Raw genomic sequence first — 288358 nt, forward strand, 5'->3', positions numbered from 1 at the left:
GGAAATGAGAAGAGTGAGGCTTTTGGAGACCTGAGTTCCTTGAAGGCAGGAGCTGTTCTTCATATTGTTTCTACAATGCCTCATACAACACCTGGCACAGTGGAGGCTCTTAGTAAATGTACTGAACTGGATCAGACCTGTCCAATAATAGAAAGATCATCTGTTGGAGAAGCTGTTTGGTTCCTTCCTGGATGAAAATGTGCTGAGAGTGGTGGTGCCTGTCACTAAGGAACACAGGAGAACTTGAGCTTTCCTGCCTTGAGCGATAGATGCAAGGGCAGGAGCTGTGTCCAATCATCTGGGTTCTGCCCCTGTGACACAGCACACTGGGAGAGACAGTGGATTCTAATGTGATGTGGGAGGTGGCAAGGTAGAGCTGAGTGCTGTCGAAGCAGAGAGCGGGGCACAGGGTCCAGCTGAGAGATTTGCGGAAGCTTTTCTGGAGGGCACATGAGAGACCAATCATGGTGCATGTGATATAACTGCTCTGAGTGGGAGGATGGAGTATACGTGGCCCCTGAAGTTGCTGTCATCGTAAGATTCTATAAGTAATAGGCTTGTTGAATGGCCATAAGTGCCCCACAGGTAGCCACACAAATTTGTAATTTGGGTCAGAAGATGGCCTGATTTTCTCCAACAATGTTTTGCTTCCTGGAAACAGCAATGGAAATGCATGGATGGTTGGGGGTGAAACATTTTGGGCCCTGCAGACACGAAGAAAGGCAGAGGGGCAAGGAAGCATCTGGTGTCTGTGAGAGCCATGGAAAATAGCAAGTGTTGCAACACAGAGCACAAGTAGAATGCATATGTAGCTGGTGGGAGTGTTATATTTGTTCAACCACTTTGGGAAAAATCGGCAGTGTCTGCTAAAGCTGGCCACCTAGCCTGTAAGTAAGTTATTCCACTGATATGTCTAAACCCAACAGAAATATGCTCACCAACAGTCTCGTACTGGAAGGACCCAAATGCTCATCAACAGTACAATGGACAGATGCGTGGTGGATGTGACAGGTGGAATAAGGCCACCGCCCAGATGTTCACATCCTGTGAATGCCCAGATGTTCACATCCTGTGAATATGTTATCCTACGTAGCAAGGCGGAATTAAGGTTGCAGATGGATTAAGGGCTTAATCAGCTGACCTTAAAGAGATTATCCTGGATTACTAGGGTGGGCCAAGTGTCATAAGATTTCTAAAATGTGGAAAAGGGTGGCAGAAGGATCAGAGTTGGGGTGATGTGATATGAGAAAGGGTCAACCAGTCATTGCTGGCTTTGAAGATGGAAGGGGCCATGAGCCAAGGAATATGGGTGGCCTCTAGAAGCTGGAAAAGGCAAGGAAATAGATTCTTCCCTCAAGCCTCCAGAAAGAATGTAGCCCTGCCGACACCTTGATTTTAGCCCAAGGAGACCCATTTCTGACCTCTGACCACCAGAACCGTAAGATAATAAGTCTGTGTTGTTTTAAGCCACTAAATTTGTGGTGATTTGCTACAGCAGGAATAGGAAAGTAATACAGTGGAATTTTGAATACTACACAGCCATGAGAACAAATGATCTATAATTATGTATAACAATATGGCTGAAGACCAGACATAAAAGTGCATACCATATGATTTCATTTATATAAATACAAAAATGAGCAAAATGAATCTATGCTACTAGAAGATAGAGTGCTCACTCTCGGGTGGGAGTGGACGGTGGGCAGTAATTAATGGCAAGTGGGAAAGAGGAAGTTCTCAGGTGCTGGTTACAGAGGTGTGTTCAGTTTGTGAAAATTCATTGAACTGTACACTTATGTGCTTTCCTCGATGTATATTATACCTTAATAGAAAATCTGTGTGTGTGCGTGTGTCTAGTCCAGATCAGCCTGGACTAGATTTTGAGGGGCATGAAGGAAATGATTTTTAACTGTGTACTAATGATTTAAGGGTTTAGCTCTTAGAGAGAAGGTGAAAAGACTGGGGCAGGGAGGCCCAGGGACACCTCCTGGAGGTACTGCATAGAGCAGAGTATGTAAGGATGGGGGTCTGGGGTGCTGTGGAGCAGACGTGGACATCTTGGTGGCCCAGAGTTCAGTCATCCCGTATGTATTTATTGGGCTGGTGATGCTTCATGGGGAGTCCTCAGGGATGTCAGAGTCATGGGTGGGTGGATGAAAGGGTGGGACTAAGTGGTCCAGGAAGGTAGTACTGATGGAAGTGTGGAGTTAGATGAGAGGCAAAGGAGAAATTGAGGCTCTGGGGGATGGGCAGGGTGGGTAGAGTGTGTTTTGGGAGAGCCAGGCCACACTTAAGGCACTGTTTCCCCAAAACGACTTTTAGGTGGTACTTTGGATGAACTCTCCAAATTTTATAGTGTTTATTTTAATGTGCAATAGAAAAATATAACTTGTATTCTGTCTGAATTTATAGATTCTTTAGGGCCAGGCTAAACTGTATATTTGTTTATTTATTTACTTTTGGTTGTGCTGGGTCTTAGCTGCCACAGGAATGCTCCTTAGTTGCGGCTTCAGGGCTCCTTAGTTGTGGCCTGTGAACTCTTAGTTATGGCATGCATGTGGGATCTAGTTCCCTGACCAGGGATCGAACCTGGGCCCCCTGCATTGGGAGCACTGAGTCCCATCCACTGCACCACCAGAGAAGTCCCTGAAGTGTATATTTGAACTAGTGTCAAATTTAAAACTGTTGAGTAAGAAATAGAAAAGTGGCCTGCCTGTGTGACAGAAATACAGAGGTTTGCTATGACTGAGGTTTGGTCAGCATTACTGTGGGCAAGGTGGTGAAGGGGAAGAGAATAGGATAGTTTCAAGTATCGGGAGAGTTTCTCCACAATAGAATGGGGGTCACAGGATGCAGTGGGTGGCAGGGGAGAAGGTGAGACCTGACATAGGAGCTGAGAACAGGCCTGGTGGCTGAGCGGGGTTTTGTAGAGCAGTGGCTCTGAACTTGACCATCAGAATCACTCGGAGGATGTGTTGCAGCATTGCTGGCTTTTCCCCTGGAGCTTCTGATTCAGTTGGTCTGTTTACATTTCTAACAAGTTCCCAGGTGATGCTGATGCTGCCGGACCAGGGACAACACTGAGAACTGCTGATGTAGAGGTGGCAGTGAGTGAGCACTTTGTGACCGACCAGTTGTGGGTGTGGAATGCAGGGGCTGGAGGGGAGGGGCAGCTCACTGTGGGAAGGGGAGGAGTAGGTGTGTGGAGTGCGAGACACCTAGGCAGAAAGGCAGAGTCGGTCTTGCCTGGAAGGGTGCAGAGTGCCTCGTTGGTGCCAAGGGTTGGGGGCTGCCCAGGAGGGCCACAGCTGGAGCTGGTCCTCCACAGTTAGTGAGCCTGATTACTCAGCTAAGGCACCTGCAACTTAGCAATAATGTGGGAAAAGAGAAGCAAATCAAGAGCCTCTGTTGGTGCTCAGGGGAGGCCACCTCCTCTAGTTTTCCTGGCACTTTGATCAGCTCTGAGAGGAAGGAAACCAACTTCTATTGAGCACCCACTGCACCTGAGGAATTTTATATGCCTTATCACATTTAATCATCAAAATCCCATGATTTTGATGATTAAATGTGATAAGGCCCTGGGAAGTGAAGGGACATGCTCATTGTTGTCTAGACAGACCTGGGATGCAATCAGCCCTGGGCCTGGCTTGTCTAATTAAACCTCCCTGCTGCTTTCCCTGCGCCAATACTATCATTTCAACATGCAATAAATATAAAACCAATATTTAATCATTATAAACAATTGTGAAATATTTTACGTTTTTTTGCATTCAGTCTTCAAGATCTAGTATGTTATGTACACCTACAGCACATCTCAATTTTGATAAGCCACATTTCAAGAGCTCAATAGCCACCACATCTCACTACACTACTCCCCTGAGCTGCCTTCGGGGATAAGACCGTCCCGGTACATGTGCCTGTAATCACCACTTCGGCCACCAGATGGCGCACGTGACCTTCCCCCAGTTAATGCCTTAGGAGTTAGCGATCAGGTGGGTGGGAACCACTCTTCAATCTCCGTCTTTATTTGTTTAAATTTTAGCCAGAAGTAAGCTGAAAAGATTCCATTATAAACTTACTCTAGAAATAAACACATGTAGCTGGGTCCATGTGTGTCTGGGGCAATTGAATAATTGGGAGTTCTCCAAGTTAATATCCATGTAAAATATGTTTATTAAAGGATAAGTAGTAAAAGCATGCTAATATAAAGCTTATACATATGTTAGTAAAACAATAGTAATGGTAGCAATTGTTTAGAACTTAGGCAAACAAAAGGCATTTTTGGTGAGGAGTATTTTCTCATTGACATTCTTTAGAACTGCAGGTATATGGTGATACTAAAAAGCAGATCAACTATTAGTTGATAATTTTTAAAAACATCTTTATTGGAGTATAATTGCTTTACATTGTTGTGTTAGTTTCTGCTGTATAACAAAGTGAATCAGCTATATGTATACATATATCCCCATATCCCCTCCCTCTTGTGTCTCCCTCCCACCCTCCCTATCCCACCCCTCTAGGTAGTCACAAAGCACAGAGCTGATCTCCCTGTGTGATGCAGCTGCTTCCCACTAGCTATCTATTTTACATTTGGTAGTGTATATATGTCCATGCCACTCTCTCACTTCGGCCCAGCTTACCCTTCCCCCTTCCCCATAGTTGACAATTTAAAAAATCCTCTGTGGACAACTGACTCCCTTGTGGCCTGCATCCAAGGGGAGCTGGTCCAACCATCACACCCTTGGTCTACCAGTGGTACCTGCTATCCTGGGGCTTTTGTTCTGTTTCAAAGATGGGGAAACTGAGCATAGTGAGGCAACTTGCTGCAATTCACATCCCATGGGTGTTGATGGCCAACCTAGAACTAGAAGGCAGGTGCTCTGGACTCCCTGTTCAGTGCTCTTTTCGCTGTGCCATTCTGTTTGAGACGTGGCAGTTGCAGCCATACTGTTTCTCATATACCTTTGTACGTGAGAGAAAAGAAAACCTGAGCTTGACACAGTGGCCAAGAGCCCAGCCCCTGCAGTGCCACTTACAGGCTGGGCCCAGGGGGGCTCAGAAAATTGTTGAGTGAATGAGGAAAAAAAGGAAAGAAATGCCCTCCAGACATTTTAGAAGCTTACCATTCCTGGAGGTGAGGGAATCAGTCAGCCAGCCGTCTGGTGGCAGATTGATTATACTGGACCTCTTCCATCATGGCGGGGCATCAATTTGGTCCTCATTGGAATAGACACTTATTCTGGATATGGATTTGCTACCTCTTCCTGAAATGCGTCTGCCAACCCAACCATCTGTGTGCTCACAGCAAACTTCATTCACTGTCCTGGTATTCTTTCTACATAGTATTGCTTCTGACCAGGGAACACATTTCAGAGCAATGTAAGTGCAGCAACAGATTCATACACATAAGAATTCACTAGTCCCACCACATGCCATGAAACCCAGAAGCAGTTGGCCTGATGGCACTATGGGATGGCCTACTGAAGACTCGGTTATGTTACCAGTTGGCCTGAAAAGTTGGGGTTCTGTCTTACGGGATGCACTATGTGCTTTGAATCTGTGACTGTTTCTCCGCAGTAGTCAAGGGGTGGAAATGGGAGGGTCTCCTCTCACTGTTACATCTAATAACTTACCTGCAGAATTGTTTCCCCCTGTCTGTGTAACTTTGAGTTCTGCTGGTTTGAAGGCCTTAGTTCTGATGGCAGAATGCTTCCGTCAGGGGACACCACAGTGATTCCATTGAACTGAGTCTGCCACTTGGCCATTTTGGGCTCCTCAAACCAAAAAATTGGAAAAATTGGGTGCTGCTATGCAACGGGGCAGAACAACTATATCTGCAACTTTGGGGCACCTCTTAGTACTTCCACATAAATTGTAGAAGTTAATGGAAAACTATAGCAACCAACAAAAGATGGGGCCACTGAGGATTCAGATCTTTCAGCAGTGAAGGTCCGCTAAGTAAAGGACCCTGACCAGCTGAGGTATTGGTAGGCAGCGAAGGGAACCTAAATGAATGAGTAAAGGAAGAAGGAATTTATGAATATCAACTATGGACTTGCGACCAGCTGCACACTGGGGACTCTATGTAGCAGCCATGCACATTTTTTTCCTTTACTTGCTCTGTGTGTTTGTTAGTGTATTAACTAATTTCTTTGTTCTCCTCTTTTCTTCTTATTTTATATATGGGTATTATTGTAGTTCACTTTACAAATGTACTCAAGGGGGACTGGCATTGAATTTGAGAAGTAGTCTAACCCTTTCAGGGATGGAAACTGTGACTGTTGGCCAGACATGGATACAGTGACTCTTGGGACTTTGTCTATATGATTCAACTTATATAAAAGGTCTAGAAGAGGTAAACCTATCATCAAGAGAATCCACAGAAAGTAGATTCGTGTTTCCTAGGGCTGGAGGCAGGGCGCTGGGGGAAGTGGGCAGTGAGTGCTGATGAGTCAGGGGGTTCTTTCTGGGGTGATGAAAATGTTCTAAAATTGAGTGTGGTAATGGTTGTACAATTCTGCAAATATACTAAAAAGCCACTGAATTGTACACTTTAAATGGGTGGATTGTATGGTACGTAAATTATATCTCAATAAGGCTGGTTTAAAAAAAAAAAGATATTCAGAGAAAAATCTTCGCCCTGCATTTGTTCCCCCACTTCCCCATTCCCTCCCGCAGCAGTATCCGTTATTATCAATGTATTGTGTGTGCTGCTGGAGATGACACACACACACACACACACACACATAGCGTAGTTTTTATATAGGTTGGTAGTGCACCATACAAACTATCCTGTACTTGCTTTTCTTTTCTTGATTCTATGAGCTACTCACAATCCTTGAATTCATTGCTTTTCTCACTTAATTTTTAAAAAATTATTTAAACTTTATATATTTAAATTATATAAATTTTAATTTTTTAAAATATACCTTGGAGTCCATTTCACATGAGTACACAGAGAGATACCTCGTTCTTCTTAATGTCTGCACAATATTCCATTGTGTGGGTGCATCTGGTGGTTGGCTGAATAATGGCCCCCAAGAAGATAGCCACATCCTAAGCCCTGGAACCTGTGAATATTACTTTTATGGCAAAAAAGAACTTCGCCGATGTGATTAAATTAAGGCTCTTGGATGGGGAGAGTGTCCTGGCTTATCTGTGTGGACCCTAAATGCGATCACATGTGTCCTTGTAAAGAGGGAGATTAAAGATTTGACACCAAGAAGAGGAGGCAGGTGATCACAGAGGCAGAGTGATGTGGCCACAAACCAAGGGACGCCAGCAGCAACCCCACCAGATGTTGGAAGAGGAGAGGAAAGAATTCTCTCTTTGAGTCTCTGGAGGGATCACAATCCTGCCATTGCATTGATTTCAGTCCAGCGATACTAATTTCAGACTTCTGGCCTCCAGAACTATGGGAGAATAAATTTCTGTTGAGTTAAGCACCAAGTTTGTAGATTTTGTTACAGCAGCTACAGGAAATGAATCTTCACACTGATGGATATTTAGATTATTTCTAATCTTTTGCTTTGCAAACAATGCTGTATTAAGTTGCCTTGAACATATGTCATTTCACATGTGAGTGAGTAAATCTATTAGGTAAATTATAGAAGTGGAATTGCAGGATCAAAGAAATACAATGTTCTGCGTTCGTAATTTAGTTCTGCTGCTCGTGTCCAAAGAGCATTATTTGCTTTGGATCCATGGGGCAAGTTCCCCTACCTTGACTTTCCCCAGTGTCATTCGAGACCCAGCTTAAAAGATACGTTCCCCAAGAAGCCTTCCTCTCACAGACAGAGCTCTTTGCTCCACGGCTGAACTCCCACAGCACCTTGAATGCATCTCTCTCTCTGATCAAATTGCACCGTGTTTATATGACTGTCTCTCTCGGAGATGGTGAGCCCCTTCCGCGAAGGGCCTGGGTCTAATTCACCTTTGCATCTCCCAGGCTTGGCGCAATGCCTGGAACATAGCAGGGCTCAGTAAATAGATAGAGAGCATGGAAGAAGGAAAGCTGCCTCTATCGGGGGCTGAGGATAGATGGCTGTACTAGGAGGTCCACCCTGACTGGATAACGCCAGGGCTCAGGCAGCTCAGGGAACTAGGCAGAGAGTTCTGGAATTGTGCATGCTGCCATTGCACTGCAGAAGATAGAACCGTTCCCTGAACCTGGAAATCCATCTGTGCAGGTTGTATATTTTGTATATTTGAGTGAACGTGAGGCCAATGATTCACTGTGAGGGGGGAGAACAAACCTGAGGACGGGCAGGACAGGGAGTCCCTGGGTTTCAGCTCAAATAGGAAAACCTTGGGTGGAGGTGTCGGTGGGCAGACCTGACCATTTCTGGAATCTCTTACTTTTTTTTTTTGGCTGTGTTGGGTCTTCGTTGCTGCGTGCAGGCTTTCTCTAGTTGTGGCAAGCGGAGGCTACTCTTCGTTGCAGTGCACGGGCTTATTGCGGTGGCTTCTCTTGTGGAGCACGGGCTCTAGGCACGCAGGCTTCAGTAGTTGCGGTGCATGGGCTCAGTAGTTGTGGCATGTGGGCTCAGTAGTTGTGGCTCGTGGGCTCTAGAGCGCAGGCTCAGTAGTTGTGGCACACGGGCTTAGTTGCTCCGCAGCATGTGGGATCTTCCCGGACCAGGGCTCGAACCCTTGTCCCCTGCATTGGCAGGCAGATTCTCAACCAGTGCACCACCAGGGAAGTCCCTCTCTCACTTCTAAGGAAGCCCTTTTTCAATCTGCTGCATTGGCTCAGGACCACTTTGGCAAATGTGGGAGAGGAAGGCTGTGCACCAGGCCTGCCCTGGGAAGCCAGCAGGGGCTGTGGGGATGCACCATCTCCTGTCCTGAGAACCCCTGCTTGCTGTCCACACGTGGCTATCAGCTGGCTGTGTGCATTAGATTTCCACAGACTTGTTAATGTAGCTTCCTCCTTTCATGAAATGAATCTGGAGGTTTAGCTCTTAGGTTTTAGGATGAACCACGTGAGGAAATCGCTTTCTTCTAACACCCAGTGCTGGCAAAGGTGCAAGGAGATGGGGGGGATGACTTTTTTTCTGAATGGTAGTTTGGCAATAAGTATCAAGCCTTAAAATTTTCCCTTTGTATTATCATTACTTTTTTTTAGGTGTGATGATGTGGTTATGATTGAAAAGAGTCCTTTTTTTGTAGAGATACATACTGAAATATTTATGGGTGAAATATATGGCATCTGGGTTTTGCTTCAGTATAATCCAGTGGGGGTGAGTGGCGTGGGTGGGTGTAGCTGAAGCAAGCTTGGGTTGATTATTGCTGAAGCGGCTGGATGAGGGGTTCAGGGCAGTTCATTATACTGTTATCTCCACATTTATATATTAGAAAATTTTTCCATAATACAAAGTTAAAAAATAAAGTCCCCTTTGACCCAGCATTTCTGCTGTGGCGATGTCAGTCCAGCCTGTATCGTATCTCACCGGGCTTTTCTGTTTTCATTCTTACCCTTCCTGGTCCAGAGGGCTCGAGCCTTGTTTGAGTTCCTCGAAGCCCTCAGGGCTCCCCCAGGCCCTCTGGGTCAAGGGCAATCTCTTGGCTGGCTGGCTGTAACCACTTCTTTCTCCAGCCCATCTCGGCGCTCTCTGCCCACCTGCCACCTAGGCTCTCCGATCCCAGAGCCTGCAGGTGCCCTCTGGCCTCAGGGCCTTTGTCTGGAAGCTCTCCCCCTCCCCCAAGCCCTTGTCCGCATGGCACCTACTCTTTATCCAATGTCAGGGTGAGCATCGTCTCAGGGACACCTTCTTGGACTCCCAGCAGAGTCACACTTCTCTGTTAATTCCTCAGCATCCACATGGTTCCTTCACAGCTCTCACTGCTCTGGGTGATTATCATAAACTCTGGTGATTCTTGGTTTTTCAGTGATGTCTGCCTCCCTCACTGGACCATGAACTCCTGGGGAGTGGCTGTGTGGCTCACCATCACATCCCAGAGCCAAGCACAGGGGCCGGCACATAGTAGGCATTCATTATTTAATGAATAAATTAATGCACAAGGAGGGCACATATTGGGAAAATCTTGGATGAAAAGAGTGTATGACATTCTGGGCAAAGCCTGCATGATACATTTGGCTTGCTGAGAAGGCACAGCTGGAAACGTAAGGTGGGGGCCAGAGCACAGGGGCCTGCCAGCTACATCAAGGGGACTGGTTTGGATTGTTCAGATCCAGGCGCCGTCAAAGGTGGCAAATGGAGGAGTGATGTGTGCTCCAGGCAGCCCCTTTGGCCATCCATGGTGGGAAATGAGAGCCAGGGGGCCGGCAGACTGGATGGGCTAACACTGGGGTCCTGAATAGGATCATGAGGCCTTGAGCTGAGATCAGGGTGGTGGCAATGGGGGTGCAGGAACAGAGTCAGTGTTTGCGGCAATTAATCCAACCCAGCAGCTCTCAGCCCTTCTTCCCTAAAGAAACAGCACATCTGTACAGGAGGGATGGGAAGAGAGCCCCAGAGGGGCCTGGTGGCGATACAGTATGTTCCACAGACACATCTTGGATCACTAAGAGTTTTGCAAATGGTCCCTCCAGAGGCAGTCACCAGGAAACGATGATACAGCCCCGTGGCTTGGGGCAGGGCAGGGCCCTCATCCCTCTGACCAGGAGCTGTGGAGATAGCAGAGCCTGGCCCTGGTGAGTGGAAAGTTGGCTTGTTACGCAGGAAATCTCTCTGCAGCACTCCTTCATTTAGGGCTTGACTTGGGGCCAGTGGAAGGAGCTTGGGAGACCCTGGAGCCTGAGAAGCCACTTGGGCCTCTGCAGGCCTCCTGGTTGGGACCTCAGCTGGAGCTGGAAGGGGCTGCCATTCTCGATGAGCAGAGATGGCGAGAGCTGGGTTTGTGTTGCCCATCAGGAACGGGTTGCCCTGGGACCTGCCGCACTTCTGCTGTCCCAGCACATGTGTCGTACTTTCTCTCCATCCCACAGGAGGCTTGTAATTGGTCACAGAGATGGAGAGCAGGGCAGCAAGTCACCAGCTCTTCTCCTAGTGGGAAGTCGCTGTGGGGATGCCAGATGGTTGGGAAGATGCTGAGCAAAAACCTATATAACATCACCGGGGACTTCCCTGGTGGTCCAGTGGTAAAGAATCTGCCTTACAATGCAGGGGATGTGGGTTTGATCCCTGGTCAGGGAACTAAGATCCCACATGTCGCAGAGCAACTGCTGAGCTCGCGCACCTCAACTAGAGAGGCTGCGTGCCGCAAACTACAGAGCCCATGCGCCCTGGAGCCTGTGTGCCACAACTAGAGAGAAGCCCGGGTGCCACAACAAAAAAGATCCCTCATGCCTCAACGAAGATGCCACGTGTCGCAACTAAGACCTGACGCAACCAAAAACAAAACCATATATATATATATATATATATATACACACACACACACATACACACACACACACACACACACACACACACATATATATGTGTATATATATATGTCCCTATATTCAGTGTGGACTGAATGGTTACTCCACACCAAGCCCAGTGCCCGACTCTGTAAATGTTCCTCGTTTAATTGGAGCTAGGTCCCCTTTCTTTCTCTCCCACAGAGCTCTATTCTTTTTTTTTTTTTTTTTTTGCGTTACGTGGGCCTCTCACTGTTGTGGCCCCTCCCATTGCGGAGCACGGGCTCCGGACGCGCAGGCTCAGCGGCCATGGCTCACGGGCCCAGCCGCTCTGCGGCATGTGGGATCCTCCCAGACCGGGGCACGAACCCGTGTCCCCTGCATCGGCAGGCGGACTCTCAACCACTGCGCCACCAGGGAAGCCCTCTTGTCTATTCTTATACAAGACTTCACATCGTAATAGAGATATTCATTCACATGTTTGTTTGTTTCATATCTGTCTTTCCCGCTAGACTATACACTTCATGAGGGCAGGGAGGGGTCTCTGTTCCCTCCTGTGGCTCCGGCACCTAACACACTGCCTGGCATGTAGTTGGCATGCATTAAGTATTTTTTGGATGGATGAATGATCCTCACAGCAGCCCAGTGAAGCAAGTACTATTATTTTCCTCATTTCAGGATGGGCAAACTGAGGCATAGAGAGGTTGGGTCATCCAAGCCACAGAACCAGGAGGTGGCACCAGCGTTCAGACTTACACAGTGAGTAGCCCAAGCGGGGGCATGTGGCCCAAGTTTGGCCAATAAAACTCAGGCTGGGGAAAATGTGACCCTTGTCCTTTTTGGCCCTTGACTGTTGGGATATGAGACTAAGGCTGCTGGTGGCTGTGATTCTAGCCTAGTGATGCAGCTGGTCTGAGGGCATGGTGTCAGAGAGAAGCAAAGATGAGATAGAGAGAGATGAAAACCAGTACATGTGCTCTGAAGCTTAGGCTGGCCTGGCTCACATCCCTTGTCCTTGTGATGGAGAGCTCTTATGAACGTGATGCTCAGACCCATCCCCACTGTCGGTGTAGTGGAAAGAGAGCTTAAGACTACATGGGTTTTGGTTCCAACTCTACCAGTCACTCAGTGTATGACAGAGAATTTCCTCACCATCTCTAGGTCTCAGCTTCCTCAGCTGTAAAATAGGCATAATCATTTCCAGCTCGTAGGATGGAAGTGGGGGTCCTGAGAAAGACTTAAGGTTTGGGATTTGGTGCCTGGTATCCGGCAATTGCTCGGAAGTGTTAACTGCCTGCCTCACCCTTGTAGGTGGCTTTTGGCTACATGTAACAGAAAACTCATCCAGGATCATCTTAAACAATGAGGGCTTATAGTACGCCCACTATGGAAAACAGTATGGAGTTTCCTCAAAAAAAAATAAAATAGAACTACTGCATGATTCTGCAATTCCATTTTTGGATATTTATCTGAAGAAAACGAAAACACTAACTCGAAAAGATAAATGCACCCCCATGTTCCTTGCAGCATTATTTAAAATAGCCAAGATATGGAAACAACCTGTGTCCATCAAAGGATGAATAGACAAAGAAGATGTGGTATGTATATACAATGGAATATTATTCAGCTATAAAACAGAATGAAAACTTGCCATTTGTGACCACATGCATGGACTTTGAGGGCATTATGTTAAGTGAAATAAGACAGAGAAATACAAATACTGTATGATCTCTTATATGTGGAATCTAAAAAAACCCCAAGACCTCAATCTCATAGATACAGAGAACAGATTGGTGGTTGCCAGAGATGGGGAAGGGGGACTGGTAGGGGTAGGATGAAATGGTGAAGGAGGTCAAAGGGTACAAACTTCCAGTTATAAAATAAATAAATCACAGGGATGTTAATGTAGGGCATTGTGACTATAGTTAATGATACTGTATTGCATATTTGAAAGTAAGAAAGTAAATCTTAAAAGTTCTCATCAGGGCTCCCCTGGTGGCGCAGTGGTTGAGAATCTGCCTGCCAATGCAGGGGACACGGGTTCGAGCCCTGGTCTGGGAAGATCCCACATGCCGCGGAGCAACTGGGCCCGTGAGCCACAACTACTGAGCCTGTGCGTCTGGAGCCTGTGCTCCGCCACAAGAGAGGCCGCGATAGTGAGAGGCCCGCGCACCGCAATGAAGAGTGGCCCCCGCTCACCACAACTGGTGAAGGCCCTCGCACAGAAATGAAGACCCAACACAGCCAAAAATAAATAAATTTTTAAAAAAAAGTTCTTATTAGAAGAAAAATATTTTGTAACTATGTTTAGGTGACAGATGTTGACGAGACTTATTATGATCATTTCACAGTGTATACAAATACTGAATCATTACGTTGTTCTCCTGAAACTAATATAATGTTATATGCCAATTATACCTCAAAAAACAAATCATAACAATGAGGGACTTTATCACTGCAATCCACAAGAAAACCAGGGGCAGGGCAGATCCAGGGTGGTGAATTCAGAAGCCCAACAGTGTCATCAAGGATCTAGGTTCTTTAGGTTCTTTCTGTCTTTCAGCTCTGCCCTTCTCAGAGTGTCACCTATTTCCCTCCAGGCCATAGGATGGCTACCCCAGCTCCAGGTATCAGCCAACATAGGTATTTCTTCCTTATCTTCCATTGAGTAGAGTGAGGAAAACCTTTCCAGCAGCTCCCCAGTAGCTGTCCTGTTAAGTTCCATTGGCTAGAAATGCCCACTGTTAAATCAAGCATTGACAAGGGGAATAAAGTACCATGATGGGTTTTGAGTGATTAGGAAACACTCCAAGGGGGTTTGAACAAAACTGGTTTTGTTAGCAAGGAGGATGGGGAGAATGGCTCTTGGGCTGTGTCTACTGTGTTTGTTCACTGAGGTGGCCCAACCGTCTTGCTCAGTGGCAGGTCTAGAGCGGGTGCTCAATAAGCACTCACTGGATAAGCGACTGTGCAGTGACCCTCTGCGCTAGCCTCGGAGTCCGGTGAGTGGAGGAGATGCCTCAGATGATGGGCTACATGTCTTTAAGAACTGTTCCAGCCGCTGGGGAAGACTCGGAGGCTCCTTAGGAATGGGCGTGGAGACCTGCAGCGGAGGTTTTGGCTCAGTGGGGCCAGAGGGCCAGGTTTCCATGGCTGCCTCAGTTCAAGGGAACAATCCTGGTCCAGGTCCACCCCCGCTGGCCTGAGGAGCAGGCAGGGAGGGTGAAGGGGAGGGGAGCAGGTGGGGAGAGTCGTGCGGCTCCTGTATGGAGGACCCCAAGTGCTTTAGAAGGCTCCCTTGGGCCACAGCATGTAAACGGGGGAAACAGTCTCCCTTTTCTTTTCTTTTCCTTCTTTTTCCTGTTTTTTCTTCCCTTCCTTCCTCCCTTCCTCCCTTCCTTCCTTTTTTTTTTTGCCATGCTGCCAGTGAAAGCACCAAGTCCTAACAACTGGACCGCCAGGGAAATCCCAGAGAGAGAGAAAGCACCAGAAGAGCATCAGGGTTGGAGGGAGGGGGAGGGGAAGCACGTGAATTGGGGTTTAGTCCTCTTGAGTTTGGGGTGTCAAGCAAGCAGTCAGATGGACAGGTATGGAGGCAGCAAAACTTTACAAGCTCTCCCACCCCAGGACGTAAGGAAAGTTTGGGGGAGAACTTTCTCTCCTCTCTGTTTTCCCTCTGGTATTGTGAGCCTGGGGCTGCATCCTTTAAATGGAATGATAACAATAATAATAAGTACCGATTCCTTACCCTGAGCCAGGCTTTCTTTTTGAAGACTTGACAAATTTCAGCTTGAGGCCCCATTATAACCCTAGGAAATAAATAGTTACAAGCCTCACTTTACATGTGGGGAGACAGAGACCCCGAGACCATCAGCTGTTACCCCAGGTCAGGGGGCAGAGCCCAGACTTGAAGCCAGGCAGCCTGAACCAGAGCTGTACTCTTAACCACAACCCCCAAGCAGCCTCCCGGGCACGCTGTTGCTTGGCAGGGACTCTGCGCTGGGACACGCATTGCGTAGACTGACAGAAAGCTGTTGCAATCCTGACCCTGTGGTGGCACATTACGGTGGCACAAGGAGTTTAGCAGAATTCACATTAGAGAATTTGGGAACCAGAAGATGAAATTTGACAGCTGACAACAAAGGCTTATTTTCTGCACTCATGTGAGTGGGAACCTGGCTGTCATGTTGCCCAGTCCTGTTTCCCTCTGTGACCCCAGGCAGAGCTCAGCTGTTGCAGCTCTGTGAGCATGTCCCTGTGGGTGGGCTGTGTGCAGAACCTGGGCTTCAAAGGCAGGGAGGAGACACGTGGCAGCACGGGGCTTTGCAAAAGGACGCCAAGAGGGAGAGGTGAGGCAGGCCCAGCTTCCGGCCACCTCACTTCCGAACTCTCCTCTGTTAATTCAGATGAAAGGATTGCTTGACCAGAATATGCTGACAGTCAGGACGGCAGCAGCTTTCTTTCGTTTCAGTGTTTTTGTCTTGCTTTTTAATTGTATTCAAAACAGATACAGAAAGCTGCAGGAGACAAATGTATATATAGCATAATGAATTATTATCAGGTGACCACTCTGGTCAATTAGCACCTAGGTCAAGGGCTCCAGAAGCCTCTTCATGTCCCGTCCCAGTATGCAACTCCTTTCCTCTCCCCTCAATAGCTCTCATCCCAACTTTTACTTCCTTGCATTTCTATATAATATAATCAACCATAGGCACCTTCTTTAATCTGCCATTAAAGTTAAATGGCAGATTAAAGAAAATTAAGTTTAAAAATTTAATTGTAGTAAAAATTTTTTTTAAATTCTTTTTTTAAAAATTTATTTTTGGCTGCGTTGGGTCTTTGCTGCTGCGTCTGGGCTTTCTCTAGTTGTGGCGAGCGGGAGCTACTCATCATTGCGGTGCACTGGCTTCTCATTGTGGTGGCTTCTCTTGTTGCAGAGCACGGGCTCTAGGCACGCAGGCTTCAGTAGTTGTGGCTCACAGGCTCTAGACCACAGGCTCAGTAGTTGTGGCACAGGGGCTTAGTTGCTCTGTGGCATGTGGGATCTTCCCAGACCAGGGCTTGAACCCATGTCCCCTGCATTGGCAGGCGGATTCTTAACCACTGCGCCACCAGGGAAGCCCAAAAAATTTCAAAATTTTTGGAAACTAAATTAAAAAATTTAATTGTAGTAAAAAACAACATAAAATTCACCATCTTAACCATCTTTAGGTATACAGTTCACCAGTGTTAAGTGTATTCACATCGTTGTGCAACAAATCTCTAGAATTTTTTATCTTGCAAAACTGAAACCCTTTACCCGCTTAACAACAAGTTTCTCCCCACCCCCCACCCCCCGGTAACTTCCATTCTACCTTCTTTCTCTGAATTTGACTACTCTGGGTACCTCATACAAGAGGAATCATAGTGTTTGTCCTTTTGTGACTGGCTTATTTCATTTAGTATAATGTCCTCAAGGTTCATCCATGTTGTAGTGTGTGTCAAAATTTCTTTCCTTTTTAAGGCTGAATAACATTCCATTATACGTCTGTGCAGCGTTTTGTTTATTCATTTGTCCGTTGATGGACATTTGAGTGGTTGCCACCTCTTGGCTATTGTGAATAGTGCTGCTATGAACATGGGTGTGCACTTACCCACTTTCTTATTTGATATATCTTTTAAATCTCTTTTAATCCAAAGATTCTTCCTCCATCCCTTTTTTCCCTCTTTTAATTTATGTGTTGAGGAACCCAGGGCATTCGAACAGTCGATGTTGCCCAGTCTGGATTTTGCGGAGTGCACACTGATGATGCAGTTCAGTGTATCCTTCTGTCCTCTGTATTTCTAGTAAATTGATAGCTGGATCCAGAGGCTTGATCGATTCAGGTTTTGACTTTTTGGCAACTCCAGGTGGTGGCATGTTCTCTCATCAAAAGACACACAATGTCTCATTATCATTTTGTGTGTGTGCTGTAGGGGTGATGTTAACAGCAGCTGATACACAATGCCTAGATCCATTAATTAATTTATGGGTACAAAATAGTGTTGTTCTAATTCGATCATTCCTTTTCCATTAATTAGCTGCAGCAACTTTCTTAACAGTTAGCCAATGGAGAGAAACCATGCTACAACCAGTGCAATATGTATGGCTTTCATGTGTCTTAGATATTTGTCTTTTGCATAAGATTTTGTTTGAAAAAGTGTTTATTGCTTATGAAAATGAATAAGAGCAGAGAACTTCTGGGTAATGGTAATTGATTGAGTCCGCCTGATTTTTCTCTCTTAAAATCCTATTAAACTGACAGAAAAAGGATTTTTTAAAGGTGTTAAGACCTATAAGAGTAGGGAAAACAGAAAAGGACTAACAGTAAAATGCAAGGTGACTTGTAAGGGATTGGGTATTCTCTACAAGCTTCTTGGGAACAGGTACAGGAAAAGTCAATATTTTGAGACCTTTAATATCTGAAAATGTCTTTATTTTACCCTCACATTTGATTGATAGTTTGGCTGTGTATAGAATTCTAAGTTGAGGATCATTTTCATTGAGAATTTTGAAGGTATTTTTCACTGCCTTCTGTGCGTCAGTGTTGCCGTTGACAGGATCAAGGCCATTCGAATTTCCAGCTCTTTGTAGGTGACATTATGTCTACTCTTTCTGGAAGCTTGTAGGATCTTCTCTGTGCTCTCAGTGTGCTGAAACCCCACAGTGATTCAACATGGTGTGAACCTATTTTCCATACATTATGGACATAAATTCCAAATCAATCAGCTTGAAGAGGTCAAGGTTGTTGGCTCCAAGGAAGGCAAACAGGGCGGGAGGTGCGGGACCTGCTATTTTCATAACAAATCTTCTAGAAGCATTCCACCTTTTTTAAAAAATAAATTTATTTATTTTTTATTTATTTATTTTTGGGCTGGGTTGGGTCTTTGTTGCTGCACGTGGGCTTTTCTTTAGTTGTGGTGAGCGGGGGCTACTCTGTTGTGGTGTGCGGGCTTCTCATTGCAGTGGCTTCTCTTGTTTCAGAGCAAGGGCTCTAGGCGCGTGGGCTCAGTAGTTGTGGCACACGGGCTCAGTAGTTGTGGCTTGCGGGCTCTAGAGCGCAGGCTCAGTAGTTGTGGCACATGGAGTTAGTTGCTCTGCAGCATGTGGGATCTTCCTGGACCATGGCTCGAACCCGTGTGCCCTGTATTGGCAGGTGGATTCTTAACCACTGCGTCACCAGGGAAGTCCCTGAATATGACCATTTTTGTGCATGTACAGCTTTGATGAAAAATAAAAACTCAAACTGAAGGAGCCTGGGTTGGGGGTAAGGCAGGCCTGGGTTTCAATCTTGAATCTGTAACTTGGTTAGCAGGGTGTCTATGAATTACACAATATCTCTGAACCTCAGGGTTTGTTTTTTTTTGTCTTTATCATTGTTCTTTTAGTTAATTAATTAAGTTTTTAAAATTGAAGTATAGTTGATTTACAATGTTGTGTTAGTTTCTGGTGTATAGCAGAGCGATTCACTTATACATATATATGCATTTTCTTTTTCATATTCTTTTCCATTATGGTTTATTATAGTTCCCTGTGCTATACAGTAAGACCTTGTTGTTTATTAATTTTATATATAGTAGTTTGTATCTGCTAATCCCAAACTCCTAATTTATCCCTCCCCACCCCCTTTCCCCTTTGTTTTCTATGTCTGTGAGTCTGTTTCTGTTTCGTAAATAAATTCATTTGTGTTGTATTTTAGATTCCACACATAAGTGATATCATATGACATTTATCTTTCTCTTTCTGACTTACTTCACTTAGTATGATAATCTCTAGGTCCATCCATGTTGCTGAAAGTGGCATTATTTCATTCTCTTTTATGGCTGAGTAATATTCCATTATATATATCTACCATATCATCTTTATCCATTTATCTGTTGATGGACATTTAGGTTGTTTCCAAGTGCTGCTATGAACATTGGGTTGCATGTATCTTTTCGAATTATAGTTTTCTCTGAATATATTCCCTGAAGTGGGATTGCTGGATCATATGGTAACTCTACTTTTAGTTTTTAAAAAATTCACCCCCCCTCCCTTTTTTTAACAAACCCTGTATTGAGGGATGACTTTCAATAGCTCACAGCAAGGGAGCTGCTCTGCTACGTATGAAACCCTGACCCAGAAGCAGATCGTCTACAAATGGTTTTGCACCAGGTTCCCCACGAACGTGCTGCATGTGACAGGTGCTATTTTTAGTTTTTTAAGAGACTTCCACACTGTTTTCCATAGTGGCTGCACCAATTTACATTCCCACCAGCAGTGTAGGAGGGTTCCCTTTTCTCCACACCCTCTCCAGCATTTTGAACCTCAGTTTTAAAACCTCAAATGCCAGGGGGAGGGGAGGTATTTCCACTTTGTCCGGATCACGTGGTTGTGTGATAGAGGATGCAGAAGATTTTGTAAGCTGTGAAGAGTGAACAGGAAGAGTTAGCATCCCTGAAAATACATAGATGAGCTGGGGTGGCTGCTGACATGGCGGCTACGTTTCCAGCTGCCAGAGGACCTTGGGTAAATCAAGAGGGTGTTATTTTCTGCAGTCCAGCCTTTCCCTCCCTCCTCTTCCTTCATTCTCTGCTAGTAGAGAAAGACCAGTTTGTTCTATGTGGTAGAAAGTGGGCCTCAGTCAAATTCTCGCCTTGGCTGGGCCCCACTGTTAACCTGTGGTACTGAGTTAATCCCCCAGCCCTCAGTCAGGGGGCTTCCTCCCAGTTGTGTGCCCCTCACACCCTCATTCTCCAGCTTCCAAATCTGCTCTTCCAAAGCCACTTTCTCCTGGGAACTGAGCCTGGAATTTAGGGAGCCTGCCACCAGACTTCCCCAAAGTGTGGAGAAGCAAATTGAAGATGATAGCATCAAACTTTCTCTCTTAATTAAGATACTTGTGTATACATGAAGGAGCATCAGTTGTTTTTGTCTCAAAGCAGACTGGCTGGAGTGCTGACTTGAGAATGGTTCTGGTGCTGAGCTCAACGAAAAGGAGTATGGTGGTTAATTAATATTAATGGACAATTAATGGGCAAGCCCACCATGTACTTGTCATCCCTGATAGCAATGATTTTTTTTTATTAGGGTATAACCTTCAGAAAGAGCACAATTTTAAGTGTATAATTTGGTGTTTCTTTTTTTTAAAGTTTATTTATTTATTTATTTATAGCTGCGCTGGATCTTCGTTGCTGCGCATGGGCTTTCTCTAGTTGTGGTGAGTGGGGGCTACCCTTCGTTGTGGTGTTCAGACCTCTCATTGCAGTGGTTTCTCTTGTTGTGGAGCATGGGCTCTAGGTGCGCGGGCTTCAGTAGTTGTGGCACACGGGCTTAGTTTTTCTGCAGCATGTGGAATCTTCCCGGACCAGGGCTGAACCCGTGTCCCCTGCATTGGTGGGCAGATTCTTAACCACTGTGCCACCAGGGAAGTCCCAACTTGGTGTATTTTTACACACACACACTCACACGCACACGCACACGCACACTACCACCACTTAGATCAAAATACAGAATATTTCTAGAAGCCCAGAGTCTCTGTTATGCCCCTTTTCGTCACTGTTCTCTCAAACACAACCATTATTTTGATTTCTATCACCATTGATTAGTTTTGCTTGTGTTTTGCTTCATGTAAATTGAGTTAAACATTATGTATTCATGTATCTACCTTCATTCACTCAGCATAATGCCCGTGTGATTCATTCATGTTTCCGTGTGGTTTGTTCTTGCTCATTATTCCATTGTGTGGATCCACCACAATGTATTTATCCATTCTGTTGCTGAATGTTTGAGTCATTTCCAAGCTTGGGCTATTATGAATGAGGCTGCTATAAATATTCTTGTATACATTGTTTGGTGGACTACACCCTTCATTTTTGTTAGGTATTGTTATGGACTGAACATTTGTGTCCCCCCAAATTCATGTGTTGAAGATCTAACCCCTAATGTGATGGTATTAGGAGGTGGAGACTTTGGAAGGCAATTAGGTTTAGATGAGGTCATAAGGGTGGAGCCCCCAAGATGGGATTAGTGTCCTCACAAGAAGTGGAAGAGACACCAGACCTTCTTATTTGCCATGTGAAGATACTGCAGGAAGGCAGCCAGGAAGAGGGACCTGCCCTTCTACCACTTGCACTTGGACTTCCCAGCCTCCAGAACTGTGAGAAAAAAATGCCTTGTTCAAGCCACCCAGTCTATCCAGTCTACTGTATTTTGTTATAGCTGCCAAAGCTAAGACAGTAATCTATATCTATATCTCCAGGAGAGAACTTACTGGATCATAGGGTACATGAATGTTTAGCTGTATTTCTACTCACAAAGCACTGAATTGCATCAAATATGAACAGTCTCCCTCAGGGAGCTGTTGAACTCAGACTCTGACTCTGAGGTATGATATCAGGAGCAAGACTTAAAGAAAAGCAACACCCATACAACCAGGCAGCTCATCCTCTAACCTTTCACTATTTTCATATTTTTGCAATATTTCCTATTTTCAATTACTTAATTGAGCTTTGTTTTCTGCAGGCTTGAATAATTCTTGAATTCCCTCTAATTCTTTCCTGATTTTTCAGGGATTTGTCTAGGCTTGTTTTGCCACATGTCAAATCTTCAGCTCCCGGTTAGTTGTCCTAGAGCTGACCTTGTCTATAAAAGGCCTGAGATACCTCCCTACTCCACTGATCATTTCTCTGTGCCTGGAAACTGTTTTTTCCCATTCAGAAGCAAATAATTTCTCTAAAAAAAAATGACATCTTTAACCTTAGCTCTTTGTTTTTTTTGAAATAATTGCTGCTGTATGTACAGTTTGTATTGAAGGCTTGTGTTTGCTGACTAAATACTTCCGGCTGTAGAAAACTCCTGACTTATAAACTTGCTTCTAATTTTAACAAGGATCATACTTCTTGTTTCAGTAATACAGGGCCTTGTTCATGGTGGATGCACATAAATATGAATTGAATGAACTTAACGAAAATAATTTAAGAAAACATTACATAGACTGAAATAGAGGCTATGGAAGTTTCCTTCCAACTCTAAGGTTTTAAGGCAAAGCCCTCAGGTGATTTTCTCACCCGAAGCCCCTGGGGGTGGGCAGCTGGAGGCAGCAGAACTTATTTTCACTGCAAAAAGGAGTGGAGCTGCCTGGGTGACCCTCTCCAGACAGCTGGGTCGGGTCTATTTATCCAGACTCGAGCTGCTCTGGCTGGGAACAACTGTTATTATTCCTGGATTTATAAATTTTGTCTTTCCTCAAAGACTGAGGACCTCAGTTTCTTATCCCAGTTCATCTTAATTTCACAAACATTTATTGAGCATTTACTAAGTTCCAGGTACCGGGGTGGGTGCTAGACTGTAAACATGAATGGCACGAAAGCTGATTAGATAGGCGGGAAGGCAGACACACTCTCAATATACAAATTGTGGTGAGGTAAGGAGAGGGCATTTCTCCCCTGTCCCCATCAGCTCGTGACCTGGGTCCCTTACTTCTCCTCTACTTCCTTACCTGTAAAATGGGGGCATTGCAATGCTTATCTCTGGAGAAGTGTTATACTGTGCTATGCTGCAGTGCTATGCATCTGTCCCCACCGAGGGAAACAGGACAGAATGGCTGGGCTGCTGGACTTATTCATAGAGCTGGACCAACCCGGAGCTTGCCTGGGTGCAAGTGTGCCCTCAGTCTCACGCAGATGGTGCCTCAAATCTCCCAGAGGGGCTCTGTGCCGCCCGCTCCCACCCCCGTTCGTCCAGAGGCGCTGTTCTGCTGGATCCAACAAAAGCCGTTGGTTTCGCTTTGCTCCGAGACCCGCTTAGCAGACGTCCCCACCCTCAGGCGCCGGGCCAGACGGCCCCACCCCACCCTTGCACGTCCCGCCTCCCTCGCCCTTCTCTCTGCCCTGGGAACCCACGGCAGCGCCCCATGCGCTTCCCGCCAGGCAGAGCCCAAAGGGGGCAAGTGTCTCTGAGCCCTCTCAGGACCCTAGGTGCCAGGCCACTGCCCCGGCCAGCCCAGGCCAGTTGAAAAATGTTCACTGAAGACGCTGAGAGACCCTCCAAGGACACAAACTGGCTTGGCAGAAGCGCAAAGCAGCCTAAATCAGTTTAAAAAATTGTCCTGCCCTCCCTGAAAACCCCTTCAAGCCTTTCCTACTCCCCCTCCCCTAGTCCCTCACAGTTTAAATACCGCGCAGGTTGTTTCCACTCGCAATGGGTCCTTTACACCGTCGTCTGGCCGTTGCAGACACGAGCCCACCCACCGGCCGGGGGTTGAGAATGCAGCCTTGCCCCCGCTCCCGCACCCAGCTGGATAACCCAGGAAGCAGCTCGCTCTAAGCCTCGGATTCTGTCTGTACGTAGGGATAACAGCACCTCCCCTGCAGGGTTACCTGCCGATGATTCATGTCATGTACAGCAGATAGTGCTGTCAGGTGGGGTGCAGAGAAGTGGTTAAAGGTGTGACATCTGGAGTCAGATTGCCTGCGTTCAAGTCCAAATCCCCTACCCTGTGGGTGATCTATGGTGAGCAAGTTATTTAATCTCTGGGTGGCAGTCCCTGTTAGTGATCATTATTGTTTTTATCAGTTATTGGGCCCATCCTGGGCAGCAGGAGACAAGGACCAGCGGGAGGACAGGGCATTCTGGGCCACATCTTCTCCCTTAACTGAGCCATAACTTATTTTTTGTTGTGGTAAATATATAAAAATTGTTTAAAATGCCATTTTAACCATTTTTAAAGTGTACAATTCAGTGGTATTAATTATACCCATAATGCTGCACAACTATCACCACTATTTCCAAAACTTTTCTTCCCTCCAAACGGAAACTGCCCCGTAAGCAGTAATTTCCCATCCCCGCTCCCTCTGGCCCCTGGTAACCTCTAGTCTGCTGTCTGTTTCTATGAATTTGCCTGTTCTAGATATTTCATACAAGACATCACTTATTTTTTAAGCACCCTCTGCAGATCTATAGCAGCTCTGTCAGTGCAGAAACGTAAAATGTGTTATTTAGCATTTATTTGCTCATAAAATCATTCGACTTGGTATATTAAGCTTAGTGGTAATTTTATTCAGGCAATAATTACAGATTTAGTAATTACATTTTTTTTTTTTTTTTTTTTTTTGCAATACGCGGGCCTCTCACTGTTGTGGCCTCTCCCACTGTGGAGCACAGGCTCCGGACGCACAGGCTTAGCGGCCATGGCTCACGGGCCCAGCCGCTCCGTGGCACGTGGGATCTTCCCGGACCGGGGCATGAACCCGTGTCCCCTGCATCGGCAGGCGGACTCTCAACCACTGCGCCACCAGGGAAGCCCAGTAATTACATTTTTATTTATAAAATAATGTTTAAATTTTTTGCTTATAGGCTGTTTATTGTAGAAAATGTGGGAAATAGAGAAGAGTATAAAGGAAGAGGTTAAAAATCACCTATAATTCTAATGATGTTACCATTTTGGTGTTTTTTAAAAAAGAAATTAGATTTACAATGAAATGCATTTAATGTTTTTAGGCTATGAGCTGCTGAACTTAGGTTTTTGTTCAGTTTGAGGATTACTACATTTGAGATTAGAAGACCCCACCCATGGTCTATGAAGACAAGGAAAGCTCGAAGAATATCTGGACTTTGTGTCGGTTACATTGCTAGGCAGACCCAGAAAGCATCATTTGCAGAAGGAGCTGAGGAAAAAGGAGAGAAGGCAGTCCTACAAAATCAATTATATAGTGTTTGTCGAAGGAATTTTCTCTAGACAGACCTTTTCCCTAACCTAAAACTCTTACGAGTTTTGGGTGTTTTTGAAAAGAACACACTTTCCACATGCCAGGACAGCATAAGACACTTTTGTAGGTACTTTCCATTAATTCCCACACCCTCTTTAGGAGGTGGATCTTATCCCCATTTTACATCACACCTCTGCCACCCATGTGCTGTGTGACCTTGGGTAAGTCTCTAAACCTCTCTGTGCTTTTGACATCCTCATTTGTAAAAATAGTACCTACCTCATAAGTTTGTTGGGAGGATTAAATGATTTAGTATGCAAAGCTCTTGAAATATAAGCCCTTGGAATTTATAGGCACAATGGAAGTGTTAGCTGTTAGGATTATTCTTTACAGATGAGGCCTCCAAGACACGAGGGGATTAATGAGCTCCCAGATGCCAATTTTTGTCATTTTCTTGGACTTTGGAGGACTGCAGCCTGGCTCCAATAGAGAAGGCTGCCTCCTCCTTCTCATGTGGGTGTTTAGGGTTTACGATGTGCTTCCAAACAAGGCCTTCTCTCTCCCATATGCCACAGGAGGCAGAAGTGGCTGAATCAGAGGACTAGCAGAGGAGAGAAAAGCAATCATATCTCACTCCTCTGTTTAACGCCCCCAGGTGGCTTCCAAGTCCCCTCAGGATTCAGCCCAATTCCTTAACAGATTTACTCAGCCCTTTTGGATCTGCCTCTGCTAGACTACCACCCCAGTCTCATCGCCCTCTTGAAAAATCTTCTTCCAATCGTGCCAAAGCGTCCTGTGCCTGTTCTTGCTTCTGGGCCGTCTCCTACTCTTTTCCCTCTGTCTGGAACACTCTTCCCTCACTTCTGCTGGCCTGGCTAATTCCTAGTCATCCTTTAGATCTTTGCTTTTATTCAGTACTGGAAGTCTTCCTTGGCCTCTTAAGTTAGCTGTCCCTCTTGTGGGCTCCCCTCGGCCCCCTACTGCCCCATAAATGCTACTGGTACAGGTGGAGTGGTGGATGCTGCAATGCAGTGCCTGGATCTGCCTCCAGAAATGAAGGACTTATCCCCCAGCTGCTGGAGGAGTTGCCCAAGGATGGCCATCAGCTGTCAGCCCTCGCCCTTAGCTGAAGAATACTGCCTTACCCAAGGTTACACCTCCTTCCAGGGGCAGCCCTCGTCCAGTCTGGTCAATGCCATTGGATAAAGGCCCAGCACTCTTGCCACATTTGGAACAGCTCCAGAGGTTCATCTCATCTTCAGTACTTCCTGTAAAGCTGCCATTGAAACAGCATCACAGCTCAGCATTGCCCTCTGCCCGACCATGCCCTTTCCCCTCCCTCCCACGGCAGCGACCCTGAGAGCATTCCCTAATAAATACTCTGCAAGCTCCTCTCCAACCCAGAGGCTCTTCCCAGGGAACCCAACCTGTGTCATGTACTGACCATTTGCAGCTGCCCACTGGCTCATGTATGCCCCCAGGATAACATCCCAGGGTCTCAGCCTGGCCTCCCGTCCCTCAGCATCCTACTCTTTCCCCACCACTCCATCTTGTGCCACCCCAAGGAACAAATGTGCCTCTTCATTGCTCCGACTTTTCTGCACCTTTATTCTCAAGATCCCCCCTCTCCAGAATGACGCCCCTACACTTTAGTAAAAAATACTTATTCCCCACATTTTCCATGTGCCAGGCCCTGAACAGGCATTAGGGAACAAGATAGATGCAAACCTGTCGCTTCAGCCCAGGCGGGAGGAGAGATAGATAAACAAGTAATTACAAATGACAGTTTCGTGCTCTGAGGGGAGGTGCAGGGAACCAGGAGATCACACGACAGGGCAGGGGCTGACCTAACCCCTAAGCGGCTCAGGGAGGGCTTCCCTGAGGAGGTGCTGCTTAGGATGAGGAGGACCCAGTCAGGCTGAGAATGACAGGAAGGGCATCCAGCGTAGGGACTGTCACGCACAGAGGGTGGGAGGTGCTTCTTCAACTGAAAGAAGCCCCTCGAGGCTGAGGCCACTTCCTCTCTGGCCAGTTCAGGGCACTCGTCAGAATCATGTGATTGTTTGCGTCTCTCTCCACATCACACTGGAAGTGTTTGGAGGGTACAGAGGATTGCTAAAAGTCTCTCACAAACTTCTGTTTCTGGTCGAGAGGGAGCAATGGGCCAAACTTACCATCTCACCTTAAACAACTAAAGAGCCAGACAAAAATATATGAAACAACCGCTTTTGGATATTGGACAACTGGTCTTATGGGATGATGATTCCTTTAAGAGGGAAAACGAGTGTGGTGATAATTGTCCCCTAGCTTACAGCCCGGAGAGGGTTTCCAGGCCACAGAGCAAGAGGGGCACCCAGGTGGAACCTGGCAGAGTCGAAGGGGAGAGTTCAGGAGGCCGAGGGGGCTAGAGTTCTCAGGGGAGAGGGGGGAGGAAATGGCTGCACAGAGAGAGAGAGCGAGAGAGAGCGACCAGGGATTTCCAGATGGTTCCTCCCTGTGGTGCCCCATCCCACCCCCAGTGCAGAACCATCCTTGGAGCTCCCACAGAGTTGGTGTTCATGCCAGCCAGAGCAGAAAGCCGCCAAATTCACAGGGCATTGGGTAGAGTATTCAGAGAGTGTTGCCTCAGTAGTGGGGAAATCAGCCCTAGACTAAAGACTACTCTGGTCTTGCCTTCAGAAGCTTCAAAGCAAGCCTCAAAAGATCAGATTGTTCCCAAGTAACTTGACTCTGTTCTGGAAAAAAGCCCAACACTAGTTTTTAAAAATACAAGACTATCCAGCACCCTACAAGGTAAAATCCACAATGTCTGGCATTCAGTCTGCAATTCCCAGGATACACAGTAGTAGGAAAATATGGCCCAAAATGAAGAGAAAAAGGAATCAATCAAAACTGACCCAGAAATGATACCGATAATAGAATTCACAGATAGAGCTATTATGACTGTATTCCATATGCTCGAGAAGGTAGAGGGAAACATGAGAAGATACATGGATGATAAAAGAAAGACGCAAATAGATCTTCTAGATATGAAGACCACAATGTCATGGATAAAAATTGTACTAGATGGGAGTAACAGCAGGTTAGTCAACGCCAAAAAAAAGATAACGAACGTGAAAGCACAGCAAAGGAAACTCACCAAGATGAAACACAGAGAAAAATGAGGCTAAATAAAAATGACCGGAGGGCTTCCCTGGTGGCGCAGTGGTTGAGAGTCCGCCTGCCGATGCAGGGGACACGGGTTCGTGCCCTGGTCCGGGAAGATCCCACATGCCGCGGAGCGGCTGGGCCCGTGAGCCATGGCCGCTGAGCCTGCGCGTCTGGAGCCTGTGATCTGCAGCGGGAGAGGCCACGGCAGTGAGAGGCCCGCGTAACGCAAAAAACAAAAAAGAAAAAAAAATGACCATAGCATCAGTGAGCTATTGGACAACCTCAAGTGGCCTAATATGTGTGTCAGTGGGGTCCCCAAAGGAGAGAAAAGAGAGGAGGGGAATATAAAAACTTTTGAAGAAACAATGGCTAAAAACTTTTCACATTTGATAAAAACTATGAACCAGATACAAGAAGCCCGATGAACCCCAAGCGAAAATCTCTTATATTCCCGAAGCCTGGCTCACAGTTGGTGAGCGATCAATGTTTGATGAGTGAGTGAGCAAACTGCTGTCTGCACGGACTCTCACCCTGCTCCCCCTTTTCTCTCCTCTTCCCTCTTCCCCTCCCCGCTTTGCTTCTCTCTTGCCCCCGGTGCTTCTCATCTGCCAGAGCTGTCCTGGATGCATATGGTGGCTTCTATAAAGGCCACTGATCTTAAGTCTAGGAGTGTGTCCCAGCTTCAGGCTTTGTCATTGACAGCCTGAAGTGGTCCAGCCTCCTTCAAACTTGAGTACATCAAGGGGGTTAGAGATGAAAGCTAAAATATCCTGAGTTCTGCTGCTATGACCTTCCAGGGACTCCTGCTTCCTCAGTCCCTGTGAGAGTGACAGGGTCAGGAGGAGAGCCCAGGATGGAGTGGATGCTGGGTTCTACCCAGGTGTGGGCCTAGCAGAGCAAGATCCAGCCTCATTCACGGCTCACCCCTGCAACTCCTTTGTGAGGTTAGGCTGGTTGCCTCTGGGCCACCAGCTGGTCAGTGGTGTTTGGATTTGATCATTTATTAATCTCTTTCCAGCTCTGGCATCTTGCGATTGAAGCTAGTGTAACCAGTGTCACCTGGCTCCAGTTGTCCCTGTCCATTCCCCTGTGGCTATCTTCCTCTTTGATGTGTCTCATCCTCACTAAAAGCGTGTGGAAGCTGGAGAGGAGGAGGGAGGCAGGCAAGCCTCAGACCTTTTGTTCCTGCCAGGCCCCTTCCTTCAATGGCTCCCCAGAGTTTTCAGGTCCAAGTGCAAACTCATTAACTCAGCACACTAGGCCTTGATTCTTAGAGCATGGTTTCTGGAACCACCTGCGTCAGCATCATACTGCCTCACCCTCCAGCTTGCTAACAGTGAAGATGCTGATTAAAGGCTTGGGTGGCCCCTAGGAATAGGCGTTTATAATAAGCATCCCCGGGGATTAAAACAATGTATAGGTGGTAATGGGGGGTTAGGTCATACTACACAGGTAAACAAATCCAAACAGTAGGAAAACAACACCAACAATGACATGTGCTGAAACTATCCCCCCACCACTACCCAGTCCCCTCCCTGGAAGCCACTGTCTCTCATTTGAGGGATAGTGCATTCCAAGCACACACAAATATAGGCCTGTGCTTGGGTACAGGGACAGGCCAGGAGATTCTGAAAGCCCAATAAACCAGAGAATGGCTGCACCAGGGCCTCTGGGATGTGCCCGCATCAGCTCTCTGACCTCTTGCCATCACTCCCCACCTGAACCCCCTGCAGTGCACCAGCCTTACAGAACTTGCTGCAACTCTGCCACTGAGATGCTGCTGCTGTTTGTGTGCCTTACCTCTCGCAGTTCTCTTTGGCCAGAAGGCCTTTCTTCCTCTTTGTTGCCCGCCAATGCCAATTTATCCTTCAAAACTAAGCTCAACTGCCTCTTCTTCCAGGGAGTCTTCCAGCCTTACCCCGTGTCCTACACTCTGGCTTCTCTGCACTTCCGCATTCCCCGTTACCAAACTTATCATGCTGAGTGGGGTTTTCTTTCTGTTCCCCTGCTGGACCGTCAGCTCACTGTGGGGCCATTCGTATTCCCTGTTGAATTGCTGAGTCCCAGTACAATGTACATAGTACATAGATAGTCAATAAATGGTGTTCAATGAATGCTCAAATAGCAGGCATTCTGTCTCATTCTTGCCTTGTGTAGTTTGGAAATCCAAACCAAGGTGAGCCTCACGCAGGCTCTCCACCTTCTTGCGCTCCAGAGGGGCTGGTGGTACAGAAGGCTGGAAGGAGGGCATTTTCTCCCTGAGTCACAGGCAGGAGGGGCTCCTCAAGTCCTGAGCATGTGACGCTGAGGGGATGCAGAGGGGGCTCACACCCCTGGCTTGGAGCCCCAAGTTTCCCCTGGGGGGTCGCCCTGCTGGTGGCCAGTGGGCAGAGCGGGGCTTGGAGGGGCCTTCCTGGCAGAAGCAGTGTGACAGGCCTGCCTCTTCCCCACCCGTGCAGAGGGAGCAGGTGGCCCGGCTGTAGGCAGGGGGTAGGGAGATCCAACAGAGGGAGGGGCATGCGAGAGGAAGCTGAAAAAGCAAGGGGGGTGGGATGGCAGGGGTGTTGCTGGTCAGGTGGCTGTTTAAGGAGGAAATGTGCTGGGAACGTTAATGAGCTGCGTTCATTCATGGTGATCTGCTTCCCCAGTCGGGGAGCCGGCCAGGTTCTGGGGTGGAGGAACTGGGGACGGGAGCCAAGTTGGGGAGCTGCCCGGCTGCTGGGGCAGGGCCTCCCATGATGGGCTGGCAGGGGGAGTCTTTGTCCTGGCTCTGAGGAGCCCTCCTTCCTTCTCCCCTTTAAATGAAAGGCCAGGCCTTGCCAGGCGGTGACAATTTGGCTCAAGGCCTGCTTGGGACTCACTGTCCATCCTAGTCTGGAAGCTTCTAGGGCAGCGGCTGGCTCTCCGGAGTCACTGGTAGAGCTAATCTTCCAGCCCGGCCCCCCCCCCCCCCACCCCTCTTGCTTCTCCTCCACCCTGCCAGTCTGAAGCCCCCAGGGCATGTTGCCCATTAATCAACACTCTCGTCCTCCCCACATGGGTCCTGGCTTCCGAGGAGCCCTCTGAGGTCATGGGGCCAGGGAGGCACCGCTGGAGCCGAAGGTTGGAGACCAGATGCCTTCGACGGTCTGAGTGCTGGCTGTGACAGGCCTATTAAATGCCAGGTGCTGGGTTAAGTGCCAAAGTGAGGAGATGAGGAAGCCGTGAGGGGTGGGGAGTGGGGGAAGGCTTTGCCCCAGGAGGAGGGTCAGGGAAGGAGCCACATGTGTAAACAGAGCTCCAGCTAAGAGGGGATAAACAGAGCAGCAGGCTCAGGGACTTAACTCCGCCTGAGGCAGCTGGGGAGGACCAGGGAGAGGAAAGGGGCTGAGCGCCCTGTGGAGTGGCGGGGCAGAAGGAATTCGTGAAGGAGAGGGGAGAGGAGGCCCTTGTAGACGGCAGGCAGCCCTGGCTTGACTTGTAGAAGGGTTCCCTAAGATCACACCGCACAGGGACTCCTGAGAAAGCCCCCTCCCCCTGAACTGTCATTGAATTGGTGCTCCAGGACCCATGGCCCTAGTTAGAGGTCATAGATAAAACTGTGAAAACTTTCAAAAGAACTGTCAGAAGCCCATAAAATCAGCCACATTAGTTATGACGTACTGGCCCCGGTTCTATCTGTTTATGACAGTAGAGACACTGCAAATTTTTCATCAAGATGGAAAAGAAAAATGAAGAAAACCCCTGAGGCTTTTGGTACCTGGTGGGTGAGGAAGCTTTAATCTTGTGGGGTCTTTCAGTACCACATCACCAGCTCTGACAGACTGTAGTGTGCTGTGCTTACCCCTGGCACCTCCTGGACCAGCCACCTTTTCCTTCTGGTTTTTTTCCCAAGGAGAAACCCAGGTAGCCACCACCTGTGAGGGGAAGTGCTTCTTTTTTTTTTTTCCATCTTCCCAAAAGTTTTTATTTTATATTTTTCACATCTTTATTGGAGTATAATTGCTTCACAATGTTGTGTCAGTTTCTACTGTACAACAAAGTGAAGAGCCGTATGTATACATATATCCCCATATCCCCTCCCTCTTGAGCTTCCCTCCCACCCTCCCTATCCCACCCCTCTAGGTCGTCACAAAGAAAAGATCGAGCTGATCTCCCTGTGCTATGCAGCAGCTTCCACTAGCCATCCATTTCACATTTGGTAGTGTGTATATGTCCATGCTACTCTCTCACTTCATCCCAGCTTACCCTTCCCCCTCTCCGTGTCCTCAAGTCTGTTCTCTACATCTGCGTCTTTATTCCTGCCCTGCCACTAGGCTCATCAGTACTGCTTTTTTAGTTTCCATATATGCGTTAGCATATGGTATTTGTTTTTCTCTTTCTGACTTCGAAGTGCTTCTTGACCTGTTCAACTACTCTTCTTGCTGGGCTCTAAGCAACCTTGACAGGGGCCCCAACTGATGGACAAACAATGTATGGGTCCTATGGTACCAACAAACCACAGCTCTCCTTGATTTGGCAGAGGTCCTTATCTTTTTTGGGTTGAGGTCAATCCTCTCTCCACCTGGATTTCCTGTTCACACCCATGACCATATCGGTCTTACAGTGAGCAAAGTGCCTGCCTAGAGGACTGTGAAAGCCCAGGGTCTGATGTGGGTGGCCTGTGGTGCTTCTCTTCAAGCCCTTTCCTGGTCTTCTCAGTGGTCCTTTCATGACAGGACTGAATATTCGTTTTCATCTGTTTTCACCTGTCACAAATGGAGGAACCCTGGTGTGAGCACACTAGGGTATCTGCTGAATTTCCAAACCCCACTGATATTCTGGGAAGCCAGGGTAGCCCGATGGGCAGAAATAACATCTCCCGGCTGTGCAACTGTTCAAATCAGGGTCACTATCACTCTGGGGGGAGTCAACTTCCGCACTCCCCTTGGAGAAGTGGGCTTGCTGCCATCTTGTCAGAGACTGCGTTGAGGGAAGGGAGGAGGCTTGCTGGGCCGAGGGCTTTGGTGCACCGCCCACTCCCCAGCCCCCTCCGCCCAGTGCTCTTGTTCCACCCTCAAGGTCCCAGGCTAAGTGAAGTAGGTGGCTTGGAGAGGTCACCTGGGGCTCGGGGCTTCCTTTCACCAAGAATTGAAAAAGCAAGTCTGGTGGGGCCCTAGAACCGTTTCAGCCGTCGGGGAGAGCGTATCTGTGGCCTGGGGAAGGGGTCCAGGCAGCAAAATAAGATCCCCTCCCCCCTCTCTGGACCAGCAGCTGGGACTGCGGGAGCCGGGTGCGTGCGTCTAAGTGTGCGCATCCTCGCTCTGTGTGTGTGCGTGTGTGTGTGTGTGTGTAGAGAGAGCTGGAGAGGGTCGCGACCTGACGGGTCCAACTGTGTGCTCCCCTTCCCCCCGCAGCCTCTGCCCGCTCTCGGAGGTTCCACCTTTGAAAGTGTAAGCTGCTAGCAGCGGCAGCCGAGTGGTCGTCGGGACGCGGGGGCGGGGAGGGGAGGAGGAGTCTGGCTCTGGTTGTGTGCTTTTCGTTTGATGGATGACTGCTGGGTGGGAGCGAGCGTGCGGGTGTGAGTGTGAGTGTGTGTGTGTGTGTGTGCGCGCGGGGTGCGTGCGCGCGCGGGGCCTGCCCATTTTCCTCCTCGCAGTAGTCAGTTGGGAGCTGGAGAGAGGGAGGGAGACGCAGCCCGCGAGAAACCGGAGAGGAGCCGAGCGCCCTCCGCCCGAGGCGCCCTCCCTTCGTCCGCGCACAGGCGCCGTCGCTTGGAGGAGCAAGGTGCCACCCAGCCCTCAAAGGCGCAGCGTACAAACCCGCGGTCTCTTCGGTGGCTCTGCCCCGGGACTGCACCTGGAGGCCACCCCGGACGGGGATGGTAAGCGGCTCCTGCCGTCTGGCAAGCAAGCGGGAAGCGGTGCGGGCACCATGACGCTGACGACCTGGAGGGGGCCCTCGGCGGGGCTTGTCCGGCCCGAGCTCTGGCTGCTGCTGTGGGCAGCCGCGTGGCGCCTGGGCGCCACGGCGTGCCCCGCCCTCTGCACCTGCACTGGCACCACTGTGGACTGCCACGGCACGGGGCTGCAGGCCGTCCCCAAGAACATTCCACGGAACACGGAGCGCCTGTGAGTATGGCCCTCATCCGCAGCCCGCGGGGAGCCTCGAGGTTGCCCTCCCACCCCGATGCAATTCAGGGCTAAAGGTGGGGGCAGGACCGTAGGGGCCTGGGCTCTGCAGCCAATAAATGAGTCAGTGCTTGCCAGGGTCCTTCCCGAGCCAGGAGCCAGGAGCGCCAATGTTTCCCTTTCTTGGGATTCAGAGGGCCCTCGCGGGGCTGCCAGCTCCCATCCTCACACCTGCATCCTGCGCTCAGCACGGCAGGCCTTCCCACTGCGCCAGCACTTTATTTCTCCAGGGTGTCTGGGAATTGGTGCCAGAAAGCCTTCCTGGCACCCAGGAGGGAAGCTCACACTCAGCAGGCACCATGTCTCCGTTTGGGCACATGGGGCTTGGGCTGTGTTCTGAGTGGGAGGTGTGCATTTGAGCTCTGAGGGCTTGTAGGCTGGTGATGGGCAGCAGGATGGGATGGAGTTGAAGGTCCTGGTCTCCCCCTTTCTCCCCATTGTTTGCCTCAGAGTCTTAGAATTTTTTCCTTCCAGATGTGAGGCATTTGTTCCCTACTACACATCCAGCCATCCCCAACCCAGGCAGACAGTGGACCTGAGGGATTTGGGTTTGAGCCTTGGGGTATGTTACATTCAGCACACAGAGAGGGGTAGATTATGACCTGGACAAGGAGCCCGTAAATAATGCTGAGAGGTCGGGAGCTTGGAGTGGGAGGTACGAGGTTAAAGATATTGACCATGATAAGTCATAAAAACCATCATTTCTCTTACGCTGTTGTCACTCACTTCTAAATTCTTGAGAAAACTTGGCCCTTTCTAGACTCACCAAATTTTGTAGAATGTGTGTGTGTGTGTGGGGGGGGGTGGGATTAGCATGTGTGTGTGTTTATAGACATATATAATTTGTTTTCCCAGATTCTCTTGTAGAATGTGTATCTGCATGAATTCCTGGTCTCTGTGGTGTCACCTCAGCAGTGTGAGCCTGGGAGAGCCCGTGTACATGGGTTGTGTGTGCAGATTTTTGGTCTCATGCAGGGCCTTTTATTTTTTTATTCAAAAATTTTTATTATTTATTAATTTATTTTTTGGCTGCGTTGGGTCTTCGTTGCTTCGTGTGGGCTTTCTCTAGTTACGGCGAGCGGGGGCTACTCTTGTTATGGTGCAGGGCTTCTCATGGTGGTGGCTTCTCTTGTTGCGGAGCATGGGCTCTAGGCCCATGGGCTTCGCTAGTTGTGGCTCACAGGCTCTAGAGCGCAGGCTCAGTAGTTGTGGCTCATGGGCTCAGTTGCTCTGTGGCACGTGGGATCTTCCCGGACCAGGGCTTGAACCCGTGTCCCCTGCATTGGCAGGCGGATTCTTAACCACTGCGCCGCTTGGGAAGTCCCTCATGAAGGGCCTTTGTGCCGCTTGCGGAGGTGGCTGCCTTGGGGGATTTTTGAGCTGGACTTCGGAGGAGGCTGCTGGCCCCTTTGAAATCTGCCTTCTCCTTCTTCTCACACTCCTGGGTCCCTGCAGTGGCTCTCAGGAAAGGCGTACAGATTTTGAGAACTTTTGAGCGTATTTTCATGACTCTCAGCTGGTCAGAGGCAGAAATCTGGCCCTGGGAAGAACTGTCTCCTGGATCAAACTCCGTACCAAGGTCAGCAATTAGCACGTTTGCCCCAGACTCTTCTTGGCTGAGACTGAAAAATTCCCTGGGAGGTTTCGGAAAATTTGCAATCTAGATGGGAATCAGTGTGTGTGTGTGTGTGTGTGTGTGTGTGTGTGTGTGTGTGTGTGTGTGTTGTGGCACTGCATGGGGAGAAGTTGGAACAAACAGAGATTCCTTGGGGATCCTGTGTGGCCCTGGAGAGGGACGGAGGGTCAGAAATCTGTCTAAAGGACCCCTGAGACTGCAGGGTCACCCTCCATGTTCCCTCTGGACCTCATCTCTGTTCCTTTGCCTTGTCCTCGGGGCATTTCTCCTGCAGCTGTTACCCTGGTAGCAGCCTAGGTCTGAGAATTTTAGCCCCTCTCCTTTGCTTTTGGATCTGAATTTTGAAATCATTTCATTTCTTGCTCTCTCTCCACCTTTAGTTTTGAGGGTAGTATCTGTTTTGACTTTGATGAACTCTAGCTCTTTTGCAATCAGAGTGAGATGGAAGTGAAATTTCCTGGTATAAAGTCAGTTATTTGCTGTGTGACCTTGGGCAAGTGACTTAACTTCTCTGAGCCTTAGTTGCTTTCTATCAGGAAAATGAGGCTGCTGATACGTAAGGTCTCTGGTTCTTGTGAGGACTGAAGGTAATGTATGGGAAGTTCTTGGTACATTATGATGCTTGCTGAGAGCCAATGTTATAATAGGATCAGGAGAAGAGTCTTGTTACTTAATTCAGCAAGTGTTTGTGGAGCCCGTAACTGCCCTGGGTGCTGAGGCTCCAGCTGGGAGTGAGCAAGTCCCTGCCCTGAAGGGATGTACAGTTGAGAGGACCGGGCAGGTGCACCTAACTGTAAGCTCTGGCAGTGTAATGGGGCTGTGGGGAGGAAGCTTTGGGATTAGAAGCCCTTTTCTGGGGTGAAGGAGCTTCCAGAGGATGGACCATTTTATGAAGGTACTTTGGGACTCAACAGTGGTTGGGTCGGATTTGGCCAAGTAGAGAGGGCAGGCAGCCCAGACAGGGCATGCAGGAGCAAAAAGTTTGAAGATGGGAGTGTGGCCGGCCTGCTGGGAGAATGGACCAGCTTTGCCCTGGGTCTGAAACATGCTGTGGAGTGGAATGTGATGGGATTTGAGACTGGGAAGGTTGGGAAGGGTCAGGAAGGCCTTTCTCTATCTGGATTTTTCCTTTAGAGACTTCAGGGTTCAGATCCAGGGGTAAGTCATCAGGTCTGACCTTTGCTGTGTGCGAAACTTCTTGGATTGGGAAAGGCTGGAGAAAGCAGAGGGAGCCCGCCTTCTCAACAGGCAGGCCGTGAAAGAGCCATTTGAAGAGGAAAAGAACATCCTGAAAAGAGGCCTTGAGCAGGCTCAAAATAACTGTGGCATATGCTCTGTCTAATCAATATGGGTGTCGTGCAGTATCAGAGCCTGAAACAGTGGCTTCTTCCGAGGCTGTGAAATTTTTATAGACCGCAGCTGTGCATTCGTTCGCCTTTTGTCTTCTGGGCAGTTTCTCCGGCAGCCTGTGAGGCCCAGCAACTTTATGATCATATATTCCATAACTCCGGGTCCAGCCCGTCTCCCCAAGTGGGAAGAAATTGTCACTGGTTTGCTGCAGGGCCTTCTGGGAAGAGGCTGTGCAGGCTCCAGAGCTGTTGAGGAAATTGGTTCAGCCAGAGGGACTGTGGGGCTGTTGGGCGGGTGGGAAAGGGATGCTGAGTAATTCACTGCAGTGGAACAACTGAAGTCCAGTGCAGGGTTGGGAGTGTGGTAGAGGAGGCCTGGGGGCTTGTCTCTTTGCAGGGCCCAGACTCAGAGGGCCCCAGCCATGGCCACTATCGTTTTTTCTTCCACTCAAGGACCTTTCAGTTGGGTTTTTTTTTTCTAATTTAAAAAAGTGTTTAGGAGAGTGTGATGAGAGAGTGCAGTGTGTGTGGACACCACTTCTCCCCTCCACCCTGGACACTTGTATTCCAGACTTGCCGCGGATGCCCCTTGTGGGTGCAGGATGCAGAGAGGAGAGAGGCCTGAGGATGGAGAGAGGGCCCTGGGAGGCCTGCTGGCTTCTGTTTGCCTCCAGGTCCAGCACTTTCTCCTGCTCTTTGGGCCATGGGGGCCTACACTCCTGCCTTCCTCGGTATGTCCCCTTGCCTCCTGGCCAGTTTGTCCACTGCCCTAGCTCCCTGCCCGCTGCTGAGGCCTGGGAAGCCCATGCCTTCTCCCAGCTTAGCCCTGAGTCTGGAGGCCCTGTTCAATGCGGGTGGGTGGTTTCGACCAAGGAAGGCTGCCCAAGGCACCCCCAGGCTGATTGTCTGGGAGCCTGGTTGGAATTCCAAACATTGATTGGATGGTGGCTGTAGTGAGAGGGGTCAGAGGGCCAGACAGAAGCCACGTCTGCCACCGGGGCCTGGCCGGCCTGGGCTCTCTGAGCAGGACTCGATGGGCTCCGGCAGTAGAGACGCACGTGGTGCAGGGGGAGTTGCCTCCTGGTGAAGCTCGTGTCTCTAGTAGCAGGTGCACTGGGCTTATTGCTGGGCTCTGAGTGACTGGTGGTACGGCCCGGTGCTGCCACTCCATGTGACCTGAGACCCAGTTTCCCCATCTGTAAAAGGGGATGACGGTTGCAGGTTGATGGTGAGGACTAAGTGAGTGCATGCATGTAGAGGGCCTGCAGGCGTGTTTGGCACATGGTGGGTGGTCTGCCTCCGGGGAGAGTGATACCCTACCTCATAGGGTTTTTGCCAGGATTCACTCATTCTGTGTGTGTGAAAATGCTTTGTGACTCTTAGTTTTACTATTTGAGAAGCTCAGGCTAAAGGCTTGAGGGTTCAGGTGGGGCAGGAGAGAGGGCAGTGGGGGGCAAGCATTTGAGTGTTGGCCGGACTGCAAGCTGGGGTCTGGCTCTCAGAATGCTCCTTCCCTGGACTGTCCCGCGTCCCTTAGGGTTTGGAGACAAGGCGCGGGTCAGTGTCATGCGGGGAGTCTCTGCAGGGTGGATGGCTCTGGAGCCAGACTGCTTGGCTTTTTAGCCCCTCTCTGCCATTCAGCAGCTGGGGGGACCTTGGGCAAGGTATGGGGTTTAATTCACTCATTCAACAGATAGCTGTCTCTTGAAGGTCTGCATGGTGCCGAATGAATAGTCCCGGACAGAAATGGAAACCGCGCCTCTCTCTCCGAGTTTTGGTCCAGCAGGAGAGATGGAGATGAATGACACAATAGGAGGAGAATCACGTAACTGCAAACTGGGATAAGTGCTCTGGAGGAAAGTGTGACTTCTCAGGCCCCCATTTCCTTGCCCATAAAATGGGGATGATGACAGGACCTGCTTCAGAGGGCGGTCCTAAGGATTAAATGTGGTGATGCTGGGAGAAGCACTTTGTACTGGGCCTGGCACACAGCAAGTGCCCAGTAAATGGTAGTATTATTATTGTTATTAAGGTGACAGAGAATTGCAGGGCTGTGAAAGGAACTTGGGTGCCACTCAAGACCGGATCCCAGCATGGCCCTGCTCTCTCTTCCCTCATCAGGCAGCCACCGGGCGCTCTGGATCCCCGGGGATCCTTGGGGCACACGGAGACCGAGCTGCCCCTTTTGCGGTGCCCCCACTCGGGGGCAGGGGGCTGGCTGCGGTGGCCCAAGCTGCCCGCGGCTGCCAGCAGGGGCGGCTGTGCTCTTTGGGGGCCGGCTGAAGGGCGGCGGGGACAGGCAGCCCCCGCGTTATTGGGAGCAGACGGGAGCTTGGCGGAGCTGCTGTCTCAGTTCTGTGCCGGCATTAGCAGCTCGGCAGGGCTCTTGCTTAATGGGATTTTCTTCCCAAATGCTGTAATTATCGCCATACAAATACTTATTACCCAGAGCAGATGACGGCCGGGCCTTGGGCAGTAGCCAGGGAGCTGGGCTGTGCTCGGGGTGGAGAATTGGCTCCGTTTTTTGAGCTCGAGACTCCCTCCCCTTCTCTCTGGATTCCAGCCTGCCGTGGACAAACAGCTGTGGGGCACCTGCCATGTGCGAAGTGTCTGCAGAGGTCCAGGGTATGGACTCGCTCCTCTGGGAGCTTGCGGCCTGGTGGGGAGAAAGGTCTGTCTGCGAAAGAACAAATGTGTAAGGATGCCCGTGGGGACGTAGAGCAGGGTGGCAACCAGCACAGCCTTTGCTGTGAGAATGGCCCTGTTTGAATCCCGCCTTCATCAACTACCACCTGAGAGATCTTGGCTGACTCATGAGTGACTCAATTTTCTCATCTGTAAAATGGGAGCAACGTAGCATTTACCTTGTAGGGCTGTGAGTTCAAATGAAATTGTCCATGTAGCGTGGTTAGAATAACGTTGGCACGTAGAAAGTACTCCATCAATGTTAGAGATGAGGAGATGGGAGTGAGACATGGAGGAGGAGATGTATCCCTACAGTGATGGGGAGGTGGGATTTGAACTGGGCCTTGAAGGTTGGGCAGGAATTAGGTGAGTGAGCGGTGAAGCCAGGGCAAGGGAATCTGGGGGCATCCAGAAGTGAGTGCCGTATGTTTGGGAAGGAGATCCAGCTGGTGGGGTGAACGTTTGTGCTGGTGAGTTCTGAGAGAGGAGATTAAAGTAACGGGTAGGTTCAGGCCATGTGGCTGGGGAATGGGGAGCCATCCGAGGGTGTGTGTGTGTGTGTGTGTGTGTGTGTGTAAACTTTTATATTAATTTTTTTTTTACTATTCAGTGATGTTTAACAAATCTAGTTGTGCAAACATCACCACAGTTCAATTTTAGAATATTTTCATCACCCAAAAAGATTCCTTGTGTTCACTGTAATTTTAAATTTTGTTATAATTTCAAACTTACAGAAAAGTTGCAACAAAAGTATATCCCTTATCCAGACTCAATTGTTTATATTTTTCCCCCTTTGCTTTATCATATATTATACGCACACACACCTTTTTTCCTTGAACCATTTAAGAATAGATTGGAGGCATAACTTTTTTCCTCTAAAAGCTTCGGTGTGTATTTTTCTAAGGACAATAAGGCTATGAAAATCAGAAAATTTAATGTCGATACAATACTATTATCTACTCCGTGGTTCATTTTAGAATTTCATGAATTGTGCCAGTAATGCCTTTTGTAGCTATTGTTTTGTTCAGGTTCAGAGTTCTGTCCAGGATCATAGGTGGCATCTACTTGTCATGGCTCTTTATTCTCTGTTAATTTGGACCAGTTCCTTAGCCTTTCTTTGTTCTTCTTGACCTTAACATTTTTGAAGAATACTGGCCAGTTATTTTGTAGAATGTCCCTCAATTTGGCTTCATCTGCTTTTTTCTCATGATTGCGTTCAGGTTATGCATTTTTGGCAGGATTGCTAAATAAGCAACGTTGTGCCCTTCTCAGTGGGTCACGTCAGAAGACACGAGATGTCAGTTTGTCCCAATGTTGGTGATTTTAGCTCTGATTACTTGGTAATTTGGTGTTGGCCAGGCTTCTCTGCTGAAAAGTTACTATTTTCCCCTTTGTTATTAATAATTGACTTGCATGGAGATACTTCCAGGCCATGTAAGTATCCTGCTCATCAAACTTTCATTCACTAGTTTTGGTTCCACTGATGAGAAATTTGTAACTCCACCATGTCTTCTCTATTTATTAGTTGGTATTCTACTGTAAGAAAGATTGTTTGTAACAGCATGGACTTGTGGATTATTATTTTATTCATTGGGTTATAATTTGTAATAATGTTACTACATTATTTTGATGTTCAGAGTGTCCCACATTTGACCAGTGGGACCCCTTCAAGGTGCTCCCGTGTCCCATTGACAAGACCCTTTAAGCACTTGCCTCCAGGGGTTTTGAGTGGAGAGTAACAAGTGCAAAATGGTGTTTTAATATATTCTGTTTCCTGGCTTTGGTATGGACAATAAATGGAGGGAGAGACCAACTGGTTGGTGGTGGGGAGACCAGTTGGTTATGGTGACTGTGATTTCTGACAGCAGTTTTTCTATCACTGCTGTATTTTTGTTCTTAAAAAAAATTTAAAAAAAACTTTTATTTTAAAACAATTTTAGACTTACAGAAAAGTTGCCAAAATAGTACAGAGAGAATTCCCATACACCCTTCACCCAGCTTCCCCTAATGTTAACATCTTTCTTAATCATAGCACGATGATCAAAACCTAGAAATAAACATTGGTACAATACTGTTAGCTAAGCTATAGACTTCATTTGTATTTCACTAGTTTTCTTCCACCAATGTCCTTTTTCTATTACAGGACCCAATCCAGGATCCCACATTGCATTTAATTGTCATTTCTCCTTAGTCTTCTTCAGCCTGTGACAGTTCCTTAGTCTTTCCTTGTTCTTTGTGACCTTGACATTTGTAAAAAGTGCTGGCTAGTTATTTTGTAGACTGCTCTTCGGTTTGTGTTTCTCTGGTGTTTTTTCATGATTGGATTGAGGTTATGCATTTTTGGCAAGAATGCCACGGAGGTGATGTGCCCTTCCCAGAGCATCCTATCAGAGGGTAGATGACATTGATATGTGTCATTGCTGATGATGTTAACCTTGATCTCTTGGTTAAGATGGTGTCTGCCAGGGCTTCTCTGGTGGCTCAGTGGTTGAGAGTCCGCCTGCCGATGCAGGGGACATGGGTTCGTGCCCCAGTCTGGGAAGATCCCACATGCTGTGGAGTGGCTGGGCCCATGAGCCATGGCCGTTGAGCCTGCGTGTCCGGAGCCTGTGCTCCGCAACGGGAGAGGCCACAACAGTGAGAGGCCTGCATACTGCAAAAAAAAAAAAAAAAGATGGTGTCTGCCAGGTTTCTCCACTATAATGTTATCTTTCCATTTGCAATTAATAAATATTTGCGGGGGGAGATACTTTGAGAGTATGTAATATCCTTTTTGCCCTCAAATTCTCACCTACTAATTTTAGCATCCATTAACGGATCTTGCCTGCAACCATTATTATCCAATTTTTCTTTTCTATTTCCCTCATTGGTTCTACATTTATTAATTGGAATTCTTCTGTAGGGAAAAAAATCTTATTTCTTTTTAAGAAGGTGGTTTGTTGGATGGGTACATTGGGTTTTGAGTTTCCTGAGGGCAGGGACTGTGTCTCATGTATCTTTATGTTTCCATCGCCTCGTACATAGTAGGTGCTCAAAAAAAATGTGTGTTCAATGAGTTTTTTTTTTTTTAAACCTGTGGTAAGACATTTCATGATTCTGATCCTTGCTTTAGAAAATATGATCATTGTGATAGGCTGAATAATGGTCCTCAAAGATGTCCACATCCTAATCCCTGGAACTTATGAATATGTTACCTTACAGGGCCAAAGGGACTTTGCAGATGTGATTAAGTTAAGGATCTTGAGATGGGATATGATTTTGGATTATATGGGTGGGCTCAACATAATCACAGGGGTCCCTAGAGACAGAGAGGCAGGAGGGTCAGAGTCAGTAGTAGGAGAAATATGACGACAGAAGCAAGAGATTGGAGTGATGCCAAGAAGGGGCCATGAGCCACAGAATGCAGGCGGCCTCTGGATGAAAGAGGCAAGGAGATGGATCCTCCCCTAGAGCCTCCAGAAAGGAATGCAGCCCTGGGAATGTCTTGACTTTAACCTAGCAAGACTAATTTCAGACTTCCGATCTCCAGAACTGTAAGATAATTTGTGTTGTTTTAAGCCACTAAGTATGTGGTAATGTGTTATAACAGCAGCAGGCAACTGTTACAGTCCTCACAGAGTTTGGAGGGTACAGCAGAGGCCAAGGCATGAGAGGAAGCAAGCCTGGACGGAGGCAGAGGGTGCAGAAATAGCAAATGGGAACGTCAGAGCAAATGGGAACGTCACAGGGGACCCTACGGCCCGAGGCTGGGAGGATGATTTTGCAGAGTAAATTTGGGAGGGTGACTGATCCTGGAGAGAAGCCATGAAGTTAGCTTCTGCCTCTTTTGTTTGAATTACCAATAAACAGCCATGTGAAAAAATGACCCTAGAGGCAGGAATAGGGGATGGTCACTCTGTTGAGTGTTCAGGCTGGAGAGACAGTTGGGAGGGTGTCCTGGGGAAGTAATGGGACCCACGAGGGCAGTGAGACAGAGACGTCACGGGGAATAAAAATCTCCCGGGAAGCTGGTATAAAATGCAGATCCCCAGGCCCATTCCAGAGTAGCTGAGGCAGCAGGTCTTTGGCAAAGGCCATTCAGGTGATTCAGTTGTGGGAGGTGCCCAGGACAGAATCCAAGGAACACTGCTTGGTGCTGGGGTCTCCTGGTGAAGAAAGTACGTCCTTTGAAGACGCAGGAGGACTGCCTTTGGCTTCCACCCACATTCAGAGGGCAGCAGGAAGGGAGGGCCACCAGGCAGCAGCTGGGGGAGGGGCAGGAGGAGCTCCTGTTCACAGGGGAGGCTTGGCCCGACGTTTGTGGATTCCAACCTGGGCGATGCAGTTACTGCTAAAGCCAAAGAAGGCGTCTGGAGATGGTGGGGGGAGGGTTAACAGTGTGGAGAGCAGCCAGTCTGTCTGAGGATGAGGGCCAAGGAACGCTTCTGGAACTGCGACTGGGGGGTCACTGGCAAAGCTGGGCAGAACGGTTTCCTGGGAGAAGTGGAAGGCGGAAGCAGATGGTCGGGAGCGAGTAGGTGGTGAGGAAGTTTGCGGGAGGAGAGAACAAGCACGGGAGCTCCAAGGGGAGCCGCTCAGAGATTGTTTGCAGAGGGGCAGGTGGACTGGAGTCCCACTCGGGGGAGAGGGGGTGGGAGGCGACTGTGGAAAAGAGGAGCCAGAGCTCTGGGTGGGTTGGGGAGGGGAGGACCTATGACAGGTCAAAGAGCAGAGATGGAGAGCATCGAGGAGGGAGTTGTGATGGTGTTGGTGGTCACCATTCAGAGCCCTTACTTTGTGCCCAGGCTCCGAGCCAGGTGCTTTACCCACGTCCACTCTTTCACTCCTCATAACGGTCCTGGGAGGAAGGCATTACAGGTCCCTGAGGGACTGGTTCCTGGAGATCCACCCACCCAGCACCAAATAAGGTTCCAAAATTCCCGATGCTCAAGTCCCTTATATAAAATGGCGTACTATTTGCGTATAACCTACTCACATCCTCTCCTATACTTTAAATAATCTCTAGATTACTTATAATACCTAATAAGAGGTAAATACTACATAAATAGTTGTAAATACAGTGTAAATGATATGCAAATAGTTGCCAGAGCAGGGCAAATTCAAGTTTTGCTTTTTGGAACTTTCTGGAATTTGTTTTTTGTGTGTGGAATATTTTCGATCTATGGTTGGTTGAATCTGTGGCGGTGGAACCCCCAGATAAGGGGGATAAGAGTCTACTGCACTTACCCCTGCTTTGTAGATGAGGAGACGATAAGAGAGGTGGAATCGTCTGCCCTGGCTTAAACAGTCAGCTGGTAAGTGATGCTCTGAGTCTCGAGGCTTTGAGATGTGTTTCTGTTTAAATTTTTTTTTTAAATAAATTTATTTATTTTATTTATTTATTATTTTTGGCTGTGTTGGGTCGTCGTTGCTGCACGCGGGCTTTCTCTAGCTGCGGCGAGCGGGGGCTACTCTTCGTTGCAGTGCGCGGGCTTCTCATTGCGGTGGCTTCTCTTGTTGTGGAGCACGGGGCTCTAGGCACGCGGGCTTCAGTAGTTGCGGCTTGCGGGCTCTAGAGCGCAGGCTCAGTAGTTGTGGCACAGGGGCTTAGTTGTTCCGTGGCATGTGGGTTCTTCCCGGACCAGAGCTCGAACCCATGTCCCCTGCACTGGCAGGTGGATTCTTAAGCACTGTGCCACCAGGGAAGCCCTGTGTTTAATTTTTAAATTTGACTACCACTCCACACATCTTAATAAGGCTTGGCTTCATTCATTCATTCATCAGACATTCATTTAACACCTACAAAACCTCTGTCGGGGCTTAGCACTAGGACATAAAGGGAAATTGGCCAAGATTGATTCCTTCCTGCATGTGTTTACAGGGTGGACCCAAGTTGCAGGCTGGCACAGGGAGGGGTGTCCAGCCTAGGGGTGGGGGGTGGTGAGCAGAGTTGGGGGATGTGAGGAGGTGGTGTTGCAGGTTGAGGTCAGGACCAGGGAGTTAGCTGCTGGGTGGCCTCTCAGGGGCCTGGGGTGGGCAGTGAGTGGAGAGGGGGCTGGCAGGCAATGGGCATGGAGGCCTGGTGGCCACCAGGGAGTGGGGCCTGTCTGTAGGGATGTGGTTTTGGGGTGGGCCCCAGACCTGAGAATGGTATTGGCAATAGCAAGGCCAGGCCTCAGTAGTGAAGGAACGGAGGTGCAGTTTGTGCCTCAGAACAGAATGCACCATGGAGTTGGGGTTAAGAGCTGGGCTCTGATCGCCTCCCACCCATTAGGATGGCTACTATAAAAAAACTGGGAAATGACAAATGGTGGCGAGGATGTGGAGAAATTGGAACCATTGTGTGTTGTTTCTGGGAATGTAAAACGGTGCGACTGCTGTGGAAAACAGTATGAAGGTTCCTCAAAAAGTTAAACATAGAATTAGCATATGATCCAGCAAGTTCACTTCTGGGTATATACCCAAAAGAATTGAAAGCAGCGTCTCAAAGGTATTTGTATACTCATGTTCATAGCTGGATTATTCACGATAGCTAAAGGGTGGAAGCAACCCAAGTGTCCACTGATGGATGAATGGATAAACGAAACTTGTAGACATGCAATGGAATATTATTCCGCCTTAAAAAGGAAGGAAATTCTGACACATGCTACACCATGGATGAACCTTGAGGACATTGCAAAATAAGCCAGTCCCCTTATCTGAGGTACCCAGAGTAGTCAAATTCGTAGAGACAGAAAGTAGAATGGTGGTTACCAGGGGCTTTGGGAGAGAGGAATGGGAAGTTACTGTTTAACAGGTACAGAGTTTCAGTTTTGCAGGATGAAAAAGTTCTGGAGATCTGTCATACAACAATGTGAATGTACTTAACACTACTGAGCTCTACGCCTTTTCAACCTACTTACCAGCTGGCTGAACTTGAGCTGGTTACTTAAATTCTTTATGCCTCAGTTTCCTCATCTGAAAATCAAGACTGATAGCAAACCTTTGAACCAGGTGGTATTATGAGGCTTAAATGAGCTGGCTTGGCTGTGATAGTATAGATATTGCTAGTACTCAAGCCAAGGAAACAAGATGGGAGCCAGGAGCCTGGGCAGAGCAGGATCCGTAGGAAATCTGCTGTGGTGTGAGGCCCCTGACTACTCATCCCTGGGACTTCTTGATTCATCACACGGTGGAGGGTGACCCCAGCCCTGGGGTTGGTGCCAGGCCTGTGGGCTCTGCTGAGGGGGTGGAGGAGCCTCTGGATCATGACCCACTGAGGCTTGAGGAAGGCTTGGGGCTGATGGGAGGATGCGCCGGCCTCGGCTGTGATGTGCTGGCAGCAGCCAGGCTCCGTGGGCAGGATAGTTCAGCTTACATTTAGTGAGCAACTGCTGTGTGCCAGGCACCCCCACAGGTGCTGGCTTACAGATGTGGCCTCTGCCTCTCACAGCCTGGCAGGGGAGACTGGCCTTTAAGGCCAGTCATATATACTTTTTTATTTTGTAATTTTTTTTGTAATTAAAAAAAATTTTTTTTTTATTTATTTATTTTTGGCTGCGTTGGGTCTTCGTTGCTGCCCATGGGCTTCCTCTAGTTGTGGTGAGCGGGGGCTACTCTTTGTGGTGGTGCATGGATTTCCCATTTTGGGGAGCACGGGCTTAGTTGCTCTGGGACATGTGGGATCTTCCTGGACCAGAGCTCAAACCCGTGTGCCCTGCATTGGCAGGTGGATTCTTAACCACTGCGCCACCAGGGAAGTCCCCAAAGGACCTCATATTAAATGCACAAATCAAAATGCCAGCTCTGGAGGACGAGCTGAGTGAACACCTGTGGGGAGGGTGGTTTAGAGGAGGGGACATTTAAACTGAGGCCTGAAGGATGTTGGGAGTAAGCCAGCTGTGGGTTACTCTGTGGGCTCTGGATCAGAGCCCAGCCAGCACTGGCAAAGGCCCTGAGGCAGAAGAGCTGGTTGTTGAAAGTGGAGGAGCAGGGTGGCTGAAGCCCTGGGGGCTGGTATTTTCCTAACAAGGGAACTGAGGAAAAATCAGTCTTTTAACCTGTGGGCTATGGAATGGTTGTTGGTAAAACAGCAGTGTCCTCTCTGTGTGAAGCTTTCCTTGGCTGATGTCCATTTGGGGAGAGCATTTCTTAATGAGTGTGGGTTTTTTTTTTTTTGAGTCAGGGAGCAGGGAAACATGGTAAACTCACCCAACCCAGTGCTATTTAGAATATGTCAGTTTGAATGCAAATTTATTCTTGCATTCAAGAAATACTTACTAAAACATCTATCAGGTAACAGGTGCCATGTACTACGTTAGGCCCTGGAGATACAATAATGAGAAAAAACTGGCACAGTCCGTGTCCTCAAGGAGCTTATACATGGGGAGGGGTAGAGATACCAGTCAAGGAAGGTCCCAAATCCATATAAAATTGCCCCTGATTTGTGCTGCAGAGGAGAGGGTTAGAGTGCCCTGTGGGCCTGTGATAGGGAGGTTGGACCAATTGGAAGGAAAAGTTGGAGTGAGTTAGGCAAAGTGGAAGGAGGGAGCAGTGCAGGCAGAGGGAATGGCAAGTTCAAAGGCCCTGCCACCAGAGGGAGCAAATCAGAACAGGGAGAGTCGGGCAGGCCACATGGGGTTTGTGGTCGGTGTTAAGGAGAGTTTTCTCTTGATTCCAAGAGTGGTGGGGGTTCATTGAAGGGCTTAAGTGGGGAGTGACATGATCAGATGTGCATCTTGAAAAGATCACTCTGGCTGTGGCCTGGAGAACAGATTGGAGGGGAGCCAGAGGGAAGGTGGGGAGCGGAAGGTGGGGAGCGGTTAGGTGGCTCTGGGTGCTCCATGCAGCCAGTCCACCTGCAGGTTGGGGTGTGGGCCCCTCTACCTCTGTTGGGCGGCAGCTGGGTAGGGACATTCTTCATTCCCTTGGTTCTGCTGTCTGACTTTGCAGACACGGAGTGCTGTGGATTTGGCCAGGGTAAGATTTCAAAGGACAGCGCTGAAGAATACAGTTCCCCAGCCCGGAGGCCAGTCTCATTCACAGTCAGAGCGTGCGTGTTTATTTTTTGGAGACCTGGCAGGAAGGGAATTTAGAGGGCAGCTGAGCCTCCCCATCACCATTGCAGGTTTGGGCCCTTGGGGAGGAACCAGCACCAGGAGCGGTTGCCTTCCCACCCAACCGTGAGAAATGCTTGTGAAGGGCGTGCAGCCCCCAGAGCACTCCAAGAGGGGCCCAGGGTGTTTGTTCCTACAGCTTTAGGAAATCCAGTGGTTTCTCTCGGTTTATCACAAACACCCAGATGCTGGGGATCAGATTCTTGTTTCCCGAGAGGATTCGAGAAATCCTGGTGTGTTTTTGTTTTTTCCTCAGTAATTTTGCTTCAGAGGATTTTCTCCCAAATCTTTCACCACCGAGGTTTTTTCTTTCAGGTTAGGACCACATAGGAACGGACGGGAGTCAGGGCCATTTGCCACTGGAGTGTATTTCCTCCTGGGGAGAAGGATGGATGCAGAGCCATCACTTTTGGAAGAGAGAGAACCGTCTCAGGGCATCTTCCCTGGGCCTCAGCATCCTGGGGCCTGCAGGGCAGGAGCAGCCAGCTCCTCCCTGCTCAGCATGGCACAGCCAGCCCAGCACCAGCCTGAGCTGAGCCTGGGGCACCACCCTTCTAGTGGTGCTGTGGTCCTTGAGGGAAACAAAACAACAGCAACAATAGTAGTAGTAAAAATAATTGCAGCAGGGAATATTGATACAGAGAGTGTTTATGTATGCCAGGCACTGCTCTTGGTGCCTTAGAAATAGTTAAGTCATTTAAACCTCACCACATCTCTAAGAGGTGGGTGTTATCATTATCTTCGTTTTACAAATGGGGAAACTGAGGCGCAGAGAAGTTAAACCTTGTGCCCAGGGTCACACAGCTAGTGATCATAGAGGAGGAATTTGAAGCCGGATAGTCTGGCTCTAAAGCCCAAGCTCAGCTGGCTGGGAAGCTGCCCTGATGTTGTTGTTTGGGCAGAGCACACGGTCTTATTATAGGGCCCCAGGATGTCTGTCTAAGTTGTTCCTCAGCTCTGTCCAAGGCATGATTGCTCAGGGTGAGGGGTGGCCTCTACAGAATCCAGCAACACGAGGCATCATGATGAAGGGGAAAGAACCTGGATTCACGTTGGCCTGGGTGGGATTTGGTCCTGGCCCCACCACTTATGAGCTGGGTGGCACTGGGCAAATTGCTTCACCAATCTCTGCCTCAGTTTCCTCATCAGCAAGACGGAGAGAACTTGACTCATCTCGTAGGCTACTGTGCAGGTGAGATGAGATGAAACATGCTTGGAGTTGGGCTCAGAGCCTGCACACAGAGGCGCCCAATAAAGAGAAGTGGTGGATGTGGGCCCTGGTGGCAAGAACCTCAGGGACCCCAGGGTAGCTCTGGATCCTGGCTTCTTCCTGAGAAGCGAGGCTGGGAATTGCCCCAGAGGGCCCACCCCACTTGCCTGCTCTGGCTGCACAGGTCTGAAGGTCACAGCAGCTTCTCTGGTTTTCCCAGGCGGATTGCTGGGGAGGGGTCTCCATGGCGACACTCAAGGAGCACCTGTTGGAGGAATCAGGCACCGGAGAAAAATGACCTCCTCGCCTCATTCCAGCAGCCTGTGCTGAGGGTTCCAGGGGAGGTGGCCGGGCCACCTCGAGGTTGGAAACTCGATCCTGTTGGGCTGCCCGGCTGAGGGGAGAGGGAGGGGACCGTGGAGGCCATTCTCTCAGCCTAAGTGGCGCTAATGACTCCTTAAGCTGCAGCCGCAGACCTGCGAACCCGATGAGAGCTGCCTCTGCTTCACAGGCTGCCTTCTCGAGGGCTGTCCCCTGAGAGGAGGCGCTTAGCTTAGCTCCAGGTTACAGACCAAAGCTGATGGGGGAGGCTGGGGGCTGGGGCGGCTTGGGCTTCCATCGACATTCTTGCCTGGAAGCCACCAGCAGGGCCTCCCGAGAGAGGGGCTGTGTTTGCTCTGCTGTCTGTACCATTGTCCTCCTGTGCCTGCCTGTCCCAGGTCTTTTCTTGAGTGGAGGTGGAGTGGGGTGCAGGAAGTGAGGGGGAGGGGTTGGAATCCACTGATGGCTAAGGAATGTGCCCCAGAGTCTGCCCAGTGGAGCCTGGTGCCAAAGGTGAGAAGAGATGAGCATGTCATCAGAAGTCCCTGCGAACTCCCCACCCCTGCCCACCTTATGGGAAGTCCATCCTCAGGGATTCCTGAGTTCCATTTGGGCCCTGCCTTGTTCAGACAAGTCTTGACATCTGTCTTTGCCTCAGTTTTGCCGTCTGTGAATTGAATAATTATTGTAGTCAATTGCCTGATGAACCATGGTTGCCATGAGAAGGAGTGAGTGAATGATTGTAAAATTCAAGATTTCTCATGACCTTTGACTAATTCCGTTTCTAGGAACGTATTCCTCCCAAATGCCCACCAAGCTTTATGCAGTATTATTTATAATCGAACAATACCAAAACAGCTCAGATGTTCCAGTGACAGAGAATCAGGGCATGCCCAGTAACTTGATATATCCAACGGAAGGGATCCTTTATGCCAATCAAAATCGTAAATGGAGAACGAGCAGGGAATGACATTGCAGAAGGCGTGCACACCATTTATGTCTCATTCACTCTTGTATCTTCAGAACCTTGCAAAATGCTTTGCAAATAGCAAGTCTTCAGTAAATATTTGTCATATTATCTCCGCTCGATAAAACTTATATCCAAAGGTAACAGGCTTGAGAGAAAATATTCCAGAATATTAACAAGGCGTTCTTTCTGGGTGATGAGCTAATGTGTGATTTTTCTTTATTCTTAAGGTAATTGAAAAAATTCAATAATGTATATATATTACTCGTATTTTTCAGCACAATAACTTGCCTATTTTGTTGACTTTAAAAATAGAGATGTCTCTTAAAAAATTTCAAACAATGCAGAAAAGTATGAAAAGGAAGCTGAAGTCCCCTTAAGGCCCAGCACTCACATGCAGCGAACAGCCCCCAGTGAACTGGTTCTATGCATATACCTCTACTGATATGCCTGTGAGTTTTTACATAAGTGGGCTCGGGGCATACAAGCTGTCTTGAAACCCTTTTCCCAGGGGCTGTATCAGGGACATCTTCCCTTGTCAATACAAAGGGATCTGTACTGTTTTAAATGGCTGCATGGCATTCGGTTTCACAGATGTACTGAAATTTAACTAACCATGGCTCTGTCGACGTCCACTTAAGTTTAATATTTTTGCTTTTATAATCAATGATGACATATATTATAATCAAAAACATAAAACCGGGACTTCCCTGGTGGTCCAGTGGTTAAGAATCTGCCTTCCAGTGCAGGGGACGCGGATTCGATCCCCGGTTGGGGAACTAGGATCCCACATGCTGCGGGGCAACTGAGCTGGCGTGCCACCCCTACTGAGCTCGCGCACCTCAACGAGAGAGCCACGTGCCGCAAACTACAGAGCCCATGTGCTCTGCAACCTGCGGGCCACAACTAGAGAAGAGAAAACCAGCACGCCACAACTCGAGAGAAGCCTGTGCACTGCAACGAAAGATCCTGCCTGCCGCAACTAAGACCTGACACAGCCAAAAATGAATAAAATAAACAAATAAATAAATAATAAATCTTTTTTAAAACCCCCATAAAAACACCCCAAATTCCTTGTGGTTTGGGGTTCAGGGATGAAAGTTTGAGCAGGATAGCCCAGAGGGAACTGCCTGCTTGTGGAGGGAACCAGTCTTCAGAGCTTTGAGATGACATTCTCCTTGTTTGAAGTGAGGTCGTGTGGCAGGGGGAGCAGCAAAGAGAGGCTCAGAGGTGGCCGTTTCGGGGAAGAATATTTCATTCAACAAAAAAGGCCTTTACGCTGAAAAGAGCCCATCTCACATGGAGAAGGCATCCTCCCAGCATTTAGGGCGGGAAGGGGCTCAGTCTGGTGCTCTCATCAATGGCCCCGTTACCTTGGAGAGGCCTCAAACCCCTCAGAGAGATCCTGTTAGAAAAGAGCTGAGGAACAGGGAATGAGTTTTTCCAGCTGCTCCAAAGGATCAGGAGCCAGGCCCAGGGGAAGGACAGAGAGAGTGATGAGTTGAATAAATTACCAGCTTGTCAACTTGGGGAGAGAGCCTGTCCTGGTGGAAGAAGCCTGGGCCCTAGGATCAGACGGCTACGGGTCCAGATCCCTGCTCTGTCCTTTACCAGGTGGTGACCTCGGGAAGACCTCTTTGAGACATTTTTTCCTCATCTGTAAGATGGGCGCGATAACTACCTTCCAGCATCTTGTAAGGATGTATGCAAAGCCTAGTTCCCAGAGTGTGTGGAAATCAATAACATTTTGTTCTTAGTGGAAGCAGCTCTAGAACATCACACTTCTGAAACACTCTTAGGAAAGGGAGCTTGCGGTTTTTCAGAGTAGCTTGGACTTGGGTTGGGATGGCGGAAACACCTGGAACCTTTGACCAGAGTTGGTAAATGAGGAGACTGGGCCGCAGGTAGAGCGTGTGAGTGTCTGTGCGCGTGGATGTGTGTGCGCGAGCACAGTTAAGTTATTGCTAAGCGTACGGGGGTCGTGATGATGGTGAGGAAGAGGAGGGGGCAGGGTGGCTGTGGACACAGGGCTGCACAGGAAGCCAGGTGAGATGTGGAGGTGACAGCTGGGTTTGGAGCTGGGCCTGAGTGAGATTCCGCTGTGTGTGGCTCAGTGGAAGAACTTTCTGGGGAGTGGAGTGCCTGACCCCTGGAGTGGCCTGCCTTTCCAAGGCTGGGCCAGCTCCCTGTGAAGAGGAGTGGCCAGCAGAGGCTGAGTGACCTTTCCTGGGAGGCTGGGTGGGAGGGGGCGGGAGGTGGGGTCCATGTCCAAGGTGCCCAGGGCATGACTGGAAGGGCTGAGGGAGGAGCACGTGGTCTTGGGAGGGAGTAAGGACTGGAGGCCCTGGTGGTGTGAGTCACTGCGGGGCTTGGCCTCCCTTCCTGGGCCCTGCCTTCCTGTCCCCGCTGGAGGACTGGCCTCATGGCAGCTCCTGCCCGGAGGCCTCACTGGCTCCCTGTCTTTCCTCTGGTTCCTTTCTCAGGCCCTCTGGCTTCGACCCACCTTCCCCCAACACTGCTTCCCACGGCTCCCAGCCCTCCAGATACTCCGGCGTTTATCCTTCCCTGGAGTGTCCGTTCCACCCCTCTTGCTACAGATCTGCCTTGTCTTTTGGACCTCAGCTTGAGTCCCACTTCCTCAGTGCCCTTAAACGGCATGGCCCTCCCTGCGCTCTCCTGCTTGGAATCTGGACAGCTTGTGGGAACCAGTGCCACCAGATGATGGCATTGGTATCCCCAAGGGGCCCCTTTCTAGGTGCAGGCCATGCTCTTTGCTTGTTTATGCCTCATGTTACTCCTATGAGGTAGACAGTTATTATCCCTATTTTATAGATGAGGAAACTGAGGCTCAGCAAGGATTCTATCTGAAGAGCCTCTCTAATTGGCTCGTTTCTAAATTCTTTCCTGTGTGAATGTCTTGTCTCTCCAACGAGACTGAGCCCTTTCAGGGCAAAAGCTACGTTTTGGGGTTCCACAGCACTCCCAGCAGTGAGTCCGTGCCCTGTGTGTTCCTGTTGGTCAAACATCTGCTGCAAAGAGGTCCTGGCTTGTTAGGACGACACAGACTTGGGGGTCCCGGGGCTTGGCTGGGAAGCACCCAGCCCCGTTGGTGAGATGGTTGACTTAAGCCACGTGGAGAGGGAGCTCGGAGCGGAGCCCTGGCCTGGGGGCACCCTGGGCAGCTCACCATCTGCTTCTCTCCTTTCCTCCCCCAGGGAACTCAACGGCAACAAAATCACTCGGATCCATAAGGATGACTTTGCGGGACTCAAGCAGCTGCGGGTGCTGTGAGTATGGCATGCTGCTACCGCTTGTAACCTTTCTCCTGCCCCCTCCCCTCAGCGGTGGTCTCATGGCAGAGCCCTGGTTGTGGGTCGTAGGGTTGTAGGCCAGCTGGGCCCCTCCCCTGCACAGTCAGTCTTGGGATGCCGTGAGCGGGTGGGTGGAGGTGTGCCAAGTCCTGACCCAGAGTGGCCACTGTCTCCCATATGGCCGAGAAAATTGGGTGTGGAGTGGGCACCAGTAGTCACTTCCTGGCAGGACCTGGGAAGATGGGGCTGCCTTGTCCATTGGCTGGCTCCTGGGGTGAAGGAAGACCAGGCCTGCTCAGGCTGCCGTAACAAAAGACCAGAGACTGGGTGGCTGAAACAACAGAAATTAATTTTCTCACAGTTCTGGAGGCTAGGAGTCTAAGATCGAGGTGCCATCAGGGTTGGTTTGTGGGAGACCTCTGTTCCGGGCCATCTTCTCGCTGCGTCCTCATGTGGCCTTTCCTCTGTGTGTGCACACAGAGAGATCTCTGGTGTCCCTTCTTCTTACAGGGACACCAGTCCTATCAGATTAGGGCCCCGTCCTTACGACCTCATTTAGCCTTAATTACGTACCTTATCTCCAAACACAGTCACAATGGGGGTAAGAACTTCAGTGTATGAATTTTGGGGCGGGGGGGGATGACCCAATTCAGTCTATAACAGTCTCCGCAGCTCTTTTGAACTTGTGCCGCAGAAAGACTTCCCAGCAAGGCCACAGACTCCCTGACTTGAGGAGGAAGAGACTGGGAGCCATTGAGGACAGAGGTGACTCCCCTCAGGTGCCTGATAGTGGCGGACATTGGAGGTGGCAGGCATGACTTTGTCGGGGTGGCCACCAGCCAGCGAAGGGGTCATCCATGGCACCTGCCTTGTCAGGCTGTGCAGGGCTGAGGAGCAAGGGGAAGGGGTGGATCCCTTCACCCGCTCCTGCTCTGTTGATCTTGGGGTGCAGAGACACACCTACATGTGTGCATTCTGATGTGAGGGTGTCTCAGCCCACCAACTCAGGTGTGCAGGGAAGAAGGGCATTTTAAAATTTTCTCTGCATCAGTTTCGACTTTGAGCCCACATCCCACCTGGCTGGCAGGAAATTCATTAGCAGACAGTCATAGGGTCCCTCATTCCCTACTCCCAGGGTAATGCAGGGGTCGTGGGGCCTCAGTTCTTTCAGAACTATGGACTTGGCAGCTCGGAAGGTCTTTGGAGGAGCTGGTGACCCTGTGGTCGATCCTTTCTGGGATTGTAACTGTCAGGCGCTGGGGAAGGGGTCTCTGCGTCTCCAGAACCACTGACTTCGGAACCCTTCCCAGGCTGAGGAATCTCTTCTGAGTCTGGGGAAGCCCTCCCTCCTGCCTGGTGTTACCCTTCCCCCCACCTCCCCGCACACCACCCAGCATAAGCTCCTCAAAAGCTCAGCGTTTTTGGAAACAAAGCAGAGGAAGAGAAGTGCCTGGTGGCAGCTTCTGCCCCCTGCCCAGCCCCAAACTTCATTTGAGGCCCTTGCGGGAGCACATAAGCCACCTGCTTGAGAGTAGGGAGGGGAAAACACGGGAGAAAGACATACTTGATGAGCTCAAAAATTACCATGCAGCGAGTGATCTGCCGGTGAAGAGCGCTGCCCTGCCAGCTGGAGGTTCTGGGTTTCAGGGCGCGTTGGTGGTAAGGAGGGGCAGAGTCCCCCAGAGCCAGGTGGTTCAGCTGGCAGCAGATGTGGCCAGGTGGAGCGGGGGAGCAGGCAGTGGGGGTGTTGTCTGCCAACTGCAGAGTGTGTTTGCCGCACGTGTGGGCTGGGCCCAGTTGGTACATGCTCCTCTCCCCCCGCTACTGGCCGATCTCCCCTGCTCTGCCCCCCGGGACATGCACGCTCTGGGCCGGAGAAGGGCACGTGCGCCAGCAGCACAGAGCCAGCCCCCACTGCCTGGGTGCGGGCTTCCCCGAGCATGCCTTTGGAGCAATGGCCTGGTGCTCTGGTGGCCCGTGGCCTTCTGCCATGCAGGCAGCTTCAGAGGGTCAGCATGGGGTAGGGCCGGAAGCACATCTGGCTGCTGGAGCTGGGTGTGTTGAAGAGCCTGTGTCGGGAACTTGCAAAGCTGTGAGTAAGTTTTGTTGGCTCAGGCCAGGGCTCGGATTGTGTGCGTCGCGGGCATTGTGCCAGATGTCTCTAGGAGTCCTCGTCCACCGTCCCGGAGCTGTTCTTGTCTCTTTCCTTCCCCAGGCAGCTGATGGAGAACCAGATTGGAGTGGTGGAACGTGGGGCTTTCGATGACATGAAGGAACTGGAGCGGCTGTGAGTATCTGTGGGCACAGGCTCAGGAGGGCGGTGGGGACTGGCGCTGCGTGGACTCGAGAGGCTGAGTCTGGTGGCAGGAGGGGGTGCTCAGGGACAGGACTGCACGCCCAGCCTGCCTCCCGCCTGCTAATGGGGGCCAGGGGCAGCTGTAGCTGTGGAAGGGGTCGCAGCGTCATCGTGAGATGATGGCAGAGACAGCTGGAGGTGTCCTCACTGCATATTCTAAACACAGGCTATCCTTGTTGTTTTTCCCTGAGAACGCATCATGGCACAAAATCCACACAATACAGAGGAAGTGAAATTTATTCCTATAATCTTATACTCCACGCATAACCACTGTTATTGATTTGTGTGGCTTTAAAGGAAGCACTAGTGTGCCGGGGGGACCAACCGCAGGGAAGCCCTTAGGAGCAGTTTCTTGGGTGCTTGAGGCCACAACACAGAACTGAAGGTGTTGTTTTCTGATTTGCATCATTTGTTCCTTAGGGGGCTTTTGAGTTTGAAAATAGGTCTTGATCAGTTTTTGCCAGATTTCAGATTGGCAATAATGAAAAAAAAAAAGAAGGTAGTATGGGTGAGGTGGGTGATGGCCACTCACATTCATGGTGGTCACTGGCCTCATTTTTCTGCTTTGGTTTGGCTGTAGGTGTCAAGAGTTCTAAAGTTCCTGCCTTTTGAACCAGAAAGTCCATTTGATTTTAAGGAAATAATCAGAGACATGGCTAAAAATTTATATATCAGGATCTTCATTGCACATTGTTTAAATACAACAAAAAAATTGGAAACACCCATTCTGGTAGAGATATAAGATATAAAATCACATTTCTGAAGAACTATTAAGGCCATAGGAATGTGTCTACAATATCACATTAAGTGGAAAAGGCAGGAAGTACATTTATACTAGGCAGGATTTTATTTACACATTTACATTTGTGTAAATAAAATCAACTTGTAAATGTACAGAATACAGGAGGAAGAAAATAATTGAGACTATTAACTCTCATCACCTGGAGTGGTGGGATAACAGTTAACTTTATTCTTTTATTTTTTTGTGGATTTTTTTCCCAATGAGTTTATGATGATAATTATAGCTATTACTGATTGCCTTACTCTATGCCAGGCACCAAGATAAGTGCTTTGTCCTCTAATATCTCATTTAATCCTTAAAACAACACTGTGGTCAGTGGTATCTTACAGATACCACAGAGAAGCGGAGGTGCACAGAAGTTCAGACACTCGCCTTATGAGATGATTATTAAATGGTTAAGTGCAGAAACGGGGGTTAGAACCCAGATCATTTTGCCTCCAGAGCCCGAGCTCTTAATGGCTGTAACCTAATACCTTACTTTTCTCTTTTACTTCAGAGAAAGTAAGGTATTAAATAAATGGAAAGAATATGGTTGTCTCATTGCCTTCCTGCTGCCTGGAGAAAAACCAAGTTGAACTTTTCCTCATCCAGGCCTAAAATGGAGCCATAAGGAGCCCAAAGCTAGAACAGATAATTCATCCTGTGTTAGTTTTCTTTAAAAGGCTCAGAACAAAATACACGTTCATGACCTGGTTATGAGGGGCTGATTTGGTCCTAACCCATTCCGGCTCCAGCTCCGGAACTGCCATGCCCTGGGGAAGGAGAAAGGGTGGGAAGGAGTCTAGATATGATTGGTGGCCCATGTCACATCTGCTGCTGCCACCCAAGGCTGGGCATGGTGCTTCTTTTTGAGTCATAATGTGTCACTGCAGACTTTGTCCCTTCTGTCCTTTTCCAGTTCCTTTCTTCCGGAGTGGGTCACCAGCAACTGCGTGGTGGGCAGTTACTGGGGTGTGTGATTGCTCTGTCCCTGGGGACGTCCAGTGCTGGGGATGGCCCTCTCCTCTGACTTGTCAGAGACCAATGGTGGATCAGTTAATCATAAAAGTTGGATAAAGTGGGGAGTCATAAAACCCATACATACTCTAAACATTTCATTTTATGTTAAAATATATAATGTGCATTTCCTGACCCTCCCCGCCCCCGTTTTTGTTTATTTTTTATTTTTGGCCAAGGTCTTACTTTTTAGTGTGAGATGCTGATTGGAGTTCTGTATTATTTTCCTCGCCTAAACCACACACATATACCCTGCTTACGATTTTTGGTTTTGGTTTCTTTAAGGTGGAATGAGATTCTTAGAAGGCCCTTGGAAGCAATCTGGCAGGAGAATTCTGAATTTCTTTTATGACTCCCCTGCTCGCCCCCTGCCGCCCAGTCTTTTACTTAATTCCACAACTCTTTAATTAACAACTTTCCTTTTATTGACTCTTACCAAGGCATTCAACCAGTTTTTGTAGAGATGACTCTCTCTTTTCACGCTAGTATTGATATTTCGTTCATTTAGGTAGTCGTCAGTTCAATTATATAACTATAAGTACCTCTGGCATAAACAGCTTGGGAACAGACATGATTGGTTCTTGTGCGCAGTTACAGACTCGAGCGCAGAAGCAGAAGTGTGCGGTGCTGCCGGCCGTGAGGATTGGTGGGTCACAGGCATCGGTTGTCTGATGTTGGGGGGCGGGGCGCTCGGTCACCCTGGGCCGGCTGAGGGTGACCGTGTAACGTGGAGGCTGCCGAGGTGGGAGACGGGGAAAGGCAGGCTTCAGAACCCACCTCTCCCACTCGGTGGTGACTTGGGTGAGCCACTCATCTCTGGGCATCCCAGTCCCCTCAGCTATCAAAGAGACAGCTCAACGAAGTCTACAAACATATTCTGAGAACTGAGAGCCCAGCCACGTGGTGAGATGGTGGTGGTCAAACCGTCCCCCTGGGGTTGTTTCTGGGAGAAGACGGGAGGGTATGTGCATGACCGTGATGCTTTGTACTCGAGAGAGAAACCCACCTTTTCATTCTGCTTTCCCTCTGATGGTGAGGTAATGCCTGTAACGCGTTTATTCTGGTGCCTGGCACAGAGTAAGGTAAGGCTAGTTGGGACTCACTACTATTGTTGTTATTCTTAGCTTCCTGTAGGTCCCTCACCACCCTGGGTCCCTCTTTTGATTTTCTACTTTAAACTAGCTATTTAAACTAGCCGTTTCCTCTTAAGTGTTTTTCAGAAATTAAAGCCAGAAAAATGAGAAGGTCTTGGGGGAAAACAAAACAAAACAAAACCCAGTGATTTCCAGGCAGTGTAAATACAGGATTAATTTATTAGACGAGGTTAAGGAACTTGGAGCGATCTGATGTCTACTCCTGTTGCTTTAAGATTACATTGGTGGTCCCTTTTTTTCCGAGGCAGTGATGTGTTTCCCTAGGAGCCTGCCCTTTAGAGTAAACTTCTCACAGCTTGTCTAAAATTGCAACCCTAATTGTACCGTGTTAGAAAATGGTACCTTTCTCACATATCAGATGAAAAGTGACCTCCTAGGAGGTAACCACAGACCAGTTACTACTGGCTACATCGAATTATATTTCTTCCTCCCTCCCAGCAAAAGAAAGCTTTTTTCCAGTTGGTTTATCATCCTCTAGAACTGTTAAAGGAGATGGTTGTGAGAAATTCAAAGTATACGGTAGGGCTTACCTGGTGGCGCAGTGGTTAAGAATCCGCCTGCCAGTGCAGGGGACACGAGTTCGATCCCTGGTCCAGGAAGATCCCACATGCCGCGGAGCAGCTAAGCCCGTGTGCCACAACTACTGAGCCTGTGTGCCACAACTACTGAAGCCTGTGTGCCTAGAGCCTGTGCTCCACAGCAAGAGAAGCCACCGCGATGAGAAGCCCACACACTACAGCAAAGAGTAGCCCCCATTCACCACAACTAGAGAAAGCCTGTGCACAGCAGTGAAGACCCGACACAGCCATAAATAAATAAATAAAATTATAGAATAAAGTTTAAAAAAAAATTCAGACCCCTTAGCCTGGCCCTCAAGGCCAGACAGGATCTGCTCCCAATCTACTTTGCCAGTTTTACTTTCAAAACCTCACCTTCTCATCAAAGATAGCCCTCTGATGGTGACTTCCCTGGTGGCCCAGTGGGTAAGACTCCACGCTCCCAATGCAGGTGGCCTAGGTTCAATCCCTGGTCGGGGAACTAGATCCCGCATGCATGCCACAACTAAGAGTTTGCATGCCACAGCTGAGGAGTCCGAATGCTGCAACTAAAGATCCCGCATGCTGCAATTAAGAGCCGGCACAGCCAAAATAAGTAAGCAAATAAATAAATTAATTAAATATTTTAAAAAAGAAAGAAAATTGGTTACATATCTAAAGATCAGCTTATTTAAAAAAAAAAAGATAGCCCTCTGACAGCCCCCGTATGTGGGGACATCTTCTTAGACCCCCCAAAGCTTTACCCAAACCTCTCTTGTGCCTCTAGCTGAGCTCAGCTAATGTCATGTATTCATTTGGCAAATAAATGTGTTGCACGCCTACTATGTGCCAGGCACTGTGGTGGGCTCTGTGACACAAGAGTGGACCAGAGGGACTTCCCTGGTGGCACAGTGGTTAAGAATCTGCCTGCCAATGCAGGGGACACGGTTTCGAGCCCTGGTCCAGGAAGATCCCATATGCCGCGGAGCATCTAAGCCCGTGCACCACAACTACTGAGCCTACGCTCTAGAGCCCACAAGCCACAACTACTGAAGCCTGCGTGCTTAGAGCCCGTGCTCCACAACAAGAGAAGCCACCGCAATGAGAAGCCCGCGCACAGCAATGAAGACCCAACACAGCCAAAAATAAGATAAATAAAAATTTTTTAAAATATGTATACGGTAGACTGGAGGGCAGGGGCTGCATTTTACACTAGTGCTTCTCCAGCCTTGACGTGCACCCAGATCACTTGGGGACCTGGTTGAGATGCAGATCCTGAGTCAACAGCTCTGGGGTAGCCTGGGATAGTGCAGCTCTTACCACCTCCCTGGTGATGTCCCTGCAGGTGGTCCGTAGACACAGTGTGATTACCAAGGTTCCATACTTTATAGGTGTCACTGCCCCCCACCCCAGTTGGGCTGGAGTGCTACACTTCAGTGTCAGAGAATTGGTTGCCTAAGGTGGCAAGATGAGTCTGGTTAAACTTCACTGCCTTCCTGGGACAAGTCTGAGTCCTTTCTGCGTTGTCTTTTCAGGCCACATTCCAGAACCAGACGTCTCACTCCTGCCTGTGTCTATAATACTGAATAGTTGTCTGTCCACCAATAGAGGAATTGGGAGGGTGGCATGAATTGGGAGATTAGGTTTGACATAAATACACCATCTGGTGTAAAATAGATAGCTAGTGGGAACGTGTGGTATAGCACAGGGAACTCAGCTCAGTGCTCTGTGATGACCTAGAGGGGTGGGATGTGGGGGACAGTGAGGTCCAAGAGGGAGGAGATATAGGTATACATATAGCTGATTGACTTCACTGTACCGCAGAAACTAACACAACATTGTAAAGCAATTATACTCCAATAAAAAATTTTTAAAAATTAAAAAAATGATGGACATACTAAAAATAAAATGATTAAAAGTGTCATCCTCTGTTGTTTGGCATGGAAAGACATCCACAAATTGTTGTGTGAGGAAAATGCAGGTGGCCGAATGCTTTTTCTTCTATTATTTGAGGCTTTTAAAAATATTAAGCATGCATTTTCATAAATAAAAAAAATCAATAAAGGTATTTTCATTCTGAAAAAAGACCTAAAGCAGACAATAAAAAAGTTGAGTCACCACTGAGCCAAATGTGGATGAAAGCAATAAAGAATCAGAACCCTGTGGCCAGTCCTATCCCATTAGGGTATATCTCACTTTTCAAGGGTAGTCAGGTGTCCAGCTCACAAACTGAGATAATATTTGAATCAGTGCCTGATTAATTACACGGGGCCTTGCAAATGTAAAGTGATGATGATGATGGGTATGGGAGGGCGTAACGGAAGGAAAGAGGCTCTGTTTACTGACTGTCCACTACATGTCAGGTCCTTGGGTGAGGGGCTTTCAGAGATGTTCTATTCTTGTCCTCCCCAAGGGTTGGATCGTGGAATTCCCACTTTATATAGATGAAGAAACGGAGGCTCCGAGAAGGGGATTCTCTGGGGTTATACAGTGACATGTTAGGATTTGAGCCCTGGGCCCTCTCACTCTGAATCCAGTGCTTTCTGAAAAGTCCCTTGGATTCCCCGGCCAGCTCCAACTCCTCCTCTCTTCTCTTTTTTAGACGACTCAACCGGAACCAGCTGTACGCATTACCAGAACTGCTGTTCCAGAATAACCAGGCTCTGTCGAGGCTGTGAGTGACGCTTCATGGAAGAAAGCTCTCTCTGTGGTCTTATCTCTCACCCGGTTGAGGGGGCAGTGTGTGGTCAGTGGGGCCTGGACTCTCCATGACCATGACACCTGTGCTCCTCACCTGGCAGGCATCGTTCAGGGCATCAAAGGCCGGCTTACTGTAGGAAGGTGCTTTGCGGGGCCTTTCTTCATGGCAAGCACTTGACAAAATTGGCAGTCTATCCAATTCTGTGTGCTGCCCCTGACAGTGTGGTATGGGAATGTCCTCGGGGTGGGCAAGCTTGTCAGCCATGATGGCAGACCTTATGGGGAGGACCGTACTCATGCATCTCTCGCTGCCTTTCGTAACCTGTCTTGGGTGGAATATTCATTCACATAAGCCCTTCTGGGATCTGTTTCTGTTTTCAACTCAGAGTAATGAGGTCTGTGAGCTTATTAACCATGGCATAAAGTCATACTTGTATTTGCTGTAAATGTACTTCTTTCAAGTTTAAAAGGTAGTGGCCAATTCTGCTGCTCCATGATTTACGAGATATGTCTGTAGTTGTTCTCCTGTACATTTCATTTTGTGGGATCTTGGGCAGGACAGGACCTTAGAGATTACCTGAGGACTCTCTTCTGCAGCTCCTTAGCGTATGTATGGTCTTTTAATCTTTGCTTGGCTACTTCTCGTGATGGGGAGTTCACCACCTCCTTGGGCAACCAATTCCATTGTTGGACAGATCTGCATAAAAGAAACATTTTCTTAACTTTGAGCCCTAAATCTGCTTTCTAATAATTTATGATTTCTCTAGCTTTGCTTTCTGTAAGTACCTAGAACAACCATGTACAGTACTCTTGTTCAGTTTTTGAAGGGCTGTCAGGTTTTTGAATTTTGAGTTGGGAGGTTTAGTCGTCATTAACAACCTGAAAAAACGTTGGTTGGGACCTTCTGCATGCCCAGCAAAGCACGGTGTGAGATGCTGAGGCTGCCGGTTCTTCCCTAAAGAAGAGTACAGGACACCTTCTAGGTGGAGGTGCAGGTGAGTCCGGAGGTGCAGTGGGTGGTGCAGGTAGGACTGAAGGGTGGGGGCTGCGTGGGAGTCAGCACCATGGGGCTACCTGAGTGCTGAGAGGCGTGCCTGTGGAGTCTGGAGCTTGATCTCCTCCGCTCTGATTAAACATGGCTAGTTCCTTCCACCTCTGTCATGACTGCCACCTCTTGATAAGCCCAGTGGTCTGCAGGCAGCTCCAGAATTTCTCATTGATCCTGCCTTCCAGTTTTTGTCCTTAGGGCGGAGCTCTAATTTTCAGTTTGTCCAAATGGTCTCTCCAGTCTCTTCCTGGAGAGACACTTTCTGATTGTCTACCTTGTTGTCCCACTCCTCCTGGCCTGGAGGCCTCTCCCTAGAAATGGAGATGATCCCTCAGTGATGATCCCTTCTGCTGGTCTTTGCTACCCTTGGGCTCATACTGGGGCTTCTCTGTCAGTCCTCCTACAACTGGTAGGTTGGCCCTTTGGTGCCAGGCACACACAGTGAGTGCCTTACTTTTCTTCCTTGATTGCTGAAGGCACAAGACCCTTCCTAGCAGGTGCAGCCACCCTAACATCCCTTTAACCTGTGGGCCAGGGCTGGGCCACAAGGTCCATGCTGTTACTGGTCCCGTGCTGGCAGCTGGCTTTGTCCTGACTTGGCCCCAGCAGCTCCTTTTTTCTCCACCCTGTCTTTTCTCGGAGCTGGCTCTTGTGGCGGTTATCACAGCTCTGCCTCTCTGCAAAAATTCATCCTGAACATTTTTTCTCTTGATCTCCTTCTGTACTTTTCTTTTTCCTTCTCTTAAGCCCCCTTAGCCTTTCAAGCTTTGGCCCCCATTCTCCCAGCATTAGTTGCCTGCTTGGGTTCCCTTCCCTTCAGCACATTGATGCCCTTCACCATCCAGGGTTTGGAACATGTGCCTAGTTGCTGTTAAGCTCTGGGCACTGCTTTGATCCTCCTTCATTTATTTTATTTAAAAATTTTTTTTAATTTGTTTTTAAATTTCAGCTTTACTAAGGTATAATTGACAAATAAAATTGAAATATACTTAAAGTGTACACTGATGATTTGATATACATACACATTGTGAAAGGATCCCCTGCCACGTTCATTAACATATCCATCACCTCGTATATTTATCTTCTTTTTTTTGAGCACATTTAAGTTCTACTCTCTTAGCAAATTTCAGTTGTATTAAGAATGTGTTATCAACAATAGTCATCATGTTATATGTTAGATTATACTCTGTTACCAACCTCTCTATTTCCCCATCCCACAGCCTCTGCAGCTCCAGAACCACTTTTCTACTGTCTGTTTCTATGAGTTTGACTTTTTTTAGATTCCTCATATAAGTGATACCATGCAGTATTTGTCTTTGGCTTATTTCACTTAACATAATCCTTCAGGGTCCACCCATGTTGTCACAAATGGCAGGATTTCCTTCTTTCTCATGGCTGAATTATATTCCACTGTATATTTTATATATATATAATATATATTTTATATAATATATACAATATATAAATATATATTATACATAAATATATAATATATATAATATATTATATATATATTTCACATCTTCTTTATCCATTCTTCTGCTGATGGACACATAGGTTGTTTCCATCTATCCCTCATTTATTTAAAAATATCCAAGACCCTATCGTGTGAATCTAAATCCACAAACCTCCCGGCTTTTGCTTGCAGTCACCTCCAGCTCTATTCACAGTTTGAGGGGCCAGCATCTTTCACCATAACCTCCACCAGCTCGTGGGGCTGAAGGGGAGAGGACAGCTCTGCAGGGGTCTCTCTCTCTCCCTCCAGCACTTGAGTCTACCTTTCATCAGGGGCATCAGCGCCCTGCATGTCCCTGGGCCCTCTCCTGAGAGTGGTGATACCGTGTGGCCAGTGTGGCTGCCTTCTTGGCCGGTGTCTGGGGAACCAGGATCCCTAGTGGAATGGGAGGTAGCACAGGGGAGTAGGAAGTCAAGTGTCATATAGTCCTGGGTTTTTCATGGTGTAACTCAGGTGGAGTTTTTCTTACCTGTGCACTGTTAGGCTCTCCTGAGGCTGAACTGAGATTGAGCATGTACAGTATCCAGGACAGCCTGCAGCAGACGTTCCTTGTGTCCCTGACGTGTGGGTGAGTGAAGGGCCCTGCAGTGGAGCTGGTCCTCCTGTGCACGCTGTCTTGTCTGACTCCTGTGACCCTGCAGGGCAGACACTGTCTCTGGTTTTACTACTGACAAACGTCAAGGTTGGAGAGGTGAAACGACCTCCACAGGGCCAGTAATGAAGCCCTTTTGGACACCCTGCCCAGTGCTCTTCATGGCTTTATATGTTAAGAGGAGTCCTGGAGAAAAGGACTTCTGCGCTTTAATGAATTTTAAATACCCAGATTCTATAGCCAAAGGCTGGCACAAGGAGCTCTATTCAAGGAGTAGAAGAGCGATTGAAGGGGACAGGAGTCTGCCTGACTCCTACTCCTGGCACCCTACGGGACTGGGATCCAGGGCAGGCAGTAGCCTCCAGAAACGTTGGATGTTTTCACCCCGGTGGCCCAGGGCTGGCTGCCTTGGGGACAGGGCCAGTCGGCAGTCATCAGAGGGACTTCTAGAGGAAGGACCCCCCCGCCCCTGATGGAAGGCTTGGTTGCCCTTTGGCTCCAAGGGCAAAGGAGTATTTCTAGGCTCTATAGCCAGAATCTTTCTCTAACACTTATTGCCTTTTCTTCCCAGGCATCTGGCCCCTAACTCTAAGCCTTTCCTTATCCAGGAGCATAGCTGGGTCTGGGTATAGGGAGACTATTTTCTTTAGCTCTCCTCTTTTTTTTTTTTTATTTAACGATTAAAGAAAATTGAAGTATCAATATAGTTGATTTACAATGTGTTAATTTCTACTGTATAGCAAAGCGATTCAGATATCCATCTATCTATGTCTATCATCTATCTGTCTATCTGTATATACACACACATTCTTTTTCATGTTCTTTTCCACTATGGTTTACACAGGATATTGAAGATAGAAGGTCCTGTTGTTTATCTATTTTATATATAATAGTGTGCATATGTTAATCCCCAAATCCTTGTTTATCTCTCCTCCTACCCCTTGCTCTCCCCTTTGGTAACCATAAGTTTGTTCTCTATTTGTCTGTGAGTCTATTTCTGTTTTGTAAATAAGTTCATTTATATCATTTTTTTTAGATTCCACATGTAAGTGATATGATAGGATATTTGTCTTTCTTTGTCTGACTTCACTTAATATGATAATCTCCAGGTCCATCCATGTTGTTGCAAATGGCATTATTTCATTCTTTTTATGGCTGAGTAGTATTCCATTGTGTGTGTGTGTGTGTGTGTGTGTATACCACATCTTTATCCATTCATCTGTCGATGGGCATTTAGGTTGCTTCCATGACCTGGCTATTGTAAATAGTGCTGCTATGAACATTGGGGTGCGTGTATCTTTTGGAATTAGAGCTTTCTCTGGATATATGCCGAGGAGTGGGATTGCTGGATCATATGGTAGCTTTATTTTTAGTTTTTTAAGGAACCTCCATACTGTTCTCCATAGTGACTGCACCAATTTAAATTCCCACCAACAGTGTAGGAAGGTTCCTTTTTCTCCACACCCTCTCCAGCATTTAAATTTGTAGACTTTTTAATGACGGCTGTTCTAACTGGTGTGAAGTGATACTTCGTTGTAGTTTTGATTTGCATTTCTCTAATATTAGCAATATTGAGCATCTTTTCATGTGCCTGTTGGCCATCTGTATGTCTTCTTTGGAGAAATGTCTATTTAGGTCTTCTGCCCATTTTTTGATCGGGTGTTTTGTTTTTTTGATATTAAGCTATATGAACTGTTTGTATATTTTGGAAATTAATCTCTTTCAGTAGCATCGTTTGCAAATATTTTCTCCCAGTCCATAGGTTGTCTTTTTGTTTCCTCTTGTTATTTCTTAAGCCCACCTCTAAGCATAGGAGTGCAAGCTGATGGGACTTTGGGGAGGACTCCTGTGCAGCACGCCCCGCTTATATCAGCCTAGAGCTCGAATTCACGACCAGGGGCAGTACTTCCTGATGCCTCTCCAGTTCAGGTCATCTCAAAAAGGGCACATTCTGGGGGGAAATGATTAAATAAACCTTTTTATTGATCTGGTTGTTTGTCCCTGTTGTCTGGGCCCTGAATTTTTCACCTTGGTGATGGTTATAGGGAAGGGTACAGGAGCAAGTGCTTAAAGACTTATTTGCTAATATTCTTTTTTTTTTTTTTTTTTTTTTTTGCGGTACACGGGCCTCTCACTGTTGTGGCCTCTCCCGTTGCGGAGCACAGGCTCCGGACGCGCAGGCTCAGTGGCCATGGCTCACGGGCCTAGCTGCTCCGCGGCATGTGGGATCTTCCCGGACTGGGGCACGAACCCGTGTCCCCTGCATTGGCAGGCGGACTCTCAACCACCGCGCCACCAGGGAAGCCCCGCTAATATTCTTTACCTTCCCTCCCCCCACAATCCATCGACCTGAGCATCTGGCATTTCAAAACATCTCTCGTAACTCTCCCAGTGGTCTTGCCGAGGAGCACTCGGGCACTCCTGGTTCCAGAAACAGGACCCCTGCAGGCTGGTGAGTTGGGGTGGGCGGGGTAGTATAAAGGCGCAAGCAGCAGACTCACGGGCTCCCATGACAGGAAGTGAGGCACAGCTGGGACTAAGGGTGTGAGGGATGTTTCTAGTTCTTTCTGATTGTCTACCTTGTTGTCCCACTCCTCCCTGCAAACCAGTGTCTTGGGTTTACCAGCAACATCTCAGTTCCACCATGACTTTGGTTGGCCACCGTGCTTACTCCCCTCCTACTCCTGTGACCTTGGAGCTCAGATCTCCTCGAGTCTCCAGTCCCAGCCCAGATTTCTGGGGAAGGATTCTGGTTGGCCCATGCTTGGTCAGGAGTTCACTTCTGGGCCAAGGAGCTGTGCTGGCGACTATGGGACCTCCTGGTGTAGTCACACTCTGGGGCCTACCCTCAGGAGGAGGGTAAGAGACGATGCAGGGCTTGGCGTTTGTGGCCTCTCATCTGTTGACCTTTCTTCTGCTTTGAGGGATCCGTTACTAATACTTTCCACCTGGAGCAAATAATGGATTTTTTTTTTTTTTTTTTTTTTTTTTTTTTTTTTTTCACCAGAGGCCGTATGTTAAATCAGCATGAAAACAAGTTTGAGAGAGACCAAATGTGCAGGGTAAGGTGTGGTCACAAAGCACATCAGGTGGTGTGGCCCACGTTTCAACTGATTTTGTGTGTGTAGCTTCGGCAGTTGAAATCCTCTTGCTGGTTATTCCTCACCAATGTTTCTCCACGTGTTGGGTTAGTCCATTTCTTTCCACGTTTGGGGTGTGTGGCCCAGAGAGGCGATTTGTCCTGGACCACAGAGCAGTTTGGTAATAGGGTTGGAGTTAGACACCAGGCCTTCAAGGGACCATAAGAAGTCTGAAAATGGGCTTAAACCTTGACCTAGAAATCTCACGTTTGGGGATTGACCCTAAAGTCAATAAAATATGACCACAAACATGTTCATTGCAGCATAACTCAGAATGTTGAAATATGGAATATTGAAAACTATATAAAACAACTGAAATGTCCCGCCTTGGGGGAATGGTTAAGTAAATGTTGGTATATACACTTGATGGAATATTTATATCATCATCAAAAATGGCCTTTATGAAAGACAAAGTAACACAGATAAATGTTTGTGATACCAAAGCCAGGATGCAAAATTGTCTTGACAATATGGTCACTAAACAAATCACTCTAAAGCGTGCACAGGAAAATGACTACAGAATGCCAACAGGGGTTATCTCTGGGTGGCTTTTTCTTTTTTATATTTCCCAGGTGTTGGATAAAAAGAGTATAATATTTTTATGGTAGGAGACCTCGCAGTTTTTATATGCACTGGAAAACCTCTGTTGTCTGAGTTAAAGTGAACACTAGATAAATGATGTTGGGCCACTTCCTTGAACCCCGTTGAGCCCGTTTGTTCTTCTATCAGATAAAGATAATAATGTCTGCCTCACAGCCTTTCGTGGGGATTCAAGAGAGGTGTAACTCCCTCTCAGGTCAGGTGTAAGCTCGGTAGCACATAGTAGATGCTCAGGAAATCAGTGAATTTTTCCCTTTTACAGATGAAGATATTCAAGCTCAGAGGATTTGTGACCTGCTCAAGGGGTTGAGGCAAATTTGAACCCTGGTCTGTCTGATGCTAAAGCTCATCCTTGCATATCATCCACCCCCTCCCAGCCGTCGGCCCTCTGCCCACCTCCTACACCCATCTACCTATCATCTACCCACCACCCAGCCAGCCTCCCTCTCATCTGTGCTCCCATTTACCCATCTACCAACCCATCAATTAATCCGCCCATCCCTCCATCCTCCATCTCCTGCCACTGGTCCTCCCATCTAACACCCTCCTACCCACCTATCCATCTGCCTGCCCCTCCAGTCTTTTACTCATTTGCCCACCAAGCCCACCCATTCACCCCCCACTTAGGCATCTACCAACATACCCATAAACCTACCATACACCCATCTATCCCCCCATGCCTCACCCACCCTCCCTCCTCCTCCCCTCACCACATCCAACTCCCCTCTCACCTTCCATATCTGCCTGCCCATCCACCCACACACCCACTCACCCAGCATTTACAGAGGGCCTCCTATGAGCCAGGCACTGTGGTCGGTGCTGAGAACACTTGACAGCTGTGTAAGACGGCTAGGTGCGGCGCTGTCTCTGCAGGAGGTGAGGGTTTATCACTAGTGCTCTTTGAAAGCAGTCTGTATCCTCTAACCTACCAACAGTTTGGAGTGTGTGTGGGGGAAATGATTGCCTGGCTGGACCCGTATCTCCTGCCTGGGGTGGTTATATCCCGGTGGCAGGTGACCTGGGCTGAAGATCAGCTTCATCACCTGATAGGCGCCCATGAGAGGGTGTGGAGGTGTTGTTTTGCAGATGCACGTAGGGGTTGTGGCTAGGGTTAGAGGGACAAATTCGAACCTGCCTCCTTCTCTTATAGCAGCAAAACCGAGGCTTCACCCACATTTGGGTGGGGAGCACCGTGAGCGTCAGCCGCCTGTGCACTGTCCTCCCAGATTTGGGGAGGAGTCTCTCCCGCTGCCTTGCAATCCCGCCTCTTGCTGGTTGCATTCCCTTCCCTAGTCCAGAAGCCGCTTCTGGAAACCCAGTTCCTCTGGGTTTCTTTTTAGCCTTGAAACCAATATGTGCCCTGACAAGATTGACCTTTTGTGTCTCTGCTGGGCCTGGAAGGGGTGGGGGTGGGTGATTAAGGGCAGCCGAGGGCATTGATTCCCCCTTATTTATATCCCTGCTGTAAGGACCAGGATAATTCATTACCGGGACTCGGTGGCTGGAGAGGCGGGGGTGTGATATTCTGCTGGAGCCCTGTTGAAGAATGCCTGACCCCACCGACCTTGTCTCGAGCTGGGTTTAATTAAACTGTCAGCACTGGTCAGAAGAACAAAGCCTCCCGTCCCATCCTGGTCCCCAGCCCCCATCAGAGGCAGGGGGCATTCTCTGCTGAAATGAAGAGCTGTTAAAAATGGATCTGTCTTGCCTCTGAGGGAAATTACCCGAAGCAGGAAGGCGACCTTGCTCTTGTGACACGTCCACTCCCGGCAACAGATCTGCGGAACTGAACCGTCCTTGCCACCCGCCGAGGACCCCAGGCGTGAGGAATGGGGCTTCTTCCTGCCACAACTACCTTAAGATGCCCTCCCTCACTCCCTGGACCCCCTTTTCCCAGAAAGGAACTTCAGGAGCTTTGTCTGTGAGATACTAAGTCTGTGAGGTGTTTCTGGCATTAATGATAGAAAGAGGCTTCCTTGGTGAGAAGGTTTGGGGAAGTTTGAGGTCAAACAAGTTTCTCTGTGGAGTTACTTTCAGCCCCTTTCAGCCCCTTTAATCCACTTGTGCTCACTATAAAGCCCCCAGGGGACATGTAGGGTGTTGCCAAATTGATATGACTGTGAAAGTCTTGAAAATTTTATTTTTAGGGAATACCTAGATCTTGTGGGTCTAGCGTCAGACTTGCTGAGGCCTCAGGCAATAAGGATCAGAGCTGAGACTTGAGCTCAGGTCCCCCTGACCCCAGACCCATGCACCTACCTCTAAACCATCAGTACTCAAGTTAGTGTGGGAGTTACTTAGAGGATTTTAAAATGCAGACCCCCAGGCACTATCTTCAGAGACCCTGAGTTAACAGGTGTGGAAGGGCCCAAGGATATGCATTATTGTCAAGCCCATCTGGTTCACACTTTGAGAAGCCTTGCTCCCCAGCATGCTTGCTGAGTCTTAGGTGGGGACCCCTCTTCGGGCAGAGCCCCTGTCTGTCTCTGCCCAACTTGGTTCTGGTGTGAGAGCCACAGGAACAAAGCCCTCCCAAGGGCAGACGCTTCACCTCTTGTTGCCGTGCAGAGAGCGATTTGGGGATTATGAGTTGGCAATTATGGAGCACTCTGGGCTCTCAAAGTGCTTTCCAATCATTAAATCTGTGCCTGCTGTCAAAGCTCTAGTGAAGATGCACGCGTCCTACTGGGTCGGCCCAGGAGCCTCTGCGGAAGAGGGCAGCCAGCCTGAGATTGACGGACCATGTGCCAGAGTGGCTGACTTTGCCCAGCATGGATGGATGTCCTGAGCACAGCCCCGGCCGTGGCTCTGCCCCCCAACTGCCTCACAACCACACTTTTGTGAGCCTTCACAAATAAGGACAGCCAGCTGGAAACCAGGGCCTGGGGGAGGGCTGGGGGCAAGAGCTGTGGATGGGTCATCCACAGGGGATCGTGTCCTGCTGGGGACCTTTTACAAGGGCTCAAAGGAATGAAAAGCCGCCAGTTCTCTCCTACAGCCTGATAAAATCATTACGGAATAAACAATTCATAAGCATGGAGAAGATTCTGAACAGAGCGGGGATGCAGGAGGGGGCTGCTGTGAATAACTTCTAGGGGAGTGAGGATTTTTAAAAACCATCTCAAACATTACATAAATAATTTTGCTATGATATTGAACATTTGGAAAATAGAGAAAAGCAAAGAAAGATAAGAGGTTTTTTTTTTAAGTTAAATAAGGCATTTAAAAATGCTTGAGCAATCATTCCAGTATTTTTTAAAAAGAGAGTTTAATACAATTGTTAAGCACTTACGTGCCGAACAATTTCCACGCATTTTCTCATTTTAATTGTTACAGTCCTAGGCCATTGTTATCCCCACTTTACAGTTGGGAGAATTGGGGCATGGAGGGGTTAAGTAAATGGATCACATAGCTAGTTGTCGGCAGAACTAGGCTTTGAATGCACGGCATGCTCTTACCCAGCATGCTGTACTGCCTTTCGTTATAGAAAACTTTAGAAAATAGAGAAACAGGAAGAAGAAAGAGATTGCTCAGGAGTCTTCTGGGAAGGTAGGTTTAAAGTCAGGTGTTGAAGGGTGTGGGAGACACAGGTAGATGGAGAGGGTGCAGTTGCCCCATGAGCAGGGACCCCACAATTACAGAGTGTTGTGTGGATCTCGGCCTGGAAGGAGGTGTAGACGGGCTCTGTCTTCTAGAATGAGGAGTCTGGAATGAGTGATAGCCAGGGGGCCACAGAGGGTTCTCTTCCCCTTCCTCCCACTGTCTGCACCTGAGCAGGGTGGACAGATGGGCCCACATCTCTCCCTTAGCTTGTTTGAAATGTTACCTCCCTGTCACAGTTCCTCAGTTCCTCCCACCCCTGGCAAAACTGACTGTTGCCTCTTTAATACCTTCTTTTTGTTTTTTTCCTCTATAACTTTTTTTTTAATTGTGGTAAAATATACATAACCTAATACTTATCATTTTAACCATTTGTAAGTGTACAATCTCGGATCTATCACCAGAAGTGGGATTACTGGATCATATAGTAGTTCTAGTTGTAATTTTGTGAGGAATCATCACACTCTTTCCCACAGTGGTTGCACCATTTCACCAACACTTGCTATTTTCTGGTTTTTTGATAGTCATCCTAATGGGTGTGAGGTAACGTGTCATTGCGATTTTGATTGTGTTCTGATGATTAGTGATGTCGGGCATCTTTTCAAATGCTTGTTGGCCATTTGTATATCATCTTTGGAAAAATGCCTAAAGTTTTTCGGCAGGTTCTTTGTCCATTTTTAAATCAGGTTATTTGATTTTTTTTTTTTTTTTTTTTTGGTTATTGAGTTGTAGGAGTTCTTTAAACATTCTGGGCATTAACTCTTTATCAGATACATGATTTGCAAATATTTTCTTCCATTCCACAGTTTGCCTTTTCATTCTACTGATTGTGTCCTTTGATGCTTAGAAGTTTTAAAATTTGGTGTAGTCCCATTTGTCTATTTTTGCTTTTGTTGTCTGTGCTTTTGTTGCCTATGTCATACCCAAGAAATCATTGCCAAGTCCAATCTCATGAAACTTTTCCCATATGTTTTCTTCTAGGAGTCTTATAGTTTCGGGTCTTACGTTTAGGTCTTTGATCTATTTTGAGCTAATTTTAAAATATGGTGTGAGATGAGGGCCCACCTTCATTCTTTTGCATGTGGATATCCAGTTTTCTGAACACCAGTTGTTGAAGAGACTGTCCTTTCACCATTGGATGGTCTTGGCACCCTTGTCAAAGATCATTTGACCACATAAGAAAGGGTTTATTCCTGGCCTTCTATTCTATTCCATTGGTCTTTTTGTCTGTCTTTATGCTAGTACCACGGTGTTTTGATTACTGTCTCTTTTAAATATGTTTTGAAATCAGGAAGTGTGAGTCCTCCAACTTTGCTCTTCTTTTTCAAAATTGTTTTGGCTATTTGGGCCCAGTGATGGCTTTTTATTTGGAATCACAAGGGACCTGTCACGGCAGAAAAGAGGGTATGGGAGCTTAGATCTTTGGATTCAAGTGGGATGAAAGTAATATACTCCAGCCTTCACTTAAGCACATTGGTGATGGGGGAGTTCACTACTTCACAAGACAGCTAGTCTTGTTGGTGAGCAGTTCGGATCATTAGGAATCCTTGTAGTGATCTTAACCTGTTTTCCTGGCACGTTTGCCCAGTGATCTTGGTATGCTCTCTAGAGTTATACTTAGAGCAAGGATGTGGGCCAAGGGTCAGCCCTTTAACTGGCCATTATCTTTGGCAGATTCTTCAAGGGAGCATTCATGTTTCTAGGACAGATCTGTGAGAATTGTTTATAAGAGGGCTGAAGCTATCTGTAAGTGACTGCCCATTGTACAGATTCTTTCCAAGGTTCAGATCTATCCCCAGAATCTCTGTGGTCCCCCTTGTTCTATTCCATTTATCCCAGGCATCCTTGTGAAGGAATACCCCTAGATCTCCTTGCCGCTTCCAGCTCTGCTTGGCCTGGTCTGTTGGGTGGGCTGCTCCAGAGGCTTCCCTGGAGAAGCACAGAGCTATAGCTGCAAGAAGCTGGTATGATTTAACAAAGTAGGATCCTTCGGCCAGGGGGCAGTTTCCCCATCTTCCTCCCAGGAATCCAGCCCTGACCATACTTTCCTGTCTATAGTCAGGGCCTCTCGGGATGGACCAATAAGGAGGTAGGTATGATAGATGGCTGGAGAGAGAGCCATCTGAGGGGTCCTGGAGACGTTTTGCCAGAGTGTGGTAGAAATGAATACTGGACTGGGAGCCAGGGTGCTTGTGTTCTAGATCTGGTTCTGTCCCTATCTGGGTTTGACACCTTAGACAAGTCATTAGTTTCTCTGGACTCTGCTCTATCATTCTTATTAATGAATTGGATGAGCATACAGAAGGGATGCTCAACAGATTTGCAAGTGGCACAAAGCTGCAAAGGGATGGCCATTATACTCACGATGATAGAAGTAAGACTGAAAAAGATCTCCATGAACTAGGTGGGAATCAATGAGGTGAAATGAAATGCTGATAAATATGAAGATGACTGTAAAAGCGTTGACGAGGGGCGGGGGGACCTGATTTAGCAGCACTTGTTATGAAAAAAGCCTGTGACTTCAAGTTGAGGATGACTCAGGAGTAAGGTGGCTAAAAGAGTGAATGCAGTCTTAGGTTAAACTAATAGAGGCAAAGTGTCCTCTCCAGGGGAGGGGATAGGCCTGTTCTAGTCTCTGCTGATTTGAGCACATCCAGAGAACAGTGTTCAGTACTAGGATTTGTGTTTTATTGTGTAAAATTATGTATTTTATTTATTTATTTGTGTTTTATTGTGGGAGGCTGCGGGGAGAACAAGAAACATGTTCTGGAGGAGGGTGGCTAACCTCGGGAGCCGTCTGGAAACTGTTTCATGTGAGATGGAGTCCAGGGGCCTGGGCTGTTTGGTGTGATGAAAACAAATACAGAGGAACCCTGAGAGTAATTTAAAAATCTATGTGAAGGGCTGTCATGAGGACGAGGGACCGATTTGTTCCAGAAGCATGACTTCCAGAAGTGGGCAGAAGGTACGAGGAAGTGGATTTTGTTCTGTATCAGGCAGGCTTCCTGAAGAGTGGGCTGCTGAGGGGTGGGCTGCTCTGCCCGGTGCTTCATCCCTGGAAGAGTTCAAGGAGGGGCTGACTCCACATCTGCCAGGATTGCATGCCCGAGATGCTGGGGGAGCCTGGTTTTGACGGCCTTGGGGTGCTTTTAGATGCAGAGTGGTCTAACCAGGGACACAAACAGGACTTGTAAGCAGGGGACAGGCCCGGTCCAAATGGTGTTTGGGACTGTTCATCTGCTCGCAGACACATGAAACTGGCAGACGGTGGGAGCCTGGGAGGCCCCTCACTTAAGCCCCAGTGTTGGAAGCCATGCTTCATACCTAAGTGCTTCCAGCGAATTGTGTAACAAAGTATTTACCAGACCCCAGAATCTGGCCCACATTTTGGAATCAATTTTAGAACAATAAAAATCAATGAATAGCTCTGGAAATGGTGTCGGATCTGTAAAAAGACACGGAAGGTTTGTCCTCAGGAAGAGTCTGGTTCTGGAGGTGCTCAGAGGAACTGCTCTCTCTGGGCCCCCATTGAGCAACGACTCATTTCCCCTTTGGAGTCCACACGGTGTCTTGAGAGCCCTGGTGTTTGCACCCCTCTGCTCCTTCAACAAAGGCCCTTCTGTCGGCAGATTTCAGAGGCCAAGCAGGGAAGGGTCAGGAAAGGAAGGTATTGACTGAATACCAATAAGGAGGGGAAGTGTGTTGGTGGAAGATGAGGGGCGCCAGGCAACTCGGGGGCCCACTCGTGCTGTGCAAACAGAGCAGAGAATGCCTTTTGGTGGGTTTGTTTTACTAAAGGCTCTGGGGCCCAGGGGAGGCTGGCGAAGAGGGACAAGAGAGAGGGAGGAAATATTTCACAATGTGGGGTTTAAGCTCAACCCCTTGCTTGGGAAGGGGCTGGCCCCAGAGCTGAGGGGTAACAAAGAGGCAGTGTGGGCTGGTGACAGTTAGGGGAAAACACATGGCAACTAATGGGGTAGTAATGGGTGGGGAGGTAACCTGGGAAAAGCTGGTACAAGGAAAGCTGGCACATAAATTCTGGTGGCGTGACATTCCCCTTGGCAGGGAGACAGCGGCCACTCCATCACCTCTCCAAAGCCACCGCCAGAGATGTTCCCGCTCCCAGGGATAAGGGATGGCTGGAAGGGGAAAAAGCCACACTGGGGTTCTGTTGCCCCACAGGGCCCTGGAAAGGATGGAGAGGAAGAAGAGAGCTGTTCTCTGCAGAAGCCAGAGCCCCAGGCTGAGTGCCAGGAGTGAGCGTAGAGAAGGTTTCCATCACTGCCACCTGCTGCATGCGTAGCGGAGGGATGGTGTGCCCAGTGCTGAGACCCGTGGTTGGTACCCTGGGGCCCTCACTTGTGAGAGGTTTTCCACCCAGGCTGACTCTTGAGAGTCCCCAGCCGACCAGAGGGAGCGAAGGGCCCGATGCCCCATAAGCACACAGAGGCCAACTCACCATTCCAACAGGAACTCTGCCCACCATTTCTCAGAGAATCCTTTGGACATGTCAGTTCTCAAAGGAGACAGTGTTTATTACCTGGGGCCTTTTGGAGGAAGCCATTTAGCAGTTTGTATCTGGACTTATATGGTTTCCATGTGGTTCCCCAAGCAATCCAGGGCATCCCGGAGTCCAGAACAGTGGCTTGTGGGTGGTGATTTTAGTTTTCTGTCACAGACCAACCATTTTTGACCACGTCAATACTCTTTTCTTGGAAAACGGAACAAAACACCAAAATGACTTTTTATCTTTTTGTATGTGTGTGACCAGCTCTCCTCTTCATAATCTTTAGGAATCATTTAGGAAAGAAGAGAAAGGAGGCATATCTGTTCCCAGGGATGGGTCTAGAGCATTATTAAAGGGTGCCATGTCAGGTGGGGACACACTGGGAGCCTCTACTAGGCGTCTGCTGCAGGCGAGAATCCTTAGGGTGATTCCTGGTCGATGTTTGCAGAGCAGCAGCCAGTCATAGACTCCTGAGTCGTTGCAGTTTCCCATGGTGAGTGTCCCTCCTGAGGGACGTGGGAGTTCTGGAGACGGCCTCTCGCCTTGCTGCCTGGCTGAGAGGCACCCCTCCTTCCCAGCATGGCGGGCCTGGCTTCCCCTCTGGATGGATGGATGGATTCATTCACCCAGCTTATTACAAGCCTGCCATGATTGGTCAGGCATGGGAAGCATCGGATGAGTTAGATATGGTCTAGGGCTTGTCTGGAGTGTTGATGGGTGCTTGTGTGCTCACTGATTTTTCAAGTGGGAGGTGGGTGTAAGTTATGAGAATCTGACGGCTGGTGGGTAGCCTGGCTTTTTCCCTCCCACTGCTCGTGAAATGAAAAAAAAAAAGGGAATGTGAAAAAAAACACAACTAATAGACATGAACAGTTGCATTTCACAGGGGCAAACGCACATATGGCAATTACAGTGTTCAAACATAAACTTCCCCATGCTTCTGTGTCAGATATGTTGAAATGTGGTCACTTCAGCTGGTCATCTGAATGTCTTATTCTTCTAAAGGCAACTAGAAAAAACAAACCAGTTTCCTACAAGTTATCAGCTCCGTTGGTAGGAAACAGAGAACAAGAAATCATTTTTGGCAGGTCCTTGCAGTAAACTGTGTGAGCAAAGGGTGGCACTCATTTCTCGATAATTTTTAATAACATCTTTCACAGCCAGCTGGAGATGGCATGAGACCTCAGTTGTCCCTAAGGGGAGGCTATGGACAACTGGTTCTTTGAACATTGACCACAGACTGCAAATGGCTCTGTCCCCTGGGCTCCCTGCAGGAGTGCGTCCCTTGCTGATAAGCGCCATCTGTTGGTGTTAGAAGGTGCGTGCAGGTGCCGGTTGTGCATTTCTGAAGGTGCAGGTGTCCCTGAGGCCCTGACTTGGGGAAGCCACGGGGCACTTAACGTTCGGATCTTCTACGTATTCTCTGCTGCTGCCAAAATAACCGGGAGTTGGGTATTAGGCATAACACGGAAGTTAAGAGTTTGGACTCTGGAATCCAACAGCTCTGCTGCTTACTACCTAGTTGACCTGGGCAAGTCGCTTAATCTTGCTTAGACTCGGTTTTCTCATCTGGAAGGAGGACATAATAAAGACCTATCCAAGACTGTTGAGCAGGGATAAAATAAAATGATGCCAGTGACAGGGCCTGCTGGGATTTTGGTCCACATTTTGCACATGGTAAACCAGCAAGAAATATTAAGCCTGTATTTTTCTTGATAGATAAATCGTAGTCTTTGTAACAGTAGGAAATGCAGGGAACAAAAGAAAACAGTTACATTTCCATTACCCATCAACCAGCATCTTATCCTCATTCTATACTTAGAATATATTAGAGCAAAATTTTCCAAAGGTGTTTTTTGATGATTTGTAGTTTGATTTTTTTGTTTGTTTCAAACAAAGATAATTGGGCAACCAAATGTCGTTGACATTCTGAAAATTATGTCTGAGATTCTGGAAATTCTCTTTCCAACAAGAAAGAAATGAGTCATGAAGACAGTGCCTCTCTCCAAAGTGCATCCGTTAACACCTACTGTTTCTTGATGGACAGGTGCCGTGAGGAATTCCCTTTATTATTCAGGAGAAGGAAAACATTACTTTTAAAGAAATAAAAACGCAGCTGTTTTTAGTGCTGACCAAGGGACTGGAGCTTAATCAGTGAAAAGGTTCCTTTGTCTCTTATTTGACTTCGCTGGGCATCAACTTGGCCCAGGCAAGAACGATGCTGGTATTCACAGCTCATTTAACTCTGAGAGCATCCGGCTTTGTTAAGGTGTAGGTACTGATAGTCATCTGTTTTGACTCTAACAGGGAGGACTTGGCCCTGTTCAATCTGTTCTGATTCCCTATTGTGAGTATCAGCTCACACCCAGAAGGGGAGGGGTGAGACGCCTCCTATGATGTAGCCGTTGCCCCCCGGTGTGTCACATCATGCCCCGAGGATGCTGTGTTGCCTCTTACACAGCAAGAATGTGCCTCTAGATCTTTCAGGCTCTCAAATTGGGGCTTTGTTAACATGGAAGCATCACTCCTTTCTGTTGTTTTCGAAGTTTTAGCAGCCCTTCAGGGTGAACAAATCATGCCCGCCAGCGCTCTGTAAAAAGGCCTGGTGAAAATGGTTCTCGTTTCCATTTAGGGAGAAGGGTTTTTTATTCAGAATATTGTTTTATTGGTGTGTCTACATTCTTTACCACCAATGCCAAGTGCAGATGCTGACACATGAGGCTAGCCAGCCCTAGAGTCCCCTTCCGGTATTAAATTCCGTGATCACCCAAAGAACCCCAGAAATTCAGGAGCCCACCCAGGTGTCTGGAGGGCCTTGCCAGCAGCCACCATCGCTTCTTGCCTCTCCCCAGGGCATGATGTGTCAGCTCACGGTGGTTTTTCTTAAGGGCAGGCAAAACAGCATTGTGTCTAATGATGCCTAAGGGAAACAGTTTTAGCTGAAGACCTGCCCCCAACCTGGTCCCCCTCATTGCCATTTTCAGAAACAGGAGGCTGGACACATCAGTGGTGTTTAACTGCGCTTCTGCAGCCCTCCCTCTGCTTGCACAAGCAGCTGCTCTGGGGAGAGAGCCTGTCAGTGTGAGGCCTGGAGCACAGCGTCCAGCGAGAGCTGCCAAGAGGCTGGAGGCCCTCCTGAGCTAAGGTACTAATTGCATCCCACCTGGACTTACCTCTGCTCAGGTTTCAGGTTTGGGGCCTTTGCCTCCCAAGGCCTCACTGCTGCCCAGCAAGAAGCCACTGCCACCGGGGCATCCTCACTCTTGCTCCAGTTCCTGAGGCATCAACCTGGCCCCCAACCCCTCCCTGCTGCTGATTCCAGTGTGCCATGGGCTCTCCACTTCTCAGTCTCCACCTCCTCAGGGAATCCTACGTTTAAGCCCAGGGCACTGGGGTTGTGAGAGGGGGCTTTGGCGTTGTTACCGAAAGCTCAGGCTCTCTGTACACCGGTGCCGAACCAAATCTCAGAGACAGAGTTTTGGGTGAAGTAGAAAGGGAGAGCTTCGTTACTTTGCCAGGCAAAGGGGGGCACAGTGGGCTTCTCCCTTGAAAAACTTTGTGTCCCAACATAGTTTTGAGGATTTATAAAACAGGGGTTCAAAGGTGGGGTCTCTGACAAGATCAGGGTGTGAGCAGGGCTTGCCCCCCCTTAGTCTCAGTGGTCTCCTGATATCGAGGAGCATCTCTGCTCCCTTTAATACGGCCTCAGGTGGTTTCTCGGCTGTTCCTCCCTTGATTAGCAACGGTTCACATCCGCCCTTTGGAACTCAGGCAAGCTCATGGAGGCTGGAGTTTTGCCTCCAAGAAACGGGGGACAAAAGGGCCTCTGTGCCTGGGAGCCCCACAGGGCCCCACTCAGTTTCACTGTCAGGTTCTGCGGTGGCCACTTCCAGCCACAGGACGGGTGGCCCCGCGGCGTAAGCCCCTGAGCCTGTCTCCTCACCTATAAATGGGGACGATTATGGACCTCCGTGGCGGGGTGAAGTGCCAGCAGTGCAGAGGCAGACTTGGCAGTGTCTGCGTCTCTGCTGGTGTCAGCTCTATTTAGTGGGGGCTGTCCTGTTGTTCTGGCTCTTCGGGTCCACTGCTCTTTAAGGGGCTTCCCTTCGAGGGAGGAGGATGGACTCGAGAGGTCCCTTCCACCTCCCGCAGGGAGAGGCTGATGGGGTGATACAGTGCGTGGCCACTGGGCCTCAGTGTTTCGGAGCCACATGTTAAGTGCTGACGGGTTCCCATCAGATGAAGACACAGGCATGCACTCGAGGGACGAGATGGGGAACAGAATCCTGAGTGAGTTACTTGGACAACATGCTTTGCTGTGCTTAATGGGTGCCGTTCATGAAGTTCATGCCTGCGAGTCCGAGGGCACAGGGCTCTGCCTCAGGCTGGCTGTCAGCCTCTGGCTTTTCTTGGCTCAGATCTTGAATCGTTCATTTGTAACACACTCAGCAGATATTTCTGTGCCTGCCTCATTCCAGTTTCTGTGGGGTGCAGCGGTGAGAGAAAAAGGATATGGGCTCTACTTTCCCGAGCTGGTAGATCCTGCTGGGGATGGGAGTCAACATGAGTTAGAGTCTTGTCCAAAATGTCAGGTGGCCGATGGTGCAGGACTTAACTGTGTCACGAAGGGCAATCAGCTCAGCACTCTAAACAGTGACGAGACAGCGGAGAGTGCTAGGAAGGGAAGGACGTGGGCTCCGGGAACTCCCACAGAGGCGCTGGCGCCAGGTGGGGCAGGGCTGGAGGGAGGGTCGGGACTGATGCAGGGATGCTTGCGCCCAGCCCCCGGCGCTCCTGCTCACTGGAGCTGCTCTGCTTGACTCTGTGCGCATCCAGCCTCAGGAGGTCAGATCTGTGATGCCTGAGGTCCTGTCCCCCACCTTCGCCAGCACCTCAGGTAGCCCACGGCCCTCCTGCTTCGCTATATTCTTGGCCATAGCATCTTCTGACTAGCGCGGTTTTGTTGCTCCCCTCTTTTTCCTGTGTCCGTGGTTTGGAGAGAGGCTTGCTCCTCTGGACCAGGCGCCCTCTGCCCGCTCTAACCTGTGCTCTGGGCTCCTGCCTCTGCTCCTGGCACAGGATGGGCCAACAAGATGGCCCAGCTCTGTGTGCGTGGCTGCTTCCGGGCCCCAGCTGTGACATCACCCCTTGGTGATGCTGTGGCCTTGAGTCTCCTGTACCCCAATACCCCATCTTTCAAATAGGAGTCACACCCTTCCTCCCTTCCTGTCCTCTTGGGGACGGGAGACAGCACAGAGTCCCAAGAGCTAAAGCAAAAAGGCTGGAGAGGAAGAACAATTTCTTCAAAATTCACTTACTTGATGTTGCAGAAGTTGCCTTGTGGTTTCAGTCAGAAGGAATTTTTTTAAATGAGCAGGACTTGAATGAATTTTAAAAAAGGTCATCCCCTTTCCCTAGCACGTAGGCAAGAGTTATCTCACAGAAGCAACCTTTGCAACACATGAGAATTCACTAGAGAGTTCCTGGTTTGTTTGTTTGTTTTTTGCGGTACGCGGACCTCTCACTGTTGTGGCCTCTCCCGTTGCGGAGCACAGGCTCCGGACGCGCAGGCTCAGCGGCCATGGCTCAAGGGCCCAGCCGCTCCACGGCATGTGGGATCCTCCCGGACCGGGGCATGAACCCGTGTCCCCTGCATCGGCGGGCGGACTCTTAACCACTGTGCCATCAGGGAAGCCCAGTTCCTGGTTTTGAGAGGAGGTTTCTGAGATCCTCCTGGGAGCCCATTGTGTCTGTGGGGAACCTGGGGGCTGTGATTCTGCACCGAGGAAGTTCAACCCTCCTGGATGTCTGTTGTTTCAGGGGCGTATGGTGAAGGGCACAGGTCAGCCCAGGGACCTGCTCAGTCTCTTTCTGGTCACTGTGCTTCTCAGCTTCTGCTGGGAAATAGGTGATGCCCCACAAGCCAGAAAGTGGCCTTGATAACCGCTGCTGTACTGAGCACCGGCCGTACACATGAGCTCTTGCTAATTCTCCCAGTGTCCATTGAGGGTGCTCAAAGGGAAAAGAGAATGTCACTTTTGCTTGCAAAGGTAACACTGGGGGCCACCAGAGCAGAAGTCTGAACACCTGAGTCAGCTCGGGGAACTTGGAATGAAGGGCTTCCGAGGGGAAGGAGGGGCAGCGAGGCTGCTCAAAGGGGCTTTTGTCCCATTAAGAGGTGGCCCATAAAGTCCCAGGTAGGGGAGCTCCAGGCACTGGGAGACTTCCTGCAACTTAGGGTTAGGTTGGGGAGCTGGGCACGGGAGGCCCTGATGTCCTCATGGCTTGAATTTCCCTCCAGACTCTGCCTGCAGTGGAGGAGAGCTCCCTGTTGTACCCAGGGGTGCAGAGAAAAAAGGCTGCCCTTTCCCAAACTGTGTGTGCTTTTCCCAGGGGCCATTGTTCCTGGTTGCCAGGAAACTGAGGCCTTCAGGTGTCACCCGGGAGACTAGGGCCTGGGTATTTGGGTTTAGGTCAGGCACAATGACGCCTGCAGAATGAAATGGCATCCCCAGGACCTCCTCATCATTTGTCACGCAACTGTGGTTCCCAATGACAGTGGAGACACGGGGGCTTGGGGAGGAGGTGGGTGGCCAGGAGGGGGCGAGGGGCATGTGATGGGGCAGGCTAATGGTCCCCCTACCAGAGCAGAGCCAAAACGCCCCTTTGGGGAGGGGAAGTGAGGCCGCCCCAGCCTCTCGGGGGGCTTTAGAAGGCCCGTGAAGGGCCTGACCAAGGCTCAGGACTGCCTGCTGGGAGCTGGGGGCCCGCCAGGCTTGATGGAGTTATCATGCTCCAGGAAATGCTCAACAGCTTGGAGGGATGTCTGCTCCCAGGCCAGATAGCCCGAGGGCACAGTCAGAGCAAAGGGAATGTCCGCATAGAACATAGCGAGGACACTAGGCTGTCCAAAAATGGTGGCAAGTCAGAGTGACCCAGGGGACCCAGCAGCGGGGGGGCAGGGCAGGAAACTCGAGGGCAGAGTAGGGGTGTCACTATAGCAGGTTCATGACGTATCCAGATCTTTCCCTCTCCGAACCCTGAAGCACAGTTCTCATAAATATGATTTAGAGTGAATTGAGAGGAGATAGACTATGTGTAATCTACTTGCAAAATAGGCCTCTCCCACTTTTATTTTCTTCTTCTTCTTCTTGTTTTTTATTTATTTGGTTGTACCAGGTCTTAGTTGAGTCACGTGGGCTCCTTAGCTGTGGCATGCGAACTCTTAGTTGCAGCATGCCTGCGGGATCTAGTTCCCTGAGCAGGGATTGAATCCGGGCCCCCTGCATTGGGAGTGCAGAGTCTTAACCACTGCACCACCAGGGAAGTCCCTATTGTATTTTTTAGATTTTCAATTGTGTTACAATATACATAAGATGAAAGTTACCATCTCAACCATTTTTAAGCGTACAGTTTAGTGGTATTAAGTGTAGCCACATTATTTTGCAACCCATGTCCAGAACTTTTTCATCTCACAAAACAGAAACTCTGTACCCATTAAACAACTCCCCATTCTCTCCTCCCCCAGCCCCTGGCAACTACCACTCTACTGTCTGTCTTCATGAGTCTGGCTACTCTGTGTACCTCATATAAGTGGAATCATACAGTATTTGTTCTTTTGTGACTGGCTTTTCACTAAGCATAATGTCCTCGGGGTTCATCCATGTTGTAGTAGCATGTGTCAGAATTTCCTTCCTCTTTAAGGTGGAATAATATTTCGCTGTGTGAGTACACAACATTTTGTTTATCCATTCATCCATCAATGGGTTGTTTCCACCTTTTGGCTATTGTGAATAATGTTACTATGAACATGCCTCTGCTTCCTCTGATCTCCTTTATGACCTGCAGACATGAACTGGTGACTGTTTTTCTTGCTCCTTATCCAAACACTTAAGGCCTCCCAGAAGTGAGACTGTTAGTGATTCATTTCACACCCATCACAGATGCTCATCTTTGGATGTTTCCTGCTGCTTGACAGCGTGGCCATTCTCTCTCATGAAGAGGTCTTAATTCAGGCAGGGAAGGGGTGGGCTGGGAGCCAGAAGTACTGGCCCAGCCGATGCTGGGGATGCAGGCAGGTCAACAAGGCACAGCATCTCAGAGGCACAGAACTCTCCAGCATGTTCTGGCGGGTTCTGGAGAGCCCAGAGGCAGCTGGGCTCCCATTAGGTAGGGGAGTGCACAGTGAAAACTTGGGGTGTGGGGCCCTTGGAAACACGGTGAGGGGGCATTTGACATTTTAAGTTCTGTCCTGTTGTAGTTTGGAGTTTAAAGATAGGACTCAGAACTTGGACAGGGGAGGGGGGAATGGCCTGGGTTTGTAGCCTGGGGTGGGAGCCAAGGTGGAGTTCAGATAGACAGAATTCAGGTCCAAGGTCTTGGCTGTGGAACTGTGGCCAAGACCTTATATGGGGACAGCTCTGGAGGTGGCCTGAGACTCAGGGAACCAAGGGGACTCCTAGGGGTCTGGACTGGTCTGGGGCATCCTGGGGAATGTAAGGGTCAGCTTGGGGACTCCTTTCACCATGATGGGGAATGGAGGCATGGACACTGCAGGGGTGCCTCAGGTCAGCTCAGTCTGGGAACTGGGATTACTTGAGCCTGCAGAGGTTAGGGTCTAGGAAGCCAGAGGAGGGGGATTTGGTTGTCAGAGGAGGGCCTCAGTTTCCAGCACCTAGAACCTGAACTTTGAGGAGTTTGGGTGCCCTGGGTGCCAGCCAAGTCAGTGAGCCAGTCTGGGCCTGCAGCCACAGGGCTAAATGGGGCAGAAGTTCTGGAGTTTCAGATTTACTTAAAACGTTTGGGGGCATGGGCAGTTAAGTGTTTAAAAACAATTTTGTGTATTACATTTAGATAATGGTTAATGGAGAGCACTGGAAGCCCAGGCTGGGTTCCTGATCCGAGCTCTGCCATTTATAGGATGTGGAACTTTGGGCATGTTGTTTGACCTCTCCCTGCCCCAGTTTAGGTACTAATGGGACCTACTTCATAGGCTTGTTACAGCAAATGAAGTGATAAATATAAAGGGCTTGGAACAGTGCCTGAAACAAGGCAGTTCTGAACGTATATTAGTGGCTGTTATTATCATGACTGTTGGTAAAACAGGGACTTCAAGGAGAATGCGGAATGGACCAGGATGTTTCAGATAAAAGAACAGACCTCCAAGAAGTCCAGTGCTTGGGCCGCTGTCCTCTACTTTTAGGGCACTTTGGTGGAGCCCTTTGGGAAATGTCACAGACTCCAGAGGGCAGGACTCGCCTCTGTTGTTGGTGGGGGTCCCCAGTGCCTGGCCCCTTGTGGGGTCGCCGTCCATGCTTGTTGAATGTGGTGACTGCGTCGTTGGCCAGTGCCCGGCAGGCTGGCCTGGGCCTGTGTGCCCAGAGCTGCTGCCCACCCCTGCTGCCCAGCCTGGGGCTGGTGGCCGCGGGCCGAAGAGAGGTCTTTCGTGCAGCCAGCGCCCAGGCGGAATTTGTTTGAATTAGCTGCTTGAGTGGGCCTGTTTGTGACGAGAGCGTGTGTGGTGAGAGAGGTTGGCAGGATTTGAAAAGGGCATGAGGAGGCGCCCCGTGGGCCCTGGACGGACAGCTGCACAGAGAGTGAAAGGCTGTTTCTGGCTGGGCGGCCTTCGGGGCAGAAGGAAGTACTGGGCTTTGGTGCTGACCGATGGGGAAGGCCACGGTCGTCCACCATGGCCTCGCTTAGCCTGCTGCATGCTGCCTTCCTTACCCCCCAGGGTCTGCCTGGGCTCCACAGACTCCACTCAACGTCCCGGCCACCCACGATTTGAGAATAAGATTTGTCCACGTGGCCCAGGTCCCACCCACTCAGGGAACTCGGGCTCCTTGGGGGTCCAGACCACAGGGCGTGTTCCCTGAGCAAATCCAAGGAAGAAGAAAGGAAGACAGACATCCTGAGTCTGGACAGAATGGCCACCACACCACCATCACCACCAGTCATAACAGCAGTGCTGAGGTGCTGCTTCCACATGCAACAGTTGTTCCAAATGCTTGACTTGTATCAGCTCACTTAATCCTCCCGGTCACCCTCCAAAGCGAGTGCAGTTATCCTTATTTCTCAGGTGGGGAAACTGAGGCACAGAGAGGTTAAGTAACTGGCCCAAGGTAATACAGCTAGAAAGTAGAAGAGCCAGGATTTGAACCCAGGCAGTCTGGCTCCAGAGTTCATGCTTTTCACCACTACATTATGTTTGCTCCCATTATCTCTTCAATCTTCTTAACACTTCTGTAGAAGTGGGATCATTATCCCAGGTTTTTCTAATGAGAACACTAAGCCCACAGGGTAGCTGATCTGTGACGTCACCGGCTAGGTGGGATCTGAGCCCCGGCACTGGCTCCTTCTGCGGGACATTCGGAGTCTGCATTGGACCTCCTGGTACCTGTGCCCTGCGAATGATCTGTAATCTCCCCCTGCTTCCTTGTCTCACCCACCAACGGCCAAGGACGCGTGTTCCCTGGCTCCAGCCACTCTGGGGGATGTGGGGCTTGGGATTGGCATTTTGTGAGCTTCATCCAAATGCTGTTTCCTGGAAGTCTGCGTTTCACAGGTGACGACTCGCCCTCTTAGATTTTCTGTCCTGTTAATGTCGTCTTTTCGGGGAGGGTCTGTGCTAAGTGTGCAGGTAACTGTGATGATGTCGGAGACCCCTGCCAGGCTTTGTGTGTGTATGTGTCTGTGGGGGGCAGTAACTACATAGGACATGAAACTGACCAGTTTAGTCATTTAAGTGTACCGTTTAGTGGCACTAAGTACATTCACATTGTTGCACAGCTGTCACCACCATCCATCTCCAGGACTTTTTCACCTTTCAAATAGAAACTCTGTACCCATCCAATGACAACTCTCTGGTTCCCCCGACCCCTAGCTCCTGACAATCAGAATTCTCTTTTCTGTCTCTGTGAATTTGACTGCCTCCTATAAAGGGAATGATATAGTATGCATCTTTTTGTATCTGACTTCCTTCACTTAGCCTAGTGTCCTTAAGGTTCATCTGTGTTGTAACGTGTGACAGGATTTCCTTCCTTTTTAAGGCTGAGTAATACTCCATTCCATTCCACCTCTTGGCCATTGTGAAGGTTGCTGCTCTGAACATGAGTGCACAAACATCGGCTTGAGTCCCTGATTTCAGTTCTTTTGTACGTATACCCAGAAGTGGGGTTGTTGGATCAAATGGTAATTCTGTGTTTAATGTTTTTGAGGAAACACCATATTTTTACACAAATAAATCCACGCATCAGAGCACATGCCTGATCTAGGATCGAGAAGCTTTATTCATCTGCCCACTGGGGGTGCTGTCCAAAGCCTCTCTGTTTTTCCCCCGAGTCCCCTTTCCCTGGACCTGCCTCCTGCCCCACTGGAGAATTTGTTTTTCCTCTTCTGTTGTCTTCACCCTCTTTGGGATCTAGGGGCCATGCCAGGGCCAGGCAAGGCGTGTGGATCCACCACGGGGCCTGGGTGAGGAGAAGAGGTAACGGGGCTTTGAGGAGAGAAGGGGCCTCCGTCCTAGTCAGGGGTCTGGAAGGGGGAATGGAAGGGGCTGAGTCTGCATCTGATGGAGAGCAGGGCTGTGTCACATTGCTCTCACACTGTGTCCAGGGCCTGACAGGGTGCCAGTTGGGTAGAGGCACTCAGGACCTGCGTGTCGGATGAGGGAGTGGGTTGAGGTGACAGTGGCTCAGGGTTACCTTCTTGGGAGGCTGGGGGGGATGGGCTGCTGCCTCTCCCAGGGGAGAGGAGAGAAGGGATGGTGGAGTGGCATGGAAATGACCCTCTCTTCCCTCTCTGATCTGAGGCGGTCACAGGACTCCTGGTTTGACCGTTCTGCAGTTCATATTTTTCATCTTAGAATAAGGAGCCATGGATGATCTAGCTCTGACAATCCACATTTAGTAAGTTGTGAACATCTTTGGGTCCAGACTGAGAGCCAGGAGCTGTGCTAAGTACTTTACATGGGTTACTGGATTTAATCCTCACCAGACATTATGAGGAACTTATATTAACTCCGTTTTACTTATGTGAAAACTGAGGCACAGATGGGTTAAGCGATTTGCCCAAAGACGCACAGCAGGGAAACTTGGATTGAATGGAGACTGGCTGAGTCCACAGACTGAAGTTAAACTACTCCTTTACAGCACTGCACCTTACAAACTAGAATGGCTCACTTTTATATCCTCTCCTAGGATGTGTATGTGTGTATATCTGAACACATATATAAAGGCTTAGTTTTTCAGGGTATATATTTAAGGAATGGGGCTTGTAGCATTTTCTGCTGCCAGAAGCCTGGAGAGACAGAACATCATTGGGTATCATCCTACGTGAGATCTTTTTTCCGTCCGGCAGGATCTGGTAGAGGCTGAAATTCATCACAGCAAACACGTCCTGTCCTTCCCTCTTCATCTTGCTCTTGCACAAACAAGAAACCTCAGTCACAGTTCCAGCTGGGTATCCTCAGTCTCTTAGCAACCGCCATCATCCCCGGGCTTTGGGCTCTGGGCTCCAGGCGTGCCTTTCTTTGCTGCAATACTTTGTGTGGCTCCTACACACACGGTGCAGGTTGTGGGCATCAGGGAGGAGGGGGCGTGTTAACCTGGGGAGTTAGGGGGAAGAGCTTTCGGCGAGGTGAGCTGCTGAAGGGAAGCAGGATTGGGGAGGGTGTGTGTGTGTGTGTGTAGCCACAGTGGGCCTGGGCTGCCTGAGGCAGGCATTGTGCCAGGTGAGAGATGAACATTCCTGCTTATCCTGCTGGGCTCATCTTTACGATTATACATGTTTGTTCAAAAGACTTGTTTGTCAAATGCAATGAAGAGCCCCCGGGACTCTGGCTCAGGCTTTGCATGGAAGGGGAAGGGCGGAGCCCTGAGACCCGCAGTGATCTGCTGAGAGAGGGCAGCGTGGCCTGAGGATTGAAAGAAGGGCCAGGGCTGAGGCCGGCTTTAATCACGTGAGGTGGTGGGATGGAAGTGCAGGGGGTCCAGGGCGGATGGCTCTTCCTGACACCGCATGGTGGGTTCCCAGGGCGTCTTGGTTTGGCTTGTCTAGGAGGCTGGCGGGGGAGCTGGTCTGTCCAGCGCTGTTGCTTGTCAGTTCTTTGAAAATCTTTGTCTTGGGGTCTTTCCTCCTCTCATCCCCGAGGAATCATCACTTTAGTCTCATATGAACTGGAAAGAAGCTGAGAGAGGCGCTAAAACATGTCCCGACTTCATAGAGGAGGAAACTGAGGCCCAGAGAGGTGGCAGGAGTTCCCCGCCCAGCTGGGTGGGAACAGAGCTGGGAGCCACTCTCTGGCTCCCGGTTCCCCGTCAGTGCATGGTTCTTTGTAAAGTGGAGCTCGAATAGAGACAAGCAAGCACATAGACCCTGTTGGGCTCATCTTTGCACCCAGAGAACATGGTTTCTGAGGAGGCCCTTGCAGGGTTGCTTCTGTACATCTGGAATGACCTGACCCTACTGGGGAGAGACCTTGAGTCCCTCTTCTAAGCGAGCAGTGAACTGCACCCTCCCGGCATCCTGTAGGGACAGTATAGACGGCAGCACGTGGCAGGGATGGGCCTTTCCTTTCCTTTCCTGTTTCGAATTACAAGGCTGGGTTGATGGCTCTGGTGGGTCTGAATACTTTACAAAAACGTCAGACTGAAGACCAACTTAAAAAAATCTTTCAAGCCTGAGAATGGTGCTGATGGAAGGAGTGTTTGGCAGCCTGTTGGTCCCAGAGCAGTGTGACTTCCGTACATGCTCAGGGCAGGGCAGGAAGTGCCAGGCAAGGTCACAGGTCTTGGGTTTGCCACCGTCCCTTCTTGCCGTGGGTCTTGGGCAAGTCCCATCTGTGCAGGGGGCTTGCAGGTTTCCAGAAAGTCCTTCCAGATCTGACAGTCTGTGGGCTCCTAGCAGGTGGCCCATTCACGGCCACGCATTCGTCCACTCTGCAAATGTTTCCCGAGTGGGTCCCGTGTGCATGGCCCTGAGCTGGCTGTTAGGGAGACTGGGGAACAAGGTCTGCTCCAGCTGTCAGGTGGCGCTCACGGACAGCCTGGTGTTGGCATCTGTCAGACAGCAGACAAAGTCTTCAGGCATCCCTTAGCCCTGCTCTGTAAGTGCCAGCCTCTGGCCTTGAAGTGGGTTCATCAGATGCAATAGATCCACAAAGAGGTATTTGTCCCCACCCCACCCCACCCCACCCCGAACCTCTTAGGTAAAGGCCAGTGGCTCTGGAAACACCTCTGAGGATGAATGTGGTGTGAACTCTAGGAAGCAGTGAGTACTCCATCCCAATTCATTGCTCCCCCTAGACCTACAAGTGGTTTTTTTTTCTTTAAGAAACACCCACGTTGGGACTTCCCTGGTGGCACAGTGGTTAGGAATCCGCCTGCCAGTGCAGGGGACACGGGTTTCAGCCCTGGTCCGGGAAGATCCCACATGCCACGGAACAACTGAGCCCGTGCACCACAACTACTGACCTTGCACTCTAGAGCCCGCGTGCCGCAACTACTGAAGCCCGCACGCCTAGAGCCCATGCTCAGCAACAAGAGAAGCCACAGGAATGAGAAGCCCGTGCACCGCAACGAAGAGTGGCCCCCGCTCACTGCAACTAGAGAAAGCCCGCATGCAGCAACAAAGACCCAACGCAGCCAAAAATAAAAATAAAAAAATAAATTTATATATTAAAAAAACCCCAAACACCCACGTTGCCTGTGGGAATTTGTACGTGTGTGCAAACTAATAGCACTTTGTACATGTGTGGTCCCCTACAGTTTACAAAATGCTCTCACATCCACTGCACTTAATTTTCACACAGGCAAGATGTTGCCCATCTAAGCAAAACAAAATCCTAGTGTCTTAAAGTTATTGAAAATTTAATACCTGATTTGAAAAATTAATTAGAACAAAAGCATATAAAATGAAAAGAAATCTCCGTCCATTCCAGATCTCCTGGTCCCTTTGCCAGATGCAGTTACTAAAACAGCTTCATGTGTTCCAGACTTCCAGAAATATCCTCTGCATGTAAATCACAGACTATCCTCTCTGTTTCCACCCCCCCCCCCAAATGGGAGCATGTCCTGTTCTTTTCACTCCATATCAGCACATTTAGAGCTGCCCATTCCTTGTCTTAGCCCCAGGCTCTCATTGTATGTTTCACTGAAGGTCATTAAATTGTTTTTAGTCTTTTTGCTCTTAAAAACACTGCTACAAAGAAATATCCTTGTACATCTGACTCTTGCACTTACATCAGTAGGTCTATAGGGCAAACTTCTAGAAGTGGATGTGCTAAGTCAAAATGCGTTTTATTTTATGATGGCTTTTGCCAAATTGCTGTCCAGAAGGGCTGTACCCTCCTTACAAGATATGAAAATCTGTTTTTCACACCTTTTTCAGTATTGGGCAATGTTAATGTTTTTCAGTTTTGCCAATTTGATGGGCTAAAAAAAGCATCTGGTTTTAACTTGTATTTCTTTTTTAAAACTTCTTTCAAATTCATCTTTTGTCTTTTTCCCTTCAGTTTTTTTTTTGTTTTTGTTTTTTTATTTATTTTTGGCTGTGTTGGGTCTTCATTTCTATGCGAGGGCTTTCTCTAGTTGTGGCAAGCGGGAGCCACTCTTCATCGCGGTGTGCGGGCCTCTCACTATCGTGGCCTCTCTTGTTGCATAGCACAGGCTCCAGACGCGCAGGCTCAGTAGTTGTGGCTCATGGGCCTAGTTGCTCCGCGGCATGTGGGATCTTCCCAGACCAGGGCTCGAACCCGTGTCCCCTGCATTAGCAGGCAGACTCTCAACGACTGCGCCACCAGGGAAGCCCCCTTCCAGTTTTATTGAGATATAATTAAAATACAGCACTGTATAAGTTTAAGGTATACAGCATAATGGTTTGATTTATATACATCATGAAGTGATTATCACAGTAAGTTTAGTGAACATCTGTCATCTCATAGATACAAAATGAAAGAAAGAAAAAAAATTGGCGATTGGAATTGACATGTATACACTGATGTGTATGAAATTGATGACTAATAAGAACCTGCTGTATAAAAAAAAAAAATCCTGAGGAGGAAAAATCTAGGTGCCTATATCAAGTGTTTGTTTTGTTGTAATTGAAAATAAATTTTGGATAATTTAAAAAAAAAGAAAAAAAATTTCTTGTGATGAGAATTCTTAGAATTTACTTTCTTAACAACTTTCCTACGTAACATACAACAGTGCTGATTATATTTATTGTGTATATATTATCATTATATCTTTAGTATTTATTTATCTTAACTGGAAGTTTGTACATTTTGTCTGCCTTCATCCAATCCCCCCTCCCCCACCAACCCCCTCCACCCCCACTTCTGGTACACAAATTGACCTCTTTTTCCTTGAGTTTGTTTATTTGTTTTTGAAGTATAATAGGTCAAACTTGTATTTCTTTAATTATGAGTGTGCTTGAGTACCCCTTTTTTTTTTTTTTTTTTTTTTTTTTTGCTGTACGCGGGCCTCTCACTGTTGTGGCCCCTCCCACCGCGGAGCACAGGCTCCGGACGCGCAGGCCCAGCGGCCATGGCTCACGGGCCCAGCCGCTCCGCGGCATGTGGGATCCTCCCAGACCGGGGCACGAACCCGCGCCCCCCGCATCAGCAGGCGGACTCCCAACCACTGCGCCACCAGGGAAGCCCTTATTTTTTTTTTTTTTTTTTTTTGAGTACCCCTTTTTAAAGTTTTTAAGGTTGTTTGTGTTCCTTTTTTGCTAAACTGCCTGTTAGAGTCCTTTGCCCATTTTCCTGTTCCATCTCCATTTTGTATAGGAGTATGCTGAAGCACAGAGAGGTTAAGCCACTTATCTTAGGTCACACAGCAGGCACATGGCAGAACTGGGACTAGAATCCACCCTTCTGATTCCTGGTCTAGTGGTCCTTCTAGTGCCCATGCTACCTCCCTGAACAAGGGCTGGACTGGCCATGCCTAGTGCTCCTGGAAGGTAAATGGACATCACGCTGGGTACTCCTGGGAATCCCATTGGCTGTGAGAGGAATGTGGGGGGCCTTTGACAGTGTTTCCAAAGCTAAGCCCTCTCAGGCTGAAACTTGATTGGGTGAATGTTTGCTTCTAGAGGGTTAGAGCCTTATCCCACCAGCCTCCTCAGAGGCCCCTCCTCCACCCACAGAGGCTACCCAGCCAGGATTATTGTTTGTACCCATGAATTATTGATAAGGCATGATATGGCCTCAGCCTTGGAATAAGGGAGGGCAGTACTGTGTGAGGGGGGGCAGGGCTGAAAGGCCCCCATCCCTGGGGCCCAACCTTCCCAAGGCCAACGGTCCCTTCTGAATGTCAAAAGACATCATAGACCTCCCTCCACTGCCCTGCCAGGTCATAACTGGACTTTTGAACAGGTATCATTTCAGAAAATATACAGGGACACAGCTACCATGAGTGTAATACCATTTTTAAATTAATTAAATTGTTTTTGAAGATTTCTTTTGATGTGGACCACTTTTAAAGTCTTCACTGAATGTGTTGCAGTATTGCTTCTGTTTTTTATATTTTGGTTTTTTGGCCGTGAGGCATGTGGGATCTTAGCTCCCGACCAGGGATTAAACCCGCAGCACCTGCATTGGAAGGTGAATTCTTAACCACTGGACCACCAGGAAAGTCCCATTTTTTAAGATTATTTTAAATTTTATAAAGGTTATACATATTTGTTATACAAATTCAAATACCCTGGAACCATATCACATAGAAAGTGAAATCCTGTGAGGCCTCACCCCTGAGGCTTCCCTTGCTGTCATGCTTTTGAGTGAGTTTGTTTTTTACTCATCCCCCTGAGTGTATACATGTGAGAGGCGTACTGTTTATTCAGGCAACAATGTCTGATGGAGGATTCTGAGGTCTCCTTGGAATAATACATCCTGTGCTTGCTGCCTGAGGGTTGGCAAAGCTCTGACTGAGAGCCCAGCTTTAGGGCTTTGCTTTGGTACTTAAATATGTCTTGCGTTTCCGTTGCTAGCTGTTAGCACCTCGTGAACAGGGCCTGCACTGGATTTCCCATCTCCACACGTGCCTGGAACTGGGCCTGGCACATAGTGGGTACTTTTTCTGGATTGTCCGGGGACAGTCCAGATGTTTCAGAGAAATCCAATTGTCCGGTCTCCACATGAAGGGTAGTCATTTGCCTTTGAAAATGAAAGGCAGTCATTCCCCTTTCCCTCTGCTGGTGGCTCACACATTTTTTTTTTTGTGGTACGCGGGCCTCTCACTGTTGTGGCCTCTGCCGTTGCAGAGCACAGGCTCCGGACACGCAGGCTCAGTGGCCATGGCTCACGGGCCCAGCCGCTCCGCGGCATGTGGGATCTTCCCGGACCGGGGCATGAACCCGTGTCCCCTGCATCGGCAGGCGGACTCTCAACCACTGCGCCACCAGGGAAGCCCAACTCACACTTTTATATTTCATGGAACTTTTGAAGGAATCTGTTTTGCTGAAATGTGCCATGCTGGTAAAAGATGTTAGGTTTTTAGGGAGAAGCTGCTTGACTTTTGGGAGATTTTAGGGAGAGCTGATGAGCAGGTGAGGCACAGACTAAGAGACTGCCAAGAAACCGAGAAAATGAGGCAGCTCCTTTTGGAAGGGCTGACTTCCAAAGCTGGCCCAGCAAAGCAGCTGCCAGACAAGGGAATCCCAGGGAGCACCACTGGCTGGCAGTAAACATTTGTTGAAGGAATGAATCACCTGCTGCTTCCAGGTGGTAGCAGCCTCTCTGCATTCCTCGGATGTGCCATTCCCATGCTTAACTCTGGGCGCACACATGCTGTTCTCTTGACCTGGAACACGCACCTCCCTGGAGAGGTGCACATGTGTGTGCACACATACATACATTCACAGTCACGTACACATCGTCGGGACGATTTCTGTCATCCTCTGGGTCTCAGCTGGGACGCTGCTTCCTCAGCAAAGGTTCTCTCATCACCCTTGTGGGCTGGATGGGGTTCGTCTGCCATGTGCACCCTTGATGCCCTTGACTTCACCTCTGTGTAACATGCATCAGGCCCTTGGACATTGTAATTATCTGTTCAGGGTCTGGGATCCCTGGAGGACGGGGTGCACATCTGTTGTGTTCTCAGTGTCCTCAGCGCCTGACATGGCCCTTGCTATCTTGCGGGTGTTCAGTAAATGTTTGTTCAATGAACGTTCTAAGAATCACCTTCCCTACCGATTATTGTTTACTTGAAAATGAGGTTTGACTTGCCTGAAATGGAGTCGTGGGAGTCTGTCTGCACTCGCCTTATGATATGCCAGACCGTCTTCCTTATGGTGAGCGTCCTTCCGTGGGTGCAGCCTCTCAAACATGTGGTTGGCTCTCTCCTCGTGCGGGAGGATAGCATGATGGACTCTGAGGTCGGAGTGCCTCGGTTCAAATCTTGGTTCTACACGTTACTAACTGGGCAGCCAAGGGCACTGGTTTTATCTCTCTATACCTCCATCTATCTTCTGTCTAATGGGCATGATAACTCCTGTAGTTACCTGCCTATAAGATTCTTGAGTGGGTTAAATGAGGTAATCCAGGCACTTAACATTATCATGTAGTGAGTGCTCAATGAATAGAATCCATTCTTCATGTTGTTTCACATGCGTCTGCCCTGTCAAGAATCTGGCATCTGTAAAGCCGTGGAGCTGAGCTGGACTGTAGCTGATAACGCAGGAATGGGTGGACGAAATGGAAGTCTAGGAGGGCTACACATTTGACAGGTCCTGTAGTGGAAAGCAGGAGGGAAGTTGGATTTAGCAAAAAGGTAGAGGGTGGGGCTTGCAGGATCATGCTACAGTCAGCCTGAGGTTTTTCTGGTGTGGGTTTAGGATTTGGCTTCAAATCTTGGCTGGACTACTTCAAAAGTATGCATTATTTCGAGCAAGTTGCTTCATCTGTCTGAGCCTTAGTTTCCTCATCTGCAAATGGGTTAATGATGGTAACCTCAAACAGCACCTACACTAGATCTGGGCCCATAGTGTGGGCTCAGTAAATGTTTAGGAAGAGAAAAATGCCGGGGGCCCCGCTCACATTTGAAGGGATGGCGGCCCCAAGAGCAGGGCGGACAGATCTGCTTGTCCTAGGGAGAGATTGTGTAAGTCTGGAGAAAGGAGGGGTACGCTGAGTGCGTTCTGCACGGCTGTGCAGGGTGACACCGCTTACTGTGTAATTATGGAACAGGTCGCATAAAAATGAAAATATGGGTCCAGGTGGCAGGCCTTCCATGCCGTTGAGAGGCAGAGCTAATGAACTTAACAAATCACTGATAATTAATTTTCTAAAGCCAAAGGAACCCGGGGAGCGATGAACAGGTCTACAGAAGGAGAGAATGCAGAGTAGGGCCAACTGTCAGTCGGGAGAAAGGTGTGAGATGCTGGCACTTCCAGGCCAGTGAGACGGATCTTGATGTCTTGTAGTCATGGAGGGAAGGAGGGGAGGGAGAAGACTTACAGGTAATACAATAATAGTTACTATAATAGTGGCCAACTTTGATGGAGCCCTTCTACAAGCCAGGGATGGTGTTAAGCATTTTGTCCGGATCAGCTCTCGTTTCAGATGGGCAGCTCCCCACACTGGGTGGAGATGGGAGGCGGGGAGGGAGGACCAGCATCCAGTGGCTGACGGGAGCCTCTATCTTAGCATCATGGAACAATGAAGCAAAACAGTGATACTAGTTCATATTTATGGAGTGCTTGCTGTGCGCCAAGCACTCTCTAGTTGTTGCCACTGTGGAATCACAAACTCCCCAGGCAGGAGGCACTTGCCCCATGCTCTTAGCAGGATGCAAAGCCTGAGAAAACTCAGTACCAGGGAAGGACTGTACCTCCATTCAGAGCTGCCCACTGGACCCAGTGTGAAGCACAAAGCGTTGGGGTCAGGAAGCCTGGGTTTTGGCTCCAGTCCCTGCACCTGCTCAGGTTTTCATTTTTCTTTCACTATAAAATGTAGGTGGTGGATTTGAATCAGCAGGCCACAAATTTTACAGGCAACAGCTTGTTTATTAAAAATAAATCTCACATGAAACTCCGTGATATAAAAAGGCTCTTGTGGGGAGGGTAGGGGGCCCCATCCACTTGCTCAGTGCTTCTTGGACTCAGGCCCGCCTCCAAAGCCGTGTGGGATACACCTGGACTGCCACTGACGATCTAGGGCTTCCTCAGCTCTAATCATCAGCGATTCTGTGACTCCAACACTCCCTCCCCCAAATGGTCACATTGACGATTGTAGGGAGGGGGAGGGGAGAGAGGAGGGTATGGAGAGCTGTATGTGCTAGCAGGGGGCCTGGCACACTGTCCTCACTTGCCTAACCCTAGGCTGGAGTCTGGCTTTGTATTTGCTAGCTGTGCAATCCTTGGCAGCTAGCTTAAACTCTCTGGGCCTCGTTTTGCGCAGTTGTAAAGTGGAGATAAAGCTTCACCAGGTTGGTGTAGGTATTAAATGTCATAATGTGTAAAGCTCCGAGCTTCATGCATGGTGCCTAGTAAGCGATCAACTGATAAATGATTGTTAAATGTATATGTACTTCTGTATATATGTAATTAAGAAATGTTTTTTTACTTTTAAGACTGTATGAGGAAGGTTTGAAGCCAAAAAGATGTAACGGTGTGACAGCTCTGGGCCAGGTGGGAACACACGACGGATCTGACTGATGGGGCTGAAATGTTTGGGTCCCTTTGTCTTTCTGGCTGGCTGCCAGCACAGAGCCGGTGTCAGCCATACCCCTCCCAGCTGCCGCTGGGCCACCTCCTGCCTGTCCTCTGGGGGTCAGATGACAAAGCCGGGAAGGAGGGGTGAACCCAAGGCGCCGTCTCCAAGTCCTCCTGGACACTGCTGGTGACCTCTGTGCCGCCCACCACGCACCACCTTCTGTTCACGGCCCGTCAGCCGGCTTTCTCCCTGACTGCGCTCGGATTTGAGCCTTTGTCAATTCATGTTTCCAGATTAATTAGCGAGGCCCCATGTCAGATGCTAACTGAAACCCAGATGTCGGCTTGGTTCCTCTCATCAAATCATTTTGTACCAGTAATTGAAGAACACAGAGGCAGTAGTTAAGTTGGCCAGAAAGGCTCGCTTTCCCCACTCCCATTTCCATTAGAAGATAAATAGACACCCTCCTCCAACTCCGCCTCAAAGGATCATGGAAAGGGGATTTGCCTGCCGTCTTGTGTAGTAATAAAGATGGTGATGAGCTGAAACCCCGACCTTCACGTTGAAGGTGGGGTTCCCCAGAGAAGTTTCCTGAGGGTTTACAAGGTGGGAGAGGCAGCAGGGAAGGGAAATGCTTTTTAATTTTAGCTTTAGCCAGAAACCCTTTCCTAGCTTAGGAAACTGGCCCTCTAGGAGAACAAATGTGAGTCTAGCACAGTGCCTGCCCAGAACGGTCCTCAGTGAGTACTGCTGTTGTGTGTGTGGACCCCTCCAGCCTCTGGGTGGTCCTGTGCCTGTCTGGGTGAAACAGGCAGGTCAGAGCAGAGACTTATTTTCATTTCTCTCTAAGTCATATGCTGTCAGTGTGTGTGAATACTTTTTTTTTTAAAAGCCATCATTTATTGAGCACTTACTATATCCCAGTCACCATGGTAACACCTTACCTGTATTATCTCATTTAATCCTCACAGCAACCCTATGAGGTGAGAATTTTTTCCATCCCCATTTTTCCGATGAGGAAACTGGCTCAGAGGGGTTAAGTAACTTGTCAAGGTTACACAGCTGGTGTGCAACAGAGCTGGGGTTTGAATCATTAAGCACGTTGCTTCTTGTCTGTTAGAGTTGTAGGAAAGACTAGCCAGCTTTTCTTCTTCCTTAAGAAACGTATGTTATCATGGGCAGACAGGATGAGCACAGGTTGTGGTTACATCCTTGCCTTTCTTGGTTGAGTGTCAAAACCCACAATGACCATTTTGGAGCCAGAGGAGCATGTTGATGGATGACATGAATGCTGATCTTCTGTTAGCTTGGGCTGGAGTTTGAAGTATGTCCCACAGGCTGAAGAAAGCCCTTGAGAGCTGGGAGCTTGCTTGGAGTCAGGAAGCCTCCGGGGTCTTTGGGAAGCTGATGGACATTCCAAAAATGAAGGTTCAGACCCATCTCACTCAGCCTGTGATCTTGGACTGTTTATGTCGCCTCTTTGAGCCTCCATTTCCCCATCAGCAAAATGAGCCTTAAACCTTCTTACACCATGGGGACTTGTGAAGCTGCATTGGGTATTGTGTGATATGCAGGCCCTCAGGAAATGTTAGATTACCACATGGGCCCAGATACCTCAAAACTTCTAGATGTAATAAAGCAGCATCTTTAAATATTACATGCAAGGGCTTGAGATAGCCATTTTCAAATTAGAGATGGAAACCTGCTTGTTAAAAATGTGGATTTCAGAGCCCTTCCCCAGACATTCTAGTTTAGAATCTGAGGCTGGAACCAGAAATCTGCACTTCGACAGACACGCCTGGGGGTTCTGAAATATATTCATAGAACTTTCAAATGTCAGCGCCAGCAGTGACCTCAGAGAACTTTTAGGCTCCCTACCTTCATTTTATAGAGAAGGAGAAGGTTAGGTTGCAGCTTGGAAATGAGTTGCCTTCAAGGAGGGCTGAGAAGGGACCTCCGTTCTTTTTTTTTTTTTTGGCCGTGCCGCATGGCATGGGGATCTTAGTCCCCCAACCAGGGATCGAACCCGTGCCCCCTCCGTTGGAAGTGCGGTGTCTCAACCACTGGACCACCAGAGAAGTCCCGTACTCTGATTTTTTTAAATAGTTGCTGTTAACTGAGGGGTGATCTGCATGTGGGTGATATGGCCAAAGACGCATGGCCTTTTTCAGATTCAGCAACGTAGGAGATTTATATACTTCTCAAGTTCTATCCCTCCAATTTAGGTACCCTGTAATGAGGTGGCAGGAGGGTGCTGTGGACCCTTGAGGGTTAAGTTACTGGAAATCCACAGTCTCATGGATTTATACCTTGACTAGTCACAATCTTTTTTTTTTGAATACAAAGATAAATAGTTTTATTAAACTAGCTAAATGCAAGCAAACATCAATCAAAATTGAAGTGAAAAGTATGTTCGGAGCAAATTTTATAAGCAAATAAATTATTAGAAGCAATAAATTGTTTTTCCTTATGTTTTGTTGTTTTTTTTTTTTTGTGGTGCGTGGGCCTCTCACTGTTGTGGCCTCTCCCGTTGCAGAGCACAGGCTCCGGACGCACAGGCTCAGCGGCCATGGCTCATGGGCCCAGCCGCTCCGCGGCATGTGGGATCTTCCCGGACCGGGGCACGAACCCGTGTCCCCTGCATCGGCAGGCAGACTCTCAACCACTGTGCCACCAGGGAAGCCCTCCTTATGATTTTTAAGTAGATATTGTCCCTAGGTTCTTTTCTCCCAGTATTTGGTTCTTTTTTATTTTACCTGCTTACTTTTTTGCACACCCCACTCATGTGCTTTATTCTCAGGTCTTCCAGAGTATGGTTCCTCAATGCCAGAGCCTCTTTAGCTTTTCTTCACATCAGGCGTCTTTCTTTCAAGTCTGTCTCAGAAGCACAGAGATAAAATTGCTTTTATGTGTGTGTTTCTGATTCCATCTTCATCTTGTCTGTAAAGCAAGGTATTGGCATATTTTTGCTACCCACTCTAAATAGGGATGGGAGGGCGAGAGAGAAGACCAGCACGTTACTGGGTTCTGACTGTGGCCCAAGTTCCAAGCCATGTGCTGTCATGTTACCTTGTGACAATGCGGGGCAGAGTGTGTTGTCATTTTACAGACAGGTAATAAGCTGGGGGCGAGCAGTGAGTCCCAGATCTCTGGTTCCAGAGGCCACCGTCCTCTTGGCTTAGGTCACAGAGGGGCCGTGGGCTGTCAGATGCTCCCCTTACCTTTCCGCTACAGAGAAGGCCCAGATGCCCTGGGGCGGGGCTTGGGCCTGGTGGCGGGCCCTTGGCAGGCAGACACCGGCCTCCCCCTCTTTTTGCAGCTCCCAGCTCTCCCCGCAACCCAGCCTGCACCAGAGAGGAGGCAGGAACACCTGGGCCCCTCTCCCTGGGGAGTCCGGCTGCCACCGCAGCTGCTCAGCTGGCATTCTTGAGAGTGTTAATTGAGTGGGGCGCCCAGCCCCTGGCCCCATTGTCTCCAGAAATGAGCTAGGCCAGGGAGAGAGACGTCATTGCCACCAAGCGTAAGGGAACGAGGACAGGCTTCTGGTCAGCGGTACTGGGGAGAGGGTCCAGGAGGCCAGGCCAGGCTTGTGGGCTGTGGGTGCCCCATTGTCCATGGTCTCCTCTCTCCCAGGCTCTGTAAGGTGGGAAAAGGGTGTTGACCCCAGGCCTTAGGACCCCTCATAGGAAGAAGGAACCTGGAAGCTTGTAGTGGGTTTTCAGTAGTTCAGGAAGGTGGTCCCCTCTGGTGGTGGGGGGCGGGGGGGAGGAGGTGGTGTGGTGTGGTGATGAATTATTATTTCTCCCTCCCCCGCCCCCTTCTAGTTCATCAACATTATCATCATTGAACACTATTACTTAGTACCTGCCCTGACCCAGGCCAGCCATTGATTCTCTATACATTATTTCCTTGTATTCTTTCAGCAGTCCTGTGAGGTATGTTTTGTTGATTGTCCTTTCACATTAAAGCTCAGAGATGTCAGGCAACTTGCCCAAGGTCACACAGCAGGCAAATTGACATAGCCAATGTCTCTTGTATTCTGCCTCACAAAGTCAGAGGAGTGGGAGGAGTATATGTTTCCTTAGTTTTCAAAAGACTTGGAATCTGACACAGTCTGCCTCTCTGAGCCTTGGCTCCTTAGAAGGAAGGGCAGTGAAATGCTGTTTCCACAGCACCATGAGAGGCGGGGTTGGATTTCTGGGGGGAAAAGCACACCCAGGCACCCAGTGATGGGGCTCGTTTAGTGGCCCTCCCCTCAGCAGTGACCTCCACATTCACAGAAGGATGAGAGAGACTCGGGTCAGGATTCCCAAGGTCTTCCCGGTCTGGGACTGGGGTTCCGGGGGCCAGCAGGGGAGCTGAGGGCTGCTGAGGAAACCTTCCCGGGAACATGGTGCCAGGCTCCACACTCCTCGCCTTGAGAGAAAGTTTGCCAAACCCGTGAGCACTCGGCATCGGCCTGTGAGGGTCAGTGAAGGAATTGGAGAGGTTTCGACCAACGAAGAGGAGGCTGGGGGACAGGTGTCGCCAGAGCCACCGAGAGCAGGAGTGGGTGCTCCGGGGGGAGCGCTTATTCCACGTTCTCCAGAAGTGGGATCAGCGTGGGCAGGTGGGTTTAGGTCATTTCTAAAGAAGAGTGGTCTGAGGGTGGATGCTGGGCCGCCAGCAATGGTGAGTGCTCTGGCCCCAGGCATGTTCAAGCAGAGCCTGGGTGGGCAGCCCTTAAACCAGACTTGCGGGGAAGCCAGGAAGGGGCTCCTGAGCTGGGCCAGCCCTCACACTCTGTGATTCATCCCTTTCCTCCCAGCCTGAATGGCCTCTGGTGCCCGGGCGGTTCGCTCAGTGAGCTGCTGTTTGCTGAGCGCCTGCTCTGTGTAGGCTCTGATGGTGACAAGATAGACGCAGTCCCCTGCTCCCATGTAACAGGTGGCTAAGAATCTTGCGTGTAACAGCAGAACCATTGAACAGTAGGAGATGCCATTTAGCAGGTGCCGCCTGTGTGCTAAGGGATTTGTGTGCCTTGTCTTATTTAATCCTCTCAACAGCGCTGTGAGTTTGGAATTATTATCATCTCCATTTTATAGAGGAGAAAACTGAGGCCCAGAGTAGCCGAGGGTTTATGTAAGACCCGTAGCTGATGAGGGCTGGGAGGAGTCTGGGAAGACGAGCCTCCTTGGGACCCTGCCTGAGCTGCGGTGTGACTCCAGCTGTAGCACTCCCAGGGCCTTCGAAGTCCTCGTTGGAAAGATTTGGGAGTGTGCAGTAATGATTCTTTCTCTGTTTCTGGGCTCACTTGGGCCTCCTTTAGGCCAGGTGGCCCCCCTTGGGCAGGCCCCAGACACCCCATCACTTCCTTGGCCATAATGCACCCTGTGCCAAGCCCCAAGTCCAAGGGGACTCGAGGCCTCTTGGCTGCCCCCACGTTGGCCCCGAGGGTTGGGGTAAATTGTTGTTCTCACCTGTCCCATTGGTCCCCTGGCTTATAATGCTGCCGCCATGGACAGTCACTCTGTGGAGAAGTGGTCAGGAACCGGGCAGGCGGTGCTTCTTTGCTGCATCACTCATCCTCACCTCCCGCCTTGCTAGGAAGACCCCAGTGAGAGGTGGCAGTGGCCTCGGGCAGTGCTGAGGGCCTCCAGGCTGGGTGGAGTGGCGGCTCCCACTCCTCTGCCCTGCCTGGGGGGCTAGTGAGACTCATCACATGTCTGTGCGCAGGTCTTTATTACCAGGTCAGGATACCCTTGGGACCACCCATGAAACCCACCTAGAAAGTCCTCAAAGGAAACATTTTAGAAAAGCTGATGCAGATAGAAAATCCTTTGAAATTGCAACGTGCGGTACAAAATCTAAGGTGTTGTCATTAGTGGATCTTTGCAGATGATTAAAGACTAAAAATCTCTCAGGGACACAGAAATGACCACTGAAAGTTGCTATTGCTTCCCAAGATGATTTTCAGGTCTACCATCCTCTGATTTCCAGATTCTGAGGGCATTCAATTGTTTATTCAAAAAATCAATCACAGATCGTGGGCTTCGGGGTCTGACAGGCCCGGGTGACTGGCTGCATGACTTTGTTCTGGTCACTGGGCTTTTCTAAAGCTCAGTTTCCTCACCTGTGCAATAGGGATAGGAGTGCCTCACGGTGTGGTTATGAGGATTAAGTCGGGTACGGCTTAGCACAGGCTGACACGTGCACGTTGACGTGGACCGTCTGTCCCACCCATTGTTGTTTTATGTGGGTCTGGGATAGGAGGTGCAGACGACAGCACGCATTTATGTAGAGTGAGCTCTGAATTCATGTCTCCCCAGCCTACAGGCTGGAGATGCAGAATGAGGAGCTTAGGGTCCTGGGGAGGACAGACCAGAAAGGTAAACGGAGAGTTGGTCCAGAGACGGCTGTGGGGAGCGGTTTGTGTGGGAGTGATGGGAGCCCAGCAAGGAGGCTCGGCCAAGCTCTCTAGAGGAGGAGGCACCACCGCTGGGCTCTGAGTGTCTAGTGGGCATCAGCCAGGCCAGGACGGGGGTGAAGAGGGGACTGGTGGAGGGGACAGCCTGAGAGCCTGTGCAGGGCAGGCAGCGACGGGGAGCACCGTGCATTCGAGAACCTGCCCTGGAGCCCAGCCTGCTGGCCAGGGTGTGGGTGTGAGCTGTGAGAGGGCAGATGTGAGTTTGGGAGGTTTTGGCCAGGACGTGTCATTCTGCCGAGGGGTTTGGATTTCATCCTGAAAGCGGTGGGGAGCCTCTGGCAGATTTTGGGCAGCAGGGAGGCACAAATTCCCTCACAAACATAGCACCCTGTGGTCCCTGAGTGCCGAGTCTTATTTTCACAGTGTGGTAAATTGATGACAATGAGTAATGGGGCCGTGGGCCATCTGGGTGCGGATGTGAGCACAGACGTAAGTGTGTGTTCATGGAAACGAGCAAACATTCCCAGGTGAGCCGCAGACTGCTCCAACAGAAAAAGCCCTGTTTGTCTGACGCCAGGCACTTCAGAGAATAGGCCTTATCAAAGCAAAACATTTGGTTATAAATATTTATAAATATGTGTTGGATTGAGTTGCGCTTTGGTTCATTCACCATTTATGTCTATAAATATTTGAGAGGCTCCTTGGCATCGTGGAAAGACACAGTCTTTGCAGGCGCAGACAGACGGGCTGTGTTTGGTTTCTTTCTCGGCAGCAAGACCAGCGTGGTGACCCTGGCCTTGTCCCTTCACCACTCAGAGCCGTACTTTCCGTGGCTGTAATGACACCCATCTTGCACAGTTGAGAATTAGGATAATCTGTGTCTAGAGTCTCGCATGTGCCGATGGCATGTTGGGCACTCAGTGAAAGCAGCTTTTATTATTCTTCACTGGTCTCTGTGGTTTTTAATAACCTAAACTCTTAGATGGCAGGACATTCGTGGTTGTCTGGTTCGGCTTTAGCATTCTTCAGAGTTCCAGCCACTTTTTGCCTCAGGTGTCCTACCAATATTATTGTCAGCCCTCTTTTTGAAAATATTTTTAAGTGAATTTTTGATAATACAGAAGAATATTTATAATATGTTATAAATAATGTATATGTTAGTGGCAAAGCATAATAATAAAAGGAACATCCATGGAGTCACTATATATACTTTTTTACATCTTTATTTGGGTATAACTGCTTTACAGTGTTGTGTTAGTTTCTGCTGTATAACAAAGTGAATCAGCTATATGTATCCATATATCCCCATATGCGCTCCCTCTTGCATCTCCCTCCCACCCTCCCTATCCCACCCCTCTAGGTGGTCACAAAGCACCGAGCTGATCTCCCTGTGCTATGCAGCTGCTTCCCACTAGCTATTTTACATTTGGTAGTGTATGTATGTCCATGCTACTCTCTTACTTTGTCCCAGCTTCCCCTTCCCCGCCAGGTCCTCAGGTCCGTTCTCAACGTCTGCGTCTTTATTCTGGTCCTGCTACTAGGTTCATCAGTACCATTTTTTTAGTTTCCCTATATATGCATTAGCATATGGTATTTGTTTTTCTCTTTCTGACTTACTTCACTCTGTATGACAGACTCTAGGTCCATCCACCTCACTACAAATAACTCAATTTTGTTCCTTTTTATGGCTGAGTAATATTCCATTGTATGTATGTGCCACATCGTCTTTATCCACTTGTCTGTCAATGGACATTCAGGTTGCTTTCATGTCCTGGCTATTGTAAATAAGGGTCACTGTTTTTCATTTAAGCCCAAAGCCTTGCTGTTGGAAGGCCCCCAGCCCCCAGCCCCAGAGGGAACCCACTGCACTGATTTTTGTGTTTGTAATTTCCTTGGTTTTCTTGTAGTATTACTACATGTGTATGTGTATGTAAGCATTAAAGTTTTGCTCATTCTTCAACTTTTTATAAAAAGAACCAAACATTCTTCTGCAAAATTTTTTTTAACTCAGCATTAAGTTTCTGAAACTCGTCCACGATGATGTGGGTGGTGTTGGCTCGTGCGTTTTCACTATTGTGTGGAATTCCCACAGTGTATCCATTCTCTTGCCTGTGTGTTTGGACTTTTTCTAGGTTTTTCAGCTACAAACAGTGCTACTGAGAACATCCTTACGCAGGCTTCACATTTGGGAGCGTTTCTTAGGTGAATGAATACCTGGGGATGGGATTGTAGGTCATGGGCATGTGCACCATCAACTTTACTGGCTCTTAGCAAACTGTTTCACAAAATGGTTGTACCGGTTTCCCCGGCGTCATTCTCAAGGCTCTCGGGAGAATCTGTCACCATGACTGTTTCTACTGTGCGCCGAGCGAGGGGCTGCTGGTACCTTCGTGTGTTTCTGGGCCGTGAGGCCATCTCTGTGTGTCCCCACCCCTGACTTCCCGCCAGGCCTGATTCCCCGACAGGCGGAGAATGAGCCAGAAAACACTTCACAAGTAAAATCTAATTTCAGCAGTTGTTGGATGGATGGTGGATCAGTGATAAGTGACTGGTGCTTTTCTGTGCTTCGTCTGGGCCGGTCTGGGAGGTCAGTAGCTGTCTGACCTAATCGCTGCTTACATGGGTGTCTGAGTAAACTGGACTGAATCCAGTGTTCCCTCCCCTCAGATTCTGGCCCGAGGAGAGGAGGCAAAGGCTTTTCTGCCTGAGCAGAGAACGCAGGACTGTCTGTTTGAACGCTGGCTCAGCATGGCCGGGGCAGGTTGCTTGGCGATGTGTCTCTTTAATGTGCCACAGAAGGAGAATTCGAGATGACTGATAGGGTGCAGAAGCTGTGGGGATCACAGGCCCCCAACCCGCTCCCTACCCTCCTCTGTGCCGGAACAGACCACTCGGGAAGCTCGTCCAACACTGACTTTGAAATGCTAATTTCCAGACTCCATCCTTTCATGCCTTCCTCTCTGTGGGAAAAGGCTAACAGTGTGAGGAGGGAGCCAGCAGAGCTGGAGAGAGGAGAGATGCAGAGAGCAGCAGGGGCCCACAGCTTCTCACTGGGAAGGGTCCCTGCCCGGAGGTTTCCAGAACCTTCTGATCAGGACCCTGAGTGGGAAGGCACTTCTCCTCCCCCAGCATCTCGGAGGCAGTCCGCCTTCTGTTCTGCTTTCCTTCCTTTAAGCCTCTCTCTCTCGAGAGTAGCCATGGCTGCAAACGGCCTCAGGGTACTCACTGTTCACTATTGATAGTAATGCCAGCATTATTATTACAAAAAACGACAGAACCCATTACATTTATTGAGGCTTAATGTGTGCCAGGTGCTGTCCTAAGCTCTTTAGAAATATCTTCTCATTTACTCCTTACAATAAGGAGTCATTTTTATCTTGAGTTTACAGACGAGGAAACCGAGGCTCAGAGAAATAAAGGGGCCTGTCCTTAGTCACTGCACCCCGACCCCGGACCCATACTTGAACCTAGGACTGCCAAGTCCAGAGCACAGCTCTCAGCCTTCACCTGCATCCCTCACTCCATTTCAAACCTTCTGTGATGACACCGGGGGGTGGCTGTCCATGCTGCCACTGAGGCGGTGAATTTGGGTGTGTGCTGGGGACATAGACAAGGGTGACACAGAGTTTGGGCCTCTGAGGAGCTCTCGATTCCATGGAGGGAAAGGGAAAGGACAAGTTAGAAACGTGAAGACTCACGTTTATTGCACGAGCCAGGTGCTGACCAGGCCAGATACTTCCCAAGAATTAGTTTATTTAACCCTCAACACTATTCTTCTCCCCATTTTACAGATGAGGAAACTGAGGTACAGGGAGGTTAAGTGACTTGGTTAAAGTGACAGAGTGGCAGAGCCAGGATGTAAACCCAGGCAGCTACTGAGACCCAGCCTCTTAACTCCACTCCCTCCACTTCTTACCTTCCAGAAAGTGCTTTTTGCAGGTACCTACAGGGTGCTGATTAGCCCCAGAGGAGGGCATGCCCATCTCTGTTTGTGGAGGGGTGGGGTGGGTGCAGAGAGGAGGAGGGTAGGAGTCCTGGAGGACTTCCCAAAGGAGGAGTCTCCTGGGCCGATGGGGGAGGAGCGCAGTACCTGAGGCAGGAAAGTCCGGGGGTACATGCTTGGGTGCCTCAGTTAGGCCTCTTGTTTTTGCCCAGGCCACAGCCTCGCCCTTTGATCTCTCCTTACATAGTGGCCTCTGGCCCTACCCTCATGTTAGCAACTCTCCTCCTCTTCCCTGGGTGAAATAGGCCAGTTGGTGGGGGGGGTCACAAGGCCCCCTCTGCAGTGGGCTGGCACCTCCCTGCCCCCAGTGGGCTCCGTGTCCTCCACCAGTCCACCCACTCTTAGCTGGGGTCATCACATGAGGTGGGGCAGGGTCTTCCAGCCCACTGTTGGGGGGGGGCCTCAGCAGGGTGGGGGGCCTGAGCTTTCCCAACCAGACCTTGGAGGAGGCTGCCTGTGCGTTCCCTGGCTATTTTCTTTGTTTTCTTCTTTAGTATTTCCTGCTGTCTTCAAATATTCCTCTCTGGGCTGTGAAGAGCGATGTCTCGGAGGACAGGAACTGGTGCCTGACCCAACGGGCTGGAACGGCAGGGGGAATCAGTAGACCTTGGGGGCGTTCTTGATGCAGTCAGGATGTGAGGCACCCGAGAGAAGGGAGAGCCAGGGAGTAGAGGTGGCGTCCTTGACAAGCTGCCCTGCCCTCACTGGGGAAAGCCCAGGGTTTCATTTTAACAGAGGAGACGGAGTCACACAAGCTAGGCATAGAGTTAACATGCTGCCGCCGCTTCCCATTTTATGACAGGTTATTCTTGCCGGACAGCATTGCCGGAGCGCGTCATTCCGCCTCACAGTGGCAGTGCCAGCCTCCAGGGCAGGTGCGCACATCTCCCGGAGCTGTGGGGTACTTTCTCCTCAACATAACATGCTGTGTCTTTTGTTTCTGACACCTTCCCGATGGCCAATTTGTGCCTTTTCTGGCTTTGGGCCTGTGTCCTTGGCAGTCACCCTGGAGGACTCTCAGGGCTCCCCCTTGCATGATAACTGATGGCTCAGGGTAGCTACTGTTTGAAAAGTTTAGGTTCTTGCCCCCTCTGCCTGGTTTACCCAGGATGACTGTGTGCGCTGACATTTATCAGCTACTCTTCTGCGGGTTTCTGCAGACCTGAGAGATCTTTCCCAGCAGACGTGGCATTTCTCTCCCAGAGAACATTATGCCCGTTAGCGCCGGGAGCAGAGCAGATGTTTCACTGGCAGCCCTCCTCTGGCTCCGTTTTCAAAATGTGAACTCCCGTGGGGCTGTAGCCCTCTCTGAGTTCTGGCCTGTTTGCCCAGGGGCGGTGCCCAGAGCACAAAGCTTGGGTGGGGGTCAGGTGCCCCCTGGTTGTGGTTTTGCTTCTTGTGAATTGGCTGACCTCAGCCAGTTTAAAAACCTCTTTACAAGTTTACTTGTTTACAAATAAACATAAGGGGGAAATAAGGCCTACCTCACAGGGTTATTGTGGAGATTAAATGCAATAAAATTTGCACTCTGCCCAGCAATGAACACTCAATACCTTTTAAATTCCTCCCCTCCTTTGGAGTCAGGGAGACCTAAGTTTGAATCAGATGAAGCCTGATTAGGGACTCAAATAATGATACCAGGACCCAAGTTCATTCATCCCTTCATTCATCCCTTCATTCGCTCTTTGTCTTTCTTCCTCCCTCCCCTAAACTCTTCCACATTGGCCCCAATCTCAACACTTCCTCCATTCATGTTCCAAGGTGGCTACAGAAGCTCCAGCCTTTATTTCCAACCCACCAGGAAAGAATGATAGCCTCTGTCCCAAAAGTCTCATATAATCTATCATCTTGGCTTTGATGGGTTCCATAGTCATCTCAAACCAGCCACCCTGGTCAGAGAAATGATGGGGCCACCCTGGAGTTGGGAGTGGAGTCATCTCCATCTGACCAAGAGAGCAGAATAGGAGAGGGATGGATCCCCAGACAAAAAAATTGGGGTTATCACTGGGAAATAGGGTGAACCGATGCTGCAGACAAAACCGGAACAGAACAAAAACCATTGGATGTCCATTATAGGTGCCATTTACGGGACCTGGAGCCAACTGAGTGTGCCCTTGGCAAAGGTCTTTCGGTCAGAGTCTGGGTGCTGCTTGCCTCTCTGGCTGGTTGTCTGTTGGGTTCCTGGTCCTGGGCAGGAACTAAGCTGGTGAAATGGCTTGAGAGAGAGGAGTGGGAGCCTCCCAGAGAGGCCTGGGTGACAAGAGTTCATGAATCTTGACCCCATTTTCACCTTGAGCTCCTTAATTCAGACCCTCTGGAGGCTGCTTTGTGGTCCTGTGATTCATCTGCCTCTGGTTAAGCAGTCATCTAGAAGATTCTGACCCCTGTTTTATCTGGCATCTCTCCTGCCTGCTTCAGCAAACCCCGTGGGGGTTCAGGGCTCTTTAGTAACTCTTCTGTAAAGACTGGGGCGGCAAGTTATGTTCCCCACCCTGGTACACCTTGGTCACTGGAGGCCTCTGCGATGTGACCAAAGTGCTCCCACTGCTGACCTTGCAAGGACAGCTGTAGGTTCTGGCCTGCTCCGCGACCTCCTGGATGTGACGGATGCCCTTTCTCCAGATGCAAGAGCTTGAACGTGGCCGCGCCGCCATGCTAAGCTTCTTTTGTGCGTGTGTGGTGTTGGGCAGTGTTTTTGATCTCCTCCTCCTCCTTATCATGGCTGTTTTTATCTTGTGAAATACCCGCGTCTGTGGTCATAGAGGGGCCAAAGCCTTCAGGCTTGCCTGGTGAACAGAACTGAGCAGTTGTCAAGTTTGTTTTGTCTGTTGAGCGTTTGTGTGTTAAGGAAGAGGAATGCCCCCCAACCCCGGTTTTCCATTTGTAATCACACCCCCTTGGACAGGCTGGGAGAGGCCAACTGTGCTCCCTTCACAGCTTACCTGAGTCTTGGCCACGTCTCTGTCAAGAGGATGAGGGCAAATAGGGGCTGTGCATTTGTTGCGTTACCCTGCTGACTTTAGTAATGGTGCATTCAGTGCCTTGGCTGAGCCCTTCGGAGAGCTTGGTAGGTAACTTTCTCATGGGTGGTGGCAGGGTCTGGAGGTAGGGTTCGGTGCGGGGTTGAGACCAGCACTAAAGATGAGAAGGTCCATGAGTGGCGCGGTGTGCTTGGCTAATGCTGGAGAGACGACATTCATCTGCGGATGCATGCAGGAAGCCTTCATGGAGGGGGTGGCCTTTGCGATGGAAGTGACATTGGGGAGGATGTTAGGAGATGCTGAGAGGAGAGGGCCTTCAAGAGGAAGGGAATTGCATAGGAAGGTGAAAGCAAAGAAGAGGGAAGGTGTGCAGGTCTAGGGGGAGCAAGTCTGTAGCTGGGCAGGTGTGTTGGGGTGGTGGCTGGTGTGTGCATTGAGCCTTACTGAGGGGCTTGAGTCCCAGACAGAAGGATCTGGGACACCTCGGTAGACAGAGGGGCAATATTGAAGGGCTTTGAGTGGGGTGTGTGTTTGCAGATGTGGGGAGACCAGGTAGAAATTTAGGGAGTGATGTATAATAAGAGCTCATGTTCATTGAACACTTGCTCTGTACAAGGTACTGTTGCTAGGGCCTTAAGTGCATCACCTTCTAAATCTAAGTTGCTCTTCGGTCCAGAACCCTCTGATGGCTTCCTGCTTCCTTTAGCCTGATAGCCAGAGTCTCTACCCTCCTACCACTCTTCCCGTTTCCCACTCCGGCCACCCTCACCTCCTCGCTTTTCCTTGAACACCACCACGCATGCTGCTGCCTCAGGACCCTTGCACTGGCTGTTCCCTTTGCCTAGAATACTTTTTCTTCCAGGTTCACACATGGCTTGCTCCTTTCTTTCCTTCAGCAGCCAGAAGTGGCTGGAGCCTGCCCGCTTCTGAGCCGTCCACGTCACCCCCACTGTGCACACCCCCTCGTAGGTTATGACGGATTCAAACACTTAGGGGCCGTGTGTGGTTTTTTCAGCTTTGTTTTTAATGGTGTCTTTGTTAAAAGGATCTTCGTTCCCAGAGGGTTCATTAATCGAGGGCGTTGCACTTTGTGAAGAAATCGCTGTCTGACTTGGTTTAGAGGTCACACTGTTCTGGTCAGATGCGCTAAAATGAATGTTCAGAGGAGAAAGGAAGAGTGTGATTGTTGGAGACGTTAAGCCGTTTGGGGGGAGAGCTGGAAGCTTGTTAAAATGATTACTGAGGGGCCTTGAACATGGTTACTGAGGAGACCCGTGGTGCCTTCCTTTTTGGTTACCTGGTGGGACTTGCTTGAAGCTTCTGCTGGGAAGAGAGTGTTGGGGGCTGTTGGCAGGTCTGTGGCGTCCACTCCAGTGCTGCTTTGTCCTTGTCTGTTCCGCTGCAAGGAGACAGGAAGGGGAGATCCCACTTGGATCCTGGGGTGGCTGGTGCCCTACTCAGAGCAGCGGAAATGAGGAGAGGAGAGGGCCTCACTTGCCGCCCCACCCCTCCTGAACTCCCCACAGCCTCCTTGCCCTCGCTGAGCATTTGCTGTTGGGGAGCTCACTGCCCACGGATCTTCCAGGGACTAATCCCAACCTGCTGTCCTGGGACTTACAACCACTGCTCACTAGCCCAGGTCTGTCCCCTTCCGCTGTTTGGAGAAGCATCCAGTCTCCCTGCTCCCCCCAGATCATAACCATAGCTGTTACTACTCAAGAGCCCCTCTCAGGGACAGGCCAGCGTCAGTTTTTTTTTTTTTTTTTTTTTTTTTTTTTGCGGTACGCGGGCCTCTCACTGCTGTGGCCTCTCCCGCCGCGGAGCACAGGCTCCGGACGCGCAGGCCCAGCAGCCATGGCTCACGGGCTCAGCCGCTCCATGGCATGTGGGATCTTCCCGGACCGGGGCACGAACCCGCGTCCCCTTCATCGGCAGGCGGACTCTCAACCACTGCACCACCAGGGAAGCCCCCAGCGTCAGTTTTTTATATCCGGAATCTCCTCGCATCCTTACTTTACAGGGGAGATGTGGAACCCGGTCCCGTAGACCTTAATGGGCTTGTGGCAGGTCCCAGAGCTGGTGAAAAGCAGGCACGCAGACCCGTGTCTCCCTGGACACTGTGCAAAGCACATTTCCTAACCTGATGGCTGGCTGCATCAAGACTTTTCATCCTGGAGTACGCTGTGCTTGCCATCCTCTGAAACTCAGAACCTCTCATCTTCCCCTGGGCAAGAGCACAGCAATGGCAGCACCGTGTCACACACGCCCTGTGATGGACAGTGTGACGGCCTCTGATGGTGTGCACTCTCCAAGGTCATCACCTTTGGGTGTCCCCACCATTCCCTAGACCAGTGCCTCCCAAGCTTTAACACACACCCGAGTCACCTGGGGGTGTTGCATCAATTCAGATCCTGATCCAGCAGCTACAGGGGGGCGGGCTTGAGAGTCACTTCTTCAACAAACTCCCAGATAATGAGGACCCTACTGGTCCGAGGACCACACTTTGAGAAGCAACAGTTGAACCACAGTAAATCAACAGGTAAACCCAAGAGAACAGAGAACACCTTGAGGGCAGGATCACAGCAGTGTCAGGTGCAGTTAATGTTATCCAAGGCCCTTGATATTCTTGAATTTGATGATTGTCTGGGCCAGTTCCACTGGTCATCAGACTGCCTGTGTCCCAGAGAGATACCTTGTCTCGTTGGCTGTGACTCGAGGGGTTGTCATGACTCAAGCATCCCAGAAATGCAAAGTCACATCCACCCCAAAGCAGGACTGGCGTTGCCTGGTGCTGGGGTGCTGTTTCAGTTAGTCCAGCCGCCAGTCCAGGCTGCTGTCTGGGGCCCAGAAGCACGTGTGGTGTATGCCACACAGCTGTAAGGGGAGAGCAGGATCTAGACCCACAACTCGCTGACTGCAAATACCATAATGCTGTAATACCGTAATGCTTCCCAGCAGCATGGTGGGTCTGGGGATGGGAAGAGCACCAGCTAACCAGCTGGGTGACTCTGGACAAGTTCCTTGACCTCTCTGGGCTTTTTACATCTGTCAGAAGAGAGAGTTGAGCTAGGTCATGTTTAAATTCCCTTCCAGGTCTTATTCCTTTGGATGTGCACTCTCTGTCTGCGAGTTTCATTGGCTCCTTTGGATGGAAAGAGAAACTTCCAGAAGGGGAGACAGAAGCACAGTCTTTTGCTCTCTGAGAGGCTGTCCTGGGGCCAAGGGAGGAGCATTTTGGGTTGTCGTGGGAGGATAGCTCTAAGCAAACAGCAGGAGGACCTGGGAAGCCTCTCTGTTATTTTCTCCAGATGCTCCATCTGTGACCCAAAAGGGGCTGTCCATGACTCCCTCCCACCTGAATCTGGTCTCCCTGCGGAGGCTTCTGTGTGTTCCTTTGGGGTTTACCCTCCCCCCATAGCTCTGCATGGCCCCCCCAGGCCACCTGGGGACCCTGGTGACATTACAGCCCCTGCTGCCAGCAGAATGGGGTGCAGCTTTGTTGGACTCTGCAGAGGCCGCCTCCCTTACAGTTCCCTACTCCTGCAGGGCGGGCAGAGCACACTCACGGGGCCAAACCCAGCCTGTGTCTGTCCACCGTTTAAACATGCAGCAGCACAGTTCCTTTTCTCCCTTGAGACTCGTGGTCTCCTCTCCCCTCCCTGATCAGGCCCGGGAGCCCTGTGGCTTCCAGGCCATTTGTGCTCACGGTCACTAAGGCCGAGGCAGCGGCAGGCCAAGGGGGTTGCAGCGGGAGCCTCCTTCTTAGCGGGGAGCAGTATGTTATCACTGACATTCTTTAGAATTGCTTGTGCATGGAGGTAATGAAAAGCAGACCAACTTTCATTTTTGCTTTTATTATTATTATTTTTTTTAGATGTTGGAGGTAGGAGTTTATTAATTAATTAATTTATTTTTGCTGTGTTGGGTCTTCGTTTCTGTGCGAGGGCTTTCTCTAGTTGTGGCAAGCGGGGGCCACTCTTCATTGTGGTGCGCGGGCCTCTCACTGTCACGGCCTCTCGTGTCGTGGAGCACAGGCTCCAGACGTGCAGGCTCAGTAGTTGTGGCCCACGGGCCTAGTTGCTCTGCGGCATGTGGGATCCTCCCAGACCAGGGCTCGAACCCGTGTCCCCTGCATTAGCAGGCAGATTCTCAACCACTGCGCCACCAGGGAAGCCCTGCTTTTATTATTATTGAAATAAATACTTTATTATTAAAAAAATTTTATTCTTGCTCTACAGACCACGAATCCCTTTTAGCTACACTCAGGTGAGCTGATCCCACTGCCCCTCCCCAGACCCCACTCGGCTGAGGGCCTCGTCTCCCACTCCCTGCCCGCCCCATTCCAGCTCAGTGACTTGTGAAGGGACACATTCATGTCAACTTGGTTCTGAGTCAGGTTTCTCTGTGCTGCATCAAATCCAAGAGCCTGGAGGAAGAGTCCCCCTGATGTTAGAACACTCCTAATACAAATCGAGTGACATAATGTCACTTACTGTCAATGGGGGAGATGCCTGGATTCAAATATTGTGTCTTGTAGGGTGATGGAAGTGAGAAAATTGGTTCTCTGGCCACACTCTAAGTGTACATTGTCAGAGGAATTTAAATACAGATAAGACATTTAATTATTAAATGGCTTTTCAACGTGAGGCTCAAATGGAGCTTTCTAATTAGCTGTCAGTTCTGTCGGAGCCATGACTGGGGTGCCCCGGGCCGCTCCTCTCCTGATTTTCATGTATAAATTCCATTTCATGGCATCCGGATGCTGCAGGGCAACTGCCCAGGGTCTACTGCTTCCTCCAGGCAAGAGGTTGCCAGAGGGACTTCCCTGGTGCACAGTGGTTAAGAATCCGCCTGCCAGTGCAAGGGACACGGGTTCAAGCCCTGGTCCGGGAAGATCCCACATGCCGCGGAGCAGCTAAGCCCATGCACCACAACTACTGAACCCGGGCATCACAGCTACTGAAGCTCACCTGCCTAGAGCCCGTGCTCCGCAACAAGAGAAGCCACTGCAATGAGAAGCCCGCGCACTGCAACAAAGAGCAGCCCCCGCTCGCCGCAACTAGAGAAAGCCCACGCGCAGCAACGAAGACCCAACGCAGTCAAACTTAATAAATAAATAAATTTATTTAAAAAAAAAAGAGGTTGCCAGAGTTCCCCTCTCCTTCTGAGACTGCCTTCCCTGCTGCTGAGTCAGGGCAGCAGCCCAAGGACTGTTAAAATTTGCTTGAAAAGGAAAAAGTGAAAGACAAGGCTGGGAGCGCTCTCCCCAAATACGTAACTCATATGCGGTGGTACCCGCGCTGTGCTTCCCTCTGGGGGTCTCGTCAGGAGAGCTCACGGCCTCCCGTGACGTCAGCCTTTCCCTTCCCCAGGGAACCCCCAAATCAAGACTGCTCACCCTGACTCTTCTACTTAGTTCGGTCTCACACGCCCTACTGCTTGGTGGAGAGGCAGTCACTGTGCCACACGGGACCACCTGCCAGCCTCTGTGTTTCTGTTAACATGTGTTCTAACAGCTGATGAGCCAGTGGTGCTGCGAGCCAGGAGCTGAGCTCAGCACTGCACACACACAAGCTTATACAGTTCTTCGGCAGCCCCGTGTGGGAATCTAGCATTATCCCTGTTTCAATGCTCATGAAACTGCGGACACGAGCGGCCAGGTGTCCTGCCCAGGGCCACTCTGTGAGGCCAGTTGCAGAGCTCATGGCCGTGTTGATCTGTCTCCCAGACAGTTTTCACATCCGGGAGAAGCCAGATCCTCCACGCTGGGATTCCCATCACTCATGCTTTAAGGACTATTGTGGCTTCCAGAGTGGTTCTAGCCCCCCCACCCCCACCCCCACCCCCAGCCTTCCTTTCGGGCACCAGGCATCACCTTCCTAAGGCATCACTCCCATCTGATCGCTCTTATATTCAGAAATCTTCCGTGGTCCTCATTGCTGTTGGCTCAAGTCCATCTTCCTCACGCTGGCATTTGAGGGCCCCTTGGCACCAGGCTTGCTTCTCCTCATACACCACTGGGGCGGCCAGGCTTTCAGCTGTGTCCCCAGCACGTGCTCAGCACTGGGGTTGCAGCTCATCCTCCGTCTCCGCTTCCTTGCTGTCCCCTGGGAGCCTTCACCTTACTTCCGGGCTCTGTCCCAGCCATTCCAGTCCAGGGGTTTCTGCTCTGTGACTCTGCCTCCTGGCGGTGTGCTCTGTTCAAGTTAACACCTCCCTCAGCCTCTCTTTCCTCAGCTCTGAACTGGGGACAGTCCTAGCACTGAAATGTAAGGCTTCTGTGAGGATGTCATGTGATGGTGTACAGCACCCAGGGAGTGTTCCGGCATTCCTAGGTATCGGGATCATCACCGTTTTCTTGGTGCTGGGTGTGAGCTCGTGAGGACAAGGCCTGTGCTCTCATGCGTGTTTGCCCCCCTTACACAATCAGGCTACTGTTTTTGATGTGGAAGGCACTCTAGGAATAGTTGTTCCAGCTATGACGGTTCAGGGCTCTTGTCTTTGCCAGAGACTTGATAGCTGGCAGTGTGATCAGACTTTTGCAAATTGAACTATAAACTGGGCTTCCTGATTCACTTGAAATGGTAATATCAAAATGACAATTTAACTAAATCGTTAGGCTGGTGATCACAGCTGTGTGTGTGGAAGTGGATGGAAGGCAGTGCTCTGAACAAGCCAAATACAGCCTGCCAGCTCTCTTCAAGGGAATGGCGGAGAGGGACAAGGCCCGTGGCTGCCCATGGACAATGTATGGCTGGGGAAGGCCCTCCCTGAATGCTAGAAACAATGAGAAATTTAATGTTTTGCTTGAGGTGCAGTGGATTGCAGACCAGACCATACAGCAAAGTGCTGCAAGATTGCAAAGTAATCTTGAACGCCCAGAGTCGGGTAAACCTGGGAAGACTTCCTGGAGGGGGCTCCTGGAGATGGACAGAGATTTTTTTTGTTGTAATTTTTTAAGATAGCCAGTATCAAAACCTTTAGGTTGTTTGCTTTTTTATTAGTATCCATAGAGGCAAGACATCATTGACAAAAAAGAAATCTAACGGATGTGTGTCCTTTCGGTGCTTTAACAGCTAACTTCTCCTCCCAACAAAAGCATTGCCATGATCCTGGTTCTCACCTCCTAACCCCACCCCACCCCCACCATCTTAATGAACTGACATTTTAGTGCATTGATTTGGAAATGCTTTCTCTGTAAAAATTATTGCCTCTATGACCCTTGAGTAAATTATTTAGTGGTGAGTCAGACACATTCCCGTGAACTCTGACCTTGCTGAGCAGACTAAAACACGACCATGAATTTCTTCAGAGATGGGAGTGTCAAGGCGCTCCTCACTCTCATGTCTCTTCTTTCTGAGGCTCAGTAGTTTAGTAGCTTGAAGGATGAGATGTGCTTGTAGTGTTTGATGTCTGATGTGTAGGGTGAGGGAGGCTGCTGCGGGAGAGGACCGGCTATGGACGGCAGGCTGCTGGTGTGGAGCCTGGCTGTGGGCACCACGTGGGCACCTGCCTCTTCTCATTTAATCCTCCCAGGAACCCTGTGAGCAGGGATGATTATCCCCTTTCAGAGACGAGAAAACAGAGCTCTGGGTATTCCAGAACTCAAGAGAGTAACAGAGAGGATCTAAGTTCAGCATTTGTCTGAATGAGGATAAAACCACCCAGCTTGTTGATGGCTCTCATTAAATACACAACTAAATGGGATTTAATTTTTCTGCCTCTATGCATCTTTTCACCTCCCTGCATTTCTGAGTCTCACCACGTGTCCTGATTCTTGGGAGAGAAAATGTGATCACCAGAACAAGAGACCCCTAGTCGCTCAGTGCCGGGCTGGTGAGGGGCGGGGGCTGTTCACCTCTCCCACCTCCCGGTCAAGCTGGGGAGGGTGGGCCATGCTGGGGGCAGGTGGGGGGACAGCTCCACAAGAGGCAGCAGTGCTGAGCCGCGCCCCCCCCCCCCCCCACCCCAGCTCCACGCTCTGCGAAGCCTTTTTAGCTTGGCTGCTGGAAGCTTCGAGCTGATAATGATGAGGGAGTGTAAATGACAGCGGGATCCCAGCTTCAATCAGAGCTGTTAAAAATAAGCCTGGCAAGCTGGCTCCGCCAGAGGTGAGCTCAGAGAGCGGTGGGGAGGGCAGGGGGAGTTGGGGGGACCCTGTCAGCCTCGGTTGACATGTGCGGGGCCTGGGGGAAGATGACAGGAAAACATCAAGGCTAGTTTCTGGCAAGTGGTGAGTGGGGGTGGGAAGCAGAGATGGGTATGGAGGAGATGCTTCTCTTTCTCAGCTGTTCTATGATTTAAAAAAACTGACAGATCAAATTTTGTTTGGAAAGGGAAAAGCAGAAGACAGCTGGCCGGGTCCCTGGGCTCTGTCCACAGCAGGCTGTTTTGTCTGCTGGGCACCGGGGTAGAGGAAGGAGAGGGCTCAGCTGCCAGCCCCATTCAGGGTGAGGGATTCTTAGCTTGGCCCCTGGGAATGAGGCAAAGCACCAGGCCAGGTCCAGGAGAGACCTCTGAGCGTGTCATAAATGCAGACTCTCAGGCCCACCCCAGACCCACCGGGTCAGAGTCTCTGTGTGTGCACATTACAGCTGGAGAAGCACTGCCTAGAGATGTTAGTCAGGTGGGGACACTGAGGTCCAGAGTGGCAGAGGGACTCACCCAAGGTCACACAGCTAATGTGGGCCTCTGCATTAAAAAGGCCTCCAAATCAGGGTCCAGGGCATTCTTCCCTGTCCACTTCATGTCCAGTATAGTGCGTGGAACAAATGCAAGTTCAACAAGTACGGCTGTGACTTCTCTTCCTGCCACAGGGCGGTGGCTTGCCTCTGCCCTGGGTGCCCGTGTTAGGAGCCGATTGCCACTGGTTAGGGGAACTCTGCTGCTCATTAAGAATCTCAGTGACACTTGATTCAGTCCCACCCCTCCTTCATCTGGGACATAGTAACTTCTCCTCTCTGGTCCCAGAGTTGGCATCCAAAGATATGAGATGACACAGGGACAACGGGGATATGGAAGCACGAGGGGGCTCGAGCAGAGGGACATTCTGTGGGAAATCGTGGTTGTGTGAGAACAGCGGTAAAGTGTGGTGACGTCAGCAGCTGGATCCTGGCTGGAAAGCACGGTTGCAGTTTAACTAGGATTTTTTTTTTTGGCATTTGGGGCAGGGAATTAAGATTCAAATAACTTATTTATTGAGATATACTCATTTACATTTATTTATGTAAAATATTTCCATAAATTGTAAAAGTTCTTCCTTCCGTCCAAGGGAAAAAATAAACCAATAAAATGACACAAAGTAGCTTTAAATAATTATAATAAAATTCTAAGATTCACGCCCCTATTCAACTTTATCATACATTGATGCAGCCCACAAATTCTTATTAGACTATGATTTCTGCCTAGGCACTGTGCTTGGTCTTTATCACAATCACGGACAAGAAATATGGTAATGTCTGATCTTAGCGTAGCTGTTACCTGCTCCACATAGCTGCATTTTTCTTATGAATGGCATTTAACACAGGTGCCCAGACTTGGCATTATGTCTTTTTGTAGGGTGGAAGTCTCTCCTGCCTTCTTAACATGGCCTTATGTAATCATCACTCAGTAAGGCTGGGACATCCTTAGGAGCATAACATTCAGCCGGTTGATACAGGTGTGGTGGGACCAGATAGATACATATGTACGGTCGTTGTGTACAGTCGTGCAGGCTGTGCATTGTCCAAGGGCACCATCTCTAAGGCACACATTCACATCATAGATGTAAATTTGTATATTTATTTTGACAATTTCCAAGTAAATGGAAGTGTCTTGAAGAAGGGGCATCTTTTTCTAATTCCCATAAGGGTCCCCTATGGCCTGGCTCCGGCACTAGCCCTGGAACTTGCTGCCTAGAAATATTCCCACGGATCAATGTGCTTTGGGGCCTTGGTCTTTCTTTTAGCTGGGGTGAAGAGGACCCTCTGGGGCATTGTACCCCAGCTGCCACTTGTGCAGAAGCAAGTGACCGACAGTCTCAGCTCTGGAACAGTCTTCTCCCAGGTGGTTTTTGTCACCTGAAAATCTTCATCTTTGCAGTGTCTGGCATTCACTCTCGTTTTAACATCACCTTTTTTGTGTGTCCTCCCACCCTCCCTTGTTTCCTGCCTAAGAGAGAGTCTGGGGTGGGAAGGAGGCATCTCCCTCTCATCTCAGGACTCTGCTTCTCTACTATGGTCATCTCTGCAGATCCTCCATCTGATGTTTCTGCAGATGTAGTGCTGGGTATTGCACAACTCTGCTGGTCTTCTCCTCAAAGTGGATTTCTGTGCCAGTTGAAAGGATTGGGTTTGGCTCATCAGAACAGAAAAATTTAAAAAAAAAAAAAGAAAGAAAAGAAAACAAAAGAGAAAGAAAAGAAAAAATGGATTAAATTAGATATAGGAGTTTCTCACATAAAAGTATGTCTGCACAGGACTTCCCTGGTGGTGCAGTGGTTGAGAGTCTGCCTGCCGACGCAGGGGACACGGGTTCGCGCCCCGGCCTGGGAAGATCCCACATGCCGCGGAGTGGCTGCGCCCGTGAGCCATGGCCGCTGAGCCTGTGCGTCCGGAGCCTGTGCTCCGCAATGGGAGAGGCCACAACAGTGAGAGGCCCGCGTACCGCAAAAAAAAAAAAAAAAAAAAAAAAAGAAAGAAAAAAAAGTATATCTGCACAGAGTCAGTTAGGAATCAAGGTCCTAGGATCCTTCTATCTTTTGCTCCAACATTCTTGGGCTTCGTCTTCCATCCTTAAGGCCACCTCATGGTTCAAGATGGCTGCTGGAGCTCCATTCATCTCATATGGGCTTTAGGCAGGGAAAAGGAGGAAAGAAGGGAAGGAAAGATAAAAAGGTACCTCTTTTTTGATGTGCACCATTTTAAAAGTCTTTATTGAATTTGTTACAATATTGCTTCTGTTTTATGTTTTTTGGTTTTTTGGCCCTGAGGCATGTGGGATCTTAGCTCCCCGACCAGGGATAGAACCCACACCCCCTGCATTGAAAGGCAGAGTCTTAACCACTGGACTGCCAGGGAAGTCCCCTAAAAAGGCACCTCTACCAACAGAGTCAGCCTTCTTTACAGAGATTTTTATGGAAACTTTTTCAATAAGCAACTTCTGCTTACCTCTTCTTGGCCACCCCTGCCTGCAAGGGAAGCAGGAAATGTATATTTTTTTCTTGTCCCATTGATGCCAAAAAAACCCCCCAAAAAACAGTTTTAACAGAAGAAAAAGGGGGGAGAATGGATTTTGGCTGGGGACAACGGCAGCCTCTGCCACATCTTACTGCTTCTCCCCTTTCCCTTTCTACTGCTACCCTTCCAGGGTCTTGTAGACACTGTCCCAGCAGAGCTTTGCAACATAGGTCATGTCTTCTGACCACTGCACTGCCCTCTCCTCACTCCACTTAACAGTTTTCTTTCTCTCTGCTCTGGCTCTTTCCTTTACCACTTCTCCCATGAACCCAGGCAGGGCAGTGTTTGTGTGTTGGTTAAGATCTGGATTAAGACAGGCCTGGTCCAGGTTGTGGATTGGGCTCCCCAGTTATGTGACCTTGGGCAAATCACTGAACCTCTTTGAACCTCACTTTCCTCATATGTGAAATGGAGCTCCCGATAGGACAATGTCCTTGGGGAGTCATTGTGAGGAATGAATGAGGGGGGCGGGTAAAGCCTGGCACATAGTAAAGGGCTCAGTAAGTGTTAGTTGCTCTTAATCTTATTATTTTGGGGTCTTGCACTTGGCCTGGCTTTTATAGGCATCATCAGTCAGTGCCATGTCTCCTTCCCCCTGAACAATTCTCATTCAGTCAGCAAATATGTATTGAGCATCTACAATATACAAGGCTCTCTTCTTTTTTTTTTTTAATTAATTAATTTATTTTTGGCTGCGTTGGGTCTTCGTTGAGCACGTGGGCTTTTTCTAGTTGTGGCGAGCAAGGGCTGCTCTTCGTTGAGGTGCACGGGCTTCTCATTGTGGTGGCTTCTCTTGTTGCGGAACACGGGCTCTAGGCGCGCGGGCTTCAGTAGCTGTGGCACGCAGGCTCAGTATCTGTGGCTCGCAGGCTCTAGAGCGCAGGCTCAGTAGTTGTGGTGCACGGGCTCAGTTGCTCTGCGGCATGTGGGATCTTCCCGGACCAGGGCTTGAACCCATGTCCCCTGCATTGGCAGGTGGATTCTTAACCACTGTGCCACCAGCGAAGTCCTCTCTTCTTCATGCCAGGATAATTGGCCAACAAAACAGACCAGAATCCCTATCTCAGGGATCTGATGTCTCATTGGGCTGCGTGAGACCCTCTGGCCCTTGGCTGCTCTTGTGCCACCAGAAGTGGCATTCATGTGTCTCTAGGCCTGAGACTCTCACATACAATCTTAGAGATTCTGAGCCTTTTAGATGCTTGACCAATGAAATGCCCCAATTCGAAAATGACTTTAGAATTGCATTGTTCTCATGGCCACCAGGCCCATCTCAGCAGGCTAACTATGCATGTGCTTAGACATTAACGTGTTTTCCTTCTCGGGCAGCTCCTTTACTTCTTCTTTTTTAGATTTTAGTTATTAAAAAGTTTTATTTTATTTTGTGGCTACGTTGGGTCTTCGTTGCTGTGCGCGGGCTTCTCATTGCAGTGGCTTCTCTTGTTGCGGAGCATGGGCTCTAGGCACGCGGACTTCAGTAGTTGTGGCGCATGGGCCCAGTTGCTCCACAGCATGTGGGGTTTTCCCGGACCAGGTCTCGAACCCATGTCCCCTGCATTAACAGGCGGATTCTTAACCACCGTGCCACCGGGAAGCCCCAGCTCCTTTGCTTCTAACAGGGCCCTCTACAGACAGTCTCAAAGCAGGATGCATAATCTTTTTGGAGTCCTATCCCTTTGAGAATCTTATGCCCTGTGCACATAGGCAAAATTTGTACAAAATTCCAGGGATGCACAGACTTTGGCAGCCCCTCTTTGGGCCTCAGGGCCTCCATGGACTCGGGTCAGACCCCTGCCTGGCACTCTGAGGAGTGACTCTGTTCTGGAGGTGCCTCACTGGTCCTGCAGGCAGGTGAGTCCACTGTGTGGCAGGCACTCTTTCTTGTTTCCTGTGGGTGGCAAGGATTGAGCAAACGCAAGATGAGGCAGTCGTTAAAAAAGGAGACACATCCTTTCAGATGAAGGTGCCCTTTGTGCTTAGTAGTGAGTGATTGTGAGCAAGCCTTCTTTCTCCTCTCGGTCTCAGGGTCTCCTGTAAAGTATAGGGGTTTGATCAGATCATTCTAAGGCCCCTGTCAACTCAGATGACCTGTGAGACCTGCAGGGGCTTTGTCATCAGACCGAAATTCTGCCTCCACACCTGCTGGCCCTGTGCATCCAGCTAGTTCACGGGCTTCTCTTAGCCCCAGTGGTCTCAGCAAGACGGAGATAAAACGATTGCCAAAGCGTGATTGTAAAAAAGTTAGAAACCTGACTGTCATACAAATATAAGGTAATTGTGTTCATTTAACTCATTAATGAGAAAACCAGCAGGATAATAAAGTTGTTCCAAGGAGAATTTGAGGCACTGAGAGCTTATAACCAACGAAAGACAGAGAACGTTGAAATAAAATTAAAAAGTTGGATATAAAGCTAGTTAATGCCCTACAGGCAATAACTAACCCTTGAAGTTATCTTTTCTACCAGACAGCAATAATTTGCTACTCTAAAACACACAAGTTTACAAGTTCACAGGTAGCTTCACAGTGTATAGGCCCTAATCATTAGTAGTGCCACAAACCAAGGTAAATTTTCTAAGGAACCTGGCCAACTTCATGGAGAGACATCAGGAGAGGCCCCCTTCCAGGTAGAAGATGATAGAAATGATGCAGGGAACGTGTCTGAACAGCTCTACAGTGATGGGTTTTCTGATGCAGCTGCAAAGTTAATGTTAAGTAGAAAAAAAATCAAAATAAATTGTGCTTCGAATCTATAGAGCTTGCCTTCTGCAAGAGACAGATTCTGAGCTCTGCGGCTTGGTGATAGAATTATATCAAACCAGAGTGACCTTTTGGTAGGAACAAAATTTGGTAGGACAAATAGGTATTTTCTCAACTTAGGTAAATGATCTCAAACACATTATAAAGGTTTTCTGCCTCCAGCCCCACCTCTGAGATTGAATGACCCTCCTCCTCTCACAGTGGGGAGTTGCCGTCTGTGAAGTAGGTAGGTGTCCTAGGATTGGAGCAGGACAGAGCCCTGCAGATATGTTCTGAACCAGAGGCCCCCTCAGAGGTCTTCTCCCATCCCCCAACACCAGAAGAGGGCGGCCTCAGTGGTCAAGGGCATGGGCTTTGGTGTCAGCCTGACCTGAGGGCCTCACTCTGCTCTGTTACCATCTGGGTGGCCTCGGGTTCCCAGTTTAACCTCTTGTGTAAATGGCAACAGGGAAAGTACCAAGGCCCAGAGCCTGGGAGATGCAAGTGCTCAATAAGTAGTAGCTGCTGCTCTCGTCCCTCTTCGTGCCCCTTTTATCCCGCAACAGCTGTTTCAGCCACAGTTTCCTCATCGTAAAAAATCTAGCCCCCAGGTTGTCAGGAGGGCTCAGTGCTTGCTTTCACTGCCTCCACCAGCTCCTCTGTAATTCAGTCACCTCCCAGCAGCCAGTTCTCTTAGAAAAATACTAATCGAATCTTGCCTAGCAGCTGTTTAACACCCTCTACCTCATGCAGAATCCAGCCCACTCCCCGGCCATGGCCACGAAGCCCTCCTCGCTGGTGCCTGCCTACGTTCGTTCCCAGCCACGTCTCCTCCCTCCCGCTGGGCACGCTGGCCGTGCTGACCTTGCTCCGTTCCCTGACACTTCACACCCCTGCCCACCTGACAGTCTTTCCCCTTCTGCTTCCTCTGCCTGGAACGCTCTTCTCCAGCATTCTGCATGGCTCCCTCCTTCTCACCATTTGGCTTCTCCTTGGACAGACAGGGCAGCCCCCACCGAACACCCTGGCCACAGACTCCCCCTTCCTTCCCAGTCACTCTCCAGCGTGATGCCTTGTTCTATTTCCTTCAAAGCACTCGTCCGTCTCTGAAATCAGCTTGGGGGGTTTGGGGTTGTACTACTTATAGTCTCTCTCTCCCCCACCAGAATGGAAACCCATGGAAACGTGGACTTCTTTTGTCTTGGTCGCTGTGGCCTGAGACCCCTGCCCAGTGCCCAGCATCCACAGAGGCTGCCTGAACCTCAGTGGCAAGGATGATGCCAACTCACCTGGCACTTACCACGTGCCAGCAGGGACTGATCAGACACTTTACACATACTCACTCGTTGAATCCTCACAACAGCCTATGAGCTAGGTAGAATCATTATTTATTATTCTACTCCGCAGAAGAAGAAAGCGAGGCACAGAGGGGTTCGGTAGCAAGCTCAGAGTCACCCAGCTAGTAAGAGGCAGAGCCAGGATTCAAACCCAGACAGTCTGGCTGCAGAGTTTCTACTCTTAACTCACATGTAGAGTTTGTTGGATTTGCGGTGTGCACGAGAGAACGTGAACCATGCACCCTGCACACCCCCATTCCCTGTGACCCTGTCCCTCCATGATGGCAGCCTGTGCCTACTATGTCTTGTCGCCTAGCCTGCAGCCATCCAAGCTGAAGGTACTTCTCACTCCAAAGCCCTTCCCTTCCCAGCTACGAGTAAGGACAGCCCTTACCCCACCCAAGATCTGATTCTACCAGGAAGGGGTTGCAGTGGCCAGAGCTCCATTCTCACCTCTGCCTGGTGATTAGTGACATAGGATGTGTCCCCATGGGCAGGTCACCTGCAGGCTTCACACTCATCATCCAATCCTGATACCTCCAGCCATGGGCCAATTATCCCCTGGCCGCCAGTCTGCCTGAGAGAGGCCGGGGTGGCAGAGTCCAGCGCCCGAGAGGAGCCCCAGCGGCTCTCACGCTACGCTCTTTTCATTTGCACCTTAGCTGGTTGTCAGGCATAGCCTGGACTCAGTGCCACCTCTCGCTGCTGTGAAAAGCCAAGCACCCAGTCCGTCTCCGCCTCAGAGCCTCGTCCCCAGTCATGGGGGTCTTGGCCTCTTTCTTTGTCTTTTTCTCTCATCTAGCTTCTCTCTTCTTCATGCTCTTCTTGCCCATTTCTCTCTATTGAACTCTCGTCTCCATCCCTCTGGCTCTGGTTCCCTTGCTTTTCCACAGATGGCTTTGCCATGTAACCTGAGCCTGGGAGTTGGCTGCTGCCTTCCCAGGACCACAGCCCATTGCTTTCCTGCACTTTCTCCCTCCAGAGTAAGCCCAAGACACGCTGGCAGGCTGGGAGCCTGTGGGATTCCAGCTTCTAGTCTGGCCTCTACTGCTCATCTGATAAATAAACTTGGTCCAGCCTTTCCCTCCCTTGGTCTCTGGACCCTTCCCAGGGCCACCCATGAGGATGAGGGGAGTGCAGGGACATTAAACCAGAGCCACCTCGAAGGTGTGAGATGTGGTGCTTCCTTCCTTTTGCGGAGGTGGTCGCCTTCGGGTGCTCCCACCCCCAGCACCTGCTCCTGGCTTCTAAGGTGCCCTCTTCCTCTCCCCACTTTTCTTCTTTCTTCTTCCAACCCCAGAATGATGATGGACAGCCCAGCATCAGTAAGAGATAGAAAGTTGGGCCCATACACACAGATAAATATGCAAGTATCTTTGCTCAGCCATCTGACTTAAGTAGCGAACTTTCATCCAGGCTATAAATAGCTCTTTTTCTGAATAGTAACTTTGGCTGAATAGAAAAGGCTGATTTTAGGGCGACCAGGAAGGTCCTCTCTGCTCAGTGTTTCCTTTATGTTCCTTAAACCGATAGGATCTCACCACTGGTGAAGGCTGAGTCAGGAATCCGTTTTTTTTTTTTTTTTTTTAATTTATTTATTTTAGGCTGCATTGGATCTTTGTTGCTGTGCGTGGGTTGGCTCTAGTTGCGGCGAGCGGGGGCTACTCTTCATTGAGGTGCGTGGGCCCCTTATTGTGATGGCTTCTCTTGTTGCGGAGCACAGGCTCTAGGTGCGTGGGCTTCAGTAGTTGTGGCGCACGGGCTTAGTTGCTCCACGGCATAGTGGGATCTTCCAGGACCAGGGCTTGAACACGTGTCCCCTGCATTGGCAGGTGGATTCTTAACCACTGCACCACCAGGGAAGCCCAGGAATCCTCTTTTTAAAATGCACATACTTCGTGGAAGTTGGGGCTGTCATTTACCACCTAGTATGAACTACTCTTCCAGGCTCACTTTCCTTAACATTGATTAGCACCAGTCATCCAGTGGGATTGGAAATACTGAGAGAGAAAGGATTGGAGAAGGACGTAGCACTGTAAAGGGGGGTCCTAGGTTGGGAAGGACAAGGTGTGGGGCCTGAGGGGTGGCCACATGTGTAGAAAGGATTCTCCATCTTGGCCGCACCTAAGAATCTCCTAGGGAGCTTTGAAAAATCCCAATGCCCAGGCTCTCCCCCCAACTAATGAGATCAGAATCTCTGGGGTGGGGCCCAGGCATCAGTAGTTTTTAAACCTCCCCAGGTGGTTCTGGTGTTCAGCCAAGTTTGAGAACCACTACTCTATCCAGTGCTTTGCAACTTGAACGTGCAAACAAATCACCTTATTAAATGTAGGACCTTTTTCCACAGGTAGGGGTTGGGGCCTGAGAGTCCGTATTTCTATCAGTGCCCATCCTGCACCTCTTCTGATCACACTTTGAAAAGCAAGGCTCTAGTTTCCCCTGTTCTTTCTCCAAACCGGCTTTGTTCTCAAACAATGAAAGATGAAAAGTGGGAAATATTGGCCAGGTTGACTAACACGCACCCCGCCACCCCAGTGCAGAGCTCTGGTAATCCTGAGTTGGAGCACAAGGTTAGACCCGAGGCCTTGGGCTCCCCAAGCTGGAATCAGACCTGGAATGTCACCCCCTTCCGGCTGGACCCTTGGTGCAGGAGGTGAAAGCAGTAAGCAGTGAACTCAGGCAGGCGTGCGGGGAGCGAGGGGGGTGCCTTTGTGCACCTGCTCTGTCGTGGTGTGGCTGTAGATGTGGCCCAGATGATAGCCTGTCCCTTTGCGTTAGTGAGCGAGCTTTCCTCCAGCAGGCAGGCAAAGGGCAGATGTATCCTTCTCGACATCTGTGCTGTCATTATTATTATCAGGATGTGAGAGACTCGCAGACATGCAATGTGACAGTTGCAATGATGGAAACAGCGGAGGGTGTTATGAGACACGGAGGAGTGAGTAGATGGTGGTGGAGGACAGAGCAGAGAGGTGGACCAGAAGCAGGGCGGGACTGGAGAGGCTGTTTAGCTTTTCTCCCTGGGGGCTGTGGCCCTTCCCGCCGGAAACTATCACAGAGTCGGTGTGGATCCAGTTCAGAGCCTTTGCCCTTTGCTGGACAACAGGCCCCTCAAAGGAACAACAGCCATGCGTGGGATCACAGCAGGGGGCCTCATGCCCTTATCCTGTCAGTCCTGGAGGGGACCTGTTTTTAATGTCAAAACACCATAGACCTCCTCTCAAATGCTAATTTGACCTTTTGAATAGCCAAAATCATCATCAAATTATTTACTGAATCCCACCTCTTTGCTAGACAAACATGCAGTAAACAGACATGGCCCTTGCCTCATGGAATGCATAATTTAATTGAGGAGATAAACATTAACTAAATCATACCATGAATAATCAATTGATTAAAACTATGGTAAGCTAAGAAGAAAAAAGCATGGGTACAGTTATGAGGTACCCATATGAGGTTCCCATGATGACTGAGAAAACACATCATGCCTTTGAAGAGGACCGTATGAATCCAGTAGTGCTTTTAACTGAATCTATATCTTATTTATCACAACCCATGTGAGAAGAATAAGAAGAGCAATAACAATAGCTCCCATTTATTGGTTTTAAGCTGCGAACCCACCTACCAAATCCTCATGGCACTTCTCTGAGATAAGGACTCTCAGTGTCCCCATTTTGACACGGAAAATAAGGCTCAGAGAGGTGGAGCCCAAGGTCCTACGTAAGTCATTCAGTCTGCAGATGATGCTAGGGGTGCGTGAGGATGCCCAGATGTGGCAACAACTGCATGGTCCTTGAGACTCTGTAGCCCCACAGGTGGGGACTCCTGGTCTGGCTGTGAAGGAGATGAGGCAGGACAGCAGGGTACCTGACTGCACCAACCATTCCCTGGGGGAGGGCAGGGCTGCTGGAGCTGGCCTCCTAGAAGTTGGAGGTGTTTGCATCCCTCCTAGAGAATCGGGAATTGGGCGAACTGGGATGCTGAGATGAAATTTCCTGAGCCCGAACATCAGTTTTTGGTGTTCACACTGGTGGTCAGAGCGCCCCCCCCAACCCTCTGTCTGTCTCTCCCGGAAGCTGGTCACCGCCACCACACCAGGAGGTCTGGGTGCCCTCTGTGTTCCAGGTTGTGCAGGGTTAGCCTCATTTCTACACCTAGATGAAGATTGGGGACAGGAGCCCTGGTGATCATTTATTTTGCTGGGGGCTCTTGGGTGGTGGCCCAGAGGGTGCGCCAGAGACTCTGTGAGAAGCCAGTGGCTGGTGGCCTTGGATCCTCCCCTTCAGGTGTCAGGTGCTCCCCTGCACGAGAACCCCTGCATTCTCAGAGGCCCAGGGGATGCTGCCTGTCTGTACTGACTTGTGATTGAAGCCCCTCGCCACAGGATTCCAAAGCCTGCCTCTTTGTTTTTCAAACATACGGGGGTTTGAAAGAAGTGACAGTTTCTGAGATACTTGTGGGAATCCAGGTGCAAGGAGAAGTCCATGGGCAATGCACATCCCAGCAGGGGCTGGCATTCTGCTCTCCCCATGGCCTGGCTGCTCAGGGAACACATGATAACCTCCCACCATTTTTGATGAGATGCATCTGTAATTTATTATACTATTATCTAAGTTCTAAAACAGAGGGTCCTGCACATAGTTTAACCTTTTCTTGATGACTCGCTGTCAACATTACGAATGTGCGTTACCATACTCTGCTTTCTAGGCTTTCACCTCCTCCCTCCCCGTTCATCTATCAAATGTCACTGCTGACATGTGTACGCTTCTAGACGCCTCCCCACCCACCTGTCCATCACTTTGATGGTTCTAATGTGCTGAGCCAATGTAGCATAGTGGGTTAGCTTGTGGGCTCTGCAGTCAGACAGCCTGGGAAAGTTACGACACCTCAGTTATGCTACCCAGAAAGCAGGTATGGTGAGAGGTTTTTTTTTTTAATAGACTTTATTTTTTAGAGCAGTTTTAGGTTCAGGGCAAAATCGAGTGGAAAGCATGGACTGTTCCAATATACTCTCTACCCACCCCCGCCCCATGCCCTAACCTCTCCCACTGTCAACATCCACACCAGAGAGGTGGGAGTGATTTATCTCAGAAAGCTGTTTTAAGGATTAAATGAGATAATGCATATAAAACATATAAAATACCTAGCACAGTGCCAGGCTCATAATAAATCCTTAATATATGTAGCTATCATCATCAATATAGTAACTGTGTGTTATACAAGCACCAGTGATGATCATTAAGGTCCTAAGGATTGAAATGAGCGGCTTTTGTGCAAGGATCTGATGTGGCCAGGGGATTTCTGAGCACTTCTCTGTGCTTTGCTCTATGTCCAGGCAGCGGGAGATCTTAGTTCTGGAGAAATGGGGCAGTATCGAGCTTCACCTCTGTCTAGAAGTAGCTTAGTAACGTGGATTGTGCTCAGCACATGCCTCTCCTAAGTCTACGAATGGGTCCCTTGATGCTCATGTGGGGCTATCCTGACCCTCTGTGTATATACTGTTAGCCAGACTCTCTGTGGGCTTATAAAAAAAAAAAAAAAGCTGGTGTTACAAGGTTTGGCGTGTGGGCCACCTGGGTAAGGTGGAAGGTGGCTGGAACCCAAGGTCTTTGGGTTCTGGTCTTTAGCCTTGACCAGAAGAAGAGCTGCTGAGAGGCTTCAGCACCACGGACAGCTCCGCGCCCAGCCCCTCCGCCTGGCTTTTCTGGGCTTTCTTGCTGCTGTTGCCACCTGCAGAACACACTCAGCCAGCTAGACACTTTCCTTGCCTTGTAACATGACAAGGCTCTGTCTTTCTGCCTGTCTGGGAGGTACCTAAGGGTCTTATACCCTTTGGGCATCCCTGTGAGTGTATATGGAGGGGAGGTGAGGGGCTGCAAATATTCTGGGGAGGCTGACCTTGTGCCATTCCAGTCCCCCAAGCTCCCCTTTTCTTCTGAGAAACTCCTAAGACCAAGACTCAGACAGGGCCTGGACTGCTCTGAAGGAGATGGGGGGACAGTGGGCGAGGTCTTTGGTAAAAGAAATGGACCCCATTTTCCCCTTACGGGTCAGGGAGGAGAGGATTGGGAATGCCTCAGGGGCTCAGTGATCCTCTGTTGGCCTCCTTGGTGGACCACTCCTGCCGTGGACTTCAGTCAGACGTCTGTTCTGGCATTAGGTGCCGTGCCGCATCGGCCAGGGCCCCAAAGTTCTCCCTGGGGAAACTCAAACTAACAACTTGGTCACTTGTCCTGAGTGGAGCCCCCTCCCCGCGCACAGCTTGGCTTCTACTTGCCCAGTCCTGTTGCCCCTGTGCCTGGGTCTTTCTCTTCCCAAACCACATTGAATCCTGCCCATACCACTCCCAGGTCCTTATGAGGGACAACCCAGAGTCTGCCCTCAGAGCCGGATAAACTTAACTGAGAAAAATGATATGAATGAAGGATGATCTGCGTGCATGCATCCCTCAAAATATTCTGAAATCCACCCTGGCTCAAGGCAGGCCAGTGGAGAGCAGCGCATGGGGTGAGGTTGACTTGTCTGCAGAACGACTTCTCCTGAGCTCTGATCCCAGGCCATTAGCCTGGACTGGCAGTGTATAAGTAATTGCCCTGTGAAACACAGTGCTGTGTCAGAAGCAGACCAATTTACCAAATGTCATTTTGCTAAAAGCCAATTTGCCAAAAGTCAATTCACTGAATGGCCAGTTTGTCAAATGACCAATTCATCAAATTTACTTACTTTCTTTTTTTTTTTTTTTTGCGGAGCACAGGCTCTGGACGCGCAGGCTCAGCGGCCATGTCTCACGGGCCTAGCCGCTCCGCGGCATGTGGGATCTTCCTGGACCGGGGCACAAACCCATGTCCCCTGCATCTCAACCACTGCGCCACCAGGGAAGCCCGACTTACTTTCTTTAACTACTTTGTGTGAGTCGACTGGTTTGCGTTTCGCCCTTATGATAGTATTTTCAGGACTGGTCCATTTGTCTCTGGCCCCGCTCCTGGTGTTTGAACCACGGTGAGCCCAGCCCCAGTCTCTCCCTGTGACCGCCAGGAGCTGGGGCAGGGAAACCCAACAGCCCCTGAAAGGCCTTTGTGAAGACAAATGGGAAACAACCCAACTAAAACCAAATTGGTAAAGGAAACAAAAGAAATTTAGCAAATGGGCCCTTTGGAGAACTGGCTGATCTGTGACTTGGCTTCTGGGGAAGTGACTCAGAAACAGGCAACCTAATATCCTTGAGCCTCCTTTGGGGATGCTGGTAAATGTCCTGCTTTTCTGTTCTGCTGCTGCCTCTTTATGGGACCCGTACGAAGCCTCCATGCTTGGTTTTATTTATTTTAAAAGTTTATTTATTTATTTATTGGCTACGTTGGGTCTTCGTTGCTGCACGTGGGCTTTCTCTAGTTGCGGCGAGCAGGGGCTACTCTTTGTTACGGTGCGTGGGCTTCTCATTGCGGTGGCTTCTCTTGTTGCGGAGCACGGGCTCTAGGTGCGCAGGCTCAGTAGTTGTGGCGCACGGGCTTAGCTGCTCCACGGCATGTGGGATCCTCCTGGACCAGGGCTCGAACCCGTGTCCCCTGCATTGGCAGGTGGATTCTTAGCCACTGCGCCACCAGGGAAGTCCCCCGTGCTTGGTTTTAGAACCAGGAAAGGCCATGCCTCTCCCCCAAGCTTGTTTTCATCTGTGGACTTGGTGAATTGTATGCACAGCAGTCTCCACATCCTCCTAGGCTGGGAGAAGCCCAGGCCCATATGTAGCAGATGCAGAGGCTTTTGTAGGGTGTACTTCTCCCTCTTGTTTGATATGTCTACTCATTTTTGTCTTTTTTTTTTTTTAACTCTTCCTCTGGTTCCTGTTATCTTACTCCATTTTATAACGTATCCCTAAAACTGCCTTAATTCCTTCCTGAAACAAGGCAAAGAAGGAATCCAGACCAGCTCTGAAGGCTCTTCTGTTGGCCCAGGCCCCAGGCCTGCCCTGAGGGGCCCCAAGGTCCTCGCTCCTCCAACATCAGCATCTCAGCCCATCCCACTGGACCCTGAGGTCTCATCCTGGAGCAGGGCACTGTACCTGCTCTTCAGGGAGATGTGTAAGCAGACGTGAACTGCTGCAACGGAGACAGATGCCGTCCTACCCTGGGATACGGCATCTCACCCGGCACAGTCAAAATGCTCACGTGCCCACAGGGCCTGCTTTCCCGCCTCCTTGTCTGTTTGATGTTGATTCCCAGTCCTTCATCACTTTGGGGTGGGCACTGTTTCTGCCGCCCTCTGTGCGGTGTCCTCTCAGCCTGGGGATTTCCCCACCGCTTAGAATTGTGAGCCCCAATTCTTTGGGTGTTGGTCACCTCAAAGATTTTTTCCACCTTTGTCTCCTCTGCGGAGGATCAGGGAGGCAGGACATTAGCATTTGTTGAATGCCTTCAAAGCACCACGCACTGGAATCAGTGCTTAAATGTTGTTTTTAAAAACTTTTCATTGAAGTATAACATATATTCAGGAAAGTGCAAATTTCTGTACATGTGTTATGTATTTTCGTATATATAACTCGCTGAATTTTCACAAAGTGAACACACCCATATAACCAGCAAGAGATCAAGAATGAAAACATCACGAGCACCCAGAAGCCTCTTGTTCCTCCTTCCAGTCATTAATCCCCTCACAACAGTAACCACGGTCCTGATTCCTAACAGCATAGATGCGTTTTGCCTATCTTTGTGCTTTATTTAAATGGCACATTTGGTATCTAATCCTCACTATATAACCCAGCAAGAGGGAGCTGTGGTGAACTCTCCTTTACACATGAGCAACCAGATTCAGAGAGGTTGAGTAACTTCCCAAGGTCACACAGGCAGTAAGTGGTGGAGCTTGGAATCAAACCCAGGGTTGTTTGGCTCCAAAGCTCATGTTCTTTCCTCTATATCTTGATTCTTTCTCCTGCTGAACCCCCCTGCCCCTTCCCCACTGTGTGCCTGGGCTGGGAATCTCTGAAGTTATTGGTCCTAACGACTCAAATGTGTCTGGGACAAGAGCCTTGTCTCCCCCAGTGCATCCCTGCTCAGGACTCAGCAGAATGCCTGGAGCTTCCTGGGGGCTCAGTGCATGGTGGTTGATTACAGGGAAGGCCTTACCCGGCACTCACATTAAGAGGGGCTTGCATTCCCCCGCCTCCTTCATTTGCCCAATTGCCGTTATCGTGTTCTTGCCATGGTGGCTGGGACCTGTGCCTTCTCGTCTGTTTCCTGTTTGTCCTTGAGCCACTCACTCCTGAATGGGACTCCAGCCTCTGAGCAGCTTTCCTTGGCAGGGCTCTGTGGTTGCTTTGTGGGGTGCGTGCATCTCCTCTGATATCTCTATTGTGGGGATTGATTGCAGTGATCGGTAGCTGCATGACAAACAGCCCAATTCACAGAAATGTTACCAAGGCTGGTTTTATGGCGCCGTGATCCAGGGCTGCTTAATGTCTCTTCCTAATGAGGTTTCTGCAACATTAACTCCGTGGGTCTAGAGGGAGGGGGGGCTGGCCACAGGAGGGTGTGTGGCTTCGGGGTAGTGTGGTGGACAGGAGAGGAAGGCATCTTTCCTGCTGATGGTGCCTGGCGTGCACTGGTAGCTTGGAGCAGCCCATTTTTCCTGCAAAGCTCCAACCCCACCATCTATGGTGTGAGCCTCCAAAATTACCTACGGGAGTTTGGACTTCAGGAATTCCTTGGGGAAATATTGTGTGTTTAACACTTTTTAAAATCTCAAGGCCTCACAGAGCATGCGTGAGCTTTAATTCCATGAATATCATAACCACCTTAGGAGGATAGGGGTGGAGAAGGAGAGGGGTCAGACCTGGACCACCCAGCAATTAGTAGGGGTGGTTTGAAGCCTTGGCGGCAACGTGATTGCCACCTACTGTGTGCCAGACAGTCTTTGGGATACATTCACATACCTTTGTCTGTTTGCCCCTCATAAGCTTGTTACAGATGAGGAAACTGAGGTGCAAAGAGGCAGCCAGTTGATTCTGAGCTTGCTTTTGAACCCGGGTCGCCTGGCTCCCCTCCCAGACCAGCTACTGCCTGGCCAGCGCCTCACCCTCCCCTCACTGAGGTCCTTTGGGGGACACAGGCTTATCTGATGGCCCCCGCCGTTTATCCTAGCTGGCCTGACTCTGGCCCTCGGGAGGAGAGGAGAGGGGATCGGGGAGCCCAAGGATTAGCAAGGGGAACTGGCTACTTAGTGCAGCCTTAGGAGAAGACAGAGGCAGCTCCGAGGTGGGGTGCGGGTGTCTTTCCTTTGTTTTGACAACAGCAGGGGAGCGGGGCCCAAGGTCAAAGGAAACTAGGCTGTGGATGGTGGGACCAGTTCCCCCTTCACCCCACCACCAGCCTGTCCTTTGATACTACTCCCTGGTCTCTTCTGCACTCTCCCCCTTCCCCCGACCCAAACTTGACTTCTGGAGTTGATGAAACAAACTCATCCACACTGAGAATCAGCCCCTGATAAGCTTTCAGTTTGCTCTCCTGGGAGCACCTGAGATTTATGAATGACAAAGTCCCAGTCATTACCTTGAGGTTGGAGCCCAGGCAGAAAGGGTTCAGGTCCTTATCACCAAATGTCTCTCAGGAACCCGCCTTGAAGGTCACTTGGAGACAGGTGCACGCACATGCCACGTACCCACGGAGGGTAGATCTGGGGCCCCTGAATATTGTCCGTGGGCTGGGGAGCCTGGGCGGGGAGGGGTAACTGCAGAACTAATTTCCCTCCTGGGTGGAAAGGGTAGGATTTGAGGGGAGGCTCGAAGGATAGGCAGAGACAAAGGAGGGATGGTCCTGCCGGATCCCAGGAGCACCTTAGATGCGGGTGTGCACCTGGCATCCCAGCCCTGGGGTGCATCCTGCAGCAGGGACCTGGGGTACAGAGCAGCCCCCTGGGGCTCTGTCTTCCAGCCCCTGGCTGGGGCCCTGAGCTGGAGCAGTGGTTCCTGTTGGCATGGAGGAGCTGAGTGCCTCTCAGGCAGCTTCCCCCTGCCCCAACCCCAGCAGGAATGTAGGGAGGGCGGTGGTACTAATGTTGTGGCTGCCACTGCCCTGCCTCTGGTGAGCACCTCCTCTGTTCCCCATGAAGGTGGGCCGTGGCATGCCACAGGTGACAGGTCAGAGGCTGCTCTTCCCTCTCTCCACTCAGTGGAGGTGTCTGTGTCCAAGTCTCTTCCCATCCCGCCCCCTAAGGAGTGGGAGTTGTCTCCTCTGCCCCTGGCTTTGGAAAGCTGGCGGGTACAGGGGCTACGACCCCTTTACTTTAGCCCTAGCTGGGGACAGGAAGAGTTTTAAGCTTCCCTCTGTCAGATGCAGCACTGTTCTTTTAAAAATTTTTTTTATTTATTTGTTTTACTGCGCGCGGGCTTTTCTCTAGTTGCGGCGAGCGGGGGCTAATCTTTGTTGCGGTGCGTGGGCTTTTCATTGCGGTGGCTTCTCTTGTTGTGGAGCACGGGCTCTAGGCGCGCAGGCTTCAGTAGTTGTGGCACACAGGCTCAGTAGTTGTGGCTCGCGGGCTCTAAAGTGCAGGCTCAGTTGTGGCACATGGGCTTAGTTGCTCCGCGGCATGTGGGATCTTCCTGGACCAGGGCTCGAACCTGTGTCCCCTGCATTGGCAGGCGGTTTCTTAACCACTGCGCCACCAGGGAAGCCCCAGCACTTTTCAAACTTAAACATGCATATGAATCACCTGGGGGGATCTTACTAAAATGCAGATTCTGATTCAGTAGGCGGGGCTAGAAAGTTCATGTTTCTAAAACTCCCAGGTGGCTCCGATGCTGCTGGTTCAGGTGCCAGAGACGTGGGTGCTGAGTCACCAGCTGAGGGTCCTTGGGTGGCACTTAGCAGCCGCAGCAGCATGAGGGAGGCTGCCTGGAGCTGGGCTCACCCGTGTGTGATTTAATCCTCCCGACCTCACTGGGAGGTAGTGCTGTTGGAAGGGGAGACCCAGGGACTAGGAACTAACCACCGGTCTTGCCCGAGATCACACAGTGGGCTGGTGGCAGAGCCAGCCTCCAGCCTCATCCCCCTGATTCCAAGACCTGGAGTTTTTCTTTTTTTTTACATCTTTATTAGAGTATAATTGCTTTACAATAGTATATTAGTTTCTGATTTGTAACAAAGTGAATCAGCTATACACATACATATGTTCCCATATCTCTTCCCTCTTGCGTCTCCCTCCTTCCCTCCCTCCCTATCCCACCCCTCTAGGTGGTCACAAAGCACCGAGCTGATCTCCCTGTGCTACGCGGCTGCTTCCCACTAGCTATCTACCTTACGTTTGGTAGTGTATATATGTCCATGCCACTCTCTTGCTTTGTCCCAGCTTCCCCTTCCCCCTCCCCATATCCTCAAGTCCATTCTCTAGTAGCTCTGCATCTTTATTCCTGTCTTACGCCTAGGTTCTTCATGACATTTTTTTCTTCTTAAATTCCATATATATGTGTTAGCATACAGTATTTGTCTTTCTCTTTCTGACTTACTTCAATCTGTATGACAGACTCTAGCAAGACCTGGATTTCTCCACCCTGACCCTCCCTGGCCCCCCAGCCCTGAGGCCCATGAAGACGATTAGCGGTGGCAGCTGACTCTGCCAATCCCGGCCAAGAGCACCGCACACAGCCTCAGTTAGGCCCCATGACCCCACAGTCATTCCCACTTTACTGAGGAGGAGACTGAGGCTCAAGGCGTTAGGAAACTGCCAGGAGGTCCCTCGGTGGGGAGGTACGTGGCCGGCTTCAAGGCCCAAGGCCCAAGTCCTTAATCCGCTAAGGGAGCCCTAGGGGAGGTGGCCTGGAACAGTCGGGCTGCCCTGGTTTCCTCCATCCCCATACTGGGCGAGCACACGGTAACCAGCGGGCGAGGGAACAGGCCAGGTTGCCCAGAGCCTCCGTGTGGCTTGAAAGGCAGACAGAGCAGGCCCCCAGCTCTGCAGTGGGGCCGGCAGGGAGGTGGCTCTGGCTGGTGCCCAGCATCTCTGGCAGGAAATGCCCCCTGTGCTGATCCCCTCAGGCCGGTCTGCCAGCAGGACCCAATCTGGTTAGAGCGTGAAGGGGGATTAGCAGAGAGAACATGGGGTCCTGACCTCGGCTTTCTAGCCCCTGCCTCTCCCGGCCCTGGCAGAGGCTGGAGGGATTGGCAGTGTGCAGGAGGAGGGGCGGTGCCCAAGCCAGGCTGTGGGCTTGCTACCCCCTTCTCTTCAGGGAAGGGGGACCCAGCTGGGGTCATTGGGGGTGTCCCAGACCCCGGGGGTGGAGGTACTGGCAGCAGCTCGCGTCCCAGGGCCCTTGATCTTGGGTGGTGGGATTCAGGCAGGGGGATCTTCGCCTGCAGCACCCTTACCTCGAGTCCCCCGGGTGGACCCCAGGGGCTCCAGCTCCCTGTCCTCCTGTGGGTCCTGGGAGTCACTTACCTTCCTCAGAGGCTCCCCCACCTCTCCGCTCACGCTGCTGGGACCACCTCAGAGCCATGGAGGGTTATTATCGAAGTTCCGTAAAGATGGGCGAAGGGAAGGGCAGGGTTGATTATAACACCGTTGGCAACAAGCGCTTCTTCCCCCAGCCCCCTTCAGAGCCCTCGCTCGTTGGGTGAGTGTTAGGCAGAGCAAGTACAACCATACCCAGTGCACGGGGAAGAGGTCTGGTCTCACGAAGTTCACACAGAACCAGCCATCCTGCCCCAAGCCCCTGCTTTTCCCTCTCAGTCACATGGCCTGTCTTAACTCTTTGCTTTAATCCGGAAAATGCAGAGGGATTGGAGCAAGAGAATCATTGAAGGATCCACTTTAGTTCAGTTCAGCTAAAAATTACTGAGCCTCTGCAACGCACCAGGTGTCCAGGGACTGTCTGGAGGCAGAGAGGGGTGTTAACCAAAAATCAGTATTTTATTACATCCAGTGCACAAATATTTCATTATAAACCTGGATTAGTGCTGAGAAGAGAAAGCGTCGGGGCCCTGGGAGCCTGCAGCAGAGGGAGCTGTCAGAGGAGGTGTCTGTAGACTGAGATGTGAAGGATGAATAGAAGTTACCATTTCTCCTCAAGAGTGGAGGAATAGTCTCGGCAGAGGGAACGGAAGTGCGGAGGTCCTGTGGCAGGAGGGATTCGAGGCAATGAAGGAACGGCAGCACATGTGGAGTCATGGGCAGGGGTGAGAGCACCCAGTGCCTGTCACATCAGAGCCTGCAAGGTAGGTACCACTTCTCACCCACATTTTGCAGATGAGAAAACTGAGGCCAGAGAGGTTAGTGACTCACCCGAGACCACATGATGTAAGTGGGTGAGACAGGACTCGTTGAACCCAAGTCTCCAGGGTGACACTCAGCTGTGGGCATTCTCCTCTATGCCCTGGCCTCTCAGTGTGTGCTTCCTGGATCAGCAGCCTCTGTATCCCCTGGGAGCTTGTCAGAAATCTAGGACCTTATCCTTTCCCATAGAATCTGTCCCCAGCCGGTCCCTTGTCTGGTTGCTGCATCCTTGCTCTCGAATCTGCTTCTTGCTGTCCTGCCTGAGGCGTCCTTCTGAGCTGCTGTCTGCCCTGTGGTTCTGTGCCCTGTGCTTCCCCCTGGCCAGGATCGGGCCACCAGCTGCTCCGGGTTTGGGTTTGTCCTTCCAGCTCCACAGCCCACCCTCTTCCAGGATGGCCTCTCTCAGTGTATCTCATTCTGCCCCGACATACCCCAGGCCACGCACCTCACTTCAGGGTCTCTGACAAGGTCACCGAGGGAGAAGAATAGGGCAACATCGATCAAGTTTCAGGGAGAAAAAGGAGGCTCAGGGCCTGGGAAGATATGATGAGAAAAGTTGTAGGTGGTACATTTGAAGTTTGCATGCCAACCTGGTGAAAATGGATATAAGAAACTTTATTTCAAAGAGGTCTGGGAAAGACAAAACAGTTGTTGACCAGGTAGGGGATCAACGAGGCAAAAAAATGAATAGCTTTGTTTGGGTTTGCCAAATGGCTGAGCAAGCATCCAAGTCCGGGGAAGGCTTCTGGCGCCCCCTAGTGAGATAACAGGAGACAACAGTCAGAACCTTAGCAAAGGGATAGGCGGACTGTGCTTAATTAAGGCTGGACAAAAGCCCACATTTTTTTTTTTCTTAAGAGTTTTATTTATTTATTTATTTTAAGATTTTTAAAAATGTGGACCATTTTTAAAGTCTTTATTGAATTTGTTACAATACTGCTTCTGTTTTATGTTTTGGTTTTTTGGCCCCGAGTCATGTGGGATCTTAGCTCCCCCCGACCAGGGATCGAACCTGCACCCGCTGCATTTGAAGGCAAAGTCTTAACCATTGGACCACCAAAGAAGCCCCCAACATTTCTTTAATTTTATTTTTTTTAATTTTTTTGCGGTACGGGGGCCTCTCACTGTTGTGGCCTCTCCCGTTGTGGAGCACAGGCTCCGGACGCGCAGGCTTAGCGGCCATGGCTCACGGGCCCAGCCGCTCCGCGGCATGTGGGATCTTCCCGGACCGGGGCACGAACCTGTGTCCCCTGCATCGGCAGGCGGACTCTCAACCACTGCGCCACCAGGGAAGCCCCCCCAACATTTCTTAAGTATTGCCAAATGGAGGTACTAGAACAGAAGCATAAATATTTACATGAGCTCTCTTAATCATCTTCAAAGCCCTGCGTGGTAGATATTTTAATCCCCATATTACAAATAGGGAAATTGAAGCTCTCGGGCATGTAACTTCTAATGTAAATGGCAGAAGCAGGAACTGAACTTAGATCCTTCCGTTGCAGAGTTCGGGTTCTCTCCACCACCCTCTCTGCTGTCAGCACTCTGCATTTTCCTCCGCCTTTCAAGGCTCTCCTGTTTCCCTCTGGTCTAGAGGCTGGCCTCTTTCAGGTCTCAAATTCAGTTTTCTTTACTCATTTTAACAGTGTGAGCACCGGCTCACTACTGTAGCCTGGCCCTGGTGGATCCACACCCACCCCTGGACCCTCGCCTCAGTAATTGGCACTTGGTGTCCACTGGGGGCAGCGTCTTTTCTCTATAAGCTTTGGTGCCCCAGAGCCATGTCTAAAAGGCCATCAGATCACACCCCTCTCTGGTCTAACCTGTCGCCTTCTCTGGTCTGCAAGGCTTTTTCCTGCCAACACTCTCTTCCCAGCACCTCCTGCTCTCAGCTACTCTTGGATCATGCCAGGCTCGATGCATCCTGCCTTTGACAGACCGTTCCTGCCCCTCCCTTTCCCACTTAGCTCCCGGTGTGTATCCTTATAGAATTGCTCTGCCGGAATCATACTTTGATGTGATGTTATTATAAGAAACAGACACTTGAAACCCATTTATTATAAGGATCTAACGTTATTGATTAGGACACACAGTCATTTTTTATAAAGACCCCTGAGAAATTCTTGTCTCATCTTAGTGCCAAAAACAGCTCTACTCCCGAGAAACTGGTTCTTTTGAATTTATACATATATCGGGGATGCAGTTAACTGACCAGTTTTCCCTTTTCACATCAGCTCTCAGAAAGCTTAGAACCTACCCCCTGTCCCGACCAGGCAGCTGTGTGGATCACGTGGTGCTGCGTGCTTGGTGTCCGATATTGATTTGTCTTTTCTTTGCCCTACTTTTTACTCCTGCTCTCTTGCTGTTTTATAAATCCCTATAAGTCACCTTAAAGCCTTTCTGGAACAAGGTTGGCCTAAATCAATAAACTAGTCGATACAAGGGAGAAACCTTCTTGCAGGATTGTAGTGAGAATTAAACGGAATAATGGTTGCGAGCTGTCAGCCCAGAGTTTCCTCCCAAGCTTGGCTGAAGGGCGAAGTGCTAGCTAGGGCTGAGATGAGGGTGCTACCAGAGGTCCCCACTCCTGGGCACCCTCCATCTTTCTGAAATCTGGGAGGCCGGGAGGAGAGGGGAGAGAAGCTGCTGTCACATTAAGGGACAGGCACAGGCCTATTACAGTGAAGCCAGACACAGCGGGAATGTAGTTTTGGAGGAGAGAGAGGAGAGGCTGTGTCACAGGCTTGAGACGCCTTCCTTCAAGGAGAGACCGAGCAGGGAACAGGGGGTGTGATGGTGACAAAGCCCTTTTGGACCACAGGTGCTTGGGGCCGGTTAGGCAGCTCGGGGACAGGAGGGGTCGGGGTTTGGAGGGGAGGGAGCTCACAGGGGTTAGCTCACACTCTGTGCAGGGGGCAGGGTTTGGGGCGGTTTGTGGGGCAGGCCTTGCAAGGCTTGTATTCCCCCACTTTGCACACAAGGAAACTGGGGCTCAGGAGGGAAAGGCTGAGCCACAGATGCACAGCCAGAAGGTGGGGAACCGGGATTCGAGCCTGCCTTTCTGAGGTCAGGGCCCCATGCGCTCTGCTGCGATGCTTCTGTTTTGTTGTCTCAGCAGAAAAACCCAGGCAGAGGGGAGCGGTTCCCGCAGCTCAGGGGACAGTGCACTGAGTGACCCTGTGGGCTGTGTTCTCAGATTGGAGGTGAACCCTGAGGCCCGTGGGGTGAATGGTTGAAGGGATGGAGATGGTCAAAGCCCCATGGGCCTGGCCCAGGAGGAGGGTCCAGGGTCTGCAGAACTGCCCGTCCCACGTGGGGACAGGCAGCCCTGGCCGTCTGAGGTTGCAGTTCCTCCCAGGGCTGCTGTGCAAGGGGAGGCTCTGGAACCTGACTGCCAGTTTCAGATTCTGGAGCCGCCACCCGCCAACCCGCCAGTGTTCCCTCAAAAAAGCTGTGTAACTTCCGTGAGCCTCCCTCTTGTCCTTTGCGAAAGGGGGACGGCAGTAGTATTTGCCCCACGGTTAGTGTGAGACTCTGGCGCGCTCAACACGCAGGGCGCAGGGCGGTGCAGGCGTTGGGGGGTGGTTGTTATCAGCACGGTGGGAAGCAAAAGGACATTCCGCAATGAGGATTGAGAGAGGGAGGAGAGGCGGGTAGACAGGTGCCTGAGGCCCAATCCTGCTGGGGAGCGGAAGATGAGTTGCTGAGTCCCTGCAATGCCTCCTCCCTCACTTCAGGACTTTAATAATGGGGAGGTGATGGAGTCCTCAGAAGTCCCTGCCCTCCAAGCCCCAGGGCAGGGATGCAGCACGGCAGTCCCTAGGCCAGCACGCTCAGTGCCCCGTGTGGATCCAGGCTCAATGGCAGCCCTGCCCCCTGCAGTCCCCGAGACCATGGGGTCTGGAGTCAGACCCAGCCTGGAGTTCACAACCTGGTGGGCCACCTACTGGCTGGGTTATCTGGGGTCCAGCTGTGCCTTCTTCTGAAGCCTCCATTCCTGGTCAGTAAAACAGATCAGGAACGGTAGGTAGACTCGCCATAGGTCTCAGGGCAGCTGTGGGCCCCGTCGAGAAGCTCCTTCTTTGCTTGCTCCTTTGCAGCCCTGGACGATGCCTTGGGGGCTGAGCTGACCCTGGTGGGTCTGGTGGGCAGGCTTGGGGGCTGGCAGAGCTGATCCCTGCTGCCCCAGGCTGCACCCCCCGGCTGCAACCTCTCTGCCCAGAGAAGGGGAGGTGGCTGGGGACCGAGTTCCAGCTCATTTATTCACTCATTCATTCATTCGACAAATGTTTACCCAGTGATCTTTGCATGCCAAGCACTGTCCCAGGTGCTGGGATACAGCTGCGTCTGGTCTGGGCACTGTCTGGCCTGCTTGACCTCCCTGACTCATCAGGGCACTCTGGAGAAATCTTTTCTGACAGTGTTCTCCCTCTGGCTTTGTCCTCGCAGGGACCTGAGTGAGAACAGCATCCAGGCCATCCCCAGAAAGGCTTTTCGTGGAGCCACAGACCTCAAAAATTTGTGAGTATGGGCCTGGGAGGGAGAGGGGCTTGGGGACTGTTGGGCCACCCCTGTCAGCATCCTTTTGGGTCTCCCCAAGCCCTGTGGTCCAGGCAGCCGAGGAGCTGGCCTGGGCTCTGAGATGGCTCGTGCCAGCATGGTCTTCTGGAACAGTCTGGGGCTGGAGGAAACAGGCAACCTTTTGGGGCCAGGTGGAAGGGAGTGTCATGAACTGTGGGGTGCTTGGGTGATGTCCTTGTTCCATTGCAATGGACAGTCTCTGTGCCCTTACCTTCCAGTAGGTGGGGAGAGCTGGGTCTGAATGTTTTCTTGCAGGTCCATATTGTATAAGCTGCTGCAAGCCAGTTAACTTCACTGAGCCTCTATATATTGTTTTGCAAAATGGGGACATCATATTTCTCTCACAGCTTGCTCTGAGGTTTAAATGAGATATGGAAATAAATACACTTTGTTGAATGCTATTTTTTAAATTTTATTTTAGTTTATCTTTGGCTGCGTCGGGTCTTTGTTACTGCACGCGGGCTTTTCTCTAGTTGCGGTGAGCAGGGGCTACTCTTCGTTGTGGTGCACGGGCCTCTCGCTGCGGTGGCTTCTGTTGTTGCAGAACACAGGCTCTAGGCATACAGGCTTCAGTAGTTGTGGCACGTGGGCTCAGTAGTTGTGGCTTACAGGCTCTAGAGCGCAGGCTCAGTAGTTGTGGCGCACGGGCTTAGTTGTCCGCAGCTAATCATGTGGGATCTTCCCAGACCAGGGCTTAGAACCCATGTACCCTGCATTGGCAGGCAGACTCTTAACCACTGTGCCACCAGGGAAGCCGAATGCTATTTAAATATAATGGTTTATTTCTATTACTCAAATTTATTCTGGTCCAGGCTTATACTCCACCCCAACCCAGGTCTGACTGCCATGGTGATGGCAAATGCCTGGCACGCTTGTCACTCCCTGACCCTCGTGCCTGTAGTAGACATTGGTAATTGATCACCGCATTCTTTCCCAAGGAGCCCAGTCACAGCTTCAGTATATTCTGGGAGCAGCAGTCCAGGTAGCCACTGTGAGTCGGTCTCACTTGGCACTCAGGCTGAAATCTGTTTGCCGGCTGTGGCTGCCATGGCTCCTGTGACAGACTCTGATTTTACAGCCACCAGCAAGCACCCTCTAGGTGGTCTTCAAAGAGGGGGCGGTGCCTGCTCCCCAGGAAATATGCAAGGTTGGGGAGAGGAGTATAATATAACTTATTTATACTTACTGTTTTAACTAAAAATGAGAAAGAATTTAAGCTTTTATTAACATTTACTATTTGGATCAACACGTATGTACTGGACAAATGATTGGGGTCAGGTCTTTTTTTTTTTTAAACTAATGGAGTGGTTGATCAGAATGTCTGGACATCCCCGCTGTAGGCAACAAGCCATCCTCTCTATAACCTTCCTTTGCTCCACAGACAGCTGGACAAGAACCAGATCAGCTGCATTGAGGAAGGAGCTTTCCGGGCTCTGCGGGGGCTGGAAGTGCTGTAAGTGAAACATAGGAAGGGAAACAGAGGCAGGAGAGCTGGCTATCACGGGCACTGAGGCCCAAGCAGCTGGTGTTTGGGCTGGGAAGCCCCACAGGAGGCGGGAGGCCTGGGAGGTGGGTGCCAAGCCCAGGGCAGAGGCCTGCTCTCTGCTCTCCTAGACTTGTCGCCAAGGACGGAAGGGCGTGTACTCCTGGGGTCATGCCTGTGGCAGTGTGACCCAGGCTTAAACTGCTCGTGATGAAGCCCAGGGCGAGTGGCTGTGTCTCTCTGGAGTTTCTAACACACAAGGCTGCAGTGCCTCGCCTTTCTCCCTCCGTCTGTCCAAACCCCACGCTTTCTTCCAGGCCAGCCCGAGCCTGCACCCATCCTCACCTTCTGTGCCCCCCACCCCCGTCCTACCAGCCTGGGGGTCTGTGGTGCAGCTGCCTCTTCATCACTGTCCCAGCTCAGGGGTCTCCCTGAGGGTGGCTCTCCGGCGTAGCCTCCGGGTCCAGCCCAGGGCTGGTCACCTCGAGGGCAGACTGTGAGCCACAGTGTGAGGGAGAAGCTGTGCCCGTCCTTCCCACGCGGCTTGCTGCTGGGCGGACGCTCAGTGACTCTGGCTTCCCTCTTTCAGGACTCTGAACAACAACAGCATCACCACCATCCCCGTGTCCAGCTTCAACCACATGCCCAAGCTGCGGACCTTGTGAGTCAGCCCGGGGCGGCCGGGAGCACAGTGAGCAGGGGAGGTGCCGGGGGCAGAGCGGAAGGAGCTCGGCCTCCTCTGCAGCCCCGGAGGCCACCTCAGGGCGGGGGCTGAGTGGAGTTGGGGGAGGGGGAGGTGATCTACAACGGAAGGACGTCGAATGTCATTTATAGTTGATGTTTTCCTTGGACAACAAATGATTTGTTTTTGTGTTTGAAGATGAGTTAGGTGATTTGGGCAGTGGGTCTACGTGAGCTCAGTGAGATGCGTCTTCACTGGGCACACTCCAGCCGAAGGGGTGCCCCCTCGCACCCGCCGAGCCCGCTGGGAGGGAAGGGGCAGCTGCTGGGAAGTTTCCCGCTGCTGCAGATAATCCCCAAGTCGGGGCTGAGCCGCGCAGCTGACTGGGTGTAGGCCGGGCCCTGACCCAGTGGAGCGCCAGGGGCTCGGCCCCCTGCCCCGTGGGCGAAGGGGCTCCCACTGTGCGGCCAGGGGCTGGGGGCCCAGGTGGGTCGTGAGCCACCCTGTCTCCTCCCTCACCCCACAGCCGCCTGCACTCCAACCACCTGCTCTGCGACTGCCACCTGGCCTGGCTCTCCCAGTGGCTGAGGCAGCGGCCAACCATCGGGCTCTTCACCCAGTGCTCGGGCCCTGCCAGCCTGCGCGGCCTCAACGTGGCCGAGGTCCAGAAGAGTGAGTTCAGCTGCCCAGGTGGGTGCAGGCCCTGCTGGGGCTCTCGGCTGCCCTTCGCCTGCCCCCCGCCCCGCCCCGCCTCCTGTTCCCTCCCACTAACCTCCTGTCAGCACGCATTAACATCTGGCCCACCCGTGACCTCCGGTCCTCATCCATGGATGGGGTGAGGACATCTCACCGTCTCCTACCCTCGCTCATGTTCTCTCCTGTCCCTACTCATTGTGTCCTGTCCTCACTGCTCTCCTTCTCCTTCCCCATCTGTTGTCTCACCCATCACCTTTGTCTCCACATCACCTCTTGCCTCCACTGCATTTCCCCTCCTGTCTCCTACCCATCACTTCTTTCCTGTCCCCACCCATTGTCCCCTTCTGTCCCATCCCTTCTACCCAATGTCTCCCTTTTGCTTCTTTGCTTCTACCCAGAGCTCCCGCCCTTGCCTCCCACCCCTTACTCCACCCACTCCTTGCCCCCTCCTATTACCCCCCTCTCCCATCGCCCATTGTCTCACCCCTGCTATCTGGAAAAGTCATTAAGTTGGGCCTTCTAGCCTTGGTTCGAAGTGAAATGGACTCCAGAGTCCGTACCTCCATCTTCCACCTAGGGTCCTGGGAGAGCCTCCTGCCTGGCCACCCCACTTCCTTTCTGGCCCCTCCAATCTCCATACTGCAGCCAGAATGACCTAAAGAGAGCCACAGGTTTGGGCTAGTCACTGTTGCTTTGTCCCTACCTGGCCTTTCAGTGCTCCTAGGAGCGTCCAAACTGCCCTCCAGCTCTGCGAGGCTGGACGAGGGCATCTGTGCCTCCTCTGCCTGGTGGCTTCCGCACTGTTGCGTCTCAGTCGTGCCTGCCTCTGCCCCTCCCGGGAGCAGGTGCCTCCCACCCTGGCCTCCTGGCAGGCTGTTTCCCTGCTGGTTACATCCTCCCCGCCTTGCTGCTCCCTCCTCAACCTGCAGGGCCCAGGGAGCCTTCCCTGGCCCCAGAGGGAGTCCCGCATAGACTGATCGCAACGTCCACGAAAACATGGGTACGTGTGCTGTGTTCTCTGGCCATTTCTTAGTACTGTGCTCACACTTGACACAGAGAGATAGATGCTCAAGGGATGTTTGCTGAGTGAATGACCAGCTCACAGATCCGTGACAGAGGATTAGGGGCTGCCCGTTCCTCCCAAGCCTGTGGATCTGAGCCCGCCAGCCACACAGAGCTTGGCCTCCTCTCCTCAGGGTGAGGCTCGGGGGTGGGGGGGCTGTCCCCTCCCCCTCAGCGCCGGCAGCCCCCGAGACTGTGCTCGAACACCGCTGTGCTCAGGGCTGCAGCGTGTGTGAGACGTGATTCTGCAGCTCCACTGCTAGGTATGTGCACATGTTCTGCCGAACACACGTCCAAGAACATCCAAGCAACGTTTTTCATAATATCCCAGACTTGGAGATTGCCCAAATGTCCACCAACAGGAGACTAGATTAGCCAATGATGGCATATCCGTACAATAGACTATGAGTCAGCAATAGAAAAGAACAAACTACACAACAACATGGGCAAATCTCGGAGATTTTACGTTGAGTGCAAGAAGCCAGATGCAAGAGAGCCTGCCGTCTGCTTTCCTTTATGTGCATCCACAGACAAGCAGAGCAGATCTTTGGTGATAGGTCTCAGAATAGCGGCTACCTCAGGGAAGGAGCATGAGGGAGCCTTCTTGGGTGATAGAAATATTCCATGTCGGGGGGGCGGTTCTGTGGCTGTACCCACATGTGGCAATGCAGCCAGCTGTACGATGGTGCACTTGGTATAACCGATGATACCTCGGTTTTAAAAAGTGTGGGTCCTTAACATCACACACTGGGCTTCACCCTGATCTCACCACCTATGTGGTGAGATTCCACGTGCTATTAATTAATGTTGAGGATGTGTGAATTTCATGTGCTAATTAATTAATGTTGAGGACTCAGTTTTCTCACCTGTAAAGTGGCCACAATGATGTCATGCTCTTTGCAGTAGGATTCAACGAGATACTGCATGTACGACACTTACTATGGCATGTGGGACAGAGTAAGCGCTCAATAAACATGGTCCTTGTCATACTCAGGCCAGAAGTGTTGAGTGACTTGGACTAGAGCCTGGAGCCTCAGAACTGAGGGTAGGATTTCCTAGCGTGCAAATCACATGCTCATGTAGCACAATTATGTTCAGATTCAAGTTCAGCAAACAAGTACCTGCTATGTACCAGGCACCTGCAGAGTTACATCATGGTCCTTGGTGATCTCCTCTGGTTCATCCTCATTTAGAGAAGTACCTTGTCCCCATCCATCAGTCCGTATCTGGGAAGGGAGGTCCTGGCCCAGAGCCCCCTGAGGTCACAGCCCACTGTCTCCACAGGCCAGGGGGAGGCGGCTCACGTGCCTTCCTGCACCCTCTCCTCCGGCTCCTGCCCAGCCATGTGCACCTGTAGCAACGGCATTGTGGATTGTCGTGGCAAAGGCCTCACCGCCATCCCCGCCAACCTGCCCGAGACCATGACGGAGATGTGAGTACAGGCAGGGCAGGCGCTGGGATGCACCCCTCTGGCCAGGCCAGGCTGTGGTGGGCCAGTGAAGAGCCAGTGCAGGCGCTACCCCAAGGCTTGCCCTGAGGCCCCTCAGTGCAAACGGAGAAGACATGCTTTGCCTCAGCTGGGCCGAGTTGTCTGCCTAAGGCTGGCAACTCTGGAGGGTTGGAGAGGGGTATCCCTCTGTGGTCCATCTGTCCAGCCCAGCTGGGTGAGTCTGCTAGAATTGGTTTCTTAGGGACTTCCCTGGCGGTCCAGTGGTTAAGACTCCTCGCTTCCACCGCAGGGGGCATGGGTTCGATCCCTGGTCGGGGAACTAAGATCCTGCAAGCCCCGTGGTGTGGCCAAAAAAAAAAAAAAAAAAAGAATTGGTTTCTTAGTATTAGCATCATTGGTGAGCCCCTTTCAGCCATGGCAGCCTGGGATAATGGAGCTTGAAAACCTGTCCCTTTTCTCTGCCTGTGGCAGCCCCCCTACCTCCAGATGGAGGGTGGGAGCAGGGGCTGGCGGGCAAAGGGCCTGGTTTGGGCAACGGCAGGGGTGGGGTGACCTGCCCTTGTCCTTCCTCGGTGTTCTCTCTCTGCAGCCGCCTGGAGCTCAATGGGATCAAGTCCATCCCCCCCGGAGCCTTCTCTCCCTACAGAAAGCTTCGGAGGATGTGAGTGCCTCCTGCTATTTCCTGGGGGTCAGCACGGGGCTGAGCCTGGAGCAGGCAGGCCACAGCCCCGGGGCAGGTCCTGACTCTGCCTGCCGTGTCTGAGCCCCCGGCAAAGCCATCATCTGGCCTTCCTACCAGGCTCATCTGTGACATGGGGATGGCGGTGGTGCGACCTCCTTGAAGGGCTGTCTTGCGGCCTAAATAGGATGCTGAGTCCGAGCCTGGCACATGACCAGAGCTGACCATTTCAGCTTGGGCACCCATAGAAGCAGTTGAGGCTGTGAGGGGTGTGTGTAGGGGAAAGCTAGGGTACCCACCCGTGCATGACCCTTGGATTGCACAGGGAAATAGTGGGCAGTCGTGGGTTTTTCGGGTGGATGGGGAACTGGCCCTTCTCCTTCCTAATTTCAAAGAAACCCCTGCCCTCCTGTGGTATCTGGGAGGTAGGGGGGACAGTCAGGACTTGGTGGCCACTGAGAAATTCAGCCACCGTCTCTCCTCTGCTCACCTTGCAGAGACTTGAGCAACAACCAGATCTCGGAGATTGCACCCGACGCCTTCCAGGGCCTCCGGTCCCTGAACTCGCTGTGAGTAGCAGTGCCAAGGCTCTGTAGTGGTCCAGGGCATCCCCCAAGGAGGCTGGCAGGGCCCAGGGCTCAGGGCCCCTCTGGTGGGCGCTAGAGAAGGAGCACAGACAGCCTCAGTGGGTCTCCCTCTGGCTGCAGTGACCAGGGTGGCTGTACCCAGCTTTCCCTTCCTCTTTGTGGACCCTCTGCAGCTGGGAGGGGGAGGAGGGAGTCAAGGGCTGATTGCATGGAAAAGCTAGGCAGAGCTGTTGCCCCTGACAACTGTGATGCTCTCCCTTCTGCGGTGGGGATTTTCCCAGCCTTCTTTGTGGCCGTCATCTGACTCAGCCCAGCCTTCATGTTGGCCCCGCCTCCCCACAGAGGCCCAGCACTCCGTTCTCCTAAGCCTTGCCTGGGTCCTATAATGGCGGCAACCACCAGCTCCAGTTGTGAAATCTGCCACAACTTACATCTTTTGTCCCAAACGTGCTCTGATCTCAAGTTGTAATGAGTGATTGTGAAGAGTGTTTCCTGCCTCCCCTGCCTCCCCCACCCTGTCCAGTATTTCCTTTCCCTCAACAGTTTGCTGGGGATCCATCAATCTACAAAACATTGTGCGGCATTGAAAATTAATCTCGGAAATGTTACTTCATTTCTTTTTCCAAGAACCCTTGCTCGCTCTCCCAGGGTCACTAAGCCCCTTACTCTCTGAGGTCCCATGGTACTTTGTCTCCATACAGAGTGAACTCAGGGTGTCCTATAGTCAGGCTAGCTCCTTGTTGATGGAGGCCATTCATTTGTCTTAGGAATGAATATTTTCACCCGTCCCTTGGCAGCACTGGACATGGGCTTGGCGTTGATTCGGGGCCTAGGAATTGGAACAGAATGGAATTCCCCCTGGGACAGTGCAGGAGGCCGCTAGCTCAGTGTCTTCTGTGTGCACCCTCTTCTCTTGGAATAGAGTGCAAGGTAGTGCGTGGGGCCGTTGGGAATGGCACTCCTAAAACTGTGCAGTGTGCAACCTACACAGCTGTACACGACAGCCTGGTGATGGGTCACTGTCCTTGGCTGAGAGATCCTGAAGGTGGCTGCCAAAATGCAGGGTCTTCCTCTGAAAAGTGAGTGAATCTCCTCCTAAATTGGAACATGACAGTAGCCCATCTGAGTGGGTTCCTGTTGCTCATGGGTATCTGGTCGCAGCTGCCCCCTCACCATATAGGAACTTTCATGCCGAGGTCATGCAAAAAGTGGACATTGACAGTGTCCGCCTGGTCAGGCCCTGACCTGGTACCCCTGCCTCAATTCCTGCCCCCTGCATTACTCCACATAGCAGATGGGGGGATCTTTCCAGTGGGAGTCTGATGATGTCCCAGAGGCTTCCTGGTGCTGGCTGTGTAAAATCCAAGCTACCGTCCCATTCGTTTCCTCCACTCAAGCCACACTGGAGCTCTCCACGTGGGCCAACCCGGATCCTACTTAGCTCCTGCTACGCCGTCCTCCAAGAATGAGCTCAGAGATGGCACACTCTGTTTTTACTCAGACAGAATGTTTCCGGGGGTGGCTGGGGGGGCCACTTGTGAGATTGGAACGTAATACATCCCCCTCCCCAGGCCCATGATGCTTTCACCATCTGTCTGAACCCATTTCTGCCTGCCTGTCTTTTTTGAACCTTTGCATTTTTTCTGATTATATATGGAATTCATGCTCCATGTAGAAAACTTTGAAAATTCTAAAGCATAAAACAACCCACTCGCAGTCCTGCCGCCAGATCTCAGCACAGCTAACACTTTGCTCTGTTTCCTTCTGGTGTTTTGTCTGTGCTGGAAAGACTCGCTTGATGTGCAGGAGCTCATACCGCACGTGCCTTCTGGCATTCCAGTTTTTGCTTGTAATTCCCTGAAAATATGTTAATTTTTCCTGCCCTAGGGATTTTCTTCTCTTTGAACAATCTCCTTTTGGATCCCCAACCAGGTTAATTTCCCATGAGGTTCCCCGGAGGGGCCCTTGCAGGCTTCTGTGGGATCCGTGTGTGAGGGCAGAGAGTGAGGGAGGGGTGCTCCCGCAGTGATGGGGATCGTGCCGCCTCTAGCCCATAGGGTACCTTTGTGCACAGTAGGGACCGGCGACCCCTTCCTGTCGCACTTTACTGCCATCTGCTGGCCACTGGTATAACAAGCCTACACTGCTGGGACCTGGCGTGTGAAAGACATAGGGGTGGCACCATTGTGTGGGCAGGACTTGCAGAGCTGTGCCCCGGCCTGCCGGGCTGTCCTCTAACTCTCCTTTCTGCTGCCTTCTCTCCAGGGTCCTCTATGGGAACAAGATCACAGACCTCCCCCGGGGAGTGTTTGGAGGCCTGTTCACCCTACAGCTCCTGTAAGGACCCAAATGCGAGTGACCTTGGGTGGGACCCATGGAGGGGGGGCAGTATTCCTCCGGCCTCTCTTTCGTCCTCTTTGGGGTGTGGGAGGCAAAGACCTTGGGGGATGGCAGGCCTGGCAAGGCTGTGAGAGTCTAGGGGCCTCTGCAGAGGCCAGAGAGGGAGGCAGAGGTGGATGCAGAGCTGATTGCAGGACACCTAAGCTGAGAGGCCGCTGAGATGCGAACTGTGTTCCTGCTGAGCTCGGTGTGGTTGGGGACAGAGCTGTCTCCTGAAGGAGGACACCCAGGCCCAGGTCAGCCTCCTTGAGCGCTGAGCGTTCAGGCAAGGATTCTCTCCCAGGACCCAAGAAGCACAGAAGCCAAATGCACCCTCTCAGCTCCTGGGAAACCCAGCAGAAGGGGAGGAGAAGGGTACCCCCAAATGCCTTTGGGAGGTGACTTGGCCACTGTGCTCTCTGCTGTCTCAGAATCCCATTGGGCACCTCTAGCAGTTCCTTTAAAGAGAGAAGCATGGGGGACTAAATGGTCCCTGTGCACAGAGAAGGCAGCTGGAGCTCCTCTGCGTGGAGTGGACACCCAGAGGGCCAGATCCCCTGCACCTGCTTCCGTGGACTCCTCCCTGACATAACGCGTGATTGGCACCTAGGAAGGTGCCCAGGACATGATGAGTCCAATTCTGTGCCTCTCCCCTCACCATCTGGCCCTGGCTCTGCCCACAGGCTCCTGAATGCCAACAAGATCAACTGCATCCGGCCCAACACCTTCCAGGATCTGCAGAACCTCTCACTGCTCTCCCTGTATGACAACAAGATCCAGAGTCTCGCCAAGGGCACCTTCACCTCCCTGCGGGCCATCCAGACCCTGTGAGTGCCCTCTTGCCCTCCCCCTCCACCCACCCCAGCAGGTGGACCTAAGGGAGGTAACAGCCTCCAGGTACAGGCAGCGGTCTTGGCCTGTGCCTTTGGCTCACCGGGTATGGCCTCTGGTAGAGGACAGATTCTGGGTTAGACAAACCTGGGTTCAGATTCCAGCTATGCTCCTTATTGGCTGTGTGGCCCTGGGCAAGTTAATTAGCTTCTCTGGGGCTCAGTTTACTCATTCATAAAATGTGGATATCACCTTCTTCATAGGAATGTGGAATTGGGATGCATTTTACAATTGATGGCATGTTTAATGGGCAGCGTTTTGTTCTTTCTTGATAATACATAAAATCATAGTGCATCTTGCAGTTGATAATGTCTTAAATGAAATACAGTGACAGCAATGCTGATTATAAATTAAAAATTAGAAGAGCAACAATTCTAGGAAAGTTTATTCCTAGGCATTTTATTCTTTCTGTTGCAATGGTAAATGGGATTGTTTCCTTAATTTCTCTTTCAGACTTTTCATCGTTAGTGTATAGGAATGCAAGAGATTTCTGTGCATTAAAATTTTTTTTAAAATAAAGAGCATTTTAAAATCCCCTCCCTCATAAATAAATAAATAGATAAACAAAGAAATAAGTAAATGCCTATGCAGTACAATTGGCGGATACTGGTTGATGTGTTACTTAAGTTTTTAATCTGTGGGTGTGGTCTCCATTTCCATTTTCCTTGCGCGTTATTTGTTGAAGACACTGCTTTACTGGACCCATAGAGCTCCCCACAGTCTGGATTTGCTTATTGCATCCCCTGTGGTGTAGTTTCGCATGTTCCTCTGTTCTCTCTAGGTCCTGCAGATAGAAAATTTCATCTAGGAGCTTGGGTCAGGTTCAGGTATTTTTTCTTTTTCTGGCAAGATGACTTCGTAGTATTGTGTACTTTCAACAGGAAGCTCACGATATCTGGTTTTTTTTTGTTTGTTTGTTTGTTTTGTAATAAACACAGTCATTGATTTCCATGCCTAGACCCACTTGTTCATTAGGGATCCTGAAATGGTGATATGTGAATTCTAACATTCCTACTTCATTTGATAACGCTGTTGCAGTTACGCTTTAAAGGAGTCCTTATTTTTTAGCTGGAAGGCTTCTGTATAGGGAAACTTCTCTTCTACTCTTTGGTTAAACTCAGGCACTACATTCCACATCTTTAGTTCTGAGCCTGCAGTTTGACTCAGCGTGCTGACCCGTGGGTCCTGTGGTGCGTGCCTGATGGGCATTTATTATTAATATTACCGTGGCCATTGTTGTCGTTGCCAGCCCTGCCACTGTTTATCCGCTGTGCAGTGCCCTCTGTCAGCTAAGATCTGCACGAGTGCTGGGATGAGTGTGAAACAGATCGAGTAGAAGGCACAGCTCCTGCTCCCTTGGGACCCTGCACGTCAGCAGGGATGTCAGCCATGAAGACAAACTCATTAGAGCCCACATACCCGCCGGCAGCCCACTACTGCTAATTAATTTACTTATAGCCAGGGAGAGGGGGAGGGAGCACCACGGGGAAATCTTGCCAAGTATGTGAAATGAGTTGTCACAGGGAGACATTGGAAAGGTGGATTATTTCACAAAGCTGGCAGAACATCTGAGAGAAACGCACTAAGGAGATTTCAGGGCTGGGGACACACACGCAGGAAAGCCTTGGGGATGCGGAATGGGGCTGAGCGTCTCATGTGAGGAGCTGTCTCACTTTCAGGGTGGAAGGGGAGCTAGTACATCAAATGGGTCGTGCTCACCAGGGGCGGCCTCTGTCTGTGTCCATTCACCTGGCTGGATTTCAGGAGTGCTTCTGCCCTCCTACGTACCATCCCTGAGATCTTGGCCACTTCCACCAAGGCAATAGTAGGGCACAAAGCTGGAGCAGAGTGTTAGAACAGGAAGGTTTCCCATAGGAGAGATGGCAATAGTAGTAATACTGATAATAGCGATAGTCACCGCTGTTTATTACTGAAGGCCAGGACACTGTTCTTTGCGTGTATTATCTTACTTAATACTTACAATGACCTATGAATGAAGGTTCTATCATCCTTGCCTTACTTATAAGGAAACTGAGGCAGAGGCAGAATCACCCTAGGTCACATAACATCTAGTAGAGCAGGGATTTGGTCTCAGGCATCTCTCTTCACTGGCACTGAGAAATTAGTTAACTTGCCCCTAAACTGTGCTTTTACCCTAAGAATTGACCTCATTGTTAAGGCTGTAAAGCAAAACTGAACTTCGTGAACAACTATTATATATTGACAACTGAAGTACAATTTAGAACAAGAATTTTAAAAAACGCAAATCCGGGGTACAATCAGATATTGTTATTACAGCCTCAGATAGTTAAACCCTTGGCCGAGTCTTATGTCAGAACCGAGCGGATTTCAACTTACAATATCTTGCTTGATTTGTTGATAGCTCCAAGATCTGTGGCTGAGTGCCATGTGTCACGGTATTGATTTTGTAGTTTTACTTGCCCCAAGAGATTAAAAAAAAATTTTTTTAAAGCTTGAATGAGGTGTAAAATTCACCTGTTCTGCGTGTACAATTCAGTGATTTTTAGTAAATTTACAGTTGAACTATCACTACAATTCAATTTTAGAACGTTTTCCATTACCCCCCAAAATCCCTTGTGCCCATTTGCAATCAATTCCTATTTCCAGCCTAACCCCAGGCAAGCACTAATCTAATTTCTGTCTCTATAGATTTGCCTTTTCTAGATATTTCATAAAAATGGACTTCTGTGATATATCTTTTGTGACTGACTTCTTTTGCTTAGCATAATGGTTTTGAGATTCCTTCATATTGCAAGTATGTATTGGGTTGACCGAAAGGTGCGTTCGGTGTCTTCCGTAAGATGGCTCTAGTAGCGCTTAGTTGTCTTTAACTTCATTCGAAACAATTTTGTTAGACTGTATTGTGACAGCTGTCATATCAGCGTGCATTTTTTAAAAAACTTATCAAAATTGGTGAATTTTTGCGTAGCCATTTCAATATTGAAGATGGAAGAACAAAAACAACATTTTTGGCATACTGTGCTTCATTATTTCAAGAAAGTAAAAAAGCAACTGAAACGCACAAAAAGATTTTTGCAGTGTATGGAGAAGGTGCTGTGACTGATCGAACGTGTCAAAAGTGGTTTGCGGAGCTTTGTGCTGGAGATTTCTTGCTGGACAATGCTCCACGGTTGGGTAGACCGGTTGAATTTATAGCGATCAAATTGAAACAATAATTGAGAACAATCAACGTTATACTGCGAGGAAGATAGCCGACATACTCAAAATGTCCAAATCAAGCGTTGAAAATCATTTGCACCAGCTTGGTTATGTTAATCGCTTTGATGTTTGGGTTCCACATAAGTTAAGAGAAAAAAAAACTTCTTGACCGTATTTCCGCATGCGATTCTCTACTGAAACGTAATGAAAGTGTTCCGTTTTTAAAACAAATTGTGACGGGCAATGAAAAGTGGATACTGTACAACGATATGGAACAAAAGATATCATGGGGCAAGCGAAATGAACCACCACCTACCACACCAAAGGCTGGTCTTCATCCAAAGAAGGTGATGTTGTGTATATGGTGGGATTGGAAGGGAGTCCTCTATTATGAGCAACTTCTGGAAAACCAAACGATTAATTCCAGCAAGTACTGCTCGCAATTAGACCAACTGAAAGCAGCACTCAACGAGAAGCGTCCAGAATTAGTCAACAGAAAACACATAATCTTCCATCAGGATAACACAAGAACGCATGTTTCTTTGATGACCAGGCAAAAACTGTTACAGCTTGGCGGGGAAGTTCTGATTCATCTGCCTTTGGATTTTCATTTATTTCAGTCTTTACAAAATTCTCTTAATGGAAAAAATTTCAATTCCCTGGAAGATTGTAAAAAGCACCTGGAACAGTTTTTTGCTCAAAAAGATAAAAAGTTTTTGGAAGATGGAATTATGAAGTTGCCTGAAAAATGGCAGAAGGTAGTGGAACAAAAGGGTGAATACATTGTTTAATAAATTCTTGGTGAAAATGAAAAATGTGTCTTTTATTTTTACTTAAAAACCGAAGGCACTTCTTGGCCAACCCAATAACAGTATTTGTTCCTTTTTGTTGCCAAACAATTTTCCATTGCATGCACATTTTGTTTATCCCTCCTCACTGTTGGACATTTAGCTCATTCCCACTTTGGGACCATTATGAATAATGCTGCTGTGAACATTTTCTTACACATCTTTGCGAGGACAAAGGGTTTCATTTCTCTTGGAATTTCTGGGTCACATGGGAAATTTATGTTTAACCTTTTAAGAAACTGCCACTGTTTTCCAAAGTGGCTCTACATTTTACATTCCCACCAGCAATGTTATGAAGGTTCCAATTTCTCTACATCTTTGCCCACACTTGGTATCGGTTTTCTTTATGATTACAGCCATCCTAGTGGGTTTGAAGTGGTAGCTCATTATGGGTTTAATTTGACTAATGATGTTGAGTATCTGCCCCAAAGATTTTTAGTTGTGACTTCTTAATGCTTAATCCAAGAAAGAGACTGGGAAGTGGTCTCCCCTTCTACCTTCCACTATCAGAAATGTGCATGGAGATAATTGTCTGGCCACATGTGCAGCCTCTTTCTGGGTGTGCCTTTAACATAATTATCTTTTCCCAAGCAGATTTTTTTCTTCCTCCTGAGCATTTTCTCTCCCCAGTTCCCTGCTCTTTACACCTTCTAAAAATTCTACTTTATGTCAGATACTTAAGTTTATACAGAAGCCACTTGCCTCAGTGGGTGATTCAAGTTTTGTAGGTTGCTTTTGACAAAAATAGCCTGTTCTTAAAAAGGATGTAGTCTACTCTGCACCCCTTGGACATTTTAATACGTGACTGAACAACATAATTGAGTTGATTTTAAACAGAGTTTTCTGCCAAGATTGTGATAGAGGGAAGCAATTCGTTCAGGCAGAGGCTGTGTCCTAAGGCACAAATAGATGTGGATGGGGCGGGTGGAAGGATCCCAGAGCAATCCCTGAATCCTGGTGTACTTTAGATTAGCTACGAACTCTGCCCTGGAGAGTCAGCACGCACATCGTCGCTGTGCAAATTGGCAGTTTAAATCGGGGTAACAAACCATCCAACGGGATGCAGAAGGGGTGGGAGGGGCCTGGCCCACCTGGTGGAGCTGAGAGGAGCCAGGACTCAGGCAGGAAAGTGGGGCGGGCGCTGCAAAGGGGAGTGGCAAGGACAGCTGGGCAGGGAAAACTGTCACCAAGCATACTGACCAGTGGCCAGAGGGTGGAGCCCAGGAGGGGATGGATGGAGAGAGAGTGGTCAAGGTCTGAGCTGAGCTGAGTGCAGACTCTGGGCAAGGGCTTGTGCCTCTGTTTGGAGAGAGCTGTGTGGCCCTAGCAGGAGCCTGGGCTGAGGCCAATATGTAGATGACTTGAATTAATGACATTAGATGGAGGAAGAGTAGCCATGGCATGGCGAGTCCTCTGAGCTGGCCCCATGCAGAAGCATTGGCTCTTGGGAACAGTAGTCAGGACAGGTGCTGGATTCTTTTCCCTGGCTGTCTCAGTGTAGAAAGCAGGGCGCACTGGCCCAGACACAGGTGGGCAAGCCGGTTGCTAGGTGATTCAGATGTGGCTGGTCTGAGCCTGCAGGGCAGTCAGGACCAATGGGAAAGACAGCCCTGTGGTCACTTACAGTGACCCGGGTTCCCTCAGCTAGTATCACCTGTCAGCTGCCCCCGCCCCACACTTATCCTGTGGGTAACACAGGGAGCCGGCAAGAAGATATGAGTGGTTCCGCAATAAGCGGCTACTCAGTAATGCTTTCTGAGTTTCCCTGTGTCAAGAGACGGCCTGTAGAATGGTCAAGAGGGGCCAACCCCTATGGCCTGGGCTAGGAACGGAGATTCCATGGAAAGCTGAGGGGCCGCAGCAGGCATTTTGAGACCTCCTACCCCAGCTACAGGCCCAGCCTTGCCACCCTGGCCCCAGCCCCTTCTTGACAGAGGCTGTGGGAAAGAGGCTGCTGCCGCCCAAAGCCACAGGGAGGGGACAGTCCAGGACTCATGGCACCGGCGGGGTCCAAAGGCCGCTGGATGCTGAGGTCTTGGGCTCTAATGTCCGTTCCATCACCTCACCCTTGGAAGGACGGGGGTGCTGGCTGGTCTCTGGGTTGCTTCTGCCTCCACTCCTGTTTGTCACAGGGCAGAGGGAGGGACAGGTGAGTAGAAGGAGACGGGACAGAGTGAGGCTTGAAGGGACAGCTGGAAGCTCCAGGCTGTGGAGTTCCATCCCCACTGCCAGGCTCTGGTAAGACTTCTCCACAAGTGGTGGGCACCCCCAGGTGCTGTCCCCAGGTGGCGCATTTCTCCCCAGGCCCGGTGGGCTCTGGCTACGAGCAAGCAGTGAGGCCCCGTCCAGGTGGCGGTGAGCACAACGGTGCAGCTTTGTCTCTGATCTCCCATCCGCCCCCTTTGGACAGGCATCTGGCCCAGAACCCTTTCATCTGTGACTGTAACCTCAAGTGGCTGGCGGACTTCCTGCGCACCAACCCCATCGAGACCAGCGGGGCCCGCTGCGCCAGCCCCCGGCGCCTTGCCAACAAGCGCATCGGGCAGATCAAGAGCAAGAAGTTCCGGTGCTCAGGTAGCTGCCCGCCTGCCCGCCCACCCGCCCGCCTTCAGTCTGCTCAGGGACTCTGTGATGTTCCTGGATGGTCCCAACAAGCGTGCCCTGGACCACTTTGGACCCACGCTGGAGGGTGCGGGCCCACAGTGTAGACTTGGATCTACAGTTTCCCACCCCTTGTTTTACTGAGGCCTGGGAAGGTGGTAGCGCTTGCCAAAGATACCCCGGAGAGGACAGGCAAGGACCCAGGTCCCTCTCCTCCCAGGACAGTTCTCTTTCAAGCTTTTTAAGACACTCAGGAGGCCTGGAACCCTCCTCAGAGAGATGGTTGCCTCCTCCAGGCTCTGGGGCAGCAGAAACGGCAACTGGCTGGGGACAGTGTGGGTCGGCTTCTGAGCCCAGATCCTGGTCCATCCTCACCTGTGCCGTTGTATGTGAACGTTCCCGTGGTTTTGGTGCTCCCTGGAAGAGGTTTACTTGGGTGTGGTGCTGTCCCCTGCATCAGCCTGGGCCAGGAATATCTGTGTTCGTAGCAAGACCTTCACACAGGGGCTGGGTGGGTGGGCTCCGGGGCCTTGGTTTGTGACCCGAGCCTGGTTCCTGGGGCGGCTTCCGCTGGGCAGCAGGGCTGAGGCCTGGGCTGTTCCTGCATGGTCTGGACAATCCCAGCATTGTAGTGTTTCTGCTTCTCTCCCCAGCCAAAGAGCAGTACTTCATTCCAGGTAAGAGGGGGGACCAAGGCCGGCCTGGGTGGGACGGTGGCAGTGGGAGGCCAGGGAGGCCCGGGAGACTCTGGGCTGGGCAGGGCTGCTTGGAACTCCTCCACCCCTGGCCCCCGCCCTCTCACCACAGGCACAGAGGATTACCAGCTGAACAGCGAATGCAACAGCGACGTGGTCTGTCCCCACAAGTGCCGCTGCGAGGCCAGCATGGTGGAGTGCTCCGGCCTCAAGCTCACCAAGATCCCTGAGCGCATCCCCCAGGCCACGGCCGAGCTGTGAGAGCCCCCAGCCGCGCCACGCCCTCACCTGCCCCCAGCTCCCACAGACCCTCCCGGCCCTCCTCAGGGTTTTCCTCTGTCGCAGCTCTATTTGGGGACCACTGGAGACCCCACCCCGGGAGCATGCTAGCTGCTGGGTCCAGCAGGAAGTGGTCCCTCTGCTTCTCACTCCCGGTCCCACACGCCCTGCTGAGGCAGTCTCTGGCCCGCGGGGCAGGTCGCCAGCCTGAACCAGGGCGGCTTCTCTCAATCATGCTTTTGCTTTCTTTGTGGGGACCTGATTCCATCAGCTAAAGTTGTAGCCTAAGCCATTCTTCTATTTTTCTTCTTTCTCTAAAAATATAAGTTTGTGCACGTATATATATGCACGTGCACAGATACCTACACATGCCTGTCATTTATGTATGTAAAGTTCATGGCATTTTTCATGTTAAAATATCCCCATTCACCCCCCAGCTCTTGGTCCAGCCTTTTCTGAAATAGGATCAATTCATCTCACCAGAGAAATTCTTCTGGGAGTCCCCTTTGTTTGAGTCCCAAATAGTCTCAGTTTGGAAGATACTTTAACGTCTGTCCCCTATGGATGTATAAGTTCCCTTCATTGCTTCTTACAGACGATTAAACAACAATGAGATTTCCATCCTGGAGGCCACCGGGATGTTTAAAAAACTCACCCATCTGAAGAAAATGTGAGTTACCCGTTGGCGGGAAGGTGCAGTCAGGACACCGGTCAGGATGGGAAGGGGGAATTCTGGGTGTCGGGGGCAGGGCTCCCGTGCATGGGAGCTGGATGCAGGAAAAGGGTCCCGAACTCCGTAATCCTCTCCCAGCAATCTGAGCAACAACAAGGTGTCGGAGATTGAAGACGGGGCCTTCGAGGGCGCAGCCTCAGTGAGCGAGCTACACCTGACCGCCAACCAGCTGGAGTCCATTCGGAGCGGCATGTTCCGGGGCCTGGACGGCCTGAGGACGCTGTGAGTGTGTGGCAGGGGAGCAGGGTGGGCAGAAGCCAAGCCAGAGCGTGGGCGTCTGCGTTAAAGGGAAAGGAAGAGCAAGGGTGGGAGTCTCCTTCCCTGGCCCCAGCTTGCAGGAGTTGAGGGGGCCGCGGCTGAGGACCCTGGCTGCAGTGCGCCAAGTCATCAGATGTCGGTCACTGTGACGAGGGCTGCCTTCTGGTTCCCCAGGGTGGGGGGTCGATGGCGGGTGAAGGGATGGGGAGGTGGGCCCTTCCGGAGGTCCCCTCTCATCGCCCCGCGGTCAGGCTGCAAGAGCACAGCACGTGTTTTCAGTTCAGGAGTGGCCGGTGCTACAGTGGCAGGGACCTCGCAGAGGTGACTCAAGTGGGTGTAGGTGGGGGAGGAGGGATTCCCACCATCCCTGGGATTCTGAGACCCCATGACTCAGAGCCCAGGCAGAGCTCTCCAGACGTCAGGACTGAGTGGGATCCTGGGGTCATCCACCCCTCTGTGAACGCTGAAGGGAGCCCCTGTCTCTGTCCAGGCAGCACTAGCTCTTCAGATGATCATGTAGACCTTTAGAGCGTCCAATAGACAGTGCTGTCCCGTCAGACTCACCACAGGGACAGAAACATCCCACATCCGCACTGACCAATCTGGTAGCCACATGTGGCTATGGAGCACTTGAAATGTGGCCAGTGCTACGGAGGCACTGACTTTGGAATTTCGTTTCATTTTAATTAAGTATAAACAGCCACGTGTGGCTAGTGGCTACACTGTGGACATCACCTCTAGAAGCCACCAGCCTGGATTTAAATCCCAGCCCGCAGTAAGGCTACAGATTTATTTTCTGAGCACGTGTCATGACGTAAGGGAAATGAATGCATGGAGGCATTCCCTGTGGGTTTTTGTTTGTCTGTTTTACACAAGGGGATTTATTATGCACTGTGTTTTGCAGCTTGCTTTTTTTTCACTTGTAAAGATAGTGTGGCAGGTTCTTCATAGAGGGCTGCCTCATTCTTTTTTATACATGCCTAGTATTCTTTGAAAGAGGGTGCCCTGGGCCTGCAGGAGCATGTGAAGGATGGTGAGGGCACAGGAAAAGGAATGCCTGTAACCCCTCCACTGACCACAGTTAATTGTTGATATAGACAACTATCCTTCCAGTTATACAAACACACACACACGCACACACACGTACACCCACACACATGCATGCAAACACACAGATATATTTTAATGGAATCCTAGAATACATTTTATTTAGTAATCTGTTTTTTCCTTAACCAGAATGTGAGTGTCTTTACGTATCCTTACGATTTCTTTTACAACATCATTTTGAAAGATTATATATTAGATAATTATTAGAGATTTAGGCTGTTTCTAATTTTATTACATGCAATGCTGTGATTAATATCTTTGTTATGAAATTCTGTGCTCATCTGGGGTTATTACCTTAAAGATAAATCCCTAAGGGTAGACCTGTGGGGTAAAAGAACATGGGCCCTTTCAGTGATTTTGCCACATCTCACGAGGTGCACTCTGGGCAGGTCCCAAGTTGTTTTCCCGCCAGCTGTGCATGAAAGTGCCCGTCCTCCCACCCTCCTGCCAACCCTGGACTTTACTATTATTATTTTATTTTTAATTATTTTGTAATTTGGCAGGCAAAGATTCACTATCACTTAAATGTCCTTGATTTGAACATTTTTCAGTGAATGTTCATAAGCTATTTGTTTATTTATTTCTGTGCATCTCATGCTGTGACTCATTTATCCTGTAACGGAAGTTTGTACCTTTTAATCTCCCTCACCTAGTTCACTCATTTTGATTTCTTTTGTGAATTGCATATTCTGTGTCAGGCTTCGTTTTTGTTTTTGCTTGGGGAAAGGAATTGAGCCAGATGTTTGAGGATGAACAGAGACTTTGACAGCTATAAATGAGGAAGAAGGTCATTCTAGAAGGAGATCCAGCCGGGGGAAGGTGTGGGGATGCAGGCCTGGGCAGCAGGCCTGAAGGACAGAGGAGTGGAGGGTGTGTCCATCCCTGGGGAGTCGGGCAGGTGCTGCTCCGGGGCTGGGTTGGGCAGGCGCTCACATGTCACAGTAAAGAGTTTAAACATGATTCTGTGGACAGTTTAGAGGCTGCTACGGGCTTCAGGCTGGAGAGCGACATGGCCGGGTTTAAGTTTTAGGAAAGTCTCAGGTGTTGATATGGAGTGTGGCCCGAGGTTGGGGAGGCTCTGGGCACCCAGGGGGTGAGGGTGATGGTCTTCGGCATGGGGGCCGTGTGGGCAGGATGGAGAGGCCGTCAATTCAGAGGCAGGGAAAGCCTGGAGGGGAGCCCAGGTGTGTAGAATCCTGGCACTGTGGCTCCCCTCTCCGTGGCTCAGTGCCCCCAGAGGAGAACTTGTGAACTGGCCGCTGGCGGCCAAAGCACAGGGCAGGCAGATGGCCGCGGGGCACGGCACGGACTCTCCCCTCCTCTCCCGGCTCCCAGGATGCTGAGGAACAACCGCATCAGCTGCATCCACAATGACAGCTTCACGGGTCTGCGCAGCGTCCGCCTCCTCTCGCTCTATGACAACCAGATCGCCACCATCTCCCCTGGGGCCTTCGACACCCTCCAAGCCCTCTCCACGCTGTAAGTGTGCCTCGGAGGGCAGGTGGGCCTGGGGCTTGGGCACCAGCCATCCGAACTGAACCCCGGAGCCCTGCCCATCCACCACCTTAGGACACGGCCTTCTCCGGTGGTCACTTTAAAAGACTCAGGGTGTTTGGGTCCTTGCACGTTAGAATGTTGCCTCTTGGCGGGTTGGTTGTCCGGGAGCGTTGGGTGGCGAGCAGGGGCCGGCTTTGCTGGGACAGCTGAGTCTGGTGGGTGTCTTCGTGGTCACGCCACCCGCCTCTTCCAGAAACCTTCTGGCCAACCCTTTCAACTGCAACTGCCAGCTGGCTTGGCTGGGCGACTGGCTGCGCAGGAGGCGGATTGTGACGGGGAACCCGCGATGCCAGAGCCCGGATTTCCTGCGGCAGATTCCCCTGCAGGACGTGGCTGTCCCCGACTTCAGGTGTGAGGAAGGTAACTCATGGGCCCCCCGGGTGGCAGGGGGATGGGGAGAGGTCATGCCCCAGAGAGGAGGGGTCCCCTGGGGAGGGGAGGCTCTGTGGAGGGGGAGGGGCGAGGAGCAGGGAGACCTACTCAGTCCTGTGCCTGCCTCTGCCTGGTGGGGTCTTCTTCGTGTGATTATAAGAGCAACAATGTGCTTATTGTTTAAAAAAATGGGAAAATATGGATAAAAGACGGGAATAAACGTTACCTATTAGCCCATCACTCAGAGAAAATCACGGTTAACATTTTAGTGTAATTTCTTTATGTGAGTACGTTTAACCCAGAGACCTACCTCCTGGTTATTCCTAAGCACTCCTGACAGTGGATTCAGCCTGTCTGTAATGTGCAGCAGGACACTGTCAAGGGGGCACCCCTTGCTCCACACGCGGGTCACTTCTTGTGCCAATGTCCTCTTTCCCCTGAATCCTCCATCTCTCTCCTGTGGCCACTTCTTTCTTTCCCTACCCATGCAGAATCTAGCCCATCCCTCCATTCTCCACCCCAGCCCCCAGAGCATCATTCACACAGGCAGCTGTGGGAAGCAGATTTTTACCGAAGGTGACAGAACAAGGTTGCATCTTGCCCAGTCCTGGGCCCCCCTTCTTCAGCCCCTCCTGTCCTCTCTCCAGTCTGCTTCCAGGGGGCAGTTCAGCTCTCAGGCTGGCCCATCCAAGCCAGTGAGGGGGGTGCTGGGTGGGGAACTTCAGCTTTCACGCCAAGAATGACAGGGTATTTTTCTAAACAAAATCAATGGATTCTCTAAGATCAGTTTGGCTTCAAACTTCTAAAATAAACAAAACAACTCCATACTTCTCACATATATATTTTATATCATAGTTTCTTTTTTTAAAAAAAAACCTGAACTATGTATTTTGGACATTTTCTGATGCCATCAAATATTTTTTTTGAAAGCATTATTTTTTTCCAAGAAACAGTTTCTTTTTATTTTTCTTCTTACAAAGTGAGGCATCTTTATTTCCTTAAAAACAAAACCCCAAATAACGGACAATCCAGAAGGAGAATAAAAAGCTCATTGATGAGTCCCTCTTTCTACTTCCCCACCCCAGGTGACTCCTGTCAGCACCCCGTGTGTGGCCCCCTGGATCTTTGCTGAGTGTTCGTGCCCACGTATGACACACGTAGGGTCTTGCAGTACTGCCCGTGTACCTTCTCAACATGACAGTCCCTTGTCTGGAGGCATCGCGTGGCATTTACGTGCTTCCAAACTTCTGTTGTTATGCCTCGTGTTGCCAGGAACATCCTGATAGATAACTCTCTGTACATATACTCAGTTTTCCCCCTTAGAATAACTTCCTAGGCGTGAAAGGATGGGAATATTTTTGAGGTGTTGCTGCCGAGAGGCAGTAGGACGTAGTGGTCAAGAGAACAGGCTCTGGAGGCAGCTGGCTTGGATTCCAGGCTGCGGGACCTCTTCCAGGCTGGCGGACCTTGGGCAAGTGACTTAATCACTCTGTCCGTAGTTTCCTTTTCTCTAAGATGGGCTGATAGTAGCACATCCACGGAGAGATGTTGTGAGGATTCAGTGAGTTCATCCTTATCACGTGGCACCTCCACACAGATGCCTTCCAAAACTGACAGTCCCTGTCACCTGCTTCCTAGCAACTCCGACGGTGGTGTCCTTATCGCCCCTCCTACACCCAATCAGGAGGAAGGAAGGCACACAGAGGGCGCTCAGTACTATTTATTGAATCTGTGAAAGATGGTGGGACAGAAGGGGCTCAGACTGTGTGCCGGCCAGACCTGGGTACAGACCCTGAATTGCCTCTGATCAGCCTTCTGACCCGAGCAAGCTGTTTAAACGCTCCAGATCTCAGTAAGATAGAAGTTCCTTCATTCAACTGACCTAATTTGGAGGCTGCTGTGTGCCAGGCCCTGCTCTCCGTGCTGGGCTCCTTCAGTGAACAGAGAAGGGGGTGCAGGTCTCTGTCCCCGTGATGCTCACACTCTAGGGGTAATGGCTGCTCCCCTTACATACGTTAAGGAGATTACGTTCGATACAGTGTCCGGCACATAGTAGGTGCTCAAGAAATGGTGTGGCTGCCATCCTCCTCCTCTGCAGTGCCTGGGTCCGCCTCAGAGCTGAGGTGGAAGAGATGGCTCCAAGACCTATTTTAAGCTCAAAAGAGGTCCAAGGGGCTTTGCCCCTGGTGGGGGAAGGGTACAGCTGAGAGGAGACTTACTGGTGCACAAGGTGGCGTCAGCGTGGGGCCACTGTCCGCAGGTGCCCTGGAGCTGGGCCCTGGCTGCAGGAGGCCCTGAGGAGGCCTATCCCCTCGCTGACGTGGCTTCACGCCTTCCTCCCCAGGCCAGGAGGAGGGGGGCTGCCTGCCCCGCCCGCAGTGCCCTCAGGAGTGCGCCTGCCTGGACACCGTGGTCCGATGCAGCAACAAGCACCTGCAGGCCTTGCCCAAGGGCATCCCCAAGAATGCCACAGAGCTGTGAGTAACCCCTGCCTGGTGGCAGGAAGAGAGGGCGACCGAAAGCAGATGTTAGCTGGCAGGCGCTTGGAGTCAGGGCTTTGCAGGAGACACTGGTTCCAAGGAGGTTTGAGCTTCTCTGTGACCGCCCCCCACTCTGCAGCCACCTGACGGCAGGGGTCCCCCGTGGCAAGTGCTTCATCCCGTTAAACTAAGCTCTGCCTTTAAAATAAGAAATTACATTGCTTTTCCCACTTCACGTCATCTCATGAGCATTCCCTTCATGAGAACGCTCACAAAAGTTGTTTTTATTGTCCACATAATATTCCATCACGTGAATCTACTGTGATCTATATAACAAATCCCCCTTCGTTGGTGTTTAAGCTTCCAATTTGTTTACTCTCATAAATAGCGCTGAGGTGAGCATCCCTTCAGCGAAACTGCTAGTCGGAGAGCGGTTGGGACTCTTGATGACCTTCCAGAAAAGCTGTCTCCTCTGCACTCCCGCCCGCCGTGTGTGGAAAGAGCCTTCTTGCTCCCCCTCCCCCTCCCATGCCCCATCAACACTGGCGTTGTGGTGCTGACTCTTTGTTGATCTGGATTTGGTATCCGAGCCCATGTGGGCACGTGGGTATAAATGTGTATGGCAGACAGCGGGATGGACAGCAGGCTTCTTTGACAGACCCCTCCAAAGGGAAGGCCTGGGTCAGGCCCTGACTCTTCCTGCTCCTGGGATTGGTCCCTTCAGGCCCCCGTAGCCGAGATTCTTTTTTTTTTTTTTTTGCGGTACGCGGGCCTCTCACTGTTGCGGCCGGCCTCTCCCGTTGCGGAGCACAGGCTCCAGACGCGCAGGCTCAGCGGCCATGGCTCACGGGCCCAGCTGCTCCGCGGCATGTGGGATCCTCCTGGACCGGGGCACGAACCCACGCCCCCTGCATCGGCAGGCGGACTCTCAACCACTGGGCCACCAGGGAAGCCCCGAGCTTTTCTTTTCCCTGAGCGGAGCACGTGAGGTTTTCATTTGTATTTCTTTCATTACCTGCAAGGCTGGTATTTCTTCACCAACCACTGCAGTCTTTGTCCTGTGACTCTCCTGCTGCATCCCCCACCCAGTTTAATGTAAACGTCTTATGTCCCGTCCTCTCCTTGGTGCCTCCTCGCAACCCGGGAGTAATGGGACAGGCAGGACAGCCTGGCTCCCTTGACTGAGGATGCTGAAGTTCAGAGACTTTAAGCCTCAGTTTCCTCAGCTGTAAAATGGGGCTGCTGGGTTTGTTGACAAGGGAGGCTGAGAGGATCGAAGGAGATGGGCCGGGAGTCATTCTGTAGGATGCAGGGTGATGGGTCGGGGGAGTAAAGCCCTGATTTGTGCTCTGTGGACCTCTGGGGGGTGGACAAGGCATCCTGAAGGCTGCCTTCGGTGGGGCTGCAGCTCCCGGTGCTCCCGTCAGCTTAGGAAGGATGGCTGGTGGCCATGGGGGAGGGAGGGCAGGTCACAGCATTTCGAATCCCAAGCTCTGCGAATGATGAGAGACCAGTGGGTGGGAGAAGCCGGGTCGGTCACAGAACGGACTGCAGAGAGAGTTGGAGAGTCACCTTCGGGGTCCTGAGCCCGGATGGCTGGGAGCATGGACTGTAGTGCTGATGCAGTCAGGGGAAGCCTGTGTGGGTGTGAAAACACAGAGCTTAGGTTTGGGCATGTTTGGGTCTGGGGCCAGCCTCAGGCACCTTGCCAGCAGGTACAGGGGGGCCCTGGGTGCTGCTGAGGGCCTGGCAGGTGGGTATTAGCCTATTACAAATTACCTGTTTGGCCAAGAAGGCTGGAGAGAAGAGAGGGAAGACCAGGGGGCCCAGGATTGAGCCTGTGGTGCCCACCGACAGGGAGGGTGCTGAGAGGGCCAGGCAGGGGCTCGGGAAGGAAGCCACAGGAGGCTTCATGTCTCAGTGGCTTTTACCAAGTGTTTCAGTGGCATCTTCCCAAATGGCCTAAGAAATGTCCGTGTTTTCTCCTCCGATTAGCGATTCAGGACCAACTGTGTAGTGTACATGTAGGAGAGGAAATGAGTGAGAAGGCCCTGGCTGCAGGGGAAAGTTCTCCCTGCACCGGGCTCTGCCCAAGGCCGAGATGGCTGCACTAACTGCCGTGTTCTCTCCCGTAGCTACCTGGATGGGAATCAGTTCACGCTGGTTCCGAGACAGCTGTCCACCTTCAAGTACCTGCAGCTCGTGTGAGTATCCAGGCCTGTCTCAGAGGGCAGGAGGGCCATTGGAATCTAGCCATTGTGGCTCCAGCTTTCCTGGAATTTCCTACAGATGCCACTCTGGCCGATCCATTTTGTTTTGTTTTGTTTTGTTTTGTTAATTGCAGTATAATTGATGTACAATATTATATAAGTTACAAGTGTACAATATAGTGATTCACAACTTTTAAAGGTTATACTCCATTTATAGTTATTATACAATATTGGCTATATTCCCTGTATGGTACTGATCCGTTTTTTAATTTCACCCCATCCCTTTGAGAACATCTGTGCACAGAACTGTTTTGCCATCTAGTGGCCATTTTGGGGAATTGCATTGTTCCAGGCTCTCTCGGGTTGGAACCTGTGTGCTTTTGCCCACACCATCTCCCCAAGCCTCTAGGCTGGTAATTATTATTAAAGAGGGTTATCCTTGCAAAGGTAGGAGCCAGAGCAGAAGAAGAGTGTTATGGAAAACTTCTTGATCCAACCTTGGCTCCTAAACCAAATATGAAATATGGCAGCCTCAAATACACATCTGTAACTAACTCTTTCTTTAGGCTAACATCTACTTTTCTGTTGTTTCCACTTTTGACCTTTCTGCTTCATGAAAACATACAAAGTAAGCCTCAGAATAAGTTCAGCTCCTCTTAGCCTTCCAGCTTAATTAACACCTCACTTCAATTGTCTTTATCTGCCTATTGGCCAGATCCCACCAAAAAGAAGTCCAGAGAACATTTCATCTGATGTGCCTTGGAGCAGTGCTGCCCAAAGTGTGGTCTATGGGGCAATGGCAGCCTGAGAACTCTTTGTAATGTTCCTGAAACTAGATAAGGAACTCGCACCGGAATTTTAACCAACACATTGCTTCTTCCTTCATTGGGAAAGTATTGCTATGGAAAAATGTTAGCTAAACTAAGTTGTGTGTTTAGTGTCATAGGTGATTGCATTTTGGCACAAGTCCCTTGTTTGGGGACATTCAGTTTGAGGACTAGCTACTTTGAGTAGCACTGGCTTACAGAATTTCGAAACTCCAGTTTATCTGTCTTTGCTAATGACCTAGCCATGGTGTTTTGACTGACTGTTCCAACGGTGGAGGTGAGGGGTGGTAGTTAGAGTGATTTGTGGCTGGTGATAGAGTGACAAAGAGAGAGACAGCCTTTCTTTGGTCTAATTTGAGGCAGCCCCACTAGTGGTGCGGATATGCTTGAGGAGAAGGGGAGGGAGAGGGGACTAATGTGAAGGCAGTTCTTACTATGAAGCTGCCTGTTGGGGGCTGAAATACCAGCACCTCCTTATCATGGGGAAGGACCACCACAAAGTGTACTTGAAGTTTGGTGATGTATTTAAATGTGTCTCTAGGAACAATGGAGTGGTTTTGAATGAGATTAATTAGAGGAACATTTACTAAAAGAAAATGAAGGCAGGGCACATGGTTTTATTTGCTGAGTCAAGAACTGCATGAAGTGAGCAGATATGAAGCCATCTAAGTCATGGGCCCTCCCCCTAAATGTCACGGTCTGGGGGCATACAAGGGTGAGAAATAGGAGCACATACGTCGTGTGGAGTGATGAGTGTTCCAACAGAGGTAAATGCACATGTTAGGGCTGTGGCTCAAAAGAAGGAGTGGTGGGCTCCGGGTAAGGGCTGGGAGAGGTTAGAGTTCACCAGGTGCAGAGGGAACAGGATATCCAGGGGCAAGAGAATTTCAAGAAGGGTAACAAATTCATGCAAGGCATGTGGGGACCCGTGAGGGAGGGGGGCCATGCCCTGGAGTACCTGGCAGGTGGTGAAGCTAAAGGGTCTGGAGGTTGCACTTTAAGTAAATGGGAGCCACTGCGGGTTTGTTGGTAGAGAAGTGACCTCATCAGATTTATGTCTTAGAAAGATTGTGTGGTGCCCACCATGTGGAAGATGTATCGAAAGGGGGCAAAGCTGTGGGTAAGAGATGAGGCAAAAACCAGGAGAGAGATGACGGTGTCTTGATGTAGCAGAAACTTGGGAGGAGGGGGCAGATGGAACAGATGAAGAGAGGCACAAGCCAGTTAGGTGAGGGTCTGGGAGGGAGGACGTGGGGGTAGGGCAGTGTTTCTGTGTGGTTGGAGCTGCTGACTGGGATGGAGAGCACAGCACGGGGCACGCGGGTGGGAGGAAGCACAAGAATTGGAGTGTCTGTGGGACATCAGGTCTCTGCAGGGGACTTCGTGAGAGAGGTCTGGCTGGGGCCACAGAGGAGAGCACCATTTGTGCACAATGGTGCGGGAGTCAGGAGCATCCCCGAGGACTGAGGGACTAAAGGAAGAGGAAGAGCGAGGACAGGGCTTAGTGATCCCCGTTCCTAAGGGGTGGGTGAGAAAGAAGCATTCACCAGAGAGGTAGGGGGAACGTGGGAAGACAGTGGTCTGAGGAGATTTGAGAAGAGGGTGGTCAGTTGGGCCAGTGCCACAGGGTCACTTGGACAGCACATTGCCGTGACCTGGGGCTTGGGGGCCAACAGACTGGGGTTTGACTCTATCTGTACTTCCTCCCAGCTGTGTGACCCTGGGCGGGTCACTTCATCACTCTGAGACCCTGCACCTTCTTTTATAAAATGGGTTTACTATCTCCCTCATAGGATTATAGGGAGGGTGAGTGAACAAACCCACGTAAAGTACTAGCGAGAGAGAAAGGATAGAGAGCCCCCTAGACCTGGCAGTTGGGAGGCAGCTAATGCCCTTGGTGGGAGCATGTCCATGGTGGGTGGAGGGTGGGAGCCAGGCTATACTTGCCTGGGGTGGGGGATGAGGAAATGGAGACCCGAAACCCTGGAGACACAGAGCGAGTTCAGGGAGCAGAACGGAGGGCTGTAAATAATTGTGAACCAAGCGCCCCTCCACCACCTCCCACCCCGCAGAGTGCTGGTCAGAACAACTTGGCTGAGGGATGGCCATGGCCAGAGTGGGAGAGGGGAGGAGTTCTTTCTTTCTAAATGATGATTCTTTTGTCTTTTCCAGGGATCTGAGTAACAACAAGATCAGTTCCTTAAGCAACTCCTCCTTCACCAACATGAGCCAGCTGACCACTCTGTGAGTCCCGTGGCGGGAGGCGGAGGGAGGGCTTGTGGCTACTGAGACTCTCCCCAGGCCTCGGTCACTGGCAGGTATCCCCACGTAGCCTCCCTTGCCCTCCAGGGAGGGTGACGGGGCCTGCCCTCTGAAAAGACTTTTAAAAAACTTTTTTTTTTTTTATTATGAAACACAGCGTGTATATGGAAAAGTGCAAAAAACATAAATGTACAATTTAACAAATAATCATAAAGCTAGAACATGTGTAAATGCCTAAGGCAAAAAATAGAACACAGCTGGCACCCCAAAAGTCCCCTCATCTCTTCCTGATCATTCTTCCTCTCTCCCCCCACACCCGAGGCAGTCCCTACCTGGAGTTTTATAATGATCACTTCTTTGGTCTTTATAGTACCATCTACATATGCATTTCTACACAATGAAGTTTAATGTTGCCCACTTTTGAATCTTATATAAATTGAATCATACAGGATGTAGTCTTTTATGTCTGGCTTCTTTTATTTACCATTATGTTTGTGTGAAGCTGTGGTCTCTTCATTTTCACTGCTGTATAGTATTCCTTTGTAGGAATATACCATACTCTCCTTATCCATTCTACCACTGATGGATATTTGCACTGTTTCTAGTTTGGACTATTGTGAACGGTTACCCTCTGAACATTTTGGTGCCCATATTCTAAGATATTTTAATGATTGCTTTAATTATATTCCCAGCAATTGATTGGAAAGTATTCACAAGCATCATTGATATTTGCCTGGAGCTTAAGAATGTATTTCGTTCACCTTCCCAATACCTCACTTTACAGGTGATGTGCCCAGGACTCAAGAACTTTCCCTTTGGTTCCACTGTGGTCAAATAATAGAGCCAGTACCCTAAAAGACAGGGTCCTGACTCAGTCAGGCCCCCAGGAGCAGAATGTGATCCAAGGCCCCGAAGTGCTGCACTTACCTGCCTCAGGTGCATTAGTCAACTGGTTTCCATTTCAAAGTTTTCATGAGCCTGTTGACTGAAAGAAAAATGCACAAGTTGTGAGTTAAGTTTTATTCGGGGACCTTCCAGAGGACTATAGCCCGGAGACAGTCTCTCAGATATCTCTGAGGAACTGCTCTGAAGAGGGAAGGGACGAGCCAGGATACATACGAACTTTTTTTTCTGAGAAAAACATGCGGTCAAGCATCAAAAGGTTACTGTTAATCACAAAGAACAGATATCTCAAGTTAATGATTTCAGTGCTTTTCTACGTATGGGAAGATGTAAGAGTCTGGGGTCATTTGAAATTTTTCCTTAGATATGCATCTAAGCTATCTACAGGCTAGTATATTCAAAGCACAGAATGCACCCTGTCTTTCTCCATCCTGGATTCCCCTCAGGGCACACTGTGGGCAACTGAAGTGGCTAATGGCTTGATCCTTGTAGAACTGGAATGGCAGGCAACATTTTTTTCTTTACAAGCGTGTGTGTGAAGCTGCCATGGTCTAGGGCAGTGGTTCTCAACCAGGGGCAATTCTGCTCTCCAGGAAACATTTGGCAATGTTTGAAACATTTTTGGTTGTCGCAGCTGGAGGAGGGCAGGGGGAGCTACTGCATCTCTGTGGGCAGAGGCCAGGGATGCTGCTCAGAATCCTACAAGGGACAGGACAGCCCCCCAGCAAGGAACTGTCAATAGTGCTGGGGCTGAGAAATCCTGGGCTACGCGATCCCGGAAGCTGCAAGGGGAAACAGCCTTTTCCTGTGATAAAAAATGTCTCATTTCTCTTGTTGTTATTGAAATAGCTTTAGTGAGGCGTCACTAATATATTAACTGCACATCCTTAATGTGTAAAAGTTGATACATTTTGATATATGTTCACGCCCATGAAACCACCACCACAATCAAGGTGGTGGCCACCTGCATTACCACTGGAAGTGGTACCCCTTAATAATCCCTCCCGCATTTCCTCCGACCCTCCCTCTTCTTCCTGCAGGATCCTCAGCTACAATGCCCTGCAGTGCATCCCTCCTTTGGCCTTCCAGGGGCTCCGCTCCCTGCGCCTGCTGTGAGTCTTCCTGCTCTTCATTCCTCCAGGCAAATCTGCCCCACCGAGGGCCCTTCTCACCCACCTGGCGGGCAGGAATGTCCCCAGGTCCAGGGCCCCAGCAGGGCCAACTGTGTCCGAAGTGCGAGGCCAGTCCACTCTCATTGGAGCTCCTAATGGAGGCCAAGGAATGAATGGGAAACCATGCGAGAAAAGGGGGTTGCTGTCTGCCCCAAGTTGTGTTTGCGATGTGTGTGCTGAGGCAGGGTCCGGGGGCATCCAAGATAAGGTAGCCCCTTGTTTGCATGTGAGTCTCCTGTCAAATGGTGAATGTAGAACCTTCTCTAAGAATTCCCACTGTGAGGTTTGCGCTGTGCTCACAGCCCTCTGCCATGCCTGTTATGACGGCCTCTGGAATATCCTTGCAGTGAGTCCTCTGGCAGCCCGCCTGGGGCAGGGAGACATTCTTCACCCCCAACCTAGGGCTCACCCAGTAGCTTCCTTACCAGGAAGAAGCCTGCCCCCTCAGGCTCCCTAGCCAAGCTAGGGAGGGCACACGCTGCATACCTGCACACGTCCATTTGTCCTGTGAGCAGACATGGTATGTTGAGTTAGTTGTGATGGCCCGAGCAGGGTCTTCTGGAAGGGCTGAGGGGCAGCGTGGTCTGTGATAATTAGGGGCTCCCTCTCCTTGCCTGTGGCCAGCAGCGCAGGGTCTCTGATGCAGGGACCCTCTCCCTCATGACACACCCCTCTCAGCAGAGGGCGTCCCTCCATCAGTTCCTGAGTTTTCTGTCTTGGGATGAGTCCTGACAGCCTCTTCTCTCTTCAGGTCCCTGCATGGTAATGACGTCTCCACCCTCCAAGAGGGCATCTTCACAGATGTGACCTCCCTCTCTCACCTGTAAGTAACTCTGGCCCAATTCTCGGCACCTCTTTGGATTTAAATGGAACTTGAATTCCAAGGAAGACCCCTCCTCCTGAGAGTATTACTTTTAATTTAGCTTGTGAACTTCAAATGCTCCGCGTTTCAGACTCTTACACATTCAGTGCACCATCAGTCACAGCAGTGGACTTCGAGAACAGTTCTTCTCAAGCAGTAATAAAAGTAGTAATGACCATATATTGATTGCCAGGCACTGCACGTGCATCGGCTAATTCAATCCTCACAGCTCTCCTGCAACATAGGTACTGTTATTCCCATTTTCCACATGAGGAAACAGGTCCAGAAAATGTGACAAGCTCACCCAAAGTTGTGTAGCCGGTAGAGGCTAGAGTCTTCCATCTCAAAAGCCCATGCCCTGAAGCACGATGCCAGGACTCTGCCTCTGACTTCATATGGTGGGGGATAAGCTCCGGAAATTTACTACCCAAAAGAAGTATAATTGGCATAATTGGATGTAGACTTGTTTCCAAAACTGTTTACCTGGCAGCGTCAAGAGGATTCTTAAAAAGCAGTATGCTCGATTCCTCAAAAGGCTGAATGTAGAATTACCATATGACCCAGCAATTCCACTCCTAAGTATATACCCCAAAGAACTGAAAGCAGGGACTCAAACAGATACTTGTACACCCATGTTCATAGCAGCATGGTTCACACAATAGCTATACAGCAGAAACAACCCAAGTGTCCATTGACAGATGAATGGATAAACAAAATATGGTACAGTGGGATATCGTTCAGCCATAAAAAGGAAGGAAGTTCTGACACGTGCTACCACATGAACGAATCTTTAAAGCATGCTAAGTGGACTAACCCAGACATAAAAGGACAATATTGTACGATTCCACTGAAATGAGGTACCCAGAACAGTCAGATTCACACCTACAGAAAGGAGAATGGTGGTTGCCAGGTGCTGGGAGGAGGAGGAAAGGGGAACGTTTGTTTAATGGGTACAGCGTTTCTGTTTAAGTGATAAAAAGAGTTTTGGAACCAGACAGTGGTGGTGATGGTTGCACAACGTTGTGAGTGTAATCGATGCCACTGAGTTGTGCACTTAAAATGGTCAAAATGGCAAATTATATGTATTTTTTACCACAGTTTAAAAAATGAAGGAATATAAAAGCAGTGGGCCATGGCCGGGTCATCCTAATTCTGGAGGCGGGGCCAGGCACAGAGTGAACACGACCTCTCCTAGCATCTCGGCTGTAGGTCCAGGTCATGTTCAGGCCAGAGGGACTGCAGCCGGGACCCGGGGTGTTACCGTGTCCTCCTGCTCTCTGCCGCACAGCCAAGTGCCCAGGGCCCGAGTGGATAGGCAAACCCAGATCAGGGAGTCTTTTGGGGTCGCCAGCATCTCTACCTGAAGTTCATTCACTCAACAATCTCACTGGATTTTCTTAGTTCTAAGGCTCATCTTTAACACATTTTAATCTCTGAGATCAGAGGATATCTTACAAATGATCTGTAGGTACTTAATAAGGTAACATTTCTCCACCCCTCCCAGAACACGTGAAATTAGTGGGCATCTAACAATCTTAGACTTGAGGAATTAAAATAGTAGTAAGTGCCACTCATTGAGAGTTTGCCTGGGACAAGTACTTTACTATCTGTGATGTCTTGTTTACTCCATAACCAAAATGGGAAGTAGCTATTGTGCTGTGAGCCAGCTTCACAAACAAGACAGGGACTGTCTTGAGCCCACACTGAAGATTCCAGGACTCAGCGGGCAGAGTGCAGTGATTGATTAGTCATGTCTGCTTGGGAGTGGAATGGGTAAGAGGGCTCTGTCCTAGGTGGCAGGATTTATTATATCCATTTTACAGTCCCAGGTTCAGTTAAGCAGATTCCCTAGGTCATAAAGCTGGGAAATGACAGAAACAGGATTTGAACTTAGGTGTGTCTGATTCCAAAGCTCTTTATTTATTCTTTATTGCCTCAATAAATATGTCCTGAGTAACCACAGTGAGTTAAATGCTGAAGAATTTACTAACACAAGGTTTCTGCCTTCTGTGACCATCTGGGATATTATAAAACAAGCTCAAAGGCAGCAGTGACTAACTCTGGGGAAGTCTGACGACCTTCAGAGAGGAGGTGCCTCTTTGCTGCCATTGAAAAGGCACTAGGAATTTGCCATTTGGACGTTCCAGGAAGAGGGAATAGCATGTGCAAAAGCATGGAGGCAAGAAAGTGAATGACGTATTCAGGGATGCTGTGTTGTCCAGCATAGGATATAGGGGGTTTGGTTAGGTGAGGAGTGTGGGGTGAGAAGAGAGGAATCTGGAAAGGGATATTGGAATTCCATTGTGAAGGGCCTTTGTGCCATGCTATGGAGATTGGGCTTTGTTCTGTAGATAGAAGGGAATCGTGGAAGAATTAAATTGTGAAAACTCCTGGAAAGCCGTGGTGACCTGTGGAGGCTGGATGGATGGGATGGGATGAGGCAGGAGGGAGCCTGGCTGGAGACTGCGGCTCTGGACAAAGGCCAGACAAGGATGGTATTGTTCATTGTTCCAATGACTCCCATTCACAGGGGCTTGTTTCTATCTGTGTTTAGTCATTTTCGGTTGTGAGCTCATTTTTTGCTGATGCTAGGAATTCTGAGGACCTGTGTTGGAGATAATTCTCTCCAGAGAGTTTTGTGCGTGTCTTTGCTGGGCCAGGGTCTGCTGCTGCTCTGGGCCCACACTGTTCTCGGCTCCTTTGCTTACCCCTGGGCTGTGCCAAGTGTCAGCTCCAGCTCCCCCACTGCCAGGAAAGGCCTTTTCAAGCATCTGGTCCACCTTTCCCTCCTTTGGGGCCCCCCTTGGTGTGTTGTAGCTCTTATCATTGGGCTTTACCTTTTCTCCTTCCCTGTGAAAACTGAATAAGACTCAAGGACATTCTGATCTTGTCTCTAGCTCAACATCTAGAGGCTTTGCTTTTCAAATGGGAAGTGAGCATATGTTTTGTGTCAACAAAAACCTGAAGCTGCAAAACCAGATTTTGAGCCCATGTCTGTCTATAAATTCAGACTTTCTTTAGGAGAACAGTAACATCAGGCCAGAAGCCAGATCCAACTTGTCAGAAAAAAGAAAAAAACAATAAGTAGAGATCAGTTAAGTGGTAAGTGCAAAACAGAGCATCAGCATTACTGATGAGAGGTGTTTGTTAATTGCATCTAAGCCCTATTTCTCTATAAAATAGCATCTATGTAGAAGAAATCTTCCATTATTACGAAGCAACCTCGTGGATACGTTCTTTCCTTTATACCCAGGGTTTCGAGTGGAACTAGGCAGCAGCCTGGGAAATGTACCTGTGCTTGTATTTAGGTGTGTGCACATGTAATACTGATGGCATATGTGTGCGTGTAGCCATTATTTCCTCTGCATGAAGAGCGGCAATTATTCCATAAGGATTCCGTGAGCACTTACAAGGAGTCAAGGAATGGGACAAGGATAGCATAGACTCACCACATTCACTCTGGGCTTCACAAAGGCCACGTGCAGTCTGAAGGGAAGTAGGCGCCCATGGCTGTATAACAAGTCAGGGTTTGCCCAAGACTTAGCATCCAGTGTTCCTGGCTCCCAGAGGTGTCCTCTCTTCCTACTGTGACTCTGACCTGGGCCTCTCCTCTTCACCGGCAGTACACAGGATGGGGGGGCGGGGTGGGCCAAGCATGCGTGCTGAGGGGGTGAGATCCACCGTATTTAAACCCCTTGAACTTTAGACTAGGAATCAGGACATGTGGCGTTAAGTCTTTGTCCTGCCACCAACTTGCAGTGGGATCTCAGACAATTCATTCATCTCTTTAGGTTCTTTCCTCACCTGTACACAGGTTATTTCTAAGGTCTGCTGTAGTTCTAACATGCCATAATGATTGTGAGCACTTGTCACTGCCTAGGGCTTCAATACCCTGCACATCTCTCCTGCTGTTTACTTTAATATTTACTTTTACAGTTAGCTCATCTTTCGTCCATTTGTCTATTCATCCATCCATCAGCAAATATTTACTATGTGCCAGGTCCTGTGCCAAGGCTCCCCAGTATCATTCTTCATGTCTATAATCTGACATCTTGTTGCCCCTAATCTGCTGCATGTTGGAAAACTAGATTTCTGAATTCATTAAGAATTCGGTGTGAAAAGTAATATGGAATGATTAGGTAAATCATGGTATGCCCATATGACAGAATAGCAAGTAGTTAATTATAATAGTTATGCCACTGTACTTTATTATTTGATGAAAACGTGGAATAGGGACTTCCCTGGTGGTGCAGTGGTTAAGAATCCGCCTGCCAATGCAGGGGACACGAGTTCAAGCCCTGGTCCGGGAAGATCCCACATCCCGCAGAGCAACTAAGTCCGTGCGCCACAACTACTGACCCTGTGCTCTAGAGCCCGCGAGCCACAACTACTGAAGCCCACGTGCCTGGAGCCCATGCTTTGCAACAAGAGAAGCCACTGCAAGGAGAAGCCCGCGCACTGCAATGAAGAGTAGCCCCCGCTCGCCGCAACTAGAAAAAGCTCGCGTGCAGCAACGAAGACCCAACGCAGCCAATAAATTAATTAATTAATTTTAAAAAAACCATAGAATAAAGAAGACAGTGTACTCTGATTTCAGTGATGTATATATATGAGCACAAGGACTAGAAGGGAATAAATGAAAATTAAATCAGTTACATTTATGGGATGATAGATGATTCTTTTCTTTTTGAAGTTCTTTTGCTTTCATACTGAGATTTGTGCATTTCTCGTGCTTTTAGGCAGGCGTTCATTCAGAAAACAGGACGCCTGCTGGTGTCAGGCACAGTGAGGGATTCATGATTCCTGCTCTCAAGAAGCTTCATTCCAGTAGAAGACAATGATGCACACAAATAAATTGCCTGGGAGGAGGATGGGTAGAGGAGGAATAGCTCAGGTGGAGAGACTTTGAAGTTTTAGGGTATGCTGAACTGTTTAGTTGGCACCTCTGAAACAGCCGCAGGAGATCTATTTTTGTCCTGGTTACGTTAATAGAGGAAGCTCAGCCAGTCCTTGGCAGAACGGACCGAATAGCTACTGTTTCAACTATTTCCAAGTTATACCAAAGAGCAACAACACAGGGTTATTTATACTTTTGCTGGGGGATGAACCTGAGTCCACGGTCCTTTTGGATTGATGAGCAGCCTGGCTGCTGTCTTCACCACTGGTCTCAGCAGAGCCTGTGGCTCTCCACTCCCCACTGAGTTCACAGCAGTTTTTGTTGGGAAAAATGGACTCCAGGTGAAAGTGAACTACTTGAACTAATGAAGTAGCCACAGAAACCCTGCCTTTGGAGAAATTAAAGCTTGAAATGTTGAACTCAGGAGTCGCTCGCCATCTGCTCTATACAGCGACAAGTAAAGCGTGTGTTGGTCAAGCCAGAAGGCATAGTTTTGAATAGCTTTGTATGTGACTGGTAGTTTTTATTCTTCTCTATTATTATTTTTTATATTGAGTCAGAAAGGGACACTTACATTTGAGGTACAACTTTGTTGCCATTTATGGGGGGAATTTATGCAGGAATTGGGAATCGTGACATCCTAAAACGGTCAAGGGCCTCCACATTCATAGTGGCTTCAGATTTAGTCTTTTTGGCATTTTCTCTAAATGAGCTACAAGATGGAGAGAAGAAACCCTTCATAATAAACTCTCAACTTGTGGCTCATTAGAGCACACTCCTGCAGTGCGCTACAAAAACCTTCTTTTAAATAAATTCTGTATTTATCTTTTGAATAATTACATTACCTCATACTTTTTATGTTAAAAATATTAGTCTGGTGAATGTAGACATTTTAAACATACCACTGTTTTGTATTCCTGTTATTTTTTTAAAGTCTTTGTTTTTTTTTTTTTTAACACAACGAAGCTTCAAAAAATCAAAGCGTCTGCGCTTCCTCTACCTCTGAGAAGCCCTGGTAATGTTCAGGGAAAAGAGGAAGGTGTATTCCCTGTCCCATTAACCAGGATGGATGCTGTCAGCAAATCAGGACAGAAAAAATGAAATACACATGGAGCTTGAACCGGCTTTCTTTTCCAAGCTGCATTATTCCCTCGGCGCCCATTTCAGGTTATACGTGCTTGTCTTTCTTCCCCTTCCAGATTGCAGGCTCTTTATCGAATCATAAAGTGAGCCCCAGAGATGTTAAGTGAGCTGCTCAAGGTCACCCGGGCAGTGAGCAGCTGCGCTGGGGGCCGGAGTCCAAGATCGTTGAGCCTGCTTTATAAGATTGGCCGTCATCAGCTGTGCTATCTGGGGGAATTTCTGCTCAGAGTTGCTGCTGCTGTCATCAGACCCAACACATCTCCAGGGGAACCACTTCCTCTGTATTGCCCAGACACAGGTGGAAAATGGCAGCGCATCCATTTGGTACTTAATAAATGTGCCCTTTCTCGCAAGCAATATACAGCCTTATGTTTTCACCATAATGTTGATAGAAGTGAACTTCAGGCACGAGGCTCTGGTTTTTCTATTTGCTGGCTCAGAGACCGCTGGCCCCTTCGTTCCCCCAAATCCATGCCTAGTTCGTCTCTGAATCTCTCACTGTGGTTTAGTGAGAAGATTATGAGCTTTCCCACGGGACTGGTCAAAGCCTAAGTGGTTGGCGGTGCAGAGTGTCAGTGTGGGGCGGGGATGTGAGGGAGAAGGCGCAGCCTTACACCGCAGGCGAGTGTTAAGTCCATACGGCCTTTTTTGGAGGGCAGCTGTTAACATTCTACATGCGCTTCCTCTGCGACTCAAATCCTCCTTCTAGGCATCTGTTCTAGAGAAATGCTCGCTCCTCACAAAGAGGCATGAACAGAGTGTTCACTGACCTTGGAAACATCCAGAATGTCTGGCAGCAAAAGCTATGAAGTGTCCATTCTTTGGGATGCTATGAAGCAGTTTGATAAAAGGAGGTGGATCCATATTGCTGACCTGGAAAAGTCTCCAAGACATGCTGTTTAGTGACAAGAAGCAGGCTGCCCAGAAACGATGCGTACTGGAGGGATGTGATCTCTTCCCCACGGAGAGCTCTATGTGTAAATACGGGGAAGGACTGTGTAAATACGGGGAAGGACTGTGTAAATACGGGGAAGGACTGTGTAAATACGGGGAAGGACTGTGTAAATACGGTGAAGGACTGGAAGGCTACGCACTGAGTGTGGTGACCGTGTGATCATGGGTCCTGTGGTTCGCAGGGACACTGGTGTAATGTAGATGTAATGTGGATGTACTGGAGGGATGTAATCTCTTCCCCACGAAGAACTGTATGTGTAAATACGGGAAAGGATTGGAAGGCTATGCACTGAGTGTGGTGACCGTGTGATCATGGGTCCTGTGGTTCGCAGGGACACTGGTGTAGACATGTGGATGGACTGTAGTTTACTTAACCACTCCCCCACTGATGAACACGGAAGGTTTCCAGTCTTTCTGTTACAAACAATGCTGCGATCAATACCATTGCACAGATGCCTTTACACACTTGTGCAGGCACATCTGTGAGATAAACTCCCAGAAACAGAATTGCTGAGTCAAAAGGCAACTTCATTGCTTAGATAGATATCATAAAATCCCCCTCTGTAGGAGTTATACCATCTTGCATTCCCATCAGTAACATAGGAATGTGCCTTTAAAAAAAAATTGAGGGGGCTTCTCTGGTGGCACAGTGGTTGAGAGTCTGCCTGCCGATGCTGGGGACACGGGTTCGTGCCCCGGTCTGGGAAGATCCCACATACCGCGGAGCGGCTGAGCCTGCGCGTCCGGAGCCTGTGCTCCGCAACAGTGAGAGGCCCGCGTACCGCAAAAAAAAAAAAAAAAAAATTGAGGTGAAATTCACGGAATATAAAATTAACCGTTTTAATGGGTATACTTCAGTGGCATTGAGTACATTTACAGTGTTGTGTAAGGTGGAGACTATTGTGTGCCAGGTCTGAAAATGGTTTACAGTGAGAATGCATTCATGTGTCTCTTGTTTAACTGAAAATGAAAAGAAAAATTAAAGAGTATAGGCTTCAGCGTCAGACAGCGCTGGGTTCTGGACCTGGGGGCTTCCCTTCACTGGTTGTGTGACCCCAGGAAATTACTTATTCCACATGAGGCTCAGTTCCCACGTCTTTGAGATGGAGAAGAGAAAACTTACACTGTGGGACTGATGAGAGGATTAGATGCACTGACGGGAGAAGCAGCTGGTTCATCACAGCAGTAAATCTCGGTTGCTTTCTCCCCAGTGCACTCTGGAGGCAGTGCAGTCAGAGGCTCTGGCCTCAACAGCACGAGTTCAGATCGTACTTCCCCACTTTCTCTGTGCATTTGGGGCAAGTGTCTCCACCTTTATGAGTCAGTTTCAACATGTAAAATGGGGATAGTAGGGTGTGATGAGGACCAATCAAGATAACAGATGAGGAGTGCTTAAGACTCTACTGCCTACACAGTAAGTGCTCATTAATGGGGGCTGCTAGGGTTGTGCCAGCTCCTGGCATAATGCCTGGCACCCTAGGCACCCAGTGGGCGAAGGACCCCATGAAGCCATAATGCCTACTTCTCTCCACTCTCTGACCCAGGGCCATTGGTGCCAACCCCCTGTACTGTGACTGCCACCTGCGCTGGTTGTCCAGCTGGGTGAAGACAGGCTACAAGGAACCTGGCATTGCCCGCTGTGCCGGGCCCCCGGATATGGAGGGCAAGCTGCTCCTCACCACGCCTGCCAAGAAGTTTGAATGCCTAGGTGAGCCCGGGAGCACGAGAGGGCATGGTGGGTGCCGGGTTGCTTCCCCCCACCTCCTGCTTCCCCCTCCAACCCTGGCAGAGCCTTCCAGACACTCCTGTGTCCCCGAGGTGACCGGCTGGGTGGGGAACAGGTGGCAGGAATGAGGCCCCTGCTGCTTGTTAGCATTGCCGCCCTCTTGTCCTGCCACACAACGAACAAAAGAAAGCCAGGCGGAAAATCTCAGGCCATAAGGGCTCTAATCCCTCCCTGGGGTTATGTAAGGAAAATAAAAATAGCAGTGTTTCTGGACGCTCCAAGCCTCTCAGCAGTACAAGCACTCAGGCCTCACTTTGGTTGGAATTGTGCTCAGCAATTAGCTTAAACGCCTGAGCCACTGGACCCAGCTGCCGCTCTCCTGACATTTGTGGAAATACAAGGCCTGAGTGTGATTGGAGGCCTCACCCTGGGCATCTGTAAATAGTCGTTCAGGGATTGACTGACTGACTGACAGCCCAAGCCCTGGGACCCCTGCTGAGCAGGAGGTGGTGGCCGAGTGGTGGGCCCAGGCCTAGCTTCGTGTCCCCCCCCAGCAGGGGGGCAGCTGTGGGAGGGCACGGGAGGCCGTGGGGCACGACTCCTGCCCTCTGCAAGCTCACAGACCACCAGCGAAAATGAAGCTGACAGCCAGGGGTTAATGAGGCGGCCCCGGGCTGCCCTGTGTGCAGGATGCTGTCACAGGAGTGACCCTTCAGAGGGGCCCGATCTGTGGCTTGGCTGCTGGCTGCTGGGAGCAGGCCAATGTAGGTTGAAACGTTTGCTCAGTGTTTATTTACTGGGGTGGGATTGGTACTGGTGAAAGGTTTTTGTCTGTGTGTTTTTTAAAATTTTTATTGGAATATAACATGCATAACAGGAAAGTACAGATCGTAAATGAATGGCTCGCTGAATTTTCACACATTGAACTGGCTGGCGTTACTCTTTATTCCTGTGAGGCCCTAATGCTCCTCCTAGGTGGCACCCCAGGCAGCCTGGCTGCCAGCTCGTCCCCCACCTCCAAGTTCAAGGAAGGGCCACCAGTGAGTCCTGAAGGGGCTGGAGAAGGTCATGCCTGTAGCCAGAGAGGTGACCGGAAAGGGTCCTTCCCTGCTCAGCCTTGGAGAGAAACAAGTTCAAGGCCATCGGCCTTTTTTCTCCTAAGCGTGGCCTCCTCTCAGAGCCAAGTCTCCTCCCTGCTGGGGTGGCCGCCCTTGCTGTCCAGGCCAGCAGGTGACAGGGCTGGGGGTGGTTGCCTCAGAAGGGTGTGAGGGGATGGAGAAAACATCAGCCAGTTTCAGTAATGGTGACCATGATGCTGTCACACCGATGGTCCTGCCCTGACCGCCACATGGGGGCTCCCCTGAAGCCCCTTTTTCGGATTATCTCATTTAGTCCTTCCAGCCCCATGAGGCAGGGGCTGTTTTTAGCTCCATTTCACAGAGGAGGGTCCAGAGGCTGGAGAGGTGTACTGTGAAAGGCGGGATGAGCGCGATCCAGAGGGAATACCGGCGGGGCAGGCCGGGGGGGCGGGGGCGGGCAAACATCTCCTTGGGGAGAGGGTTTCGCAAACCCGTCCCTGCAGTGCCAGGATTCCGGGCCGGGGGCCGCGGGACTCTATGCCCAGTCCTGTCCCCACACCCCCTCCCTGCACTAACACCACTCCCACCTTGCCTCAGGTCCGCCCAGCCTGGCTGTCCAGGCCAAATGCGATCCCTGCTTGTCCAGCCCATGCCTGAACCGGGGCACCTGCCATAACGACCCCCTTGGGGCATACAGGTGTGCCTGCCCCAGCGGCTATAAGGTGAGTGCAGGCTGTGGCTGGAGGCGGAGGGCTGCTCGAGGGCGCGGTAGAGCAGGGCTGGGGCTGTCTCATTGGCCACTCAGCCCTCAGGGCCGGGGGGGGGGGGGGGGCCCAAGTGAGCATTTCATCCATGACCTAACAAGTGGATGAGAGAACAAGGAACCCCCGGGACCGGCAGGCCGAGCTGCTGAGGGGCCGGCTGTCCCTCTTGGCTCACTGGCCCCTGGGTCTCCCTGGGGTCCCCAACGCTGACTTCTTCCCTAGGGCCGAGACTGCGAGGTGTCCCTGGACAGCTGTTCCAGCAGCCCCTGTGGAAATGGCGGAACCTGCCACTCGCAGGAGGGCGAGCATGCCGGCTTCACGTGAGTTGCTGGGGGTGGGGCGGTGGGGGAGTGGGTACTGGAACGTGGTGGGTGAGTGCTAATGGGATCCGGCACCCAAGCCTCGGAGCCTTCCTCCTCCTCCTCCGAATGGGATGGCCCAGGCCCTTTGAGCTCTGGGAGATGAGGGACAGGCCCAGGGGGAATAGCCACTCACTCCAAATGGCCCCCAGAGGCCTCTCCGTGTCCACCCAGGCCACGCCTCCGCTGCGCACAGGCAGTGAAAGCACAGAGACTAGGGGCTGCCCAGGTCACACAGCAGGCTTCTGCCTGCTCTTGCCAGGTGCCAGGAGAGTCTTTCTGTGGCACTGGGAGTCCGTAGCCTAGGGCATATGCAGCGGCAGTGCCAAGAGGCAGCTTGGGGGTGTTTTCAACTCCTGTAATCTCCATTAACCCCCAAGGCCTCCAATTGAAGCCATCCACCTGCTTGTTGGGCCAGTGTTGCCTGAAGGCAGGGCCCGCAGCCAGCTGCTTCGGATCAGGCGTCCACCCCGAGTCCCCAGGACAGGGGAGGGGAGTCCTGCCCGGAGGTGGAGCAAGTCCTGGTCACGCCCTCCGGGGGGCCTCCCCCACCAGCTCATGGGTCACTCTGGTCGCACCCCGGGCATCGGTTTCCCACTGTCCTCCACATCCCGCAAGTCCTCCCAGTGCTGACATTGCCGCTCAAGCCCCCCACTCACCCTGCTCCCCCCAGAGCCTCTCAGCGAGCCCGCCAGCTTCCCAGAGCTTTTCTGAGGAGCACATAGTATTTAGCTGCTGAAGAAAAATTGCCAGCTGAGCAAACTGACTCTTCAGAAAATGATGTTGAATCTACTGGCAGAGATGGCCAGACCTGTCTCTGCAAACCCAGATTACCAGCTGTAAAGAAAACACTAAACGGCCTCTCCGCAGGTGTCGCCTTGGAAACGGCGTCCTTACAATAGGCTCTGTGCTCCTCTGGGCTTCCGCAGCAGCTCCATCAAAGCCCCCTCCTCATTGGCTAGACTGCTAGGGGGCGTGTCTACAGAGAGGGGGCTGCTGAGAGGACGCACCTAGGAACTCTCCCTGCTGGGCCGGGAGGGGTGCAGCTGGGAGTAGCCCCTCACACTTGGCATGCCTGCAGATTGGCGGGGGCGCTGTGGGAAGGACCCTGTTGGTCGAAAGGGGTGCCTCCCTGAGTAACCCCTCAAACCTAAGGCTTACAAGGGAGTCCGCAGTTGTTCCCCGAACCCCGCCAGAAGGAACTTAGATGAGATCCGCCACCACCTTGCAGGGGGAATTAAATTCCAGGAGACAGCCTGCAACAGTAGGCGTCACACCTTCTTGTTCACACACGCACCCCGCCGCAAACGAAATTTTAAAACTACAAACTGCCTGACACATTCTTAAGTGACAGCTAAAACTCTTCATGGTAAGTTTAATTTTTCATTGCAAAGAAGGTCATTTCCAGAACGCGGTACATATTATTAACATTTAAAATGAAAGCTGTGACTCCTTAAATCACTCTTTTATCCTCCAGGGAAAAATCATTTTAAAATCACGTGAAGGAACGCCTCTTGAACAGCTGCTACATCTTGCATCATTCTCGTTTCTACTCAAACTAGGATTTGTTTTACTCCCCTCACCTGCCCCCCATTTTCCTTCTAATGTAATCTGTTTTCCTACTAGAGGCTTTCCTTAGCACCCTGCCATACTTTCCTACCACCAAAATGGGTATATAAGTTTAAATTTAAAGTTTTTTACTATTTCTTGTCACCATAAACCTCTGATTAAGTTTCTTTTGCATTGAGTTATCATTACAGTGATCAATAATATACAATTGATCAGAACAACATAACTATTCCGAAATTTGATAATTATTACACATAAAAGGTAAATTTTATTAGACTGTATCTCTTAATGAGATGGATGGAGCTTTTGTTTGTGTGTGTGCGTGTGTGTGTGTGTGTGTGTGTGTGTGTTTTCTTTTTTTCTCCTAATTGGTTTATGTGTCCAGAGGTGAATATTATAGAATGTGAGAGGGCTTAGCAGCCAATCTATTCCCTTAAAAAAAATGTGTGTGTGTGTGTGTGTGTGTGTGTGTGTGTGTATGTATGTGTAGCTATAAATGCTGAGAAAGTTTGTTCACATAAATAAACCAATGAGATTAGGAGTTTTATTATAGCCACGTCACTCAATTACTTGAAACCCTGTCAAGTTTATATGCTAAAAATCCCAAGTGATCTGTCATCAAAAATTATTTTCAATGCTCTATCAGCTGACAGTTCCATGAGGTCTTCCTTCAATTATTTTTTAATGCACAGAACTGGAAATCTCGTGACTTGCAAAAGGGTTTGTTCATTCACTTTGGAAACATCAATATTCCTAATTGTCCCTTCATTTGGCACCCAAGGATCTTAGGCCCCAGGCACAGCCCACCTTGGCCTCGTGCTGGAAGAGGTGCGCATGAGCCTTTCTGGAGCTCTGGGGCAGGTCAGTTAAGGGGGGAATTCCATGCACAACATGAAGATGTGGAAATTAATTTCTCAGACCTCTCTGACCCACAAACCCCTTGGAAAACCACAGTTGTCCCAGAGGGAAGTGTACCCCGGTTTGAAGATCGCTGATCTCCAGGGCTCTCCGAGACCTGACTCCTGCTTACCCCCAGTCCTGTTCTCACCCCATTCCTGAAGTATGTGCTCCCCAAGCCCTGAACTATTTAGATGAGCAGGTACCCTCCTGAAGGATGGACTGTAAGGCTCTCTCTCCCCCAGGCTTTTACTCCCACTGCCTTCCCTCCCCTTCCTCTACTCCCCTGTCAGAGTCCTTGGCTAACTCATCACCTCCTCCAGGAAGCCTGCCCTGACCACTCCCTCCAAGGAGGAGCTAGGTGTCCTCTGCCCCTTTGTCCACCCTCCCCAGCCTCAGTTGTGCACCGTTCTGATACTCACTGTCTCTCCTTTGGTTGCCAGTCTCCTCGTCGTCTCCCCCGCTAGACTGTGAGTGATCTCATGAGCACAGGAGCCCAGGGCTGGTCTTGGTCACCTCTAACCCCCAGCATCTAACAGGGCTTGACCCAGAGTAGGGACCAAAACTCCAGGATGATGCGATTGACCATTGGCCACAGGCTTCCATCAGTGCCTCAGGACGGCTGCCGCCCTGGCCGTGGGCCCACATGCCTCTTCCTCCTCCCCTGCTCCCTACAGGTGCTCCTGCCCCTCCGGCTTTGAAGGACCGACGTGTGGGGTAAACACGGATGACTGTGTGGAACACTCATGTGCCAATGGGGGCACCTGTGTGGATGGCATGGGCAGCTACACCTGCCAGTGCCCCGTGCAGTACTCGGGTAAGCGTGGCGGGTTTGAGTGTCTGCGGGGAGGTGGAGGCCGGTGCACATGCCCTGAGCCCTTGTCCCATGGGCGGAAGGGCTGGGACCCTGCCTCAGTGTCTGCAGGAAGTTTCTGCTGGGCCGGCTGCCTGGCGGAGCACAGGGGGCAGCTTCTCTCCTGCCTCTCCCCCATTCTTCCCCCAGGAACGGCCTGTGAGCAGCTGGTGGACTTCTGCTCCTCGGATTTGAACCCGTGTCAGCACGAGGCCCAGTGTGTGGGCACCCCAGACGGGCCCAGGTCAGTGTTGCCCATTTCTAAGGCCAGGGAAGGGCATGGGCCCCCACGTCACGTCTCCTCTGCCCTCCCCAGCCTGTTTCCTCACCTGTCAGGTGGGTTTGGTCTTGGCTGTTCAGTTCCTGCCCATCAGGGGCAGGGGCAGGGTGGTGGTAGTTTTAGTCGGACAGACCTGGGTTTACATCATGACCCAGAATGGGGGGCTTGACCACTCTGAGCCTCAGTTTTCTCATCTGCAAACTGGGTGCACCAGTAGCTTCCTCCTGGGGTGGTTGTAAGGATTAGATAAGCAAATGCGTGAAAAGCACTTACTTCCACGTCTGACATTTGAAAAGTGCTCAATAAAGAACTATTGCAGGTCCACAATTTCTCATCGCCAATTACAAAATGCACAAAACTCTGAAAACCAAAAGCCATCTGCTAGCAAAATCTGATCCGATCAATGTATTTGGTATTAAAAGCTGACCTGCGCTGATACGAAGCTACTTACAGTCACCATTCACCCCATGTAGTGGGAATATGTGTAGATTGTGAACATGTTTAGTTAAGGGGCTGCCCCAGCTCCAACTGGCATGTTACATAATGTACAGTTATAGGTGTTGTATCACCTTTCCCAAATCCAAAAAGTTCTGAATTTCAAAACCTGTCTGGCTTCAGGAGGGTTGGATAAGGGGTCCTTGACTGTTGTCACCATCGTTGTTACTGGCATATGTGGAGGTGCTTTGTCACTGGAAGACTGGGATGTGAAGGTCACGGGGTTTTTAAGATGTTGCTCCCATCTGCAGTTCTGCAAACATAGTCTCATTTCTGGGACCCTGTTCCACTGCTGCACAATGGTCAGGTCTTCTTCAGGTCTGTGGCTGAGGGACCCGAACCCAGCTGCTCGGGCAGAGGTAGGGGATGGAGTCCCCCAGGGACTCAGTCCAGCAGGAGCTGCCAGAACCTCCTGGGCAGGAAGTGAGAGCGGGGGGACACTGAGGCCCAGATCCTAGGTCAAGGGGCCGCACAGGAGCCTCCATCCAAGTGGTGGACAGACGCCGTACTGCTGGCTGAGCTGCCGGGTGGGGTGGGCACAGCAGACCAAGGAGCGGTGGCAGAGCAAGTGACGTGCACGCTTCTTAGAGGGGCTGGGCCTCAGAGGGTGGAATAAAGCAGGACTGCACATTGTCCGGGTGGATACTGCTCAGAATGTCCTTCGCACCACAGAGAAGGGGCGCTCGGTGGGTGTACAGTTCACCTTCACTCAACTTCCTGTCTTGGAGGAAGGACTGAACTGACAGACACTCAGCCGTGCCTGGTGTTGTACCTGGAACCCAGCAAGTATTCAGTACACACTCACTGGATGCATGCATAAGGGAATGACAGTGAATGAGTCTGTGGGTGCTTAGCTACTGTAACACTTTTCAGACTGCAGCTCAAGACCCAGTAATAGATTGTGATCAGTTGGGTGGGTCAAGGTTAACGTTAAAAAAATTGAACAGAAAATATCAGAGAGCATCATGCCCTCTTATATAGTAAGGATAAGTATTTGGGCATGAAACTGATTGCAGCGGGCTCTGTGTGTGTGTGTGTGTGTGTGTGTTTACTGGGTACAAAGGTATTTCTTACCTCTTGAAAAACACTGGGAATGAGTTAAAATATCTGGCAGGAGCACCTACCTGCCAGGTTGTGTGGTTGAGCCGTGGAGTTTGCAGTTTGTAGTCTGGAAGGGTTTCCTGCAAGGGGTGTTCACCGGAGGCTTCCTGGAGGAGATGAGGTACTGGCCTGGCTGGATCGAGGCAGGGAGAGAGAAGAGGGTAGTCCAGAATCAACAGGTGTGAAGGCAGAGAGGTGTAGCGAGGTGCGGGTTGCTGCCTGTGGAAGCAGGTCTGACCACGGGGTGGCTTGTTATGGGGGCAGACGGATAGGGAGCATCTGGCAGGGCTGCGACCGAACGGGGGTGGAGGAGTGTGCTCTTTTATTTGATGGGCAAATAATTGGCAGAAATGGACTGACTCAGGCGAGCAGCGGACCACAGTGTGAGCCGGGAAGCTGGGGCCTGGCCTGGAGTCAGGATGTTGTGGAGAGGCGGGCACTAGCATCTGAGGCCTGGGAGGCTGGGGAAGAGGGATGGGTGAGCCCCATGTGACTCAGAGCCATGCATTGGCTGGGGTTGGGGAGGGGGGTGGGGGCAGCGGGGCAGGTTGAGAAGGGGTTGAAGGTTGACCTTGGATGTGCTGTTGGTGCTAAGGGTGGTCCTCCACTACAAGCGCCCGTCTCCTCCACCTCCTGGGTGTCCACCCTCCCGGCCCAGAGCAGCCCCCTCCCCCGCCTGCAGCCCACATAAACTCTCTTCCTGGATGAGAAAATGGTCTCAGGACGGGTGGGGGCATCTTGACATCTAGGGCTCTGTGTGACCTCCTGGGGGACCTCCCAGACCCCCCAGGGCCATGAGGCTCTCTGCCACACACACAGCCCTGGGGCCGCACAGGCTCCTGGCCGAGCTCTGGCCTGTGTGTGGGGCTGTTGACCCAACCCCGCCCTCCGCCCACCCCAGGTGTGAGTGTGCACCTGGTTATGTGGGTGACAACTGCACGGAGAACCGGGATGACTGCGAGGACCACCACTGCCAGAATGGGGCCCAGTGCGTGGATGGAGTCAATGGCTACTCCTGCCTCTGTGCTGAGGGTTACAGGTGAGCGGCCCCGGGAGGCACCATGAGTGACTGACTCCTCTTAGCTGTCTGCTCTGGGACTGGCAGAGGCCACCCTGGGAGCTTTCACTGTGGCTATGCCAGTCACCATATGTGTGGTCTGGGGAAAGTGCATCAGCAGCTCAGAGCACAGGCAAAGGGTCCCTACCCTGACTGGCGGAGGGAGCGGGAGGTGAGTACAGATTACTGGGCAGCGCCCCATCACTTACCTGCCCAGTGAACCCCTGAAGACATGCCCTGCATTAAAGGTCATTTACTTTTGCATCTTGGTCTCTCTGGGAGGCTGAGAGGGGAGGGCACCTGCCCTCCTTCCGGTCACCCACGTCCCATGCTCTGCTTGTGTCTTCTTTTTTTTTTTTTTTGGCGGTACGCGGGCCTCTCACTGTTGTGGCCTCTCCCGTTGCGGAGCACAGGCTCCGGACATGCAGGCTCAGCAGCCACGGCTCACGGGCCCAGCCGCTCCGCGGCATGTGGGATCCTCCCGGACCGGGGCATGAACCCATGTCCCCTGCATCGGCAGGCGGACTCTCGACCACTGCGCCACCGGGGAAGCCGGTGAAGCCATTTCTGACAAGTGCTCAGGTGATGTTGGTGCTGCTGGTGCAGGACCACACTTGTTCCTCACCTTGTTCCTCAGCATCTTTCTGGCTCTTCATTCTCTTAGGGAGAGTGTTCACTAGGAGCATCTTCTGTTACTTTAAAGCAACAGTGGTCCCAAGATGTTTAGAGTTTCTCTCCAGGACAGTGGGAGAGGAAGATGACCCCTTGCTCCATGGCCCTGCCTTTTCTGACCCGTGTCTTTTCCCACTCAGTGGGCAGCTCTGCGAGACCCCTCCCCGCCCGCCTGCCCCCAGGAGCCCCTGTGAGGGGACTGAGTGCCAGAACGGGGCCAACTGTGTGGACCAGGGCAGCCAGCCCGTGTGCCAGTGCCTCCCGGGCTTTGGCGGCCCTGAGTGTGAGAAGTTGCTCAGTGTCAACTTCGTGGATCGGGACACTTACCTACAGTTCACCGACCTGCAGAACTGGCCACGGGCCAACATCACACTGCAGGTGCGTGCCTAGGGTGTGCGTCACAGAGGGTGGTCCCGCAGCAGGGGACCCTGGCCTCAGGTCAGAGTATCGGGACAGCTGGGAGCACCCTGTGTTAGTCAAAACTCTTTGGATGTGGGTATCAGGATCTCAGTTTGAGCTAGTTTAAGCACAGTCGGAAAGGTTATTGGGTCACAAAACCAGTCTCAGGGAAGGGCAGGGGTGGAGGTGGTCTCATGGGTGACTGGATCCGGAAAACCAAACTTACCAGGATCCTCTCCCACCATCTCTTGTCTCAAAGACTCCCCTCAGCTTCAGCCTCCAATGCTGCAGACTGGCTTTCTCTATGTGGCTGGAACACGGCCACAGCTAGCGCTGGGAGCCCTTATTTTCCATTTATGTCTTGAATTCCATCTCAGAACATCGTTATGTTGAGGGAAAAAGAAGCAAGTTCTACTTCAGCAGCATTGTTTGCTGAATGTTTCTTGGGGAGGGACAGCGGATTGCACTGCACTTCACATGAAAAGAAATTAAACTCCTCTAGTCATCCCTGTTCCCCAAATTCCATTCCTTATCCCAGCTGCCACATCTTTCTTCTCTCCTTTGTCCTCTTCTCCTTCTTTTCTCTCAGAACCTTTCAGCCTCTCAAACATGCCCACTCTGCTCTCCTTCCCTTGATCACCTCTCATAAATTCTATCCACTACACTGTCCACACAGCAAGACCACAGCTAGCCTAACTGCTCAACAGAATAAAACTCACCAAGACCCTGCCCAGCCACATCCTTGGAGAGGCTCAGTTTATCCCACTATCCCCACCGCAGGCTCTTCCCCGATAGCTCTAGTTGGACAACAGTCAACAACCTCGGATCGGAGAAGATCTCCGATTGGCCTGCCTCAGGTCATATGCCCATCCCTGGACCAACTACTGAGTCCAGGGAGATGGGGTGCCGTGGTCCAGACTGGGCCATGTGCCAGCTGTACAGACCAGGGGGTCAGGGTCTTTACCAGGAGAGGAACAAGGCAGGAAACAAAGATCATGGCTCCTACAGCAGCATAGAGGCATCTCCCTCCCAAGGCACAGCTCCAGCCTTTGCTCGCATGGCTCCAGTGACAGGTGCTACCTTCCAGGTTTGGGTGGCTCTGGCTGTTGGAGAGTCTTCCTGAATCTGTCCTCTGTAGGTTCCGTCCTGGCCCCAAGGCAGCTCCCTGAGGCCCACAGAACAGGATATCCCTCATCCTGTCTAACCGTCCTCTCTGGGCAGCTGGTCCCAAGCTGTCTTACCTCCTGGCACAGAGTTTCCAGGCCTCAGCTGGCCCATCTGTCCTCCCCTGCCTGGCCCTGGCCAGACCGGCTGTGGGTGGAATTTGAGTGGGGTGGGGGTGGGGGTGGGGTGGGGCTGCCAGCCTGGGACAGCGCCCCCTGGAGGATGTTTCCCTTGGGGAGGCAGGGGAGGACTGTTCTGCACACATTTCTCTTTTAATTGTGGGTCCTCCGTCTGCCCCGCCCGCCAGCCTGTGCTGCTGCTGCATGGGGTGGGGTGGGAGAGAAAGTGCCGTTGCCATAGGTCTCCACAGCAGAGGACAATGGGATCCTGCTGTACAATGGGGACAGTGACCACATCGCAGTGGAGCTCTACCAGGGCCATGTGCGTGTCAGCTGTGACCCGGGCAGCTACCCCAGCTCTGCCATCTACAGGTACGGAGGCCTTCTTCAGGCCCCCCAGCTGCCCTCAAGGGCTGGGGGGCTGCCAGGGAGGGGTCTCCTGAGCCAAGAGCAGGTGGTTATCGGCACTACCAGAGACCTGGGCTGCCCAAGCGGAAAGGGCATTCAGACCACCGAGTCCAGCCCCATGCTGGGTCCGAGGCTCCCTGGGGCCTGAGCAGTGGCCCCATCCTTCCCTGTCCCACAACCGCCACACAGGGAGCTCCTCAGTGGGGAGGGGAGGCTGATTAGTTGGAAACCCCTGCCCCAAACTTCTCAGCTTTCCTGAGAGAGTGCCCAAAGGGGAGCAGGAGGGACCAGGTCAGAGGCCATCAAGTCCCCACAGTCCCCTCTTAGATATTTGGTTTCTTGGGAATCAGCTGCTGGACCAGTGGCCTTTCTGAAGTGCCTAGGCGGGGATGGGTCCAGCTGAAGGCCATTCCCTGGGGCGGGGGCACCTCATCTTCTTCCAGTGCCGAGACGATCAATGATGGGCAGTTCCACACCGTTGAGCTGGTCACCTTTGACCAGATGGTGAATCTCTCCATCGATGGCGGCAGCCCCATGACCATGGACAACTTCGGCAAACACTATACACTAAACAGCGAGGCGCCCCTCTATGTGGGAGGTGAGGACCTGGCCTGGGTGGAGCTGCAGCTGGCCCTCCCCGGGCCACTCCATCAGGTGGTAGCAACAGACATTCCAGGTGGGGCCTCTGTTGCTCTCTGGCCTGAGCCTTGCCAGGCTCAGGAGAACTGCCCTGTGGGGGACATTCCAAGGTGGCAGTGGGGGAGGATCCTAGTGAATGGCCAAGCTGCTGGCGGATTGTCCACCTTGCCTAGAGCCCGCACTGCTCTCTGCCCAGCCCAGACTGACAAAGAAGGATGGGAGTGTGGGTTGGGCTTGAGGCCTGGCCTGGGAGGGGGCCTGGACTTTCCCAGCTGTCTTTTGCATGGTAGGCACCTTTCCTCTTGGCTTAGGGCCAGAAGGGGCTTGTCAGTTGTTCAGGGTCCATTCTCGGGTCCCTCAGAGGCCCAGGCATGGACTCCCTGCTTCAACTGGGTACCTCCCAGCTGGACTTACAGGCTTTGTGGCTAGATGACCCCATCCAGCACCCGAGAACATTTCTAGGTCTAGATGAGACAGGTTTCTAGATGCAGCAGGGCCGCCTCAGTGCCGCAGAGGGCCTTGCCAAGACTTCGGCCAGGAGGGTGTGAGAGATGGAGCCCTGGATTCTAATCCCAGCTCTGCTGTTTACTAGTTGTGCAACTTTGCGCAGGTCCCTGAGCACTGAAATCGAAGGGGTTTCAGCAACTCCGACGTCAGAGGGCTGCTGTGAAGGGATGACCACAAAAGTGGGGGACAAAGTGCCGTACACACGAGTTCTGGGCCCAAGTCCTTGGCTGCTTTTGGGGTCTCTGGGAGGTAAAAGCTGGTGTTCTGGGCAGGAGCCCTGGGCGAGGGCGGCCAGACTCGGGCACCCAGAGCATCACTTGTCAGCTGGCTGCTGCCAGGCCTGGCACCCCCAGGCTCTGATCACAGAGGAAGCAGCTTTTCCATTTCTTCTGGGAAAGGAGTCTGGACCCTCCAAGGTGGCAAAAGACATTGGCCCAGAGTTGCAGAGACTGAAGGACAGATGCCGAGGGCAAGAGGCCCGGTGGACCTCCGAGGTGGGTGCCAGGCGGGGTCTGAGCCTAACTCAGCCCCGCCCCGCCCCCGCCCCTCCACTCCAGGGATGCCAGTGGACGGGAATTCGGATGCCTTCCGCCTGTGGCAGATCCTCAACGGCACGAGCTTCCACGGTTGCATCCGAAACCTGTACATCAACAACGAGTTGCAGGACTTCACCAAGACAAGGATGAAGCCAGGGGTGGTGCCAGGCTGCGAGCCCTGCCGGAAGCTCTACTGCCTGCGTGGCATCTGCCAGCCCAATGCCACACCAGGGCCCGTGTGCCACTGTGAGGCCGGCTGGGAGGGCCTGCACTGCGACCAGCCAGCCGACGGCCCCTGCCATGGCCACAAGTGAGCCTGGGCTGGGCTCAGGGAACCCTCCCCCACCGCCCACCTGCAGGTTCCCTTCCCTTCCCTGCACGTTCCACTTCCCCATGGTGAGGAAAGACTGTCTTTAAACTCCAAAATTGGAACATGTGGCCTAACACAGGGTTTTATTAATTTTTTCTGGCTTTCAGTTTTTATTAACAGGAAAAGGACCCTAGGGACAAACAGAGAATCACATTTTGCTCCCTTTGTTTCAATTCTGGGAACAGAATAAGACCCTGTGAAGCCCAAGGCTGGGGGTGTGGGGTGCCCTCGGGTGGCCTTGGATTGGCTGTGGCCTGTCCTCACAGTGCCTTTTCTTTGTTCCCTCCAGGTGTGTCCACGGGAAGTGCATGCCTCTAGATGCTCTTTCCTACAGCTGCCAGTGCCAGGATGGGTACTCGGGGGCCCTGTGCAACCAGGCTGGGGCACCTGCAGACCCCTGTGGGGGCCTGAGGTGCCTGCACGGCCACTGCCAGGCCTCAGCCACCAAGGGGGCACACTGTGTGTGTGACCCCGGCTTTTCGGGCGAGCTGTGCGAGCAAGGTCAGGGGCCCCCCTCCTGACATGCCCTCTCCAGGGTCCCTCCCCACAATGTGCTTTAGTGACTTTTCTTTTTCCCAACCTCAGCAACCCCTCCGTGCCCCCCTCCCCTCCTGCACCTTGGGCTGCAATTGGGCTGTAGCGCCCCCAATCCTCTGGGCTCTGAGCCCCACCCCCAGACAGATGCCCATCTCTCCCTGGCCCAGCTTGCCCTGTAGCCCCTTTATCTGGGTTAAGTGCCCCTTCTGGCTGGGGTCTCTCCTTACAGAAGAGACCACCAGAGTAACAGCATCTTGGCCACATCACTTAGGGACCTGGAGAGCAGCAGGAAGTCTGAGAGTTGGGGACCCTTCCCAGGTCCTCCTGGCTTCAATTTCTTCTCTGATGTCATCGCCTCCCAGGCTTCCAGCCACCTCTTGCACTCCTCTGGAGGCCACTGTACCCTGACAGCCCAATCTGTCCTGGGGGGCCTTGGCAGCTAGAAAGTTCTTCCTTTTCACTGACCTCACTGTGGGCCCAGGAGGAAGCGTGTGCATGTCTGGCAGGGAGGAGGTGGGGATGGATGTGGGGTCCAAGGATGCTGCCCCACCCTCCTCCTCCTCCTTTTTCTCCTCCTCCTGCCTCCCCAGGGGCAGCGCTGGCCCCTGGGTGTGCCCTGAGGCTTTCTCTTGGTGTCTGTCCCATCCAGAGTCCGAGTGCCGGGGGGACCCTGTCCGGGACTTTCACCAGGTCCAGAGGGGCTATGCCATCTGCCAGACCACGCGCCCGCTGTCGTGGGTGGAGTGCCGGGGCTCATGCCCCGGCCAGGGCTGCTGCCAGGGCCTGCGGCTGAAGCGGAGGAAGTTCACCTTTGAGTGCAGCGACGGGACCTCTTTTGCCGAGGAGGTGGAGAAGCCCACCAAGTGTGGCTGTGCCTTCTGCGCTTAGCGCCCGGCGTGGATGGGGCGGGGAGAGGGCGGGCGAGGGGGCGCGGCCGCAGCGGAGACCGAATGGCCGGCAGCTGGGCTGGGGTGCGGGCCATCACCACGGCGACGCCTGGGCTGCCGGCCCTCCGGTCGGGGGGCGGCCAGAACCACCTTTCTAAAGCAAACGGCGCCGCAGCTTGGGGAGGGGCGGGTGGGCGTGGCCCGGGCCGCAGCCCGCCCTCTCCGGAAGTGCCTTGCACAAATAGGCGCTTAATAAATATTTGTTGAATGAATGTGTGCGTGAGGTCAGGCCACGAAGTGCAGAATAGTGACACCTCCTCCTTGCCTGATACCTGGGTCTCAAGATGGGACTGCCCCTTCCCAAACCAGCCTTGCCCTCTCACCTGTGGCCTGTGCGGGTCCCAGAAGCCCCTTGCCCCCCTGCAGATAACCTTGAAGTCTCTCAGCCTGCGCTGGGGCAGCCGGCCTGGCTCTCAGCTTCTGCTGCTGCAGCGTCTGCTGGCAGTAGGCCAGGCTGCGAAGGGGAAGGGCCCCCTCCTGCTGGCCAGGAAGGGACCAAGCGCTGCCCCCTGGGCTGCCTGGCAGTGCTGCAGCCACTGCTTGCTTAGGAGCGGGCCAGGGGGTGGAGGTGGTTTTAGGACTAGACCTCTGAATCCCAAAGTTATGGGATGAGCATTGTAATTTCAAGGAGGGTGCTCATGCGGAGGAAACGACTGCTTAGCAGGGGGACACCACCAGTGAAAAGGACAGAGGGCTTCGTGGTTCCAACTGAATAAACATCACCACCTCCAGGCACTAGCCACCAAGGGGGCATTGGTCCTGGGCTCCCCCAGCCATTAGCCAGCCATCAGCTTATAGCTAGCAGGGGGACTTGGGGGTGTAGGGGGCTTGGGCTAGGCTGCTAAGCCAAGGAGGGGTCTCCTCCCATGTAGACTGGGTTCAGATCACCTCATGCCGCAGACCAGTAGGGAGCAGTGGTCCGGACATCAGGAAACCTCCGCTGGCTCTGTCACTCTGGGCAAACTTCTTCCTCATGGGCCTCAGTCTCCTCAGCTATCAAGTGGGGCGATGGGGGTGAGCAATGTAGACCCTCCCGCTGTGGCTCCAGGAGGGAAGCTGGAAGAGTTAGAAGATCTACTTTCATTAATCACGTCAACAAGTATTCATGTGCCTAACCGGGGCTGGGTACTGCGGGTGTTCTCCCCTCACGGACAGATGGGACTGACTACAGAACACCACAGGAGCGACCTGTGATGCCTGGGAAGGATGCCTGGGAAGGATGCCTGGGAAGGGATCTGAGGCGAGTGAGGGCTCCAACCACAGACACCGGCCCAGGCCAGAGCTGCTCACTCCAAGTGTTTGCAAGGAAGGACTCAGTGTCTGAAGAGTCATCGAACATGTGGCCCTGTGACTACAAATGCTTCTCTTCCATGCAGAATGAAAACGCAGAAAGATCTTTGTGCCCAAATGGCGAGCTGGCTGGAAGCAAGATAGGTCACGCTCTCCTGTCCCAGTGTCTCCCCAAGAGTGTGTGCCCCTGGGGGATCCTGGGGGGCAAGGAGGGTGAGCATGTCCCTTTCCTGGCTCCTTCCATCTGCAAACAGAAGGCAGGGTCAGGGGAGTGTGTCGTGTTGGGGCTGAGGTGGCCTTGTGCTTGCGGGCAGCAGGCAGAGCCCTTGGTACCGAGTATCCTGGAGCCTCCTAGGACTGAGCGCGCCTGGTGTGCTCCACTACCCTGGGACTCAGGCCAGTGAGTTGGAGTCCTGGGTCCCCTGTAATAGGAAGAGGACCCTGCCCTGTCCACCTGGGGAGGCGTCCTGAAGGCTGGATCTGCCCCTCACCAGGGGCCAGGCTCTATTTTCTTGGAACTCTGAGCAAGGCCACAGCACCCCTCACACCCATGGGCAGCAGCCTGGGCCTCGAGGGGCTTCTCTTAGGGCTGCACAGCATCCATCTCTTACCTAGACTTTCTGGGCCCCTGCGGGCACCTGGACAGCAGCCAGCACCAGGCTGGGTAGGAAGGAAAGCTCAAGTGTAGCTAGCCTGCCCCTTCCATGGAAGAGAGGGTTCTGGAACCCACCAACCCTGAGACATACACCTTCCCCTGGCCACCACCATTCCTCACTGACCTGCAGAAACCGTTCCCCGGGCTTGAGGGGCGATGTCTGGCAGGACCTCTTCGCTCTGCAGAAGTGGAAAGGGCACCTGCAGACAGGTACTGGCTGCCAGGAGTCCTGCACTCGCAGTGCCGTGGGTTTGGGAGGGCAGAGGATGGAGTGTTTGTTTGCAGGGAGCACCCTGCGAGCTTGCTGCCACCCCTGTCCACCCCTCCACAGCACCCCGCGCCCCAGCCCAGCTCCATACTCACCCTTGGTCGAGCCAGAAGACTGGGATACACCAGAAGGGTGAGGGCAGCAAGGGGCCGAAAGACCCATGCGCCCCAGGATGAAGTTTTCCTCAACTGAACCACCAACCCGAAAGTTACTAAGGAACTGGATCATCACACACCTTGCCTGTTCACGTTTGGGCCTGCCGAGTCCCAGAAGAAGGCTGCCGCGAAATCATCTGAGAAATCATTTCCAAGCCTTGCCACCCCTTTGGTAGAGACTCCAGTTCACTTGGACGTCGTCCTCGGCTGGTTCTACTGAAGAGACATAAGCAGGGCAAGTCCCAAAGTTGCTGCTGCTTTGGTAGCACTGCAGGCGACAGTGGCCCTGGCTCCCTGTGCAGGTGTCAGGAAACGGAAAAGCCTGGACTTTGTCTCTTCTTTGCCTGCTGTTAGCCTAACCATGAAAGTATCTCTTTACACAGAATACTTAACAGATTCTAATATATATTTGTATTTCCTTTTGTTATAGTATTTTTATATGTTAAAGTCAACATCCAGTGTCTTGCTTCGCTTTTCAGATGCTATGTAGTTGTGACATTTGGTTTGGTTTGGGGTGGGGGGGTTCTGTAGTCTTGTTTGGATCACTCTTTTAAAGAGACTGGTTTAGAACAAGCCCCTGGGGGAGCCACACCTGCCCTGTCCTGAGACGTGTTATTTTAGAACATGTTGGATATTGTCTGTTGTCTTCCTATGAACATGAAATTGATTCACTCAGGTTCTGCCTTTGTTGATCTCTTTTTCTGCATCAAGGATGAGCCCAGGGCTGCTGACACACAACCTCGCACGGGCGAGAGTTTCTGGGCTGCCCATAAACCAGCCACAATCCAGGCATGGAGCCCAGACACAGCACATGTAGGGTATCTGCCCTTGGAACTCTCTAGCCTTCCTGAAGTGGCAAAGGAGGCCTGTTCCCCCTGAAGAAGGAAGGGGAGGTCTGGGGGGTGGCTTAGTCATAGCTCCCTGGGGATGTCAGTGTGAGAACAGAGCCTGACACGGTACAGCACACACGGATCTGGGGAGGCTGTCCATCCTCACTTCTCTCCAAGTGTCACACCCATGTTTTGTAAGTTTGTGTACAGAGCCATGCCCATATTTAACATGGCTCTGAAGGTTTTAGAGCGTCAGGGCAACAGATTGGTGCGGCTTCTCCAACTGTCCTGTAAGGTTGACCTGTCAGGCACCAGAACAGTAGTTCTTAGGGATCAGTGGAGAAAGGAGGCAAACCTACTTCTACAGTGGTTCTACTATGACTTCAGACCACAGAACTGCACTCAAATTGAGCTTTGTAGGGTGAGTGACCTCAGTGTCTTGGTGAGGCCAGGCCCTGGCAGTGAGGCTGGGCAAGCCTCCTGACACCAAGGGGTCCCCGCTGGCCCTCCTCTAATGCAGGACCATAAACTGATTTCCCGCTCGTGGTGACGGTCACATATGCCACACCTTAACAGCACATGGTCACCTTGAAAGTGGGCAGTGATGGTAACTGCAGTGCCTTCAAAGCAATGAGGGATTTGGGAGCAAATGTAATGAACCAGCTACAGGACAGAAAACAGGTTAAAATAGGGTTGTAAGCTCAAGAGTCTGGAGAGGCCAGTAGGTTACTTACCTAAATGAATCAAGTTGGCACACGCCCTTCAGCCCATCATTTGTACTGCCGCTTCTGATAAAGCAGCAGGGATAGAGACCTGGTTCCCTACTGTAAAGAGCAAGGGACAAATGGTAAATGAGGCAGACTGTGATGACCTGAAGGGTGAGCTTTCCAATCTACCCAGCTTCACCTGATTCTTACCACGCACTAATTTTGTCAGATCTTCATTATCTTTTTTTAAAAGAGAAGCTAGAAATCAATTTTTATGTAAACACTCAGTTTTAAAATACTGTTTTTTTAAACACTGGCTAAATAAAACACAACTGTCAGCCACCAGTCTGCAACCTGAGTTAGAGTAAAGTAAGTGGCACATTTCAGTTACAAGGAAATATCTAGCCAAGGGAATGGGCACAGCAGGGCTTGGCTGGGGGGTGGAGGGAGTCGAAGGGATGCCCAGGCTTCCAGCTAGAGTTGCCACACTTCCCCGTATTGGTGATAATGCACCTCTATCACCCCTATGTCCTGAGCCCTGAGAGTTCATTTTAGAGATGTTCCCTCACCCCAAGCCAGTCTGCATCTCTCATGTCAGATTCCAGTTATTCTACCACAGGATGAATAGTGGAGGAAAAGAGAGGTCTATTTCAACAACGAAAAGTCCTCCTCTGGAACAAGACAGTTCTCCAAATTCAAATTAAGGAGGGCGGCCTGACTGCCAGCTCAGGGTTATTTCCATCTTTCCATCGGGTGGAGTTCTGCATGTCAATGGCCACTGTCCGGTGAACTTGTTAATGAAATTGTGGCAGATTCCACGGGAATCACGGGCTCACTGGATCCCTAAATAGACTCATCTCCAGGAGAGTTGAAAGAATATAATGAAACGGGTCATGGATCGAGTAAATGGAAGGATTTCCTGCCATACCCCAACATGGGCTCCAGAAAGCCGGGGTGCTGTGCACATCCCCCCTCACCTAGCAGTGGCATACCTGAGGTCAGAAGCGCGGATTCAGTTGCTCCTTGCACCTCAGGATGAAGCACCGGCACCTTCCCAATTCTGCCATGGGAATTCCCAAGGATCATCCATTGTGTTTTCTATTCCCTGAAGTCAGGCATAACTCACAAAACGGCCATAGATCTACCAAACGATGTTCCTTTAAGTCCCAACATCAGTGGCCGAGGCAAAAGTAGTAAGAATTATTGCTTTTTGGTTCCTTCTGGCAACTTACCAACTTTGCCGTAGGCGACAAGTTGAATGCTGGGCTTCAGTGCGTTCTGTACCCTCTCCAGTAACTACACAAACACACTTTAATATCAAAGAAGTTTAATACGCTGCAACAAAATAAGCGCCTAGGAAAAGCTCATGGAATAGATGTCAACGTTCGAGAGATCCCGCCCACACATCCTCTAGCTCCATAACCCAACCCTCAAAACCAAACTAGAAAATCTGAAACAACAAAGGAAATCCTTCCAAGCTTGGATTTCAGTGAGGGCCCCTTTACCAATAACAAGAACACCGTTTCCTACATGGTCTAATAGGAAAGTAAAACACAGAAGCACAAAAAGTCCACAAGATTTCAATATTTAAGAGACTTGGTACATATTCAAAGTTAAAATAACTCCAACTTTTATAGCTATACATATTGTTTTAAAGCAACTTAATATATTTTAAATTTTATATATACACTCTCAAAGGTTCTTCAGGTGAGGTATGTAAACATTGTCTAATGAAAAATTTTCAATGTTTCAAACCAACAAATTCACAGCATACATTGAATTTTCTTCCATAAAAGACACAGTATTTTCCTACACTCACTAACATAGTGGAAGTCCAGGCCCAAGGGATACATGCTGATCATCCGGATTACCGTTTGCAGAGATTCTCATTTCACTACTTTTGACAAGACCGCCTTCACACAGGTCAGGATCACACGCTTGGTACCAGGAAGGAGCTAGGCCCTCTGAAGACTCTGTCCTTGGGCATCTGGATCCCTGGCTAAGACTCACAAGACAGCAAAAAGGAGCACATCTGAACAACTACGAGATTGACCTCGGCAATGACAACACTGGGAAGAACCAGAAAGACCTTTAAAGGAACGGTAGAGATTCATCTTAGAGCTCCCTGGATCCACAGCCGGATCAGCAGCCCTGCCCTAAACTCACTCTGAAGGCTGTGGCCTGAAACCAATAAAAACCCAACACGGCACCTGAGCTTCAGTTAAATTGCATGGGCCTCCTATGACCCCCTGGCCTCTCAAAGGCATTAACTCTAGCCTAAAAGTAGGACCCTGGGCTGTGCTTTTCATACAGGTTGGGGTTGAATTTCTTAATATCATAATACATATGGGAAAATAATGCCATGAGTTCACAAAGATGACCAATGCCTGCACACAGGCACTGGCCAATGACCTGGGAGGAGCTCAATTTTGAAAACTACTTGTTCCCTGAGGGTAAACAGCAGGCTTCTATTGAGATTAAGTGAGGCTAATAAAGGGATTCTTTATTACAAGGCCATAAGGCTCGGGGAGCCTCAGGGCAGAATTCTATTTTACCCCACATAATCTATAACGCACCCCCGCCCTCCCCCCACCACAAGAAGTAGTCACCTTCCCAAAGACACAACATAGGTCCGCTTCTTTCCTCTTGCTTGCTTCAGGCTCAGCAATGGAAAGTTTTATCCTAATGCACCCACTTCAATCTAAAAAACACTAGTGAAAAATTCCAAACACCATCATAAATACAAAAGAGAAGACATATTCCAAAAGCCTAAAAAACTACATTATTCTATTAATGGTTATCTGGGTGTGGGGTATTTTTCATAAAGTTCAGGACGGTCACAAGGAGAGGCTGCTAAACAGCTTAGAAATCTGTTGGACTGAACACGCTGGGACGCTTGGAGAGGCAACTGCCCTCTTTGCATGAACCTAAACGGTTTAACCCCAGACACGGAGAGGGCTTCAGATATTTCAAACTCAGGCACAGAGGAGGAGTACAGGAAATGGGCTAGCTCTTAAAGGTAGCTCAGATACAGTCAAAGGACTTTTTATTGGCCATTTACATTTTTAATGTGAAAGGTTCTTACACTTATGCTACAGCCAAATGCGTTTTGCCTCAGCTAGATTCTGTAAACCCTACAAATTCATGGAAAATTGATAATTCTTCAGTCTCTATGCCCAATTTTTGATGTGTCTGGTGCTGGCAGATTTCTCATCCATCGCTAGTGTCGTATGATGTGAAGGAGCGTGCAGACAAACAGAAGCAAAAATTCAAGTACAGCAACCTCTCCAGCAAAGGCAAGAGGTCTTAGCAAGAGCTGTTCTACCCCCACCCTATCCTCTGAGACAAGGGCTAACGCAGAGCCCGGAATAAATGCTATTACCTAGAATCTTATTGCTTACAGGCAACACATCAGAAAGAAAACCTGGAAATCTGCTCTGCAGGTCTGGGGGCTGACCACTGACCGGTTTATCATACATATGTGTGTGTGTGTGTGTGTGTGTGTATGTGTATATATATATATATATATATATATATATATATATATATATATATATATAATATACAATATATAACATAACCAGATGAGAAGAGGGAACGATTAAAGCTTGGATTTGATGTAACATTACAGATCAAATGCCCCAAACAGCTCTCAACCTGCTGGTTTTTGTTCTTTCTCCATGTGTGAACTGTGTTATGAAAGGAAGTCCACTGCTCAAAATATATTCTACAATACTACAATGCAAACCAACATCACTCAGAACATGAATCTGTACACAGCACATGTAATAAATATTTTTTAAAAACTATTTACAACATTATTTCTCGTGAACATTTAGATGAGAGCAAAGTTTGTTTCTTCCTGCAAAGGTTAAAAAAGTTCTGACTGTCTAGTTCAGTGCTAAATTCCCTGGCACCTAGTTACCCTTTCACATTTCATCTTAAAATCAGATTTGCTTACAAATAGCATCTGAAAAAAACATTCTCCAGCATTACTGTTCAAGTGTCTTCCTCATTTGTTTAGAAAAGACAAAGGGAGGCCATAAGTAAATATGCTAATTATGGTTCAAATGGATGACACAAATCCCTGTGTGTCCAGTCCCAAGCTCACCGCAGTCCTGGAGCTGCAGTTCTCAGTCCAGCCAGCCGGGCAGAATGAGAATCGTGACTCAGACAGGGGTGCCCAGGAATGGGGCACAGGGAAGAGGAACCTGATGGGAAAGCATTAGTTCCATTACATTTACGGGTGCTGAATTGCAGACCAGGACTCCTGGGAAGTAAAGCTGCACACATCTTAGAGCAGATGACCTCAGTGTGTACCATCAGTTATAGGTGGGCTGGCCCACATCTGCTGAGAGAGGGAGGAGGCAGCGAGCTGAGGCGCTCAGTACTCAGTCAAGGTGCAGGAGGAAACGTGCTTATCTCCCGTGGTTAACGAGAGTGGGAACAGGTGTCTTTCACGAAGGTGAGAAAGACTAAAATACATCTTAATGCTTTCTTTAGGCAACCAGTGGTTTCTCCATATCCCACAGGTATAGGTTTGGATTTCCTTGGGGTTACAACTAAGGCTCATCTCCCTGCACAGGATGTTGAAATCTACAGCTGAATGTACCAACTGCGTATGCAAAATGTGGGCTGCTGGAGGCAAGCCCCGATGCCATACCTGGTGCAGCCACACCGACTGTGGGAGACCCACTTTGTTCTGGGATGGGGTGACAGTGGGGATTGTGCTCAGGTTCCCAATCCAGTTGCATCTGCCCCAATACAGTGAGGGCTTCAAGGCTCACCCTTCTGCCTTCACTATGTTGTCTGGGGGTTCAGCGGCCGAGCATCGTAGCTGGGGAGGATGGGTTCTCTAGAAAGAAAACTTTTTTGGAAAGCCCTTTTGACATTAATTTTTTTTGTTTGTTAAAATAAATACTTTCTATAGAAGCATTTGAACAGGAAAATACCACTATTTACACAGTGAAATAAATTTCACAGTGGTGTGTATAAATACGTATTTTATATATATGTATTTGAAATCATAGTCACATAGTCTCCTAGAACTATTAAGAATGCAGAAATCACAGGTGAAACTTATAACCTTAAGCTATAGTGGCTCTAAAACTAATCCCTACCTGTGGTACAAATATACAAAATTATGAAAATCTTGTTTGTATAGCATCTCTTCCACAAACTAGCTCCCAAATTCTACAGATTTAGCTACAAGACGACATGAAGTGTAGATTACAGAAAACGATTTGAGTGAGAAAGTTGGTAAGGTGACTACATTTGGACCCAATGGCTAACTACGAGAAGAAAAATAGTTATGAAAAGAAATGCTTCTAATACAACATATATATGTTCAGTGAAGCACTTGAAAGGTAGGAGACTTCCCAGAGGCCTCCTGGAAGGGGGCTTGGGGCATAAGCAGAAGAGGGAAGAGGCAAGGTGCCAAAGGTGGGTCCTCAAAATGAGGTGAGTTAGGCCTGACCAGGAGCGGGCTTCACTGGCCAGGCCAGAGAGCTCTGAACTTCAGTCTAAAACTGCTGGTGGGCTGACAAGGTGCCATCGACATGCTGGTATTTTTAAGAGAGCTGAGGATGGGTAATCTGGATTAGAGGTTCAGACAGGTAAAAAGACCAGCCATTTATATTCACAAGTAATGACCGAAGCTTGGGGAGTGATAAACTTGCAAATACACTGTACATGAATATACTGTATAGCTTCTGGGGGTGAAACTAACATGCTCTCTGCCTGCCGGGAGAGGCACTATTCTAGGCTTTAAGTTCACGAGGAAATCCGTTTGTGTTGAGCACTGCTGTAGGGGAATACCTCTCCATGAGAGTCAAGTTCACCCTGACTCATAAACATGAAGACAACTGTAGTACTTTTAGTTTAAAAGACTTTGTACTTTTAACTTTAACTAGTTATCCTAGTAGATCAGATTGAATGTCCACGATTCAACAAATACTCAATCCACAAAGGGAGATATATTTTTTTCTCTAATACACAAGCACTGGTCAGGAATAACGTGGAACAGCAGCTGTGTGCTAAGATCGAACAGGCAGAAACCGTGAAATCTAAAAGGAAAGAGATGTTGCAATGCTGCACTACATAAAAAAATAAGTTTGTGCCTAACTGGCCACACAATTTGATCTTGAATGACATATTGCAAGGGCCAGTAAACCTTTTCTTTAAAGGGTCAGGTAGTAAATAGCTTATATTTTAGGCTGTGTGGGCCACATGGGGTCTCTTTACTCTTTTTTTTTTTTTTTTTTAACATAACCCTTTAAAAAACAAGGTACAATGCACTCCTCCAATCTCTGGTATATTATAAAACCACGGGCAAGTGGCTTTTTTTTTAATTCGCAATCTACTTCCATGTGGCCTGCCTACTGGGCACCTCATGTTAAATGGAATGGTCCCAGGCAGGTGAGAGAGCCTCTGAGTCACTTTGCTCACTGGCGAGCATAACTGCACACCTGTCCCTCTGAGCACTAACATAAACCACCAGGGCTCTGGGGAAATGATCAGACAAAGGGAAGGTAATGCAAGGAACCGGCCAGCTGTGGCTCAATTCCAAGGGCAGAAGCATGAGCAAGGATGCCTGCAAGGTGACTCAGGTGGTTCCCTGGGTCCCCAGTATAGCATGGCAAGCAGCATCAGAGAGCTCTGGGTTTCCACCGGAGCATGAAAGTATCTTTAAGCGAAGGAGGTCAGACTTTCATGCCTTCCAATCCGTCCACTGTAGAATACAGCAGTTTGTTCTGACATTTCAAGGCATGAACTATATCGAAGGCTGTCTCAAAAGGCTTCCCATAATTCTGCTTGTATTAAATACAATCATCTTTTTATTTTCTCCTTCTCCCTGAAAAGGACTTGGGAGCAAGCCTGGGGTAGAGTATTTACTGCTGGGATATGAGGATTGCCTCGCTGATGCCTTACATAGACATGATTTCATACTCAGAAAAATTTCCAATATTTCAGTGGATACCGAGCCATAAGAAGATAAAGATTCATAGTTAAGAATTCAAAATGATAATTACGTTTCAAAACAAAAGGCACAGTCACTGTTTTAGAGCCACTGAGAAACAGATCCTTGAGTTTTGGGGGAGGGGGAAGACAAAACCTTGGCAGTTGACAGGATTTAATCTAATCATCCATAACTTCTCAGTCACGCTCAGGTTATAATAGGCTCCAATTTTCTATTAGCCTTTCTAAAGCACTTCAAGCCTCTATCTTTCAGTTGCTGGTGTGCCTTTGATAAAATTATTTTGAAAGAAGAGTAGGTAACTGAAAATGTTATCAGTGCCAATATATTTTTTATTTTCCTAGAAGCTGGCCAAAAATATTACATAATAAACAATGCCTTGGGTTTATGATTGGACTTTGTTTCCTCTCTGTGAAAAGGCTTTTCCATATCTAAATGTAAGGTTCAGAAAACTGAACATCCACCTAAAGTTGTCTCAACTAATTTTGAAAGAAACAAAATTTGGCTTACTTTAGTAATAAACAAGAAGTGAAGCCAGAGTCAGGTCTATGATAAAAACTGAATGAAAGGAGAGGCCCAGGCCACATCATGTTAGAACTCTGCATTCCTAGTTGCTCATGGATTCTGACTCCAGAGGTTAAGGTGGCCTCGATTTGACCACTGTGATGGGTGATCCTAACAGGATGTGAGGCTAAGGTAGCTCAAGTTTCAGGAGATGGTATCTGATGTGCTGTGGCAATACAATGTGTCTTTTCTGTAGCAAGAAAAAATAAAGACATGCAAAAAGAACAAAATTGAGGTAACATAAGGAGGAAGGAGAAGAAAAGAAGAAGACAGGCGAAGAGGCAGAAGGAAGGAGAAGATACACCAGGGAAGCTTTTTTATCCTGAAAAAAAGGTTCTTTTCTCAGGCATGGGTCAGCAAACTTTTTCTTAAAGGTCCAGGTAGTAAATATTTTAGGCTTTTGTGGGTCATGTGGTCTCTGTCGCAGATGCCCAACTCTGCTGGAAAGCAGCCAGAGACAATACATAAACAAATGGGAGTGGCTGTGTTCCAAAAACCTTTTATTTACAAAAGAAGGACCAGCCCACAGTTTGCAGACCTGTGAAAGATCATCTGTCGGCCAAATGAGACCCTGCATGGGCTGACCTAATACCAAAAGGAGTGGGTGTGGCAACTTGGGCCAGTACCTTGGGAAACTCCAGCCCAGTCCCAGGGGCAGTGACAAGACCCAGACTCACTGAGGGTGACACTAGGGCATCTCCAGCTTGCCTCACACAGCATGTTGCCCTTTCCTACTTGGCTCTTAGGTCCATTGATCAACAGGCAAACTGCCCACAAATGATGGTGACAGCTTCAGTCATCACTACAGAATTCATCACAAGGGAGAAAAGAGTCCAAACTTCAATTCAAAATGACCATCTGGAAGTGATGTTTTACTGATGACCTATCTGAACAGTGAGAAATTCACCTGCACAGTATGTGATGCGTAGAGGATCCTATTAAAAGCACCACCTTTGTGAAAGGATGACTAACACCTATCTATACTATGCAGGAACAATGAGGCACGAAACCCACAGCCTAAGATTATTTTTTAAATAAGGCTTGTGTAGAAGTCTTTAATGAAGTACAGACACAACAGAATTGGCCTACCTAAGGGAGCCAAGGGACTAGCAACTGCAGGTTAACAGACATTAATAACATTTGTATATAAGAAGCCTCAAGAGCACAACAAAGGTTCATGGCCTTCCTGTGCGCTGCAAGATTGCTACACGTCTGAGGAAGTGCTAGGGGTGAGGCTCTGGACCCCAACTGAGGGTACAGTCTCCATGCTGTCCTCCCAAACCCAGGGAGCCTCAGGGGATAGAAAATGGGAGATAGAAATGGGTCTCCTGAAGAGGGCTCACCTCTGGGGAGCTATGGTAGAGCTTCAGTGATCGCTTCCCAGGCGTCTTCCAGCTCCTCCAGAAGCTTAGAGGAAATACCAATGTTCTCTGGTCATCAACATGAGCTCCAACGTCACTTCACTGAGCACAGGCCCAGGAGGAGAATTCCTTTCAAATTTGGAATCCAGAAGGTGGGACAGACTGCCTTTGCATCGAGTGGCAAGTCACACTGTGACAATGGCTATAGGAAGGAGGTCTTTGCAAGAGAGGGAAAACAAGGGGAGACTCGAGATGAAACCAAGGCTTGGAGGTGTCTGGGAGACAGGTTTGCCAGCATCTGTTCTAAGTGTAAAAGGGCTTCCAGAGTCGGCCCTCAAGTTTGCTTTTTTTCTTTCTTCTATTAGTAAAGTTAACTGAATAAGCAGAAATGAGATTCAACAAATATGAAAATAATTCTAAACTTTTAAGTGTCTTAATTATGTAGAATCCCAGTCTATTTAAATGTGGTCTACTATAAAGTGTAAGTTGATTTTAAAGATGATCCATTGCATTGTTAGGTGTATAAAATAAATACATAAACATTGATACCTTATCTCAAATGCTGCCTAGAATGGGAGAGAAGGCTGTTATCTTGAAGTAAGCTTTTAAAAATGAAAAAGAACTTCGAAAAGTAATGGAATGAATTATAAATCAGCAACTGGAAAAGTACCACCCACTTACAGCCTGACATCCCTAACCTAATCCAAGCACCCTTACAAGGTAGTCTATATGCAGCTAAGGGGGCACCTTGAACGTATTTACAGGGATCCGCACACCTGACATGGGCAAACCTCCACCGTTTAAGTCACCGCAAAAACAATATCCAGTGACGACTATATGAAAAGATTTTTTAAAACTTTAAAACCACTTTTATAGATTAAACGAACCTACGTAAAACAGCTTAATGCTTCTGTGCAACTTGAGAAAGGCTGCCGGCACACACACTCAGCAGCGTCATGAATGGCCACAGTCAAAGATATTAACAAGGAGAAAAAGACTCATGGGATAGAGGAGACACCACGAAAGAAAAATCAAGGCTTCATGGAAGATAGTAAACTTCACTATCTATAAAATTCAACACAATTTTCAATTTCCCATGAATCAAATGCTTTTCTCCAGTCCTATCCAATCAGAAGTTTTCATTATATACAGCAAAACTTTAACAGAATGGGTAGAAAACCTGTTTTATCATGATTTGAATGAACTAATGCATGAATAAAGGTACATCTGGGTTAATCCAAACAGATCTGAAGCAATATGAACGGAAACATGTTTAATAAAGAGGAGAGAGTAGCAGCTATTCATACAAGCCTATTCTGGGGAGAGAGCATGTTAGAGAAGCTGGCTGAGGCTTTAGCAACCAAGCCTTACTGGTAGAGTGGCCCAATGGAGATGTCGAGTACACACTATGTTATAATGGAGCAATGTCATAGGCACCAAGGTAAAGCCAATGTACCCATCTTAGGCCTCAAACAACATCAGTTACAAATACTGCAGCTCACACTTTTGAGCCATGAAACAGAGCCTGACATGACAGAGGCCAGTGTAATACTACAAGTATTAACTGCTAGTACGGTGCTAACCAATCAGAAAGGGCACCTACTACTCTAACCATGTACATTTCACACTGGAATACCAACTGAACATTAGCTCCTGGTACAGGGGTGTGTATGGGCACACTGTGAGATGTTGGTGCTCCTTTCTCCAACAGCAAGGCTGCTCTGACCTTTATACAATTCTGTGTTGTTTACACCTCTCTGAGTCTGGTGCCATAGTGATTTGGGGGATACTCACAGAGACCCTGGGCTACATTTAAGTCATCTGGCATATGCTAATTACTCAGCTCATGAACACCCTATCACACTGCATGGAGAAGAAAGAATTTTACTGTAAAACTGGGCTTGGGAGACATTTGTGGCTTATAACCACATGCAAATGCCCCCAAACATACACACACACATCTTAAACTTTTCTATTACTGAAAATAACATTTTGGCTTTCTTTGACTGTGGAAGTACTCAGGGCAAGGAAAAAATCAGAATGGTCACTCTTATCCTAATTGTCGAATTACGGCTACAAGATGGAAAAAAGGTCCTAGTTTCCCCCCCCCCCAAAGTAGGATGAAAACCTCATTAGTGTGCTAGCAATCCTGCAAGCCCAAAAATGAAAAGGATGATAAGAATCAGTAATGCAAATAATTTGGGGGATGTGAATAACTTTTAGAGCCCATAAGTCAATATTAACACCTTGTGACTCACCTCTTATCCCATGGGCACATAATTTAGAATACATTTCTTCAAATGACAAAAGATCAGAGATGAGTGACCAACAATGAATATGAAGTTTTAAACGGGGTAACAGAAATATTAATCTTTTATAATAATTATAAATTCCCTCTGCATTCTCCACATACCATAAAAATGATTTGGTTTAGCTTTCAAATATCATTTAAACAAACGAGACAGAGGGAAGTTCACTGCTGGGGTTTGCAAAGAGGAGCATCTGTTCATGTACAGATACCGCAGGGTGGCTGCTGAAAAGCTACTTTTATGTGCATGATGGTGGTCTTCTCGGCTACAGTACAAGTGCTTGTGCATCAAGTATAAAATACAAGCCTTTAATCACATAGATCAGCTTTTTAGCTTTTGTAAATTTAAAAACAAAAAGGATAAATAAGGCACTGTACTTTTAAAAACTAAAACTGCTTGGTTCCAAGTTTAAAACCCAAGGAACAACCAGAATATAATATATAACTTCCCTTACTCAGCCTCAGAGAAAGACTCTGCAAGTTCCCTTCTCCATCTGAGACGCAATTTCTGACATCTTAAATTGTGGTGTTCTCCATTAACTGCAGATTTGAAAGGCTTGATAAGCTTATAAAAGCAGATTTAGTTAATGCAAAATAAAGGGTTACTTCTATAGAACAGTTTTAACTCTTGAATACTGCCCTTCCAATCACTTTGTATCCATCCGCCTCCGTTTGCTGTGGGAAGAGTCCAGTTTTGCCTTCAGCTTTCGCTTTCTCTGGGATGCACTGTTCTCCGGGGTTTTCGTCGAGGGTCTGGCCCGAGTCTTTCCACTGCTCTGCTTCCTATTTGTGGCTTTCTGTGGCCTTGAAGAGGACTCACCTGCCCCTTTTTGCTTTGCAGGTTTTGTCACCATCTCCGAGGGGGAGGGCTGGGTAGGTCTTTTGTTTGTATTCTCTTTTTCTTTCCTGGAGGGAGGGCAGCTCTTCCCAGGTGACTTTTTAGGGATCTTCCCTTTCTTCTCTTTCAAAGTCGTCTTTTTGGGCAGTTGGCTGACTCTGTCCCTTGCAGCTGGCTTCTTGGCAGCGGGGGTTCTGGTGGATCCATCAACGTGCTTTTCTCTGCTGGCCTTCATCGCAGCTCCCTTGTCCTTCCTGTCCTGAGTGCTGCCGCCTTCTGTCCTCTTGCGTTTATTCTGAACTTCTGCTTTCGGTGAGATTTCAGACGTCTGCTTCCCTTTCCTTCCCTTCATTCCATCGGTACTCTTGGGCTTAACAGGAAACCCATCTGCACCTACTTGCAGGGCAAGCTTGGGGGACATCAGAGGGTTGATGCACACACTCTTACAACTCTGTTTACTTTCCACAGCCGGACCAAATGGGCTTTCCACTTTCTCATTCTTGATCAAACGCTGCTGGGCTCTGAGCTTTCCTCGAATGTTGGAGTATTTTCTAAGGATCCGGGTACTGGCAGGGGTAGGTGAGTTTGTGGGAGGATGGCTATTTCTACCTTCCTTGACCTCCTCTATGCTGTCTTCAGGATTGGGGCTGAGGCTAACGTCACTGTCATCCTCTGGCTCCACTTGGTCAGGATCCTCTCGGAATTTAGCCCAGAGCTTCTGTGTTTTCCAATTGTTTCTAGCAGGAGTAGCTCCGGGAAATTTCTTCAAGTGTTTCTTCAGGCGTTCAGCCTGGAGTGAACTGGGGTACAGGCTGCAAGGAGAGTACTTCTGAAGAGGATGCTTGACAGGTGGGATGTCTCCTGGAAGACGAGTATTGAGCTTCTTCACAATTACCAGAGACCGGGTTTCAGTTGTCTCTAAGAACCACTTGCAAACATTAGATAATTTAAAGTTTGTCATAAACAGCATCTGAACAGGAGAAAACTTTTGAACCTCCAGTGAACCCCGACATTTCCGTGACCTTTTCTTGCTTTTCCAAATTTCCTTCAGCTTATCTGACTTGTTCCTTGCTCTTGGTGCTGGCTGGGCTTCTTTCTCCAGCTGGATCCAGCCCTTCTGAACCTTCATGTACTGGGCATTGAAGTTGGCGATGAGCTCTTGGTTCTCCTCCTCGGCACACCATTCTACAAACTTTGGCTGGTCGTCTGCCACTGGGTCCACATCATCCTCGTCTAAGGGATCTCCACTCTCTGAAGTTTCATTTTCCTTTGGCATTGTGCTTCCTTGTGCTGCTTCCTTTTCGGAAGTCACTTTTATAGTATCCAAGGAGTCCAGAGAATGCGCATGTCTTAGGTTGTAGGTTGAGGAGGTCAGTCTCGTAAGCCTTGGGACCCATTTGGGGGGCCCAGCAGCGTCATCACTTCTACTACTTGACAATCCAACTGTGCTAGATAGCACGTCACTGTCGTCATCTTTACGCGGGCTGTCCGCACTATCTATATCATTTGCAACCTCTTCTGTCTCTTCTGCAGGAACAGGTCCTGGCTTCTCTTTTGATTGTTCTGGGAACGTACAAGGAATGCTTTCAGAGGGGTCTTGAGTACTGTTCTCACCTAATTTAGAGTGAACATAGATTTCCAGTTTCTCTCCAGGCAGGGGCTGGCCAACTGTGGCTAAGGGGTCACTGCTGGGAAAAACACCTTCTTCTTCCCCCTTGACTTCTTTTGCCAGCATGTTTTTAAAAGCCTGCCTGGTGATCATCCCACCTCCTTCGCCCTCCTGCTCAGCATCTTTCCCAGAGGGGTTTTCATTGACATTTGGGTTTTCAGTGTCCTCCAGAGCGTTTGTATGGAAACCTTCAGTCAGGAAGCTCTCAGGTGCTGCCCCACCAGGATACCCTTCTTTTTTAGAACGTTTTGCACCAGGATTTTTAGAAACCTTGATCTCAGCACAAGCAGAGGAAGAATCTGAAAGTTGACTTCTTAGGCACCTATCAGAGGCCTCGGGGAATTTTTTACCTTTTTTCTTCTTGTCCAGATTCTCTTCAGGTGAGTCAATGTTTTGATCACACATATCTTTTTCTGTAGGATGTTTTGCATCACCATCCTCTCCCTCGAATCTTCCCGTACCACCTGGTGCCTTGCTTTCCTCAATTTCACTGGGGTTTTCATTAGTCAAAGTGCTGCTTTCCTTCAAGAGTGGGTCAGTATCTAACTCCTGAGTGTCTTCGGTCTCAGCCTCAGTACCGATGCTTTGGTCTTCCTCAGCCTTTCCCAGACTCGTGGGAGGCTCCAAGCCCACTGGGGGACTTTGATTTTCTGAGCACAGAGGACTTTCCTCTCTACTTACTGTTTCAGGAGGGGAACAAGGCCTAGGAACAACATCTTCACTGCCTCCCTCAGAAAGGCTCTCTGTGGAGGGAAGCAGGGGACAGTCTTGGGGTACACTCATCTCCTTTGTATCTAGCAGTTCAACTGGCGGTTGGTCTCGTTCAGGGGAAGATATCCCACTTCCTGTGGGAGCTGAGACCGCGGAGCTGCCTTCTGGAAGATCCTCTTCAGGAAGGTGAGCAGGGAGAGGCCACACTGGGTTGGAGGCTGCTGTCTCCTTTGATCTAGAGGAGCTGCTTGGGTTTGCGTTGTTTGTCACAGGGCAAACCTCAGGCTCTTGAGACTCCTTTTCAGATGATGCATCTCTGTCTCCTTCCTTGAGGGAGGTTATTTCTTTACTAGGTTCTTCAGGGTTGTCTTCTCTGGGATGCTGCACATCTACTGTAGGCTGAGGTGAGGAAATGATAAGGGTCTGCTTGGGAGTCACCACTGCCTCTGAGGCCAGTGTCGAGCAGCTGGCTTTTTCTTGGGAGTGTAAATTCCTGGCCAGTGTGCGAACAGTTGGCAGCTCACAACAATCACCATTGAAAAAGTATCCTCGAGTACTCTTCCTGGCTGTTTTCCGAGAAGATAACACCGATCGTTGATTCTCAAAGTGGCATTCTGTTATTGGCTGGCTGATATAAACGACATCACATTGGTTATCATAATCGTTTATCCTCAACCCTGATGCCCTTTTACTTTTCCGAGCTGTCTTAATGGAGGTTGAAAGCATCCTGGTTCGTGAATGTCCATTAGATGCTTTGTGTACAGGTGGCATGGGGCTGGGGGCTAACCAACCGTCTTTGGAATGATCAAACTGGCTCTTATCACTGGGCTGTAAATGGTAACCCATTTTATTTCTTCCTAATGAGTGAAGATGGTTCTCTTGCTTTGGCCTTGAATCTTGTTCACTTGCCTCTAAGTCCTGGCGTAAAGGTGTTTTTGAGCTACACTGTAAAGCATTCTCTTTGTCAGCAGTTCTAGGTGAATTCCCCATAAACCCTGAGTCCCAAGCCTCTTCTGATAAAGCTCTGAATGAATTTCTTTGAGAAACAATACAGCTGTTGCTCTCCTCGCTATTCTCAGTTGCCACTTTTACTGCAATTAGATTTTCTACTAAAGCTGAACTCTGCACATGGTCTTTACCATCCTTGCATATTTTCACATCTGTGTCTTGCTCCTGTCCAGTGGTTTGCCCCTCCAAGCTCTTACAGATGTGGTGGAAGTTTACTGAGGAAGAATTAGATGTAGTGAGGTATCCCAGAGTGGAACTATCCATTGAATTCGGTTTAGTGGTTGGAAGTTCAGAGGAATCTTTTTGGACAACAGTCGAAGTATTCTCTCTTCCATCTACAGAGTTTGTCTCGGGAGGAGGCTCCTTTAGGGCCTGTCCTGTCAAGTGTTGAGGGCTGTGAGAGCCTGATGAGTCTACGAACAACTCTGCAGAAGTAGAAGACTTCATATTGAGACACAGAGCATCCTTTTCCTTATGTTTGGTGCCGAGCTGGGCACAGCCAGCACTGCAGGTGGAGGCATCCATTGTTCCAGAATCCGAAGGCCGCAGGTCCTCGGTGCCTGGCTGAGATTCAGTGTACAGATCGTTCAGAACACGAATGAACTGCTTCTGATGATGAGTGCACAATTTGACCATGAACTTCTCCAGCGGGGACTTCGACTGACTGTTAGAATCTACTGCTATTGCCTCTGCTGAGTTCTCACTAGACAGACAAAAAGAGAGAAGAAATTAGTATGGTTATTTTCCAAAGAACCATTTTTACATTATGAAATTCATCAATGTTACTCATGTTGTACAGAGAATTGACACTCTGGCCAAAGCTGGTTCTAAGTGCCCATATGCTTCTTATTCAATAAATGAGGAGCATTTACTTCATTAAAATATAAGGCCAGCCCTGTTATATTCTCAATTTTTAGTGACAACTTTCATACTTTTTTTTTTTTTTTTTTGCGGTACGTGGACCTCTCACTGTGGTGGCCTCTCCCGTTGCGGAGCACAGGCTCCGGACGCGCAGGCTCAGTGGCCATGGCTCATGGGCCCAGCCGCTCCGCGGCATGTGGGATCTTCCCGGACTGGGGCACGTACCCGTGTCCCCTGCATCGGCAGGCGGACTCTCAACCACTGCGCCACCAGGGAAGCCCAACTTTCATACTTTTAAAGTGATTATTCACAAATAATTTTTATCTTGTAGAGAAGAAATATCATTGAAAAGAAATTTTTCTTCAAAAATTAAAATTTTGGCCACATTATTAACTCCAGTTGGTCAACATACACTTTCGTTTTAGGCCCGAGTATTCCTGTTAAATAATCACTGGCTCATAGATCCACAACACTGAAAAAAATTCAGACACACTGTATTACAAGTCTTGGTTTAGCAATACTTAGAGAAATTACAGTTTTAAATGGTTTCTCAGCTTGACCAGTTGGCTGGACTCTATAATTCTGCAAACAGTGATGCAGGAATCCTCCTAACCCTTTGGGGCATGGAGGAATAGAGATCAATAATTTCACACTTCGGATACACTGAAAGATGAATGACAAGCAATTCCTAACTCCTAGCCTCTAAATGAGGACACAGATGTGAAGTTACATTGTAAACCATAAGGCCCTGTCAATGCAAGATAGTAGTATTGTCGCTTCTCAAGCCCCACCTAGTACCTTCTCCTAGACCTTCAATAAACATTTTACAGTAACGCACAGGAAGCCAATTCTACGTTCAAGAACAGTTTTCAACCATTTCCGTAAATTATCTAGGACAACTCTTAGAGTTTAACCAGGATAGTGGGGAAGGCAGAAAAAGGATGATACTAGATTGAGGACAGGCTAAAGGCAATTTCTGCCTAGATAGCCAAGTGTTTTAAAGAGCTGTTTTGTATTTCTGGACATCGGGATTTTTACTAAGCCCATGCAGTTGGTGTGTCCCAGTTTTCTGGAGCTTTATACAACTTCTCAATCTCTCTCTCTCTCTCTCTCTCCCGCCTAATTCCTTAGAAGACTATTATCTGACTCTTTATGTAACACAGCAAAGCACCAAGGACAGCTTAATAAATGTGTGCTGAACAGATGTTGTTTGATAATATCTTCCAGCTAATTATTTTTTCTTCAATCTGTGACTTTATCTCCCAGTCACGAAGTGCCTCTGTAGGAAGGTGTACCCTAGACAGCCTACATCGGCCTCCTACCTCTCTACCCTCTTTTGGCCTCTGAAGCCGTGTGGTTTTAGAGGAAAGAGCACAGATTGTGGAATATGAAAAACCTGTATTCTTCTTGTAGCTCTGACATTTACTAGCTATAGGATCTCAGGCAAATTACTTAACCTCTCTGAACCTTGGTTTCCTTATCTGTAAGCTGGAACTGAGTATCAATATTTCAAAGGATTGTTGTGAGATATTAGATTACATAAAGCACAAAAGAGCAGGTGCTCAATTTTACTTTCTCTGTTCCTGACTCATGCAGATTTTTAAGACCAAGTGGTGAATAATGCTGAAACATGTCTAAATACAAAACAAAATAACACCAAGAAACTATTAATCCAATCTGTTATTTAAACTGTTTTGCAAGAAAAAAGGTTACACTGTGTTTTTATTTTCACAACTAGCAAGAGAGCAGTTTTCTTTAGTGATGCCATGGGTATCTGAAAAGGTCTACATTAGACTACAGATTAGAAAAACTAGAAATGTCTTAGAAAATGCCTACACCTCAGTGTGAAACTGATCACTGAATTGTGAATAAACCAAGAAAAAAGATTATTATAGAAGCATTATAACAGATGCATGGGTACACTGAACATGTACATGCTGGCTACGGGGCCAAAATCTACCAAAGAGACGGAAAGACCAAGAGCAACTGGAAAAAAACCTCACTGAACAGGATACTTACGATACGTATATTTTTCTGTCTGTATACTGTCCTTCGGTAAAAAGTTTTAGAAAGGAAATATCTGGAAGGTCAACAGGAAGAAGTTCCTCCCTTCCTTTAGAGCGGAGGAGACACCAGTGACACTCTTGGGTGAGTGACTGCAAAGTCATTTCCAACTCTCGGACTCAATTAGATATACGTGGGAACTTAACAAACTCCTCCTGCAGCTGCAGACTTTGTAGCTCACGGGGAAGTCAGGAGGTCCCTGCTGAAGGGACCCCTTCCAGGAGGTACCTTGTGTCCATGTCTATCACGTGTTACTAACAACATAATATGTGTCACAGGATATAGTACTGGGAGACAGTAGAGAGTAGTCTACCCTTTACTAGTTGTGTGACCTTGGCCAAAACACTGAACCATTTTGGGTCTTAGTGGAGCGAGCACCTGTCCCATCTACCACTTAGGATTGCTACAAAAGAAAACCTACAAAGTTTACACAAATACTGGTTACCATTACTGTCAGCCAATCCCATTAAACATGCTTCAATAAGAATAACTCAGAGACCAGGAATGTATATTAATACTTTTTACAACCCCCCAAAGAGGATTTTCTAGATAATGAAAGTTTACCCTTCAAGTACCAAACATTTAAAAATTTAAGTATTTTTGATGGAAGTTTTTAAAAAATTATGTCATCCTCTGAACACAATTTATTCTTTCTTAATGACTCAGAGTCATTACCATGTACATGATTATTGAAGTTTGGCTATTATTTTTATTATACTGAACTGAAATATAGTGATAGTTTTGGGGGCTACTCAATGAAGTAAATCTACTGCCTAAATACAAAGAAGTCATGGTGGCAGTCTACATTTTATTAAAAATCTGTCTGCACTTTATTAAAAATCTTTCTTCTTATTGGCCTCCAAATAGCAGCTGTGTTTAGGAGTTCCACTTTTACCTTTAGCTGAGTACTTTTGCTCACTAGCTGAGAAGCCAAATCTCAAGTGCTAGACTGGTACTTTAAGTGAAAGTAAACAAGCTCTGAATGAAGGCTTGGGGAAGAGTTTTGTGAGTAAACCACATGGATCTTCTAACAACAACTTCAACTGCTCAGAGCCCTTTATTTCTGTTTTTGGTTCTTGGATGTGTTCCTGATATTTCTGAGATAGGTGGCTACAAATAAGTGAGATATCACTGCCTTTTCAATGCATCAAATACACTCTACGTATATTTTAGCAATACAAGAAAAGAGAAAAAAGGTTGACAAAGATCTATGAGAAGGATTAAGAAATGTCACGGCATCTTATTGTAGAAAAGACTAAAGAGAGAAATAAATGGTTCTCCCCAATTCAAGAAGTGCACTCATGTGAAAATGTCTGGACACTGCTTCATGGCTGTGAAGCCATGGCTGTGCTCTGGAAGCAGGCTTTGGTGTCTGAAGTTAACAACATGTCTTGAGATTCATGAAATCAAGGTGTGTGTCCAATAAAAGTACAGAGAGCTCTGAAGAAAAACCGAGGAAGCACTTTCTTCTAAAGCGATGCTCACGGAGAGTAAAAAACTGAATAATGATTAATCCTTGGATGATACCTAACTTCCTTTATGGTTATGAAACTTGGATTTGCTGCTGTCCCACATGTTTCAATAATTTAACAGTGACTGAATATTTCAGTCACCCCCAAACTAATGTAAGGTCTTCCAAAGGGCCATGCAATCAGCTCTGAAGCAGTAATTGTGACAATACGGCTAGTCCCCAAGGACAAAACAGTCAACCAACCACCAGTAGGTATTATCTATTTCACAGCATCATGGCAAGGGGAAGTGGTGTCTTCCCAACTAAGGCATACTGAAGAAACATTGTTAGTACCACTGAACTCTAACCTGGAACAATGCAGTACAGCATTTGGAGGCTGAAAAACACCATCACAGAGGCAGACACAGACTACACCAACCTTAAAACGCATTTATAGCAGTGGTTTGGGGAAGCTCAGGAGATGAAAAGATTAAAACTGAAAATGGCAACTTTGCTTGAGAGAAAGAGAAATCAACAAAGGGTCGTTTTGTGTGTATTTTCCCGGTAAAAAGGATCAGGGACAATGTACTGGTGAACCACAAGTCACCAGAGCAAGCAGTAGGGTGCTCTTTATCAGTTACATCCTTGGCCACCTCAAAGCTATCAATCTGGAGTGACTATATCATTTCCTGAAATCCTAAGCTATAGTGGTTTGTAAAATTCTTTGGCAATGATCAGGGGTTTTGTATATTTACCCTATAATTTGTATCTTTTACTGACTTAATTTGTCTTGTGTTTGTCTTAGCTTTCCAAGTAGATGTAAGCTACTTGAGTGTAGGTAGGGGACACATTTCATGTTTTTCTGTTTCCTCTTAGCGAAAAAGAGGGGGAGGGAAAGGGAGCATCAGTGATGCTTCCTGAGTTTGCTTCTTGGATTTTCTTCCTAGGTAGCACCATTTACTGAGATAGGAACACAGGCAACGAAGCTGGCAGCTGGTTGTTGGGGTATATGTATCTGAAGAGTTCTGTACACACTGACTTGAAATTTTTATAAGATGCTGAATCTGAGATATCTGGTAGGCAACTGGACACACAGGTATGAGCCCACTAGTAGCTTCACTTGAATATGAGAACCTCCACATTAATACTAACCTTTGTCCAAGTGTCATTAAATGGGCCCTGTTATAATAGCTAACTTTATAACTATAGTAATAAAATTACTTTTGACTGTGCTTCGAAATTACCCAGCTTCCTACCTTATTTGATTTTCTCTGGAAGTTTTTTTCAGTAAGACCTATGTTTAGATGAATTTTAATTTCGTATCATTCAACTACTTAATTTCAAAAATTAACATCAACCTTTTCAAAGTTTCATTCTATTACTCTTTTTTCATGTTTTAAGAAAATGGGTGCTAGCCAGCTTTGCCTGAGTTTTAAACAGCGGGTCTTTACTTTGGCTTCTAGTTATTCAATTCTTCCCACAGCCTTAGGCCTTTAATAGAGCCTAAATACAACATTTGTCCTGATTTACTCTCAGACAGTAAGTAGGGAAACCAAAGAGGGGTGAGCTTCTGTCCTACAGACTACTCACTCCTACAGATCACACTTAGGTCAACTCGACCTGAGAAGCACTATGTTTTATTTTTAGTTCAGCGATTATAGCTGGCATCACATCTGACTATATTAGATTTTTACAAGAACGGTAATTCATCACAGATTTTGAAATCACTTGTTTGAGTTCACGTTTCTTCCCCTCAGTAACAGGACACTCTCTAATAGTTAAAGTCAATTGTTTATCAGTCAGAAATACTTCACCACCACCACTGAAGAGCAGTAAAAGCTCAGGGACTGGTAAATGGGAGGAAGGGCTACAGAAGGAGGAAACTACCTGGATTAGTTCTGTTTCTCTCCTTGGTGAAAAGTGGCCTATATGACCTTGACCGATTTGTCTTTCTATCCCCAATTGAATGCCTAATTCTTAAGGGTGTGGTAAAAGGATAAGATAATATTCATAAAAAACTTTGAAAGGCACAGTTTAAGAATGATGTGTTGTTTCACAACCCTATCTTTAATGATTTACTCAATGATGTTTTTCTAGATCAGAGGTTAGACATAGCTGAACTCGCCTACTTTGTCAATACCGCCGCAATACTTAAATCTCCAAAGGAAAACATTCCTGTGGTTAATATAAATGGTGGATGGTCAATGCCTATGTTCTCTTAGGGTAAAAGATCAAATAGAAAAGAGATGTGGTAGAGAGCTGAAATGACAATTTTTTAAGAGTCTAGAATGTGGGACGGATGGATTCAGGTAGTCTCTCAGTATCTGCTCTGTAACTACCAATCATCAATGCAACATCACTGATGACCAAAATAGATTCTTTTTGACTGAAAAAGATCAACAGAGAGAGTGAATGATGTTTGGATGAGAGCTAATCTTAGAAGGAGGAAAAGATAATCCCAGGGAAACAGAAGGGGAGAGAAAGCTTGAGACAATACTTTAGACAGAGTGGACCAAATAGTTAAGAGTTATAAATTAATTTAGCTTGATTCTCTTTAAATACAGGAAAACATAAAAATGCATTGTTCGCCCTGCTTAAAGGCAGTAAGATTTGTAATTTTTGCCAGATAATAATCTGAAATTATGTTCCCTAATTCCTTACTTCTGGTCCTTTAAGCACAGAAAATATAAGTATGTTCAAGGGCCTGGATAAGTCTGCTGACAAGTCCTCACTCTTCACTGGGAAATCCATCTACCCTTGGCTATTTCACATCTCTGTATCTTTCATACCTGGATACAGGAATACTCTAAGGGCTATGACAAAACTGTGAGTGTGTGTGTAGTGGAGAAGACGAGCATGGGGTATGGAGGTTTTTCTTCACTGTCTAAAAGGCCACGTATAGTTGTATGTGTAAAGTACTGAACAATCAAGTTTTCTTTCCCTAGAACTGAACTAGGAGAAACAGTAAAAGGGTAGGCAAATGTGACATAGAAAAGTGAGAAATAAAGTTCTTAAGATCACAGAATAGAAAGTGGCCTCTTAAAATCAGACAGCTTAATACCTGATTTCCAGGTGGTTGAAATGCTAATTATCTAAATTTGGATTTAGATAGAATTTAGATGGATTTAGACAGAAAAAGATTTCAAAGTTGGGGTTAAGGAGAGATCAGAATTGTGGGTGATGGTGAGATGGGGGTGGGTTCCAAACCCAAGATGTACCTGTAACTCTTTACCCTGTAAGAGTCCTCAGTGAGCCACTCTTGCTGATGGCAACATGGCATCTTGCTTAGGTGTGGAGTGGAAGAATAGTTGAGAACTACTTCTTTAAAACAAAAGAAGACATGGGCTTCCCTGGTGGCGCAGTGGTTGAGAGTCCGCCTGCCGATGCAGGGGACACAGGTTCGTGCCCCGGTCTGGGAGGATCCCACATGCCGCGGAGCGGCTGGGGCCGTGAGCCATGGCCACTGAGCCTGCGTGTCCAGAGCCTGTGCTCCGCAACGGGAGAGGCCACAACAGTGAGAGGCCCGTGTACCGCAAAAAAAAAACAAAACAAAAGACATGCAATCCCTTTGTGATAGCTTTCTAAGTTTACTGTGTTCTTAACTAAGTTCAGTAAAAACAGGGCAGAACAAAGGTTCAAAAAATTATGAATTAATACTGTAAACTGGGGGAAAGGAGAAGTGCTTCAGAGGGTGCTTACTGGACATGAAGCCATAATTTGCTAGCATTTCTGTACCTCATGGTTTAATAAAAGGCTATTATTTAGAGTAGATCTAAATATGATAGAAGCAGTTTAAGGCTTGTATATTGTATCTTCTGTTTCTCGTAAGTTTAGCTAGATTGTCAAATTTATTAAATTACAATAAAAAATATAATTATCAAGGAGATCCTTATGTTCACTCTTTAACGCATTTTCACCCTATAGCAAAGGTACCTGGGAAGCCGAAATATAATCAGAAAGTTACTTGGTGAGTCAGAAGTCAGAGCAAGGGGTCATTAAACACAACAGTCCAATGTTTCCGTCTGCTCTCTAGGAATGTAATAGGCTCACGAAACAGACACTTCTGTCAAACTATTTACTTCTGAAAAAAATTTTTTCCCTCTATCAAACTGATTTTTGCTTCTATCATCCCAGGTAGGACTATGCATGCACGACCATATTACATTACATTTGGTGTTAATTAATGTAAACAAAAGGAGGGAGGGTTCAGAGGCAGTGAAAGGGGATTTTGGACTGGACAGTGTAAAGTTTAAAGATGACAGTTCCTGGAAGTGGGGGAAGAAATATCCCTAAATGATATAACTAAATACTGATTTGATGAGAACACAAATCTAAATTATTTTTCTTATGAGTATTATAACTAATAATTCTTAGAAAACACTTTGCAATAGACTTTAGAAAATACTACAGTAATTTCAGACAAAGAGGACAGACCTCTGCTCATGGTTGACTTGAAACTGCAGAAGTGTCTGTCCCTAGACCTAGACTCACTGAATTACTGAAACCAGATTAAAGAGCCATCTGATCTTAAAGGCACAGCTGACATTCTAGGTCAGGATACATGAGAGCTCAGGACAAGTCAGTGAATCTAGTCTATTTCCTTTTTTGTTTTTGTATCTGTCAAGTAGGGGTTTAAAATCTATGTTATTCTTTGGGGGAAACTGCTCTTCAATTCCCTTTAAATGACCAGGACAATGATAGACTAAAAAAATACCACTGTTTAGGCAGGATATAGAGGCGCTCATCTCCCCAAGTGAGAGAAAATGTACCACACCACGATGCTCTCTTCAAGGGGGTAAAGGGAAAGAAACATTTGTCAAGGCCCAGCAGTGGCCAAGGACTGTGCACAGTTTCCCTGGAGTGCAACTGACAGGAGTCAGTCCACACAAGATTTCCACTACAAGAGGAATATATTTCTTTTGTAGTAATAATAATGACGATAATAACGATAACCTAAAAAACCCACACTACCACTTTGCAGGGCACTGTGTATGCAGATGGAGACCTAAAGGAGGCATGGGGAGCTGACACAAACAGAAACCAAAAGAACATTTAAGAGTTCACATGACAGATCTCTGCAACACAAATGTTTTTCCCTCTCAAGAAATAAAGTGGTATGCCTTTTGACATATATTCCTAGTTTCTTTTTGGGTGAAAGGAAGAGGGGAAACTAGCAGATTACATAAATATCCAAATAAGCAGTTATCTAATAGTGTCCTGAGTCTTCTGTGATTTTTATGGGATCTTCTATACCTTTTCTCATGTTCTCTTGAGGTTCTAATCTCCACTCTTGAAAGCATACAAATCTGTGCCATAATCCTTAAGAGTGGCAAATTCTACTTTTGTTGTCATATAATAAGTCACTTCAAATTGACACAATGACGGCACTCCTAAGTACTGTTATTAACTAATTATTTAAAGGACCTAGACCACTTTGTAAAATGTAAAAGGACTTAAAATTTAAAATGATTCCTAAGGTAATTTATACAAGATTTAATGTTATTTCTCACGTGTTCACCTCATGAATGTTAGAGGAGGTATGTGTACTTTAGAATTTAAAGTACAGTAAGAAAACTATTTTTATGTCTACCATTCTCTCTGGGGTGCTCTTGGAATTAATGGTCCTTTTATAACCATCCCTTATCCCACCTCTCTCTGGAAACACTCAAGGCTACTGTTGGAGATGTACTGGAGTGAGGGGAACTAAGCAGAATCATCTGGATATTTGAGGTTTATTTAGGAATATTGGAAGACAAAATAGAAGCAAATGTATACGCATATGTACACACACAGGCACAAATACTCAACTTAGGTACTTGCTCTACCTCAATCCTTATCCTTAGTTTTACCACTTCTCTGGCTTCCAATATACTATCCAGCTCACCTATACTGCTTCGACTTCCCGTGGAGAACACTGTATTCTAAGCTCCCTGTCACTATGTCTCCTCCTCATTTCAGTTTGCTGCACATCACCCAGAACTGCCATCTTCCTAAAGCCCAAATATGATCTCGTCACTTCTTCTGCATAAAATTTCAGTCAATTTCCCACTGCTCACAGTCCATCCTCTTTTAGCACCTTCCCCCCGTGGGCCGTGTTCTTTCTCACTATACTCTCATGGTTCGTGTCTATCTTTTATAAATAGCGCGTATGCTGTACGGTAACAGCTGACGTGGCTACCCCCTCCATTGGATTGTGAACCTTTCTATAGGTCCAGGACTTTGGCCTTTTTAAAGCGGTAGCTTCACTGCCTAAAAACTGGGGCTTAGTACATCTCAGGCATAAGTAAGTGATGAATAAACTAACCAAATAAATTACTATGTAGTGAAAATAATTTTCCCAAGACACTTTTCAAGGGAACTGAAAAGGGCAGAGGTAACATTCTGACACACAATCAGAAGGGAAAAGAAAAAGCTTTCAAAGAAAATGAATTCAAATCAAGGAGGCAGGGAAAGGAAGGGAATTTTGAAGGTCAGACAGTAAGAGTGTAGGCTCCGAACTGTAAGCACACAGGAGGTTGCTGGCACCGAAAAAACAAGTATGAAAAGGTATGGTTTACATAATGGCTTTCAGAAGCCATTAGAATTTGACTGCAACCAAGAACAAGAAATACTTCTTACAAAGTAACTCAGTACACACATCACATCCGAGTTTGTATGTGTATGACAACACATAAGATTCAACAAAATATTTATCCGTATTATATGCTATGTACTCTGACTCTTTTTTCTTTTTCTTTTTAAAATGTTGGTTAGAACCCCCTGAACTGATCTTATAACTTACTAGTAAGGTATAACTGGCTGATTAAGTTTGCAGAGCTGGTCTACAGACTCACCAATTCCTAGCATCTCACTAGAGTCTGCTACCCTCATTATTTTCTTCTTAGTCCATCTCTATCTAGCTAAAATTATACTACTAGGTTTTCCTGGGAAAAATGTCTCAAGTCATTTTAATAGACGCTGAAATGAACACCTCTAAACTGTGCTAGCTATGATCTGATTTATCTGTTTGAAATGCACAGAACTCCCATTTGGTAAGAGTGTAATTAGAATCTCATTAAACAGGCAGTAGAGTCCCCAGATTCTTTCACTGGAAAACTAAAGGTTTGATGATTAAACACATAAGCACACACACATCCCCACAATCCCACCTAGATCTTACATTGTGTTATACAAACTACCACCACATAAAAAGAAAAATCTACAGATTCGAAGCATGTAAAATTTCAACCTTGAAAATACAAAAAACTCTATACAGTGGAAAGGAAAATAAATTCTATAAATTCTTCTACTTTCCAAACAACTTTTATTCCACTTAATCTTTGAAAAGAAATAAAGAATGATGGATAATTTTGATAATATTCCTCTCAAACAGGACCAAGAAATCAGAAAAGCAGCATTCCAGGTTTCAATTATAGTTCCAACATTTCTCCATCTCTCATTTTACAGTTAAAACAAGATTGGCTGCCCAATATCCCAGTCTAATATAAACTCATCTGCCTCACTTTCCAAGTTCTAATCAATATAAACAGCTTCCTCCACAGCTTTCAATGGGATTTTCTCACTCTCCTTACCTCTCATACTAAATTAACTCCTGCCAGGTGCTTTCACTCCTAGTTTTCATTTATTGAGCACTTGCAAAGAGCCTGGCATAGTGCTAAGTATTTTACATACAGAATCTCATTTAAGCCTCACAGCAAATCTATGAGGTGGGTCGCATAAACCCCTTTCACACATAAGAAAACTAAGGCTCAGAAAGGTTCAATAACTTGTCCAAGACCATGTACTAAGAAAGCAGAAGGGCTGGGATTTTAAGCCAGGCCCATCAAATTCTATCTCTTAAACTTGGGATATTCTCCACTCTTCTCTCTATGCCCTACCTATTCACCTCTTCCAGCACTGAGTCAATAATGCTGATTTCTACTTAACAATGAAGTTTTAAATGCCTCAAATGTAATTTCTTTACTGGGAATTTCATAATTAAATACAGATTTAATTCTCTTCCTAAAAAGCAATGTAAGTTTATTCAAGAATAAAATTAGTTGATTTAATTAATAGCTAAGATTTAACTAGTTAAAAGTGAATCTAAAAGAAAAATATTAGATTAAATCCCTCACTCTAAGTTGAGTCAAGAGTGCCAAAGTGGTATAAGTATAAAGATAAGTATAATGGTTTGGAATCATGAGTATTAAGGGCAACTCATTGTGTGAGGAGGGCGGGCAAGTCCCTTAAAGACCTCAAGTTCCTTATTTTAAAAATGAAAGATTAGGATGGGACCAACAGTGTTTAATCAGTGGGTTAATAAACCCACTATGGTCACAACAATGTGAATATACTTAACACTACTAAACCATACACTTAAAAACGTTTAAGTCTGTAAATTTTATGTCTTTTGACACAATTAGAAAGAGATCTGTTGAATAAACAAACTTTAAAAATGCAAACAAAACAAAAAAACCTGTTACAATTTGAAAATATATATCATGTTCAAGCCTCACTCTTATAAACTGATCCAGGCATCTGTACTGTTAAAAGATTGATTTTGATTGAGTATATCCAGAACTCTTTGTGCTCTAACATTCAAAGCAGAACTAGCCTGCACACAATCAGAACAGAAATTATGAATAACATACTTTAAAATTAATCAGAAAAAGTAACTGCTCAATCTAATTTTTGCAAAAGTACTGTCACATTCATACAATTCATAACAAAAACTTAACAAAATGGATTTGCTTTAAATAAAAGGCATCATTTTCCTTTAGAAAATGCTGCAAAGACCTAAGGTTTATAAGAACTTATTATTTAATAATGGGTTGCTACTGTATTTCTCAATGTTTGAACAGATATAATTGGTGTTATTTGTCACACATTTAAATAGACAGTTGCATTTTTAACAGACGCAGAGTTGAAATGGGGCCTAAAAGGCATTCAGGACAACGCTCACTTTACAGACGAAAAAAACAAGTGATCTTTCTAGTATACCAAGTTGCAAGAAATTTACATTACCAAATAATCCCTTATCACTCCAAACTGCTGATCAAATAAAAGTGGGCAAGAAAAGTACAATGAACATTTTAAAACTACCAGTCAATAAACAACAGTATTCTTACATGCCTATAAAAAGCTCCAGGCTCAGTAAGATTTCATACTTATGAATTTTGATATACTTTTGCTTACTTCCACGCTGAACTCCAACCAAATCATGACTTAAACTATTCATTATATACCTATCAATCTTTTAAAATGTTCTGAGAACATTTCTTTTCCACTAACCTCTGAAAACAAGCCTGTCTACTCCACCTGTAAATGCAGTTTGATACACTAACCACTTCCCCCTAAACAGCAAAAAGTCCAACAACTTATAAGGTGAATATGATGACTAAAATCCTGTGTTAAAATGCTTACCATTTGGAAGCAAATAATGATAAAGTGGATACTCTGAATACAAGAACAGTTACCTCTTAATGTTACTTAATAAATAAGTACTTTGTTAAAAAAAGGTTTTCACTCATTTCAGCTACAAAATCTAACAACATATGACTTGGGTATATGTTTTTACATTTGAATATAAGTGTCTGGTGAGAGGAGTTCACAGTCCTTGAGGAAAAAATAACAACTCCACAACTCAGAAAGCAGATACCATTTTCCATTTTTTCCACTCCATTTTCCTTATGCAGTTTCCCTGATTCCTAAGAGTTCCTGAATTAATTCCAAAGTATCAGCAGAATCAGAGAAGAAAATTTTGGATTAGAAGAAATAAGTCCTTTTTAAAAATCAGGTCATAACTGAAGAGCTAAGTATCAACATGAAGATAGGATCACTAAAATAAATTCACTGATTAGATGCTAGATTATAATCCTCCTACAACTGACCTGGCCACCAGTTTAAAATGGATAATGACAAGAAACACGTAGTTATAGCTTTATACAAAGAAATAATAATTAGGTTTCTAGAAAAATGTTCTATAGACACATGGCATAACTGAGTAAGGGGAACAAGTGAAGCCAAGGAAACAAGCCTGTAGTACCAGCAAGATTTCCGATTTTATAAACATCAGGCCAAAAGGCACAAAGTGTTAGCCAGGCAGCCAAAGAAATGAGACAAAAAAAATTAACTAAAAGATAATCTAGACCAACTACCAACAATAACATCATTAAAAAATACAAAATTCCATTAGAAATGACTGCAAATCACTTCAACCAGCCTATATTACATGAGTATCACGAGCTTGAAAAAGGAGCCTTCTAAAACATTTTGCTCATCATTTCTGATCTTTATCCCTGTAAAGTTGTTTTTATCAGTTGTCTATCAACTTTAACAACTTTATCAGCTGTTCCTAACCACTTTACAACAGAAATCACTTTGTAATACAAAACTTCTTTCACACCCCGTTTCTAAAACCCACAATATAAATGTTGAGCAACATATATGCTGTTATTTGTCTGGTAAAAGGAAATACCAGCATTCTCCCAAGAATCTGAATTACTATAATAACCTTAATTGATTGACAGCGCTTTCACACTTATGCCTCAAGAGCAAACAAAAATGAGTAAATCATTATTCTTTTTGGCAAGTAATCCCAGAATAAAGTTTTACTCTAAGGAAATTATGAAAAATTAAGTTCAGCAAGCAGGTATTACGAAAATGTCAATATATCTTGTTTAGCTGAAAATATTTAAAGTGAATAATCCAATGAAGAAAGCTGAGGTACGGGGAGTATCAAATTAGTAGAGAGACAGGGTTACAAGGCAGTACCGAATCCAAATACTGAAGCACAATTTTGAAGCAGCAACTTCTAGTTATCTAAGGGATTTCATCTGGAAATAATTTATCACAAAAAATTACAAACTTTGATCACCAAGTGCATTTACAGTGCACGTTGAAATCTTACCCCTTTTGTGGATTTGTAAAAAAAGCATCATAATCTTAAGAAGTAGAAACCAAGCTTTTAAAACAGTTTTCACAAACAAAATTTATTAGAAGAATAGTGGTTTTGAAAAGTCTAGCATCCAGTGAGAACTACCATACACAACATTACAGCTGGGAATGTTTCTCCAAAATGTCATGGTCAAATAATACAATGGAGCCATTAAATCTTACACATGCACGAAAGAACTAGCGCGTCTGACATAGAATGCAAAAAAAAGGGGACCACATGGATTAAAATTTTAAGTACTCATCACATACATTAAGACACAGCTTATTTTTAGTCCAGTCAAAAATCAGAACTGCATTAAAAAATTAATGTAGTGCAATCAAACCAAAAAACTTAAATTGTGATCATAAGTGCTCTACTACATAAATGTTGATCATAGCAAGGAACAAAAAGTTCAAATCACACAGTACAAAAAAAATCTGTAAATAAATATAAACTACAGTACAAGAGAAATATTAAATTATACAATTCCGTCAAACTGTAAACAGTATATTGAAATGAGGTCCATAAGAGTAAAGGGGGTTCCTGTTTCGTTGCATGACACTTGAACTTCTAGAAATCTGAAAGATGCCATTTTCCGTATCTTCAAAGGCTATGGGTTTTATATATGGAGAATTCCTTTTAGATGTAAGATATCAAATACTAAAGCAGAGGAATAATCTATTTTGTTAACCACAGACAGTACTGCAGAAAACAAAAGGAGTTTTAAAGAATACAGACCTCTAACAGACAAGTCTTAACATTAGAGATGCAAAGGGCTAAAACACTGGAATTAGAACTTCACATCAGAAGAAACTTGTCATTGAGGACTTCTAGGCTACAAAATATACTGACAAAATTGTCTGCTGATATGTAGTCCTAGACCTCTGCTAATTTTTTTGACATTTACATACTCATGTTACAACACCAACTTTGGCAGAATCACTACTAATAAAATCAGAGCACTCCTGGCCCAACGGTTCCATCACAGTGGCCAGTGCACAGAATTCTCTAAAGACATTGCATAAACTAGAATGTAGAGGTCAGACACCCAAGGACCAGTGCTTGAATTTAGTAGTAGTATGGTGAAGAAGCAAGAGCCACATTGAGGAAGAACTGCATCTGTTATAGTTTACAGAAGCAGCAAGGAATGTCATTTAATTGTGCTGGCTATTAGTGGCATTTAAATATATATAGTTTAACTGTGTATGTGTATGTGTTGCATGTGCTGGCTATACATTTATGCACATTTTGTCTTTTTAAATACACTGTTAACAGGAACCCCCATATTATCTGCTCAGTAGTAATAACTGAATATATAGAATGCCACTATAAGAGTGTGAGGCACCGTGTGCTGGAGAGTTATATGCAGCTTTAAAATCTGTTTGGCTGAGTTATACCTGGATACCTGAACTGAGTTTTTAAGTTGACATTCATCAAGGATGTGCTACCAGCACGTCAAAATAAAAGCAAAACAGAAAAATACAAGTCACTGTTAGGTTTAAGAATAGCATCAAAGTACCTGAATTGAGTGAGAATAGTGTGTAAACTGTCCCTGAGGGTTTTTAAACAGTGTGTACAAGTTGGATTCCTAAGAACATTAGCTATATTTAACAGTGTGGACTGATAAAATACCAATGTTTGACAGTTTAAAGTGGAGGTTATAAAGAATTATACGCAAACACTCCGAATGTATAGTTTATACGTTTCTTCTCAAAGCAGCAACAAGCTGCTGTAAAGTATACATCCCATCAGAACAAGCAACATGTGGGAGTCAGATAAAGGTTTCTATCTTAGTCTGGTTTTCTGACAGCACAGCATATCAATATCCAATGACTATATCTTTCCTAGATCAGAATGTAACTATAATTTTGACTAGCAATATAGGATTAGACTTTTAATCAAACACTTTGCTATTACATACTAAAATTCCTTAAACTTACTAATGCTGGTATACTAACCTAGTTAATTATCCCCCCCTTCATTTTAGAAATATACCCTTCCACAACTTAAAAACATTAAGATCCATTTTCAGTCCTCTGATGTAAAAAGCATGTCAGTGAATTAATATTAAAAATTTACACAGTAAAAAGGCCTGAATTTCAGCCAAAGATTTTAAATACTGCTCATTCCCTGAAGACTTAAAGGGAGAGAGAATCCCTACCCATTTTCCTAGTGATTTATTTTTCTAAAACCGTCTGACACAATTTTTCATTTTGGGGAACCTCCCCCTCACCTCCTCTCAAATTCCAAATTCTTAGCCTGAAATGTTTAATGAAATGGGGAAAATGAGGCAATCACTTGGAATTGCTTGAAAGGTACAAAATGTTATTGTCTTTTTAAAAAATAAGACAAGAATTATTCATATAAATGTGATCTGACCCCATATTATGTAGTATGTTTTATATTTTTAAATAATCACCCTAAAACTTACAGTACCTAAGACTCTGAAGATAAATTAAGACTTTAGTGTTGTAACAGAAAAAGTGCTGAATTATCCCTTTTCTAGTACTTTAAACATTTCAGACAAGTGCTTTCCTAGTGACAGTAAAGTTTACTATATACCCTTCCACCAAGCAGGAAACAAAGTCACCTGGATGAAACAAAAGACTTTTAGGAGTGTAGCACCGAGTATTTACCAAATAACAGATGTTGTTCAACTCATTCTGAGGGGCTAAAAATATTGTAGATTGAAATTCTATTTGGCTATTGTATGTTAAAAATCCCTGCCCTACTGTGTCAGTGTCCTGTGTTCAACCCTCCCACCCCCCTCCCCCAGTCCCCTTACACACTATCCACTGAGAATCTAATCTCTAAAGAGATTATTTTAAAATTTATGTTTTCAGGACATACCTGAGAAAGGGTGCAATTATGCAGAACAAGGAACCCAAGACTGCACTAATACTGGTTACAGGTTCATAAATTCTTTCCCAAGACAAATCTAAAAAGTCTAAGAGGTATGGATCTTCAAATATGTCTTACTGCTATAGATTTTTTTGGTATGTGTGTAGGGTCATTTCCAGTGTTGAAAAGATCATCTTGAGCCTGTTCAATGACAGTTCAAGATGGAGTAAAGAGTTTAATTCCATATTCAAACAATAAGGATTAAATATTATGATTATAATATTTGCTACATCCAATAAATTTATGATTAACTAAAAGTGCTTGCTTTTCGGCTTTTATTGATATAGCTATAAATGAACTGGAAACCTTAAAATTATCCTCCTAATAGTTGCAGAATTAACTCATATTTTATTGTCAAGCCAACATTAATTTGCCTTTATTCTCACTTTTCAAACACTCTAAAAGATTTTTCTGACTATCAAATGAAGGTGGCCCAACTTTACCATGTTATCTATCCTGCAACTCATTTTTAGTATTGTAGGGCAGAATCTTTAGCTTTTCCTGATCTACATACTTTCCCCATCCTACTTCCCAACTCCCTCCTCCAATCTCCTTCATAACACTTAGGGCACACAGCTACAGGGATAATGTCTGCTTCTTTAAAAGGCAACTGGGAGTTTATTTGGGAATAAGAGACAGAGAATATGCAAAGAATTTCCTCTATTTTCCCTTCAGTCACCATGTTCACAAATCCTACTTAAGTCTCAAGGACAGAATGTATCCAAAAAAAACCTAAGAAGACTTTGGAGGTCTGCATTCCTTGTACCACGATTATACTTTTTTCCTTTTCAGTAGAGCTTGAAAGCAATTAGATTAAAAAAAAAATCCCTATATAGCTTAATAAAGTTTCCAAATGGGCTGTCTGGTTAAAGCCATTAAGTTTAATAACACTGGCTTGACCGTAGTATTAATGAAGACCTAATTATAATGGAAAGGTAACAAGGAAAACAATCTTTGATATCTTCATGAAGGTCAAAATTTAACCTGTAACTTTTAATGTCTCCTATAAAAGACTAAGTGGAACAATTCAGTCTATTGCCATATTCCATCACCAATGACAGCAACCTGAATATATACATATCAGAAAAGGATGGTTCACATGAAAACAACCTCTGGCATTTAGTTAAAGAAAGAATAATTTCAAAAGCAAAAATATGTAGCTTCAAAATTAAATCTACAGGGATAATAGCTGTTAAGAAAATGACACTGAGCTGTCATATCTGCTGTAACTACTCAAAATAATTTCAGGTTCTGACATTGGGCTGCCTCAATATTTGTTTTATAAAAATAACTGAATCCAAGCTTCACTACTGTGGGTCAATGAAATATAAGAGACTCACAAAGGCTTAGAACCCAGCCTCGCACCATGTGCTTACTTGGGGGCAGGGGGAGAACACATAGCTCACTAGCAGCTCCAAGGCTGCTACGTACTGCCTAATGACAGAAGGTAGTTATGATATGGGCCTTTGCAGGTAGTCATTCTTAGTTTAATTTAGAGTTCTCTCCAGAAAATTGGGAACTAAACTTCTCATTGTGCCTTACTGTTTTACTATCTGATCCCATATAGCTCATCTTATATATAGCTCAGGTAAAATGTTGGGGAATGGAAATGCCAATTGGTTGAGGTAATGGTTTATATAAGATAACCAGAGTTCTAAAAGCACTTCAATATTGTAAAGTAAAAGTGTACCAAATAAAGCTAATACACACTTCACACTTGTTGAGCTTGCTCACCAGAACTGAACAGTAATTAACTTCACTTAAGGACCCCTATTATCACACAAAGCCTTACTCATATCCATGATCTGCTGCAGCAAAGGTTTATCAAGCAACATCTAAACTTCAGAATAACAACAAACTTAACATTAAAAAGTATTATACACAAATATAAATTATTTTTCCTGAAAGAGAGACCTTGTCCTTCATGGTATTTGGGGAACAGAATAAAGTGTATAGCTCATCACAAACACAGTTCAGTCACCTGTAAGCCTACTAAACAAAGTAATATAATACATTACTGTCAAGCTTGATGACTGTTTCAAAAGCTAATGATAAAAATACCAACTAGATATCCTTCCACGGAATTAGTGTTTTTGATTTTATAGTGCCATAGCTTATCTACTCTACGTTCTCTCATAAAAAAATGTAGGAGTTGATTTTAAATACATTATCTCCTAATATTATTTTGAGTCATATCATATAGTTGGAGTAATGTCATCATCCGCCTACTGAAAAATGAAAGGAGAAAAGGCTTTTGTGACAAAGATAGCTGTGAACTATACTTTCCCATACCATAAAAATGGTCAGCTGTTATTTGGGCCATGCAAAACTCTGATTAGCAGAAATTAAGCATGCGAATAGACCAATCTCTATTACACATTTATGAGGATGTTCCCAAACTAGAATATCTACACTGAAAGTGCCAATACAGAATAGTGGCAAATCAAGAGGGAAACCAAATATTACGGGATCACTGCGGCACCAAGACTGACATGACAGCCAGCCACATGATGAGCCACATCCAAGAAACACATGGTATAATGGAACTCTGAACACAAAATTTAACATTAAAAGTGCACCTGAATATTACAAACTAACTTTACAAAACCTACAATAAGGTAAAATATATATCTTTTGAAATATTCAGCAGCTTTCTGTATTTTTTTAATTTTTTTTTTTTTTTTTTTTTGGAGAGGCTCATGAAATTTAAAAGGGACCACTATCTAATTTCAACCATGCTTCACAAAACAATAATGGCTATTTTATATTGCAGTTACCAGTGTAATGCAATTAGTGCTTTAAAATAATCTACACTCAAAAAGAAAGAGAGAGACCGACCGACCTTTGGAGGAAATATTCAAAAGCTTCTTGGAAAAGAAAATTTACCTGAATATCAAGTCATGACTGATCTCAAGTGTAATGTTTAAAAGCTTCACAGACATGAATATTACAATCTTCAGGTCTCAGGACTTTTAATCTGAGAAAGTTTAGAGTTTGGTTTGTTTTTTAAATTCACTTTCTAACCAAAACAAATAATAGAAGTACTCAAATTTTCACTATTTACAACTCTCAGCCTACAATCTGAAATGACACAATACAAGTTCTCTTATTTAAACTGCAGCATTAAAGGGTAGGCACACCATTCTTCTGCTGCTCGATTGTCATCCACTGAAACACACATAGAAAATATTTATGTTAGTAAAATGATCACTCCATGTACACTACAATGACAAAATTTACATAACTCAACTCATACATCACTTTAGCGACTACCACATAGGATTAAAACCTCTCTGAACAGTAAAACTCTACAAAAGTTGAACTTTTAGGGCCAGATTTTTAAATGGGCCTTTAATGATGCCTTTCTGAGGGGATAAAAACAAGCACAAATTAATTGCTCAAAGGACCTTTTTGCAGCAATCTTGGGCTACCGAATACCCCCAAACATCATGCAAAAAGGTACCATGGCTGCAATTAACTGTGTGTGACAAATCGAGTGTGGAACAAAGGAGGTGTTCCTTCATAAGCTTAGTCCTTTGCTTTCAGCAAAATTTCTACAACTTCCTTCAACTGCAGATGAAAACCATACATTTCATTAAGTATTTTTTATTGCAACTTCCAGCTAGGCTAGAAAATACTGCAGAGTCATACACTGCTCTGAACCCAAACTGCTTTTTCTGTTGAGAAGACTAGAAAGCTAAGAGGAAACAGGCTCAGTCATCCACTGATTAAACTGCTACACAAAATAACCAAACCAAAAGAGGAACCCAAGCCCAGGCTATGTCAAGAATGTGTGTATTTTAATAACAGCAATGGTGTGCCTAACCTTTGAACACACAGGTTGCTGAGGGAAAACTATCCTTAACCTAATTAACTGCTCCAAAGTTTCCAGGCAAGAATTTATGCCTTGGGAATATCTGGACCTACTTCTCAAACTGTTAGTATCCATCAGAAATCATCAACCTCAATTTAACGCTCCAAGTTTTGATTTTACTTTACACAAAAACTCCAGTGATTTTTTTGTTTGTTTTTGGTTAAGCATTTAGAAGGGGCTGACCACCTTTCTCAGCAGATTAGAATATAGGGTGTATGTGGGGTGGATTTTGTTTTGCACAAAGAGTAATTTTAATTTGGTCACAATGCAAAATTAAATTTCATGGGCTTTATTTACCTGTTATTCTTGCAAAAAAGTTGTAGAAAATAAATGTTCCAAACCGTATCACTGTAATTTTAAAAGCCCATCTCAAAAAAAAACCTTAGGTGTTCTTTAAGGAGTGCTTATACAAAACACAATCTGAAAGGTCCTGAACTGTGTGCTAAACAACCATAAAAATCAGCTAAATATCAGGAAAAGTTAAGAAGGGGATAGTATGTAGGATGCCAAAAAAAAGAAAAAAAGAGTTCAAAGCAACAAATAAAACTAAAAAACCCCCGCCCCTTGTACTAGTATCTATGAATTAGTTAAAAAGGAATTGCTAAGCAGCTCGACTTCTGACTGAATTATTGTTAGAACTGAAATGCAACCTAAATCATTTTAGGTTACCTTGGGGTTGTGTTCTTTCTCTCACCACAAACATGGATTCTTCACTTATGTGGATATTTGAGCAGATTACTGAGGCTGTAAAATCTAGATACCACTTTTGCAATATTATAATTACTCACACACATTTCCCCCCTATTCCTCCCATCCCCCAATAAACAGATCTTCAATATTTTAAAATAGTTGCTGCAACTGACATTTAGTTGTTAGTTAGCACATGATCAAATCTGTAAAAGGATTTAAGAATACAAAGAAACTTAATTTGCTAAAATGAGGCATCCTCTATTGTTTTATGTAATGTACCCTGACTGCTCCTGAGTAAGAACGGAGCTCGTCCTCCATGAGATAAGGCTATATCCTCACTTGTTGGTGAGACCAAATTCTACCCTTAGAAAATCCCAAATGAAATAACAGCAAAGGTAGTGTTACAACGTAATTGAAGCATTTTTGAAGGTAGTGTGTGCACATTTTCCACCTCCTTCCCCCCTCTGGGTGAGCACTAAACAGATTGCTAATTTGTTAAGTAAACTTAATAGTGAGAAGGAAATCATAAAATATTAGTTGACCCAAATAATTATTTATCATTGAATAGCCAAATTTCTTAAATTCAAAAGTTCATTGTTCTTAGTTTCTTTAGTTTAACCCTTAAATTAGTTGAATCTCAGAAGAAAAAAAATGTGAATAATTTTATAAGATGGCTTTCCAATTTGCAATGATAAAGCTCCCAATATGACAGAGGTGGTCTCTAAAAGGGGGCTTTTTTCTTTTCTTTTAAATAAAGGCAAATATAACTTAAGAAAAAAAAAAGAAAAGCATGCAGGCTCTACAGGCAAGGAGTCCACTTCCATGTATCTGTTCTCTGTGAGGTAACTCAATTCTCTTTTGTAGAGAAACATGCAAAAGGCCAAACAATATCCCGAGCCATACTGCACACGAAAATTTTAAAATATGCAACATTCAGAATGCACCTTTCACCCCTGTACACACAAGTCAATGCAAAATCTGCAAAGAAACAAGTGTCACAGTAAATGAAGTTAGGTGCAAGCAATGACAGCTGAACAATGCAGTAGTGCTCACCCAGTTTGTACAGTAATTGGCACTCTACAGTATTCCTACTCATTTTTTGATTCATTTGCACTTTGTGCTGCCTCTCCCTGGGGATCTAATTCAATCTTTACAGAAACATCTGGCCCCTCCGACCTCATTAACTTCATCTTTTTCTTTGGAGGGTTTTTCAAAGTGCCCAGCCTCTCCTTTACTTTGTACTCCAGTGTACTGTGGGGAATCCCATAAATACTCTGAGCTTTGGAAACACTCATTTTTCCACTCATAACCACTGAGATTGCTTCCTCCAGTATCTCACTGTTGTACTGTCTGTAACGCCCTCTTTTCTTCCGAGGCTGCTTGGAGCCAGGATCTCCTTCTTGATCCGATGTGGGATATGGCTGTCCAGAGGTAGACTGCTCAGCATCTGAGCCCCAAGAATCGGGTCCAGCATCTAACATGCTTTTTCTATTTTGTTTTGGAAGAATAGCCCTTAATTTTTTACTAAGCGCGCTCTCCGTTTGTGAACCCATTACCAAAGAGCTATAGCTGTACTGATCACCAGTGCGATTTTCCCAAGAAAGATCCATTCCTCGAACTTGTGGTATCTTTAAATCTACAGGAGATGAATGGCTCACATCCTTTTTCCCATCTTGTTTTGCTTGAAGTGCCATTTTTGGAAAGGCAGAGTTTTCTGCAAGAAAAGGAAGGTCACTGATGTTGTTGAGTGCGCCATTTCCCCTGAACTTCATACGGCTGAGGTTGAACTCATAATGTGGTTTTGCCCAAGAGGCTTCCCTGGATAATATTAAGTGCTGTCCATGATTCTGTAATCCAGATGGTCCAAGGCTGGCAGCTGTGGACAATTGGTTTCTGCTCAGTAGTTCTTCACTAATCTGCAGGGATCGAGCCAGTGGAACTTTGAGTGATGTGGAGTGTCCAAAACCTTCCCTGGTTCCATCCTGTAAGCTTCTTGGAGGTACCCCATCACCACTCCGAAGTCCGTCTGGGCGGTACTGGCTGGGTCTCCCAGGTCGCCTAATTGGATGGAAGGAAACTGATGTGAGCAGGACTTGCACAGGTAGGGAGGGATGGGTGAGGGGACCACTCCTTTATTAGAAGGCCTTGCTTGGGTAACATCACTTTGTGTTATTTATTTATTTTCTCTAAAATTTAAAAAAAATGGTCTCGGCAGTTGGTTTTAAACTTGTTCACAAAAACAAAAACAAAAACAAAAAACAAAAAAACAAAAAGAAAAAAAACCAAGAGCTTTTGGGCAAAGAAAAATTAAACCTGTCAGCTGGTCTCTGGTTGGGTTCACAAATATTCGGAGAAAAAGTTTCGCGCAACTGTCTGAAAATAGCACCTTAATTATTAATTACAAAGTAATCATCAAGTCTCCGTAGATCTACAAAGAATTGTGTTACCAACGTGACGTTACCACTAAACAAGTACAGTAATAAAAGAGTAAGCCAAATAATTTATTTTAATGCAACATAATTCAACATTCATGACAACCAGCTATAAAACTGGAACAATTTACATTGGTGGAACCCACAGATAATTGCACATTTATCCCACAAACAAGTTGATGTTCTTATCAAAAAATCAAACAATTCCAAATGACATTTCTTATTTTGCTTGGGAAAAAAAACCATGGCTACCAGCCCCATGGGGGGAAACCCCAAATCAAAACAAAACAAAATACCCATCGAATTATAACTTACCACACTTCTTCATTTTAAAACACCATTAGTTGCAGATACATGAGTACCACTGATTTTCCATTTGAAATAATTCAAGCTTTAAAGAAACTACCCTTTATTTCCCCCAAAACTTTGTTCCTTAAAGTCTACTCAAAGTAATTATTGTCAGAGGTATATAAACAATTTTTTAGCATTTTTCTTTAGTTAAAAAAACCCCTTCTTCTTAAAATAACAAACATTAATTTTAAAATTTTAAGTGGACAGCTTTCAAATAATGTTTAAAAAAATCAACTACTTACACAAAGTTAATTCATAAGGCTTTCGTTTTTACAATAGAGAAAGATTATCAATGATAAAACTGGCAACTGGTAAAGTATGCCTAAGGGGAATAATTACATTAACTAGGCACAAAAGTGGAACTTTGCAGAAATAATGGTAAACCAGCTATATTCTCCAAAAGTCTACAGGGACTCTGACGTTACCAGTAAATAACATATAACAATTCAGCTAAAAGATGGGCAGTACTGCCGGTGCTTTTGTCTTCCAGAAAACACTACCACAATCAAAACATTTACTTTCCATTCAGAGGGACAAACACAGCAATTTCAACAATATAATACATAGACCTGGTGGCCAAGTTTAAAGTGAATCTTAAGCAAGGGATGCATTTATGCAAACAGCACTTAGGCTTCTCTTACATGTGTCCTTAATTACATAACTCAAGTTTTTTGACATATAAATGGAACCAAATGATTTGGGACCATGATGACTTAGATCTATATTTAGTATGAACTACAGTGAAAAAAAGGGCTTAAGAAAAAATGGTTAGTAAACTATGCAAAATGGATTAAATTAATGTTATTTTTAGACTGAATAAAGGAGAGAAAAAGGAAGATGATGAAATTTTAGAGAAAATAAAGGGAGCATTTCGGAAGTCAGTAAAGGAATCCTTCAATTTGAAGGTAATTAAGAATAAGTTGAAAAAGGTTAGTCCATTTAGCAAGTCTGCTTACTCCTTTGGTATCTAAACATCTTCCCCATGTTGATATTCTAAAAGTTAAATAAACCTAAATATTAACTAACTTACCAAAGTTATGTTTCATATTTAGATGAAGCTTATTTTTGGTCACAACACAGTTTTATGGAAATGCCTTCCCAATATGGCATCTAAGCATCTTCATTAATACCTGACCATTTAAAATAGCTACTATGTACACACAGAGGGAAAATTAGACAATTCTTACATCATAAAACTAGGTGGTCAGAAAATTCACTTTAGTCTGCTAATCGCTATCAAAACTGAGCATGTAATAATGTCTTGGCAGCCTAAGATGGTTATCTATCAACATCCAAAACCGGTCTTATCTAATTAAAAACAAAAAATACACACAATTATTTTCTGAACTGCCACACAGAATTAAAACTGCAGTTCAAATCAACAAACCAAACCAAACCAAACCAAACCAAACCAAACCAAACCAGAAAAAAACGAACAGCCCCCATACTCCAATCATTAGAGATACCAAGTTAAATATTGGAGCCCAATTTTCATTCACCGACCTCAGCACACAGAATACTGCCTTCACATGCGAACTCTGGAATTATTTAGGTTGGGTTTCACACTCCCAAACACTCAACAACAAAAAGTCCAAAGACATTCTTGCCATATTCCTGATTATTTACTGTTTGTACTAAACTGGCAAAACTGATCTATATTTGCCAATTCTAGATTTCAGATTGTGCTTTTACTTGATTGATAGACTAAAAGTAATTTTACTAAAGGCTCACCTATAACAGTGTTATTCTAAAGGATCAAGTTTTAAAACATACAGGGGAGATTGGCATCAATCTTTGATAAACTGTCCCCTATAAAACTGTGGAAGGCCACAAATATTTTCCCTTACCCGTTCCCTTGAGTACTGGAGCAACCTGGAGAATGGCTCAGGGAAGTGCTGCCTGCACATGGACTTTTCTTAGTGGATAGATCAAGTACACCGTCTGTAGAGATACAAAGAAACACCTGAGGATATTAAAAACTGGGAGCAAATATGAACTGAATAGGCTAAAAATGTCAAAGCAGTAGGCTTAGTCAACTAAACAGATAAAACTAGCCATATAATTTGAGTTACAAAACCAATTTATTAATAGAATCAGGATATTTTTCCTCCCGAAGTGACATAAATTTAGCTAAGTTTGTTGTATCTCATATATCCAAGGGTTAAATATTTCATTAATAGGGCAAAAGAAAAGGTAAAGCATTAACACTAAAGATGTTAAGATACAGTGAGATATTAGAAATAGCAGTTTACACAGTATGAGGTTCTGCAATCGAACTATGAGATGTCATTTTCTAAATTTACCTTGATCAAAGTATATGAGTTTAATGCCACAATGTCATATGAATTATAAAACCAAATTTCTCAAGAGCTAAGTCTACCTGAAACACCAGGAGTATATAAAAGTTAGATTTGGAAAAATTTATATACAAAAGTCATTTTAAAAACAGGTTTATATGGTTATAGTAAACATATATAACGGTACAAAATAATATGTAAGATGAACCAGTTGTTAACTGTTTATAATTTGCATGTATCCTAATCACTCTTCGGACACATCTGCAAAACTTGTGTATTTGGAGTCAATCTTTTGGGAAAAATCAGCAGAGATTCAAAATTTACTTGCTGATATTTAATAAAGGCAAGGTTTTTCGATGAATAAGCTATTATAAATTGATGAGCAAAGTTTAAGGAAAGAAAGAAGAATGAAACAGTCTTGATACTGACGGGAGCCTCGGGGGATAACCATTTTTTTCTTTTACTGATGCTAGACCAAATCACAAATTCATGTTATTAGAACATAAAATTAGAAGACTTTATTCTCCCCCAAAGACGTTTTTCCCCTCATAGACATGTCCAGAAAAGAAAACTCATAGTCTGAATAACTTTTTTTGTTTTGTTTTGTTTTTTGTTTTTGTTTTTTTTTAAACATCTTTATTGGGGTATAATTGCTTTACAATGGTGTGTTAGTTTCTGCTTTATAACAAAGCGAATCAGTTATACATATACATATGTTCCCATATGTCTTCCCTCTTGCGTCTCCCTCCCTCCCACTCTCCCTATCCCACCCCTCCAGGCTGTCACAAAGCACCGAGCTAATATCCCTGTGCCTTGCGGCTGCTTCCCCCTAGCTATCTACCTTACTACGTTTGTTAGTGTGTATATGTCCATGACTCTCTCTCGCCCTGTCAAAGCTCACCCTTCCCCCTCCCCATATCCTCAAGTCCGTTCTCTAGTAGGTCTGCGTCTTTATTCCTGTCTTACCCCTAGGTTCTTCATGACATTTTTTTTCCCTTAAATTCCATATATATGTGTTAGTGAATAACTTTTAAAGCTGCCATTCTGTCCAAAATTAACAGAGAAGAAAGATAATACTCAATGCCTCTGATTTTCAGCTGGCCAGCAGAGATGCCTGCTATCTAGGTATGTTAAAAATCACCCCAATATAGAACCCACTTGGGACTTGTATCTGAGGATACTGTAACTCCCTATTTCAGGCAGTTAGAAATAAATATGCAACTGAGTTTATAAACCAAGAAAAGCCCACAACTCATACACAGTAAGTGTTGTCCTTTAGAGTCACTAATATTTCTAAAAACGTAATCTTATAGAACCAAGTATCCTATTAGCCATCTAACCCAATTAGATACCTAACAAGCAAATGCACTGCTTAAAATATTCCCAAAGACAGTACTATTTTCAGTCTGTCTAATCATATTATAGGCAACATATTTTAAATCTACCACTGGAAATATTGTGATTTAAGTTGAAAACACATTAAAATTCATTAGGAGATATACTTTTAAAACTTTTGTTTCATTTAAGGTTTATATACTATAATCCTATCATCTAGTCCAAATTTCTCTTGGTAAGAGCATGCCATCAACACAACATACCTCTCAAGCATAACACTAACCTTAAGAACTTAGACCACTTTGTATTTTTGTACTGTTAATCTCCATTATTAATACTTTAGATACAACCTCTATGCTGTCATTCTATTGTAAACCTGAAGCTTGTAATGCAATATTTAGAGCAAACAGATTTTTAATGAAAGTTACCAATCTGTGGTAAAGAAAACAATCCTCAATAAAATAGAAAAGAACAACTTTACAAACACGGTAACCAAAGGTACAACTAGGAGGTCTAGGAGGTCTCCTGCTAGGAAATCTCTCAGAACTTAAGAGATCTTGATTGCTGCTCACTACACACAAAGAGAAAGAAGGCAAAGGAAAGCTATTTAGAAAAATATCCTTTGATAAGCAACTAAAGCCAGTCCATTAAGTGTCATTCCTTCATAAACAACTTAAAATAAGCAAAATAAAGTTCTTTCAAAGAGGTTCTTCGAAGAATTAAACTTATTTACTTTGCAAAATAAACATGTGTTTCTCGCCAATAAATCCACACTTTTATGAGATTTCTATGGCAATAAAATCTCAGTACTAGATATCACCAATTTACAATTTGTAGTGGTTCAGTGGCAGAGTTGAAATGCTCACTTCATCTTTGTGAAATTAAAGGTAAAATGAGATCACAAATCAACACGGATATTTAATTTACTTAAGAGAGTAACTTTTCAAAGACTCAAGAAATATCTGCTATGCAAAATTGACACCCTCTTAACCTCTTCACTTAATTAGGATCCTCACCAACAGATTACCTTTTGAAAATACTCTAATTAGTTTATAATACAGTATATGTATGTATGTGTGTGTATTTATAAAATACTGAATACAGATAACAACCTGGAGTGTGTCTACTGTCTTCTCAATATTTCTAACCTCATGAGTTTCTTTTTTTTAAATGCAAATAACACATATTTTTGCCTCATGATCTCATCTGCAGAATATAACTTCTATCTGACAAGATACATTTATTTCTCAGATAGGTGCTAATCCTAAACATTGATGGAAAGGGGGAAAAGTTAATTTTTCAAAGGGGTTTTAAAAACAATGGATATGACAATGCTTGGGAAAGTGTGAACTACTTCTACAAATATCAAGTAACAGCTGTAACCACCTAACTTTCTGGGTGGTACATCAATCATGACTACAAACTACTGATGGGTAAAGTAGCCAATTTATACTTCTTCTCTATCATTGCAGAGTCAGGAATAATTTAAAAGTCACATTAGTTTATCCTATTATTGCTTCTGGTGCCCTACTTGCCAATACTTTTTTTTCTCCCCAAATTAAAAGTACTCTAATTGGACAGAGGAGATCTTGACATCAAACCATACCTTGTTCGCTAGGTTCTGACTGAGACTTTCTGACAGTAAGGTCCAGAGGTGAGTCTTGGTCAGCCATGAGAAGTTTGCTGAGCACAGGGTTCTGAGTAGTTGCAGCCGTGGGAGAGGTGGTGACTGGAGATGCTTTCAGCAGGCTTTGGTTCTTTGTGCTATTGGGCTGGCTGGGGTCCTGAGTAGAGCTATTTTTTGAGGTATATTCAGCAGCAAATTGTTGGATCATTCGCTGCATGATCTCACGGGCCACTAGGGGAATATTGGGGTCGGAGACCCAGGGACTGTCTGTAAACAAAGATTTATTTACTTTTAAAGTGGGACAATGTACTAAAAAGAGACAGCTTTCAAGCAAACAAAATTTCATTTTTTTTTTCTTAAAATGCAATATCCTAAAAATAGTATTCCCTCTTAGAGTTATATTTTTAATCTCCAGGCTTATAAAAGTTGCAGATTTTTAAAAATAAAATTTTAATAAAATTATTTCTAAACACCACCCCCACCCCCGATTATGAAGTCAAATAAAGGGATAACCAATAGTATATCTTATGGGCAAGAATCACTTACCTGATACAGAAATCCCAAAACCCTTTTTAAATGAAATAATTACTCCCCTGTTTACCACCTATAGATTACATCTGGTGTCCCCTAGATCTTTCCTCAACCATAGCTTCCTATATAATTGAGGAATGGAATGCTCAGTTCATGAGGCTTAATTTACTTTCTGCTAAAAGACTGAAGGCATATCAAGATTATAAAGGAGATAATATTAAGATTCATGATCGGCTAGGGCAATAGTTGTCACACTTTAATATTCATCAAAATCACTTTGAGGGCCTGTAAAAACAGATTGCTGGGTCCTATCTCCAGAGTTACTGATTCAGCAGTTCTAGAGTGAGCTCAGGAACTGGCATTTCTAACAAGTTTCTAGATACTGCTGGTCAGGGGACCACACTTTTAGATCCTCTGCACTGAGTTTAAATGCCAAATCTCAAAAGCCTAAGACCATGTATTTTTCATAAGTTCTTTACACTCTACCAACCATTGAACACAATAGATAGGGAAGCAATAAAATAAACATCTAAATTATCAATTTCTAATCAATGTTAATTTAAAAATAAAGACCATATGAATTCATTAACTCATAAAACTTTCAGCACTGGAAGGGTCCTTGAAAGTAAAATAAGATGGAAAATGTTTTGTGTAAATACATTACCATCACATCTCTCTCATTAACACACTATCAGGGAGACTAAACGCTTTTTGAGAAAAGCAGAGATTATGTTTGTTTACTCCTGTATACTCAGCACCTAATCTTGGTGTAAAGTATACATTCATATTAGTTGAGTAATAAATGGATCAATCAAATCAATCAACAAATAGTTCTTTAAAAAAAACAATAAATGAGACAAATGTGATCTAAAGAGTAAGTGGCCTCTTCAAATTTGTACAGATGGCTAGTGGCAGACCCTTGATTAAAATGTTCCACCCGTGACCTTTATACTTCCTTCCCACACTTCCTAGGCTTTAGAAGATGGGTCTCAGAAAACCTGAGTTTCCTTGCTCTTTTAAAGATTAACCATAGAAAGTCAATTACTTTACCTATAATATTTTGGAGCTGTAAGGAACTTTGATTTAGTCAGCAAAACTGACTAATAGCTATTAATATCTAAAATCACCACAAAAAACAAACACATTAAAATCACACAGGACTCCCAAGAACAATTTTTTTTCTGAAGGACAATATTCAGGATCAGAAGATAGTCATAAAATTTATTTAATTCTCTGGAGTTTAACGAGGTTTGCTCTACCAATAATAACATTTCTGTTCTATTAAGAAGGATTTTTAACCTTAAGTTTCCTCTCTATAAATAGAGACTATGAGCATGCTAGATGGTTTAAGGATAAAGGTATTCAACCAGGTAAGGTTCAGAAGTTACTACAATCACTGACAATGGTTCCTTAAATGTTTTAATAAACACTTTTAGCCATACAGTGCTTTTTTCAATCTCTCTACCCACCGGGTTTTCTTATCAATATTTCTTTCTATTTAAGATCCATTTTTTTCTTGCACAGCATACAATCCTCTGAATGACTGTATATAATTTCATGTTTTAACGTTATTGTATCTTTGTATCCTCTGAAAAGTTGGGTAATATATAATAAAGAAAGCTTCCAAGTAGGAAGCAAAATGAAGTAATTTATGAGATGTCTGTGTTTAACTAGATTAATAAATATTACAGAGACTTGTAAAGAGTCAAAGATTTTAGGATAAAGACCATAAATTGCTACCTTTGAGCTTTAAGTGCCTGCAGCATATTTTGCCTCTTTATTGAATAACTAATATAATCAAGAAACAATTCATGTTTATGAATTGATGACATCTCTGCCATCTGAATTTCTACGTCTTTTGAAAGTTTCTTGAACACATTTCATTCTTTCATTTACTTAAAACACCATGTCTATAAACCTAGCCATGCTTAGGGGAACGTGCACAATTGAGTCAAATAAAAACAACAAATCAGGTCAAAGTTAAAACTACAGAAAAACATGTGAATGCTACATCATAGCCACCTGTTATGTTTTTAAAATGTAAACCTAAGTTTTAGGAAAGTGTCAAATTTTCTGAGACAACTGACAAAGCAAGCTGAAAAGAAATGATTATGACAGCTGTAGAAGGTTTATTGTTCTTAAACTGGAATTTATTATAGAGTCCATACCACAAAAGCCTACTTTTATTTGCATCTAATGTTTCTACCTAGCTATATATTACCTGTTCATACTCCATTCTTTAAAACATACAATTTGCAATACTTGGAAACAAAGGACTAAATCCAAATACCTGAATTATTTATTAAAAACAAAATATTCTCCTCAGATTAAACTGCCTGTTATCTCTGAATACTTAACATTTTTGGTATTAATTTGAAGACTACTAATGCCCATCTTTGAGACATTTCCAAGAGGATTAATAAAATATCTAAAAATAACAATATTAATACATAAAGGGGAAACTTCCAACTGCAAAGCAATAGTTCTTTTTCTGGGCATCATATGCCAGTAGACAGACAAATATACAAACTTAACTTTACATACAATTTCAGAGGATTCTCATCTCTCAAGACTGATTCCAAGGTAAGAATTCCTCTCCAAAAGGGTATGTGCCCCAAATTAAATTTCTAAATAAGAAAATTTACAAGAATTTTAACCTAAGTTATACCTACATGACAAAGGGATGGGACTAGTAGAGAAGCAGGTTAGAATTCTCTTCATCTATCTGCTTGTGATTAACCTCATTAACTCCCTCTAAGCAAAGAGTGGATGACAACTGCTTCCTCCATGTAAATTAGGAAGAGGAGTTCCTCTTTTCAGATAATGCATTTTCCTGCAGCATTAGACCCATGACTCAGTAAACATCCTAAAGGAGAGGAGTAGCAGAGAAGCTGGAAAAATATTTTCTTTAGTTAATAAACTGAAAGAACTGATCTATCAGTCATTTATACGTTAAATGTTACTTTAATAAAATAATCAAAAGTTCATAAAACTAACATTTTGAACATAACTTTGGAATCAGGGTACTTTATGGAAATGGTATTGTGAGCATGGAAGCCTTGGCTGGGAGCTTTAGTTGAGAGCGTACTGGAGGATATTAAAAGAGAAGTGAGAAGTATTAAAAGATTTAATTTTACCTGGGGATCTGATGGAAGAAGAAAAAAAAGTGCCTCTGGAAACAAAAATCTTATGTATTCCTTAATTTCATGTCACTTCACCTCATACTCCCTTTTGAAAATATTGATCACATTAACCAAAAGCTCAGCTGGTCTTCAAGTGTAACCAACTGATTAGAATCTGCATTATCAGACTTTTAACTAGTGTACAGGCAAAAATCACCCCTCAAACTTCGGAAAGAAGAAGGGAATTTCCAAAGGAATGAGAGGTGTAAACTAGAACATGTGAAGAAATATTAAAGAAAGTGGAATCACTGAGTCTGCTGAAGATGAAATAAGGATATTCAGCATTATCAGAAGTTTGTAAAAAACTTCTTTAGAGCCTATCATAGTAACCTCCATCTTGGAACTAGAGGGATGGCATAACTAAGGAATACAAATTCATTTAGAAAGAATTTCTCTAATTTTAATAATTTAAACTTTTTTAGTAAAACAAGGCTGTATTCAAGGAGAAAAAAAGTTTGCAAATCTAATTTTCAGATTAAGTTTTGTATTTTTTTTTCTCCAAATGAAATTTCAGTGAGGAATTACTAAAAATTTACAGTTTGTTTTATGATTATCAGTGGCTAAAACAGTGACTTTTTTTTTTTTTTTTGGGGGGGGCTGCTCTGTGTGGCTTGCAGGATCTCAGTTCCCTGATCAGGGAATGAACCTGGGCCACGGCAGTGGAAGCCTGGATTCCTAACCACTAGGCCACCAGGGAACTCCCAACAGTGACTATTTACGTAAGAAAATTTGTCTAACAAAATAAAGAACTACTGAGACCATACAATTTTCACAGTTTCATAACAAGTTTAAGAATTATTTAACTAAATCTTACATGGCACCATCACTGTAGAGCAAAAAGGAGGGAGAGGGGTTGCCTCACCTTATTCCAAATTTAACTTGACCAAAGGAATATAGAGAATTAGAAAATATACTATCAATAAAGAAAAATGTTTTTAAAGGTAATGCTTTTTTAAAATGACATTGAAATTAAGGAGACTAAGATAAGACAAGCAGATGCTAAATGTCATTCTTCACTGGAACCAACCTTTTCTACAAAAGACTGCATTGAGGAACTCTTCTGCTTGTCTCTCGAATCGAATGATTTTTGCTTGCTCTCGTTTAAGCAGAGCTTCTTGCCCAGCTCCCGAAGCTGGTTCATCCAGACCGACTAAGTGTCCCTGCAAAAATATTTGGTGAAATATTTGCACAAAAATCTTTCCCCATTCAATATCAAAAGCACAGATCCAAAATCAAAGACAAATGTTAGTAACAGATAAGACAAATCATTTTAATACAATTAAAATATTTTAAAACTTCAGGATAATATTTATCTCCACAAAAGTACAAAAGCAAAATGAATAGAAAAATATGCCTTGGGTGTTTTTATCCATGTTTTTTGATTATGAGTTTTGTTTAAATTTATAGGTTAATTCTAATTGAACTATAATTACTAAAGGGAAAATTTCTTTGAGCATTCAAATACATCGGTTCTTATTACACTACAGCAACAGTTTATAGACAACCCAACTCAGATAAAAAGATATCTTAAACACCAAATCTCATTTGAGAATCATGTTTGCCCTCCTAGTATATTTTCTCTAGACACAAAACAAACATTTTTAAAGGGCCATTAAAAGGGAAAACTCAAAAATAATGCACCTGAATTCCTAATTCTGTCCCTAGAGTACTATTTTATAAATGATAACTTTCGAATCTTTAGTGGGTTGTGAAATTAATAGGTCAAAACTAGCACTAGAAGAAAAAAACTGAAAAACAATGCACTGCATTATAAGAGTTAAATAGTTCAGTATCTTAAGGGTAAAAATTATATATATATATGTTTGTAATATAAAAATTATATATATATATGTTTGCAAAAATATATATATATATATATGTTTGCAATATAAAAATGTGTGTCCTAATCACAAAGTTTCAAAATGCTGCACTAGACGACTCCCAGAATATGCTCTCAGACTGCAGGAGCACTGGACTAGGCTGACAAAGCTTTACACTTACTTCCACCCTTGTAGCTAATAAACAAACAGGAAACTATGATGGTAGAATATAAGAGTATGAAGAAAAAGCACATCTTTTAAGAGTTCAAGTGCATATAATTTTCTTCATCGCAATGTATCAACACATGCATTTACTTATACCATGAAAAACTTAAAAGTGCTCTAAATAAGAAAATGGGACATACCTTGGCACAATGAAAAGGAAGTAAACAAGATACCGAAGGCATGTTACAATCCACAAATGATTTCCTCAAAAATTTTAAATACACCCAATGATATCTGCAATTGGTTTTCTATGATTTCCTCATCACCGGACTGTGTCAACAGTGCAACCAAAATATGCATTTTGCAAAGACACATTCAGCATCAATTATATATTGTAAATAGTTCACTATGAAGAACTCTCGCACACTCAAATTAAAACAGTGATCCCTTAACATTTCCATGTAAGACATATTAAGTTTGCCACATAATTAGTTTAAAATTTTTTAAACAAAATATTTTAAATGTTATGAATCATTACACAAACCTCTATTATAGTTGTATTTGCCAACATTCTCTTCTATGGATTAAAGAAATTATTAAGAAAGTAACTTTTAAAAATGAATCACAAAAAATAATCTAAGTTTGATACAGATTTAACATTTAAAATGTATCAGAAACAGGTATTACAGAGAGTTCGATAAAATCCTCATTTACATTATACTTTAATGCCACTTCATTGTTTACTGATTTTCAAAAATCAGACATTACATGGCACAACTATACTTAAGTCCTTAGCCCTACATTCAGTCAGTGTGGTCAGACTTTGAACAGAATATCTATACTTAAACTATGTTTAATGTAGCATTCAGGCTACTTTCTAACCTAAATCAACACAGGGCAACTAACCTAGCATTCAATAAGGCAGTTGCTACATATTCTTTATTGAACCAAACACCAATTTATCAACTTGTACTCTGAAATATACAGCTTACTTTTAGTTGGTTCCTAATAATTACAGTCACATCTATTCATTTTGTTTTTAAACAGTTTTACTGAGATATAATACACACACCATAGAATTCACCCATTTAAAGTAAAGTCAATGCTTTTTTAGTATATTCACATAAGTGTGGAACCATCACCATAATCTAACTTTAGGACATTTTTGTATCCCAAAAGGGAACCCTGCACCCAGTAACAGTCACTCCTCATTCTCCCAACCTTGGTCAACCACTGTATTATTTTCTGTCTCTATAAGACTTAACTAATTCTGGAAATTTCACATAAATGGAATTATACAATACTTGGTTTTTTGGTGACTCAGTTCTTTTTCCTAGAATAATATTTGCAAGGTTCATCCAAGTTGTAACATATATCAGTATTTACTTCCTTTTTACTGCCAAATAACATTCCGTTCTAAGGATATACAACATTTTATCCATTCATCAGCTGACGAACTTTTTTGGGTTGTTCCTACTTTTTGTCTACTGTGATATGAATAACACTGCTTTTAATATCTGTGTACAAGTTTTTCTGTGGATATATATTTTCATTTCTCTTGGATATATACTTAGGAGTGGAATTTCTGGATCATATGGTAACTATGTTACCATTTTGAGGAAGTGTCAAACTATGTTCCAAAGTAGCTGCACCACTTTATATTCCCAACAGCAATGAGGATTCCAATTTCTCTACATACTCATGAACATTTGTTATTTTTTTGATTACACCATCCTAATATACGAGAAGTGGTATCTCATGATTTAGATTTGCATTTCCCTAATGACTACTGATGTTAAGCACCTTTTTGTGTGCTATTGGCCAAATATCTCCTTCAGAGAAATGTATACTCATACAGTTTACCCAGTTTTTTTTTTTTTTTTTTGCGGTACGCAGGCCTCTCACCGTTGTGGCCTCTCCCGTTGCTAAGCACAGGCTCCAGACGCGCAGGCTCAGCCGGCCATGGCTCACGGGCTTAGCCGCTCTGCGGCACATGGGATCTTCCTGGACCGGGGCACAAATCCATGTCCCCTGCATCGGCAGGCGGACTCTCAACCACTGCGCCACCAGGGAAGCCCTTGCCCAGTTTTTAATTGGGCTATTTATCTTTTTATTGTTGAGCTGTAAGAATTCTTGATATATTCTGGATACAAGTCCATTATCAGATATATAATTTGCAAATGTTTTCTCCCGTCCATACGCTTTCTTAACACTTCACTGATGCTACTGTTTAGAAGTACAAAAAAGGTTTTAATTTTAATAAATTCCAATTTGTCTGTTTTTTCTTTGTTATTTGTGCTTTTGGTATTGTATCTAAAAAACTAGTGGTTAACCCATGGTCGTGAAGATTTACTCCAATGTTTTCTAAAAATTTTATCGTTTTAGGACTTACTTTTGGATCTATAATCCATTTCAACTAAATTTTTCTGTATGGTATAAGACAGGGTCCAACTTCCTTTGTGAAAAATCACTGGCCATAAATTTTACTTCTGGATCTCAGTTCTATACCATTGATCTCAATACATCTGTCCTTATGCCAGTAACACACTATGTTGATCATTATAGTTTTGTAGTAAGTTTTGAAATTGGGAAGTGTGAGTCCTGCCAATGTATTCTTTTATAAGATTGTTTTGGCTATTCAGGGTCTCCTGAATTTTCATATGAATTTTAGGATCAACTTGTCAATTTCTGCAAAGAAACTGGCTAGGGTCTTGACAGGGAATGCACAGATCATCTGGGAGAAAATGCCGTTTTCATAACATTGAGACTTCCAATCCATGAACACGGGATGTCTTTTCATTAATTTAGATCTTCTTTAATTTCTTTCAACAGTGTTTTGTCATTTACAGTATATGGGTCTTCCACTTTTTGTTACATTTATTCCTAATATTTTATTTTTTAAAGCTATTGTAAATGGAATTTTCTTAATTTCTTGTTTTAATTGTTCATTGCTAATGTATAGAAATAAAACTGTTTTTTTTAAATGCTGTATTCTGCTACTCTACTGAACTTGCTTATTAATCTAATAGTGTTTTGTAGATTTCGTAGGATTTTCTATACAGAGTATCATGTCATCTGCAAATACAGATACTTTTACTATTTCTTTTACAATCTGGATAACTTTGGTTTCTTTTTATTGCTTAACTTCCAAAGATAGAACCTCTTGTAAAACGCCAAATAGAGAAATGATGAGAGTAGACGTCCTTGTCCTGTTCCTGATTTTAGGGGGAAACTGTCGGTCTTTTATTATTAAGTACCATGTTAGCTGTGTAGTTTCGTAGGTCAAGTAGAGGAAGTTCCCTGCTATTCTAGTTTGTTGGGCGTTTTCATGATGAAAAGGTGCTGGATTTGGCCAAGTGCTTTTTGGGGAGGCATCTATAGAGATGATCATGTGATTCCTGCCACTTATTCTATTAATACATTGCATTACATTAATTGATTTTGGGGTGTTGAACCAACCTTGCATTCCTGAGATAAATCTCACTTAATAATGGTGTATAATAGCTTTTATATGTTGCTGGATTTGGTATGCTAATACTGTGTTAAGGATTTTTGGTGGTGATACTGGTGTGTAGTTTTATGGACTAGTGAGATTGGTCTGTAGTTCTGTTTTTTTGTGTCTTTGCCTGGTTTTGATTTTCAAATAATACTGGTTTCAAAGAATGGGGAAATCTTCCTTCTTTATCTTAGACAAGTTTGTGAAGAAATGGTATTAATTCTTTTAAAAATATCTGGTAGAAATCACCAGTGAAGACATCTAGCCATAGGCTTTTCTTTTTTGAAAGTTTTAAAATGGCTAATTCAATCTCTACTTGTTCTAGGTCGTATTAATTTCCTAGGGCTACTGTATTATCACAAACTGTACTCTCTCGAAGCTCTGGAGTCTCGAAGTCTAGGCTCCTTCTGAAGGTTCTGGGAAGAGTCCTTCCTTGCCTCTTCCTAGCTTCTGCTGGTTTCCAGCAGTCCTTGGTGTTTCCTGGCTTGTGACAGCATAACACCAATTTTTTCCTCCATCTTTACATGCCCTTCTTCTCTGTTGTGTGTGTCTGTGTTTCCAACTCTCTCTCCTTATAAGGATACCAGTTATTGGATTTAGGGCCCACTTGAATCCGGTATGACTCCATCTTGACTTTATTACATCTGCAAAGACCCCATTTCCAAGTAAGGTCATGTTCACAGATACCAGGGGTTAGAACTTCAACATTATCTTTTTGGGGGGACACAATTCAACCTGCAACATACGTCTGATCAGATTTTCTGTTTCTCCTCAAGTCAGTTTCGGTAGTTTGTGTCTTTCTAGGCATTTACACTGATTTCATCTAAATTATCTAATATTTTGCATACATATTATCAACAGTATTCCCCTTATAATCCTTTATTGTTTATTGTTGTTTATTGTTGTAAGGTTAGTAGTGGTCTCTCCTATATTGCTTGTAATTTACTAATTTGAATCTTCTTTTTATCTTGCTCAGCACTAAAGATTTATCAATTTTATTGATCTTTTCATAGAACCAACTTTTGGTTTGATGATATTCTTTATTTTACTATTGCATTTATTTCTGCTCTACTCATGTCTTTATTTCTGCTTATTTATGATTTAGTTTGCTCTTCTTTTCCTAGACCCAAGGCGGACAGTTAGGGTATTGATTTGAGATCTTTTTCATTTAATGTAGGCATTTGTAGCTATAAATTACCTTTTAAGCACTGCTAGCTATATCTCCTAAGTTTTGGTATGTTTTGGTTTTGTTTTTATCCATCTCAAACTATTTTCTAATTTCCTTTGTGATTTCTTCTTTGATCTATTGGTTATTTAGAAATGCTTTGTTTGATTTCCACGTATTTGTGAATTCCTCACATTTCCTCTGTAACTGATTTCTAATTTCATTCCACTGTGATTGGAAAACATACTTTGTATAATTGCAATTCTTTAAAATTTATTTATTTTTTATGTCCCAGCACATGGTCTCTCCTGGAAAGTGTTTCATGTGCACTTGAGAAGAATGAATATTTTGCTCTTATTGGGCGGAGTGTTCTATAGATGTCTGCTAAGTTTAGTTGATTCATAGTGTTGTTCAAGTCTTCCATCTTTGTTGATCTTCTGCCTAGATGCTCTATTCATTACTGAAAGTGGGCTACTGATGTGTCCAACTATTATTGTTGAATTGTCTATTCCCCCCTTCAATTCTGTAGCATTTTGCTTCATGCATTTTGGGGCTCTGTTGTTAGAAGACAATACATCTATAGTTATAGACTGACCCTTTTCTCATTAGAAAATGTCCTTCTTTATCTCTAGTTCCCCAGCAGTGTGCAGCCTCTGACTGCACTTCTCAGAGGATGCTATCTTGAGCATGCACAGTCTCTCTGTCCACCAGGAATAACTATGAATTTAGCTCTTTGGCAGTTTTTTTTCTTGGGTCTCTCCTTTATAAGCTTCTGGTTGATCTGCCTATAGCGGTGTCACAAACCCAGCTGTTAGTCTCTACTAACTGTTCTACTGTTTTTACCACACCCTGGGGCATAAATTGCATTCAGTCTGAGCCAACAAAAGTGGAGCCTCATTGCAGGGGCAGGGTGTTGCCAGCATTTGAGGCTTGCTCCAACCCCAGGAGGGCACTTCCTCTTTTTCCTGGTTCTCTCTTTTAAACGTCTAACTTATCTGCTATTTCACTTGTTGCTATTAGTATCATGGAGCTACCAGCCTCCTTTTAACTGTTCACCACAAAGATCTTCATTATTTTCAACATCTTTTCGCAAGCTCTGCTCGAAGTAAAGTCAGTCTCCTTGGGAGAGCTACAGAGTTATCTGTTTTTAAGGCCTGCCTCTCCCTTAGGAAGAACCTTTGTGCCACTCTGCACAGGAACTGGGGGCTGCGACAGTGACCCAATTCTCTCAGAGTGACATCTGTGCTCTATGAGTGGGGGTGCCGGATGACTTGCCCCTCCTGGATGGAACTTCTGCGTTATGAATGAGGCCTGGCCCAGCAACTGGGGCCTACTATTCTCAGCCTGCTGTGCCTAGAGTAGACTTCCACTCACAGTAAAGGCTGAGTGAGGGAAGGGGGTCCCTACAGGTCTTTTGACCTCGCCTGCCTGCATGAAGGCTTCTGCAACAAGAATCTAGAGTGTATAAAAGAGGCCCACAGTCTACCCCTCCGGTTCAGAGTACAGCGTCCCTCAAACTGAGCTCAGGGAAGTGGGTCATGACTCAAATGTCACTGACTCTTGTTCTTACTGAGATTTACTAGATTTTTTTTTTGAACAAATGATTCTCCATTTACTGTATGCCCTTAAGATAATTATTCCCTGAGTTTAAATAATTATTTTAAAATAATTTCACAAGTTAAAATAGTTGTTTTGATTAAAATAATCCTAACCAAATAATGACCAAAGATGAAAAATATACCACAAAACCATATACTCTTTTCAAGTGCATCTGGCCACCAAGTTAAAAATTTATAGCAATGGTGCATAAACAAAATGTAGCTCATCCTCCCTCACTGTACTTAAGTACACCAAAATTTGTCAACAAGAACAAAAAAGTTCCTATGACACAGAGCTAAAAAAGCTAATACAATAGTCAGGAGATAGGAAGTTAAAACAATTCATGTCATTTCCCCTCCCTCATACATGAATTCTAAAAAGAATCATTATGTATGGTGTGGCAAAAAACAACAAAATGATGTGACATACTCTTCTGTAAATAAAAGGCCACTGTTCTTTGCATTTATGATCCCTATTTATTAAACAAGTTCTTGGCCCAGAACTAAATAGGAATAAAGCTTGAGATCAGAACTGGAATTTATATCACCTACGAGTTGCTTCCTTCACGATTCAGGAATTGGTCTACCTAGACTGGTTGGTTCATAGCCAGAGGTGATTCTGTCATATCAGAATCTACTGTGGGCTTCTTAAAAGCATACATGCCTAGAACATACTCCCAGAGCTTTTGATTCTGTACCTCTGGGGTAGGGAGTAGTCGTTATGTTTTTTAAATGCTCTCTCCTTAATAAGGAACTGAAAAAAAGCATCATCGGTATCATACTTTAAAAATTATTACATTTATAAAGTCTTTGTATTTGGGAAGGCAAACCCCACTTGTTATTTATATTTTCCAAAATGTCCTGGTTATTCTAGCTTTATTCTTTCAGACTGCATTTAAAATCACTCAGTCAATTCTGTTCCCACCACCACCAGCTCTCCAAAGAAGACATGTTTTGATCTGAATAGGATTATATTTAGAAAGTAATTCAGGAAGAAGTAACATCCTTAAAAATATTCAGTCTTCTCTTTTAGGAACTGCTTTACATTTATTTTAAAAATTAATGAATCTCAAAATTCTGTTGTTTATTCATATAGTTCCCACATATTTATTATTTTACATTTTTACTGTCATGAAAAGAATGTTTATTTTCTAACTGCTAGCGCTGGCAAAATGAAGAATGTGTGCATATGTGCATGTAAAACTTAAAACTTAATTCTGTATACGGCTTTCAGGGGAAAGTGTAGGCCGTCTGTCTCCAGTTGCTATGTTCTCTGGTAGCCTCACCAGTTTATGTCAATTTTCCAACATCCTTTTAAGGGAGCTGTGAGACTGGTAGGGAGAGGTAGAGGAAAAGGGAGCTGCAGCGAGCCGTCAACACTTTGTGGTCTAATGACTCATCACCCAAAGCAGAAAAAAGATATACTGAATGGGCTGAGATCTTCAAACAGAAAAGACCTCCAATTCTTTCTTAAGCTTTTGGTTATCTCAAACTACATAATCCATGTAATATATTCTTTTATCTTTTACTACTTTTTGGGGAATGGCAAAGAAACAAACATCCAAAAGATGCTTCTAAATAAGTTTACAACTTTTCTCAACAACTTAAAGTACTATCTCTCTGTACTACTAGAAATGCTGAAGAAAATTCTTCAGGCTGAAGGGAAATGACACTACAAAGTTAAGAGAAATTAGAGATGATGTGAATAAAGAGGAGATAAACCATGATCATAAACTGGAAGGCTCAATGTTGTTAATGTGACAGTTCTCTCCAAACCGATCTATAGATTCAGTGCAATCCTAATCAAAATTCTAAAGGGCTTTTTTTTTTTTAAAGAATAAGCTAATTTAAAAATTTATATAAAAGGTCAAGGATCTAGATTAGCAAAGCAAGTCTGAAAAAGAATGCAAAGTTAGGGAATTCATACTACTTGATTTCAAGATATAAAGATATAGCAATCAAGACACTGTGGTATTTATGTAAGGATAGACATACAGTTTAATGGCACAGGACAGAGTTCAGAAACACACCTACATGTATATGATCAACTGACTTAAAGATGCCAAAGTAATTCAATTTGGAGGGGGAGAGGAGCTCTTTTCAACAAGTGGTGCTAGAACTGGATTATCTTACAGAATATAATAAGCCTCAACACTTAACTCACAAACCATATACAAAAATTAACTAGAAATGGATCATAAATCAAAATATAAGAGTTAACATTACTAAACTTCCAGAAGAAAATATGCAATTTTCCTGTGTTTGATATTGGATTAGGCAAAGATTTCTTCAACAGGACAAAAAACCATGAATTTTAAGAGAAAAAACTGACAAGGGGTTTTAGACAGAATATAATTTTTTTTAAAACAGCTAAAGGTTTTACAGTGTTTCACATGGGTATGTATAGAGAAAGATGCTCAACATCACTAGTCATCAGGGAAATGAAAATTAAAATCACAATGAGATACTACTACAGACCAACCAGAATGGCTAAAGTTTAAAAATGTTGTCAAAATGAATGTGGAACGTTGGAACTCCCAGTACATTGCTGATAGAAATGCAAAACGTTTCAGTCACTTTGGTAAAACGTATGATAGTATTTCATAGGGTTAAATATACAATTACAATACTACCTAGTAATTCCAATTCTAGGTATTTATCCCAGAGAAATGAAAATATATGCCCAAAGACTATGTGAATAAGCCTAACAGTCAACATCTGGAAACAATTCAAAGTCTATTAAAAAAATGAATGGATAAACAAATAGTGGCATATCCACGCTACAGAGACCTACTCAGCAACAAAAAGGAACAAAACATCATATACAAAATCAGGAATGAATATTTTAAAATTGTGCTAAGTGAAAGAAGTCAAAACCGAAAGACTACATATCTATAATTCCTATTATAGAAAATTCTAGAAAGAAAACTACAGTGATTGCCTGGGTCTGTAGGTCCAATAAAGGGATTGATTACAAAGGGGCATGAGAAAACGTTTTAAGGTGAGGAAACTGTCCTGTACCTTGACTGTGCTGGCAGTTATCAACTGTATACAATTACCAAAATCCATTAATCTGTACTCTAAAATGGATTTATTTTATTGTGTATAAATATTACCTCAATAAAAATAATTAAAAATAGGTTTAGGGTATTAAAGATGCTAGATACTGAATATATCACTGAATTGTGACTCCTGAACTAACCATCTGAAATCAAAGAAATGATTTTTACTTACATTTTCAGAGTCACAAAGAAATGTGACACATTTTCAAAAACTCATGTGAATATCTTTCTCCTCAAGCAAGCATACTTTTAGGTTAAAAAACAGTATCTTTTACTTGCCATCCACTTTTTTGCATAGTATTCTGAATAGGTATGTCAGTGGCCATGAATTGCTGGCATTTTGATTTTTTTTGCTTTATCCTTAGATATAAATGAAGATAAGGAGGCTGATTATTGCCCAACATCTGGTCTTTGTTAATGAAGCTGTATGTAGATTGGACAAAAAATAGGTGTATACGTTAACAGTTCCTCACCAAAGGAACCAGATTCTCCCTACGAAAATGGAATCCAGTACTGGAACACAGAAAAGACCCAAAATGAACCCAAAATATCCTGTACCAGAAAGTAAGAAAGGGTTCAAAAAATGATGGGGACATGTCAAAAATGACATAGGTTAACTTGAAGGGGTTCCCACTAACCAGATCTCGGACACTAGATGATAACCTATTGAATAGAATAAGAATCTTGACTCCAAACAAATAGAGGGAAAGAGAAAGCTTTTCCTCACAGTGTAAAGCCAACTAAACAATGTGAAAGAAATAACAGAGTTAGAAAGATCACTATTTTCAAATAATTGGAAAAATAACTTATTCCAGCAAGAAACTACCATCAATACTAAAACTGAAATGATGAAAGTTTGACGAGGAAAAAAATACATTGTCTCAACTTATCTGTGTACAAATTACTTATTAATCACAAGGGCAAAAATAGTAACATATCAGTGGACAAACCCAGTGGACATCATCAACCTTGCCAAGGTTAACATCACCTACTAAACTGACAAGAATACATCACTTACTTAATATTCTTGCTAAAAGATCATGACCTGAATTTAATCATGAAGTAACAATCTGAAAACCTAAATTGAGAGACATTCTACAAAATGAATGACGTGCACTCTTCAAAAATGTAAATGTCACTAAGAAATAAAAGGCTGAGGAACCATCTAGTTCAAAGGAGCCTGAACAGTAGTGAAAATCAAATTCAATGAGTGATCTTAAGTTGGATTTTTGGACTAAACGAGTGGGTAAAAAACTATTAAAGTAATTGGGACAATTGGTAAAATTTTAACGAGATTCATAGATTAGATATATATCAAAGTAACTTTCTGATTTTTGGTAACTGTACTGTGTAGTTAAGTAAGTGGACATCCTTATTCTTAGGAAACAGAGAAATAAACATGAAAATATTTAGGAGTAAAGAGGTATGAAGGGTATGATGCCCATAACTTATTCTCATGTGGTTCAGGAAAATGTGTGTGTGTGTGTGTTACATGTAGTAGCTATGACAGAGAAAGAATGAGAATGAATTAAGGCAAATGTGGCAAAATGTTAAATGGTGATTGGCACATGAAAATTTCTGTGCTATTCTTTTAACTTTTTTATAAATGTGAAATTATTTGAAAGTTAAAAGTTTAAAAAAGTAGGTTGGACAAATGCTGAATCTTACTTTTCTTCTACAAGCCAAATCTCCCTTGTTCCTCTCCCACCCTCTTCTCTATAATCCTAGCTGTTCTGCCATTAAATTATATTTGCTTGTGTTGTTGCTCTGATACACAGAGGAAGAATAACAAAGAGAATAGTAAGTAGGATATGGAAGTTAATAACTTTCAGCATTCTCTTAATCTCAACAACCTGATGAAGATATTCAAAACAGAATAAAACATTTTCTGTCAAGGGCCAGATTAGTAAATATTTTAGGCTTTGCAGGCCACATACAGTAACATATCTTTTTTTCCTCCTCCAAAACCACCTCTTTAAGCTTGCAGGCATTACAAAACAGACTGTGGGCTGGATTTGGAAATAGGTCACAGCTTTCTGACCCCTGATAGAATTATTAAATTTCTCTAAGAACTATACAAAAGTAGCTCTACTGATCCCTGAAAATAGCAAGGACATTACTGAATAAATGAAGCAACAAAATTATATCAGCATGGTAGTTAGTTCTCAGGGCAATAAACAGTTAATAAAGTTAAACTTTAAACAAAAAATAAAGATTAACATTTCTTAAAGTTTCTTTTGTAACTCTAAAGTTTATCACCTTTGAGTTTGGGTTGGGGGGGATAAGAATGGGGAAGGTCACTTACATAGCTGCAGATTTTCTTTTTAAGAGATAACACCTCAGGAAAGGAAATAAAAGAAGAAATAAGTTTCACCTGGTAAAGGTAAGATGGCCTACATTTAAGAAGTATGATACAAAACTGAAGGGGTGACATCTTAGAGCTGTTCCTGTCTGAATTCAAGACCATTCCCACGCTGTACTGGGATTCTCCAAATTTAAATGGTATTTTTAAAAAATTCACACCATATAGTATAGAAAATCTGGGAATTAGAAGCATATGTATGCGTGCAGGTTTTGTAATAATTATGTTAGAAAGGCCTATGTAGGTAGAACATGGGCCTATAGCTATAGTCATGTCCGCTACCCATGGCTTACTGACATTTCAAGCAATGAGCTAGAAAGAGCTGGCAAGATGTAACTCATTGATTTAAATACCACTCTCCTATGTCTTATTATTTTAAATGCCAGCAAGTCTTAGGGAAAATGGCTCCACCATGTTAAATGCTTATACTCTTTAAGGTCAGTTACCTAAAAAGAAACCTTCTTACTTCGTGTAAATTATTACTTTTTACATTAACCAAGTATGAATTGTTGTGCTTAATACAATGTTTACTGTATGTCAATGTTACCTTCAATTTTGTTAAGTAGACCAACAGGTTAAAGAATAGGAAAACAACAAAGTTTGAAGCCTGAATACATATCAAGAGTTAAATAGGTATTAAAAATGTACAACAAACTTACCACAAATGACTCTTACCAGTACATATAATTGTTACTACTGTACTTGGAAATTAAGCCTAAAGTGCAAGTACCAAATGATTATTATTACCATTATACTTAATGTACCAGTATCTATAATCAACACTTACTGTTATAGTTTTCCTTCCATTACACATGTATGGTTTTTAAAACATTAAAAGGCAAATGCAAGCCGCCCCAGTCAATAACAAGTGTTTCTTATATCCTTCCACTAGTTGGAAATTAAAAGTTTATACTATTCCAATTATCATCCACAACCCAATTTCAATCAGAAGACTTCCTGAATTTCTAATCTGCTCTCAGTAATGACTGTGGGTTTCCTTAGGTGCCCAAGACCACTATAAACACAAGGATATCCAACTTCACATTGGAGGTAACAGTATTACAAAGCCTAGCTGAGGGTAATCCTGCCTTTTTCTAAACTCCTATAGCACTTTATATATGCTGCTCTCACAAAACTAGTTTTATATAACCTGTATTGTATTTATTTATATATAAATATTTCTTACCTCCTCCACTAGACTACAGATTTCTTGAAAATAGCATCTGTGGCTAAAACTTTTAATTATTCATAGTACCTTTATTTCAACCACAGTGGCTGGTGTCTTTTGACAAAATAAGTGTGAAGTATACAGTTGTTCATTTTAAATTCAGAAATAAGGAATTGAAGAAATCTTTTAAAAGAAAAAATAAATCTAAGAAATAAAAGGGCAAAGATTTAATATTGTTAAAATGTCAATACTGCCCCAAATCATTTACACATTTAATGTACCCTCCATCAAAATTCCAATGGTGTTTTTTGCAGAAATACAAAAATCCATTCTAATATTCATATGGAATCTCAAGGGACTCCAAAAGCCAAAACAACTTTGAAAAAGAGAAAAAAGTTGGAGGTACCACACTTTCTAATTTTAAAACTTATTACAAAGCTACAGTAATCAAAACAATATGGTACTCGGTTGTTTACATATCTTGGCAATTGTAAATAATGTTGCAATGAACATGGAGTGCATGTATCTTTTCCAATTAGTTTTTGTAATCTGTGGATAAATACCCAAAGTGGGACAGCTGGATCATATGGTAGTTCTGTTCTTAATTTTTTTGAGGAATCTCCACACTGTTTTCCATAGTGGCTGTACCAATTTACATTCCCACCAACTGTGTATAAGGGTTCCCTTTTCTCCACATCAATGAATGGATAAAGAAGATGTGATATATATATATATATATATATATATGTATATGTGTATATATATATATGTATATATATAATGGAATATTATTCAGCCATAAAGAGATGAAATCTTGCCATTTGTGACAACATGGATAAAACCTGAGGGTACTAAGCTAAGTAAAATAAGTCAGATGGAGAAAGAAAAATATCATGTGTGGAATATAACAAACAAAACCAAAAGACCAAAATAATGAACAAACCAAACCAAACACATGGATACTAAGAACGGTGGGGGGGAGATAAAGGGTATCAACTGTATGGTGATTTTTGGTGGTGAGCATACTGTAGTGTATATATAAAGTAGAAATATAATGTGCACACATAAAACATATAATGTTATAAACCAGTTATGTCAATTAAAGATAAATTTAAAAAAACCAATATGGTACTGACATAAAGACAGACACATAGAATAATGGAATAGAATAGAGAGTCCAGAAATAGACCCTCACATATATGGCCAAACGATTTTTGACAAGGGTGCCAAGACCATTCAACGGGGGAAAAGACCAATGGCATTGGGAAAACTGGATAACCACACGTAAAAAGCATAAAGTTGGATCCTTACCGTATAACATACAAAAATAAACTCAAAATGGATAAAGACCTAAAACTATAAAACCCTCTGAAGAAAACATAGTGGGAAAAGCTTCATAACATTGGATTTGGCAATGAGTTTTTGGATATAACACCAAAAAAACAGGCAGCAAAAGTAAAAACAGATGAACTGGTTTACATCAAAATTTTAAAAGCTTCTGTTTATCAAATGACATAATCAACAGAGTGAAAAGGCAACCTACAAACTGGGAGAAAATATTTGCAAATCATATATTTGATAGGGGCTGAATATTCACAAAGAACTCCTACAACTCAACAACAACAAAACTTGATTTAAAAATGGGGAAGGTGGGCTTCCCTGGTGGCGCAGTGGTTGAGAGTCCGCCTGCTGATGCAGGGGACACGGGTTCATGCCCCGGTCCGGGAAGATCCCACATGCCGCGGAGTGGCTGGGCCTGTGAGCCATGGCCGCTGAGCCTGCGCGTCCGGAGCCTGTGCTCCACAATGGGAGAGGCCACAACAGTGAGAGGCCCGCATACCGCAAAAAAAAAAAAAAAAAAAATGGGGAAGGTACTTGACAGACATTTCTCCAAAGATGATAAACAACCAACCAACAAACACATGAAAAGATGCTCAACATCACAAATTATTAGGGAATGCAAATTAAAACCATAATGAGATACCATCTTCCATCCATTAAGATGGCTATGTAAAAATAAAAAATAAACAAAAAGTAACAAATGTTGGCAAGGATATGGATAAACTGAAATCCTTACGCACTGTTGGTGGGAATGTAAAATAAATGGTGCAACTGATGTGGAAAAAGTTTGGTGGTCCCCCAAAAAAGAGAACTACCATATGATCCAGCAATTCTACTTCTGGGTATTTATCCAAAGGAAACAAAAACACCAACTCAAAAAGATGTTCACTGCAGCATGAATTACAATAGCCAAGATATGGAAGTAACCTAAGTGTCCGTAGATATATGAATGGATAAAGAAAATGTGGTCAGTCTAACTATTTATACACACACACACACACACACACAAACACACACTGGAATAATACTAAGCTTTTTATGGAAATCTTGCCATTTGTGACAACATGGATACACCTTTAGGGCATTATACTAAATAAGTCAGACAAAGACAAATATTGTATGATCTCACTTTTATGTGGAATCTAAAAACAAAACAAAACACCTGAACTCATAGAGAACAGACTGGTGGTGGTGGAAGGGTGCAAAATGGGTGAGGGTAGTCAAAAAGCACAAACTTCCAGTTGCAAAATCAGTAAGTTTTAGGGATGTAATGTGCAGCATGGTGATTGTAGTTAATAATACTATATTAAAGGGACTTCCCTGGTGGCAGAGTGGTTAAGAATCCTCCTGCCAATGCAGGGGACACGGGTTCGAGCCTTGGTCTGAGAAGATCCCACATGCTGCGGAGCAACTAAGCCCATGTGCCACAACTACTGAGCCCGCGTGCCTAGAGCCCGTGCTCCGCAACAAGAGAAGCCACCGCCATAAGAAGCCCACGCACCGCAACGAAGAGAGTAGCCCCTGCTCACGACAACTAGAGAAAGCCCACGTGCAGCAACGAAGCCCCAGCGCAGCCAAAAATAAATAAATAAAATAAATTTGTAAAAAACAAAATACTGTATTATATATTTGAAAGTTGCTAAGAGAGTAAATCTTAAAGTTCTTATCACAAGAAAAAAAAACTATAACTATGTGTGGTGATGGATGTTAACTAGACTTACTGTGATGATCATTTTGCAACATACACAAATACTGACCATTATGTTATACACCTGAAACCAGTAAATTATATTTCAATTATACCTCAATTAGAAAAAAAAAATAATAACCAAAAAATGGTTTCAAAAATGCAATGCTGGGCAACGCAATCTTATTTTCTTGAAACTATCTTTTTTTTGTTGCTGGTACAAGCAGAAAACTCCAAGTAGCAATTCAAGTGAGAGGAATAAAGTTACTATAGCCTATTCCTCCTTGTTATTTTTTTAACACACTGCCTTCATAGTTGAGAGTTCCTCACTGTTCTTTGCCCTCAGTGTGAGCAAGTCAATTAGCCAGGATTCTTATACGTAGGCATTCTTGCCTCGCTGAATTCCTGCCAACTGTTAACACCTACAGTTACACTGACTATATTCTAACTTCAATAAGAATCTCTCATCACCGTTCAGTAACTAATTTCTTGTTGGTTCTTGCCTTCTTCAACTGTTCCCTCCTTTTAATAACTAATTTCTTCCTCTCCTCCAGTTTCTTTTCTTTCAAGAGTATAAATATCATGTGTTTCCCCCTCCTCCCCAAAATATCTTTACTTAAACCAACTGCCCATTCCTTCTATGGTCCTGTTTCCTTCATCATCCCTGACACTGACAACTTTTCAAACTAGTAGTCTATATCCGTTTCTTAACTCCCACACCACTCACTTATTCATTAACCCTGTCAGACTTACAGTCTGGCTCCCACAACCAGTGTTCTTGAGAAGCTATTCTCTCAAAGCCCAATGGAGTATGTTTGGGGGTACTTCCTCAACCCATTTAGGGTCCATTTTAGGAAATGGCATAGAAGTCCGTATCAGAGCAACAAACGTGACAATCCATCTCCCTACTTATCACCCAGGATGGGGCCAGGAAGATGTCTGATTCAAGATGGGCAACCCATTTATTCTATGATTCTACCTTCCTTTCAATCTGATTCTTCTTACTTTCTAAAACGAAGGTTTTCTTCAGTATTCACTATTTTGCGCTTTACCTCTCACCAAAGATCTCACCTGCTCAAATAAACCAATCACTGTATGTATTCAGGAACACTCCAAATATGTATTCAGCTCCGACCTCTTCTTTCAACTCAATTTCCACAACTGTCTCCTGGACACTTCCAACTAAATGCTTACTTTCATCGCAAACTGCTTCCAGCAAATAACCTCATTACCCTCACCATAAAAATTGGCCACTACACCTTTCCCCGTCTTACTTCTCAACCTCTGTTAATTCACCATGCTAAGTCAACCTGGCTTAGAAAGCCTAACATCAGTATCACTTCACTCTCCCTTATCTATACATTTATGTAATCATTAAGTTTCAGCGATTCTTTATTCTAGATTTTCTACATACATCCCTTCCTTATGCATCTGGCACAGCCAAGACCCTAGTTCAGGCTTATTTTCTGGATGATTACAAGAACCTCTTCTAATTTTCTCTCCATTACATCCTAAAAATAACTATCAAATTAACTGTTCTAAAACACAGATCCTTTTAAGGTTCATGTTGAATTTGATCTCCTTGATTAAGCAAATTCCAGTGGCATCTGCTGCACCTCTCAACTGCTACATACTTATATTTTCTTGTGTTATCTACTACCTTTTCAAATATTACATATGAGAATGAAGGAGGGAATTTTACTCTCAATATCAGAGCTCTGACTCTGGGCAAGCAGGATGGAGGATTTAAGTCTCCCTAATTTAGATCTCCTTTAATTCCATTAGCCACCCATGGTCTCACCAACATTCCATAAGCAAGGAGGGATCCACTTTTTACTTCTTTGGTATACTCTCTGGTTTATCACAGAACCAGACACTCAATAAATCTGCCAAATGATCAGTATGATAAGTATATTGGTTAACTCTAACCGCATAAAACTGTATACAGTTAATCTCCGATTAATGGTTTCTCCAAGTCTGTATGTTTGTTTTAGGGGGGAAAAGTCCACAGATTGGGAGTATATATTAAAAAAACACAAAACACACACACACACTAACTGCCCCCGCCCCCAAAAAAACCTCTTTGATATTTAATCTTGGATGAGCACTGATTCACTGTGTCAAGTGGTTTTCCTGAATCTTTTAAAATAATCTATAAAAGGCCTCTGGAAACACAACAAGGTTCGGTCTTGCAATTTAGATTTGTACAATTAACTGAGCAAGTAGTTAATCGTGTACTAATTTGTGGTATCCATTTAACTCTACCCTGTATCTATTTAAGTCTCACAAGTAAATAACCCTTAAACTTCTCATATTTGTTTCTTCTTTCTCAGTCTTAATAGATAGGCACTATATTGATACATTTTTCTTCCACAGTTCCTTTTATGTAATAGGTACTATGAATACTTACTGAGTTGTGGTACTCTGGGACAAGATGACAGACAAGTCATTATCTAGCAGCACTGAATATGCCCAAACTAATAATTCAACACAAATACATGCTGTAGAATACAATGAGAAAATAATAACTAGATTTAGTATCTGCTCTTACTATAAATTTCAATGTGCTAAAATAGAAATAAAAATTAAAATGTTAGAAGGATATATCTAAACTTCTAATTAGTGTATACTCACAAAACAGAGGAAACTATGAAATGTTCACAGTAAACACATGACAGACTAATGAAATCTATCTAGTTACATGATTCCTGAGGGTAGATGGGCACTGAAAGAGATCCATAATGTGACTCTAGTCTTATCGCTGGTTACTTACAAAAATAAATGCTCTGCTCCACCCAAGATGTGCCCCTCCTGTGTCTGCCTATCCAGACCTATGTATTCTTCAAAAATGCAGCTCAAGTCCCACCTTCTTAAAACATCCTCCTAATATGCTAGTCAAATACTGAACTAACAGTCTTATTATAAACTTAAGAGCATAAACATTTTATATTTTTGTACAACATCCCATCTTACATTATCCTTAGTTACTAAAACATCCATGCTCTTTACTCTATAATTGCTATCTCTACTCTATCCATGTACAAGAACAGCCATTACTACAGACTGATTCATTGCTTAGAATTAGTCCATTTTTAGGGATATGAAATAATGAAAGTAATTTTTAATTCTTCCCGTCTCTCCAATACTCTCTCACTACTATTGGATCAGCTCTTCATACTATCAATACGATCCTACAATTAATAAAAGCCTCACAAGACGGTTTCTAACAGATATAGAAAGAAATACAGATGTATGTATACATATATTTAAGTAAACATACATACTTCCTAGCTCAGACAACTGACGAGGCCTAGAAGCAGTGATGTTCTAGTACCAATGAGTGTACCTAGTACCTTGCTTTCTTATACAATTTTCTAAATAAAAGAAACTAGGATTCCTTGGGGAAATCCAGGGTTGGGACAGGGAAAGCAAAGATAAGTTGTGGAATATTTTTTGGTGCCAAAAAGTAAAGAAATGATAGAAACATGTTTAAAAAAAAAAAAGATGAAGAGCCGAACTGAATGGGCTCTCAATGGCCAAATCCAGAACAATTCAAACTACAAAATAAACAATGATTGTAATAAATTATAACCAAAAGAACAAAATAAGAATATGTAAGTCCATATTGATGGGTAAACAAACAAAAACATAAATAGAGAAGGGAAACCTCTTCCTTACAGTAGGTTTCCAGCTAATAGAGATTGAAGAAATAATACAAATAGAAAGTCATCATCTGGTAAACACCATACTAGTAATTTTTTCAGGCAAGATTCATCAATTGATGCTAAAATTAATGTATGATGAGAAACTAGTATGATGAGAAAAAGATACTTATAAAATCTCAAAGTACGTCTCCACGATTTCCACAAAAGGGAAAAAAACAGAAACCTTACAGTAGAGAAAACTGGCAGACACCATCTTAACCAAGTGATCAAAGTAAACATCACCATGTGCTTCCCAATATGGTGCACTAAGGATGACACAACATCAATTCTGTAGAGTTCTTGCCAAAAATGCATAACCTGAATTCAATCATGAGGAATCATCAGAAAAACTTAAATTGAGGGGCATTCTACAAATCAAATTGCCAGCATTCTTCAAAACTGTCAATGTTATGAAAGGCAAAGAAAAACTGAGAACTATTCCAGACTAAAGGAGACTACGGAGACATGACAACTAAATACAAAGTGTGATCCTAGATTGGCTCCTGGACCAGAAAAATGACATTACTGGGGTAACTGGTGAATTCTGAAAGGCTTGCAGATTATAGTACTGTATCAATGTTAATTTCTTGATTTTTTATAACTGTACTATGGTTACATAAGATGTTAACATTTGGGAAACCTGGGTAAAGGGTATAGAGGAATTCTTTTTATTATTTTTGCAACCATTTTGTATGTCTAAAATAATTTTAAAAAGAAGCTAAGAAAAAGTAAAAAGCCTCATGAGTGAATAATACACAGAGAACGTTGTATATATTCTTGGCACATGTAAGCACTCACAACAGTTAGCTATTACTATTATAATTCTCCAACTTTATTAAGCATGCTGACTTCTTAGTTCCTCATTTAGTAAATATTTTAGCATGTCTACTACATGCCTAACAAACAGGAAAGGAAGGAAAGGAAGTAAAAGCCAAGCAAGGCAGGCAGGCAGGCAGTGACTCCTAGCACATCTGAGACTGGCTATTTCAAATATACCCATGCCCATTTACACTCTTACTCTCTCCCCCTTTCCAACTGAGTAATCCCAAATGCTTCTTAATTCTTAATTGATCACTTTCCATGTTCGTGTTTCTAGTTTTGTTATCAAAATGCATGTATTCTAAAAACATGGATCAAATCCCAGCTATGTGACTTTGCCCATAACTTAGTCTCTGTGACCCTTCCCATATCTTTATTTGTAAAACTGGGATGCCTTTAACCAACTTTATAGCATTGTTGTGTAGACTAAATGGAAACAAAAGTAAATGACACAGTATATGCTCAAAAAAAATGTTAGTTGTCTTTCCCTTACAAAATATATTTTCTAACTGCTGAAGTGTAGATGAACAATTGTTTTACTAATTTCTAGCTGAATACTTGTTATATTTTCCAAAGATGCAACTTCATTTTTCACCTAGATATTTTAAAAAGTAAATATAAATAATGTATTTACTTTATCCATTGTAACAGCATCCAATGAAAATCCAATTAACTAAAAAATATGCATAACCTCCATCTCATCCCCAAATATCAGACCAGTATTTCTAACAGCTTTTCCAAACATTATCTAGACATCTCGGCATGCCAACCCCAACTTAAGATTCCAATACTGTGCTCTATGCTGCCACCTCTTGGCTGTTACCATTCTCTCCACATATTTCTTCTATTTTTGGAATCTTAAGTCAGCCAAGCCTCAACCCAATGGATACATTTAATTTCCAGATTCTAGTGCTTCTCAGATAAGATGCTCCAAGTGCCTGCAAAGAGTTTCAACAAAATCACTTTAAATCTAACACAACTAAAGCTATACACCTGACAAGTTATATATTCTAGGCTCTCTCTTCCTATTTTCCATAGACATGGCTGTCTCTGAAAAAAATAAATGCCCAAGACAGGTAGTGAAATGCCTAATGGAGAAAACCAGTTTTCCCAGATCTAGGTGGGTTTTCAAACGGAAATATTCTTCCTAATTAGAATACTAACTAAAAATTATAGAACTACGAACAGTAAGAACAGCTGCTACATGGTTAAATGCTACATGGTTCCATGCGTTGCTATTTCTGTTTTCTTCTAAAAATATTCATGCAATATTTTATCCTCATATAGCAATGGAAAGCTCAATCATATTACAAGACTATACTGTACTCAATTATTGAACATAGAAAGGCTTTCCTCCCAAACCAATTCTGAAAGAAAGGTAATTAATCATTGGCTCCTTCTATGCTACCAAAATGCCTATTAAATAACTTGTTCAATAGACAGTCACAACACATATGTGTGTGCACGCACACACACACAGACACACACAGTTTAAAATGATGAACTTTAACTTCATTGGTAGCTGCTTAATCTTCTGGTCTGTTTCAAACCATAGTAAATTTCAAAACACTTTACTCATTAATTCAATAAAAACAGAGCATCCTGGATAGTCACAGCAAAAACTTTTTCATGTACTTGAGCAAGAAAAAGATGCCACAAAAGAAGAACGTTAAGAAGCTCTTAAATTGGCTTTGATTTTAAAGCAACTTTCCAACAATGGCAAATAATGGTAGAGTGGTCATATGCAGGGGTACAAAGAAGCATGTCATGTTTCATGATCTTCAGAGGTTGACAGTGTAGTCAGGAACACAAGATTCAAACACAGAAAAGGATAAACAACAAAAGGCAGAATATTACTTGACAAATAACTGGTATAATATTTACTACAACAGTGTGAAGGGTGGAAACAACAATAAGAGCAGAGGTGTACCATTAATAAGAAAGGGGAGTCAAGGTAAGAGTAAGAGCAAGGGGAATTTCAAGCTATAAAGAACAACGGGTATGCAATGCTGTAGTTCAAATGGTAAAAGCATGTTGTTTAATACAAACGATCAGACCAGTTTTGCATGGAAGACTAGTGGGGTAGCATTAGAACGAGAAGTGGACTGACCTGTGGAGGGTACTGAGGCACTGAGCATGAGGCTAATGAATCCCAAAGATAATTGTAAAGTCACTGGAGACTGAGTGCAGGGTAACATTTCCACACCACTGGAGGTGTGAGGGTCAGGAGGAGGTAGGGAGGAGAGGGGTTTAACCATGTAGCAGTGTTTCACACACTGAAGAAAACTAAGAAACCAATCATGTTATTTCAGCAGTCCAGAAATAATGCTAAAGGTCTGAACTATGGTGATGACTGTACAAAGAAAAAGAATGGAAGAACTGATAAAACCTGGTCAATGATTTGAAGTTAGAAGTGTACAGGGGAGAGGAAGGAATTAAAAATGTTTCCAAAGCTTTAAAGCAGGGAACAGAAATACCATAAAAAGAAACACAAGAGAGTAAACCATTATTAATAAATGTTTCCAACAACTGAAATGTTTCTAAACCAAAATTCTTTTTATGTTTAACACAAAGCAATAAAACAACAGAAATGCAAAGGTACAGCCAATTTTTACAACTGAACACAAACAGCATCCATGCTCATATATTATGAAGAAACATACTAAAGCATAAACCACAGTCCATCATAAATCTACATGAATTAATAACTACTTGATCCAGATCCATGTTACTGTACGAATGACTCCCATTACGTGAATTACCATACATTTCATATTTAAAATAAACACAACAGTTTGAGACCTAGTTCATTATTCTGCCTAGTGAACTAAATAAATAGAACAATGCATGATGGGATACAGATTTCTCAATAGGCTAATCAACAGACTAGAAACAGTCTAAATTGCAAAACTGAGTTACTATCAAATCCTTTATGAATAAATATGGAATCAGTACTCCTACAAATCCTCCAACAAAGTAACCAAATTTTGGAAAAATAAAAACTATAAAATACCACACTAGACAAGTTTCACAAGTTTCTTGGTTACCTTTACTTTATCTCTTCTCAAGCAACAGAACAGACAATTTTCATCAAAAGTCCAATCGGAAATGCTTTCAGGTTCACAGTCTGCAAAAATAGTAGGAATAACAAATTAACAGTTACAAAAGAGGATTTTTCAGGAAACAAATGAGAACTAATTTCAAAAATAGTATTTATTTTAACAACAAAAACACCCCTCACTAAGTAGTAGACAAATTCCTTATCAGCAATAATTGCTCACTAGTTAATACACCTTATTCACACATATATCTGCATTATCAACCACACACAAAAAGATGCTTAAATGGATATAGCTTCAACCCACATAAAACTGTGAATAAAAAGGAGGAGACTGGGGCTTAAATCACCAAGGTATCATTTATGTCACCAGGAAGAATTTGAAATGTCAAAAAAATTCTGAATACCTTTAAATAAACTGAGATCTTTTAATAATGCAGGTCCAAACAGCCCTTCAAGAATACTTTCAAACCCTAAAAGGATGAAAAAAAATCCATTATTACAATAATATTCCCTACAGTAAATTTAACCTTGTTGCATGAAAAAACAATGGTGTTTTCTTCCAATTCTCAAGGACCTCCAGATTATTACTGATGGGATGCTGAGGACAGTATATGACCAATCTAAAGGGAGCATTTACATTTTTGTCAGTGAATAACACTCAATACAAATTCAGAGCCCATTCCAAGACAATACAAAACAACAGCAGAAATAACCAATGAAGGAATGGAATGATGAGATCTCTTACTATCTTACAAAATTCCAAATACCTCTTTACATAAACTTTCAAACCTCATTTTAAAAAGCACCTTCCCCAACGAAAGAGTCAAACTGCTTCAAAATTTCCAATGTTCTGGGTTAATCTAAATGGCATGTTTCTGAGTATGAACTGAGATAATAGACTCTTCAATCTAACAGTATTTTTTAAGAAGGAAAATCCTAACTGAAAACAATATCTGTATCACATGCACACACAAAAAAGCCCATTTTAAATATTATAAAAGAAAAAGACTTCTGTAATTAGTTCACACTGCCACAGTAACTACTCACTGGTTCCTTTATGAAGCTAGAACCCACTAGTTACACATACAAAAAGAAAGAGAGAGAGAGAGAGAAAGAGAATTCAAATATACCTATACATAGATGTTTAAACTATTACCACTCTCAATCAGTACAAAGTAGAAAATGAGGGGACTTCCCTGGTGGTCCAGTGGTTAAGAATCCACCTTCCAACGCAGAGGACGCAGGTTCAATCCCTGGTCACGGAAATAAGATCCCACATGCCACAGGGCAACTAAGCCCACATGCTGTAACTACTGAGCCTGCGTGCTGTAGAGCCTGTGTGCCACAACTAGAGAGCCCACGCGCCACAACTACTGACCCACGTGCCACAACTAGAGAGCCTGCGTGCTGCAACTACTGAGCCAGCGTGCCACAACTAGGAAGAAGCCCGCGCACTGCAATAGAAGATCCTGCGAACCACAACTAACACCCAACACAGCCAAATAAATTTTTTAAATATATTTTTAAAAATTCCTTTAGAAAGTTCTAAAAGAAAAAAGTAGAAAATGAAAACAAAACCTTTTCTAATTTTTTATCTCAAATGTTGCTGATTAACTCAATGAAAAACAATGTAAAAATATCTTTGCCATCTTGCTGTTTTCTATAGGTTATTAAGAGTAAGGAGGAAAACGCAAAAGAGAATCAAATTGTACCTTTATACAACATAATACGTAATTCATTAGTGCAGCAGTTCCCAAATTATGTATCATGGACCTCATCAGGAGCTCAAATAATTACAAGAGGTCCATGAGTCCATGTCCTTTTAAGCATGACCTTTAGAAAGGTCTTGTGCATTCAGTGTACATACAACTTTTCAAATGCACACAAATATTACTGCAATTAAGAAAATATATGAAGTGTTACTGAATTCCTAGTAGTTTGGGGCACTATGTATTTTGTCACATAATGTATTATCACCTAAGGGTTTATAATTTATTTTTAATTGTTAAAAAAGCACTCTTACGTTCAAAAGTGAGGGAACTACTAATGTAAAAATACTATAGCCAGGTGGATACATGAGGTCCACAAACAGGGACACTTCCTAACCACAAATACAATCACCATAAAGGGTTTGGAAAGTAAGAGAGTAGAAAAGATGGTCCCTAGAAATAGTATTTTACCTGGTTGTAAGAGTAACATTGTAATGTAAGGGATTTCTTTGCCCTTAATATTAAGCCATCATTTTCAATAGGGTAATCCCTAGAGTTTGTATCATCTGCACTGTAGTTCGAGAGTTGGTTTTTCTAAATTATTTTCATGATTTCTAGATTTTTCATTTATTATTAAGGATTAATCGTTTTTCAACTCTCCTTAGTTCTTCCCATCAAAATAATTCCAAGGACATCAGCAAAACCAAACTACCCATTCAAGCAAATGGGATGTATCTATCCTGTTTATTGTTTGCCTACTATAATTAAAACACTGTCCACTAAATTACTATGTCCTCTCTTCCCTACACTAGGGAGGAGAGAAAGTGTTGGGCTAAGGGTTTTGAGAGTGGGGAGGTGGTGATGAGGGAATGAGAAAGAATTGCTAGATACTGCCTATCCTGGGCCTGCAAACTAGAATTTTCAACACAAACTTAAAAAAAAAAATCCTGCAGCTGCCTCTAAAGCCCTCTTATCCTCAAAACGGATTTCTGACTTCACAAATATTAATGAAAGCACTTCAATATCTGGCAAGTACCAAGTACACACTGCAAATAACTAAAGGGGATTACAGGTGGCCCTTACTCTGAAGAACATATCTAATAGGCTTTCACCTGAGTTTATATGAAATTATAACAAATTCCAAATGTGGACGCTTAGCCATAAATTCTTGAAAGGGAAAAATGTAAATAGAGCAAAAAATAATACTAAGGGAAAAAAAGCAAATAAAAGCCTTGGGAGATAAAATTTTAAAAATTACAGAAGATAACAGAATTGGAAAGAATAATAGAATAAGAACTTCATCAATAACACACAAACACTAACAAAAACTGAACCACATTATCAAAGAGCAGTGAAAGGGACAGACCAAAAAGAATCAAACAAGAAAAAAAATCTGGTCATAAATGCAAAGATTTAACTACAACTAATTTTGATCAAAACAGTAACTGTAAACAAGTCACTTCTCTTTTGCTCACGTCTGCAACAATACATTAAACCGTACAAATACTGATCAGACATTGTTAAGTCATATTTTGCTTCCCCGTTAACTGAATTTAATGCCATTCAGTTTTATTAATACTAAATACTGAATTTAGCAGTTGCATAGCAACAAGGAATGTCTCACGTGCTATGCTTGACATTAACAAAAGGCAAACAAGAAAAGAACAAATGTATTCAAAATTTATACCATGACCTCACAAAAAAGCCATGAAGATCAATAAACAAAATGCCATGGAAAATTAAATAAATAATGAAAAAGACAGCTATGTCCTTATGTTCAATCACCAGGGCTTAAAAAGCACCGGTATGTAATATATTATTACATGTAAAGAAATATTAATTTTATTGAGCATGACTACTGGCCAAAGAATTCCTATCCAATATTGCAACTGGGATCAAAGCTGGTCTCCAATCTCTTTCTCACTGCAATCTGAAGACAATCACTGTGTCTTCAGACAGTATTCCTGAACACTACTTTAACAATGTGACCATCTGTTCAGAAAACCCCCACTTTGTTTGAAAAACAAATCCCAAATTCCTAAGTCCAGCAATCAAAACTATTTATAATTTGACCCTAACCTACCACTGACAGCCTTATTTCTCAGAACTTTCCTGCTCATTCTCACAGCTCCATCCAGGTTGGTATTCTAATGTATTCAGTCATCTATTATTTCTACCTCCTAATATTTTCTCAAGCCTTTTCATTTCACCTCTGCCCAAATAAATTATTTCCTTCAAGGCACTCTTCAGTTTGTTCAACAAATAGATATTCGCTTATCCAACATATATTAACTGAAAGCCTACCACCTATCAGGGACAGTGGCAGGCACCGAGTAGGCAGGCAATGATGAACAGACATGGTGTCTGCCCTCATGGAGCCTGAGTTTCCAGTTTTCTCACTCTCAGAATTCACATACCACTCCCTCCCTTTTAAATAAATGTCAACTACCTTATGTTTTCTCTTTTCTGTCACATGCAAAGCACTATGTAAGTATTCTGTAATACAAAGTTTGTCATACGCTATCTAAACACTGCTTTTGTTTTTTCTTCTATATGTTTATGTCATCTCCTCAAGGAGATTTAACGCTTCAAGAAGGCTAGGAAGGAAGGCCTTCCTGTTTCCCACAAGGTTCCTCTTACACTAGGGCTCTATGTGCCTGGTTTTTAGCCTTTGCTTTGAATAACCTAGCTCTCAAAAACAAAAGACAGAAGATTAAAATTCCTCACACATTACCCTCTTCAATCTAAATCATAATCTCTATTTCTAACCAAAATGGGGAAAACAGATTATGAAAAGTAACAAGATAGGAACATATCAAATATATAGCCAACTAATAAGCAACAGCCTGTACTTTTGAAATAAAGCAAAATACTATGAATGGAATGAAAAAATGGTTCGTTGAGTCTTGGGACCGTCTCCTCTGAGATAACAGTACAGAGATTATCAGTCTGAGAGATAAAGAGGGGCTAAAGGAAAACTAGGAGCATATCAGAAAATCAGTAATTTTCACATCAAGGTCCCTTGGATATCTTGCAAAACTTGGTGCTGGTATAAAAGAGCTCAATCTTCAATAGAGTATTATCAGTTCAAAGCTGCTTGCTGGTAACAATCATCAACTAATAGCTTAAACAAAGAGGAGACTGATAGTATCTGGAGTTCTTTGCTTAAAACTCAGGGTTTTCAACTTGCAAATACCACACTTAACTTCATTACGAGTGCCAAAATGAATAATTAAAAAGCACCAGATTGTACAATCTTTCACATGCAATCTCCAAAGGAATATAAGGTAATTAATCCCTTTTTACTGATGTTCCAGCTATTTCAGTGTGTCATACAACCAAGTAAGTCTGGATGAACTTCTACAGGTAATGAGCAAAAACCAGGCTCCTCTTCTCATTACTTTACACAATCCACCCCTGGTGGACAGCTACACTCATTAAGAGTTCTTCCTCTCTCCCTGAGCATCTGCTTCTGGCCCATGCTCTATGAGGAACCCATTTGCTGGCTTACTTACCCAGCACAAGCACTGATGAAAAAGAATGGGCATCATCAGAAAATCTACAAACAACAAATGCTGGAGAGGGTGTGGAGAAAAGGGAACCCTCTTGCACTACTGGTGGGAATGTAAATTGATACAGCCACTACGGAGAACAGTATGGAGGTTCCTTAAAAAACTAAAAATAGAATTACCATATGACCCAGCAATCCCACTACTGGGCATATACCCAGAGAAAACCATAATTCAAAAAGCCACATGCACCCCAATGTTCACTGCAGCACTATTTACAATAGCCAGGTCATGGAAGCAACCTGCCCATCAACAGATGAATGGATAAAGAAGATGTGGTACATATATACAATGGAATATTACTCAGCCATAAAAAGGATGAAATGGGGTCATTTGTAGAGACGTGGATGGACCTAGAGACTATGATACAGAATGAAATCAGAAAGAGAAAAACAAGTATCGTATATCAACGCATAAA

At 46.7% G+C, this 288358-nt stretch overlaps 2 protein-coding genes across 3 annotated transcripts; one reads left to right on the top strand and one right to left on the bottom strand.

The window, feature by feature from the left end:
• The first annotated feature begins 33892 nt into the window (after positions 1-33892).
• SLIT1 (slit guidance ligand 1) lies at positions 33893-203305 on the top strand. Its single transcript, XM_065894433.1, has 37 exons — positions 33893-34314; positions 54832-54903; positions 57143-57214; positions 63374-63445; positions 147506-147577; positions 149019-149090; positions 149710-149781; positions 150329-150492; positions 152845-152992; positions 153600-153671; positions 154187-154258; positions 156542-156613; positions 157339-157482; positions 163985-164148; positions 164829-164852; positions 164983-165127; positions 165745-165819; positions 165961-166104; positions 168583-168726; positions 168998-169164; positions 171521-171653; positions 173792-173860; positions 176866-176937; positions 178899-178970; positions 179782-179853; positions 188431-188594; positions 190289-190413; positions 190678-190775; positions 193958-194097; positions 194284-194377; positions 196911-197048; positions 197879-198116; positions 199662-199792; positions 200272-200426; positions 201532-201820; positions 202170-202381; positions 203067-203305. Exons 1-37 carry the CDS (start codon positions 34118-34120, stop codon positions 203303-203305), a joined length of 4605 nt encoding a protein of 1534 aa, XP_065750505.1. The 5' UTR covers positions 33893-34117.
• A 15820-nt stretch (positions 203306-219125) lies between these two features.
• Positions 219126-253718, bottom strand: LCOR (ligand dependent nuclear receptor corepressor). Of its 2 annotated transcripts, none has more exons than XM_065894675.1 (3): positions 253481-253718; positions 250090-250183; positions 219126-223407 (listed from the first exon to the last, which is right to left on the bottom strand). In XM_065894675.1, the coding sequence occupies exons 1-3, from the start codon at positions 253716-253718 to the stop codon at positions 219126-219128; spliced, it is 4614 nt and encodes a 1537-aa protein (XP_065750747.1). The 2 variants fall into 2 exon arrangements, with proteins under 2 accessions (XP_065750747.1, XP_065750748.1); XM_065894676.1 differs by lacking the exon at positions 219126-223407 and adding an exon at positions 246548-247517.
• Between the last annotated feature and the right edge of the window lie 34640 nt (positions 253719-288358).

This window comes from Phocoena phocoena, chromosome 16 (assembly GCF_963924675.1).
Source record: "Phocoena phocoena chromosome 16, mPhoPho1.1, whole genome shotgun sequence".
Lineage (NCBI taxonomy): Eukaryota > Metazoa > Chordata > Mammalia > Artiodactyla > Phocoenidae > Phocoena > Phocoena phocoena.

Coding starts and splice junctions, on each gene's coding strand:
- SLIT1 (XM_065894433.1), top strand. CDS start 34,118: ATGACGCTGACGACCTGGAGGGGGCCCTCGGCGGGGCTTGTCCGGCCC. Junction 176,938..178,898: donor ATGAGCCAGCTGACCACTCT/GTGAGTCCCGTG, acceptor TTCTTCCTGCAG/GATCCTCAGCTACAATGCCC. Junction 179,854..188,430: donor GTGACCTCCCTCTCTCACCT/GTAAGTAACTCT, acceptor TCTCTGACCCAG/GGCCATTGGTGCCAACCCCC.
- LCOR (XM_065894675.1), bottom strand. CDS start 253,718: ATGCAGCGAATGATCCAACAATTTGCTGCTGAATATACCTCAAAAAAT. Junction 250,184..253,480: donor GTCAGAACCTAGCGAACAAG/GTATGGTTTGAT, acceptor GTATCTCTACAG/ACGGTGTACTTGATCTATCC. Junction 223,408..250,089: donor TCCAGTACTCAAGGGAACGG/GTAAGGGAAAAT, acceptor TTGTCTGTCTAG/TGAGAACTCAGCAGAGGCAA.